This window comes from Protomyctophum bolini (genome assembly GCF_963924005.1).
Source record: "Protomyctophum bolini genome assembly, chromosome: 14".
In the NCBI taxonomy this organism is placed as follows: Eukaryota; Metazoa; Chordata; class Actinopteri; order Myctophiformes; family Myctophidae; genus Protomyctophum; species Protomyctophum bolini.
Window position 1 is genome coordinate 10,215,877 of NC_137875.1, and position 288,358 is coordinate 10,504,234.

General features: G+C 42.9%; 3 protein-coding genes across 5 annotated transcripts in view; all 3 read right to left on the bottom strand.

Moving 5' to 3' along the window:
• Window positions 1-77,983: 77,983 nt before the first annotated feature.
• LOC308328133 (dickkopf-related protein 1-like) lies at window positions 77,984-81,023 on the bottom strand. Its single transcript, XM_080781852.1, has 4 exons — window positions 80,255-81,023; window positions 79,783-79,924; window positions 79,215-79,355; window positions 77,984-78,280 (listed from the first exon to the last, which is right to left on the bottom strand). Exons 1-4 carry the CDS (start codon window positions 80,492-80,494, stop codon window positions 77,985-77,987), a joined length of 819 nt encoding a protein of 272 aa, XP_080637978.1. The 5' UTR covers window positions 80,495-81,023; the 3' UTR covers window position 77,984.
• A 2,422-nt stretch (window positions 81,024-83,445) lies between these two features.
• Window positions 83,446-237,278, bottom strand: LOC308328722 (cGMP-dependent protein kinase 1; the record flags this gene model as incomplete). 3 transcript variants are annotated; one of them, XM_080782824.1, is made up of 18 exons in its annotated part: window positions 83,446-90,802; window positions 91,209-91,275; window positions 93,355-93,417; window positions 93,541-93,663; window positions 95,569-95,732; window positions 96,088-96,229; window positions 96,720-96,809; window positions 97,161-97,300; window positions 97,547-97,643; window positions 110,934-111,008; window positions 114,438-114,503; window positions 129,911-130,005; window positions 133,177-133,254; window positions 137,183-137,246; window positions 145,850-145,955; window positions 179,848-179,961; window positions 211,503-211,669; window positions 237,190-237,278. In XM_080782824.1, the coding sequence occupies 17 exons, from the start codon at window positions 211,624-211,626 to the stop codon at window positions 90,704-90,706; spliced, it is 1,707 nt and encodes a 568-aa protein (XP_080638950.1). In that variant the 3' UTR covers window positions 83,446-90,703. The 3 variants fall into 3 exon arrangements, with proteins under 3 accessions (XP_080638950.1, XP_080638949.1, XP_080638948.1); XM_080782823.1 differs by lacking the exon at window positions 237,190-237,278 and adding an exon at window positions 232,603-232,865; XM_080782822.1 differs by lacking the exon at window positions 237,190-237,278 and adding an exon at window positions 222,452-223,165.
• A 30,820-nt stretch (window positions 237,279-268,098) lies between these two features.
• The window catches only part of sgms1a (sphingomyelin synthase 1a), a 44,513-nt gene continuing 24,253 nt past the window's right edge, over window positions 268,099-288,358 (bottom strand). The window contains exons 2-8 of the mRNA XM_080782201.1: window positions 281,247-281,543; window positions 280,276-280,577; window positions 279,368-279,721; window positions 277,546-277,663; window positions 273,247-273,400; window positions 272,366-272,532; window positions 268,099-271,189 (exon numbers count right to left, since the gene is read on the bottom strand). Of these exons, the coding sequence (XP_080638327.1) occupies window positions 271,013-271,189; window positions 272,366-272,532; window positions 273,247-273,400; window positions 277,546-277,663; window positions 279,368-279,721; window positions 280,276-280,568 (1,263 nt within the window). The 5' untranslated portion in view covers window positions 280,569-280,577; window positions 281,247-281,543 and the 3' untranslated portion in view covers window positions 268,099-271,012. The remainder of the gene's footprint in view (window positions 271,190-272,365; window positions 272,533-273,246; window positions 273,401-277,545; window positions 277,664-279,367; window positions 279,722-280,275; window positions 280,578-281,246; window positions 281,544-288,358) is intronic.

Genomic DNA, 288,358 nt, shown 5'->3' on the forward strand with positions numbered 1-288,358 from the left:
TCTTTTTCCACTTCAACACTGGCTCCAAATATTTTCGTGTGATGGATCCCAAATTGGTGTGATTTATATTTGGCCACGGACACCCATCTGAAAACGTGTTGTGCCAGTGACCCCCAGGAAGAGAAATAATTATCTCAGTTAGGCTATTCCAATTTTTCAAGATATTTCAAAAAATAATCTAAATCTAAAAGAGAAAGAAAATACTGGGTTTGTGTAAGAGAAATAATTAAAATAATGATTTTTGGTCATCGTATTGTGAGTTGAGTGAATCGTTACATATGCTATATTAAAAGAGAATACAACACATCAGGAGAATAGTAAACAACACAGAGGCCATTTCGAATTCTCAAAAAATTCTCCAACATATTGCAGTAACACAAACTCCTGGTGAGTAGGCTATAGAAAAGAAGGAACACACACATCCAGCCAAGCTAAAATGCTGATCCGAAAACGTATGAGAAAATGGAAAAATAAAGCTTGCACACTAATCAACCGCCATATAAGACGATAATGATAGGGTGAAATAAAGTATCACATTACAGAAGACCGTTTCTCCGCGTACAAACTTTATCTTTTATCCCGTGAAACACTCCCAGGCCCATAATAACCTCAAGTTAGATGCATAATATAGAGCATTAAACCTCTCCCACCTGACAATGTCAGGGCCCGTGACAGTTGCTAACAGAGAGAGACTATATTCAAATATCTGCACCTTCAATAATAACTTGGATTTATTAATTGATTGATTGATTGGACAATAAAATGCATGATTGATTGATTGATTGGACAATAAAATGCTACAAGGTACAGTCAAGCACATTTGGTCCAAAAGGACTGACTGAATGAATGCATGCATGCATGCATGCATGAATTAATTAATTAATTAATTAATTAATTAATTAATGCATGCATGCATGAATGAATGAATGTGCAGCCGATGCAGCTGCATTTTACCCGTCTAGTAGTGCATGGAATGATAATTATCTCTCTACCGGATATTCCAGTTGTTCAATTCTGATTAGAGTTTCAGTTCAGGCAGATAGTGTGTGTGTGTGTGTGTGTGTGTGTGTGTGTGTGTGTGTGCTGTGAAGCTAAAGGAACAATATTATGATCTAGGATCCCCGTTTCCAGTCCCATTAGTCATCATTAGCATAGATAACAAGCTCTTCCTTGAGTATGCTATATGTCTGGTGAATTTAAGAGTGATTCACAATTACAATTTAGGCATTTAGCGGTATGGTCTTATCTAGAGTGGCTTACTATCATTTGTATAGACCTGGTACTGGTAGGCTACTCTTACTGTTACAAAGCAGGATATCTGTCTGCACACAGCAGTGGCGCATACAGCACCACAAGATGGCGCCTGAAGCTAACTGCAGTGAGTAAAGTCAACCCTCCCAGAGGCTTTTAAAGACATGTGCCACTGATGCAACAACATACAGTACAAGACTATTATGTCACAAATGGACCCAAACCCTACACTGGTACTTTTTCATGACGAGGCCCAAATGAATACGTCCACAATATAATAATATTGTGGCGTATCCACAATATAAGGATACGCCCCATCTGGAAATATTTTGTGCAACTACATGCAAGATTTATGTTGTTAGAAGCCTTTCCCATTTATTCAAGATTTTTGGAAAGCGATCTACAAGCTCACAACGTGGTGAGCTTGTATATCTGCTATTTTCAAATAGTCGATGTATAGAGTTAACTGATTTTGATGATATATTAACTCATTTTGCTGCGGACCCCCTGGAACGCCCTCTAGGACCCCTAGGGGTGTGAACTTTGAGAACTACTGCCCTATGCAATGTCAATGATGAAGACAATTAGAGATGTCACTTTGCTGTTTCACTTTAACACACTTCAGCTTCAGCTTATATTAAAAGAAATCAATGTTGAAAGGAGCTCTTTTGAGCTCTAATCAGATAGCAGAAGAACCTGCTGATTTCAGGTGGCTATCATTGTTTTCACAATTTAACTCATAGAATGCTGAAAGCGTTTTTAAACGTTTTATTATAGCCAAGCGCAAGAAGCGCATAACGTTTTTATACGTTTTATGGTCCAAAAAACGTTTTTTTATTGATTACTATAGTTCAACTATATTTGCGCCCGGACAACTCATAATGTAACACCGATCGGCTCTAAAAAGAGTTAAAACCCCCCCCTGCTGAAAAGAGGTGTTGGTCTGAGAAGCGTCTGGCACCGCCTATTGGTTGGTCTATGCGAGGACGTACGACGTAATGGATACGGCCGTCCGGCATAGACCAACGCAGATGTCAGGGGATCTAAAATGGATGGGACAATGCTCTTGTTTGTGTGAATACACTCGATTCCCCCTCCCCTCCTGTTTCTACATGGTTTCTCCCGAGGGAGAATGGTGGGGGGGGGGTCTCTTCCTCTTGGATCGCATTGGCAGTTCCCCCCCCACTCCCGAGTCCCCACTGCTTTCAACTGCAAGGCTTGCGCTCTCATTCTCGGAACAAGATACAACGCGATTTGCTCTCTGCCCGTATATAAACCTGCAACGATCGGCATTTGATTTCATAACGTAACGTTTGCCAGACACATGTGGAGTTAGTCATGGACAGATTGCACATCATTATCGAGGGCCCGCCATGATACGTTGGTCGCTGATCGCAAGCCGTACTGCTGCTGCGCTGCTGGCATCCAACCATCCAATCCATCCCCCTTTCTCGTTACAACAGGCTATTATAAACTCACCGTCGAGCAGCCTGCCCTGCACCTAATGTGATAAAATGAACGGCAGGACAAAATCGGATCGATTATTATCTGTCTATCAGCAACATACGGGTGTTTGTCTTGCAACGACAGGTGGTGCTTTCTCGTTTTTTTTCTTCCAAATACGTTGACGTGCTGCTTCTGCTGCTGCCGCATCCATCTCGTTGTTTTTCTTGTTTTTTTCCCAAACATGTCCAGACACAATCCGATCCAGTCTCGCGTCTCACCTTATAGATACGCGAGACTGGATCGATGAGGTTAGTGGTATGTCTGGACATGTTTGGAGCGGCACACGACAATCGACAATAATGTTGATTATGCAAGATCATTTCCTCAAAGCCTAGTTGCCCCCCCCCCCCCCCCCGTTACTGCGATTGTTTGTAGCTCGAATCACAGAATGAGTTCAATGAGCGTAGGGAGAGGGCACATATGGGGCTACGATTGAAGAAAGTTTCCAAGTCCGTTTTATGATCAGATAATGTGCATCAAGACTCTCTGCTTTCATAAGAAAAAAACTAATACTGTAATTGCGAATGCAATGAGCACTTACTATGAGACCTAGCAGATCACGTCTGTCTGTCTGTCTGTCTGTGTGTGTGTGTGTGTGTGTGTGTGTGTGTCTGTCTGTCCCGCTTACTGTATATGTGGACCTGGCCCTTTTGTGCCCATATATGGAGCTGAGTGATTTGTGAGTCATGGTGACATGAGTGTGATGGCGTGGTCCTGCTTTGGGGACTCCTTATATGGTTATGGCTGAGTCATGGTGACATGAGTGTGATGGCGTCTTTTGTGACCATATATGGAGCTGGCGTGGTCCAAGCACTAACTATGACACCCTGCAGATCATGTCTGTAATTTATTCTAATTGTTATTGCAATTTACGATCTGCGTTCGCCTTCCGCGTTCGCGCGTCTTACTCGTAATAATAAAAATCACACCCCTGTGAAGTGAGCAGTGCAATGTTGTGAAGTGAGCAGTGCAACATTGCACTGCTCACTTCACTGGGGTGTGATTTCTATTATTATTACAGTATTAGTATTTTTCTTATGAAAGCAGAGAGTATTCTGTTTCATACGGTATATAGTATGTACATGTCGCTATAGGCCTTATTTTGTGAATATTTAGTTGTTAGGTCCATGCTCTCTAAAATTATCTTTTTCAGAGAACTTTAGAGATGGCATGGGCCTGAATAACTATTATTCACAAAATAAGGCCTATAGCGACATGTACATACTATATACCGTATGAAACAGTCGACTCTCTGCTTTCCATGCCTTCTCTAAAGTTCTCTGGTGGGCGCAAGCTGCATTCAATAGCCAATTAGTGACAAACTGTATATGTGTACAATGTGTACTGTTTTCCTCCTAAAAGTAGACATTCAGGGCTTTCATTCGGTATATGGTTTGTATAGGATATTATTTGTGCTCAATTTTATATCGGTCTTTTGAACTAAAAAAACTGAACTGAAATGTCTGTCAACTTCAGGCCTCCATATCTCTGTTGTTTTTTTTCACAAGCAGCGTGCAGGCAAAAGCAGGTGTTAGAAAAAGGTCAATATCTCCAGAATGGAAGATGGTAGAATCATAATTTTTTTTTAAAATTGAAGTGGACAAGTTGGGCTTTCTTTTTATTTATGCGATTGTGATTCTCGCTATAAGAGGCCCCTCGCTGTGGGCCCCCCAAAAAGTTCAAAAAGCCCATGTTAAGCCTTCAGCACCAGTAAGCCAGGGTCCGCTAGAACCTGTAGCAGTCAATGTGTTAACTGTCTGTTCAACTAGCCGATCAACATTGACACGTTGTGAGCTTGTAGATTGGCTATTTGAACTATTCAAAATGTAAAAAAAAATAAAAAAGGCAAATTAGATTATGGATAAGGGGTAAGGCACTGGTGCACGTACCTACAAAAGGAGACAGATGTGCAGCGTAGGGGACATTCATTCTCAGACCTTGTAATTTTAAAGGACCCCCAGTTTGGCATGCATTAGGCCACGGACCCTCATAACTCTCAGAGATAGACATATTCCCAACTATCATTTGGCTGGTGTGGGTGCCCAGTCCCTCAGTGTTGATCCTGTGTTTGACACATACACACACGGTTTTAACCCATTCTGACCGGGCACCCATTTTGGTGTTGGCATCATGTTATGCTTTACCTATTGAAAAATAGCAGATCTACAAGCTCATATCGCGCCACCGAGTGGCGCGATACGAGCTTGTAGGTCTGCTATTTTTGAAAAATTCGAAGAACGACTGACATTTTTAGAATCTGATCTCAGGTCAGAATGGGTTAATCAGACCAGTGTGTGTCCCGTGGAAACCTCGTATGAATCTGATCTCAGGTCAGAATGGGTTAAGACTATCTGCTATTTTTGATGCTTTTGTGTGACGCTGTAGTATGATCAAGTAGCGCAGTGTTTTAAATCTATTTCATATCAAGCTTCGTTTTTTTTTTTAAGCATTTGAGCCACAGACACCCATGAGATTTAGCCTCTCAGACGCAAAACTTTTGTTGTCGTTGGATAAGATTTTGTCCACAATTCCATGCTGTATTGATGTGGTGCCATAGGAGAGACAACAGAAAAACATTCATCAAAATAACAATTCTTCTACATCTTATAATTGTGTATAGACTCCTTGTAAATTAAGATTAACAATAATTTAACTCTTAAGAGCGTAAAATGAAATCAAATGGACCCGTAAGGTTTAATATTACACTCTCAAGACTTAAAGATCTATAAGGGTTAATTTGATTACCATTACCAACTCTCCATCATTCACCTGGAACCCCCTCAAGGACCACTGGTGGTCCCCCCAGACCATGCACTGGTGAAGTAGGGCATTCATTCACAAAAAAAACAAAAGGTTAAAATATGGACAAAGGAAGTTCCTGCCTGACAGCGACAATATAATGTAATAAGCCTTTTCTTTCCACTTATGAGTGAGGTTGTGGTGCGGTGGGGAAGTCCATAGACTTGGCTGGCAAACGATTTACATCCTTAGTGCTCTAAACAAACCTAGTGATATCCTCAAAGTCCATAGACTTGGTTGGCAAACGATTTACGTCATAAGCTCTAAACAAACATAAAAAATCCCATAGACTTGGCTGACATATATATGACGTGATCTTCAAAAGCCATGAATTGAAAAATTCCTCTAAATTGTACAGTGTATGTACAGTACATAAATGCACGTATTTACTGTACACTGCTGCCGGGGTGCGAACCAGGGACTGTCTGATTCCCAGACGGCATCGCTAGCTCTGCCCATTCAGCCACGGCCAGCCCTGTTACATTTCAGTTGCAAGTATGGGATCGAGGTTTCCACAGACTATGGCTGCGGACTGTTATTATACAAAAGTTGTTATTATTGTTTGTGTGCATCTCTGCATGTGTGTGTGTCTCTGTGTCTCTATCTCTGTCTCTCTCTCTTTCTCAAAACAACCGGTCAAGGCAGATGGCCTCAGGTTCTCACTGAGAACTCTTCCCATGAACCACTAAAACCAGCTATGCTTTTGGACCTGAGTTTGATAATGAAAAATTATATTGACTTACTTGTACTGTAATTAAGTACTTCTACTTTTTTTTCTTCTACTACAATTTAGAGGCAAATATTGTACTTTTACTCCACTACAATTATTTGAAACCTTTTGTTACTAGTTACTTTGTAGATTTTGATAATTATTAAAAGATACATTAACCACTTCAGTCCTACATTATATAGGCTACGTTTCATCCATTTGAAAATTGAAAAATTGAAAATATATATATATTTTTTCAAAAGATTTTGTATACATTTCAACTTGAAATAGGACATTCTGTATAATGAGCATACTTTTACTTTTGGTACTATAACTACATTTTGAAATATGTTTGTACTGTAAAACATTGGAGTACTTTTCCCACCACTGCCCGAGTTGTCCCTTTACTTGGACCCTCTAAGTTACGTTGTAAACTCATGAGCTTGTAGATCTACTATTATTATTAGTATTATAATTTTGGTTCCTCACAGAATGTGGATACTGCATACTTGGGTTCACGTGGTTAAATGATAGGAAGTTGTCATGAGATCACCTTTGTTTTGACTTGGCACTATGTAAATGAAACTGACTTGACTACAGACTGTGTTTGTTATAGTGGTGACGACAGTTACCCTGTGTCTCCCTCCCTACTACAGTGGTCCTCAAAGTAGGGTACGGTGACCCCCAGGGGTCCTTGGGGAGGTGAGGTGTGAAGGCTCATACATAGTCTGGATTTTCGGTGGTTAGGTGACCACCGAACTACAACATGACGTCACGAGCCGTGGTGAAGAGCAAACCACCGCCACCGCTCCAGCCCTTCTCTCTGTTTTTACTCACCACCGCTCAACGTCATTTCAGCTCCGGTGGTCAGCTCACCACCGGAGCGGTGGTCACCTCACCACCGAAAATCCAGACTATGAATAGGCCTTCAGGGGGTCCCCAGCTAATTTAGTTAATAAATAATCTCTTTCGGGTGGTAACCTCATCATGTCCAAAAAGTGTCGTGTTTTGATGCTTTTGTGTGACACTGTAGTATGATCAAGTAGGCAGCATGGCAATCATTTACAAAACAAACACAAAAAGCTAAAATAGGAGATGAGATAAGAGGTTTCTGCCCGACAGCAACGATATGTCCAAGGTCAGTTTAACCTCTTCAAACTATTTTGATGTTTTGGCTATGTTGTACACCTTGACATGGAAATGTTTGAGAAACACGGACTCAGGGGTGACCTCATGGGGTGAGTTGGTGGTAGGCCTACAAAAAATGTTTGCCAAATGAAATAACCTTTGTTGTGACTTGGCACTATACAGGTATAAATTAAACTGGCTTGACTGCAGTGCAGACAGTGTTTCGAAGTCTGTTACAATGGTGTTGATTGTTACCATAAACCTTTAGACCAATATCATTTACAAAGTGATGGGTGGCAGATGACAAGTGTGAACAGTTGAACAAAGTCTTTGGAAGTTGTCGTTAGAAATTGTCCTTGGAATTGCTAGCTTGACCACTTCAAATGCTCTTTAATCTTAAAATAACTAATAACCAAAAATAGACTGCTATTGTCTGTGTATTACATGCTTCCATAGAAGAGATAGGCCTACTCGCTGCTATGGAATCCAAATGACCGAAATCAGTTGTGACGACTGAGAACTTTAATCCATGTGGACAAAGCTACTCAACCACCAGTACTTGAGTTAAAGTACACGTAACTCCACGGTCAAATATTACTTCAACTACAAGTTTGTTCCTTCTTCTCCCTTCCAAAAGCACAGGACAGATCAGTGCTATTTTAGGAGGCCAGTGCTTAAGCACTAAGCAGAGTGTAGATGCAAGTCCATCATCATCTCCTCATTTCCTGCTGCTATTTAAGAACTGCGCCTCTCCAAAATAGGCGTCGCGAATGACCGCAGCAAGGAGCTATCTGGGGATCAGCTTTTTAAAACTAATTCAACCATATTAGGGACGTCTCCACATCTTTTGTTTTGACATATCCATAATACCTCGGTTCCCTCCTCTCCACTGGCCCCGGTGTGTGCGCATAGCGTGTGCCATCCGATTTAATGCCCGCGTTCGAGGGTAATTTCAGATGTTTCTGAAGGTTCCCCCCCCCCATAACTATACATTGTACATTTTGAGTGCTTTATAATTTCTATGCTGCACATTGTTATTTTGGAAATGTACTCGAACCCAAATTAAGGTTTAACTGACAGACAGGTCGCACAGCTCGCTCACGCTCGGATGAAAACATGCATGCACGCGCACAACTCCACACACACACGCGCACACACACACACACACACACACACACACACACACGCACACACACACACGCACGCGCACACACACACACACACGCACACACACACACACACACACACACACACACACACTTTCTTGTGCATGCGTTCCAGTGACATCCCGCCCAAAGGTTATATTCTTTGTGAAATGTTGGGTGCGTAGTAAAGTACATGCTCCATGCTGTCTGGCACTCCTAATGAAGGGGTTGATGGCTGCGTAGTGCTGTGTTTGTACCGTGTAGGCCTACCATGCACTGCTCTGTACTATACTGTATACCAGTCAGCCTACTGTAGCCTTGCTGTCACCATCCTATACTGTGTTTGTACCGTGTAGGCCTATACCATGCACTGCTCTATACTGTACTGTATACCAGTCAGCCTACTGTAGCCTTACTGTCACCATCCTATACTGTGTTTGTACCGTGTAGGCCTATAACATGCACTGCTCTATACTGTACTGTATACCAGTCAGCCTACTGTAGCCTTGCTGTCACCATCCTATACTGTGTTTGTACCGTGTAGGCCTATAACATGCACTGCTCTGTACTATATACCAGTCAGCCTACTGTAGCCTTACTGTCACCATCCTATACTGTGTTTGTACCATGTAGGCCTACCATGCACTGCTCTATACTGTATACCAGTCAGCCTACTGTAGCCTTGCCGTCAACATCCTATACTGTGTTTGTACCATGTAGGCCTACCATGCACTGCTCTATACTGTATACCAGTCAGCCTACTGTAGCCTTGCTGTCACCATCCTATACTGTGTTTGTACCGTGTAGGCCTATAACATGCACTGCTTTGTACTATATACCAGTCAGCCTACTGTAGCCTTACTGTCACCATCCTATACTGTGTTTGTACCATGTAGGCCTACCATGCACTGCTCTGTACTGTATACCAGTCAGCCTACTGTAGCCTTGCTGTCAACATCCTATACTGTGTTTGTACCATGTAGGCCTACCATGCACTGCTCTGTACTATATACCAGTCAGCCTACTGTAGCCTTGCTGTCAACATCCTATACTGTGTTTGTACCATGTAGGCCTACCATGCACTGCTCTATACTGTATACCAGTCAGCCTACTGTAGCCTAAAGGCCTATTCATAGTCTGGATTTTCGGTGGTGAGGTGACCACCGCTACGGTGGTGAGCTGACCACCGGAGCTGAAATAACGTTGAGCGGTGGTGAGTAAAAACAGAGAGAAGGGCTGGAGCGGTGGCGGTGGTTTGCTCTTCACCGCGGCTTGTGACGTCATGTTGTAGTTCGGTGGTCAACTAACCACCGAACCAATCCAGACTATGTATGAGCCTTTACTGTCACCATCCTATACCTCACTGATTCTCACTGGTGGAAAAAAGGCCTACTCACATGTTAGACTTGAGTAAAAGTATCAACACTGCACTATAGAGCGTCGCAGTGCCGCCCCCTTTCAGAACGACGGGGGCCCAGAGGAAATAATTCCACATTCATTTTCCACATAGACGTTTTAAAATGTATTTATTTAAAGACGTTATGCCGCCAATTCTTTGTTCTGCCAATTCTCAGTTGTGACAAAACATGACAATAAACACAATGTTTTGGGCCGATCAAATAATTAGTAAGAAGAAAAACAAAACAAAAAGTGTTGTACCCTGCCTTTTTCTTCTTCTTACTAATTTATTTGATCTGCCTAAAACATTGTGTTTATTGTCATGATTTTTCACAACAAGAGTTGGCTTTGTCCGAGGCGTAAACGTAAAAGTCTATGGGGAAAATGAAGGGGGAATTATTTCCTGGGCCCTCGTCGGGGGGCTGCGACACTCTATATAAATGCTCAGTTAGAAGTAAAAGTCCGGAATTCAAAATGTACTTGAAGTACAAAAGTACAAAGTATGCAGAATGTCCCATTTCACAAGTTTCCAAATGTATAAACACCTTTTTTTTTAAATAGAAGATCTACAAGCTCTGGATTAGCATGTTCCAAGTCTACAAAGTAGCTATAGTTACTAAAGTTACTAGTCAAATAGTGGAGTAAAAGTACAATATCTTTCTCATGAGATGTAGTGGAGTAAATGTAAAAAGTATAAACAAATTGGAAATACTTCCGTAAAGTAAAAGCACATCAACATTATAGTACAGTACTTGATTACTTGTACTTAGTTACTTTGCACCTCTAGTGATTCTTCATGTCAAGGAACGCCCACAATTAATATTGCTGTTGTCGGGCAGAAACCCAGAAACATCCTATCTTCACATTTTTATATTTTAAATGAACGTCCTACTCGATCAGCAGCTTCACGCACATTATACAGTAGCTGATCTACAAGCTCGAAACTCCACACGCTTTGAGCTCGTAGATCTGCTACATTTGACGCTTTTCAATTTGAATCCTGAAACGTAACAGTTCTGGAAATCGGATCGTTCCACCCGACAGGCCCCGACTGAACAGATTTTGTGCCAGGGACGCCCATACGAGACGACGTGTCAACAACTGTCAAAATGTTTTGAGAATAGACGGTCTAAACTCTAAAAGCTCACAACGAGTCGTGCTTGTAAGATTGGCTATTTTCAAATAGTTCAAAAACATAAAAATGGGCTTTAAGTGTTTAAGCACATCTATGTACTGAAATCTGCTGTGATTCTCCGACTTTTACATTAGGCCACGGACCTTTTTGTTTATTCAATGTACAGTATGGTGTCATTTTGAGTATCATATGATGAACATAATATCGCGATGAAACCCTCGGTAAAATAACGTTTATAACCATGGTGAGACTACATCATAGAGTTATAGCTGACAGAATGCTCTACTTCCGGCCTGGGCCGGCCGAGCGGTCCAGGCACCTAGGCTGGTATTGGTAATCCAGCCTGACAGTGACAGCGTGTTGCAGGTTCGAGTCCCGATCCTGACAACCTTTGCTGCATGTCTCCCCCCCCCCCCCCCCCATCTCTCTCCCCCTTCCCTTTAAACTACTGTTAATCTGTCAATAAAGCCCAAAATATATATATAAAAAAAGAATGCTCTACTTCCGCATTTTCTGGATTCATGAACGAGCACTCTGTGTTAAACCCCAGCTCGTACATGTACTGTAATGTACTGCCCACCTGCAGTTCCAGCTTTGACCAGTAGCGTACTTGGACAGTGCGACAAATGGAACCAAAAGGTTAAACTTCTCAGAGTCTTTCCCTCGGCTATTAATCTGGGGAGCCACCTCAAGGTCCCAGAGGCAGTCCCCGGACCCCACTTTGATTATCACAGGCACGGCACTATAGTGTTATTCTAGTACTGATACATAGTGAAATCCTCAGCTTATATTTAAGTCTGAGAGTAAATAAATGTATGCCCCACACACACACACACATCGCTGTCGGATGGAAACCGAACCTGTAGTTATTATTTAATTACAAGCTCTTGTTAATACTTTCCATTGGATCAACATGTTGAAAACCCCTTTAAATCTGGGGGTGCCTGTTTTGGGCATGTCAAGGTAAACTATTCATCATTTTTCAAATATTTTCGAAATCCTAAAAATAATAAGCTACAAACAGCTGATGGGACGTGTTCTGAGCTTGTAGATCGCCTACTTTTTCATGACACTAGGAGGAAGTATTAAGACCTGAGGCCAATTCTACAAATGCCTTCTAAATCAGTAGTTCTCACACTTTCAAAGATTTTTCAATAATAGGCAACGAATAGTTATATACAATCAAAAATTGTTGTGTTTTCCCAGTTTAAATGGGTGTCGGGCAAGAGTTTTATTTTAGTTAAATAGCTCTATATTCTCATAATACTCATTGCTATAGAGTGTTTTCCCCATTTAGTTTTAACCAAAAAATTATCACTTGAAATAGGGCATTCATGAGAACAAAATGAAAAATACATTCCAAGTACAAGGTTTCTGCCTGCCTGCCTGCCTGCGTGTGTCTGTGAGTGCGTGCAAGCACACGGTACAAACATACATCCATGGTACTACAAACACAGCAGCACTAGGAGTCATCAAACCCCTTCATTAGCAGTGCTAGACAGCATATGGAGCATGTACTTTACTACGCTACCCAACCTCACGGGTCCATTTGGGTCAATGCTCTACACACTGGGGATTATGCTGTGTACGCACAAAGAAAAACAAAGTCATGAGTTCACAGAAATAGGCATTCCTCTCATGTCCCTGGTGCTTACAAAGTGCTTACATTGTTGTTGATATTATAAATGTTGCATATGATGGAGCTTTGCTTTAAGACACTGTTCTTATGTTATTCCGAGTGAGACAGCTACAGTACGCGGCCCAGACATGCACTGGTATAGTGTACTTAAAGCGTCACTATGTTTCTTTTTTTTTAATGAATGAATGAATACAGTGTAACTTTGTTCAATCTGTATGGTAGAGTATATCTTAAATGAAACTTGGGGTGGTTGTATTTTGTCCCCCTGCTCTTCTATTGAGACATTTAGATCGTGTCAAAGGTCATGTCTCACCTAGACACATCTGACATGTGTTTTGACCTGATGATCAAGATTCAATTCATCCCCTGAGCAAGCAGGCAGGCTCCATTACTGTAGCTCAATGGTAAACATTTCAGCAGGAAACCAGGTTCAAATCCGGGGGTAGAGGAGGAAAGATGCTATACGTTAAAGGATAATTCCATGCTAGAAGGCTTTCTTACCTTTATTTGTATAGTTGTTACGTCCCCACCAAAGAGGGGTCCAGGGGTTATTTTGTGCAAAAGCGCGTTATTGACTATTTCCCATACCATAAACCCTCAATGAATTGAATTGCATTGAATTGCATTGAATTGAATGGGGCATTGGGATGTTGTGCTAATTCGCTTATTTCCATCGATCAAAAAAATATATTTTTAATATATCCTCTCTTCATAATGTAAATAGTATCCCAAACGGCACACTTTACTACTTATTTCGATGGAAATAAGCGCATTAGCACAAAAACCCAACCCCCATTGAGGGCTTATATTAGGGGAAATAGCCAATAATGCACTTTTGCACAAAATAACACCTGGACCTCTTTGGTGGGGGGACATAACAACTACAAATAAAGGTAAGAAAGCCTTCTAGCATGGAATTATCCTTTAAGTGAACATTTGAGGTATTTGAACTCTTTTATTACGGCTAGCTGTTATTGTTAGCATAAATTAAGTTAACCTGTGCCACCATCAGTGTTCACTTTAAGAGGAGTTTCCACCCCCCACCCCCCGGCCAGCACCATACAAATACTCACTGTAAACATTTGCTATCATTAGCATTAGCGCACACTGTTTACCTGTCGCCAGAAACGTGTAGATGTCGGGAGCGATGCGATACTAAGTCATAACTAAGCATATTCAATTTCAACATTTTGATTATTATTACAACACACATTGACTTAAGCCTAACCCTATTCCATTGTGGTTATTAGAATATAATCCACACACACACACACACACACACACACACACACACACACACACACACACACACACACACACACACACACACACACAGTCACACACACAATACAGATCCCCAAGAATCCCCTGGGAGACACCGGGTGAAGAAGTAAGTAGGGTTTACATGGTTGCATTTTTATTATCGTAAATATTATCTTGTATTATTGTTTATAGAAACATGACATTTCTTTCCTGGAACCAAAAATGGTTCTATGCTATGGTAGTGGTCAAGTAGGGTCTAGGGACCCCCAGAGGTCGTTGTCGGGATTCCAGGTGGTCCCCAGCTAAATGATGGAGAGTTGGTAACCAAATGGACCCTTATTAGATCTTTAACTCTTGAGAGTGTAACATTAAACATTTGATTTCATGTTATGCTCTCAAGAGTTAAATCTGCATTACTTTACTTTACTAGAAGTCTACACAATTGAAAGAATTGTTAATATGATCAATGTTTGCCTGTTATCTCTCCTATGGTACCACATCAATACAGCATGGAATTGCCGACAAAATCGTATGAAACGATAAGAGAATATTAGACGTTTTGGATCTGAGAGGCTATAAATCTCATCAAATGCTCAAATGCCGAATGAATAAGGGACCTTGATATGAACGAAGGGTTGAAAACCACTGTACTATTGGCATCAAGTTTTGGTTCCACAGTTGGCACCTTTGTTTTTCTGTGTGCGTGTGCGTGTGTTCATGTGCGGGCGCATGTGCATGCTTGAGTGCGTGCTTAACATTGTTGTTGATTTCATAAAATGTGCACATGATGGAGCTTTTCCCCTAAAAGACGCGGTTCTTATGTTACTCCCGTGTCGCAGACAGCTCCAGACATGTCCGCCCCTGCATGCGCGCTTTTCAGCACCCACAGTGTTAATGCATAATGTCAACGCAGTAGGGAGGCCTTGTTAAAAAGCAATTAAGCCAAAATGATTTAAACATTGTGTGGTTTCGGCGTATTGGCCAGCCTCGAGGTACACTGTGTGTTGTTGTCTTAAAATGAAAATTTCACTGTCTGCTCACATCGAAACCGCTATTTGTGTGAGTGTACTCCTAACCACACTTTCCCACAACCCGGCAAGCCGTACCAAACCACAGACGCGCAAGCGCACACACACACAGATACACACACACACACACACACACACACACGCACACACACACACACACACACGCGCCACACACACTTTTGAATTACCATACTTGTGAGGACTTCAACGTATTTTTTAGGATGGCATTGAAAATTGCTGAAAATAGCAGTAAGGTAAAATATACAAGCTACTATGAGCTTGTAGATGGGGCCATTTTTGGTGAATGACATCACCACAAAACTAAGTATATAAATAATAATAACTTCTAAATTCCTGGTCCTAAGACCACCTTATATTATTGTCCTATACTTGCAGGGACATTTGGTCCTCGCAAGGCCTATACCACAGGCACCCATGTGTTTGCTCGTGCGCGCACACGCACACGTACTCGAACCCAAATTAAGGTTTAACTGACAGACAGGTCGCTCATGCTCGGATGAAAACATGCATGCACGCACACACACACACACACCTCAACAAACACACACACACACACACACACACACACACTCTTACTTCACGTGCAGAGTAATTGAGGGTTTTGACTAGTTTTTGGTGCATTAAAACAGTAGCTGTTCTAAATCTCCGGGGCTGAGACACTTTGCATTGATGTCTGTGAGAGAAGACTGCCGTAGAGATGGCTGATTGCTCACAGTGGAGGACGTGGCATTCACTAGACTTAGCACACAGGTCAAATCCTCACTGTTCATTTCACTCTGAGGTTTCTGTTGCCAACGGAACCAAATGGACCCCCAGGGAGTCCCATCCCATGCATGCATGTACTCCCACCAACCCCCAGGCTGGGAAACACTGTGCTAGTCCAGGGTTTCCTCAAAATTGGTGCCGTAACGAAAGTCCAGAGGTGCCACAGGATACTTTAATATTTTGAATTTATCAATATCATTTCACTTTAATCACCCTCATTATATACTTGGTGAAATGCCAGAATTTTATTCTACACCATATATCTTTCGATCTATACTCAAGCTGAGCTTGTGAGCTTGTATCGTCGATAGGCTGTTTTATTTTGTTGGTGAATGTTCCCCCCACGTCAGATTCAGATATTTACGTAACATAACCATAACATGACATGAGTTTCTAAAAATGAACAATGTAATTGAAATTCAGGGGCGCCATGGATGAAAAGGATATTTACAGGGTTGCCCTGAGCCAAAAAAGTTTGAGAACCACTGTGCTAGACCACAGAGAGAGCAGGGATTAGAAATGGTACCAACATAGACATGGCCCTTAAGGGTCCAATTGGTCTCCATTTGTAAATGCTCAGAGTCTAATTGCTTTGCTTTTCTTTGCTGCTGTAACGTCATGTTATTTCATGGAGTACGTTTTATGATGTCGTCGCTTTGTAGGTGGCAGTGTCGTCTAGAAGAGGGAGAACACGTCTGTCTGTTAGTCTGTGTGTTTGTCCCGAGCTAATCTTGCAAATTGCCGGACCGATCGCAGCCAAATGTCTTGTACACAGTGCCAGTAGGCCAAGGACTTACCACCATACATATACTTCCTCCCACATTATTATTATATTGTGAAATATTTATGAACCGGATCGGGGCTGAAACCTTGCCAAAATATGGGAGGCCTACCTCACAGAAATGTCATAGAATGGATGAGAGATGCCACTGTCTTCGGGACGGTGCTTGAGGCATGTCGAGGACTTCAAATATCTCGGGCCTGGACTGCTTCATCGGAACAGGATCTGAAGGTCCGGAGAGCACTTGGCCTGGAATGCCCTGCGTGGGATGAGGAGTGTGGAGATCAGACAAAGAGAAAAGAAAAAGGCGGCTGTTCGTACCTACTAGAAGAGTCAGTATACTGCTGTATGGGGCTGAGACATGGACCCTCACAGTAGAGTCAGTACTGCTGTATGGGGCTGAGACATGGACCCTCACAGTAGAGTCAGTACTGCTGTATGGAGCTGAGACATGGACCCTCACAGTAGAGTCAGTACTGCTGTATGGGGCTGAGACATGGACCCTCACAGTAGAGTCAGTACTGCTGTATGGGGCCGAGACATGGACCCTCACAGTAGAGTCAGTACTGCTGTATGGGGCCGAGACATGGACCCTCACAGTAGAGTCAGTACTGCTGTATGGGGCTGAGACATGGACCCTCACAGTAGAGTCAGTACTGCTGTATGGGGCTGAGACATGGACCCTCACAGTAGAGTCAGTACTGCTGTATGGGGCCGAGACATGGACCCTCACAGTAGAGTCAGTACTGCTGTATGGGGCTGAGACATGGACCCTCACAGTAGAGTCAGTACTGCTGTATGGGGCTGAGACATGGACCCTCACAGTAGAGTCAGTACTGCTGTATGGGGCTGAGACATGGACCCTCACAGTAGAGTCAGTACTGCTGTATGGGGCCGAGACATGGACCCTCACAGTAGAGTCAGTATACTGCTGTATGGGGCTGAGACATGGACCCTCACAGTAGAGTCAGTACTGCTGTATGGAGCCGAGACATATGGACCCTCAGTGCAACAGGAAAGGGCCCTGGATGGCATCTAAACAAGAATGCTACGAATGGCACTTGGTGTCAATGGGCGGACATCAGAAACATGGTCCTCTACAATGGGGACCTACCACAGGTAGACCTACCACAGGTCTGTCTGCTTGGTGGCAAGCAGACAGACACTGTGGACGAGCCAACCCAAGGTATACAGCTTAGGGAAAGAGGTGCGTAGACACACTGCGGCACGACAGTGAAACCAACAACACTGCAGCGCTAAAGAAATAATAGGAGATAGAATGTGGAGAGCAGCGATTCGGGAGTCCCAAGTTGGTGTTGGCTCACTGCATTGCATTAGCATAGACGACTGACATCACAAACTGGCCACATGAAAGCCACACGTGCTATTAGTCCACCGTCTCGTTTATTATTTCTTCGAATAATTTCAGCAAAAAAGAAAATAGAAACTACTACTTTCTGTAAACATCGCTTCGCCTTTGGCTCCACACTTGATATTCAACACATCAGTGTTGAAGAGATGGATGGGAGTACGTCGACCTCAAAAGAAACCAGAGAGGTACAACGTTGTTCGCCTGGTTTCCAAACAGCTTGTTCCTTATTCCACGTGATAATTTGTGTGTGTGTATTATTATTTTATTATTGTTTATTATTATTTTGTTTCGTATTTTTTTCCTAGCGCAAGTTTTTGTTTTTTTTCTTATTTTTTTCCTATTTTTTCCTAGCGCAAGTTTTTGTTTTTTTTCTTATTTTTTTCCCTAGCGCAAGTTTTTGTTTTTTTTCTTATTTTTGTGTGCGTGTGTGTGTGTGCTGTGTGTGTGTGTGTGTGTGTGTGTGCGCGCGCGCGCACCTCCGAATACGTCTACCCAGGGTTATGCAAGCACAAGCTCCACTTTTAGCTCAGGTCGGCTCGTTTGCCTTTCTTCGCACAAAGAGCAGCAGCAGCAGGGGCTGTATAAGGCAAACCCTGTGCCGTCTGACAGACGTTTTAGCTGTTGGCAGATTATTACCTCACACTGCTGTGTGCAAATGTGCTCATCACAGCCAGACTCCTTGGATGTGGTTTGGAATATCTGTGTGGTCCCCCAGTCCAGAAAGACAGACGGAGAGAGAGAGAGAGAGAGAGAGGAGGGGGGGGGGGGGGGGGGGGAATGAGACAGGGAGGGAGGATGGGGGGGGGGGGGGAGACCCCAGGGCTGCTCAGAAGCCCTCAGTTTTTCCATCACCGCCGTCGTCGCCACAGTGCTGTCGCCTCCTAGTGCTTTACTGCCTGAGCCAAGGGACAGCTATAGTAGAGGCAGATAATACGAGGCAGGGGGGTTGAGGAGGGGGAGAGAGAGAGAGAGAGAGAGAGAGAGAGAGAAAGTAACTTAGTAACTGTGTGGGGAGCCATCAGTCTGGAGTGAACTGGGTGAATTATGAGGCATATGGTTAGGACTGGCGTGGCTAGCTTTTAATGGTGCCGGGTTGGAGTAGTGGAGAGGAGAGGAGAGGGGGACAGCAGGAGGGGGGCAGCTGGGTTGAGGTAGGGACTGACTGGTGATGCGGGTGGGGGGGGTGGAGTGCGGTGGGGGCGTTGAAAATAGCCTTGGTCCAAACTTGCGGTCGACTCGCCTCCCCCCCGCCTCCTCTCCCCCCCATCCCAGCCGGCCCAGCTCCCCCCGAAATCAACCAGCCCCTCTCCTCCCCCCCCCTGCTTGTACGCGTGTGGTGTTTATTTACGAGGCCGTTTAACCACGGCGCGGTCCCTGTGGTGGACTGACACAAAATGACAGCAGCCTAAATGTCTTGCCCTTTAAATCCAGCCTAATAGTCGCTTAGCGCTGTGGAGACAGCCACTGGGAGAGGCGCCTGGGGTCTTTTCATATAGAGGCCCTTCTGAGTAACACATCAGCTCACACATCTACGGGCCAACGTCCAGGGTCTTATTACTACCTGCCTTACCAGGGCCGTGGCGCCACTGATTTAACCATGGCTCTGTGTTGGTGACACGCACGCACAGGCACACACACAATGTCGCACGCACAGGCGCGCACACACACACACACACACACACGCACACGCACGAACACACACACACACACACACACGCAACGTCACCATGGGAGGAGACACTAGCCACCTATTACAGCCGCCCGCTGGCCTCTGCAACAATGATTTTGGGGCACGTGAATGTCTTTTTAATAATCCGTGTCTGTGGCGTCTGGACCAAGTCTGAATGGCTGGACAAGCAAAAGAGCCCAAAAAGAACGTCAATTTTAATAATTATGTTTTGGGACGTCAGCAGCTCTTTGCTGCACTCCCCCCAAAAGAGGCTGAATTCTTAATTCCCCAAACTTTATTTTATTTAATTCCTCTTTTGAAAAGACGGCAGAGAGAGAGAGAGAGCAGAGCAAGATGCCAACCATGACTTCTTTCTTTTCTTTCTGAAATATGTCACTGCCGTCTAGACCAGCAGAGAAAAGGTTAATCCTTAATCCTTCGCCTGAAGTAACTCTGCGGTAAGTTAATAGCAGATGTGAGTGTTATTGGGCAAATTATATGCAATATGAGAGCAAACATACACTTCAAGATAAAAACGACCTGCATATAAACACACCATTCATAACTGCACGCCATTCTGTGTGGGCTTGCCAGCCAGCAACAATTAGACGCTTTCTGGGAGGAAGAGAAGATTATCATCCAAAACCTGTGTGGTGTTGCTCAATTCATGAAACATGAAAAAAAAAATACTTGTCAGTCAAAATGGGCCCGCCAATAATGCGCAAACAGACTATATCAGATCTTAGCTTGCGCATGACTTGATGAATGTCCTTTTGATCACACCTCTCGGATCTAGGGGAGGCATTAAGGAAAGGAGCTAAAGGAAGACAAAAACAGCCGCTAATCCTCCTGGAATCCATCTCTGCGCTATAGGGATGGATTCTCCACCTCCAACTGTCGGCCTGGCTTTTTTCCCTATAGCGATGGTTCATTGTTGATATCCCTGCCTGGGCTTGGTTGCTCAAAACAGCACACACCTCTCCTGACACACACACAAAAGACGAAACGATTTGAGCAAGTCTGCCGACTCCTGTCCTGTGCAAACACAGATCACGGCACGTTCATTGGGCTGCGATGTGTCTGACACTAAATCCTCCATGTTCATTTAACTTCTGAGCGTGTTCAAATGTAACCAAATAGACATTTGTACACTTTGTACACCAGAGATTCTCCACCTTCCCAGGCTTAACACTTAACCATGTTAAGTGGTTGCTAGGGTGGGGCCTCTCGAGATTTGCAAGTGGGCCCTATTAAAAAGAAGAAGAGAAGAAAATCAGATCAGAAACCTAGGTTTGAGGTGATAGTTTATCACCACAGTGTAACATTACGTCACTCCCCGCGGCGAATTTCTTATCACCGCTCACCCCGACACATCTCTCCATCTCCCATTTCACTCTGGGCTATCACTGATTGGTCTAGAAGTTTGGTGGGCTGATTGGTCTAGAAGTTGGGTGGGCAGTCCCCTTGGTTTTGCAGGCACAGGGGTTGCAGAGGGAACCAGAGGGAGAGGGTCAATGCTTAAGGGCATCACCGCCCGTATGAAGCAGGAAGTTATCAATATCAATATCATAGGTTAAAATTACACAAAAATAGATTAGTATAGTTATTGTGCATGAGTAATGGTGACTGGCCAGTGGCCACGGTGGTCTGCCGGCCCCCCTCCCATTAGCCAATTTCAATATAGGAAGACATTATTGCGACATTTATTTGGGTCTTAAATTACATTTGTTGGGGTCTTAAAAGGTCTTACATGTTCCTTTCAAAATGGTGCAAGAACCCTGTTATGTGTTGGGCCTTTGAGGATTTGTGTTGTTTAAAATGGATTAAGGCATTATATGTCTCATTATATTACCACAGATTAACTGTTCCTGTTACCATATTTTGAATCATAATGGCATGAAACAGTAATCTAAAAAGAACACATTCCAGTGCCTTTCCTAATGGCTAAGTAAAAAATCACACCCGTGTGAACTGAGTGGTGCAACTCCCATGTCAGTCTCTAATGTTAATGCAGAGGTCGTCGGCATTCTGGGGGTAGTGGCTGGTCGTTTGTGTAAATATTTAAAAGGAGGGGGGTGAGCACGCTACCTTGTGGGAGGCCATTCTTTTGGGCCTCTGGTCATTTAACTGGACGTAAAAGCGCCTGTTGTTTAGGAGGCTTTTGATGACTGACACAGGTCTAATTTGTAGGTGGAACGATGTTGTCCTTCTGTCATCACGCGTGTTCCACAGTTATCACGTCATGAGGAGATGGACGGGTTATAGGGTGCAGTCAGTAATTGTAATTCATCATCCTTCCTCACAGTGTTGATTTTGCAGACTATGACGAAAAATGTTCATTGGTTACCTTTTTTCACTGACGAAAACTAATTAAAAACTAAGCTATGATGACAACATGTATTGACAATGTTGACGACAAAAAACTAGATTAAAATGTTAGGAAGGGACTGTCGTGATTTATGACCTTAGCTGCTTGATTCAGTGGCGAAACACGATAAGCATATTGATACCCAAAGTTCCACTGTGTCCACTACTGCATCAGAGGGACTGACTGTATGTGCGAAATGATATGAGATGCATGCTTGTTCCTGTTCATTCTGCTCTTATCTTTGTTTCCATAATCTGCTAGAGATGTCATAGATCCACTGTTCTTATACTGTATATTTCTCCGTCTCTGTAACAAGTAAGGCGCCTTGGTTGTTTTGAAGGCCAGCATCAGAGTTTTGTACTCTGTGCGAGCAGCAACCGGGAGCCAATGGAGGGAGTGGAGAAGGGGGGAGACGTGAGAATTCTGGCTGGTTGAAGACCAAGCGTGCTGCGGCATTCTGGATCAATTGGAACTGAATGTTACCAAGGCGTTGTCTATGGAAATAGTTAGCTCCTGCATGGGGCAGGACTTAGCTGGGAAGAAGAGAAGCTCAGTCTTGTCTAGGTTCAGCTTGAACCCCACCTAGGGTATGGTGTAATTTGGAATAATCTTAATGACGTTTTAACGTCTCTTGATACCTGGTCCAAAACCTTTTCAGGTGGGTGTCTGTGTGGGCCAAATTAATTTCAATTTGGGTGCCCTTGACATGAAAATGTTTGAGAGTCACTGATATACAGCATGAGCAGAAATATTGTGAGATGAATAATAATGTTGTACCATAGCATGACAGAGTGTATGCCAACATTCATTGCTGTTAGCAATTACCACCAATACTGAGAGCAAAGTGCTAAACTGCTACTGTACCTCCCCTGCTGTTCACACCCTTACAGAACAGTGTGTGTGTGTGTGTGTGTGTGTGTGTGTGTGTGTGTGTGTGTGTGTGTGTGTGTGTGTGTGTGTGTGTGTGTGTGTGTGTGTGTGTGTGTGTGTGTGTGTGTGTGTGTGTGTGCGCGCGCGTGTGTGTGTGTGTAATGACTGTGTCTGTTTGTTTTAGGATTAATGGGGCTGTTGGATAGGAGGGAGGCGGTCTAAACCACAGAAGCTAGGGTGTGTGCGTGCCTGTGAGACTCAGTGCGTGTGTGCATGCATACATTTATGCGACCATGCCGTGCACGTGCCTTTGCATGTGTGCACGCAAATGGTAGCACGATTGCATGTTCATTGTTCAACGCGTGTTCCTGTGCATTGGTCTGTGTGTGTGTGTGTGTGTGTGTGTGTGCTTGTGTGCCATGCATGCGTGTTTTGTGTGTGTGCACGTGCAGTCGTGCATGCATGCGTTCTCAGGCCTATTTGGGTACAGACGGAGACCCATTTTACAAGTTAATTTCAAAAGTATTCCAAATATTTCGTTCATTGATTCAGTTCATTGATTCTTGTATGTTTTGTAATATCATTTAGATTCCGATGATAATGTACAATGCAACTTGTAAAAACGAAAGTTTTTAAATAACTGTTGTGGAGCAGGACACTGCCAAAGACACCAAGAGCTGCCAGCCAGTAAATTAATGCCGTGGGAACCAACACCACGTCCCAATAATCAGACACCCATAAATCCGACTACCCAAAATTCCAACCATAGAGCCTCATACAAACCCCACCACACGCGGAAGCCATGGGTGAGTCTTAACCGGCCACGTAGTCGGACTAACGGAATTTCGGACTAACGCGTGCCCCCCGGTCACGAGGACGTCCCACATTAACGTACGTGGATGTACTGAAGAAAGACGCAGGAGCGGATGTATAGAAAACCGGGATGAATGGAAGTGATTATTATTCGTCTGATGACTACCTCGAGAGATCAAACCTAAAAAGGACCCTCCTGGTTGACAGGAGTCTCGCAGGGATCTATACTAGTGTCTTCTCTGCTCTCTGTTAAATAATGTGGGGAAAGCATTTGCAGAAAATCGACAAACCCACAGAAGTATTATTTTGAGCCTGCCGATCGGCCATTTTCTGCAAAATCTTTCTCCACAATAAGGATATTGGGGTTTGAGTGCATAAGTACAGTATTGTGTATTTAGTTACTTTACACCAGTGGTTCTCAACCAGTGGTCCAGGGACCACCAGTGGTCCTTGACAGGTGGTCCCCAGCTAAATTATGGAGTTGATAATCAAATGGACCCTTGTATGTAGATCTTTAACTCTTGAATGGTTTCATTTTATGCTCTCAAGAGGTAAATTGTTGTTAAACAATCTGCATTACTTAATTTACAAGAAGTCTACACAATAGAGAATGTAGAGTAATTGTTACTCATCTTAATCATCGTTTGACTGTTATCTCTCCTAATGGTATAGCACATCAATACAGCTTTGAATTGTGGACAAAATCACATCAAACAATAACAAAATTCTAAGTCTTGTGTCTGAGACAGGCTAAATCTCATCCAATGGTGGTCCTTGGCTCAAATGCTGAATACATAATGACCCTTGATAATGAAAAGGGTTGAAAACCACTGATTTGCACCACTGAGGACGCCCCTGCTGCTCCCCAGTCTTCTTAATCCTCCCAGTCTCAAGGCTCCTTTCCTCTTAGCCCCGTTGATTTCATTCGGCCCTTCCACATCCCCAAAAGAGAAAGGCTTGCAATTTTGCATTCCCGCCTCCCCATGCATGTCGTTATGCCGCGCACATCCCTCCCTATAACGTGCAGCGTCATTAACTGGATGTAGACGAATCAAAAAGCACGACTCGGCGACTGAATCGTCCTTAAATTACTTGACCGCTTTACAATAACACAAAGAACCACATCATTTCTCTTCCCTTAATCTGCCAGTTGCCTGTCCCTTTAATAGCGCTGCTTAATTGTAATGCCTGTGACTGTTTGTTTTGGGATGAAGGGGGACTCTTGGATAAGAGAGCAAGGCGGCGGCCCATAGACCACAGCAGCCATAGGCTGGGCAGTGAGCAGACGGCTTGCAGCTCATCAGCAACGGGGAGACGGGGAGAGAGGGCGCCTGCCTCATCAAAGACTCTGCATCAACTAAACTGTCCCCCCGCAGATTAGACCAATGAGTGGCCGAAAAGCCTCCAGGCACAGGATTTTTTGGATAATCTTAAAAAGCCTCACCAAAGCCTTGAAGTAATGGTGGGAAAATGCAAAAAAAAGAAGAAAAGAAACAAACTAAACCACAGATTGTGTCAAGACGGGATACGTTAATGCAGTCTGTTGACTTATTCGGAGGAGGCCTCCTCCTTAGATGAGGATATTGACATCATCTTCGGTCTATTCAGCAATTCCCAATCTTGTGTGGGCCAACTATAGCCTAGGGCCCACTGGTGGACCGTGAAGATATTGCAAGTGGGCCCTCAAATAATTGGCAAAACACTCCAGATTGTATTCCTAATACAGAAGACAATGGATCAATTGATTGATCATTAAACAAGCTCCAAAACTTCACACAAGCCATCCATCTGACCACTTTACACAGAGTCGATGGTCAGAACAGTCAGATGGTAACCAGAATGCTCAGTTGCTCACCCTAAAAAACGGTCACCCTCATTTCTTTCCACCAACCTCTATTCTTGCATTTGTTACACTGAGAATAAGGTTCGAGACAAATTTAGGGTTAAGCATAGTTTTACTGAGATTAAGATTACGATAGGGTTAGGTTGTGACACCATTTTACCTGAGGTTAAGGTTAGGAATAAGGTTAGATTTCACCAACATAGTTTACATAGATGAGGTTTAGGAATATCATGCTGAGCAGGTGTGCCAGCTGTACACCTGGGGTGTTTTGAGTCGAGCTTTCAAGAACTTAAAGAGGGCCCAGATCCAGAAAAGGCTTGGGAACGACCTTGTCTAGTAGGTTAAGAAGACAATGGTTAATTCTCCCATTGTTTCGATAGTATGTTACTCGAGTAAAGACAGTGGAAGATTCAGCCAATGCTTTTAAATGGTAATGGAGTGTTTTGTTGCCCGTGCATGGCTTTCCTCTCCGTTCCCATTGACAATCCACAACATTGGCATCTAATCATTTTATGTTTTACTTCTACTCCACTACATCCCGGATCCAAATATTGTAGGCCTACTTTCACTCCACTTTATTTATTTGAAAACTTTAGTTACGTAGATTTTGATCATTACAAAACGTACATTAACCACTTTTAGGCCATTTGAAAATAGCCGTCCTACAAGCTCACAATACGAGCTTGTAAATCAGCTACTTTCAACCGAATACAGAATACTTTTTGTACATATTGAATTCCGGACAGCAAGGGTAAATGGTGCATTTATATAGCGCCTTTATCGAAGACACTTTACAGCGATTGTGTATTATTACATTCACCCATTCACACACACATAGATGCCGGAGGAAACCATGCAAGGCACCAACCTGCACATCAGGAGCAATTAGGGGTTCAGTGTCTTGCTCAAGGACACATCGACACCAACTGTGGGGGGGCCCGGGTTTGACATGGGAACCTTGCGGTTTCTGCCATCCGGTCACTCTACCCCTGAGCCACTGCTGCCACCCCAACGGAGTACTATTTCTACATTGCAGCATTGATACTTCTACTCATAAGTAAATTTTGTGTAGTTTTTCCACCACTGAGAGTAAAAAAAAGAAAAACCAAGAAAACAATCACAATACTTCTCCCATGGCTGAAGGAGCCTGCATGGCATGCAGCCACGCTGAAAACGGGCAGGGCCGTTAAGAGTAGAGAGAGACCGAGAAGAGAGGAGACGTACGGCCTGAAGAGGAAGCCTCGAGACTGGGGAAGGAGGATTAAGATTACGGGGGAGGTTTTCTGCTAAGTGACTGACAGAACAAAGTCAAGAGAGGGGAGCGCGGGAGGGCAGGGCAGGAGTCTGTGTGGCGGACCAGTGCAGGCTTTACTCTTCAATCAGTGAGATGAAAATTGCCACTGCTGTCAAAGTAGAGGTGTTTACTGAGAGGACGAACCAGGGGGGGGGGGGGAGAGAAAGAGACAGAGCTGACGGAGAGAGAGAAAGAGATTTCTTGAGAGGGAGAGTTATGCAACCTGTATCGTTCCCAGTAATATCCCAGACCAGCCAGGGGTGGTGGACACTAGCGACATTAAAACCCATTTTGACCTGAGATCAGATTCTAAAAATGTCTTCTACATCCTCACAGTTTTCTGAAAAAGCTATGTTTCTATGTCAGTCGTTCTTTGATTTTTCAAAAATAGCAGACCTACAAGCTCGTAGCGCGCCACTCGGTGGCGCACTATGAGCTTGTAGATCTGCTATTTTTCAATAGCTAAAGCATAACATAATGCTAACACCAAAAGGGGTTCCCGCCCAGAATGGGTTAAGTACATTTACTTGAGTACCGTGTATATCATTGCAGAAACCTCTTAACTAGAAATTTCTAAGTTTTGTTCCCCCTTTTTTGTATATGAACGCCCTACTTGATCTTGCAGTAGCAGATAACACAAGCTTGAAATGCGGCGTGAAGCGACGCATTTTGATCTTGTAGATCTGCTACTTTTGTCTTGTTTTCAAATTTGGATCCTGTAAACAGTGTAAAGTAACAGTTTTGGACATATGAGGTTTCCACCCGACATAGACGACATGTTTTTAGTATCTGTACTTTAATGGATGCTTATGACTTTCAGTCCGCTACATTTTAAATACAAATATTGTACTTTTGACTCCACTGCCGTTCTAGGAAGGAGGAAAAAAGTATTTTATGAATTGACCACTTACGAGCCCCATATTTCAAATATTCAGAAAATAGCAGATCTACATTAAGCTCACAGCTTTAACATATGCTATTTTCATTATTGTTTTTCTCTTTTAAAATTCTGAAAATGTCAGTACGGCAATGCATTGATATTGGGAAGAAGAAGAAGAAATGTACTTTGTACTTTTGGATAGTTAATTTGACAGAGCAAGGTGGAGTACTTGAGTTTGTACCCAAAAGCACTGTAAACAAGCTAAATTTAAGCCTGGCTTTTGGCCACTAGGAGGACTATACATAACAGTTTGTACCTTGAACATTTGCGGGCAGAAATTGCAGAGGAGGTGGTGATTGGCCGGGGCTGGATGGGATTCCACTCTGATGCCTGTGTTGACACACACAAAACAACAAATTGCTTGCTCATGTCTGAATGCGGTAAAAAAAATATGGAAATGAAGTGGAAATGACTTGAATTTTCTCAAGGAATGCAGAAGATCGCTGCTGTCGGGAAGAAACCTTGTTTATATCTCCATATTTCAACTTTGTGGGAGGATTAATGCCCTGCTTCATCATACACGAAAGTAGTGAAAATACCAGATCTACAAGCTCACAACGTGTCACGATACAACACATTGTGAGCTTGTAGATCGGCTATTTTCACACTTAAATAATCATAAAAGAATTGACTGTTTGGGGACATACAAGGTTTACACACCCGTCAGCGACAATATACAAAGTCCAACTCCTTGGGCAGACACATATGACACACATATGGGCAAGAGACTTAACCCAGGATCTCTCTCTCTCTCTCTCTCTCTCTCTCTGTGGCTGCTCTCCAAAAGAAAATGGAAATGCCATTCACCACTTCAGCAATTTACTGTCATTTACAGTAAATTTACAAAGCATAAGTGTAATTGATATTATATTCGCTTTAGTAAGAAGCAGCCTTAAAACTGTGGTTTGGGAGCACGGTGGTCTTGAAGGGGAGATTTATAATGCATAGCAGTGCGGCTGTGCTGCTAGTGCTGCCCACAATGCAGCTTGTGCCAGTCTGGATTTCATTGATCTATAATGTGATAGAGAGATACAGGACTATACTGTCAAGGGCAATGTTTTCCTTAGCATGGTGAATGGGACGGGACAGGACAATGGAGTGGAGCTACTACCAGGCGCGACCGTCACAATATAAAACTAGTCGTTCTCAAACATATAGGACCCCAAATGTATATTACCGGTATATACGGACGGTATAGTTAGCCACAGACACCCACACACTCCCCCCCCCATCTGAAAAGATTTTTGCAAAGACCCCATAAAAGAGAAAGTTTTGTGTTGCTGTCATAATGTGTCCCGATTTTTCATATATATTTTAAATATAGCTGCTCCATAAGCTCACGTGTCACATTGTGACACATTGTGAGCTTGTAGATCGGCTCTTTTTGAAAAGACCAAACTATAAAATAGTGTTTTTAAGGCTGTTTATGGCTTGTGACAAAGTGGTGTGTCTCACCATTTTGCACCCATTATGCTTTCAACTTTCAACAGCTGTAGACAGTCAATCGTCAAGTCAACTTGGGCAAAGCATTTGTTTGAGTTTAAGCCTTATAATTATTGTTACAACCGTGCATACTTTCTGTTCAAAAGTAAGAATTAATCATGTTGTAATGTTTTTCCTGTTCCATGCTCATTGCTCACTCACCGTGCACTGCAGGAGACATATTTGAAAAGGCGCCGCCCAGAATTTGGTCTTTTTGTCTTCAGATTGGTGGCTTCATTGATGACATCACTGGACCAGTCCAAGTGTGGAGGGAATTTCATGCAGGGAATCTATGGAGTTTATTACAGTTTTAGGGTTAACCAAGGCTCAGATGCCTGAATAATTTCATTTGATGTTTTGTAGAGAAACTTTCTCTGTACAGGAGGTAATACATAAAGGACCGGTGACTTTCCTGAACTAGGAACATAATAGATAGTGTCTTCCCTGCAGGTGTTATGGTTGAGGCCATTTGCACTGAGGAGAGAATTGCTCACACTATAAAAGCAGTTGGTCTGCACTCTGCAGCCAGCCAGCCAGTAGGCAGATGTTATCTCTGCTTCAAAAACTAAATATTTGTTTAAGTAGCTTGTTGAAAAAAGCGTTGAAAATTGAGTTAATGTGTTTGACCTAGCACTGTCAATCAATAAATAAAAATCACTGGTCTTCCACCATCTTCCTTGACATTTTGGCTAAGCATAGTAGCCAAAATACATCTCTGGATAAGACCAGGGGTGGAAAGTATGTACAAATTAGGTATTTCCATTATGGGGGTGGGGGGGGGGGGGGTAGATTCACGCAGGGCCAAGGAATGCCTCTCAGGATCCCCCAGTTAGAGTTGGCTAATGTTATCAGAGAAAAGAGAGGGAAGGCTGGGGTTCTCTACTGGAACTTTACATCAGTGGTTCCAAAAGTGGGGTCCGGGGACCCCCAGGGGTACCTGAGGGAGTTCCAGGGGGGACCCATCTATTTTGTTCATGTTCATAAAGTGCTAAAGTGTTTAAAGCAGTGGTTCCCAAACTTTTTCATGTCAAGGACCCCCAAATTGACACTACTTAGCCTGTGGACCCCCATTTGAAAAGATATGCCAGGGACCCCCATAAGAGAAGACGTCTACATTTAGACGTATACATTTAGACAGTGTCCCCCCGAGTGCCTCCCCAGTGTCCCCCCGAGTGCCTCCCCAATGCCTCCCCAGTGTGCCCCCGAGTGCCTTCCCAGTGCCTCCCCAGTGTGCCCCTGAGTGCCTCCCCAGTGTCTCCCCAGTGTCTCCCCAGTGCCTCTTCAGTGCCTGCCCAGTGTCCCCCAGTGTCCCCCCAGTGTCTCCAATAGCAATACAAGAGCAATAATACAAATTAATCTTAATGTATTAATCTTATTAATTAATGAATCAAATTAATTAATTAATCAAAATTGCGGCCTGTGCCCAGCACCATGCCAAAGCTTTTTCCTGCAGGAAACACTGCTTGTGGTTGTAAATATATTGTTATCCGTGTTGCGAGGATGAGGGGGTACCTGGAAAAATATCTACCCCAAAAGGGGTACCTACTACCTGGTCCAAAAAAGTTTGGTAACACCTGCTTTACATTACCTCTGAGACTAGTTGGTATCTTGTGCCTTTCTGTTTTTTGTTTTGTTTTGTTTGTTTTGCTAAATTAACATCCTCCTATACCACATTGTAGGTTGTAGATCAGCTATTTTCGGTTCACGACACCACCACACAACTATACAATTCGGGTAAGTCTAACATTAACGGCCTAAACCAACTAACCTGAGGCCACAGAAAGCATTTTGTGAGCGGAGGAGTCCTTCGGATACCGTTGCTGTTGGACGGAAACCTCTTATCGTTCATACTTGATCATACAGCATCACACAAATGTGGCGTTTTGAGCTTGTAGATCTGCTACTTTTTCTATTTTTGAGTGGTGCAACCACTCCTACATCCAGCTAGCAGCAATGTCCATGTGTGTACGTACGTACCTGTTTGTGACTGTACCTCAATGAGCACGAGTGGTGTGCGCATGCGTGAAATTCGCGCGTGTGTATACAATGCGCGTGCCTGCACAATGCGTGCCTACAGTGCCTAGCACGTATCAACACAATGCTGCGTCGTAGCAACACACGTCAATGCTGCGTGCGCTGCGTGCGTGCGGTATCGCACGTGTGTGTGTAGATGCGCGTGCCTGCACAATGCGTACCGGCTAGCACGTAGCAACACAATGCTGCGTCGTAGCAACACACATCAATGCTGACTGTAGTCTCCAAGGGGAAGAGAGAAGCTAACGGTTAGCATGTAGCTACAGGCTAACATTACTCTGTAGTGTCCATGGGGAAGAGAGAAACTAACGGTTAGCATGTAGCTAACAGCCAGGCTAACATTACACTGTAGTCCATTACACTGTAGTGTCCAAGCAAGGGGAAGAGAGAAGCTAACGGTTAGCATGTAGCTAACAGCCAGGCTAACATTACACTGTAGTCTCCATAAAGGGTGTTTAGTTATATGAACTCTAAAGTATTCAACCAGTGTGTGGATATTCTATTCAAAGTTTTCAAATGTTTAGCTATAGGCATACAGTGTTGTGTACTTGAACCATTAATTATTTAAAAGATGGTATTTCAGGCAAATATTGAAGTTATTAAAAAAGCAGCCTATCCATCATTGCCGTAGGAATAAAAAGATCCTTGCTACCCATCCTTCCCACGAAAATAATAATAAAATAAAATAAATTCCTTGCTACCCATCCTTCCCACGAAAAATTAAATAAAGAAATTAAATAAATTCCCTACCTACTCAGCCCAAAAATGACAGCCAATCGGAAACCTTTTTTTTTGTGTACAGTAACTATAACAATAAATGTGTAGTTGCACCACTCAGTTCACACAGGTGTGATTTTGAATTTGAATCCTGAAAACTGATCCTCAAATAATGACCATGCAGCCAGGGATCATCGCCAAGATCTGTATAACTGTAATTCTGAAAGTGGTCAAATGCCAAATGGAACGTTCCCATTTGGTTCCATTTGTACACTCTCAGTTAAGGAGGTCCTTGCAAATAAAACATTTGAGAACCACTTGTATTAGTGGACTCCTAATATGCCATACATCAGAATCAGAATCAATCTTTATTGTCACACTAGGCTATAACAAAAAGTCCCTATTTGAGCACGAATCAGTTCAGACTGTGCGACAAAACTTAGCTCTTGTTCAGCAGTCATACATAGTGTCATATAAGTGTTATACATATTCTGAAGAAAACCTGGAGACTTGACATTCAGTCTTATGATCAAAATAAGAACACTATAATGGTGTGTAAAAAGAAAATCAAAAATTTGCCATGGACAAGACCAAATCTATGGCACGGACACATATGCCCATGTATGGCCATAATGGTGATCCTACTGTACATATGACGTACGTTTCCACCCCACAGTCCGACAATACCATGTCCAGAGCGCTCGCATGCAGTGTTTATTAAAACAATCAACGTTGTAACCGATCAACCACTGCTGTCAAATGGCCTGTCATCTGTGTTATTAGCACAAATTGCTTAGCTGGCAATAATTCAATGTCAGATTGTAAAATGAGCGGGTTGTCAGACACAGCCAGGAGGATCAAGAGATCAGTGCTCCTCTCGCCTAAAAGCTGAACTATCATCTGCTTGAGGGAGCGCACAGGCTGTGCGCTGCACCAGGAAACTGTGTGATGCTCAGGCACTGGGAAGAGGAGCGCCAGTGTTTCCCATACCATAGAAATGGCATGGCAGATAGAGTGCCCAAGTCCTATCGTCACTCGATAGGACAATGCAGCAGAGCCGAATGCCAAGATAAAATATTATATGCACGCTTGTATTCTGATTCTATAATAACTATTGGTTAAATCTATTCGTGAGTTAACTCACCTTAGCCCTGCTCATTTTGATAGGTTGGGATGGCTTAGGGTAGACCACAGAGTACAGCAACTTGCAATGGCCTTGGTCTACAAGATACGCTACACCACAAAGACACCCCTGTCAAACTACTTCCTAAATGTCAACGCCGGCCACAACATTCAATCAATCAACGTATAATCCTGACCTAACACCCCAATCTGAATCTTTATTTGTAAACCTAGCTCACCAGATAATCTTGACTTCAACCATGAAACATTTCTCTTGTGAGGAGGAAATTGTCCTCATAAACAATGTATATTGCTCTACTTGTGGACATGTGACACAAGACAAATGTGGTAACACACACACACACACACACACACACACACACACACACACACACACTCACAAGACAGCCTCGCCCCTAGGAGCCACACCGTAAAAATTCCATTGGAAAAGTGCTGTGGGAACCCAGTGGTGGAGGTGAACTTCCGGGTTGGCCTCTGGGCCTAGGAGAAGACGCCATCCCTGTTAACAGCACTCACATTCCCTACACAACACACGGCAGAGTCTCTCAGTCTCAACTAATGAGAGCTCATCACGTTTGGGTTGAGCAGCCAAAAATATTCCCTCAATGGGTGAATTAACTCTTGTTGGAGAGGCTCAACTTTATGTTCAGTCACCACACCATCTGCGACCATAGACATCTTGGCTGCATGCAGCGCATGCATTGGTGTTGTGTACGTTCATTCCACACGCAATATTGTCTTGTGTGAGTTGTGTTTGCGTGACGTTGGGGCAGTAGAGTAGTGTGAAAACCCAAAACCATTAAGACCTGAGGCCGATTCTCCAACATGTCTTCTAAACCAGTATAGGCCTACGTAGTTCTCAAACAGTTTCATGCCAAAATTATTATTTGGCCACGCAGACCCCATCTGATAATGTTTTGTGCCAGGGACCCTGGCTTATAAAAGCAAAATAATGTTATAATTTTTAAAACAAACTAAATCTAAGAAAGTCCATGAATAAAGAATATATATATTTAAAAAGTTGTGAAAATAGCCTATCTACAAGCTCACAAAGTGGCGCAAAGTGACACGTCCACTTGTAGATCTGCTATTTTCACTAGTTTGGAACATCTAATCTCTCTTTTGGATCTCCGACCTGAAAAGTTTGGGAGCCACTGTAATCTTGTTTTAATAGGCCGACTCTTGTTAGAAGGGTCAACTTTATTGTCAGTCACCACGGTCCATCACCGACATCTTGGCTGCAGCACGTGCATTTGTGTTGTTGTGTCATTCAGTCCTCACGCAATATATTGTGTGAGATGTGTTTGTGTGACGTTAGAGCAGTAGAGTAGCGTGACCATACCGGATTTTCTAAAAACCCAAACCTTAATCGCTGCTCCGTTTAAAAAAATGCAACAAAATGCATATTTTCACATAGTATCTGGGATAAGATATGATATAAAGGTGCGTGAGCATATCAGCAGATAATACTGTGCATGATTTATGGTTAGTTAAGGTGCTAGAAAAAAACAGAAAGTCAGTGCATTGCACATGGGATTAAGGTGCAAAATGTCAACCGCATAATTCACATAAGGTAAAACTGACACTGGAATAATCTGCAAGTAGTTCCATAAGGGTGAGCAAAGAAAAAAAAAGGGTGAGCAAAAACAAAAAAAGGAAAAGCTACGTGATTAAATGTACTGTAAACGGCATCTAAATCTTTGTGTGGTAAAATAAACTACTTGAACCCTAGCATCCCTATTCTGAGGAGAACTTAAACCAGTCCATTGAGACTTTTAAGTCTCTGCTTAAAACCCATTTTTTTCGACCTAGCTTTTAATCACAACCCAGTTTAATCTCCAACATTCTTTTTTGAGCACCTCTTACCTTAGTGCCTATTATATTCATATGTACCCACTTGACACTGATGTATTGTATTGTATATTTTTATATATTGTTTTTATTTCATTGTATTGCTGTTGCTATATGTTTTTTCTTTTTTCTTGACTTGTACAGCACTTTTTAAATGTGCTTTATAAATAAAGTTTGATTTGATTTGATTTGAAACATAGCAGATCTACAAGCTCAGAAATTGTCTATTTTCAGCAAAGAGGTATTTGGTGTGGAGGGGGAAAAGCACACTAATCACATATACGGTCAAGCTTACTAAGTATTAACGAGCTGACTTGATTTCAACTTGTTACTTTTAGTGTAATTGCTTGTAATTCTTATCTTTTACTCCTTTATCTTTTCCTAATACATTTTCTCTGTTCTCTCCCCTATAGTCCCCAGCGTGTAAATTAAGCGTCTTGGGTCTGAAAATATACATTAACATGAATCCCACATACACTGATGACATGCTAGTCTGTCCTATGAGGACATCTATGAAATCTATGGACATTTCTAGTCTGTCTCTCACTCAGATATAGGGGTCCTTGCCCTGAACAGCGTTGAAGAACCCTGCTCTATGGTTTGTTCTACAAGACATCCCTATACGCCATTTGATGCTTTCAGTCAAGGCTTACACACAAACGTGCACGCACGCACACAGTCGCACACACGCGCACACACACACACACACACACACACACACACACACACACACACACACACACACACACACACACACACACACTAGCTCATCCATTTAGTGTTGCAGTTAAAGTGGATCTTACTTTTTAATGGCTGAGAAATTTGACATCTTCATAAATCAGCGTAATCATACGGTTGTGGTACACCAAGGTCTTGTTTGTGTTTTTGTCACATGCCATCGTGCACATATGGCCAGTGACATGCCTGCATAAATATCAGCAGTCACTCTCCACAGACAGCAGAGGTTTGCCTTACATGTCGTTCCTGCTAGGCAGAAACCTTGTACATCCGTATTTGAACTTGTTAGGTTTTTTTGTACACTGATACCCAGTGTAACAAAATACATTTACTAAAGTGCTGTACTTTTGAGGTGTTTACAATTTCCACTACTTTTACTTCTACTCCACTACATCTCAGATGCAAATATTGTACTTTTACCCCACTACAATTAGTTGAAAAAGTTACTGGTTGCTTTGTAGATTTTGATCATTATTACAACAAAACACATAACTACATCAGCCCAATGTGAACATCTACAAGCTCACCACGTGTCGCGATAGATCTGCCATTTTCAAAAGACCTTTTAGACATTTTAGACATGACATTCTGCATATTCTGCGTAACTATAGCACTTTTGCTTATGGTACTTTAAGTATATCTTGATGGCAATACTTTTGTACTTTTACAAGTGAATTTTGTTTATCCACACTTCAATCTAAGCAGTGTTAACGAGAGCGTGGGACTATAATAACTACAAATGGAACACATTTACTGAAAAGTAACGGACATACAAGGTTTCCACCTGACAGCGACGATATGAGAACATATTGCGACGGGAAGATGCCAGGCGTCGTTGAGATGTTTGGATGTGGTCTTTGACACGAGAAAAAGTTTTATAGAGTGATTATTTCTCATTACTTTTGGAACTAGATTGGAGCTGAAATGTTCCATCCCCTTTTGGGAAAGTTATACATGTACTTTCAAGTTGAAGTTCAAATTACTTTCTTTTTTTCACCTGTTCTGAAGCTTAATCGATCACGACTGGGTACATTGTGTGATGGATTTAGGAGGCCTTTGCATGAATACGTTGGCTTATTTCAGATCGGCGAATATCTCAGGATTATCTGCACGGCGAAAGACCAAGCAGCTTTATTGTATAGCAATATAATTGCACATGGTAGGAGCTGAATTTTGTTGGATCGCGCAGGCAGCTGGTGCCCAGCTGCCCTCGTTTCCCCCCCGATGCAGTGCATTCCACGGCCCATTCAAAGACAAGATACAGCTTCCATCACTCCGCACGGCCTCCCCATCTCGCTCTCTCTCTCCCCTTTTGTCTCGTTTTCCTCTGCAGAGATATATCACCGCCCGTAGCCGTCACCAGACACTGTATAAAAGTTTAAGTCCTCTTTAAAGGGAGTCATGCCGCCTAAAGTGGAGGCAAACGCAGTTCAGATAGCAGCTGACGTATGCTGGAATGCTTTTGGTCTTATCATGTCGCTCGACTCGATTCCACCACCACGGCGAGCCATACCTCAGACACCCACGACAGAGACAGCAGGTCCTGGGACTCAAAGGCTTGTACCGAGATGTGAGACACACTTTAAATCTTTATATATTTCCCCCGCCCTCCTCATTCTTTCATGGCTGTGCGCCCACAGACAACTATGCAAACTTCGTGACATCCCATTATTTATTAATGGATTTGAATTGGATCGTTCATTGGTGTTGTTCGTGATTTATAATTTGGTATGGCACTGTCAGAGCTCGAAGTGATGTAGGGCCTATAAATAGGCCGTAAAAAAGGGGGAAAAATGTGATCAGTTGGCTCGGGCATTTTCGTAGAATTTATGCATTCAATATTAAAGGCGAGGCAGCTTTTCTCCAGTGAATTATTGGACAACCGAGAACAGCCTACTTGGATGGACTGACGAGGCCCATTTCAGAGCAGAGTGTTGCTGTTATCTCAAGTACCTCTTATAACCGTCGCCCCGTAAATTCAAAATATCTCAAATTGTTTCTGTTTTTGCCATACTTGTTTCAAAGAGCCTTTGTTTCTTTCTAATTTATGTCTCTAAGCAAGAGTAATCCATGATCAAATTGTTATTGAATGGCCACATAATGGTCCCATATTGCATTGGTTCCAAACTGGGGGGTCAGGACCAGGGGTCCCCCAGAAGATTACTGTAGCTTAATGTGCAAAATTGTTTTCTCACTCAAGACTAAACAAATCAACGGGGTATCTGCATATTTCTAAAGTTACAATTTAATGACTTTTTAATACCAAATGCCTATTGATTTGCCACACAATGGCCCCATATTGCAATGGTTCGGCAGTGGTCTGGGGGGTCGGGACCAGGAGGGTCTCCCAGATGATTAGTTTAATGTGCAACATTGTTTGTCACTGTTTGTCACTCAACAGTAAACAACGTACAGATAAGTGGGGTATCTGCACATTTCTAAAGTTACAATTTAATGACTTTTGAAAACCAAATTGGCCAATTCCAAGTGCTTGTCCGGGTGGGGGGTCTCCCAGTTCAGATATGATTCTTTTGTGGGGTCGCGGCCTGAAGAGTTTGGGAACCCTTTGCCATATTGGAATTTCAGTGAAAGTGCTTCTAGTTTGTTGGTTCTACGTTAACGGGCGTGTGGAAATGAAAACATTAAAACCCAGTGGGTGGATACCATTTTAACATCATGGGTAGTCATCAAATCAACCACTGAAATATGTCTAGTCTTTTGCTCTCGCATCCAACGCACTGGTGACACAGGCGACAACAGCAGACTGTGCAACTGTCTGTCATAGTTTCCAGCAGAGGGTTGTAGTCTAGCTCTGCGTACGGTGAGCGAACAGATCTGGTTGTGATTATTTTAACGGAGACAGTAAATCATGACACAGCACGAGGCCAATTTGTGGTATGGGCAAAGAAAGGGAGAAAAAGACCTGGCCCTAAGTTTATGGAGTTACTGTTAACTAGACAGGACCCATTAACACATAATGTAGGCGTGCGTGCACACGTATATACGACTGCGTGTGCGTGTGCGTGTGCGTGTGCGTGTGTGTGTGTGTGTGTGTGTGTGTGTGTGTGTGTGTGTGTGTGTGTGTGTGTGTGTGTGTGTGTGTGTGTGTGTGCGTGTTGTGTGGGTTGCCGCTGGCAGAAAATCTGAAAGGAGGAGCAGGCACTAAAAATGGGATAGTCAATTAAAGACCAATTATCCTTTTGTCTTGCATGAAGGTGAAAGCTGGATAGGAGAATTTTAATAATAGGTTGGCCTATGTACTCTAAAGCAAAGAAAACCGATCTCATTAGTCACACTGGTGCTTGACGCAACAATTTAGAAAAACAAATGCCACCCAAGTACTTTTAGTCACCTGTATGAATGTAGTATATTTTTATGCAAACATCCCTCCTCTTGACATAACCCATTAAGCCCTGAGGCCGTTCTACAAATTGCCTTCTAAATCAGTTCTCAAACGTTTTCATGCCAAGAACTCCCAAATTGTCGTACTGTCTGTACGTATATGGCTGCAGACCCCCCATCTGAAAATGCTTATTGTGCCAGGTACCCCCAGAAGAGAAGATTTGTGTTAAAAAGATTTTACAAAATTAAAAATCACACCTGTTGTGAACTGAGGGGAACCTGGTAATGTTTGTTTAAAGTGCTTTGAACAAACATTCAAAAAGTCTATAGACTTGGCTGCCACGTGCCGTCACGTTTAGTACTTAAACAAACAATACCAGTAAGTCGCCCTCAGGGCGATAAGCGACCTTGCACTAAAGGGCGAGGCCACATGCATGCATCCGCAGACGGCAGACTGCTGCATGGGCGAGCTCAGCCGGTTTGCCATGGGGGGTCAGATCAACATATGGAATGAATTCTCTACTGGCCATATATGGAGGGTGTCTTGAGCGTACAGGGTTTGATGAGGTCAGATCAGCAAGAGTTGCTGGCCGGCTCCATATATGCAGATCTAGGTGATGATCCAGTCTTCTCCATGTTAGGTTATAGGTTATCCAGAGTTAGATGATCTAGGTGATGATCCAGTCTTCTCCATGTTAGGTTATAGGTTATCCAGAGTTAGATGATCCAGTCTTCTCCATGTTAGGTTATAGGTTATCCAGGGTTAGATGAGGTCAGTGTCGTGATCTTCATATATAGAGATGGCCATATATGCTGGCGTGACGGATCACGAGGCGTGACCATAATAGGCTTTGTCACGTGATGTCACGAGGCATGATGGATTGGCAACCATATATGGTGGTGTGACGGATGGACACGAGACGCAGGATTTCATAGTAAATGCGACATAAGGTTGCAAAAAAAGTCCATAGACTTGGCTGCCACTGTACTGTATGTTCGTCAAAAGTGCTCTAAAAAAACATTAAACGTCCTTAGATTTGGCTGCCTTATAACATCTGAAAGCCAGACGTTGAAGGGGCTATCGCTCCCCTCACACATGTTCAAAGGTGGCAGATGTACAAGCTCGCAGCGTGGCACAAAGTGTCATGCTGTGAACTTGTAGATCAGCTAAAATTGCTCAAATCTAAAATGACAGGGATGCTTTCCCGGTTTTATTTGCTTAGTATGAGCAGATAAAATGGAGACAAACCAGTTGGAAACACAAAAGAGTTTCCACTCCGGGTTTGGAGGCCCGCTGAGTCAGCACCAATAAAAACTTTTTAGAGCCATCATGTCCGCTCTGAGCCCAAACAAAAGACAGCGATACAAACAATGGACAGATAAAGTGGGATCAGCTCACATGGATCATTTTGCCTGCTGGGGCGTCCCAGCTGGCCTATTAGGCCCCGCTTAATCTCCGTCTTGTTTGCTTTGGGACCAAAAACAAAATATATTGTTACTGTAAAAACCACAAGTTGTATATGCCTGGAGGGCTACGTTGTTATACACAGAGGAGCAACATGGGGTATTGAAGATAACGAATAGGCATTGTATAAAGACTCCTTCATTTCTCAGCTCCCCCCCCCCCCCCCCGCTATCACACAAACAATGTTTAAAAAGAAGTGCACACACAGTCTGCCCCTTAATCTGTGTTCTTTTTTTTTACTCTTAACTTTTGAGTTTTAACCCCTTTGAGTCTGGCTTCTATGCTCTGGGTCAAATGATTCCTTATTCTTCACAGGCAGTTCTGCGGTGGCTCCACTAATGGCGCTGTAATTTCGTGTTTCCCTTTGAAGTTCTCTACCCCAGCCAACCGCTATGTTACCTGAATGTCTAGTGTGCTCCTCTCTCTCTCTCTCTCTCTCTCTCTCTCTCTCTCTCTCTCTCTCTCTGAGGTTTTTTTTCTTCTTCTCGGGATGGGGCAGGCGAGCTAGCAGCTCCCCCTCTGCTGCCTAATTAAATGTAATTGCTCCATTTTGTAGTGGTGCCCGTGTGGAGAGGGGAAGCCTTGTAATAAGGGAGATTGCGTGAAGGGTCCGAGGATCGCAGACGCCAAAGAGGAGCCATGAGGGAGACGATCGGAGGAGACGCTCCCCCCACCCCCCCCTCCATGTTGTCGCCTCCTCTGTCCTGAGCAGACCTAGTCATTACCCGCTCTACTCCTTTGGTTTGGCCTCTCTCTCTCTCTCTCTCTCTCTCTCTCAACCTATTTGAAGGACTCGAGTTGAAATGCATTAGGCCCCCTTTTAATAATAATTAATAATACAATTTTTTTTATCTGTGGTATCACTGCAAAATCTACACTCAAATCCCTGAGTTAATTGAACTCTGTATTAAACGTCAAGCTTGCAGATCCCCTGGAAGTTGGAACCCCCCCCCTCAAGACCGGACCACTGCTTCAAGCCCCCCCTCTATTCATCATCATCATCATCATCCTCTTCGTCATCATGCCCTTTGTTCCAGCACAGGGGTCACAGAGTTCACACATTTGAATGATTTGAACTGTATTCTTTGAGGGGCGCTAGCCCCTCCTATGCCCAGCATTGGCTTGTGATTGGCTGATCACTCCATAGCGATGATTTTATTTGCTGAGCAAAGTACAATTATTTAAGTTAAAATTGAGGGCAGAAAAGTGAGGACGCAAATTGTGATTGACCGGAATGTGATGATGTATAATGATAAGATTGCCCCTCACTTAAAGGACCACTTCACCACTTTTCAACCTATCTTCATATAATAGGTCCTCACTAATAATAATAATGATAAAATGTCACGATTGTTTTCTACTCAGTCTGTGTCTCATAGGAAGGCTGTGGGCAGTTTAGAAACCGTCTTCCAGTGACATCATCATTAGGCAGATCTTTTTTAAATAACAAAAATGTTTAGATTTTCATTATCGTGAGAACGATGGCTTCCATTTTCGCATTGCAACTTTTCAGGACTAGAAAGCCTGCATTTTATATTAGCTTGTATTCCCCATCAATGATGTCACTGGAAGACGGTTTATGAACTGCCCACAGCTCCTCCTATATGAGACACAGACCGAGTAGAAATGTTTTGTGCCATTTTTCCATGATTATTAGTGAGGACCTATTATATGAAGATAGGTTGAAAAGTGGTCCTGCACCCCAGTTAGTCACCAAATTTAAACCCCTACAGGTTCCATTTGTATACACTCTTTGGGAATTTGTGGCCAAATGAATGCCAAACTGGGTGTCTGCCCATAGATCCGAAGTCCCGTTAGTCCGAACATAATAAAAACTGCGCTCTGCACTCATATTAGTTTACCGTTGACTTGCAGAAAGAATGCCTCGTCTCTCCTAATTCAGGGCGCTCTCCGTGTTTTGATCTGATGGATAGCGCTTCATTTCTGCTCCTCATCCGCCGGAGCTGGAGCTTCTAGGGATATAATAAAATCGAGGTTTCCGGGTTAAACAGGAAGGTGGGGGCTTCCGGAAGTGGAACGACACCACACTACACAGCCCACAGCCTTTGGCTAGTAGTACAAGCAGCAAAAAAATGGCAGCGATGCGATACAAGCTCACAAATGATTTACGATTGTCGGGTACACGGCGGCTCACCATGGACAGCTCTCGAAAATTGGAGATACGACGCTTTGAAAATCGGGTCTCAACGGAGCTGGAATTAGAAATCGCAAAACTGCTGGTGAAGGAGGTGGAGGATACTACCCGGAGCAATGCTAAAAGGTAAACAAACGGTCGGTGCGTTCATAGATGGATTAAACGTTTGTCTACACTTATAAACGTAGCTGGTATAGATAGGTCCCAATAGCCTAGCTACGTTTATAAGCGTAGATGGCAATAAAATAATTAAGGTTGGCAAACATACATTAAGGTTGGCGAACATGCATTAAGGTTGGCGAACATACATTAAGGTTGGCGAACATGCATTAAGGTTGGTGAACATGCATTAAGGTTGGCGAACATGCATTAAGGTTGGCGAACATGCATTAAGGTTAGCGAACATGCATTAATACGACGCTTTGAAAATCGGGTCTCAACGGAGCTGGAATTAGAAATCGCAAAACTGCTGGTGAAGGAGATGGAGGATACTACCCGGAGCAATGCTAAAAGGTAAACAAACGGTCGGTGCGTTCATAGATGGATTAAACGTTTGTCTACACTTATAAACGTAGCTGGTATAGATAGGTCCCAATAGCCTAGCTACGTTTATAAGCGTAGATGGCAATAAAATAATTAAGGTTGGCAAACATAAATTAAGGTTGGCGAACATGCATTAAGGTTGGCGAACATACATTAAGGTTGGCGAACATACATTAAGGTTGGCGAACATGCATTAAGGTTGGTGAACATGCATTAAGGTTGGCGAACATACATTAAGGTTGGCGAACATGCATTAAGGTTGGCGAACATGCATCAAGGTTGGCAAACATACATTAAGGTTGGCGAACATGCATTAAGGTTGGCGAACATGCATTAAGGTTGGCGAACATGCATTAAGGTTGGCGAACATGCATTAAGGTTGGCGAACATACATTAAGGTTGGCGAACATGCATTAAGGTTGGCGAACATGCATTAAGGTTGGCGAACATGCATCAAGGTTGGCGAACATGCATTAAGGTTGGTGAACATGCATTAAGGTTGGTGAACATGCATTAAGGATGGCGAACATGCATTAAGGTTGGCGAACATGCATTAAGGTTGGCGAACATGCATTAAGGTTGGCGAACATGCATTAAGGTTGGTGAACATGCATTAAGGTTGGCGAACATGTGCTGCCGGTTGGCGAACATGCGCTGCTCCCATGCTTGCGGTTATGTTTAGGGTTATAGGGTTAAGGGTTAGTAATTTCGGAACAATGGGAGGTCGGAACAATGCCACGTTACCGCCAAACTGGGGGTCATTCAAATGGAAAAAAGTGAAAAAGCGTTTGAGAACAACTGACTTAAAGGGTTAGTTCACCCCATGACTTTTCCACTGACTTAAAGGGATAGTTCACCCCATGACTTTTTTCTATCGATTACCCTCACCATGGAGACTTGAATTCATGGAGTTTTATTTGTATTTTGTCGCATTCCTAAGCCAATAATTGGATGAAGCAGCTGGATCCAGTAGGAAGAGTCTCCTTTGAGCCTCCTACCGGATACACTGCTGGTCATCAAATTATTGGCTTATAGGAATGTGACAAAAACAAAACAATATAAAAAAGGTATACCAGGTGAACTATCCCTTTAAATTTCACCTTGCCGTGCTTTGCAGCTGTAAAGCTGTAACTTCGCCGCTGGGATCCAGTCAGAGCAGCGTCGGCGTGTCATGCACGGAGTGTGTGTGTGTGTGTGTGTGTATGTCGTGCAAAGGAATCCAGGAAGAGTCCTGCATGTCCGCTCCTCCTCTCTGCTCGCTGTGATCATCTCGGCACGCATTCCTCCCTCAGGTGGTGCAGGCTAGGCGTCACGGGGTTGCGGGTGCAAAAACTATTACACGACGCCGGAATTCTTGGCATAGTTCAGCAGGCAGGCACCTCGCCGGGACTCCTCGGGGACTGAGTCACAGACACAGACACTTGAAATGGGATGTTAGAGGGGAGAGGTGGGTAGGGTGGGTAGGGGGGGGGGGCATTCTTTCCGGGAAAAAAGAGCAGAGGAAAAAGAGAGACAATTACAGAGCAGAGGAGAGACGACATGACACACAGAGAGAGAGAGAGAGACAGAGAGAGAGGGTGAGAGGGAGAGACGCATGCAGGGAGCGCCAGCATGGCCGTGACCCCGTGGGATGATGACTGACTGCTTATGTGTGATGATGAAGTGTGTTGCGTGGGTTCAAAGGTGACGTTAGATAGAGAGTGATAAGAATAAACGTCTCCCTCATTAGGGCACTGGGCAATTAAAGGTATGGGGTAAGTGATGTGATTTTGGTGCAGAACAATGCATGTTTTTTTGTTCAAAGGTTAAAGCTCTCTATATAGTGATCATTGTTATTATAGTCCCTGTCGCCAGGGGCGCAGATAGCATTTTATAACTGGGGGGGTGGGGGGGGGGGGACATATTTGGGGGATGTCCCCCCCCCACTTTTGCGCAGATTTTCCTCATTTATTTTGCGGATTTCACGGCAAAACACTGCTAACATAGCAAAACACATGCAGCCACGGTACATGCCTTTTTTTTGGGAGGGGATAATCCCCCCTCCTCATGAAACTGAGGGGGTCGATCCCCCCCCCCGTCCCCCCCTATCTGTGCGCCTGCCTGTCTCTCTCCAGCTCTTTGATAAACTAGGCTACAGTATGGTGACAAAAACTTTGTCACCAGTTTTATCGTGTTCCAAATTTGTTACTTTGTGTCATCACTTCCAAATCCACTTGTTTAATCTGTATCCAGCTGACTGAGCTCTCTATCCCGATTGGATAAAATTGGTATCCCGATCCGAAAAATGCATTTTCTGTTCATCGAAGAACCATCACCAAAGGTTTGCATGTGTAAATCCTGCACTCATTGAGTGCCAGAGTTTAAACACATAACTGGTGCGCAAGCATGCATGCATGGACAAAAAAAAAATCACACCCGTGTGAAGTGAGTGGTGGGGATCCCCGGGGGGTCCCCGGAAGTTACAGACCCACAGGAATGCGGCCAGTGTGCCAGCCCGGTTCCGGCGAGCCGGCCCGCGTCCGAAACGTTTGAGAAATGGCGGAGTTACCGTGTGGGGGCCCCTCTACTGTGCTGTACTGTACAGTCACTGTACTGTAGCCTACTGTCACACCCGAAATCATCATATATACAGTTAATGTGTGTGTGTGTGTTAGGCTGCGCAACAGTGACACTTACCAGACATTCCCTGCTTTATATAGAGCAAGATAACAATAACGTCCCAACATCTAGACTCCAAATCTTCGGATTTAAGCGATCCCGGTTTGAGTATTAATATAGTCACCCAGGGATAAGCATCCACCACCACCACCACCACCACCTCAGAGAGGTGTGTTGGAGACCTTGCAGTGAGGACGGTGACATTCCTTCCTGCCTCCCACATGGCTCTCCTCCACGGGGCAGGGCAGACCAGCCAGGGGTGTCCAGCGTCTATTCTCTATCCTTCCATCCCTCCCTCCTCCTCTCCATGGTGGTGCCAGCTCGTCTGCCACACGGCCCGTTAAGGCTAATGCGACACAGGCTCCGGATCGCGTTTCAGCTCCCAACACGAGCCACCCATATCCTCACAACCCCCCCCCCCCCCCCCCACACACTCACTCCTCCCCACATTATCTCCCCGGCCCGGACCCTCGTTCGCCGCCGCCGCCACCCCCTCCCTCCCCCCCCTCATTTCCTTTCTTCCATGCTGACCAAGGCCGGGGCGCAGGAAGCACACGTTGGGATTGGTGAATACAGATCAATAAAATAAAACACACACACACAGGATCCCCCCAAAAGCCTTCCATTCTGTGTTTTATGATCCAGGAAAGCGTCCACTATATGATTTGTCTGCTTGTTAAAAATAGTTTTATGGACGGACGGAGGCAGGAGTCTGGAGAAAGAAAGGGTGCGATGGCGGTGTAGTCGCCTGAGCTCCACTTTGGATGGAGAGATGTGGAGCGGTATCGAGAGTAGGATGAGAGAGTGTACTTGCAGAGTGTACTTGCATAAAATATGCAAGTACTATTTAAAAAATCTAACTCGTGTAAAGTGAGGGGCGCTCTTGTCGTCATACATCATCCAATAAAAAATTGAATTCTTTATGAATTAATTTGTCATCTTATGTTATTATCTTTAAACCATTATACAATGTTTTTTTTTTTTAAACTCATCTTTTCACCATGATGATGTAAGACAGACAACTGAATTGATGTGATTGCTTAGCCGATTTGCTCGTCTACATATGGCATAAATTCTCCTTTCATTGTCAATGGCAAATGTGAGACGTGACGGAACGAAAAGCTGTATAAAGGAGGGGCCCCTCAAAAATCACACCAGTTATCGAGAATAATATTCAGAGCCGATTAGCCGATTTCCTCAGACACTTATGACGTAAATTCTCCTTTCATTGTCAATGGCAAATGTCACACGAGTTGTCTAAGAGCTGTCTATTTAAAAGGTCATCATAACGTAGCAGTCTGTTGGAAGTGGAACATCAATATCGAGATCGATCAATATCGAGATCGATCAAGGGGGGCAGGGGTCATCAATATCTCCGTACATGGACAAATGTGTCCGTGGCAAAGACTTGTTCTGTCTACAAGACTTGCTCCGTCTACAAATGGAACCATTTGAACACTCTCAGAGTTGCAGACCTGTTATACGGTCATTCATATACTGTAGCTCTTTGTATTTCTGGTAATATTATGTCCACTCATTTTGTATTGTCTACAGGGCAAAAATGGAATTTTGACAAAAATGTCTACCACAAGCCAGCATGGTGGTGATGACCCTTGGGGGGTGTATAGCCTAATCAATACCTTCGCCATGTCAGGGGGTGCGAGAGGGTGGGGGTGCGAGGGGAGATAAAAGCGGGGACGGGGAGCGAAAACATCAAAAGTGCAGCAGAGAATGAGCTTGCGGTGAGATCACACACAGCGCAGGACCCACTGTCTCTCTCGTGACCTCGCTGTCATGTGGCTTCCATGAGAGCCCCAGCATCCAGCCGCAGTTGTTTCCATATAAAACCCAGCGGCTTTGGTGATCTGATTCCTACCACAAAGCTAATCGTTTGGCTGTTTCTGCATAGCTGTTAGCTCCTTTTTTTCTTTCTTCTTTTCTTTCCCCCAGATCCCTCTCAGAAGAATGGCTTGGTTATCACACATGTATACGCTGTATAGGCGACTCGCTGGTTGTATTGTCATCGCATCTCCATCGTCGGCCGTCCCTCTACGTCTACTTCCTCCTCAAACTTGTTTAATTTCAAGGACCTCCAATTTGGTGTACTGAAACTTGTTTCATTTCAAGGACTTGGTGTACTCAAACTTGTTTAATTTCAAGGACTTGGTGTACTCAAACTTGTTTAATTTCAAGGACGATCAATGCATTTGGCCACGGACGTACCCCATAACGTTACAGACTTGTATAAGCGTCCATTTGGTCCTTAGCTGTCAATTTATCTGCGGACCAGATGGACTCCCCCCCCTAGAAGGACCCATAGCCCGTGATCAGGTTCACTGTTCACCGTACTCACTTTTTCACCCTGGCCTTCCAAGTCAAACATTGACATTGTCTACATTTTGTCTACCAAAGCAAAAACTAAAGAAGTTTTTTCCCCTAAATCTTTATCTCACGTTTTTTGTAACCCATTTTTCAGTGTCAATTAACTATTGTAATCCTGGGCGCTACACTCCCTCTGCCAGCCTGGGGAGAGCAATGGACTGGCCTCATATACTTCATTCGCTGCATGAGGAGTCCAAGCCGCTTCTTTTCACCTGACAGGGGGGGGGGGGGGGGGGGGGAGTTTCCCCGGTTGGACACATGGAAGGAACACGTTATTCCAACCAGTTCCTTTCCCCTCCACCAGGCACCCCAGCTGACCAGGGGGAGGCAGTATAGAGGATTACTGCATGTTTTTGTGTGTATAAAAGAAGACTTAAGCGTATAATTTCAGGGTGTGTATTGTCATCAGTGAAAAGTTGAATGTTTTTTTTTTCTTCCTCAAAAGCATATTGCACAATTGCTGCTGCTTCTAGTCTATAAATCTGCCAACCTGATCACGGGCTATGCCCCCGTTCAGCACAGGGGGCATGACCAATTAACCAGGCCCACACAGTAATTAGCCGTCTGCATGTTGAATAACTCTTCACTCCCAGTTCCCATTAGTGGCTCATCGCTGCCAGGGGTTCATAATTATACCATGAATTGTATACATGCTTGATTCATAATTATACAGTCGGCGTAATTATAGATGCATGCTTCCTCTGCAACCTGTCGTGACACATTTTGCGCGAAATCTCCGTGATCAGAGCTATCGGAGTAGAACAGCGACGGGGCTGGTTGGAGCTGGTGAGAGGATTCAGCTAGATCTTTGGGTAAATGTTTTTTTGTTTACGCATACAGGGACAATGAAAGCAGTTTTTTGTGTACGATGATTAGTCTTCAAACGTTAGAAGTGCTCCAAATCTCTTGGGGATGGATGGGAGAGTTCCCGTGTCCCCGTAATACCCAGGGGAAAGAACATTACTGTGGGGCATGGCATCCTCATGCCAACTAGAAATTCTCAGCATTTCATGACTGATGTTAATTTACGGTCGATGCGCTAACTGTAAAATAAATAAATAAAACGCAACATCAACATCCACACTTCTTGGCCACGTGGCAAGAAAAAGGTATGATTAATATAATTAAATTCCACAGTCAAAGCATCGTTGCCCCAGAATTAACGCAATTGTTTGAAGTGTAAAGTGTAAAATCAACGTCAGATGGTATTCATTTATTGACTTATCAAATCCAGATGGAGACATATTTTACTCGGCGTGATTCAAATATCCCTCGCTTAAAAGTCTGCTTGCAATTAAACCATTCAGCGAACTTTCAACAGTCTGAGAGAAATCATGGCCTTGGGAACGGTGGGGCAAAGTGCAGGGTGAGCCGTTAACAGCGGGGAAAGACCACCCTTGATTTGGAACTGTAAATGACGTTAAAAACGTGGAAGTCAAGGCTCAAAGGAAACCGTTTCAAAGATGGGGAGAGACAGTGCAGGCCGCGTTAGCGCATTTCTTACTCCATGTGTGTGAGAAAGTGCCATGGAGTTAATCTCCTTTTTGGATACACAACAGTGACGGCGTCGGTATAGCACTTGATGTATACGTGTAGATGTACATAAAGCATAGCCAATCAGGTGTCTAGGAACGCTAGAGGTAGAGGAGGTAAGGCGTTTGTTATGGGAAACTCCAGATGTTTGGTGTGTAGCATAGAAAAGCAAGCGAGAAAAACAAGAAGAGTGGCTGTCAGAATTTGCCCCCTGGCAGCGTGGGGTTGTAATTTCAACCCCATTAAGAAGCATTAGTGTTCATTTGTCTAAAGACAAGGAGCTGTTGTGTTGTAAGAAGAAGGTTATTGTATTGAGAGGGAGAGCTAGGGAGCGGGGTGGAACAATGAGATTTACCTTGAAAATGTTGGCAAGTTGAAAATGTCAATTCTAATTATGGGTTTAATGAATGGAAAATGTTTGTGTGCGGTCAGTCTCAAAACACGCACGCATGCACGCGCGCGCGCACACACACACACACACACACACACATGCGCGCGCGCTCATGTGCGCGCACACGCACAGACAGAGTACTGTTACATACACAACAAACCACAGACACCATTAATGAGAGATGCTGAGTGTTCTGTGGCTTAACAGAAGAAAGACAAAAAGTTGTAAACATTTTGATATGAAACACTCTATAAATCACAGCACGGGGTTCCCCTGTGCGATTCGAATCGTGTCAAAACCACATAGATGGTACAAGTTGATTCACTGCAATGATAATCGCTAATCAGCAGGGGGGGGGGGGCTGGTTTTCTGTCTTTTTTCTCGGGACGTTCAGAAGGTATCTCGGAAGGTGTCATTTTAGTTTTTAGCTATAGTATATATAGTATATAGTATAGTAGGCCTACAGTATAGTAAGTTTTTCAGAAGTCTCTTACAATTTAATTACGACAGTGGTTCAAAAATAGCAGATACTACAAGCTCACGTGCGTTTGGGAACCACTGCTCCCAAACTTCTTCAGATCAAGACCCAAAAGAGAAATTAGGTGTCCATCCACGGCCTAAACACATATCATTTTGGGGCCTTTGTAGAATGGGCCTCAGGTCTTAATGGGTTAAGGATCGTCCATCATTACTAGGTGACATGGTGAGTGCAGACCTGGCTCCTGACCAGTCTGAGCGTTCCTGTCAGATAATGCTATTTAATGACGTAATTGACCTGGGAAAAAAGAAAATGCACACAAAACCTATAGCGTGCGTGTCCCTTTTCTGGGCAGGTCAAATATAAAGGGAACATATAGCTCTGGCAGACGCTGTCTGGGGGCTTGGCTAAATTAGCACCCTACTCGATCATAATACAGCGACAGAAGTAGCAGATCGGCAATTAAGCTCCGAAACACCAAACATTGAAGTGTATACCTGTGGAAATGTGTCAAACAAAATCGAACGCTTCAACTCCTGCAAGTGCTTGTCGGGGTGTGTGTTGCGCGTGCATGTGTGCATGTCTGTGGGTGGGGGGGTTGGGCATCCCCAGTTCAAATATGATTGTGTCGGAGGGTCGCACGCGTGCCTGAAAAGTTTGACAACCACTGGCCTTTGGGGACAGCAGCGGTCCACCCGGCCAATAGAGTTGTCGTGTTGCTGCTGGATAAGTATCAGCGCAGGCCCAAGGGTCAGCAGGCCAGGCATCTGAAATGAAAACTTTAAATAAGCATCGGCCTCTCTCATTAGAGCAGCAGCACGCCACGGGGACTTCCTGGGTTAATAACTAAGGATGGGGTTCTTGCATTACTCTGTGTGCCTCATGCGGCCGGGGACGAGACACACAAGCCTTTAATACAACAGTTTCAATTACACCACATCAGGAAGAAGATGTCCTCTTGATCCCATTAAGAGAAAGAAGAAAAGCGGAAACTCTGATGTTTGTGTGCGCACACGCGTGTGTGCGTGTGTGCGTGCGTGTGTGCGTGTGTGTGTGTGTGTGTGTGTGTGTGTGTGTGTGTGTGTGTGTGTGTGTGTGTGTGTGAGAGCACATGTCTGCGTTGTATTAATGTACTTGGCAAATGTCCCCGCAATGGTAGCAGAATTTGAGAAATGCTCCAAAGATAAATGGTTGTTTTTATGTTTTAAAAAAAGGGATTTAGAGTTTTAGATTTAGGCGGTTAGGTTGTGGTTGCATGGAGTTATACTGATTTATAGTTATAGTCACGCACAATGTGCCAATTTGTAACTAGCAGATCTACAAGCTCAATTTTCAGCAATTATTTTTAGCTACAGTTGTTTTTGTTCTGTTTGCAGTGACGTCCTATAAACCGGTCCTAGTCCTTAGCCAACGCTAACCTCTGAAACGACACTAGATGCTTTCCCCATTTGTACTACAACCGAACAGTCCGACAGGCATTAGCCAACACCGTACCCCAAACCCTAACCCTAACCTCTCAGGGAAGCCACGGGTGAGTCTTAACCAGCCACGTGCATGTCTTAACCGGCAACGCATGTCGGGAGCCATAGGTGAGTCTTTTTCTTTTTATATATATATTTTTATCCCACGATTTTGTAACCCATTTTTTGTGTCAATTATCTAATGTGATCCTCGGCTCTACACATGTGTCTTAATTGGCAACGCATGTCGGGAGCCATAGGTGAGTCTTCACCAGCCACACATGTGTCTTAACCCGCAACGCATGTCGGGAACCACGGGTGAGTCTTAACCAGCCACGCGTGTATCGGACTAGTTGAATGTCGGACTGTTAGCACCCTGTATGTAATGCTGCGGTGCAATTATGGAATCATTTAATAATTCAATAAGGAAATTGAAATGGTCCCCGGCCTGTCCACACCTTTGTTAGGGGAAAATTGAACAATTCATTCATTTTGGCAGGAATATATATCCTTCAGACAGCTCTGCGAGGAATGGTGCGCGGTTGCGTTCAAACGGTTTAGCGGTGCAGGTCAGGAACATCTGCCAAATTGCTGCCATCGATAATCATCAAAACTACCGGCAAATTGCTGCAGCTTATCGCAGGCAATTAACAAAATACGGAACTTCTCAAACAGCCCCTGGCTGTCTTTTCTCTTCCTGAACCCCCTCCTCTCTCTCTCTCTCTGGCTCTTGTCACTCCCTGTCTTCTAATTCTTTTTGCATATAAAGTATGCAGTATGCAGCCTCTCCCGCGTCATGCAGGGAATGCCGGTTTGTAGCCTATAGTGAAACGCCGATTGAAGGGAAGCTATTTTGCCAAAATGCCAAAGCTATTGAGTGTTGCTTCATATCCTGTCAGATAAGCAACCACAAAGGGCTCTTTTTTTTCTCCCTCTCCCTCCCCAGCTCCCCCCCAGCTCCCAAACCATTCTTAACATCTCGACATCCTCCTCTCTGCCTCCCATTCCCCTCCTACTTGCTCTTGTTAGTTGATAAAGAGTGCTGTAATGTCAGGAAGGACATACATTCCTCAAGATGTACTCACAGATCTCGGAGGAGCGGGGGGTTAGCTTCCACGCAATGCATCCAGAAGATCAGAGGGAAGGAGGGGGGGGGGGGGGGGGTGGCAGAGATGAGAGGCAGCAGAGGTTCAAGGGGAACTGTGTGTGTGTGTGTGTGTGTGTGTGTGTGTGTGTGTGTGTGTGTGTGTCGAGAAATACTGGAAGAGAGAAGATGAGAAGCTGCATGCATGCAAATAGAAAGGGAAAGCCAATGGGAGGAGGCGTAGGAGTCGTAGTAGAACTTTGGCCCCCCTTTGCATTGCAGACGCATAGCTGCCATATCATGTGAGATGGTACAATGTCCTCAATGAGACTTGAGTAATTAGTTTGGATCCGCTGCTCAAAAGCTGTCGCTTCAAGGGGTCAAAGCTGGCAAAGGGCCGATTCATACTCCTATTGTAGGCTACCGCTGTTTCGGCGCTGTAGTGCCGAAATGATTTCGGCTCGTCAGAAATGTTCAGTAGCACAGAAGAGACGACTTTAGGACGGTACCCGCCCCCCCGAACCTCAAATGACGTCACATTGTAGGCTCTACAGTGCCGAAAATAGTGCTCTAAAATAGGAGTATGAATCGGCCCAAAGTGTCAGACTCTTGCGCCATCTCTCTATTTCTGCAAAGAAAGAAAATCCAAGGCGAGTAGAGAGTCGAGTATGAGAGTCCACAGTAGCTACTACTAGTGAGTTAAAGGGTATCACATTTTAAGTTACACGACAAGCATGACTCTGAGCTTTCAAGCAGCCAGTCTAAAAAAAAAATCCTTTTGTGGTTTGATTTGGCCGTCTTGCAAGTCGACCGCCCAATAAAAGACGAGGCTTGGTACTCAGCCCCAAACCATTAGAAGTCAACTGAGGCAGTCGACGTGGTACACAGGCATTAATTGCCATGGCTGCTCGTAGCTTTTTTGGAATTCACCTTTTTTCTAAGCTGTTGTTTTTGTAAACAAGTCTGTTTTGGAAGGTATTACGAACACCTGTGTACTGGGGAATTATGTGATTGGGACACTTGGACATGCGGGAATCTGTCTCTGCCAGATAAGTGTAATGCTACCAGTATGTCCACAGATTGGTGGTATGCACTACTATCTCTCATGGGCCTTGTTTTTCCCCTTTTGTGTTCAGGTTCAGATGGGTATCACCGTTCCCTTTCATCTTCAAGCCTCGCTCTCTTGCTTCTAATCTAGTCTCCTCTTCTATTCCTGGGTGAATCTCGTCCGTTAAAAAAAACTCAAAAACGGACAACTGTGGTGTGTTGTGAGTTAGTTTATTTGACCCGGTGAAAGAGAGATTTGTTAGCAACTCCATTCTTTCCTCTCATTTGGTCTTCGGACAACTAAACCTCAATAAATAATTGTGTAACACGTGTGACATGACACGTACATTCAATATATCGTTGATTCTTAGTATTGTTGAATTTGTATACACTATTTCGATTTTCCTATTTTTGTTTTCCCTTGCTGACTCTGCAGAAAAAGGCTGCTATATGTAGCGACAAAAAAGAAAACAGTATTACTACATATGAAGCCTCCCCAGTTTGGCTCCTATCAAAATGGCTGGAATGCCTGTGGCTTGGTGATTAAGCTGTTGCAAACCACAGAGCCTGGGGAGAGTAAACCCAACATTTAAACCCAAACCCAGAGACGGCCAGCCGAGGCAACAACAGTGGCATATTAGTAATTACTCCAAGACAAAATGTCCGTCATTTGTGTGTAACCCACATTCAGGCAAATTCAGCTTCTCAGCACATGGAATTACGTCTGGGAGTCTTCAGGGGGTTTGGTTGGAGTACTACACCGCCATTTGACAGTCAGGGATTGTCAGAAAGAATTACGATGATTTGTTGTAAACCTGATGCATGAATCTAATGTTTAGATTGTTATCGCCATCTCTGTCCATGCAAAGTGTTTTTTTGTTTTTTTTTACCTCTTCTCTGCTTCTCTCTCTTTCCTTATGCTGCACTTTTTTATTGCAAATCACATTTTTACAGGCATATACACTCCATTGCTTTGCTGTGGACTTCAGTGTAGATGTCAATTAGATATCAACTAGGGACCATCTGCTACTTTTACAAGTCCATGTGAATCCCTTTTTGACCAGAGGGACTTTGTCCAGAAGGGAGAGGGAAAAAAGAACCAATCTGTCTGGCAAGTGCTTCCAGATGGACACAAAAGAAAGGGGGCACATTCTTGTGGAAATGAAAGCCGCACTCCTTTAATCTGAGAGACATAATCAATAAACGATAAGGCTTCTATAGCCGCGGGACAACAGCGCTAGTTTGAAGATAAACTGAAAGACAAAACCAGGGATGGGACTGTGCAGGGATGTGTGTATGTGCGATTGTGCGTGCCTACATGTGTGTGTGCGTGAGTGAGTGAGTGAGCGTGTGTGTGTGTGTGTGTGTGTGTGTGTGTGTGTGTGTGTGTGTGTGTGTGTGTGTGTGTGTGTGTGTGTCCGCGTGTGTGTGTGTGTGTGTGTCCGCGTGTGTGCGGCTGTGCGTGCGGCTGTGCGTGCGTGTAAAGTGGAAGGGTTCAACGTTGAATTAAAACATTATACATGGGGGCTGCTGGAGTGGCTCGCTAATCACAGGGCCCTATCGGCCCTTAGATCACTTCCTGCGAGCTTAGCTGCGTCTTATTTAAGTGATCATTGTTTTATCTGGAAGGAATGCTAATTTCAGCTGTCCACGGGCCAACTTACACTCAAGACCTGTGATCGCACTTGATGTCTTACATGGTTGCAGAGCGCTGGGCCAACAGTGAATGGCCTGTTGGAAGTGAAGCCTTGCATCCACGGCTAAACACACACAATGCGGTCGGTTAAATGAGACGATTGGACGCCCTCCTCTCGAATTACAAGTGAAGAGAGAAGCGGAAATGCAACGCGGCCATGTGCATCCGATTTGAATTGCAATCTTTTCCTCGAAGCAAATATTTACCAACATGAATGCCAAAGGAAACATGGTTTGAAAGAAAACTCGCTTTGTTTAAAGACTGCGAAGGGAGGCGGCCTTAATTGTACCTTTCAGTAACACGGCGTTCAGTGGTGGAAAGCAACTAATTAGATTTACTCAAGTACTGTACTTAAATACAATTTTGAAGTATTTTTTTCCCTAATTTGTAGTACTTCTACTCCACTACATCTCAGAGACTCCACTACAATTCTTTGAAAACTTCAGTTACTGCAGTACTTACTTTGAAGTAACTAAAACATACAATGACCAGCCTATATACTTTCTACAAGCTCACAACGGGTCGTGATGAGACTATATACGTTGTGTGTTTGTAGATCTGCTATTTTCAAAAGACTTTAATATATTTTGAAAACTTGCGCGATGCCATTTACTTTGATGCCAATACTTTGTACTTTTATTCAAGCTAATTTTCATTACCAAACTTTTATTTACTTTTACATTGGGGCATTGATACTGTAACTTGAGTAAAACATTGTTGCAGTTTTTCCATCGCCGCATTTCAGTAACACTGCATTTAGACTGAGGCTTCTGCAGCGAGAGTGGAGTCGGTCCCCGTGGGAATGACTTGATGACTTGGACATTTGATTCCAGATGATAGCCAGTAGAGTAGTGGGCATTTTATATAATTAATGTGTCAACTCAAATTTAAGAGGAGACTCAAAACTAATATCCAAGGGTTGAGGGAGGCTTTAGGCTTGGCTTCGAATACATGAGCATGTAGGCTTTTCTTTTTCTATTTGTATTAATGTATCTTTTTTAAATGAGTAATAATATAAACACTGCAATGTGTTTAAATGTCCAGCATGGATATTACGGTGTTTGCTCGCAGTGCTTTAGCCATTGTTTACCTGATGCTCGTCGTTCAGAACATCCTCCTGCTTTGAGCATCTTGCTTACATTTACAACGTTAATGTGTGTGTACATGAATGTTCCCATTTCAAATACAAAGTCACCCATTTCTCAAAATGGGTGTGTTTTCGGAAATGCGCACCGAGGCGGTCCGGGAGTGCACTCGACCTACTGTATCCGAACGTATCCAGTATCAGAGTGTAATACACCTCCCAAACGATAGGGGGTGCGTATAGTGTGGGCGGCGGTGGCTCAGGGACAGGGATAGAGTGGCTGGATGGGAACCGCAAGGTTGCCAGTTCTAACCCGGGCTCCCCCAGAGTCAGTGTCGAAGTGTTCTTGAGCAATACACTGAACCCCTAATTGCTCCTGATGTGCTGGTTGGTGCCTTGCATGGTTTCCGCCGCCATCGGTGTATGAATGTGTGTGTGAATAAATGGGTGAATGTAATGCACAATCTATGTATAGCGCCTTTAATAAAGGCATATGGAAAGCATATGGCGAAAAAATGCTTTTTATTGAAGAATACGGAATGCACGGTTGCTATAATACTCGCCCGTGTAAAATTCCAACATTCGTGGCCCCGGGGTGAGCGCTTTATATTTGAAATCGGAACGTTTATGTACACGTTAACTTTGTAAATGTAGCATGGTACTCAAAACAGGTGAAGTCGCGTCATGTTTCAGTCATAGCTACAGTGCTCTAGTCTAGGTTTTTTCAGATGGTATACCATAATTGTTCCCTGTGTGACATGCACACATATATAGGCAATACGCTCGCACGTGGTCAATGGATGAAATGATTAGCAGACGGTATACTTTTCTTTTTAACCTCGGCATGGCATAATAATAGTGTCTATAACGGTAGAACACACCACTGTTTGCTTGAGTGTTGAACTTGTGACCATGTGCGGCTGCCGCTGCTATACAAGCCACCCCTGCATGATGGGACAGTATTTTAAAGTGGTGACATCGCCGCGATGATGTAGCGTGCTCATTGTCTCTGTGGCTAGGATGTGAGCGAGGGACAAGCACAGTGCCACGGCATGGAGCTGTGTTGAGGTTACACACTGTGTGTGTTCCACTGTGTGTGGGTGGGAGACATCCATATTACTGTCACTCTCACAGCTGACACGGACAGACGGATAGGTATAAATCACACGTCGCACACACATGCCCACGCACGCACGCACGCACGCACGCACACACACACACACACACACACACACACACACACACACACACACACACACACACACACACACACACACACACACACACACACACACACACACACACACACACACACACACACACACACACAGAGTGAGTCACTGTGTGTGTATGTCCAATTCTCAAGAATACTATAGCCTATACTCCTACTACACCACTACATCTCAGGCATCTCAGGCAAATATTCCACTACAATTATTTTAAAACTTTTAAAACAAAGTTATACTTCGTACATTTTGACTATTTTTTTTTTTTTAATACATTGACCGCTTCAACCCTATATATTACTTGAAAATAGCCGATCTACAAGCTCACAATTTTTTTAAACATTTTATACATTTGAAAACGTATGAAATGAGACATTCCGCATACCAACTTGTAACAGGGTATTTATATATTGTGATATTGATACTTTTAATGATGTGAGAACTTCTTCCACCACTGACACACACACACACACACACACGGCTCCCTGTGTCAGCCACAGGACAGAGTCGCAGGCTGACGTTTATGGTGCATGACAACATTTCCTTATGTATTTAAGGAGGGCGGTGGGTTGGGTGGTTTTCGCTCTAATTCGATCAACTGTGGGAGTGGGACATCGAAAGAATTCAACAAATACCCCTGTTTGGTATGTTACCCACAAACTACACATGGGTCTGCGCTGCGGAGACAGGGACTGCAGCGTTTATCCTATCTACTGACCTCTGCTCTTATTTGATACAATACGATTTGTCTTCTTCTTTTTTCCGGGGAATGAAGGAAAGAGTATATAAAAGGGGGCTGAGAAAAGTGGAAAGATGCCATATTGTCCCATATCAACCCATCTGACCAGGCATGTTGAGCGGTCAGATGGGTGGACCCACTGGATTTTCAAGATGAACCCTGATTTCCCCTTTTGGAACTATATACGGTTAAATTGACATTTAGTCGACTAAGACTAGACTATAAGATTAAACAATTTCAGAAGACTAAATATGACTAAAACTAAATGGTGTGTTATTCAAAACGATGATGCGAGTCGCAAGGAATCCACTGTATTGGAAAAAAGGTACTGTGTGTGTGTGTGTGTGTGTGTGTGTGTGTGTGTGTGTGTGTGTGTGTGTGTGTGTGTGTGTGTGTGTGTGTGTGTGTGTTCACCTTTTCAGAAACTCCATGTACTCCTGGTGCTTGATGAGGCCCGTCCTCATCATGATTGTCTGGAAGCATTGTCGATCGATGGCCCACAGCTTGACGTTGGTGAGAGCTGCAATGACAAAGGGGATAAGGGTCAGCAGAACATCATGACTTTAACTCATTGTAGGCGGGAACCCCTTTTGGTGTTAGCATTACGTTATGCTTTAGCTATTTAAAAATAGCAGATCTGTAGGTCTGCTATTTTGGGAAAATCGAAGAGCGACTGACAAAGAAGACATTTTTTTGACTAATTCAAAATCTGCTGATAAAAAGAGGGTTCAAGCCAGGTGGTCCCCAGCTAAATGATGGAGAGTTGGTAACCAAATGAACCTTTATAGATATTTAACTCTGGAGAGTGTAAATTGAAACCAAAAATCTTGCGCCACACCTTTCCCCTAAACTTATTTGCCATTTGTTTACTATTTTAAAAACATTAAAAGAATTGTTCAAATAGCTGATTTACAAGCTCACAACATGCCAATGTAGATCGGCTAGTTGAACTATTTCAAAATGTTTGTCAACATAGTAAAATATGGCAAATGTTTAGGAATAAAGGGTATTAAGGCACGCCCAAGATAGGACCATAAATTTCTTAATGGTGGTCTGTGGCTCAAAAAATGCTGAATAAATAATGCACCTCAATAATGAAAAGGGTTGAAAACCACTGGGTTAGACTTTTGTCACGTTGTGCATCTCGAATGAATTGGAAGATTAGAAGAATGGGATAAATAAACACAGTGGCTAATGTCCAGACATGCTGGACACTCATCTACTGAAGAGAGAAGTGATTGAACTTGACCACCCATAGCCGTCGTGGCTCATTGTCATTCATGGCGTATAAGTGGCATCCCTTTGTCAACATCATCTTAAAGGCTCTCCCTCAGATGTTGAGTGTGAACAAATCAACATTTAGATAAGTGCACTAATGTACTGAGGGGAGATAAAGCCTTTGATTTGACCCCCTGCGACTCCGCTTACCATCCTCCAGCTTACAGTCCCATACCAGTAGGAAGAGTACGAATCCATCCCATTTACCCCTGACTGAGATCAAGGCCCCCTCGTTAGAGTTGCCATGTCTGTTTATTATAAGCATTTTTTGTGCGGGGCTTATTTCTAAAGTGGAGATCGGCTTATTTTATATAGGCTCGTTGTGTAATGTTGTTTAAACCACAGTGGTTCTCAAACATTTCCATGTCAAGGATCCCCTAATTAATTATGTATTTCTGAAAATGTTTTATGCCAGGGATTTGTGTTGTTAAAATGTGTCCACATTTTCTTCAAGACTTTTGGGGAAAATAGCCGGCGTATGAACTGGTTTTAAAGGTCTCATGTAGCCTATAGTTGCTTCTTTTGAGCTTGTTTTCAAAGACCTCGTTGTTTCTCATGTAGAATCTGTCGTTTTCCCTCCACCAATCCATCTCTCATGCAGACTCCTCCGCTGCTTGCAAAGTCACTTAAAGATTGAGCATCGCAGGGCCTTTTCTCACGTCTAAGGGTTCGAGAAGACGATCTTTTTGGAAGGGAAACAAAAACTAGAACAATAAACGAGTTGCGGCGAGGAAGGAGAACAAAGGGGATTTGAGAAGAGGGAACAATGTGCAAAACCCAGCGGCAAGATTTGTGAGCTTTTTATGTGACAGCTAGGAGGAATGATACACGACCACCAATGGAAGTAGAGTTGCTAACCAAATGGACCCTTATAGAACTTTAACTCTTGAGAGATGAAACCTCCATTTGGTTTCATTTTACGCTCTCAAGAGTTAAATTATTAAACATCTGCAATACTTATTTACAAGAAGCCTACACAATTAGAGAATGTAGAAGAATTGTTATTTTGATCGATGTTTGTCTGTTATCTCTCCTATAATATGGTTCCATGCATGGAATTGTGGACAAAGTCTTATCCAAGGACAACATTCTCTTTGGTCTGAGAGGCTAATCTCACCAAATGGTTGTCTGTGGCTTAAATTCAGAATAAATAATGGACCTTGATATGAAAAAGGTGGAGAACCACTCGAATAGAAGCAAATAACAGCAAATGAACATGTTTTTTCTTTGTTTGATTGTTTGTTTGTTTGGGTTATGAGACGTAGCTCCATTTTCACATATATTAGTTGAAAGTGTTTTCATTTGACACTTTGGGCAGTGTAAACGTGTGTTTTCTCATGCCATGTATAACGCTCCATTGAATTGAATCTAAGTTAACTGAAGGAGGGGGGGGGGTGTATCAAAGAGGAAGCCGTGTTTGGGTCAAGCACCCCTCATTAAGTCCCTCATTAATCGGTGTTGATTTGGACAGCAAATTTTGATTTAGTCATATTTATAGTCCTCTGGAATGTTTTTTTATTTAGTCCAGTTTTAGTCGACTAATATTTTGTCGACAGAAATATATTTTGGCAGGTCTAGTTGGTGTCGTAATGCCTGATTACTACTTTGTTGCATGCTGGAAATAGCTGATCCACAAGCTCACGACGCATTGAGCTTGTAGGTCTTCTATTTTCACCACCTGAGTGCAACTGAATAGAAAATGACTTGTCTTTTTTTTTTGTTCTACTGGACCTCTACTTCAATAGTCCCATTTTAGTCTTTTGTCCTATTTTAGTCTTTAGTCATTTGTTTTATTTGTTGGGCAAATTGTCAATATATTTGGTTTATATAATTTATATTTAGTTTGCGTCTGTGAAAAAAGGTAGTCGCCTAGTCGGCGAACATTTTTCGTTAGTCGACGCTGCAAAGAGGAAGCCGTGTTTGGGAGAATGGCTTCTGAACGGGGCAGGGCAGGGGGGGGGTCAAGCGCCCCTCATTAAGTCCCGATGACTCTTTAATAGGACAATGAAGACAATTGAATAAAGACTGCATGGAGCCACTGTTTGTCCATTACTGTGCCATTGTCCTAATAGGATGCTCCCCTGCTGAGCACAGCCAGGATGGTACACAGGGAGAGGGCCTTTGATGCTCCCACCATGCACTGCCTGGTCCACCAGCCTCCCACTGCCTGGCCCACTCATGTCAGCATTGCCATGTCTGCTTAAGCAACTTTGGGAGTGTTTGTTCTGTAAAGTTGTTTGTAAATGTTGGTAGATGCAGGTTGCTTTTTAAGGGACCAAGAAGTCACAAAGTGGGTTTGGTCACTTATTGTTTTTGTGTTTATTTTTCTTCTTCTTCTTCTTCATCTTCTTCTTCCGCCAAAAATAGCTGTTCTGACTGAACCGTGCAGTTGGTTTTCGTGAAACGCGGGAATCTGGTAGAGGGCCATGCCAAACGGTGACTATGCGAAGCCCATGTCAATTGGCCAAAGGGTGGCGCTATAGCACTCAATTGAAAATGCAAACTTTGAACGTGCATATTTCATGAACCGGTTGACCATTGGTAATGACACTTTGATACATATGTGTCTCCTCATGTCGAACAACTTTCGTGTTCTGACTTTTGACCTCTGACCTTTAGATCACCCGCCATTTTGAATGATATGAAAAACATTTAAAATGTATCACCTCCCAGGATCTTTGATCAAAATGCACGAAAACTTCTACACATGAACTTTGGACCTATACGGACAAAAAACCGCAGTACATTTAAGTGAAAAAAGAACGTTTTTATGAGCCAATGAAAATTGCTGGTTTATGAAAATTCTTCTTTTGTCCCTAATACATACATGCAGCGTCATATGCTTTTGCTACTGACTACTGTACAGTATGGTAGAGGGTCATGCCAAATAGCACTGAAAGCGTACAAAGAGAAGTTTGTACGTGAAAACACACTGTAGTAATGGATAAAGACCAGGACAGTTGTTACCAAAAATACTGGATGATGTTACTGTTTAGAATGAGTCAACTGACTGCGTCTGCATAACTCAGTCGGTAGAGCTCTCATCTTAGGACCACAGGGTCACTGTGATTCTTATTTGTGCATATTGTTATTATTGCGTATTGTCTTCTTTCTTGGTCGTGCCTTATCGATGCTTGCAGCTATATTTTAAATTATTATTTATTTTGATGGATCCAACCACCCATCTTCAACCGCTTCTCTGTAGTCGGGTTGCGGAGGCACTAGCTCCAGCAGAGCTATAGAGCTCCAGACATCGCTCTCTCTAGCTGTCTCCTTTCTAAGCGAAGAAGCAGCGACTCTACTCCGGGTCTCTCTCGCGTGTCTGAACTTCTCACTCTATCTCTAAGGGAGATACCAGCCACCCGTCTCATTGTGGCCACTTTGTATACATGACCTCATTCGTAAAAGTACAACAGTATTGGCATCAAAATGTTGTTAAAGTACTAAAAGTACTCGTTATGTAGAATGTCTCATTTCAAGTTTTCAAATGTATACATATATTTTGAAAATAGCAGATCCAGAAGCTCACAATGCATCACATCGTGAGCTTGTAGATCTTCTATTTTCAAATGGCCAAAATGTATAGGGCTTTTTTAAATAATCAAAATCTACGTATAGTAACTAACGGTTTCGAAGAATTGTAGTGGAGTAAAAGTACAATATTTGCCTCTGAGATGTACTGATAATTTGAAATACTCCAGTAACGCAAAGTTAACTCAAAATCTTACTGTACGGTACTTACACCACATCATATGTGTTCATACTGGATTATTCATGGTCACCATGCAGCAAAACTAATGCCCAAATAAATCCAGCGTGAGTGTATAGCACTATATACACTGCATACTGTCAGTAGTACAAGCTTGGGATTTGGGGGAGCTGTCTATTCGCATAAAACGTGAGGTCTTTCGCAAAGTATTAGGTTTCCAGTTGCGGTAGCTTCTATTGAATCAGCTGTTCTTATTGACTGTGACTCCTATAAGCCCCCCTCCCCATCCCCATACCCCTCCTGTCACAATCTTATATAACAGCGTAGCTTTATTTTTACTTAATAATGATTCTTCTCTGTTAGTTTTCCACCAACTCTCTCCCTCTCTGTATCTCTCTCTCTCTCCAACTCTCTGCATCTCACTCTCTCTCTCCCTCCATATCTCTCTCTCTCTCCAACTCTCTGCATCTCACTCTCTCTCTCCCTCCCTCCATCTCTCTCTCTCTCTGCATCTCTCTCTCTCCCTCCCTCCCCCTCTCTCTCTCTCTCTCTGCAGTAGGCCTATGTTTTTTTCCTCTTCACTTTGTTTTTTTCTCGAAAACTTTACGAATAATGAGTAAATTATATGTGTGAAGCAGCTTTGCGCAATGTGGTTGTGGCTGGGGCAGACTTTATACAGGCAGGCAGGGAGTCGGGCCAGTGGTGCTTGGTTGGCCCGGGCCCAGTTGCTTGGCCCCGGGCCCAGGCTGCCAGCAGGCTACAGGCTTCTGGAACCAGTGGAAGAAGTACTCTCTCTCTCTCTCTCTCTCTCTCTCTCTCTGTCTATAACTTAAGTAAAAGTAAGCAATAACACAATATTAGAAACAGCACTCTGCTACGACTACGAGTAAAAACCAGTCCTGTACTCAATGTCCTGTATTTAATATTGTTTTTGTTTTTCATAAATTAACGCCCCAACATGATCATATACTACAGCAAAAAGCAACAGTTTTGGACATATAAGGTTTTCATCCGACAGAGATCTAACATGAGTAAAATAACTAAATGCTGACCGTGTTGCCTTGACTGTGGTGTCTCTCCATCATGCTGTATCTAGGCTACGATGACGCGGAGGAGAGAACACGCCCCCCAGCACCCACACGTCCTTGGCAGGTATTGAACCCGGGACTGTACGTGAGGCATGCTGCAGTCAGTAGCGCTGTCGAGACACGAGGGCTCACCTAGACACAGGATCTGACACGAATTGTGACCTGACTGACAGGATTCAATTTATCCCCCAGGCCTGCTCTATATTAGCTTATTGGTAAAACATTTCAGACGGTATACTTGCGCAGGAAACCAGGTTCAAATCCAGGGTAGAAGAGGAAAGTTGCATAGTGCTGCTTTAAAGTAGATAGCACTTAGTTACTTTCTACCACTGTGCCAACCATAATGTAGAGTAGGCACTTTTATTTTTATGTATTTTTATCCCCGGCTGTAATTCTGCCCTCCCCTCCCTAGTGCATCTGTTCGCTCCCATATTTTGTCTGGCACCGAGTGCAGACGTCACATATGTCCTGCTATTATTTGTATAAACAATGGGCAGATTGTTTGTTTGCACCCGGAAATTGGTCCCAGCTGTGGGTTTCGTTGCACCGGAATAATCCTGTTTCACAGGAGGCGGAGAGAGAGCAGAGCCATAGAACAATCCACCTGAAGCAATGCCGCACAAGTGCACAGGTGGAAGAGGAGAAATTAAAATGAACGAGTGCCAAGTTTTGCCAACAGGCCTGTCCAGCCATCCCTCTCTCTCCCCCGCACTCTCAGAAAACAAACAGAAAGCCCTCAGCCGCAGACTTCACAAAGACGGAGCATAAAAAGGCAATGAAATGTGGAAATGAGCATGGAAGTCAAAACATGGAGTGTTGTGGGCTGGGTGTCTCTTTACACGGCTTCTCATGCAGCGTTACTCTAATGGGCATCTTGTGCAATGCGACTCGGGGCACTTGTTTCTCTTTGTGTCAGACACAGTGACACGCTAGGTTAGCCGATTACATCTGTCATGTCCCATCATCCACCACACAAAGAAGTATACCCACTTGGGGAGAGTTGGTGGCGTTAGCTACAGTTTGTGGGTCCAATGGAATTAAGAGGTTTTGCCCAAAGTGCTTTTTAATACTTTTCACACACAGACGTAAAGGGTGTTCAATAGAATTGATTCATGAACAAAAGCCTTAAAACACATAGTTAGGTTTCCACCCGACAGCAACGAATATTATGCTTGCTGTGCCTGTTAGGTAGAAAGTTAGAAACCCCTTACATGTTTTGTGTTTTTTTTGTTAAATGAACACCCAATCATACTACAGCGATCAAACGCGTGTGAAGCAATACATTTTGAGCTTGTAGTATACTTTTTGCTATTTTGAATTTGAATCCTGAAAAGTAACAGCATGGGGTTTTCACCCAACTGAGCTACGATGTTCAAAGTTGTTATGGGAGTAAAAAGTACAAAAGTCTAAAATAGCAGCTTGTAGATCGGTTAGTTTTGAATAGCTATAGGGTATAAAATAGGGGTTCAATAACTCACTCATGTCAAATAATTGGAGTGGTTTAACCTAAGTAACAGTATAAGAACGTGAAGTACTGTACTTAAGTACAGTTACCGTACTTAAGTACAGTACTTGGCGTACTTAGTTACTTTTCCACCCCTTTGCAAGGCCGGTCCTTAATGCCAATATCAAAGCGAGTGCAGGCTCTATTCATGTGGTTGAAAACACACAACTCCAAATGTGGCATGACATCATCAGTGGGACCTGAGACCGCATCGCGCAGCGGAGGTGTCAGCCACAGACGAAGGAGAACACCAGCACCGATCAAAACATGTTTTCCCAGAGCCAAATAACCCCCAGTACACCCCACTACACACTCACTACACTCACTACACCCCCACCAGGCCACCACACTCACTACACCACACTACACACTCACTACACTCACTACACCCCCACCAGGCCACCACACTCACTACACCACACTATACACACTCACTACACTCGCACTACAACCTCCCCCCCAGCCCCAGCGGGAGTGAGCCCAGAACCACCGCGGCTGGGCTGCCGGGATGGGACGAGGCAGCCAGGAGTCTCAGTGCCATTGCTGCCTCATCCCAGCTATATGATGATGGGCTTTATGGACCAAATCATATATCATCACGATATGTTTTCGACCAAATACAGATATTGCATTTTTTTTCTTTTTTACTACTTGATTATACTTAACCCATTTTGGGCGGGAATCCCTTTTGGTGTTAGCATCATGTTATGCTTTAGCTATTGAAAAATAGCAGATCTACAAGGTCATACTGTAGCACGCCACCGAGTGGCGCGCGACGAGCGTGTAGGTCTGCTATTTTTGAAAAATCGAAGAACGACTGACATGGAAAGATGTTTCAGAAAACTGTCAGGATTTAGAAGACATTTTTAGGTCAAAATAACACCATGAAAAGTAGCAGAGTAATTTACTTCCTCCCACATTATTATTATATTGTGAAATATTTATGAACCGGATCGGGCTGAAACCTTGCCAAAATATGGGAGGCCTACCTCACAGAAATGTCATAGAATGGATGATAGATGCCACTGTCTTCGGGACGGTGCTTGAGGCATGTCGAGGACTTCAAATATCTCGGGCCTGGACTGCTTCATCGGAACAGGATCTGAAGGTCCGGAGAGCACTTGGCCTGGAATGCCCTGCGTGGGATGAGGAGTGTGGAGATCAGACAAAGAGAAAAGAAAAAGGCGGCTGTTCGTACCTACTAGAAGAGTCAGTATACTGCTGTATGGGGCTGAGGCATGGACCCTCACAGTAGAGTCAGTACTGCTGTATGGGGCTGAGACATGGACCCTCACAGTAGAGTCAGTACTGCTGTATGGGGCTGAGACATGGACCCTCACAGTGGAGTCAGTACTGCTGTATGGGGCTGAGACATGGACCCTCACAGTAGAGTCAGTACTGCTGTATGGGGCTGAGACATGGACCCTCACAGTGGAGTCAGTACTGCTGTATGGGGCTGAGACATGGACCCTCACAGTGGAGTCAGTACTGCTGTATGGGGCTGAGACATGGACCCTCACAGTAGAGTCAGTACTGCTGTATGGGGCTGAGACATGGACCCTCACAGTAGAGTCAGTACTGCTGTATGGGGCTGAGACATGGACCCTCACAGTAGAGTCAGTATACTGCTGTATGGGGCTGAGACATGGACCCTCACAGTAGAGTCAGTACTGCTGTATGGGGCTGAGACATGGACCCTCACAGTAGAGTCAGTACTGCTGTATGGGGCTGAGACATGGACCCTCACAGTAGAGTCAGTACTGCTGTATGGGGCTGAGACATGGACCCTCACAGTAGATTGGACCCTCACAGTAGATTCTGGACACTGCCTGTGTAGCATTACGCGGGAAGCGGGGATTGAACCCGGGGCTCCCACTCGCCAGAGCAACGCGCAACCTATACCGTGCCAATAGGGCTGAGCTCGATTGGCAGTGCTGTTGGCAGACTTTGATGTTTCTGAACGTGAATCCTAAAAAGGCACGTAAGTCACGTAGCTCTCGTATCTTTTATGATGACATAATATCCACAGTACTTTGCCCTGCCTTTATCCCAACCTCTGATGAATTGATGATTCACTGATGAAAATCCTCTGACTCCAAAACTCTGATGAAATGTGGTGCACGGCACGTGCGTGTGTATGTGTATGTGCATGTGTGTGTGTGTGAGCAGTGCGATACCAGGCATCACATTACATTCTACCTGGACATTCAGCATTGCCGGCGGTTCAGCTTTTAGAGTGCAGCGCGTCATGTCATCACGGCACAGTGTGTGTGAACAGTCCCAGCTCCACTGTTATTGTTGACATCACCCAGAAGTTAAATAGGAGGCTCTATCTAACCTGCTTTTTGGCTCGCGTTCACACACACACACACACACACACACACACACACACACACACACACACACACACACACACACACACACACACTCAACACAGCATTGTGCTGAATGTGTGTGTAATCCTTTTGTTTAATGATAAATTCCCAGGGAAATGGAGATTTCCCCTCGTTGCGCAATCAAACAGATTGTCATTGTGGAGTAGTGTGCTTTCACAAAGGTGAATAGAGTGCATTGTGCCAAGCAAGCCAACCCTTCCCTCTCTGTGAAAAGTAATAATTCAAATTGTGTTTTCTTAAGGGCAAACAAGCTTTGATCTGGCTTCTTCATTCCATGGTTAAGTGTGTGCATGGCTTTCATTTTGACACGTTAACAACGCATTACCTTGCATACAGCCTGTCTCGTTGCTCTCCTTTTTTAGATTATTATCAGTTGATGGCTTACTTATGAAGGTTGTTTATTCAGAGCGGTCTTTAATACTGGATCGGTGGTGCAGTATTTAATTAACCGTAGAACACTAAACACGGGTGATTTTCACCTGGACAATTATATTTTTGTAATTTTCATAATGTTGCTGATGGTGGTGGGTGGGTCTTGCAGTACCTTCATGATGTTCAGTGACATCCTAGAAGGTAGGTTTGTTTCCCTGCATGCCCACATCCCCGTTTTGTTTTTCAACAGGCAGGTGTTCGGGTGAATTTCACCCGTGTTTACTGTTAAGTGATAGAGAAAAATAAAGATAAATGTGTTTGTTCTTTTCCCACTGGACCATTCTCACATGTCCCAGGAATGGGTGAACCAAAGGAGAAGTTCCCAGCACCATTTAGTTTAACCTTTTTTTCCAGGATTTCTTTTTAATAATACCCTCGTTTTTCTAACGATTTTGCCTCTGTATGATAGTCTTGATGAAACATTAAAGAAGAGTGGCTCAGGTTGCCATATATTGCTGTACTTCAATATATTTAATTAATATATATACCTGTGTTTAGTGATGGTGTGACAAAATGTATGTTTAGTGATCTAGGGTTAATACAAGTATCAATACTGCAATGTAGAACTACTCTGTAACAAGTCTAGAATTTAAAATGTAGAGTAAAAGTGCAAAAGTAGGCATATTGGCATCAAAATGTTGGCATCAAAGTACCAAAAGTAAGAAATACTCATTATGCAGAATGTCTCATTTCAAGTTTTCAAATGTATAACAAATCATTTGAAAATAGCAGAGCAGTAAATGTATGTTTTGCAATAATAATCCATATATACAAAGTAACTAGTAATTAAATCTTTCAAATTAACGTACCCCTTTAAAACAACTAACAGGTAACCAGTGGAGTGCAGATAACATGGGTGTAATGTACAGTACTACAGTAGCATTTTGGGCGGGAACCCCTTTAGCTATTGAAAAATAGCAGATCTACAAGCTCATATATATCTACGAGCTTGTAGGTCTGCTATTTTTGAAAAATCGTGAAAATATTTTTTTCTGAAAACTGGAGGATTTGGAAGATTTTTTTCATTTCGAGGTCAGGCCTAAATGGGTTAAGTGAATGTACTTAGTTACTTTCCACCACTGTCAGTTGATGGTTCACTCATGAAGGTTGTTTATTCAGAGCGGTCTTTAATACTGCATCGGCGGTGTTTGGCAGCCACCGCTAGAACAACAACAGAGCTGTAACTCAGGTACTCAGGCAGAGAAAAGCCGTATTGTATAAAAAGCCTCTCGCAGATCTCGAAACCGAGATAGCAGAGGTTTTTGAATGCCTGCCCATGAAAAACAAACAAGCCTCCCCAGTTTTATAGCCTATTAAGTGTTACCATATTGCAAGCGCGGCGACGGAATATTGATGAAGCTCGAATCCCCAGATCGACTTGTGTCTTTTTTTCAAGCCTGAGGATGTGCAAATATAACGCACCGACATATAAGAAATCTGCCGCGAGAAGGTTACAGTGTGCTCCAGGTGATGATGCATATTCACGTTATCTTTGCTGTCAACACCTTGCATCTCCATATTTCTATGTTTCTTATGTTGAGGCCAAGCCCCCAGAGCGGCTGGGACACGTTGAACTACTGGCCAAAGCTGGAACTGCAGGCAGGCAGCACACAGCTGGGGTTTAGCACAGAGTGCTCATTCATGGATCGCACTTCTGCATTTTGGACACCAAATGTCGGTGTCCAAATTGAGGAAACATGGAAGTGTTCAAACGCCAGTGAGCAACTTCCATCGAAATGAATAGTGGGGGCAGGGCAGTATCCGCTCTCAACTTTAGATATAAAGCTATTGTTAATTCCCACCATCGTGTCCAAATACATAGCAATTTGGGGATCCTTGGCATGAAAACTGTTTGAGAACCAGTGAACCACTGATTTGTAGAATCGCCCCAGGTCTTTAGCCTGACAATGGCCAACAGAGGCGAGGAGGATATTCAACATATAATATTCAGACGGTTACTGGCATGCCAGCCGGATTGGGGCTTAAAATAAACGGACCAAAAACCACAAATCCAATAAACATCGGAGGCCAGACACTGGAACAAATGCACATATCTGGGAAGTGTGATAGCAGTGGACGGTGGGACAGAGGAAGATGTGAAGTCACGAATAGGGAAAGCAAGAGCAACATTCAACATTTTAAATAAGATCTGGAAAACCAAAAATATTTCACTCAATACAAAACTCAAAATCTTCAACTCCAATGTCAAATCCGTACTTCTGTACGGATCAGAAACCTGGAGGACCACCAACTACATCACCAATAAACTGCAGACAACATCAACCTATGGGAACGCACCAAACAAGAAACAATAAAGATACAGCTGATGAGGAGAAAGTGGAGCTGGATTGGTCACACATTAAGAAAAAACTAAACAGCAATAACTAAACAGGCAGTAACGTGGAACCCACAAGGAAAACGGAGCAGAGGGAGACCCAAAAACACCTGGAGAAGGAGCACGAAGCTAGATGTCAAACAGAAGGGACTGACGTGGAAACAGCTGGAGAGGATGGCGCAAGACAGACGAGGGTGGAAGCGACTCATCAATGGCCTATGTTCCGAAAGGAATACAAAGGCCTAAGTAAAAGTAAGTACTGGCATGCCATCACATCAGGAGGATGAGTGTTGTTGTTTCCAGTCATGTAGTCGCCCCGCTCGGCCCCCTGGGGCAACGCTGAGTCACCCTTTAGGTATGACCATGCTGAATGCCTGTCGGTTAGGATGCCATCGCCCGGGTGATTGCACTGTTATTATACAACTCTCACACCTCAAATCCTTCAGACGATTTACGCACGTGCACGTGTGTGTTTGGATTACTATACGTTTGAGGGACAGCACATCCCCACAGGTTTTATGGTTAAAAAAATGATTTTGATAAAATACGTTTACGATTAGAAACAAGATTCAGGTTCAGGGATTAGAGGTCAGGATTAGATTAAGTATAGGGGATGTTTTTTATTTCCAGTCAGAATCTATATAGCATTCGGATATTGTGGAATAGTTGTATCTGGCTTACGCGATACTAGCCTGTCACCAACACCCTATAGACACCACTAGACAGCTTGCGGAAGGCTGATAATATCGACCCCGGTCCGAAAACCTTTTATACAAATGAAATATTGGGCGGCAGTGTGCAAACATGATTGACATAGGCCTAAAATTAGGTTGATTTCTTTACAATTTCTTAAACTCCACGACATTTGGCCCTCACAAGTAAATTATAGTATGTGAGAGTGCGCGTGCTTGTGTGTCTAACGCACACACAGAAGCACACACACACACACACACACACACACAGGCCTTCCACGGAGTCGGGGCACATGCCTGTGGCCAGTGTTAGTGTGTGGTTGTGGCTGTAATGACGGGTGGCTCTGACAGAGCCAGATTCCAGGACCCCCGCAAACATGACTTGGCCACGACGGCTGCACACAGCATATTGTAATGCTGACAATGCCACCATTATGCTTAATTACAGCAGCAGGGGCACTGGCAATATACAAATAAAAGTGTTCAAATGACGTACGTACACGTCTCTCTCTCTCTAAGTGGGTCTGCGTTTCTAGAGCGCCGATTAGCGCTTTCATCCCGGAATGCTTTGCGATGTGCATTATTTTCACATTCCCATTCAAGCACACACATTCCCACACTCCACCCGACGGGAGAGGCAACCATGCAACTGCAAGGCACCAACCTGCTCATCAGGAGCAGTTAAGGGCGGTGGTATTTTGATTCCAATCATCCATAAGGGTCTCTTTTGGGTTTGTCAATCATTTATCAAGGAGGCCCTCCCGCAAAGATGAGGTGAGGTGAAATTAAACCAACTTTTACTTGTATAACTGGATGTAACAATAAGCTTTTCATTCACGTAATAATTGTAGAATAATTTCTATGATTCCAGAAGTATGTACCTCAGAGCAGAGTCTCCAACACCCAGCCATCTGTCTGTGAAGAGTGACACGTCTAAAGGAGAACCCTTTAACTTCAGTAATGAACCTGGACCTCCAGATACACCGTATGTCAATCCTCCTGTACAATATAAAGCATAACAGACACTCAGACAGTAACAATCAAATGGGACTTATTAAACAATAGAACAGTAATGTAGATCCATGTCAAATGGGACTTATTAAACAATAGCAACTATTTATTATATTGAAGTAACATGATAATTATAAAAACATTAATTTTATTCCATAGTCTGTACCTCAGACCCCCAGTTGCTCTGTTCATATCGTCAATACATGCATATCTAGTACTTTTGATGCTTTTTTGTGACGCTGTAGCAGTGCAAAGAGAAAAAGAAAAGAAAAAGAAGAAACACCAAAATGGAGATAGGAGGATTTCTGGCCCGACAGCAACGCTATGTATAGGTGGTCCTATAGTGTATATGTCCGAGGTCAACTCGGTACAGTGCAGGAATGATGATTAGTAGTCCTTAAAGGTGGTTGTATGCCATTATGACGTCCTTCTTTCTCCTCCTGTCACAACAGCTCACCCATCCCTGTGACGTGCGGCCTCAAGCACACCTCTCCCTTCAGAGAAGGAGGTGGTGGAAGGAGAGACAGTGCATGGATGTAGACACACGGGGGAGATCTTAACCTCTCCCTCCAGAGGAGGAGGTGGTGGAAGGAGAGACAGTGCATGGATGTAGACACACGGGGGAGATCTTAACCTCTCCCTCCAGAGGAGGAGGTGGTGGAAGGAGAGACAGTGCATGGATGTAGACACACGGGGGAGATCTTAACCTCTCCCTCCAGAGGAGGAGGTGGTGGAAGGAGAGACAGTGCATGGATGTAGACACACGGGGGAGATCTTAACCTCTCCCTCCAGAGGAGGAGGTGGTGGAAGGAGAGACAGTGCATGGATGCAGACACGGGGGAGATCTTATCTCAGCTCTGTCAGAAGAGACGAAGAGGAGCGTGTTGTTTGGCTCCTTTTTGATCTGACACGAGAATCAAGCAAACGAAAAGCACAGTAATTTCCTCACCATCTTCTAATCCAAAACGAGCCCTAATTACAGGCAGCGAGGTGTATTTGGGGAGGATTCGTGGCCTACATATTAGAGCGTATCCATTGCACAACAGGCAGGAAATGCGGTGTGCTGCTTGCTTGCTGTGCAAAGTCAGAGAGATGGATGGATATCTTTTTTTTTCTTCTTCCCTCTTTTTGGATTGCATCACAAAGCGTTGATGTCGGAGAAACCTTGTATCTCCTTATTTCAACTTCTTATGATTTGAGTTTTTTTCCTGCCCCCTAAATTAATGCACCTACTTCATCCACACTTAAAGTGTTAAGCAAAATATCTACAAGCTCACAAATCAATACAATGTGATGCGTTGTTATGAGCTTGTGGATTGAAGTTCTCAGTCACCAAGATAGATCAGTCATTTGGATGAAATGACTGATGACTGAAATTTCATTCTATAAAAAAAAAAGTGCACCGACAATAGCTGATATACAAGCTTGCAGATCAACTATTTTCGGTTATTCGCTTTGTTAAGAGTATTTTGTCTGTAAGGGGTCAAAATAGAGTTCAGAAGCATTTTCCACAAACGTGAAAGGTCTCAGAAAATGTCATAGAAGCAAAGGTTAAAGCCACAATCTGTGAATTCCTCGTCTGGCAAGTTATGAATGATACCGTCGTATATACCGGCATAAGATTTATTTCTTTAGTCTGTGGGGTTTAATAAGCATCATTGTCCCAAAATGAAAAGTATTAACCCATTTTGGGCGGGAACCACTTTTGGTGTTAGCATTATGTTATGCTTTAGCTATTGAAGAATAGCAGATCTACAAGCTCATAGGTGGCGCGCTACGAGCTTGTAGGTCTGCTATTTTTACGACTGACATAGAAACATAGCTTTTTCAGAAAACTGTCAGGATGTAGAAGACATTTTTAGAATCTGATCTCAGGTAAAAAACAAGAGCAGGTGCGATTAAATAATAACTACACGTGGAAACGTTACCTGAAAAAGTAACAGCGTCTTTAGGGACATACAAGGTTTCCGCCGCGACAGTGCTGAGGTAAATCTCCAAAGCCCCAGTAGTGGTACACCTCATTCCATGAGTCCTTCTTGTGTAGATTGAGCAAGATGAAGTAATTAGAGACTTTAGCTACTAGCTATCTCTCCCCCTATGCTTCAACATGAATGGAAAGGCTATATAATTAGAAACTCTATAGCCCAGCAGGAGAACACCAAAGGCTTTAAGGTGGCAAAGGCTCGCCAGGTCACCGTGATGCAAGTTTGTTATTAGCTCATTTGATACGGGAGGGAGCAGCAAGCATCCTGTACACACACACACACACACACACACACGCACACACACACGCGCCCCATCGTGACGGACCATCCCAAAAAGATCTGAGGAGGATGTGCAACATGCTGTAATAAGCCCGAAGTGATAACTCATAAAAGCCACTTGTTTGTGACGTGTGTGTGCACGTGTGTGTGTGTGTGTGTGAGCATGTGCTTCTGTGTGTGCGTTAATAGACACACAAGCACGTGCACGCGCACACAGATGTTGGTATTACTATACTTGTGAGGTCATCCCGATTGAGCAGGGCAATATTATTCATGCCATTTAAAAAAGAAATACAATTCCTTAACACCGACAATAGCCGATCTACAAGCTCACAACGCATTGCGCGTCATAAACACACAAACACACAAAAACACACACACACACACACACACACACACACACACACACACACACACACGATACAATGATACCTGGCCTGAGCCTCAAACACTGCGTTGTGTCCAATAGGAGTTCAACATGACCTAGCGAGTGTTCCAATAACTCTTGCTTTCCAGAACGGATCCTTTGGTATTTTGGAATGCAACAACAAACATTCCCAGCGTTACCTCGTTCTCAGCGAATACATGGAACAAATATTCAACTGTACAGCCAACCTTTGACTTCTTAGAGCAGTGTTTCATACCAAAGAGGAACTCCCAAATTGATATTTGGCCGCGGACGGACCCCCATCTGGAAACATTTTGTCCCCGGGACTCCTGGATATTTTAACACGATCACAACACACTTGTAGATCGGCCATTTTTGCAGTATAAAATTAGCTTAAAGGGGTTAAACTGGTTTTGATGCTATAACTCATTTTGCTGAGGGACCCCCTGGAACCCCCTGGCCCGGACCTCTGCTGTAGAGCTGCAACTAAACTCGCTGAACAAAAGCACTGTTTGTATTGTTTTCAGCAAGTTAAGTTTGTTGCTGTCGGGCAGAAACCTCTTATCTCCACATTCTAACTTTTTGTGGGGAGGTTTTTCCGCAAATCAACCCTACTTGATCATACTACAGTCCAGTACAGTGTCATACAAAAGCATAAAAAGTTGATCTACAGGCTCGAAATACGACGGGAAGCCACACGTTTTGAGCTTGTCTGCTACTTTTTACCATTTTGTAATTTGAATCCTGAAGAGCAACATATTTTGGACAATATGAGGTTTCCACCCGATAAGAGACGATTAGCCAAAAAAAAGGAGGGAGCCGAGCATAATCTCAGGTTATCAGTGACTTTTTAATAAAACAAATATATTCACATTTCTTTGCAATGTAACTTAAAAAATATAGACATTTACATAGTATATAACAATATATTTGTGTACACATTTACAATATTGGAAATGAACCATGCAGCACCATGTCCTTATAATACCGGTGTTGACAGAATTCAATAGCTCAGTTAAGTGCCACCTCCATTATAAGCTATTTACAATACAGTAATTTACTGCAAATAATCTGAGGCTTTAAGTTCCATAAAAAGAGAAACAAAAACAGCTCTGCCACTTCCGACGATGACATTAAAATCGGTGTCTTTTCCCGAGAACCGCCCACGAAGTGCCGAGCCTAACTTATACTCATACTAACTATGTTTCGTGCGATAAAGTATAAATGAGGCTTCTTCACTTCTCCCCTCCCCTCCCTCCCCCCCTCCTCCTCCTCCTCCTCCTCCTCCTCCAACTTCCGATTCCTCCGTCTGTCCAATGGGAAATCGGATCCGGTCCAACCTCACACTGCCCGCATTCCTCCGGGGGCATATCACTTTCCCACCAGGAATCATGTCTATCCGTTCTCCGGGTGCTGCATGTGTTTGTGTCAGCGACTTTTTTTTTGGCAGGAAAGGATGTGGAGGTGTTCGGTTTATTTGTGTGTGTGTGTGTGTGTGTGTGTGTGTGTGTGTGTGTGTGTGTGTGTGTGTGTAGTGCGAGTGTGCAGTGGTGGAAAGTACATTTACTTTGAGGTACCGTATTTGTACTTTTTCGTAGTAGTACTATTTCTATTTTCCAATACTATTACTTCTACTCCACTACATCCTGGATCCAAATACTGTACTTTTACTCTACTATAATTATTTGAAAACTTTAGTTGCTGCTTGGTTACTTTGTAGATTTAGATTATTATTATTAGAAAGCTAATTAACCACTTCAGTCTGAAGTCTTACTTGTAACAAAGCATGTATATATTGCAGTATTGATACTTTTACTTAAGTAAGAAATGTGAGTACTTTTCCCACCACTGATGTAGTGTGAGTGCATATGTAGTGTTGTGTGTGTGTGTAGTGTGTATGTGTCAGCGTCTCTGGCAGGTGTGTAGGTTCCGGGCACCCGTCCTGCTGACAGTATGGTCTCTCTCTCCTCCTCGCTCTCCCCCCCCTCCCCCGCCTCCTCGCTCGGGTCGACAGGCCAGGCTGTCGCCACAGTCGCAGCGCTGGAACAGCTCCAGGCCGTGCGCGCCCTTCCTGCGGTGGCGTGTGCACACCTGGCCCGCCGTCAGCACGGGCTTGCATATGCGTGACCAGAAGTGGCGCGCGCAGCACAGGCCCTCGGAGCAGTCTGTGGTCCGCAGGCACGTATCTCCCTCCTGGCCTAGATTGGAGAGAGAGAGAGAGAGAGAGAAAGGTTACATCACTGGTCAACATACTTTTTTTTAAACTCCCAATAACTCTGAGAGTGTGGAAATGGAACCAATAGTGAACTAATAGTGCCAGCTGTACATTAGAGTTACAGACGTGTAAGAAATCCATTTGGTTCCATACAGACATGTAAAGGGTCCATTTGGTTCCATTTGCGCACTATTAGAGTTACACACGTGTAAGGGTCCATGTATACACTATTAGAGTTACAGACATGTAAGGGATGGACCCTTACATGTCTGTAACTCTAATTGGTTCTATTTGTACACCATAGAGTTACAGACATATAAGGGTCCATTTGGTTCCATTTGTACACCATAGAGTTACAGACATGTAAGGGTCCATTTGGTTCCATTTGTACACCATAGAGTTACATACAGACATGTAAGGGTCCATTTGTACACCATAGAGTTACAGACATGTAAGGGTCCATTTGGTTCCATTTGTACACCATAGAGTTATACAGACATGTAGAGTCCATTTGGAACCCCCTCAATGAATCTTTCTTGGTGGTCCCTGGACCACTGCATTGCGCACAGAAACATATTGAGATCTCAATACTGATCTCAATATGTTTCTGCACGGCATAGAAAATAACGGTAGTGTATAGTCTACCGTTATTCGCTATGCCGTGCAGAAGTTTTTGAAAAAAAGCGTATACCGTCTGCTAATCATTTCATCTATTGACCATGTGCGAGCATATAGCCTATACATGTGCATGTCACACAGGGAACAATTATGGTATGAAGTCTAAAATATCCTAGACTACAGCACTGATTAACATGTCTTGATGTTGCTATGTGAACTTTGAGCCAACACAAGGACAGCTTTGGTTCTATTTCATAAAGAGAAGACGGTAGGCTACAATAAAGGTTACAAGCGGTTACCTTTGACAGAGTGGGGCTGATGCCCATGGCCAGAGGGGGGTCTCTTGGCATGGTGCTCCATGGTGTTATTGTTGTGGCCGTGCCAACCCGTGATCGTGGCCGCATCCATGGCTTCCAAATCATTCGCTGGCTGGCACACACCTGGAAAATGACAAAGAAAAAAATTGTCATTATATTATATACCGCCTCAAAGGACCAATTTTATTTACTCGTCTGAATTATACTAAATTGCATCATTTTAACAATCAACATGTGTAAGAAAAGTATAGGCTACTTATCAATGTGAATGTTTGTTTGACACGTTGATGATATGGGCATGATATGCACCTTTATTGTACCTATGAGGGCGGATTCTGCCAAAGCATTTCAATGGGATTTTGCAGAAATCTGCAGCAAAACAACTCCATTCCCATTGCATTGGCAGAAGCCGCCCTCATAGGTACAATAAAAGTGTGTGGCTGGTGTGACCCTGCCCTGAGGCACTTGAATCTACCAAAGTATTTCATGCAAAGGTAAATGGTTTGTGCTGTGCTGTGCCAAACTAATAGGATGAGCCTGGTCTCCTCACCGTTGCTGCAGCGGTTCCCAGCGCAGCACATCGCGTCCCGTGCGCAACGCTTCCGGCTCTTTCGGCACGGGAGACACGCGCCGCGGGCGTCGTTGCAGAACTCATCGGCTACACACTCGTCATCATCCGAGCAAACACCTGACTGGAATTAAAAAAACAATTAAAACATTGGAAGGAGAACAGTGGCAGCACTGAATTAAAGTCGGGAGACCGTCCATCCCATGGTAACAGCATTTGAATGTTGTTATTTTTCTTTTTTTTAATGAATTGAATATATATGGTAGGACCCGAATGGTGCTATCCTTTTAGACCAAGTGTTTGACTGCAGGCTACACTCTGTCGCTGTTTACATTTCTGTCTAATAAAGTAGCCTTACTAGCCTATTCAATCAATCAACCAAACAAACAGCAGAAACCTTTTTGATATTACGCACAGTCAATTTTTGGAGATGGAGGGGGATGTTTCAATTTACCTGCACGGGGGCGTCCACGGGGGGTATCCTGTGTCCCACGCTGGCCAGCGTGGAGGTGCGTGGACTCGGGCTGACCGGATCGGTGCCTCCCTGCTTGGCACCGGCAGCGCCACCGCGGCCGGGCTCGTTCTTGATGGCATTGGAGTTCATCAACACACTCCCCGCGTAAGCATTCCCAAAGTATCCAAACAGCGTGAGATACACGGCCACGAAGCGACGCACCGACAACAACTGCACCATGATTCTTCCCCGTGGTACAACAAAAACGAAAGAAAACAAAAAGAGAATCCGATTTCTTCTGATGGGTAAAACTATGGTGAAAAGAAACCCGACCAAAAAAAAAAGGCAAAGATGTCAGTGTTGAAGCGAATCCTCCTGAGTCAAGACAAGGTTCCCAGCGCGATGTTTCTTTCTACCATGCGGTTTGGTTGGATCGTGGAGGTCTCCTGACGCACGGGGCTCCGTGGATGTTCTCTTATACATGTGGACTTGTTTGTCTACCCCGCCCCTCACCGAGCACAACAAAGACAGAGGGATGGGGTTTCAAAGGCTCAGGCGCCTAGAAGCTCCGCAGCGTCACCGACTCACTGTACGGAAACGGACCATCCATCCCTCTCTCTCTCTGCCCTCCTGTCAGTTAAGATTGCGTTTCACAATGTATGTTTGTCAGTCAGTGTCTGTGCGTGTGCGCGCGCGTGCGTAACCCGCGCGCAATTCCATTATCAGTGTTACTTCTACTTTACTCTGATCTGTAGGCTACCAAATGGACCGCTCATTGGCTCCAAAGTCCATTTGGTTACATTGTGTACATTGTTAAATATGTATATCAGCATACTTGGCGACCTATAGGCTACCTTGCGTCATGGGGGGTTCCATGTTCTGCAGGTCAACAATGGGTGGGCCATATCATGTATTATAGAAATGGGCTTATCTACGCTACTTGTAATGAATTTATTTCTGTTCAACCAATAAAGACTAAATTAATTCCACTCATTCTTGCACACAATCCAGCTTTTCCGTGTTCTTATAAACGCAGTTTTTGGGATGCTTTAGTCTCCTAATCATTTCGCTCAGTAAATGTCATAGACTAAGACTATGACCTTTTAGTGACACAGAGAACATTACTTTCTTCTCATGAATATTGTTTTTCTGTTCGTATACATACGTGTTGGTGACCCGCTCTGCACTCATGATGCGCGGCTCCTTTGACATTCAAGTAGCCTAACTATAACTGCCCCCTGGCTGCGTGTGAAAGATAGTGATTAAAGTTACTTTTTCCGTCGATTAACCAGTTCATTTGATCTCTCTGATTGCACAGGGGGGCAATTATCTTCCAACGTGTGCTTGATTACACTAGCGGCGGACATCAATGTAGGATATGCATGTGGACCATTAAGGGGTGTGAAAAGTTTACCGAATTAATGGACTTCCGTGGAAGAGAGTAAGAGACCTTTCAAGGACTGACTGGCACTTGGAGATAAAAGGAACCTCTGATGTGTCCCCTTGTTCTGTAGTAGGCTATGTGGACCTTTGCGCGCAAGATCAGTGGTGTAAAGTATAGGAGTAGCCAGCCTATACATTTATAGCCTATACTGTCTCAAGTAATATTTCCAATTTTCTATACAATCATAGCTATTTTAGCTATTATAGCCTATACGTCTGCAGGCGTTTCGAATTCTTCTGTTGGAATGGACAAATTCGAATCAGACATGCATAATTATAGGATAGGCTAGTGGTCAAAATTTGGCCCAAATAAAATATAACAAACAGGCCAACAATTAAGTCTTTCTAGGGCATGTTTAGTGATCTGCTAAGCATGCAGGTGAATTATGTTGACGGAATCCAGACATTATTTCACTGATATTGTTGTTGCATTGTGTTGAAAGTGTCAGTGGTGGAAGTACATTTACTCAGTAGTGTTGTACTAAAAGTATATCATTTTGATAAACTTTATGGAGTATTTGGCCCACTACATCTCAGAGGCAAATCATATACTTTTAACAGGCTATATGAACACTTTAGTTAGTTATATCTTTGTAGGCCTATAGGCTATATATTTTTTACTTTGTAGATTTGGATTATTACAAAACACACCAACCACTTGTCTTCAGCCCCAATTTTTCGGCCTTTTGAAAAAAAAAAGCAGATCTATAGAAGCTCACAGATCTGCTATTTTCAAAACGTTTCGAACTTGTGAAATGGGACATTCTGTAGCCTGTCATACAATGAGTAGGCCTATAGCCTACTTAGGCCTATATCTTTTACACAAAGACATTTTGAATTATGGACTTTTAGCCTACTTCAGTCGAGTGGGCTACTTCTAGCATGCCTACATTGAAGCATTGATACTTTTACTAAACATTGATAATATAGGCCCACTTTGCACTTTTCCACCACTGCAGTGCAGGTGCCAATCAAAGTGTGCTGGAAAGAAACGAGCGTTTGGCTTCCTCTCAGCGAAGAGAGAAGACACCTTGGCACTTGGACGTCATCTGGTGGCTGCTGGCTGGCTCCGGTACCGGTATGTTTGTGTGTGATACTTCAGTTCTAGACACCTGACCTGACAAACAACGCCGTCGCGGCCACTTTGCGCCCCGTTTGAATTGCTAGTATATCTTTTGAAGTTAGAGCCCTTATCTACACTTTACTAAATGTTAGTGTTGGTAAGGTGAGCTCCTTTGATGGACTTTGATCTCCTTTGATCTCTCGCTGAAGTGTCACCCTGTTGTTATGGCTGAGGCCATTTCCCTGTTGCCCCAATGCCCCCACCTCCCCAAACAGATTTGTTGTGAGAATAACACTGGCACTAGAAAAACGTGAACTTTTTGAAGTAATCTCCATCACCACTCGACCCGGCGACATCAATCAAAATGAAAATGATTTCTGATGCAACATTATTTGGAGAGAGAGAGAGAGAGAGCGAGAGAGAGAGAGAGAGAGTGAGCGAGAGAGAGAGAGAGAGAGAGAGAGAGCAAGAGAGAGAGAGAGAGAGAGAGAGAGAGAGAGAGAGAGCGAGAGAGGTATCATATCATAGGTAGGAATAATCCGTTTACATTCAGCGCCATCCAGTGGCAAGACTTAAACATAGCAGTTTCAATTTAGGGCCTATGTAGATTGTTTTGAACCATGGGTGGACCGTGGAGGCCAACTAAAATAATTATTCAAAAATAACAGAGACAAACAAACACCACTCAAAAGTATTGTATCTTTACTCTATGGTGTTTAAAAAAACGTTACACTAGGCACTGTGAAATTAATTTACAGCATAAATAAACACAACACAAGGCAAATATAAGGTACCAGGACATAAATAAATAAAAAATAGTCTAAACAGTTGGGTTTGGAAAGTGATTAAATGGATTGGGGATGAAAATAGTCAGCCATGACCTTGGAAAAACTGGTAAATGATAAATTCATGTCATGTACTGCATTAGCCTACAGTAGTATTTACAGTGATCTAATTATGCCTTATGCAATTCTATATTAGGTTTCCTGCAGGGACTGCATCAGAGTTGAGCTTTTCTCCACAAGAGCAATACAACGTCATTAAATGAGCTTTCGGTAAAACATTTATTTAAACCGACTAGGCTGTCATAATAATAGTCATTTGGGTCCTATTGCGTTCCTAACGTTTGATAACGGTAATAGCCTACACGGTAATAATTGTCATATGGGTGTATTATGAAAGACTGTACTGTAGATAAATCATTCTTGCCATCTCCTGATTATCTACAAAAACAGAATTCTTGCTAAATTACATGGACGTCAAGACGAGTGATTACATTTTTCTCCTTCTGCTGTATTTAGTGTCAGACCATGTGAATTTATTGAATCAAATAAATCTCAGTCTATTATGATGTCTGGAGGAGAGTCAGTGCAGCTGCTGACTATAACACACTGGTTTCCCAAGCACAGGGACCCATTTGTGCAGGGTCCCTTTATTCTATGTTCCCTACATTTAGTTTTGAATTATTTCAAAACGTAAAAGAAAAGGAAAAAAATTAAAACATGAATTAAAAACAACTTCAATGAATGAATACATCAAAGAAAAAACAAATAAACTCCATAAATTAGAAAACAAATGTTTAAGTAGTGAAAATAGCAGATCAACAAGCTTACAACACGTCGCTTTGCACCGCATAGAGCTTGTAGATCTGCTTTTTTCCTATAGTTTGGGGTCCCGGGCAAACATCTAACTTCTCTTTTGGTCTTGAGCTAAAATGTGTAGGAATCACTGGACTATAACAGATATGGTTATAAATTATCATATCGTCCCCGCCGGGTGGAAACCTCATTATGTCCAAAAGTTGGCTTCGCGCCACATTTCGACCTGGCAGATCTGCTATACTTTTGATAGCCTACTTGTGTGATCAAGTAGGGAGTTAAAATGGCCTAAATTAATGCCCTACTTTGGTGATCACACACAATGTGTCACGTTTTCAGCTCTTTTGCTTGTGCCGTTTTTAATTTTGTGAAACATTTTGGAAGTTAAAGTGAAAGTGCACGGTTATGTGTGCCTGTGGGTTTTGTAAACATTTCACAAATGTACGAGCTTTGTGACTGAATACTGCAGGATTCACTTGAACAAAGTTTCTTTCCCCCTGACGGACGATATTTTACATTGGACAGAAATGGCCCCTGTGAACGTAATCATCACAAAACAGGACATGTCTTATAATAGACAGTTCATTAAACATATTTCAACATTAGAAATCCCCTTTATGCAGTGATCAAAGCATTTATTACTTTAAAAACAAAAGGATGAGAAGCAGCCATCTTGGAGGACAACATAATGACAACAAAGTGTTTATTTGTGCATGCAGCATTGAAAAGGTGATGTTGTGATGCTAAATGTTTTGTATGCCATTGAATTTAAGGCACTTACGTTGCTCTACCTTGAAGCGTAATTTATACTTGGCCTCGTGCTGATGTCGCGTGCAAAAAATAGCAGCACGTCATTCCGGAGTGCGACACCAATAAGGGATGCACCAATGAATCTTTCAAGTATCGGTATCGGCTACTATTTTTCCATGATGACTGCCATCGGCATATCGGCAAATTATTTGTGTTCAACGATGGCAGTAAGCAATGTTTATTTGTTGTTGTGGCCAATACATTTTGTGTGTTGGCATGTTGCTTATCTGCAGCCTAAGAAACTGCAGATCTGGAACAGTTTTCTTTTATACAAGATTGACTTGTTTCCATGCCAACAAAAATGGGAATAATGAACAAAACCTAAATAGACAAATATCAGTATCGACCCCACATCAGTGCATCCCTAACACCAAGTATAAATCAGACTTTAGTATGCTGTGATTATTGATGATTGGAGATAATGTGAGATGATGATGATGAATTGATAGTTTTGGTTGTCATTAACATGGTGGAGGGCAGGGCGTTCACAAAACAGTATCTGCTTCGGTCATTCACCACATCTGGACAGGGTCCAGTGGTGCAAAGTAAATCAGTAAAATGTTAACGTTTAAGTGCTGTATTCTTAAAGTATGATTTTTTTTAGATACTTTTAAATGTGTGTCCTTTTTTCAAATACGTTTTACTCCACTACAATTATTTTCAAACGTTTTTAGAATACAAGTCTCTCTGCAGATTGTGATTACAAAACATTAACCGATATATATTAAGCCCTTCTTCAGCTATTTGAAAATAACCCATCTCCAAGTCCACAACGCGAGGCAAACTTGTAGATCTGCTATTCTTGAAAAAAGTTTGATACATTTTGAAGAGTGTGAGTATTTGTACTTTGCTACTAATTTTAATGCCAATACTGAATTGGCATCAAAATCTCAATACTGAATACAGGGCTTTTACTGGAGTATGTTCTACATTGGGGTATTGCTACTTTCACTTCAGTGGAAAAAAAAAAAAGATGATTTCTTCCACCACTGGATTTTCTTTAACAATGGAACCTGTGACAATGACATCATGTCAACGCAACACTTAAGATAATAGTGACGTTAATGTTTGAAAACTTTGCCTTGTTTCCAAAAAGAGAGATTTTCATCATGGTCATATAGCTACCTATTGTGAGAAACACAAAGTAACAAAAAAATACAACAAACAAAAAATAACACCCTATGTTGTAACACCAACGGAGGCTAATGCGGTGTCAAATACGGCGTCACACCACGTCCCACCTCAGTTTAGGCACTGACACGATGATGCAAATCGCTGTTGTCGGGCAGAAACGTCTTATCTCCATGTTCACACTTTTTGTGTTTTATCGTAGACTATACTATCGTCATACTACAGCGTCACACAAGAGCATCAAAAGTGGCAGATCTACAAGCATTTCGAGCTTGTAGATGTGCTACTTTTGCTATTTATTTATTTAGGCCTATATGAATAACTGTTTTGGACATAATGGTTTCCACCCGACAGAGACGAAAATGTGTGAAAGAGTATGATAGGCTACAGGATGAGTGGGCACCTAAACATGTGGTCATCTAATCTAGCTAATTTGGAAAATATGGTCGGTAATTATAATTGTAAAGTAGCCTATACGTGATTTGAATATGCACGGTACATCATTATCAACTTATGGTTTATGCCCATAATGACTTGCCTAGACACAAGGTTTGCATCAATTTGTAGCAATTGTTGAAATATTAGGTGTTAAAATGTCAAATGTCGGGCGTCTATACTCTACGAACACCATTGGCCTGTGTTCAGTGTATAGGGAATATATTTGTCACTGCACGTAATCCTATGGCCTGGGGGTGGCACCTGTCAGCAGCCAGGGAGGAGTAGGACGAAGGCTCTACATCCTCCTGGTGGGGGATTCTCACTGGTTTTAATTAAACTGACTGTTTAATTAAAACAGAGCATAGCGATGGCACTCGACGGGTGTTGACACGATGTGAATTCTGCCCAGTGCTCTGAATGTCAAAGTGAAGAAATTCAATCAAGGGCAGGTTTAGTTTTTTTTCTTCATTGTACACAATATATTATCTCTTAAAAGCAAGCCATTGTGCCTGTTTTCTGGAGTTTGACAAGAAACTAATTTGTTAAGCCTCTTGTTTTACACTGAGAGGTAATTGTAATGTAAATCATACTGTATCAGATTTTTTAGATGTAATAGGATACAACAGTGACAACACACAGACATGTGTGACTAAAAAATTGGGGAGAAAAAGGGGGTAAAAATAAATAAATTCAGGCCATTTCCCAAATTCGAAATGTTTTTTACATAAAAAAAAAAAAGGCAATTTAACAATTGAGGTGCCCACTCTTCCGGTTACCAAATGAAAAGGAATCTAGCACAAACATAATTATTCATTTACAGAAACAGTTACCAGTGTTGTTGTCTTTAAACCACTCTCCTCCTCACCATATAGTTCAGCATTAACAGTACCAGACCAGAGTCATTGAAAACATGTCCGCAGGTTCAAAGCTATAAGCTGTATAACCCGTTGAGCTGATCTGAACCTTTCACATGAGGGGCCCAGCCTATGGATGTGAAAGTATACCTGAACTTACTGGATGGCTACAAATTAGGGCTCGGCAATTCACCCAAAATAGATTGACATTTAGGACCAATAACCGACCTAATCTTGCTCACGTAAGGTTAATCTTATGTCAGTAAAAAGTTGACATATTAAAAAAAATATATATCCGAATAGCCACCGTCATACATACTTCGTTATACAATGGGGGCGTGCAAACATCAGTGAAAATAGCCGATCTAGACGCCCATCGTGATGCGTTATGAGCTTGTAGATCTGCTATTTTCCACTTACAAAAAACAACAATTGTTCATTAATCATAATCGATGCAATTATTTTTAAATACTTCTGATATGGATTGAAAGTCATATTGCCCAGCCCTAGCTACACGATCTAATACAGTGTTAATTTAACTCTGTGGGAGAAAACTCTCCCTTACTGTGTTCATAAGAATTCATAATGTATCGTTGAAGCACGTTGCCCATCCATTACTTGCGTGGGCGGCTAAACGCACTCAATTTGCCGGCAGGAAAAACAAATGTGGTTGCTTTGACTTGATGAAAAACAAAAAGAAATAGCTATAAATATCACTGCCAATTTTCTCTAAGTTTATCGTAAGTGCATAAACATTGCTCTTCAGAAATATCTGTGGATTGGTGTGATGGACGGTATGTCGATTGGATTTGTATAGTAGCAGGGCACTTAAGAGAGTCTTACTCTTCATTTCAAAGCACATAAGAGTATTTGTGCTTTTTTAAGGTAAATAACTGCGGTATACAATGCACTATGTGTTTAATTGTAGCCTTGTTTGTGTGCATGTGTGAGAACACAACCTGTTCAAATATTATGTACAGCACATATACCATATAGATGTCTCACGAGAACAAGAAGGTCAGTAACATTCAGTCTTGTTTTGAGCACTTGATACCGGTTTTCTTCTGGCAGGCCATAGGCCACGTCTCAGGTCCTTATATCCTCAACCCCTATATAAGTTGTAAAGACAGAAGGGCATCTACAGAGAAGGAATATGTTACAGCATTCAGCTTGCAGATTTGATTTGAGCACTTCAAACTCACTGAAATTTGGATCTCTAACTTGCAATCCACACACGTGTGATCAGAGTTTGATCAGAGATCGACAGCTGCGCAACGAGAACTGTTTATTCTTAGTAATTATAATTTGCAAAGTTTCATGCGAGCGCATGAAACGCGTACACGTGTGTAAAGTAAGTAAGTAGAACGCAGGGGCTTATTGTCGGTATCGTCTGAAAACGCAGGAGTCCATCCCCGTTAGAGTGTGCTAGACCCCTGGGAGATGGATTGCTGAGGTGGAGCAAGCGCCACACCTATCATCGGCTCCCACTACTTAACCGCACGACTTGCCGCAACCCAAGCTGTGCTGAGTTGGCGCGGTGCCTGGGACCGAACCTGTGACCTTGTGGTCCAAAGACGAGAGCTCTATATACAGACACGTGTGTGGTTCACATTTTACGAATGCTCAAATAAAATCTACGAGCTCTCGAATTTAGCAAAACATACCTTCATATAGATGCCCTTTTCTTCTTAAAATATGAGTGAGGATATAAAGGAGCTATAGAGGACAGAGCAGAATAAGTACCCGAGGTGCAGCCATAGTGTTTAAACATCTTGTTTCCTTTTAGTGGAAGGCATCAAAGACAACAGCCTAGCAGCTGCATATGAAATACCATAAACCAGCTACTACAGGCTCTTCTTATGGAGGCAGAGGTACAGTGACCAGACGTCCCGGGGGTTGGCCGGGGGGTTTTGTTCCCAGTTTCAAGTTTGGGAGTCCCGAGTCCTGACAAATAGCTCTAAAAACACTCAAATGTCCCCCCCAGTTTTCAACATTCACTCACTACCAAACAGTCCTAGATGTTTATCATGTTGTGTTCTGTTGAAAGGTTGCAGTCAATAGGTGCTGTGCTAAACTGCTGAATAAACTCTGTGCATTACTGTATAGTTCCCAGCAGATTTGAACAATGAAACTGTCACCAGTTCAAATCTGCTGCTGAGCTAAATCCACTAAGCCAGTGGTTCCCAAGCTTTTTAGCTTGAAACCCAAAAGAGAAATTTGATGTCTCCCGGGACCAAGTGAAAATATTATGCTCACAGCACGTGTTGTGAGCTTCTAGATCTGCTATTTTCACTACTTAAAGTAGCTTTCCCCCCCCCTCTAATGGATTTTCCTTTGTTCTTTTGAAAGGCTCCCAACACAGTGTTTGGGAAGCAGTAAATTAAGCTACCGGTATATAAAAACAACTGACCTGGAAAAGGTAACTGCAGTCAAGCACAGAGCCTATTGCCCCCCCATCATGCTGAAAACACCAGGCAAAAAAAAACTAAAAAAAAGTTTGTTGAGGACACCTGCCCTCTCGTCTACAAACAAATCACTCAAGCCATACATTGAGCAAAAAAGAGGGAAAAGTTCAATCCTGCTTCAAACCGCATTCTTTTGCGAACAGTTCACCATCACATCCTGTTAATCGATAAGATTTCACATCATCACATACCCACGTAAATGTCCCTGCTATAGAGGCAAATCCTGGCTCCGTCGACAGCCTTGTGTATCACTCTGTGTGTGCGTGTGTGTGTGTGTTTGTGAGAGTGTGTCCGTGTGTGTGTGTGTCCCTGCACCTTTTGTTTTGTTTTTTTGCATTCTGAGGTGAGCTGTGAAAGACAGCACTGGAGGAGTGCTACAGCGGTCCCGTTTATAAATGCTAATTCCAGAGCCACAGTGAAGTGAAGGCATATCGGTGACCCCCAGAGGACATTGTGCTATCTGTCCCATTATCTTATACTCTTAATTTTCTTAACGCAGTTTCTTTTTCTTTTTTTCTTCTTTTTTTCTTTTTCTTTTACATCATAGCGGTGTCCTGCAGATTACCTGCTCCAAGCCAAAGTTTTTCTTCTGTTTTGTATTTATTTTTTTACTTTGCAGGCGGTAAATGTTTTTGTTTTTCCTTCTTCTAAAAATCGAGGTCCCAGCCGGAGTTGTCGTCGGGTGGCGGGTCCTCGTTGTCCTCTGGGAAGCTGTCGAAGTTACTTGTGTCAACTGCTGATGTCACCTTTAGTAGGAACCAATCACACAAGAGACAGAACAGGTCAGCGGTCTGCATAAATAATGGTGTCTGATGAACTGGTGTCTGAAACAGGGTTTTTATAGTCAACTAAAACGAACAAAAATCTGACTTTTAACGATGCTATTAGTTAACTGAAATATAAAAGTAAAAAGGCTTCACAAAACTAAAATAAAACTGTCGCTAAACTAACTAAAATTAACAGAAACAGTTTTTCTGTTATTTTAGTTTAGTTTTAGTTTTAATGTCCTTAGTCTTTGTCAATATTTCATTCATACAAGACCAAACTAAATAAAAAACAAATACAAAAATGCAAAACTATAACGACCTGGGCTAAAGCGTATGAGGAAACGAGATACGGAGAGATAATGTAACATGAATAATCGATACTTACATTAGGGATGATAGGAGGGGTCAACGTCCCTTTCTTCAAGCCCTCCCAATTAAAGCCTTCGAACCATCTGGGAAAGACATCAACCGTTTTGAACCAAGTTCCTCCAACAGATGATGATCATGCAGATTCGTTCCACTTCTTAAAATCTACAGGGTCCTCCACAGGTCTACTCCATGCATGGCTTTGGAAGATTACGTGATATGGCAGCCAAGTCTAAGGGATGTTTGAGAGGCGGCTAGCCCCTCCTATGCTCTGCTTTCCAGGTTTATGTAAACACAAACATTGGCTTGTGATTGGCTGATCACCACATAGCGATGATTTGATTGGCTGAGCAAAAGCACATATTGAAGATAAAAGTGAGGGCAGAAAAGTGAAGACCGAAAAGGTGAGGACGCAAATTGTGATTGGCCAGAATGAGATGATGTATGATAAGAGCACCCCTCACTTCACACGCATGTGATTTTGTTTGAGCACTTAGGCGTAAATCATTTGCCAGCCAAGGCTATGGACTTTGAAGATATTGCAATGTTTCTTTAGAGCACATATGACATAAATCGTCGCCTTTGGACTTTAATATTTGTTTAGGCCCTATACTGTAGGTCGCTAAATGACGATGTAAGATACCATGTGGCCGATATAAATACAGTGGCCGCACTTCACTTCACACAAGTGTGATTTTTGTCTCTCTACACCAGCCATGGGGCTGGGGGTTAACAAGGGCACGTTTTATATGGCCTGCGGCTTCTTTCTAAAAGGTATTATTTGAGGATATGTGCTTATGGCCCACCAATGTAGTCATGTGAAAATCATACATTGAAGTTAAACTGTGCAGATTGTACCTTGTGCTGTCTCCTTTGTTCTCACAATGTAAGTTAAAGGCCATTTGCTCTACAACTGTAGGCTTGTACGGATGGAACCAAATGGACCCTCTCATAATGCATGTGCCGAAAGCTTAATTGTTTCTTATTTAGTTCACAGCACATCCGAGTGGCTTAAATGTTTCTACACTGCCCTACACAACACTATTGATATTACGCTGTAGTTCAGGTAATTGCTGTAATGAGATGCATTTGTGACTTTGTTATGGTTAAAGGGTACAGTATGACAGAGGTTGCAGTTGGCCTCTGTCGGGTGGAAACCTCATATGTCCAAAACTGTTTCAGGATTCAAATGCAAAAGTAGCAGATCTACAAGTATGATCAAGTAAATTACAAAATCCAACATTTTAATTACGGCATCTTACTTGTAACAGTATTTCTACACTGCAATATTGATGCTTTTACTTAAGTACAAAATGAGTACTTTTCCCACCACTGCTATTATGACATGCCCATAATAAAGCCCAAACCACATGCAACTCGTTGCAACCAAGCGGTTGCGAGGAGTTGCATGGCAACCCATTGGTGTAGTTTGGGCCATTGAATTGAACTAGTTGAATCAAGTGGGTTGAACAGTGCAACAGGACATATCACACCGCTGGGACCAACGCTTAAAACCCTCTCGTCCCGTCTCGACCCTTTGGTGTGGTTTGGGCCATTGAATTGAACTAGTTGAATCACGTGGGTCGAATTGGGTCGACGTGCAACAGGACATATCACACCACTGGGACACGGACACTAAAACCCTCTCGTCCCGTCTCGACCCTTTGGTGTGGTTTGGGCTTAAAGGGATATTTCACTTTAAAAAAAACGTTTGGTCATTTTATCATCTACTCAGGCTTTTGTGAACCCTCTAGACGGTTTTTAAGTTGCTTGATTCAGTATTTAGATATTTGATATAAATTTTTGCTGCCCCGCCCCCTTCCTATACAAACCCATTGTAACTTAAAACTCCATTTTAACCATGTTAGATTAATTGAAAACACCCATCCTTTTTTCTGGTGACTGATACTATATACACTCCTAATACGACCAAGACATTTAACCCCCGACTGCGCCAACCAACCTTCTGCGCTTCCCTGTGAGAAGAACGCGGCTGGCTGAAGCTGAAAACATAATTTCCTTCCATGGGATGAAATATGTCTCTAAATTTGGTCATATATATCTTTATCTTTACATGAACTATATTTCTGCTGTGTAACTTGTAATGGTTGTAGTGCTTGTATTGTCCAAAGTCAAAATAAGAATTTTAAGTTCATATCACTCACTTGTGCTTTTGTATGTCTTTCACGCCATTTTTCAAGTTTCCCAGTCTTTCAGAAGGATTGTCCCTATAGTGGGGGGGGGGGGGGGGGGGAAGCAAAATGCAAACGCCACGAAAGCGGTTAAGTCTGTGTTGCAACATATCAACCAATCAGAACAAGGTAACGTGCTGGAGGAGGCGTGACATTCACCTGCACAGTTTCTTGATTAAGTTGGCAGCATTTTTGGTAATCTTCTTTGGAAATTCGATCATGTCGATCCCCCTCAGGATGATGTTGTAGGTCTTCATAGGATCAGGACCAGAGAAAGGAGGGCTGTGGAGCAATGTGACACAGATGCTACTATTCACAATCTGGTGAAAAACGTAACGTGTGTTTCAACGCAAGGCACTGGGGTTCTCAAACTTCAACCCAATGTTGAGTTTGTCAACTAAAACTATGACAAAAAATGTTCGCTGACTACCTTCTTTCACTCATGAAAACGAAATAAAAACTAAGCTATGATGACTAACACTTTATTAGTAATGACAATTTCGTCAACAAAATAAAAAACCTAGACTAAAACTAAAAGTGGAGAAGAGATCCAGTAGAACGCAGGTTGACTATATTGAAATAGCCGACAGGGTTAAAGTAGGTTATTAGATTGTGGATTAACAAATTTAGCTGGAGACCCAGCTCTGGAACCCTGTCAAGGACTCCTAGGAGTCCCCTACCTCACACCTTTGAAGGTGAACGTTTTTCAAATTCATCTCCATTGCATCGATCGTCACGCCTCACAAATACTGACTGTATGACTACTGTACTGTCTACTCTCTATTATTGTGTCTCAGAGGTGGGTTGTGGGGGATTAGCTAAAAGAATGTACCTGTGCATGTGAGCACGGGGCTGGGATTTCAGGCTAATGTAAACATCCTCTCTCTGTCTGGAACCTATTAGCACACTAAAGCATTTCCACATCTCTGAGCTATCCATTCACAGCTACACGCCTCTGAGACGCAAAGCTCAGGACAGAAATGCTCAAGGCTCAACATCAAACATCTGACACGAGGCTACATGTTCAATTTGAAGCGTGAGAATTATGTCTTCCCCCCCATGAAAACGTTTGAGGACCAACTGGTATAGTGAATGTTAAAGAAGGCTGATGTATGAAGAGAATTAACCCATTCTGACCGGGCACCCATTTTGGTGTTGGCATCATGTTATGCTTTAGCTATTGAAAAATAGCAGATCTACAAGCTCATATCGCGCCACCGAGTGGCGCGATACGAGCTTGTAGGTCTGCTATTTTTTAAAAATTCGAAGAACGACTGACATTTTTAGAATCTGATCTCACGTCAGAATGGGTTAATCAGACCAGTGTGTGTCCCGTGGAAACCTCGTATGAATCTGATCTCAGGTCAGAATGGGTTAAGGTGGAAGTGTTCCTTGAAGCAGTGGTTTTCAACCCTTTTCATCAGTGTTGTTTTTGGCAGCAATTTTCTATTTTAGTTTTAGTCATAGTCTCTTGAAACGTTTTCATTTAGTTTTAGTCACATTTTAGTCACCTGGAATGTTTTAGTGTTCAGTCTAGTTTTAGTCGACTAAATATCATAAGATTTAAATATGCCGTCGTAATGGCTGATTTTACACTTGTAGATCGACTATAAGCATGCAACCAAGTGTAAAATGACGTATACTGGATCTCTTGACCCTTCCTAACATTTTAGTCTAGTTTTTGTTGACAAAATCGACAGTATATTTAGTCATAGTTTTAGTCACCATAGCTTAGTTTTCATTTAGTTTTCGGCAGTGAAAAAAGGTAGTCGACGAACATTTTTCGTCATAGTTTTAGTCGACGAAAACAACACTGCTTTTCATATTCAATTATTTAATCTGCATTTGAGCCACGGACCACCATTTGATGAGATTTAGCCTCTCAGACCCAAAACTAAAGAATATTTTGTTGAATACGATTTTGTCCACAATTCAATGCTAATTGTGGAGACTTCTTGTAAATTAAGGAATGCAGATGTTTAACAATAGTATAACTCTTGAGAGCGTAAAATTAAACCAAATGGACCTGTCCATTTGGTTTCATTTTACGCTCTCAAGAGTTAAAGATCAATAAGGGTCCATTTGGTTACCAACTCTCCATCATTTATCTGGGGATCACCTGATAAACATGTTCAAACATGAGGATTCCCAGGGACCAGTAGTCTGCTGAGATGTCATGGCCCTTACCTGCCAGTCAACAGTTCAAACATGAGGATTCCCAGGGACCAGTAGTCTGCTGAGATGTCGTGGCCCTTGTTCAGGATGATCTCTGGCGCTACGTACTCCGGCGTCCCGCAGAACGTCCACGTCTTCTTCCCAAAACCAATCTTTTTCGCAAAGCCAAAATCCACCTGAGAAATCGTGCGATGTACAGTTTTGTGTTTTAACACTCAAGAAATATGAAAATGTATTTCTATTCATTCAGATGGCCATACTGGAAGTATCTTAATTATATATATTTTTACCTACAGACAGCGAAATAGTAAACCTTATGCAACAGTAAAAGTGCACCATCTAGTGGCTGAATGATGATACTATTGCCCATTCAAGTGTAGGGATAGCACAATACTCTTGTGTTTGCAGTGGTTCCATTTTTTTTTTAGTGGTGCTAGTATCACTAGCATCACACAGTTCAGACAGGTCTGATTTATTTTGTATTATAAAGAGGTTCTTGTAATCTGTCTCTGTCACATTTGCGTTGCTTACCAGCTTGGCGTAGCCCCTGTGGTCCAATATAAGGTTCTCTGGTTTAAGGTCTCTGTAGATGATGCCTTTGGAATGCAGGTAGGCGAAGGCCTCCGACACACATGCTGTGTAGAAGCGAGTGGTCGAGTCCTCAAAGGAACCCCTGGAAATAAAACCACCAGAGGAAAACGCTCTTCAGAGTCAAACATGGTACACACATTTGATGGCAGAAAATTGGGCAGGTAGTACTGCATCCCTTAGCTCAGTGGGATCCAGGGACCCCCAGGGGCCCTTGAAGGCAGGTAGTACTGCATCCCTTAGCTCAGTGGGGTCCGGGGACCCCCAGGGGCCCTTGAGGCGGTTCCATTTGGATCACAGCTAAATTAGGAACCGTTTGGGCACTTAAGCTGATTTTAGAGTTAATCTATTTGAAAATTGAAACCATTAAATCCATTTCAATTTGGGTGTCGTGTCATTGACACAAACAAGTTTGAGAATCACTTGGGTAGCTATAACATCTATCAAAATGAGAAACATTTGCCAGCTCTAGAAAATGTGTGGTTTCTTTAGTTTGGTATTTTGTTAAGCTCAACATATATCACATTATATAACAATTAACAGAAATATAATGATAATAAATGAAAGAAACATACCGGTCTCTGAGAATGGTCCACAGCTCTCCTCCCAGACAGGCTTCCATTAGCATGTAGAGGTACTTGCTGTCTTTAAACGTTCTGTACAATCTGAAAGCAACAATTTACAATTTAGGCATTTAGCAGACGCTCTTAATCCAACGTGATTTACAGTAAGCAAGAACACCACAAGGTAATGCATCAAATTCATAGAAATAGTCATCTAGCTCGTAGCGCGCCACCGAGTGGCGTGCTACGAGCTTGTGCTATTTTTGAAAAATCGTGAAAATATTTATTAGGATTTAGAAGATATTTTCTAAATTTTGAAGTCAGGCCTAAATGGGTTATGGCCTATAAGGGTCCATTTGGTTACAACAACTCTCCATCAATTGGCTGGGGCACCACCTGGAATCCCATCAAGGACCACTGGTTGAAAAGCACTGGTCTAAATGGAGGTTGTACCTCACGATGAAGTCGGAGTGGGCCTCCTGCATGATGAGCTTCTCCGAGCGGATGTGCTCCTGCTGCCGCGTGTCCACAATGTGGCGCTTCTTCAGGATCTTCATGGCAAACGTCTTGTTCTCGTCGCTCTTCAGCTGAACCTGGAGAACCACAGGCAGACAGACAGGCAGGCAGGAATTAAGGCAGACAGAGAGACGGAGGACATGCAAGCATGAACGATGAGGCTTGCCAAGTCATATTATTGGGAACTTTGGAACTACTTGGAACACACATAATAATGCCAATAAAAGTGTAGTGCAGAGGGGTCTTCGCAAGGTTATAATTTAATTCAGATAGTTACACTATAATGCCCTGGTGTCTAGTGTTCATCACAGAAACATCCCTACCAGCTCGACGCGCCCGAAGCCACCGACTCCTAGGGTGTCGATGATGTTGAAGTCAGCCAGGTTGAGGTTGAAGAAAAACGCATTCTCCGCCTCATATCTGTGATGTCAGAGAGAGAAAGAGAACATGGATTAAAGATTAGGTCACTGTTGAGTATGTACTGTTAATGCAATGTAACTTGTGTACAATCTGCATGGAAGAGTTTGTTAATACAACATTACTTGTACAATTGGGGTGGTTGCGTTTTGTCTCCCTGCTCTTCTATTGAGACATTTAGATTGTGTCAAAGTCAGGATGTCTCACATGGACACAGGATCTGACACAAATTTTGACCTGATGGTCAAGATTCAATTCATCCCCTAAGCAAGCAGGCAGATTATATTAGCTCAATAAAAAATAAAATTATATGCAGGAAATGAGCGGTTTCAAATCCAGGGTGGAAGAGGAAAGTTGCATAGTGCTGCTTTAATTATGAAACCCTCTGATGGACTCAGATCCAGCTAGGATGATTAATTATGAAACCCTCTGATGGACTCAGATCCAGCTAGGATGTCACAGACAGTCCCGTTAACATCACAACATTTAAACTTGATGGTCAGTTGTCGTAAAACAATTGCAATTAACGATTTGATTGTGTTTTAGAAGTTAGAAATTATTTTCTGTTTTCCGTTTATGCTTTGTAAACAAAAAATGCACAGGGCAGATACATGACGAAGTAAATTTAACATACAACAACAACATACTGAAGAATTCAAAGAAACTTGGAAAATGAAAACAGTACTTATTAATCAAAATACATTGTCTCTGTCAGGTGGAAACCTCATGTCCAAAACTGTTACTTTTCAGGATTCAAGCTCGTATGACTGCTAATGCAAAAAACCGACATAAGAGACAGCAACGCTATACAAAGAAAGGAATGAATGCAGGCACCAATTCATCTAAATTAATAATGTACTATGGGCCAAAAAGTTGCGATGACCTAAAGTGATACTGCTACTGGGACGATTGCGTAATAATTCTAGCAGCCCCGGAGTAACGGTATTCTAAATATGAGCATGTGCATGTGTTAAGGCCAATAACTGTCATCTGTGCGTGTGCACAGACCCACTGTCTCCACCGTGTCTGCAGTCTGTCTCTGTGACTGTGTCTCCGTTCTTTAAAGAGAGCGCACGGAGAACAAAGCCTTCAGACATCAGTCACATTATGTTCAGCAGCTCCACAAATATGCACAAAACACTTCTCTAACATCTTCCAGCCAACTTGAACACACACACACACACACACACACACACACACGCACTCGCACATGCATTCCCTGGAAACGCCACACCATCCCAGATGTCAGATGATGAGTTCTCTGGTTGGTACTTAATCATGATGATGTGGGGGTTTCATCCACGCTGTTTCTGGATCAGTGAGATATCTGAGGGTTTTTTGGGGCCTCAATACTGTCACAAGTGTGCAGGCATGTGGCCACGTGCACACACAGATACGCACCGCACATACAAATTTGTCTGACCGCGAGTGACCCACAAATGGATCTGGACCCACTGTTTGGGAACCAGTGCAACATTGTGGGGACCTTTTCTTTGTTTTTCAAAGATACCCTTTTTAATATATTCTCTATTGCCCTACGCACCTGTCACTAGCCTTCTGAGGTGTAACATTGTTTAGTCTTGTAATGCCATTGGTCATATTTGCATAAAAATACCCTCCACAGAGGCAGAAATTCAAACAACTTCAAAATTAACCTTTCACCTTTGACCCTGAAAAATATCATTAGAATGTCTAGAAGGCAAGGCAAGGCAAGGCAATTTTATTTATATAGCACCTTTCATACTCAAGGCAATTCAAAGTGCTTTACAGAATAAAAACAAACAGAGTGCAACAGTGCACTTATGTGCATTTATTATTTTGAAAGATATCCCCCAAATTATAAATTTATTATTATTATTATTATTTTAATAATTATAATAAATGTGAATAACATATTTTGTGTACTTTGTTTTTACATAATTTCCTCTGCAAAGTCCTAGTAGTACCACCGGTCTTTTATATTGCACTCATATCTGTATCTTACATTACAGTACTGCTCTTACTTTGTGCCTCTACCTTAACTGCTGCCGACTGAATTTAATAAAGGTCTATCTGTCTACTTATCTACTCCAAATCCTCACCGTTCAGAGAGATAGGAGAGGAAGCACAATGTTGATCTTGTTATGGTCTCTGTCGGGTCCAAAACTGTTACTTTTCAGGATTCAAATTCAAAAGCATCAACTGTAGCAGATCCACAAGCTCAAAATGTGTGGCTTCGTGCCGCGTTTTGAGTTTGTAGATCTGCTACTTTGATGTGACGTTGCAGTATGATCAAGTCAGGCGTTAATTTATGTAAGAAAAAAAAAAGTTAGAATATGGAAATTAGGTTTCTGCCCGACAAGAGACGATATAATAGACATACGTGATCAGTCTGGCAACGCCAGGCTGGGGTTCCATGCCCTTCCCAAGCAGAGATACCAGGAATACCACAACGCTTTCATCAGTCAAAACACAGTTGCTTCAGCCGTACAGCCAGCGGAACGGTAGAGCGGTTAAACCTAACCATAACCTCAGTAAAACTATGCCTTAACGGTTAAACCTAACCTTAACCTCAGTAAAACTATGTCTAAACCTAACCTTATTCCACAAACGTAACCTCAGTAAAACTACGCCTAAACATAACCATATTCCCAAACGTAACCTCAGTAAAACTATGCCTAAACTTCACCTTATACGGTGCTAAAACCTAACCCTATTCCTCAACTTAACCTCAGTAAAACTATGCCTAACCCTAAACTAACTTTCTAACCTTTTACTCTGTTATATCCTAGACTGGGTCAGCAGCACTCTGTCCTACTCACAGCATACCAGCAGATGGCAGTATGAAGTCAAATCTAAAATTGGCTTTTTGTACAGAATGTGCACCACTTTCACTTTCCTCCTTTCAATTTACCTATAAAAAAAAGCAGTGGTTCACATTTTCAGGCCGTGACTCCCCAAAATAATCCTATTTGAACTGAGAACCCCCCAAAATAATCCTATTTGAACTGGGAACCCCTCAAAATAATCCTATTTGAACTGGGAACCCCCCAAATAATCCTATTTGAACTGGGAACCCCATTTCTGCCTCTTTCTCATATTTGCCAGTAGATGGCATCTTGATCCATTACACTTTTGAAGGTTAAGGCACAGAATGAAACATGAACAAAATTATCCTCCAGCCTATGCAGGAAATGAATAATAATAATAATAAACTTTATTTGTATAGCACCTTTCATACATAAATGTAGCGCAAAGTGCTTCACAGGGCAAAAATAGAATACAATAAAAATAAGTAGTTAAAATGATAAAACAATGGCAAAGAACAAAATTGAATATAAGAACATAAAATAAATAAAAACAAATAAAAACAAATAAAATAATAATAAAAACACCACATGCAGCAAATCAGTCAGGGCAGGGTGGGAACGTGCAAATTAAAACTCAATTAAAAGCAATGTTGTAGAAGTGGGTCTTGAGCTGAGCTTTAAAAATGTCTACAGAGGCTGCCTGACGAAGGTACAGTGGGAGTTTGTTCCATGCCGACGGCCCATAGAAGCAAAAAGCTGCTTCCCCGTATTTTTTAGTTGCCATTTTTTTCGGCAGCGCGAGCAGGCCAGCAGTGGAAGACCTTAGGGGGCGGTTTGGGACATATTTAGGCAGGCAGTCATTTAGGTAGGAAGGTGCGAGGCCATTGAGAGCTTTATAGACAAGTAAAAGAATTTTAAAATCAATCCTAAAAACAACCGGAAGCCAGTGCAGTGATGCCAAAACTGGAGTAATATGTTCTCTCATCTTAGTTCTAGTTAAAACTCTGGCTGCTGCATTTTGGACGAGTTGTAATCTGTCAGTTGTTTTCTTAGGCAGTCCTGAATAAAGTGCATTGCAGTAGTCAAGCCGAGAGAAAACGAAGGCGTGGATTAGCGTTTTTGCATCGTCCAAGGACAAATAGGCTCTGATTCGTGCAATATTTCTAAGGTGAAAAAAGGCAATCTTGGTAACATGATTAATGTGAGAATTAAAATTCAATTCAGAATCAATAATAACCCCCAGGTTCTTTACTGTACTGTTACTTTCTACAGTCAGGTTACCAAGTCTGCTTATTATTGATTGTTTCTGCTCACTAGAACCGATTATGAGAACTTCTGTCTTATCCTCATTTAGCTTGAGAAAGTTCTCACTCATCCAACATTTAATGCTAGACAAACAGGTCAACAGCGGGTCTAAAGCACAGGGATCATCTGGAGCAACAGAAAGATAAAGTTGGGTATCATCAGCATAGAAATGAAAATTGACTCCGTGATTGGTAATGAGTTCGCCCAATGGCAGTATGTACAAGGAAAAAAGCAAGGGGCCAAGAATCGAGCCCTGTGGAATACCAGAGCTGATGTCGTGGTTGTCTGAGTCAAACTCGGCTAGATTGACAAAGTAACTTCTGTTTGATAGGTAGGAGGAAAACCAGGACAGGGCCGTACCAGACAGGCCTATCCAGTGCTCCAGACGCTGTATTAAAATTGAATGATCAATCGTGTCAAATGCAGCCGTTAGATCTAGAAGTAAGAGAACAGATACATGTTTCTTGTCGGCGGACACCCTAAGATCGTTCATTACTTTTACAAGTGCTGTTTCTGTGCTATGGCCTTTCCTAAAGCCAGATTGGAATTTGTTGTGCACATTATTATTCTGTAGAAATACATCCAATTGATGAAAGATGCATTTTTCCAAAACCTTGCCCAGAAAGGGTAGATTTGAAATGGGTCGATAGTTACCCAAAACGGAGGGATCAAGATTGTGTTTCTTGAGTAGGGGCCTAACTACAGCAGTCTTCAGTGAGTCTGGGAAGACACCTGATTGTAGAGAGCTGTTTACAATTTTTAGTATATCTCCAATCACACTGTCCAAGACCTCTTTGAGAAAGGTGGTGGGAATTGTATCCAATGAACAGGAGGATGATGTCATCTGTGATATGGTTTTGCGGAGTTCGTCTTCATCAATTTCGCAGAACGTTAATAGGCTCCCCCTGGGGAGATCTACCCTGAGACCATTAGCTGCTGTTTGAAGGTTTGTGCTAGCAGCAGCACCATTCATAATATCGGCTCTAATGTTAAATATTTTGTTATCAAAAAAGCATGCAAACTCATTACACTTAGCTTTAGAGGACGGGAATGACTGCTTGTAGGACTGGGGGGGGTTTATAAGTCGTTCAATGGTAGAGAAAAGGACTCTGGCATTTTTCTTGTTCTCATTTATAATGCCAGAGAAATATGCCTGCCTTGCTAGACGCAGGGCATTGTTATAGGCGGCTGTTGATTTTTTAAGAATTTCTAGTTTGCTGGTGAGTTCGTTTTTTCTCCAGGCTCGCTCGGCTCTACGACACTCTTGCTTCAGTGAGCGGGTATGCTCATTTATCCAAGGTGTTATTCTGGTGTTATGTTTCTTTTTTGTTTTAAAAGGAGCCACTATATCAAGAGCTGACTCTAGTTTAAGATTGAAAATTTGAACCATATCATTCACTGGGGGGGTATCGGGCAGGGGGGGGCCCAGATGACGAGAGAACTCGTCGGCTGCAGAAGGGCTAAAAAAACGCTTTTTTATAGTATATTCAGTGATGTTTTTCTCTAGTTCAGTGACAGTCATATTAAAACACAGCAAATAGTGGTCTGATAGCTCAGGCCTTTCAATAGTCCTTTCCACAATGATGTTCAGCCCTTTAGAAATTACCAGGTCCAGAGTGTGCCCATGTTTATGAGTAGGCCCAACAACATGTTGGATAAACTCAAAGGAGTGCAATAACTCTAGGAAGCCCATAGCCACAGTATCTGTAACATCATCCAGATGAAGATTAAAATCGCCAGAGATAAGAGTTCTATCGTAGTTAGTGGAGCAGATAGATAAAAGTTCTGATATTTCTGTTAGAAATATTGCTTTACTGCATTTTGGCGGGCGATAAATGCTAATCATTGGCATAGAGGATTGACCAAGTAGTATAGTGGCCTGGTATTCAAAGGATGTATAGCTGCCAAGGGTCAGAGCCTTGAATTTTAGCGTGTCTGAAAAAATTATTGCCAGTCCACCTCCTTTCTTTGCCAGTCCACCTCCTTTCTTAGCCTTGCGAACAGAGTGAATGAAACTGTAATCTAAGGGGCAAGCTGCTGCTAATAGTATAGCTCCGTCGGAGCCAAGCCATGTCTCTGTTAGAAAGATGATATCAAGTTTTTCTTTTATAATGATATCATTAACTGAGGAGAGCTTGTTAGTTATTGATCTTATGTTAAATAGGGCAAGGTTTAGCTGGACTGGTGGTGACAGATTAACTGTGGTGGGGGCCATTGGGATGGATAATAAGTTTGAGTTTATAGATCTGGGGGGCCCATGGTTTGGGGGTGGGTGCAGCTGGTGGGATGAAATGAGTGGTGTGATATTGCTGAGGCTTGCTCCTACAGGCTTGCTGTTAACTGGTGATGCATCTATGACTGGTGTTAATCTATGGGAAATAATAACAGGAATGGAAAATGTGTGGGCTATGTGACTAGGTGCAGGGTTTAACTGATGTCATACAGAGAGGTGCTGCGTGATGTTTTTTGCCAGGATTTTAATACCTTTGTGATTCGGGTGTATTTGGTCACGATATAGTGATGGGGATTTCCAAAAGTCATCAAAGTTATTGATATAGCCAAGCCCGCAGGCATGGCAGAAATTACGCAGCCAATTGTCTGCGCCCATGATGCGGCTAAAGTTTTCGGGACCACGGAGGAGGGTGGGAATTAGTCCAAGGAAGATGCAGGTTTTATTTAATGAATTGATAACACCTACTAGGGTCTCGTAGTCGGACCACATCTGGAAGGATTGCTGCCGTCTGATGTCATTTGTGCCTATATGGATAATTACTGTGTGAATGGAGGAGTGACGTTTGAGAATGACAGGAATGTGAGGGATCAAATCAATTATTTTCGCACCGGAGAAGGAAAAAGTAACACAATGGGGCACAGAAAGTCCACGAACTATGGAATCACCCAAAATTAAATATTCCAATGGAGGGGTACGGGGGCAGTTGCTGTTATTAGCTGAGATTGATGCAGCAGATCTAGTGTGCATTGACAGGGGGGGGGACACGGCAGGATCTGATGAGAGGGGGGGAGGGGGTGCTCGACTGGGAGCGGTGGGCACTGCTCCTCGTGCTGGGTGAATGATTGAGAGGGACTGGGAGATATCTGGCCTGTGCACACTGGGTGAGAGTCGTCGGGGCCGCTTTCCAACACGAGTCACACGACCACCATTGTCTCTGTGGATGGGAGTGGAGGTGGAGCCAGGTGAAGAGCCCGAGGAGGAGTCCGGTCCCGCGCGCTTCAACGGCCGGGGTAGCAGCGAGTCCGGGTGCCGAGGATTCCTGGGGGAGTTTGCCAATGACTCCTGTAATGGTGCGAATGAGTTTGAGCACGGGAAAATGTCGGCCATGCTACATGCCTCCGACCCAGACGGGTCGAAAAGAGGAAACGCCAGCCTCGGATGTTTTCCTTTCATCACGGAGGCCCAGGAGTCAGCGCATACGGGCCGCGGTTTGCGCTTACCGGCGTGCGAAGCACTGCTCCCCGGCATGGTAGCAGCCGTGGCAGACATCCCGGGTACAGCGCCGGCACCCGGGGGATCCAAGGATTTTAAGCGGCCCTGGAGGAATGATTGCCGCTGGATTAGGTCTTTAACCAGGCTCGATATGGATCGGAGCTCACTTTTGATGGCGGATAATTCCTCTGTCATGACAGGCATTTTGATGGAAGTGGTGAGTACTGACTGTCCACTATAACCACCAACAGACTGTTGAGATGATAGCATCTAGGCTCAAAAAACGAGCCAGCTAAACAAGCCACCAAACTAGCTGGCACCAAGGCTACAAACAAACCTCCGCCAGCTAGCAGGCAGCAACAACACAGTCTGATACTTGCGTAAAATTGAGTGATCAGCAGTGCCGATCGCTGGGATTGCAGGGTTAGTAAAAAGATGTAGGTCACCAGGCTAAAATCCAGAAGTTTGGTATAAAATAGATGAGTGGAAACTGTTAAAAAACGTAGTAGCAAGCGCGTCGAGATGAGCGACAAACAGCGTCCAAGTGACAGTATCACTATATCTCTATCTTCATTAAGGGGCTAATGTTTCTTTGTGAATTCATCTTTGCTTCCTCCATGTCAGAACTTGATGGTGTAGTAGCAGAGAGGTATACAGTATAGTATAGATGTTTTTGTGACACCTGCTTTACTAGTTTTTACTAGTGAAGTTATTGTGTTCATTGTCAGGTGGACAAAATGTATCCACACATTTATCGACCATATGGACCTTGAGTTATGGACCTTGAATCATACTGTCTATGGTGTGTTTAGTTTAGTTTGAGGACAAAAGCTTGATTCTAATACTTTTGCACTTTGACGTAAGCTTTTGACTGCAGGACTTTCAATGTCAAGAAAACAAATATCGTGTACTTTCCACCAATGGGCACAATTCTCCATTCCTATCGAATAGAATAGAGCTTTTTCTATCAGTCTTTAGGATAGGCAGCAGTTACATAATAAGCATTCTATCACCAGAGCTTAGAGTGCATTGAATGGAATCAGCCCTGAAGGCCTGGCATCTTCAGTCGGTCATGAAGCAGCTTTTAAAACCCTGTATAGAATGCGTTTGAATGTGGCAATTGGAAAACGTCTGTCCAAAGCTGTCACTTTTCAGGATTAAAAAAACATAATAAAAAAAAAATAGCAAAAATAGCAAATCTATAAGCTCAAAACACCACACAAAGTATAACGTACTGTATGGCATTCATTATAATGATGAAATATGGAGATACGTGGTTTGTGCCTGCAGACCTGTGACGATATCATATCATATCATATCATATCATATCAAGTTCAAGTGCTCCTATATGACGGAAGTATGTCTCCAATGTGTGATTATCTCTGTAGATGGATGAGGTCATGAGACATGATGTAATTCCCGTGTGTGTGTGTGTGTTGGGGGGGGGGGGGGGGGGTACACTTAACAACAAATGGTAAGAATTGTATTCATGATGTTTATCTGGTACGATAGGTTACCTTTAAAGGATATGTTCATTGACTACCATTTTTCACTGACGAAAACTAAATAAAAACGAAATGATAACTAAAGCCATGATGACAAAAACTACTGTACAAAAAAATGAAAACTATACTGACATTTTAGGGAAGGACTAGTGGGGAAGAGATCCAGTAGATCTAAACGACAAGTCATTTTATGTTTGGTTTCACTCTGAAAATTAAACTAGGTTTTGACCTACTGTATAGCCTTGTGTTTGCATAATGCAGCCCCATGGGCTTGGCCTGTAATCCAATCTAACACCATGTTACACACACAGACAGGCCTTTCCCTGGAGAACGCGAGCAGAGAGAGATATAGAGAGGATTGCACACTTAGTTGTAAATCTCCAGTAGTTCACACACACTTGACCCCCAGCATCTCTGCCATGTGCTGGACTGGTTGGCAGAGTGTTCATTAGAGTGTGTGTGAGAGAGAGAGAGAGAGAGAGAGAGAGAGAGAGAGAGAGAGAGACCCTGGGTAAACCTGCTACCTGCACTCACCGATGGAATACACAGAGTAATTTAAGTAAAAGTAGCAATACTTTCTTTTAATGTTTGGTGTTATGTAGAGTTTACATTGACAAAGTGGAGGGGGGGGGGGGGCTATCACAATATTATCCTTCTCTCAGCTAAATATGTGACTTATTATTTACATATTTTAGCCTGGCTGGTGTGAAACAGCACACCACTTTCTCACTCCTCTCCTTTGACACTGTTGTTTTTCGTCTCGCCTGCTCCATGATTTAGCAGTGAGAGGAGCGACGATGGAGAGTGAGTAAGTACAGGAGAGGAAAACACAAAGACAGGATAGAAACAGGTCACTCACAAATCAAACCAGATACTGAATACACAGTAGCATGTGTAATAGCAGGTGTGCACTACTAAGGCCGGGTCATGAATACTAGGGATGGAGCTCGTTAGTGTCCATTGACATCAGGCAGGGTATTGATCAGGCTTATGGAGCCAGGTTCTTACCGAGCCCACTATCGAGCATTTTCCATTATTTTGTGGAAAGACGGCCGGGAGACGACAATAAACAGAACCAGTATCTGTTTTTATTGGCCAGTTGTGAGTTTGTGGCTGACCACCATCTAAAATTAAATGAAGATGACAAAAGTTACAAATATTTTTGTCTAACATTAAAACAACCATTCATTTGTGTAAATAAATGTAATAAGTGCTAATAAGTGTTAAATGCTTTTATATTATGAATACTACTGTACAAATATCCACGTATTTTCAGCTCTTTATTAACAGAACAGCATATTTATATATATTTATTTAACCAAAAAACATCACTTACCCTACATTATACTAGGGCCTTCAAATTCAGTATGTTTCTAACAGACTAAAGGCAATTGACCATTTCATTTTTGGAAAATAATATTGAAGACTGTACAGCCACTTTAAAAGTGTAATTTTGTTTACCCAGGCACCTCTGGTTGGCAGGTATCAATACACTTTTAGACAGACATGTTTGTGCCGGCATGTGTATCGCCTTTTGTCTTGATTGTTTAAACATGATAGTCATGGTCCGCCATGCTCGATAACAAGCTTGATAAGCCCAAAGCTTATTGATACCAGGTACGGTTACTGGGATTTTTCGGGGCATGAGGTTTCTAGCTCCATCCCTAGTCACAACGCCTTCATTTAGCTTGAGGCAAGTACAGTACAGTCAAAACGCACGCGCTCGGCAGGGCAGACATCTTTTTAGTTGGTTTGCGTTCTTCGCCAAATGAGCTGAGCTGAGGCCCTCCAGGCAGTGAATAAATAAAGTAAATAAATTCCTCCTCTACATTTCAACGCATCTTTTACAGTAGGACGCAGAGCCGCCTGGCATCACATTATACAGTACCGGTGCGTTGCACTGGCATTCACCCCCAAGGCAGTGGTGAAGTACATTTAGCTTACACACGTACTGTACTTAAAGGGCGACTTCACCCATTTTCAACCTATCTTTATATTGGTCCTCACAAATGCTTATTATAATATGGTAAAAGATAATAATATTCTGTCTCATTGGAGGGATAAGGACCGTTCAGAATCACACCTACCAGTGACATCATAATTGGGCAAGATTTCCATTATCTATTTTGATTTTTATTACATGGTTCTCAGCAGGAAACCGGATAGCATTACCCCAGGTTCAAGTATCTCGGGGTCTTGTTCACGAGTGAGGGGAGGACGGAGAAGGAGATCAGCCGGAGAATCAGAGCAGCAGGGATGTTGTGACGAAAAGAGAGTTGAGCCAGAAGGCAAAGCTCTCTGTCTACCGAGCAATCTACGTTCCTACTCTCACCTATGGTCATGAACTGTGGGTCATGACCGAAAGAATAAGGTTGCGAATACAAGCGGCCGGAATGGGTTTAGAGAGAGGGTGAGAAGTTCAGTCACACGAGAGAGACTCGGAGTAGAACCGCTGCTCCTTCGCCTGGAAAGGAGCCAGCTGAGGTGGTTCGGGGCATCTGGTTATGATGCCTCTCGGGCGTCTCCCTAGGGAGGTCCTCGACGCACGTCCCACTAGGAGGAACTGCAAGGCGCAGTTGGAGGAAATACATTGACTCACTGGCCTTGGAACGTCTCGGGATCCCCCAGGAGGAAGTCACTAATGTTGCTCTGGAGAGGGAAGTCTGAAGCTCTCTGGTGGAGCTGTTGCCTCCGCGATCCGACTACGGATAAGCAGTTGAAGATGGATGGATGGATGGATTTTTATTACCACCAGAACAATGGTGTCTGTCTAGTATTTATTTGTTGATGAAATTGCCAGTATATTTACTTATTTAGTCTTAGTTTTGCTCATCATAGATTAGTTTGTCAGTGAAAAAAAGGTAGGCAAATAATGTTCTTCATATTTTTTTTTTGTCGGCGAAATCAACACTGCTGAGAATGAAGGCACATTTTTATCCCAAAGGTGCCCCATGTGAGTGAGTTCTTTTGGTGCTCTCCTGTTTCCATAGTGACAATAAATACAGAGATACATATTCATTTCTCTATAAATAGAAGGCAGAGGGCTCTAACCTTTTATATTTCCTGGCCTGGCCACCAGCCACCTGAGTATTGTCTTGTTATGTAAGCCATTAGAGGTAGAGAGTCCAGTGCTCCAGTTGAGTCATACGCCGTGAAAAACACATCGGATCATGTTTGCTTTTAAGTGCTTCAACTGTTCAACACTTAGCTCCATGGTCCCGATAATGAATAATTCATGGCTCCTGGGCCAAAAAAAAAAGAAGAAAAAAATGTTGTATGCACGGTCAATCCCAGGCTGAGGGCAATACCATTTTCATAGCAGAGAGGCTATGGGTTCTCAACCTGGGACTCCCCAAATGATTTTTGGCGGGCCCTCAGATTATTTCTAAACACACAGTGTACACAAGGTATCTGCACATTTCTAAGGTGACAATTTAACGGCTTTTAAGACGTTTTTAACACCTAGTGTAAATGTATCACAAACTACAATAAAAATGGTAAACAGTAAACACTGGCCATAATGGCTTTCTATTATTCTGCGAGGCGCCATGAGATCATATATTTCCAGAACATTTATCTGTGGAACTGAGTCAAACTGTAACACCTCAACTCCTACAATGCCATGTGTTTGTCAGGGTGGGGGACAGAAATGGCAGAGAGTGGGCGCTCAACTGGGGAGATCTCGAAAGAACCACTAAAAGCTGAGTGAAATGGATGACATCTGTCAACAGCCTGTGCATAGTGTGCAACCTAGAGGAACAAAGGGCTTAAGTCAAGTAAGTCAGTCAGGGTGGGGGGGTCCCCAGTTCAAATTTCTGGGGGTTCACAGCCTGAAAACTTTGAGAACCCCTGGGTTATTATCGGGTAACCAGACGTCCCAGTTTGGCCTGGATTGTCCTAGTTTCATGTCGTCTGTCACTGGGTGTCCCCTCTAAAGCACAAAAAAATGTCCCAGTTTCCAATATTCACTCTCAAATTGTCCTGGTTTTCAGCACGATTAAAATGTAATAACACTTACATAGGGGGGCTTACATAGATGTTCTGTTCCGGCCTGTTGTATGGTGCCGTCATTAAAGTGTGCTTAACGGCAACATAATTCTCCCCCATCCCGATGAAAACATCAGGTGAAAATGATTTTTCTTTCATTAACCTTTTTCTTTTCTTTTTCATATGATGTTCTCCCTAGACTAGAGGTTATACATATGGACAGAATGAAGACAGTTGTTTACATAAGGGAGATGTAACTTACTTGGCTTTAGCGTCTGCGTCTTCATGGCCCTTACTGGACACTTCTTCCAAGCCTCCAATCAGGTGCTTAAATGAGCTGTAAACACAGGAAACACATACTATTACCACAGCTACAATTTACATTTTGTTATGTCATGAAATGAATGCATTGTGGAACCAAGCCAGTGTCACACAGGCATGGACTTTTGTACAGTAGAGAGAAATGAACCACTTAGATGTACTAAAATAACAAAGCATGGGTACATGGAACCTGCTACAGCTGACTTTAATTAGTCCTATGAATAGCCTTTCTAAAATAAATAGACAGGCTATTAAAATCAAAGGCAGGCTAGCCAGGACCTGGAGAAGGCTCGCGAGGCACATGCGACCTGCGCCAAGCAGCCCATAGCACCGCGTGCCAACAAGCATGCCAACCAGCGTGCCAACCAGCATGCCATCTGCAGGGGTGAACAAAGTCCTCAAGCCCCAGTACTTGAGTCAAAGTACAGATAATCCTGGTCAAATATTACTCCACTAATAATGAAAGTTGCTCAGTCTTAATTATGTACTTGCTTTTGAGGAAAGAAAATCACACCCATGTGAAGTAAGGGGCGCTCTTATCATCACACATCATCTCATTCCTTCCACTCATAATTTGCGTCCTCACATTTGTCTTCAATGTTTGTGTTTGCACAAACACTCAAATCTGGCCATTCATTGTCAATGGCATTCAATGTTTGTGTTAGGACACAGAGAGAGAGAGAGAGAGAGAGAGAGAGAGAGAGAGAGACCCAACAGGTCAAAGACAGAGTGAGAGAGAGTACAAATGAAAGTCAGACGGTTGTACTTTCAGGCACCGTGACGGCAAGAGGATAAGAAAGGATTAGTTGGGAGAGAGAGAGATCCCTCCTGACTCAAAGACACTACAAGCCTCTCTCAACCAGGGCGAGGGTGCAGCTCCATCACTTCAGGAGGCTGCCAGCCTGATGGTCCTCGCCTCGAGTCTTCACTTAGCGCACCCGCCGCAATCTCACCCTGGAGCACTTTGGATCACGTTAATGAGAGGAATGAGTTGGATTTGGTGTTCGTCTGCTATGCACTTAAACTCCACCGACCGCAACAATTTAGAGCGGCGGCAGCGTTTCTCATTCGTCCCTTAGTGGGGGAGATGCCGTTAGAAGCCTCCCCTCCCTCCTTTCATACAAATTAAGATCTACATTAGAACTACATTATTTATGACCCTCGTTCCGCCACATCCAGGAAGTGACTTGACAGGAGTGTATAAGAAGAGCACGGTTGAATATCGCTGAATGTCGGGGCAGACACCTCTAAACTCCATAATTCTAACTTTGTGTTTTTTCTTTTCTCGAAGATCAAAACCCTACTTGATCATACCACAGCGTCACACAAAAGTAGCAGATGCGCAAGCTGGAAATGTGGCGTTTTGAGCTTGTAGATCTGCTACTTTTGCTATTTTTGAATAATGAATCCTGGAAAGGAACAGTTTTGGACATACTGTACTGTATGAGGATTCTACCCGACAGAGACTGTATTAAGTTTGTCGAGTGTCTTGCGTCGCATGCTTGTGATGAAGTAGCAATTACACAGATTTCAAGGAACATCTGCACAAACTCTTCTGAACTCATATCTTCATATGCTCTGTCAAGTGAAAATTTGTCCAAAACTGTTACTTTTCAGGATTTATATTAAAAAATAGCAAAAGTAGCAGATCTACACACTCAAAACGCGTCGCTTGGCACCACATTTCGAGCTTGTAAGATGTGCTATTTTTGATGCTTTTGTGAGTAGGAGATAAATTACAGTAGGGCATTCATTTATGAAAAAATACAAATAAATGTTATAAATTAATAAGAGGTTTCTGCCCTGAACTGTGTTTGTGCCAAGTGCGGATCGGAGCAAGTGCGGATGTTACACTTGAGCGAGACACTGAACCCCTAATTGCTCCTGATGAGCAGATTGGTGCCTTGCATGGTTTCCCCCGCCATCGGCGTGTGAGTGTAGCACCTTGGATAAAGGCGCCATTAATATAGTGTTTGTAATGTGTATATATAAATACATATAAATATATACACAGCGGTGCACACAAGCGGTGCACCAGTGCGCATGCGTGGTCAAAACGTTTGCTGCGCGGCACATCAAAGGCATGCGAGGCGCATTTGCGCACCAACAGCTGAGAGACAGGAATTTAGAGAATGCTGACAGGCACTCAAAAGGCACTCAAATGAGATGTTAACGTCCTGCAAGTAGACTTGGAAATAAAACTAGTGTTGACTAATCATTACAAGTAGCTCTTATTTGGATGAGGAAGTCCGTTTCAGTTGTAAACAAGCTACGATGACAGTTTTTAAAACGGAAAGGGAAAGTTATGGTGAGCTCAGCTGTAGGCTAAACCACATTAGCGACCATATTTACAGTATGAAAACTATCTGTCACTTAAACAATGTAGGTTACACACGCTGGAATTAAACATGGAACCTGCAGGCAGCATTAGGTGAGTAATTCATATATGTGTTGGACATTTGTGGTGGTGCTAGTGAATGTGATAAACGCGGACACCTGCTGCTAGTGGGATCGTGCTACTGCTGCTTAACGAGTACACCTAGTCACAGACACTAGCGTCTGTGACTAGGTGAACTAGTGTATCTTTGCATCTGCTGCATCTGCCCGTGTGAATACAGTATAACGTTGTGGCAGGATACGAATGCCAAACTACATGGCCAGGTGATCCTTTGAGTACTAGGCCAAAATAAAATAATAATGTGCACCCCTGTATATGTATATGTATATGTATATGTATAGGAGATGTAATTTAATAAAAGTCATGCTTTCGTTGTAAAACCTTGCAAGATTACCGGACGTTGAGTGAACCAAAACAAGCTCTCGCCCCCAAAAGAACCCAATTGGCTTCGGAATGACACACATGTATTACACGCACGACAGAAAGGCCATGGAAAAGATCTTGTTCTACGGTGTGAATGACTCACTGGTAGCCCATTATCACTAAGCGCTGAAGGTGGCCCATGCGTGGCCGACATACTCCCAGTGGAGGGTGGGTGGCCGACATGCTCCCAGTGGAGGGTGGGGAAACACCCCGGCTAATGTGTCACCATCCATCCATGGTCTGTTTGTCACCACAGGTCACTGGTGCAGATGGAGCTGTGATGACATCATCTAATGATGATGACTAATCCTTGTGTAATATTACACGAGCGTTTCTGTGGCTCAAGCTCCCCGATAATGGTCTATGATAATGACCAATTTTTATGGGGGACGACGCAACCCTTTTCATGTACCAGCCAACATCTACATGGATAAGGTGATTAAAATGATTGTGACGCTACGTTAAATACTTCCCCGGACGCAACTTTGAGAACCACCACTGCAACAAATCACACTTACCATCGGCGTATAGCAGAGCTAAATGTGTGAGTTTCTTTTTTCTTTTTTTAATTAAATGAATATATTCTATGTAAGATGGCAGTCGTGGGTTCTTTTTAATACTCACTCTCTGTCGATGACCAGACAGGTGACAGTCTCTGCGGCGATGACATTGGCGGTCCTGATATCCTCCCTGCAAAAGACAAGACGAAATGAGAACTTTACCACTGCACAACCAAATTAAGCATTACTTGTTCTTTACATCAGTGATGCAATCCATGGCATGAAAGACAAGAAAATTCTTAGCATGCAACCACACAGAGCTGTATTACTCTTTATTATTAATGACATCAAGTTCATCTTCAGAGGAGTCACCGAAATCGCAAGAATCCTCGGAGTACGTGTCCCAAGAAGAGTCCATGTTTTAAAATGTGAACTTCTCAGTATCTCTTCAAAACAATGCCAGCATGACGCCGCCGCCAAAGAACAAGTCTGTCGCTATCACTAATGCTACCGTTATAAGACTCAAGGTGATGACGAGGTTCCATATTTACAGTCGGTTCTTCTTTTAATCCTCATCTTAATCCTCAGCAAAAAAAATAATAATAATAATAATAAGAAAAAAAGTATACAGTATATATATTATACACGCACAAAGGCGGTTTAAATTAAAGCTGTTAAAAAACACGCAGATTTCACTGAAGCAGCATCTAAAGCGACCGCATCGCTGCTGCACACCCTCATCTGACCTGCAGCGCCGGGCGGCGGGGACACATGACTACCTATTTCATTTCACATGAGCTGAGGTGACAATCCCTTAGCTTATGTGGCATCTAACCTCCCTCTGTGCTTTCCCCACTTCCAAACAAACGCACTGACCTCTCGTTCTCCTACACCCCCCCCTCTCTCTCATCCTCTCTCTCTCGCCCACTGGAAAAAGGTCACAGCTGTTAGCCGGACAACAGGGTTTAAGAGGAAAGGACAGGAGAGCAAAACGTTGCTGTCGGGCGGAAACCTCTTATCTCCATAATTCAAACTTTTTTTGTTGTTGTTTTGTTGTAAATGAACGCCCTGCTGGATCACACTACAGCGCCACACGAAAGCATAGAAAATAGCGAGTTCCACAAGTTCGAAATGCGGCGGGAAGCGACGCGGTTTGAGCTTGTAAATCTGCTTCTTTTGCTATTTTTTTACTTGAACCCTGGAAAGTAACACTTTTGGACATATGTTTCCACCTGACAGACGAAAAAAGAGGAAACTAGAATGACTGAGGAAATCAAGAGAGGAAAAAGGAGTGAAAGCAAAGATAAGAAGTTCTCGACTTCAAATTATCATACTTTTATAACTGATGAAAAACAACTAGTGAGATTAGTATCTGCTGTGAATACGTGTCCAAAAAAGGGGGGCAAAATAATTAGTTTAATAATATAGTTTTTCCATAGTATGGCACCATAAATAAAGATACGCCCTCTGAACTTTGAACTTGCTCTGAGGAAGGCTGGTTGCCAAAACATGTTGGCCGGAGGAATTTAAAAAAATTGCATTGTGCAATTCGATGGTTTCCTTCAAGTATAATTTAAACTGTTGCTCAGAAACCAAATGGCAAAGGTGCACCGGCTCCAGTTCCTAATGAAAACTATATAGCAGCCTTTACTGTACACTATATGTATATTTGTATTATATATAATTGACCATATTATGAACCCACCCACAACTATTCCAGCAATTCAAAATCTCTGGCTAAAGCAGGATGGCTGCCGGGTCTGTGTGGATAAAGGGGGTATTAACTGCACCCCCAGTCCCCTACTGTGTGATATATTATTACCAGTTCATGGTATCCACTGGTGGAAAGTACTGTACTTTAATTTTGAGGTATTTGTACTTTACTTGAGTATTTTCAATTCCCAAAACTTTTACTCCACTAGTGGAGTATAATTATTAGTCTGATCTACAAACTCACAATGCGTTGCATTGTGAGCTTGTATTGTGTACTTATTTTTAAGTACATTTTGATACCAATACGTTTTACCAATACGTTTTAATTCAATCCCAGACATTTACACGTAACAGAGAGTATTTCCCCATTGCAGTATCAATACTTTTACTTAAGTAAAACATGCAAGTACTTTCCCCCACCACGGACGGTATCATAAATACTGGCTGGGGGTCAGCTGAACGCGTGCCAGACAATCCATCATATCAGTGCGCTATGTGTAAACATGTAACACTGCATGCTTGCACGTGTTAATACGTTCAGAGCCCTCGACATAAATACGTGTGTGCAATGCAGGTGTTCAATCCCCCCCCCCCCCCCAGGTGTCCCGTCCCACAGGCACGCTGCATAGGCATTAAAACGGTTTGGGCGTATGATAAATGATTACATAATCTCTAAAAGATTGCACGTTGGAGTGCTAATAATTATGTTCTGATGATATTCCCCCAGTTGGCGGTTATTTAATCAGACTGTTGTATCGTGTTTGCCCCCAAAGGGCAGATATCTCATTTACAAAAAAATCAAAGAGAGGGGAAGAACTATTTCGACAGCACACACTTACACGGAGAGAGAACAAAAGCAATGCTTAAAAAAGAAAACGCACCCATGTATACACGAGGGAACACAGACGAAAGAACGCACGGGCGCACACACACACACACACACACACACACACACACACACACACACACACACACACACACACACACACACACACACACACACACACACACACACACACACATTACTATACTTGTGAGGACAACATTTTACGATCTACAAGCTTGTATATTGGCTATAATTGGTGCATGACACTGGTACACAACTAATCCTAGCTACAGCCTAACCTTTAAACCTAAACTCCAAATGTTCTGGTCGAGAGACCAGAACATTTATTGCCTCCACCATGCCGAAGGGATGGGGAGAGAGTACAGTATGTTTTGCACTCCATCCGTCCGTCAGTCCGTGTGTCCGTCCGTCCGTCTGTCCGTCTGTGAACAGCTAATTTCCGGCACCGTTAACCCGATCGATGCCACATTTTGCACATGCACTCCCTGGATGCCAACGATGAACCTCTGCCCCACAATTTCCAGAACGGCCTGTTATAGCGCCACCAGGAGGCTGACTTTTAAAATACACATTTTTGGATATTACTCCTCCAGATTTTGTCCAAAAATCCCACAAATTGTTACATACTATCTCTATAGTCATGTGTTCAAGATGGAACTGTCCGATATTTCATATTCCATCCTTATTGGCTTACATCGGCTTTCAAAGTTTGCAGGATTGGCCCTTTTGAAACAAAAAGCCTCAAATCGTGAACACAGCGTGCAAATTTCACGGACTTTCCTACTAGGCTGAGGAATATATCCCACCCTTTTCACATTGGCCTGTTATAGCGAAACACATTTTTGGAACAAAATGCCTCAAATCATCCAATTGCCATCAATGGTGTAAGAACAAATGGCACCCTTTTCACATTGGCCTATTATAGCACCACCAGGAGGCCACAACCTGACCTACCCTGGTGGCGACATGTGCCCCGAGGGGAACAGTTTCTAGTTCATTCACTATAGAGTACAGAACAGTACTACTTGAGGATGCATTACATAAGGACTATGCCCTTAGCCCTTATTTATCTGAGTTGTGATCTTTGTTTCCTATCCTAAAGCCATCTACTTTAACTATGAAACCACCATTTTACTAGGGAGGACCAGTATAAGCTTCCTCTCAATGGCTATTTCTCACATTGTACTACACTTGTGGGGTCAATTTGGCCCTCTCAACTATAATTAAACGTATAAGCGTCCACCACCCGAGTTACTTGACTTGTTACAAAATAGGGAGGCAGCGTCTAACGTCACTTACTAACCATGGAGATCCAAATAAACAGTACAACACAACACACGCAGCGGGGCACATGCAGGTAGATCTCAAAGGTTTCATGTTAGGCCTCATGTCTGTCAGGGCTGGGACACCTGTTTGCTACGGATGAGGAAATAGAAACAAAACCTTAAGTGTTGTTAATGGAAACCGGCGCTGATCTGTCAACACCGCTCATGAAGTCACCACCTGAGACTCAGTCGTCGGGCAAAGAAGACACCGCTTGCACATAGAGCAGTTGTTCGAAAACATTTTTGGTCTCGGGTCACCCCTTGTAAATAACTGTTTTTCATCCACGCACGGCACCCATGAATAACACGTTACTTCATAGCAATTTTGACATATTAACGGCACATAAATATGTAAATCTTTCCCCCCAAAGATACAGTAGGTATGCCACGTGGAAAACTGGAGAGAATATTTGTTTCCACAAGGACAAGGACTGAAAATAACTTATATTTGGCGTTATACCAGCATTACGATTGTGGGGTGAACATTCACCAAAGATAACCGATCTACAAGCTCACAACACGTCACAACGTGACGCATTGTGAGCTTGTAGATCTGCTATTTTTGGTGAAGAGACTTGGGGTACTGCTGGAAAAGAACGCACCACATACATTTGTACTCTGGTCTGTTTTACGTATAGAGAGTCTAAGTGGTTCAACTGAAGCGACATTGATGAATTCCTTATCAAAGCATTCTAAGGCACCCCTTGACTTGCTAGTTTGCACACACACACACACACACACACACACACACACACACACACACACACATTGGTATTACCTGTACTGAGAGCACTTTTTAACACTAATCCTAAAGCCGAATAAATAAGCAATCTGCGAGCTTGCAGACGTATAAACACCAAACCATAATCCTAACCTCTAAAAGGCCAACGCTAACCTGAATCTGTTCCTAAATAGAGGCCTGACTCCCCAAAACATTTTTAAACAATCATTTCACTTTCTGAAATTCTACTATACTTCTGGGGACATCAGGCCCTCTCAACTACAGCCTAGTAATGCATGTATATGTGTACACACACACACACACACACACACACACACACACACACACACACACACACACACACACACACACACACACACACACACACACACACACACACACACACACACACACACACGAGTCACACACACACACACACACACACACACGAGCAGCTGCGAGCTGTCCTCGGTTACACCGGAGGGAGCCAGGTGGTGCTCATTTCCAGTAGATGTTTCATAGGAAGCTGGTAATTGGACAGTGATCTGATGTCCCAGTAAGAGATTGGGGGGGGGGGGGGGGGGAAGGGGCAACAAGTCTGTGGTTCTCAAACATTTTCATGTCAAGGTCAGTATTCATTATGGCTTTGCCCCGTTTCACTCTGGTTCTTATCAGTTCGTACATGTATCCGATTGTACGGGGAAAGAAGTTTTCCATGCGGCAGCATCTCAAACAGTCAAACAGTTGACTCACCTAACCCCTCACAATTCAACTACAGTATATTAATAGCAAAATATATTTTCTCAAGTTTTCTTCTGTGACATAGTGTCTGACGGGTTAACGATTTACGTATTAAGTAGCGAAACAAACAAAACATTTAATTTACACAGCGTTGATGACAAAATTAAACTAATTAATTAGTCTATGGAGTAATAATCAAAAGCTGCAGCATCACATGGAGACAATTATGTGGAATACTTCCCTTTTGCTCACAAATCTGTCAAAGGGTCAACAGACATTGATGAGTCAATCTGCTAAATATGGAGAACTGACTTCTGACCAAGTTGCATTAAAGTTTAATAGTAGGGCAGCTGAGAGGCTCCGACAGCACCCGAGTGGCATGTTTTACAGCACCCGAGTGGCATGTTTTACAGCACCCGAGTGGCATGTTTTCGTAACAGGTTTTTTTGGGACCCTTATATTGTCTAGTTACGTTTACTTCTTGTTGCCCGGCTCAACTAATGTCCCATGGGGGTTATTTTAAACCCTTTCTTACACCTACCCCCAAATATAACCATACAATAGAGCCAACACAAAATACCATAACAACATACAGAGACAAATTATTTCTATATAATTCTAGACAACCTGAAGTTATCTAGAATCAAATGGAATCTATATCTTTGGTCTATCCCGTTACATTTGAGCCTGCCACATTCTCTGAAAGACAGTCTCGCCGGTGTTCCAGCCACCAATTTTGCAGGTAATAAAACATTTAAAAAAAAAACATTGGACCTTTCTTTCTCTTGGGATCATCAAAATCTGTATATTAGGTCCTATGGATGCCAAAAATCCAAAATAGAAAAAAAGGGGGGGCACATGGACCCCTTCTGAAGCCTCTACTAAACATTTTCTGTTTGTTTTTTACTATTCCTGTCCTGAAATAGTCAAGATGTGTCTTGAATCTTAATAATAACCACTTTAATGAATTCCTTGGGTCCAAATTATGTAATGTGGCTAATTGTCTCTGTATGTTGTTTACTTCAAGAGTTATGGTATTTCTATTATCTCCATCTTATTGTTCGTTTTTGGCGATAGGTGTAAGAAATGGTTACTTTAAATGAACCCCTTGTGACATTATTTGACCTGGGCAACAGGAAGACATCTTAACTAGACACCATAAGGGTCCTATAAAGCATGTGGTAAAAAGTAATACACCTCAGACATTTTGTACAAAGAGAAGTGTAGATTATTTTGTGTACGTACGTAAGTGTACGTTTTCTGGTCATGTTTGGCTGTTTTTGTCCTGAAATGGAGTCAAGAGATGTGCTTGAATCTTAACTATAACCACTTTACTGAATCTTTATTGTTTGCCTGTTGTCGCTCCTATGGTACCACATCAATACAGCGTGGAATTGTGGACAAAATCTTAGCCAATGACAAAATATTTTAAGTATTGGGTCTGAGAGGCTAAATCTCATCAAATGGTGGTCCACGGCTCAAATGCCAAAAAAATGATGGACCTTGATATGAAAAGGGTTGAAAACCATATAGTATATCAACCCATCAACAACTACCCAAAGCTCTGTGCAAAGCCGGCATGGCTGGTGGCAGTGTTAGGGATAAAGGGGGGTATTAACTGCCCCCTTGGCACCCTGCAGCCTCTGGGCAGCACACAGAAACAAGCACCATGTTAAGTCTGCATGACACATACTTTTCCTTCTCTGTCAGCATCATCACACTCTATTTACCACGTTCTCATCTCATCCTTCTTTGTTAGCACCGTCACACCACTCTATTCACCACGTTCTCATCCTTCTCAGTACCGTCACACCACTCTATTCTAAGTATTCAAAGTGTTTTGTGACAGCGCTACAATATTATTCCTTCATTTCATTGATAAGATAGGCTTACCAATCAGCAGGAAATTAGGAATCAGTGCTGCAATTACATTTTCTATTCTAATGCATGTTCACATTACGTAGGGGAAAAAAAGTATGCTTTTATTTTAAGATTTGATTTATACACTATAAATACAAACACAAACCTCAGTCTAATTAGCCTTCCTGACGGAGTAGAAGAGAATGACACAGTAGCTTTCACACAGGAATGGCAACACAAGATCATTGGCTTAGAGGGTTCCAAATGGACCCTTAACAGCCAGGTCGGTTAACTCTGCAGGGAGCTTTAAATGGAACCAATTTGTTTCCAGAAGGGGAAAAGTCCCAAAGGGAAGACCTGTGAAATGAAACGGACCTATCATCACACACTGCAGCAATGCTCAGCAGAGGGCAGCGGTCCCTGTGTCGGTGTAATCCGTCAGGGATCTGTCCACAGCCAGTGGTGGAGAGGAACTAAGTACATTTGCAGTATTGTACTGTACCATGTTGAGGTATTTGTACTTTCCTTGAGTATTTCCAATTTCCAATTACTTCTACTCCACTACATCTTAGAGGCAAATATTGTACTTTACTCCACTACAATTATTTGGAAACTTTAGTTACTAGTTACTTTGTACTGTAGATGTTTATTATTAAACATATTAAAACATACAGTAACCACTGAATACATTTTGGACATTTAAAAAATAGCTGATCTACAAGCTCACAATGTGTCAACTGAGACATTCTGCACAATGAGTAGGCCTACTATACTATCTACTTTTGGTAGTTTAAGTACATTGTGAGCTTTTAGATCTGCCATTTTCAAAATACATTTGAAAACTTCACAATGAGGACTTTCTACTTTTGGTACTTAAAGTACATTTTGATGCCAATACCTTTGTACATTTACTGTACTCAAGTTAATTTTGAATTAAAATCCGGACTTTTATTGTAAAGGAAAAAGAGGAAAGCTTTTCACACCACTGACTATTAGATTCAGAGAGGAGGATTACTAGAGCAAACCACTTTTATTGGAACTGGAGCGTGGAGAATGCACCTTCAGAACCTGCAGAAATGTAATGGAGTAGCATTCATACGTAGCTGAATGGGTTGAAGTAGACTTTAAGAGGTTGACGGCTGTGGTTACAGGCCTCTTTACAGCCAGTGTTTCATCCTCTCAGACACAGACAGATATATACGGGCACTGTATGTGTGATTATTATGGTAATGTGATATCAAACAATGTCCTCCATGCTCACACACATCCATTTGTGGGCGCAAACACTGGCTCCTGTGATAAGAAAAGGTATTATATGTCACATTCCATGTACTCTAGTTCAGTGATCCTCAACCCGTTTCATTTCAGGGACCAACAGTTGGATATGCATATTGTATAGGACAGTGGTTCCCAAAGGGTACTTGAGGGAGTTCCAGGGGGTACCTAGCTCAATTAGAGATAGTTAGGAACCAAATGGACCCTTATGGGTCTGTAACTCTGAGTGTACAAATGGAACCAAATGGAACCGTTATTACACTATCAAATAACATTGATTTTACAATATAAATTGGGGAAATACCATTAAATGGGGGTCCGTAGACTAATGCATGTCAAACTGGGGGTCCTTGAAATTAAATGGGTTGAGAATCACTGCTAGAGCTGTAGAAATCTTCTCTTATGGAGCGGTCCCTGGCATATATTTTCAAATGGGGGTCCGCAGGGAAAAAAAAGACAATTTGGGGGTCCTTGACACGAAAAAGTTTGGGAACGACTGGTATAGGAAATGCCAAAGATGTATAGAATATTTGTTCTCTGGAACCCCAGCCTGCTCAGTCCTCAATTGTATTCAACTCCTGAGAGTGTAAAAATAGACTTGGTTCCCTTTGTGTACACTCTCAATAGTTACAGACTCATTGTACTATAATTGTGGGCACTTCACACATACAGTAGCCTATCTATTATTACAATTATCTAAATTCCACAGCCACATTTGCCCTTTAAACAATGTACACGGACAGCAGACACACACACACACACCATTCACAGAGAACAACAAGGAACAACAACACAACCTACCCAGCACGGGGGGAAAAACGGTCAGTGGCCAAAGTTAAATCTGCCTTTGTTCAAAATGTACAGTTTGTGTCTCTCACTCAGTAGTCAGTACACACACAAATGCACGCTCGTGTGCACGCGTGCACAAAAGTGCATGAATACGGTTCATATAAAGGCTCTGGAATGCCCTGCCACAGACTCTTAGACAAGCTCACTGTGTGCACGCACACACACACACACACACACACACACACACACACACACACACACACACACCCCCCCCCCCCCAGATCAGAGCAGGTGAGAGCACTGCAGCATGTGTGACGTTGATCCGCTGATAGATCCACACCTCATGGAAGCTCACACTTCTCTCCGACAGCCGGAATGTGTCATGAGATCCAAGGTCTGCCAAGGTGTAGCCTCGGAAACCCAGACGTTTTTATTTCCAGGGAGGAAAAAAAAGTCTGGGGCCGAGTCCACTTCAATTCGGCATACAGAAGCGCAAACGTCGATCACTCTTTGATGATTTCGAATCGTCTGCACCTTTGTTAAATTGACCCACACACGAACACACGTACACACACACACACACACACACACACACACACATCCCGGATCCTGCCGGGAGCTGCCTATGCCATAGAAAGCATAGGTGGGTTTCAGTCTAGCCAAGGTGCAACCCAGTGTTGACTTTCGACTAACACTATGACCAAAAAATGTCTAAATATATTGACAATTTGGTTGCACTCTGAAAATAGGCGATCTAGAAGCTCACGAGGCATTGTGAGCTTCCTGCAAGGCTCAGTGTGCCAATTACGAGAAAGAAGAGATTTTATTTTTGGCGATTGACGCCACCATCTGATCTGAATGATCATCGGTTGCTAGGAGACACACAGTACAGGCAGGAACCGACAGTGGGGGAAAAATTGCATGCTAATTTACTGTATGTAAATGTACTGTATTTGTACTGAACTTGTCTTCCATCTTGTTTTCCGCCTGGCAAACAAATGGTCCCTGGTTCCATGCCCCTGGTCTCCTATAATGTGTCGAACTGTCCATGAGCAAGACACTTAACCCCCTAATGGCGCCCAGAGCACTGTACTAATTGAACTCACTGCTCCTAGTTGTATGGCTAATGCAGAGGACAAATATACAGCGACAAAAATAACCCCAAAAGGAGGAGTGCAGGGGACCAAATTATTATAATAATTAAATGTCTTAACTTGTAATTATCTCCATCTCTCTCCCACCCCCCCTCACGCACGCACACACGGACGCGTGCGCGGACACACGCACCACCTTAAAAGCAAACCATTATCGCCAACGCCGAGACAACAGACTTTCATTTGTAAGTATGTTGTTTTTGTTTCTTTGCTCCCAGATCAAAGGCACCATCTTTAGATGATGCACAAATTAGCCTTTGAGAGGGCAGGGCTATTGAGTTTCATGAGCACGAACACAGTAAACTTGTAATTAGAAAGGCCGGCTTGGAGAGGTGGTCCCCTGATCAAAAGCCCGCACAGTTGGCCATGACGAGGGCTTGATATTTATATGCGAGAGACATGCTTGACCACCATCAAAGGTATATAGCTGAATGAGCCTTTCTCTTTTCTCAAGATGCCCAGGGACAGTGGTGCTCACGACAGCGCATGATAATGATCAGTGTTGTAAAGTGCTAGTACATTTACTACTGCACGCGAGTATAATTGTCTTCACCAGGCCGAAGGCATGGGGAGAGAGTATACGTTTTGCATGTGTGTCCGTTCGTCATCCGTGTACAGCTTATTTTCGGCACCGTTAACCCGGTTGAAACTTTAATTACTAGTTACTTTGTAGATTTTGATTATTATAAAAAAACAGTATTCACTTCAGCCTCAGTATTCACGATGCATTATGACGATGCATTGTGAGCTTGTAGATGTTTCAAAAGATTTTTATACAATTCATACATTATATATTTATACATTCATTCTGCATAATGTCTGACACACACACACACACACACACACACACACACACACACACACACACACACACACACACACACACACACACACACACACACACACACACACACACACACACACACACACACACACACACACACACACACACACACACACACACACACACACACACACACACACACACACACACACACACACACACACACACACACCTTCCTTTTCAGGGCACAGATAATGGATGCAACCTCTCTGGGGGGAAAGCGGGGAAATGAATGAATGGTTTATTTTCGGTCTTCATTTAGAAATCAGCTTCATGTGCTTGAAAGGGTGTTGATGTGAAAAAAGCTATTCAGAGGCTGCACGGCGCGAATCAAGAAGCTGTACAAATCAACAACAAAAAACTCTTATCTCCATATTCAAACCATGTTGTGTTTCTTGATAAATTAACACGCCCTACTTGTTCACACTACAGCATCACACAAAAGCGTCAAAAGTAGCAGATCTGCACACTCGAAACACGGCACGTTTTGAGCTTGTAGATCTGTAATTATTGCCGTTTGTGTTTGAATTGAAACATAACATATTCTATACACGTGCCTCTGAACATCGTTCGCCAAGAGAACTCTTACAACACAGAAATCAAATGCATCAACGGTGACGTGACTGTCCTGACTCGATCACTATTCATTTCAACATGAGATGCTGAAGAACCCGGCTTCAAACTTGTCCAGTGAAACATCCAGTCAAATCAAATTACAAGCGGTTGAACGGAAACCTTCGCGCGGACTTATAAATTATTCGTTCGTGGTCATGAAACATGAAAGCTTCTGTAATGTAATGATAAAGGCCAGGATCTTCTTCCATGTTTGGAATATTAATCTTCATGCAAAGCCCGGATGAGATCACTTGTGTCTCTTGTGCCATATGCATTTTAATGGGCCTGCCATGCGTCGACGTGTGTGTGCTCTCCTGTCATCATTAGCCTGCACATATGGGGAGGCCCTCGACCATCTGCCCCTCACCCAGAGAACATACTGTTTTACAGTCGCAAGCCATGTTGACGCCCGGTCACGTCAACATGAAGCCATGGTTCAAAAAGCCGATCTACAAGCCCACCACGAGGCATCACAGTTAGGATTGGGATCCTTCAGGATTTTAACGATTACGGGTTATTCAACAGTCCCCTCTTAACGGACCGATTCTTCAATGGTCCCCTTTAGCGATTTGTAGTATAAGGGGTTCCAAATGGACCCTTAGAGGTCTGTAACTCTAGGAGAGTTTGAATGTATAGCAGACCTAAAGTCCACAAACCAGGTCTTGACAGAGTGATAAAAACGGTTCCAGAAACTGTTCCAAAAGTGATGGAACCGATTCCGGCTCCTTGATGTTGGATCCTGTTGCTGCGCGTCGTGAGCTTGCAGATCGGCTAAGTGCTTTACATCTAGTGTGTCACAATAAATTGTAAAAAAGTAGAAAAAAATGTAATCCTTTTACAGTACAGTAAAAAAAAACATGATTAATACTGACATACGGGGCATTTAGTTCAAAAAGTGTATTTATCAAGAAAGACCCAAAGATGATGAAGATGACGATGATGACAGAAGGAGGTTGCACACGGAGCTACCACAAGATGGCACCAGTTCCATCTTTTCCACTGAAACTGTTGTGTGCGTGATATTGCATGTATGTGTATGTGTTTGTATGCGCATCCAGGCAGGTATTTGTATGTCTCCTCCCATGGTGACATTGCGTGCGTGCGTGTGTGCGTGCGTGTGTGTGTGTGTGTGTGTGTGGAGGGGGGGGGGGGGGTGCTTGTGCAGGTGTTCATGTTATTTTTCTATTATATCCCCTGATTCTCCGAAAGCACTCGAGACCCACGCTGGTTTCCTCCTTCCGCTCTCAAGCGGCAGAGCGGTGGAGACACACCATTATCAACCTGATAGCCTGTCATTGAAACCAACTGATCTTCGGGTCTCCGAGGTGAAGTGGTCTCATTGGAAAACAAACTGCTCCCGAGGCCTTAATTGTGGCCCCATTAGATCAGGATTCCGTCTCCCGTTTCAGTAGCACAAGGCAGCTTTATGTGCCAGCCAGGCATACAATAATACATACTGTAATTAATTATGACCTAATGTTTTGCTGATTGACAGTGTCACTGCAGCTTGGTCAGGTATTTAACCAGGCTCCTGATCAGGCACAGGTGTTGCCAGTGGCAGACGGCGGAGGGTAACAGTTTTCAGGAGGGCTGGTCCCCTGTGTTTGTTGTTACTGTTTCTTTCTTATTATTTTATCTGTATGTTGTATAGGAAAATGACTGCGGAAAATAAAGCTAAGTTAATGTTTTGGAGATCAGTTTGTACTGGCACACGTAAGAGCTTCCACCTGGCCGTCGGCAACCAAGAGTGCCATTAAGTATAGGACTTTAGGCACTACACATACTGTATAGACATCAAGGGGGACTTGAGCCCCTGCTCTATTTCCCCATAAGGAAAACACCACCCGATCCAGACCATGAATGCTGCGTTCACTATGGTGAAACTAATGCAATAGTGAAGTGCGTTAGTGGAGCTACAGTACAGTAGGCGTCCCTGAGAGACTGATGAGAACGGTGTTGAAAGCACTGTGGGAGCAGTCATGTTCCGTGGGTGTTTTTCGTTTATTTCTAGCCCATACTGTATATACACGAGCAACACCATTATGCTCACACGCCTTCTCTTAACAACACAGAGAACACTAGTGAAGGAAACTATATTAAATCAAGCGCCTATACTAACTAACCATCAGTGGTGGAAAAAGTAACCACATTTTGTAACAGTACAGTAGCAGTAGCAATGTAGAAACACTCACAATGCGTCGCTTCACGACGCAGTGGAGCTTGTAGATCGGCTATTTTCAAATGGCCAAAATGTATAGGACTGAAGTGGGACAATAAGGGACAGGTGTGTCCAAAAAAGGGACGATACGTTATTTTCAAGGGATGGTTGCCAGCCCTAATGTATTATGTCTGGTGCTTGCATCTTAAAGGACCACTTCACCACTTTTTAACCTATCTTCATATAATAGGTCCTCACTAATAATCATGATAAACGATTTTTTTCTACTCAGTCTGTGTCTCATAGGAGGGCTGTGGGCAGTTCAGAAACGCGTCCACCAGTGACATCATCATTAGGCAGATTTTTTACAAAAATGTTTAGATTTTCATTATCGTGAGAACGATGGCTTCCATTTTCGCATTGCAACTTTTCAGGACTAGAAAGCCTACAGTTTCTATTAGCTTGTATTCCCCATCGATGATGTCACTGATGGACGGGTTTCTGAACTGCCCACAGCCCTCCTATGAGACACAGACAGAGTAGAAAAGAATTGCACCATTATTTCATGATTATTAGTGAGGACCTATTATATGAAGATAGGTTGAAAAGTGGTGAAGTGCTCCTTTAAGCAGGTTGAACTTATCTTGCAACACATTGCTGTGCCTGTCAAGAGTGAGTGATGGGAAATTGGTGAAGATGATAACAAGCGTGGGAGATGAAGACTGACAGCAAATCAAAAAAGGTGCAAGGAAATAGAATGGGAGTCACGGCAGTCAAAAACGATATTTTTGAAACATTTCAACATATTTTCAGATGGGTGTCCAGTGTCCACTGTCCGCGGCCAAATTAATATGAAAACGTTTCAGAACCCATGAACTAGGCTGGACTTAAGAGTAGGATAGAGTAGGATGTGTGTACCCGGAGGTTATGTGGGAATCAAAAACAAACAAAACTCTGGCCTTGAAAGCCCAAACATCCAAACAACAATTGTGATTGTATTAAACGTTAAACTCACCAACATTGCACCTGTACGGAAAGCTTGAATTATCCTTCCTATATGTATAGTCTTTGCTTCATAAAAATCCACCACAGACATGTTATGAGCTACTTTCTGTCAAGACATTCCGTGCAGGTAATTGTTTTTGTAAGGGTTGGGGGTTTGGAAGTGCAATGTCCCACTGCCTCCGGCATTATGTGCAATTTAGAAACAGGTCAGCACGCTCCATGCTGCTCAATGTTTTGCCACTCAGTCTAGATGAGGGGGGGGCGTGTCCCAGTGGAAAAGTGATGCATGTGCATACTCTATTAAACCCATTTTGGGCGGGAACCCCTTTTGGTGTTAGCATTATGTTGTGCTTTAGCTATTGAAAAATAGCAGATCTACAAGCTCATGGCGCGCTATGAGCTTGTAGGTCTGCTATTTTTGAAAAGTCGAAGAACGACTGACATAGAAACATAGCTTTTTCAGAAAACTGTCAGGATGTAGAAGACATATTTAGAATCTGATCTCAGGTCAGAATGGGTTAAAGTGTGTGGTGGGGAGTTGAGGACTCACCCCTGCAGGGCTTTCTCTCCAAACCAGTCTCCCTTCCCCATGCTGCGCAGGTAGACAGGCTCTCCGTTTGGTAGATCCTCCCTGGTCACGTTCACCTGGGGAGAGGGTGAGACAGATATAGGAGGGTGAGGAGTCGGACTAGTCGACTTGGACTTTAGCTCCTCCTTGAACGCACATTAAATAATATTGCACCGTGAATAATGTTGCACCTTGAATAATGTCCTTATGTACTGTATACATATAATGCACAGTACACAGTGGCTGCTACCGTGTGTGTGTGTGTGTGTGTGTGTATATACCCCTATATATATTAGGGGTGTGCATCTCTACCTTACAAGACGATTCGATATGTATCGATACGCATGGGCTACGATGCGATTTGGAGACGATACAAATTAGATTCAATTCAGTGCAATTCGATATGATTTTGATTTTGTGGAATTTTGTGGAATTTGATGCGATTCGATACGATACGGTGCAATCTGAAGTAGTAATAATAATATTGATAATAATAATAATATCTCAAATATATTATATATGCTATAATGAGTACCTAGAGATGCTTTACAAGGGGAACATGAGAAAACAAATACAAACCACTTTATTAGGGAAAGACTAAGGAATAAAATAAATTGAAACAGTGGAATGAGATAGCTGGGGAAAGCAATATTTTAGAGGTGGGTTTGAACTTAGGATGGTGGCATGTCTCTGAGTTTTGGGAAGTGCATAGTTTTGACAGGTCTGCCTGCTGTGGAGGGTGGACAGTGAAACCATTAAACATGGGCAGACGCTAATTAATTTGTAATGGAAACCAGAAACTTGACTGGTGCTCCAAATGATATTCCCATTCGTCTTTGCGACTGCCCGTGTAAACGCAGCATCTAGTGTGAGGGGTTGGGGAAAGTTATTAAGGAGAACTCCTCCTAACGCTATGGACCAGAGCTAGACTAACATTAGCTCCTATTCTAGCTAGTAGTTACCCTCGTCAGACAACAACACCATCACCCAGATCGGGTGGAAGCCGGTGATCAGCTTGTCCCCGTGGATGGGAAATAAGATATAAAAGGCTATCCGATGGACGCCTGAATTAAAAAACAGGTGTGCAATTATGCAATAAAGCTGTGTTGGATCTGCGTGTGCATCCCATCTGTCTGACGAGTGGCTTCTTATGCTCGTGTTGTCGCTGCTGAATGCTGATGATGCATAATTAAGAGCGTCATAAGCATGCGCCCGTCCTGCGCTGGAAGTTCTCTACCCATCGCAATGCACATGCGCTTTGGGCTTGTACATCTGTGTTTTTCCCGCAGTTAGTTGAATCGACCAATTCATAACTTTAGAATCGAACCAACATCCGATGCAGACGTTATTTTGATCGATCCAGACACACGTGCATTGATGTAGTCGCATCGTTAATGTTAAAATCGAGTAACGATTCATATCGATATTTTTTGACACCACTAATATATATTTGTGGAAAAGAGACCCTTCGGTTGTAAGTCTGTACAGCCTGGAAATAAGATAAGGGAAACCAAACAGCTGTGCCGTTTGTGAAACAAGCTTCTAAATTATCTGAAACCCTTTATCTGAATACAGGTTAGCCCTATCCTATACTTCAGCTATATGAAAATTGTCGATCTAAGCGACGTGTTGTGTTCTTGTGGATGAGCCCCCCCCCCCCCCCCCCCCCTCTATGTTTTCTTTTTCTTTGATGCAAGAAAGATGTACAGCGGCAGCTGCGGCATTGGCATAAGGGCTACGCTTGCATTGTCTAAGACAAATTTCTTCCTCGGGAGACAAATAATAAAGAACCTTTGAACCTGGCTTCATACGAGTGTGATTATTTTAATACAGGACCATTACTTGTAACAGCCTACCTTCGTCCACTGTGACCGACACCTTGGTGGGCGCTAGCCTCATTAGCCTTTAAGACAAGTGAGCGATGGCAGAGACCAATGCCATTAGCACTTACAAATCACCACAAGTGTCCTTCAACAGGTCTTACGGGGAAGGAAGATAGGTCATTTGGCTTTAATTAATCCATTATCAAGTTTTATTTAGCCACGTTTGGGAAATAATATGAAATATCACTACATCATAAGTCTGTCTAAATCTGAGGGAGGTGTAATAAAGATTCATGACAATGTGACTATAGTGAGAAGAGGGGGGAGACGGGGGCCAGTTTGGTAGGGGGAAATAGTAAGGGCAAGAAAATACAGACTGAAAGGTGACAGACGCATCATAGAAAAGGTCAGGTGTGCTGGACTGGCCACAGGACGTACCGGCATATTCCCGGTGGGCCGCGACCGTAGGGGGCTGCCATGATAAAAATAAACATTTCTTTTTTTTTGACAGGCAGGCCAATAGGCGGTAGGCCACCAGGAAAGGTCCGGGCGTGCTGCCATTCTGCCAGTGCCATCATGATAATTTCACTGTACCTGTATCAGTGAGTGACAAATAAACCCTCTACAAAGGGTTGTGTAGTTGTCTGTTGGTTTGTATCATTTATGTTGTTCTGTAAAAGTGGTGGTATTAGGGCTTGTTTGTTTGTGTGTGTCTGCCTCGACGGAGTGGGCGGTAGAGTTTCTGCTATCTGCGCACTGGTTGTGGTGGGCCAGTCTGGGCCAAATTTACGCGAAAATGACCGGGTCGAATTTTTGTCCCAGTCCAGCCCTGGGTGTGTGCGTGTGCGTGCATGTATACTTTGAGACAGAAAGCGAGTTCCTCATCACAGTATATTGTCACTAGAATCCCATCTGTGTTGGATGTGACAGGTGGTGAGAGGTGTGACAGGTGGCGAGAGCAAGCAATTATAGTTAACGAAAAACTAACATTAATATTGAAAACTATTACAAAACAAAATGCCTTTAGTTTTCATTTTTGTAAATGTTCTGTCCCTTTTCAATCCTGCACCAATCTTGAAACAAAAAAACTAAAACCAATACTAAAAAGAATACAAACAAAAGAAAAAAACAGAACTATTAGCAACAACTAAAAATGATAACCTTGGGCGAGAGCTACCGACAGCGGCGGAGGAGTACAAAGAAGGAGCCTCATCTGTAGCGCACCCCCCATCCACGGCTCCATCCTGTCCCTTTCATGTTCTCACATGAGGACAGCCGAGTGCTCTCGCTCAATACAACACCGTCCACATCCTTGTTAGAGTCACTGTGAAAGTCACCGTGTCCCCGCCGCGTTATGCCCACTATAGTCAACGTGTCCCCGTGCAATGCCCACTATAGCGCTGAAGACCGCGGGGTCACACTCACCTTTCCTTTGCTGATGATGAAGAACGTATCTCCTCTCGCACCCTGTCTGATGATGTACTCTCCATCTTCATAGTGTGTCTGAGAAGAGAGAGAGAGAGAGAGAGAGAGAGAGAGAGAGAGAGAGAGGGGTGAGAGTTACTGTATTATTCATCAAGGAACATCACGGTTCTCTGGTTATTTCATCATAACGGTGGAGAGGAGAACCAGAATCAGCTGAATTGTCACATGGCAGGTTTACATGGGTGTAAAAGGAGTGGTTGAATTTAGAATTGTTTGCCGTGCGGCGTGCACACTCCATTCTGAAGTTTTGAAGAAAGAGAGGTAGACAGTGCTGTACTGGCCTTCGCATTAATGTTGAGTAAATGGTCACACACCCTCCTAAATGCAGTTTTAGACCGAGACGGAGGGGCGCTGTATCAAGCAAACTTGAGCCACAAGAGACACCACCGTGTGCTAAAGTGTGCACGTTGCTGTGTCGAACGTTGCGAAGTTCGCTTAGCCGACTCAGCCCTGTTGGAGTTGTGACCCGATATGAACAGAATAGTAAATTGTGCACTCACTCACACACTCGCGCGCGCACACACACACACACACACACACACACACACACACACACACACACACACACACACACACACACACACACACACACACACACACACACACACACACACACACACACACACAGGAATAAATACAATATCTGGCAGAGAGGTACTACTGTACATAATGATTATTGCTTGTGTCTGTTTACATAATTTCACTGCCGTGTTGACGATGTGTTGATAAAAGCTTAGACATCAAACAGTGGTAGGTGCTTAATTATTTCATCCGTCTGCCTTCGCCTGAGAATTCTGGAGTGTTTGGCGTGGAGTGTTTATACGTCATAACATATGAAAGCAAATTTCCTGGAAATAGAACTTCAAAGAAACTTCTCCCTCTCTCTGTTTCTGGCACAACAGCGCCACTTTTTCCCCTACTGCTACTCATAGTCACACAGGTTAACACGGACATTGCTGTTCCTTGGAGTGGTTGCACCACTCAAAAAAATAACCTTGTTAGCGAAAGGTAACATAATAAACATTTCGATTGTACTATTATCTTCCAATATTTCATGAACTTGACTGATTGTTGTTTAACCATTATAACTTTATTGAATTGTTTATTCTTTATTTGTATTATTTTATGATTAATCTACCTAATTTGATTCGAGTATGTTGAAGAAACGGAAGAAGGAAAGGAGAAAAAAAACAAAAACAAAAAAACGAAGAGTTATTAACTTATTATGGGTAACCCTTTTCTCATGAAATATACAATATTGTAAATTTGTGAAATTCATTTCTTAACTTTTGTAAATGAACTATTGTCTGTCTCACTCTGTGTTGTATCTGTAGTATGTACGTACGGTATGATGTGTCATTGGGTGTAATGGACTGCAGGAAGAATAGAATAGGAATAGCCATGTGTTAATGGGGATCCATAATAATATATAAAGTAAGTAAAGAGTTGAGACAAAGAACCATTTAAGTTAATAATTATCAGGGGGGATATGGGACTTTTGGGGGAGGGGTCCAAATAAAGTATGGACTTAAATGTTCATTTTTCCTCAACTCTTCTGATCGACCCAGAATTCCACAGCAGTTCTGTCAAGAAGCAGTGTTCAACCTCCAGTATGCCGTGTTTCCTTGGTATGCTACTGTAGGTCTGTGATTCTCAACCTTCATTCGTCCTGGACATGAAAATGTTTGAGAAGCACTGGTGTAGACAATGCACAGCTTGTCAGTCAGTCAGTCAGTCAGTGTGTGGTGTGTGTGAGCGTGCGTGTGTGCGTGCGTGTGCGTGTGGGGAGAGGTAATGGTCCATCACGGACTTTATGGCTCTACTCTTGACATGTACACACTTGAGCAGCTTTCTTTCTCGCCATGAAAAGCCCCAATCAGTAACACAGTGATACATCTTTATCTGCTGCTGAGATCTGTCTGCCTGGAGTTCCCTGCTCTAAAGTAGTATCTGTGACTGTGCCCAGGTGATGATGGTTGTTGATGCTCATCAAGGAAGTCAATTATGTTTCAAAAGTAATGCTACTTCTTTTGCAATGTAGTTAAATATATATCTTTTTTTAAAGCTCGGGGGAAGATAAATTATATAAAATTTAAAAAACTGTCATTTTTCTGGAAAATATTTTTTGTTTAAAATATCGTGATACGTATCGTATCGTGAGTTGAGTGAATCGTTACATGCCTAATATACACACACACACACACACACACACACACACACACACACACACACACACACACACACACACACACACACACACACACACACACACACACACACACACACAGTTTAAGACATTAAAACAACACCAATCGCAATGCTCACAAATTCACAATGCGTCACAATGCTTGCACATAGGCTATTTGGGGCTTAATTTAATTTGTCATGTGGTTTTGTAATGTAGGCTATCCCGAGGGGACACCAAATCTATCTTCTGGGTCTTGTGCTGAAATGTGTGGTAAGCCTTCATCTAAAAGCTGTAGGAGCTATATTGCGGTGACAGAGCTCAAACTCTCCTCCTGCCAAGGCTCAAGGGGTTCAAGGCTCAATGCGCCAGAATGGAATAGGGCGCTTCGTTGCGTCTGTGGATCTGCTACTTGTGATGCTCTAGTGTGATGCTGTAGTGTGATCACGTAGGGTGTTAATGTACAAGAAAAAAAACTAAACTAAAACAGAAAAGGTTAGAATATGAAGATAGGAGGTTTCTGCCCGTTTCGGTCCTTGATATGAACATATTTGAGAAGCACTCAAACAGTTCACTTCATGAGAACACTGCTTTATGACAGCTGTGCAGTTCACTTCATGAGAACACTGCTTTATGACAGCTATACAGTTCACGCTCTGGGCGCTGTGGGTCATCAGTGCCCATACCCAAAGGCGGGGTTGGCGAAATGGCCTTTCTGTGCCACCGTGCTCCTAAACGACTGGTATTTTAAACGTCATTCAATCAGTGAGACAAAAGCGTAAATGTCAACAGTAGCCATTATGCATGTCTGGTGATGGCAACAATAATAACCAGGCAGAGCGGTTTGACCCCTTTCTGCATGCTGCCAGTGGTTGGATGATGATAAAAGTGATGTGCTGGAAGCCAGTGGCACAAATTCCGATTCGCAATGCTGGCCGTCAATAACGTGTAAAAGCAAAAACAACATGGAATTCATAAAGGGGTGTTTAAGTCCCTGAAATGTATCTGTCATAAAATCCCAAGCGCATTCTCGATACGTTCATTTGCATTGTTCCACGGCTCATTTAGCACCATAAAAGTTAACTGGGAACTCAAGCGTGATGACGTGACGTCTATGGTCTCATGTTACTAACGTGACAGATCTACAAGCTCCCAGCGAGTCCGTACCATGTCGGGACACACTGCATAACAACTTGTAGATCAGCTTATTTTGACAAGTGTGTCACTTACTCGTTGCGATGGATCCACTATACATGTAACGCCCAGGATTCGCACACACTCCCATTCACACACTCCCACGTGGAAAGCCAACATCTTAACCACTAAGCCAAATGGATATCCCCGAGATTTCCACACAGATCTCGCACAAACAAATCAATAATTACGTGTATTATTTATAGGTGCACCGATGTATCGGCCGACAATCGGTAGGGGCCGATATTTGCCTTGTTAACTGCCACCGGTGCTGACCGGTGCAAAACTAAATAACGACCTACTGCAAATGGCAGCCACTTGGAAAAATACGGTATACAAACATCGGCATCTGTGACTATCGGCTATCGGCTAGATTGTTTTTTTAACATCGGTATCGGCCAAGAATTTCCACATCGGTGGACCCCTAGTATTATTATTATTTTTCCCTTTTTCCGTGCCGTCACACAGGGACACTTCTTCCTTCTCCATTCACCACCGAGGCCTCCAGAGCCAGGCAGCTCGGTCGTATACTGCCATGCAGCGAGGCTTACAAACAAAGACACTCACCTCCTCAAGGACATCCGCCAGCTTGCTGAGGATTTCTTCCTGAAGGCCGTGGAAGGTAGGAACACTGCACGAGATAACAAGAACAGAGAGAGAGACAGCACTGCGGTCAGATTCAGATTGGCAGCAGAGGATGAATAGAAGAGCCTCGGAAAGCGCAAATGAAAAACTAACACCGTAGGCCTTATTGTATGGACAATGACTTCATCAAATCAATGTCATGGTCATCACACCCTGAGGAAGGCTCAATAATAATAATAATAATAAAACTTTATTTGTATAGCACCTTTCATGACATGAAATGCAGCTCAAATTGCTTTACAGAACAATGGAGAATAAAAGAAAAGCAAGGCAACGACATTAAAAAAACAAGCAGTAATGCAATAAAGTGAGGACATGAATAACAAAAATAAATAAAAGATCAATTAAAAGCAATGTTGTAGAAGTGGGTCTTGAGCTGAGCTTAAAAAATGTCTACAGAGGCTGCCTGACGAAGGTACAGTGGGAGACCATTGAGAGCTTTATAGACAAGTAAAATAATTTTAAAATCAATCCTAAAAACAACCGGAAGCCAGTGCAGTGATGCCAAAACTGGAGTAATATGTTCTCTCATCTTAGTTCTAGTTAAAACTCTGGCTGCTGCATTTTGGACAAGTTGTAATCTGTCAGTTGTTTTCTTAGGAAGTCCTGAAGAAAGTGCATTGCAGTAATCAAGCCGAGAAAAAACAAAGGCGTGGATTAGCGTTTTTGCATCGTCCAAGGACAAATAGGCTCTGATTCGTGCAATATTTCTAAAGTGAAAAAAGGCAATCTTGGTAACATGATTAATGTGTGAATTAAAATTAAATTCAGAATAAATAATAACCCCCAGGTTCTTTACTGTACTGTTACTTTCTACAGTCAGGTTACCAAGTCTGCTTATTATTGATTATTTCTGCTCACTAGAACCGATTATGAGAACTTCTGTCTTATCCTCATTTAGCTTGAGAAACAGACAGACAGGTCAACAGCGGGTCTAAAGCACAGGGATCATCTGGAGCCACAGAAAGATATAGTTGGGTATCAACTGGCTGGTATCAATGGCTGACAAACGTTGGTGTTTTTGAGGGGCGCTCCTATATGCAGGTTTAATGTTTGTTTTAAAAACGCCATTGACAATGAAGGGAAAGTTTACGCATATTGTTCCTCATTACGTCATATTGTCTCTTTACTGTTAATGGCATTTAATGTTTGTGTTGGCACTGTTTGTTTTTACATCACCATTACATCACCTAATCAACATGCACACGCCCGATTCACCAGACCTGGATACTGTTTAGCTTTTTTTTTACGCTTGCATTGTTGCGCCCCTCTTAATTAAGCAGACCTGGAGGAGACCTGTCATTGATCCAGGCAACAACGCAACATGCCTGGACTTTTTTTGCCCTTTCCTCTCTCTCTCTCTCTCTCTCGCATTGATTACCATTAAAACTCATTCACATTGGATGTGTGTTTCGAGCTTTCAGATCTGCTACATTTGTGTGATGCTGTAGTGTGTGATCAAGTATAGGGTTAATTTACGAAAAAAGGTTTCTGCACACATATAGTTAATTTAATTGCACAGCCCTATCCATTGTGGTTGTGAATCAATTATACAATACAACACAAGAACAGAGAAGAAGAAGAATAGATAAGGCCAGAACACAAGGCGCTCCAACGCCGAACTTCAAGGGAAGAGGAAGCACTGCATGCACACAGCTAATTGTCTGTATATTGTCACTGTACAACTGTTTATTTATTCCAGCTCCGGTTGCACAGCTACATAAGCGTCAGATCCTACGCTCCGAGTAATGGGACTCTCATGTTTGTTTTTCGCTTGCTCCTTTGCCACAGTACAGAGGCCACGTGAATGCTATCGAGAATGTATTAAATAAAAAAAGACTGCCCCAATGTTTATGGAGGGGCTGAGAAAATAACCCACGCCGGGGGAACAAAGGGCTTTATCTCCCTGGCTAATCTCTCTCTCTCTCTCTGTCTCCATCTCCCCCTCATTTTCCATGCTTTATTACAGTAATCTGAACCATCTCGCCTCGCTCAGCCTCCTCCATGCCCTCGCCGCTCCGGGGGCCGCAGCCGATCCCGGCTGGCAGTTGTGCAGTGCTGCATGGTGTACTTTACATAAGTAAAAGTGTCGATGCCACAATATGAAAATACTCTTTGTTAGAAGTCGTTTTTCTGGCCACCTGGGCTGGTAATCCAGAGTTCCAGACAGCGTGTTCCGATCCCAACGACCGTTGCTTCATGCCATCTCCCTCCTACAGTATGTCAATAAAGGCAATAAAAGGCCCAAAGATATTTTTGCAGCGCGAATTGATGCATTTTGAGCTTGCGGATCTGCTATCTACTGTAAATGCTTTTGAATTTTGAATCCTGTAAAGTAACACAGACAAAATAACGTAACTGATAACTTGACTAAACATAACCAAAGTATTGGCCTCAGTTTTTTGTTTTGTTTTTAATACTACTCTACAGTACAAGCGTGCAACAGGTACAAGTATAAAATAGTATTTTTTGTAAAAGAAAAAGGCAAAGTAGGGAGTAAAACAAAAAATATGATATTTGCCAGAGACGTAGTGAAGTAGAAGTATACCATTGTACTAGATTAAAAAATAATAACTTTAGTATATAGTACACAAGCAGGGGCGTGCACACGTAGACGCTAAGGGGTGCTTGAGCACCCCCTAGTGGCCCTCTCTGGACCAACATGCCCTTTTGTCAAGTCCATTTGATACACTTTTCTTTCCTTGTTTTGTATTATTTGTACGTGTATAGTATGTGGCCCATGGTGACATCGATCAATTCTGGATTAAAAGCTTATAATATATTTATTTATACATTTGTCATGATGTTGTATGTCCGCAGTTTACATCCAAAAGAATGTGTCACTCTCTCGGTTCTGCACTGCTGTACTGGAGAAGTATATCACTGAGGGCAGGCAAATTTGCTTTTTGTAAGCGACTTCGTCATTCTGGGCTTGTGTTGTCTGTAACGTCGCTTGGGCTTGTTTTTCCATACCTGGTTGCTGGTTTCTCTCTCGAAATCTGGCGTGTGTGTGTGTGCGTGTACTACACGTGGTGACGCGCAAGTTTGTTTACTGTGTGACTAGTGTCATGGCGGAGCCCGCGTTTCAAATGGATATATTCCTCCTTATTTCTTTCAACTGCTCCAATCCAGCACAAAGAACAGTCAGAGTAAGTTGTTGAGTCCAATGCATATTATGATCCCATTTCCACCGCCGCCACGAACGTACGCTTAGCTTGATGCTAACGCGACCCCCCCCCTCTCTCTCTCTCTCTTTAATGCGCGATAGAGACGCGTCTCTCTCTCTCTCTCTCTCTCTCTCTCTCTCTCTCTCTTTAACATGCGATAGAGAGATGCGTATCTCTCTCTCTCTCTCTCTCTCTCTTTAACGTGCGATAGAGAGATGAGTCTCTCTCTCTCTCTCTCTCTCTCTCTCTCTCTCTCTCTCTCAGCAGGGAATGCTTCAAATTGACATTGGTTGTTCAAGTTAAATTGATGTGTTGATGTTATTATGATATGTACCATAGGCAATATGCCAATATTGAAGAAAGTTAAAATGACCAGAGAGCAGGCTCATCAAAAATGTAAGTTAGGCTGTTTCTGCTGTGCAGACCTGTTTTTGACCCGAAAATAATGACTTTATAATGGCAATTGGACCCCTCCATCTGTGAAGTACTGGATACGGCTGTGTGTGTGTGTGTGTGTGTGTGTGTGTGTGTGTGTTAGAGAAATGTTTTGTTGCAGCTGGTGCATGGTTCCACGCGCCAGATAAGGTGCCCTTTTGTTTCACTTGAGCACCTGCCCCTCAAAGTGTCTGTGCACGCCACTGTACACAAGTAAATATGTGTACTGTATTGTGTCCAACACTGTTTCCTGGATGGAAGAAGGCCAGCGAGCTATCTAGACTTTGGACAATCAGATATGACCTCTCTCTCTCTCTATGGGAACCATATGGAGTGTTAAGCCCTCAAGCTGGAAAACGTTTAACGCTATAACAAAAAGCCTCTGTTGTCGTGGGGGAAAGTTCCGTTCTAACAGCTTAAGTGTGTTAATGATGAAACAGTCAATTATATCATCAAGTTGTTGGCAGCCTGTTCAGCAAGCCCTGTGAGACAGGGAGTGAGACGGTGTGCGTGCATGGTGGTTGGGCACCTCGTCGACAGCCATTGTTTTTTTAGGGAAACTGCTGTGAGAGTACCTTTATTCACTGACGAAATCTATATAAAAACTAAATAAAAACTAAGCTATGATGACTAAAACTAAGACTAATATTGACAAGTTCGTCAACAAACAAAATCACACCCGTGTGAACTGTCTCCATCACGGTCCGCTAAGATACATTTTAGTCAACTAAATTAATTGTAGATTTAGTCGAATAAATTATTACGATATTTAGTCGACTAAAACTAGACTAACACTAAAACATTTCAGATGACAAAAAATGACCTAACCTAAACTAGATTTTTTTGTGTGACGCTGTAGGACAGTGGTTCTCAAACCTTTTGGGCTCCAGCACCCCCTTTTCCTGATTGCTGAATCCAAGAACCCCCTTTAATCGACAACAGCTACCCCTGTAGTACCTCTGCATACCCCTAGGGATACATGTATCCCCATTTGAGAAACACTGCTGTAGAAGGATCAAATAGTCCTTCATTTATTTTTATATATTTTTTTAAAGTTGGAATATGGATATAATAGTTTTCTGCCCGACAGCAACATTATGATGTACTAACAATACTAAGCAGTTAAAAGCAGACAGGTGGAGTTGGCCATCCCTCCCAAATACATTTGGTGCTTCTTCCACAGACACATACAGATGTTCATGCTTTTTCGGTTCTTTTGGTTTGGTTATTTATTGGTGAATCATTTCCCATGCTGCTCAGGACCTTGAGTGATCTAGTGTTGATTTTGACAGCACGTTTTGATTCAGTTTTAGTCTTAAGGTCATTACACACTGGCGAATTAGCGACGCGATGCGAATAAGCGATCTGAAAATGCGAAATATTGCATGTTGCAGTTCGCCTGCGAATCTCTGCAAAATACGACACCAGAGCGAACAAATAAAGAGCGAAAACGGTCACATTTTCGCACATTCGCCACTGATGTGGAAGCTTGCATGGACTTCAATTGTTTTTTTTAAATGCGAATTATTCGCACGAATATATCGCGTCGCCAATTCGCCAGTGTGTAATGACCTTTAGCCTTTTGAATAAAAGTTTAGCCAAACATAAAATCTACTTGATCTCTTCTCCACTAGTCCCTCCGTACCATTTTTTGTCTAGTTCTTATTTGTTGACGAAGTCAATATACGTCGTATACGTAGGTTTTCTTTTATAGGTTTTTCTTCGTCAGTGAAAAAAGGTAGTCGACGGACATTTTTCGTCAAAGAAATCAACACAATCTCTGAAGCACCAGGTTCACTTCCAGTTGGCACCTATATATTTATCTCCATGTGTGTCACGGACAGGCTGCAGTGCTTCCAGGAATATAAACCTTCACACATGTTGTGACTGGGCAAACGGAGCCATAAATCTCCACCTCTCAGCCCCGGGCGGTCCCTCCCGCTCATAATGAGGTATAAAACACACAGACAGGCACACGCCAGGCCATAGAATTACAGCCCACATATTCATACAGTCCGGACGTACATCAGGCAGAAATATTCAATTTTTTCTTCCAGTAAATTAACACCCATTGATCACACAAAAGCATCAAAAGTAGCAGATTTCAAGTTCAAAGTTAAAATGTTGAGGTTGTAGATCTGCTACTTTTAAATTTGAATCCTGAAAAGTAACAGTCTATTTTTGGACATATATGAGGTTTCCACCCGACAGAGACGATATGTTCCTGGTCTACCAGGGGACAATGTGTTTGGAAGAGGATGTGAGAACGATATACCATCTGTCGTGTGGCACATGCCGTGTCTTTTTATGACCAGTGAGTCACTCAATTTAAGCGCTCTAATTTCTTTGAAAATACACGCCTTCCGGGCTTCGGAGATGGAAGACTCGGAATCGCTGCGTTTGTTTGTCTTGGCAGTGACGTCGTTCTGTCAACGCGGGACGGCGTCTCAATTTGTGGGACGCGTGGAAAGTCATGAGAACATCTGGTCACCGTACTACTCAAGACTAAATGGGGTTGGAAATGGGGTTATCATGCATGCCTGACTGCATTTGGAAGCTTGTTCCACAGTTTGTGACAGTGTTGATTTCGTTGACAAAAAAAACCTACGACGGAAAATGTCCGTCAACTACCTTTTTTCACTGCCGAAAACTAAATAAAAACTAAGCTTTGAAGACAATTGTCAACAAATGAAGACTAAAATGTATGGGAGGTACTAGTGGAGTAGAGATCCAGTATAACTAAAGGTTTACAGCAATAAAATGCTTAGAGCTGACAGACCAGTGGCACTGACTGATCCTCTCTACCTCAGCAAGACAATATTGACAACAGTGACACACTGTGTTACTGTGACTGATGCCTTTTTCTGTGTGTCCCGAGAGAAATGACCCCCATCAAAAGAAATGATCCCCATCAAAGGAAATGATCCCCCTGAAAAGATGTCTGAAAGTACACAGCGTGCTTCCTTCTATTACTAGCCTATACTATTACCAAATATCCCAACAAGTTTAGCAGAATTTGACAAACAGCCACACTGCGTGCGTACGCGTGTGGGTGCGTGTGAGACAGAGAGACCGACAGAGATAGAGTGGACCGTAACTTTTCATATCTTTGTCTCCTTAAAGGCTTACCTAGGCCTATATCAACCACGACATTGAGGGCTATTATTACGCATCACTCCTACCTTATATATTGGGATGCATGCAAGGATGAGCACATACTTGTGTAACACAGCATGCAAGCAGACACGTGATTTTAGATTTCACAACCATCTCGATGTGGGGGCTGGGGGGGATAAGAGGGGCAGGTGAATCAAATGCAGAGATGGAGAGAGAGAGAGAGAGAGAGAGAGAGAGAGTAGAGGAGAGCGTGAACCTCACCACTCTTCTGTTCTTCTCTCTCTTTTGATGAGCTCTCTCTTTTATCCTGCACTACAGCATGCGGAGCTGCTTGAAAACAATGCCTGCTCTCTCTCTAGTTGGCCGTTAATATGATGATACATTTCATCTGCCGTCATCTCCAATCGGCTGGAAAATATCCATGCTAATTGGCACCACCACCAGAGGAGTCATTCACGAAAAACTACCAGCTTTTACAACCCGTGCAGATCTGCAGATCTGCAATCTTTTTAGAAAAAAAATGGAAATACCCGAAACATTGAATAATCATGCACAATCATCATAATTGTTTCAATGATGAAACATTTTCACGGTCTACAAGCTTGGCACATTGTAAGCTTGTAGATCCGCTATTTCCAATATTGTCTTTGAAGTATGAAATTAGGGGAGGCAGGCACATACGTTGGTGAACCAAAAGGGAGCGCTTGGATTCAGCGCTAGTTTGACACCGCCCCTCTAGTCCTTAAAAAGGGCTTGTTACTCCAGCCTAAGCTCACACACCTTATGCAGATTGCCTTGCCCCTACCCCATTCTTCTTATCGAATAACCTGATACCAAACCTGGCCAAGACCAAAGAAATTATCTTTCATTTTCGGAAAAGCGAGATTATGCCCCCGTACCTGGTTATTGACCATTCTGTTGAAAGGGTTGATAGCTTTAAATTCCTTGGCACTACTATTTGCTGCTCCCTGAAATGGGAAGTTAATACTAGTAACATCCTGAGTGAAGCCCAACAGCTGGAAAGGGTGGTACGCACGGCATCAAAAATCATTGGCCTCGGCCTCCCATCTGTCTCCTCTATCTGCAGAAGGTGATTGCCGACCCCTCCCACCCTGCCAGCTCTCTTTTTGCACCCCTACCCTCAGGTAAAATACTTTGGTCTCTAAAGTGCAATACCTCCCGCTTTGAGAACAGCACTTATATTATTCCGAGGCTGTTTGCCTCCTGAATGCTGACCCTCTTTTCACTCGCACTTTACAGTGTGAAGCTGCTTTGTAAGAACAGCGAGGAATTTGTAAGAACTGCGAGGAATTGCTGTTTATTTACCATGAAGAACTGTAACGTTGCATTCTTCTTATTTATTGGTCTCTCACTCTCATGAATTGTAATGTTTTGCATTCTTCTTATTTATTGGTCTCTCTCATATGATGTTTGTACTTTTGTATCTTTTTCTACTTTCTGAATATGTGATGTGAATATGTGTATATATTTGTATGTCTGTTTTTAGAGCACTGAAACAAATTCCAATCAACTCTGTTGACATGGCAATAAAGTATTGAATCTTTAATTGAATCTTGGGGGCGCGCAAGCAGTTCCGACACACCAAAGGTCCGACAGAAGAAAATCACCCCTTGCTCCCGAGGGGGGTTGGGTCCGTGCATGCGGTTAGGGTGTTAGGGGTAGGTTGTCTAATGACAGTCGTACCAATAGTATGTCGGAACTAAACCTTCTTATTGACACTAGAAAGGTGCAATTGTGGGAAGTGTGGCTGTACTGATGCGAGTCGCAAGGAATCCACTGTATTGGAAAAAAGGTACTGTGTGTGTGTGTGTGTGTGTGTGTGTGTGTGTGTGTGTGTGTGTGTGTTCACCTTTTCAGAAACTCCATGTACTCCTGGTGCTTGATGAGGCCCGTCCTCATCATGATTGTTTGGAAGCATTGTCGATCGATGGCCCACAGCTTGACGTTGGTGAGAGCTGCAATGACAAAGGGGATAAGGGTCAGCAGAACATCATGACTTTAAACAGCCATTCACCAACCTGTGGGCAAAGCACTGCCACTGAGGCCAGTGAGTGAGTGAGTGTGTGCGTGCGTGCGTGCGTGCGTGCGTGCGTGCGTGCGTGCGTGCGTGCGTGCGTGCGTGCGTGCGTGCGTGCGTGCGTGCATTATCACCCGGGCATTCATCATTGCCCGAGGTGATTGAATGAGGGCTTAGGGCATATGTTGGGGTGATAGATTTGTTTACCACATCCCCTTACCCACAGGTGGTCCACAACTTCACACTACTGACAGCTCAGCGCACGCTGGCACTCCAGCTTCACAGCCCTGCTGGCCCCAGGGCTGATAACGGTTATTATCAGCCCTGGGGATCTTATCACTCTCCCTTTTTTATCTCTTCCTGAACCTGAGGCTGTGTGTGTGTGTGTGTGTGTGTGTGTGTGTGTGTGTGTGTGTGTGTGTGTGCACACATACATGTGTGTGTGTGTGTGTGTGTGTGTGTGTGTGTGTGTGTGCGTGCGTGCGTGCGTGCGTGCGTGCGTGCGTGCGTGCGTGCGTGCGTGCTTGCGGAAAAAACTGATGATGCCCAGTCATCATGCTGAACCTGTGATGTTCCTTTTTACTGAAATCAAGTTTAAAATAAGAATTTAATGCACAGAATATCAATATGAAGCAACTGAAAAACACCTTATTTCAATGGCAGTGGATGGAGAGAGAGGATTTATGTCCACATAATGAGAAGTACAGAAATACCTTGTACAAAGGACATAAACACTGCCAGTGCAGTTTTACAGTGGGAGAGCAGCCAGTTACAACGTGCATGGACGGCAAAGCACACACACACACACACACACACACACACACACACACACACACACACACACAGTGATGACAGGTAATTGCAACAGGTGTGCGAGACCGAATGAGGAAGTTGAATCATCGCTGCGCGTGTCTGTCTGGCGCACGTGCGTGAGTGCATGTTGTTCCCACAGAGGTCATCTGAGACAAGGGCACCTTTGAAGACAGTACAAACACATGAGAGGGATTTCCTTCACTTTTCTAAAATCTGATTACAGAATCTGGAAACTATAATAACAACTGCCCATCTGGGCACAGGTCTCCACCAGGAGGATAGGAGTGTGTGTGATGTTTGGAAAAATGTTTCGGAGTATTATAAACATGTTTTTTCTTCATTTTGTTGAGGAAATGCAGAGCCAGATCACTCATAGAGTCTCTGAGGATAGAATTCTGGATGAGCAGGACATCATTTTGTACAAAACGGGCCACTCCAGAAAACTTTGGAAGGCAATCATTGCCCATCAGTGTAGAATCTGAGAAATCCAACAGACTCGTCTTGATCACATGACTACAGAGATCAGGTGTACCGATTTGCGTGATATTTGAAATCTGTGCGACTAACATAAACAATGTGTTGTTGACTATGGAGATAGTGTATACCGAATTGTGTGATGTATGGATAAAATGTGTACGAGTAATCTACAGAAATATGTTTTGCCTAAATCAGCCTCATGGTGGCGCTATAACAGGCCGTTGAGGAATATTTCTGGCAGAGAGCATCCAGCGAGTGTGTGTGCAAAATTTGGCATGGATCGGGCCAACGGTGCCGGAGATTAGCTGGTAACAGATGGACGGACACATACGCACACACACAGACTGAGTGCAAAACATACTCTCTCCTCATGCCTTCGGCCTGGTGGAGAGTGGAGACAACAACCATTCATAGTTTAAAAAAGAACTTGAGGACGCGCACAAGCACACACACACACACACACACACACACACACACACACACACACACACAGAGAGAGAGAAGCAAGAAATTCAAGTCCACATGCCATCTAATCCTCCCTGTGTGAAAACCAAAACTTGGGCACCGATTTAAAACAGGGCCAAACCACCGGAGAGAATAGCCTCATTACACAGAGCCAGACACTGTTCTCACTTACAGTAGATATGCAATTCTCATGAGACACCCAGAAATATACACATGGCACACACACACACATCACAATTTAGCCATTCAACAGACATCTGACTCTTTACAAAGTGCACAGTAAATGGCAATCACACTATTATTTGAGACACATGTCGGGGCATGTCCGATTCTGCCATTGCTTATTAGGGTGAAAACAACACAGGTCACCAGTAGTGAGTGGTGATTGCAACAACCACCGATGCAGTGCAAAATAAAAACAGCACAGCCAAATACACGAAACTTTCAAAGATTCTGCCAATAATCATATTATTTGAGCCAGCTGCCACACATGATTGTTTTGCGGGGTCAAAGAAAGAATCACGTGCATTTGATCCCCTTCCCCTATCCACTCATTCTAGGACAATGACGTACTGTATGTGATGAAGATGAATAGTCAGGGTAAAAAAGTGCAAACTAGAAAAAGTGCCCTTCTGGGCACAGGTCTCCACCAGGAAGATAGGACTGTGTGAGATGTTTGGCAAAATGTTTAGGAGTAATATAAACATTGTTTTTTGCAACAATTTTCTTAATTTTGTTGAGGAAATGCAGAGCCAGATCACTCATAGCATCTCTGAGGATAGAATTCTGAATGAGCAGGACATGTGCAGCATTTTGAACGAAAACTCGTGAAAACTTTGGAAGGCAATGTTAGCCAATCAGTGTAGAATCTGAGAAATCCAACAGACTCGTCTTGATCACATGACTACAGAGATCAGGTGTACCGATTTGCGTGAGACTTGGATGAAATCTGTGTGACTAACATAAGCAATGTGTTTTGCACAAATCGGCCTCATGGTGGCGCTATAACCGGCAGATGTGGAGGGATGCAGGGACAATGTTTTTCCATGGCCTCTAAGGGAGTGCGCATACATACTGTAAGTTGTATACAGATCGATGCAGTTATAGCTAAAAAAAAAAGGAATTGGCCTGGTGGAGAAAATAAACAATCAAGAGAACAAAGTAACTAGGATGCCAAGCAAGCATCGAACCTAGATCGTGTATAAACAACATGCCATAATTATACAGTAAATCAGTAGTTCTACAACTTGTTTCAATGATCACAGTTTTGTGAATTATATAAGGCCACATACACACATAACTCATGACTCTGTACAAATGGACCATAATGGTCCATTTAGTTCCATTTGTAGCGATGTGGGAGAAGGGCTGCAGCGCCTCGCACATACTGTAGATATACGGTATGCATGCACGCAGGTACACACACATGCAGGCGCGCACATACACACACACACACACACACACACACACACACAGCCGATATTCAATTGCTTGAGGCAAGCAATTGAAAAATGTTCACTTTTCATTTAATAAGATAAATAGTATGTTCTTCAAACAGTCTCCCGTGCTGACTGCTGGAATAAAAATAGAGAGGCAATCTTAATGGGCAGACTACGCTGAAATAAATGATATTAGCTGAATTGTTTGTCTTGTACATAATTGGTCACCCACCCCAGGGTCAATGATGCCGTCTACACAGGGCAGACTCTGAATATATGTTTCTAATAAAAGCCCTCAGGGAAATTAGCTCTCTGTCTATTTTGGAATACAATAGAAAAATATTACCTTGATATGCTTAATTTGACCTTTTCACAGCAGCTATTTCTACGTGAAATAGTAGGGTAAACACAGGTGTTCTCAATTATACCAATTAAAGTTGCGTTCCATTCGGGTCAGACAAAGTCAGGGTGCTGCTACTGTGCCTCTAAATGGAGCAAAACTGTAATTAGTATCATTGGTAATACCTGTGTATATGCTACAATTGTATTAGTCAGTATTATGGCTTATAGAAAAGAATACCAGCACTCACGTAGTATCCTGGAAGGATTGAAGCCTTAGAGCCTTCTTCAGCGTAAATCTCAAGAGATTTACGCTGAAGAAGGCTCTCGGGCCAAAACGCCCTTACTGTTGTTTGCTGCTGGGGGGAAACAAAATAAAGCTTTAATCCTTCCAGGATACTACGTGAGTGCTGGTATTATTATTAGTTTCTTCCAGAACCGTGCACCCGTGACATTATGACGTGGAAATACTCAACCGAGTGTTTGCTTTTGCCTTCTTCTGCAGGATTATGGCTGCCATGAAAAAGGTCTATTGTTTTCTACTAGTAAATATAAGTACGTTTGAGGAAGGGGTGTACAGGTAATCTCTCAAGAACAGATTCCGAGCTGCGCTAATCAATCTGTCGGCAGGGGCATACAGAACATGTGTACATTGAGGACTAGTGGAATGAAAACATAATCGCCCCATCGGAAGAGAAGGGCTGAGGGCGGACCAAACAGGCCAATATACACACACTTCACTCCGCCAACAGTATTGCGTGCCGAGAACAGCTGACATACAAGCTGTGTGTGTGTGTGTGTGTGTGTGTGTGTGTGTGTGTGTGTGTGTGTGTGTGTGTGTGTGTGTGTGTGTGTGCGCGTGCGCGCGTGCGTGCGACCGTGCGTGCATGCGTGAACGGAATGGATGAATGTGAAATACATTGCAAAGCATTTTGGAGAAAGGTGCTGTATGAATGCAGTCTATATAAATGCAGAACATTTACACATAACCAAACAAACATGCACGCATGCATTTGAGCGCACACGCGCACATGCACAGAGTGAGTAGGCTTCATTACTTGACTATAAAAGTGTTTATACAGCTCGTTCCACAACTGAATTCCAAACATTGGGCACCAGCAAGTTGGCCATGCTTTGATAAACGTGGCTCCCTTCTTGCAACTCCAAAACCATTATAAAACTGAGATTAAAAAGGAACCAGGGAAGGAATGCAGCATGGGGCAATTTAAACCATAGTTTGGTCGAGCAAACTGCTTAACAAATCATTATTTAAAAATGTAGGGCTCCATAATGCCAGCCAAACATGGATCTGTGATGTAGTGGAGTAGAAGTAAAAGTATTGGAAAATGGAAATACTCAAAGTAAGTAAGGCCAGTTCTATCTCCCAAGACTGTTCCCATCCTTTGCACAGTGAATATCACCTCCTTCACTATAAGCATAACCGGTTTCTGGCTCCAATGTGGGAAAATAAACAATTGAGAAATCATTATACAGTATATACATGTATACATTGCCCTGTTTTCCCCCATATAATACATTATTTATGCCATTTCTACAGTGCACGCTGTGTGTGTGGTCCATGTACACGGATAACAGTTGTAGTGGTTGAGTTACAAGTTAGATTCATCATTTCAATGGTGGCTGAGTATCCAGATAGTGCTAACATTATGAGGCAGTATTATCATCATCATCATCATACAAGACTATCCTTAACCAGTAAGACGCCTGAGGGCAAGAAGCGTGCACGCATCCGCCTGGGTGACAATAGACTGCTGGGCGAGCGCTGGCACTTTGGCATGGGGGGTCAGATCAACATATGGAATGAATCCTGTACTGGCTATATATGGAGCGTGTCTTGATTGTACAGGGTTTGATGTGGTCAGATCAACATATGGAATGTCAGAACACGTCAGAGCGCTGGGCGTTACTAATTGATAGGGCGGAGAACTCCGTCCTTTCCGCTCAGGGTGTTAATTAGAGGTGCAATCCAAACCAAGGCAATAGCACACAGAGAAACAGAAAGGTAAATATACTAACTACACAAGAGCAGAGTGAAATGCATTCTTTCCTCTCACGTTCTGGTGTGAGAACATTTATTTTTACGATACTTCAAAGCCTCGGTTGTCTAGGGATGGCGCTCGATAACCGATACCCGAAAAAATCATCAATAAGCTTTGGGCTTATCAAGCCTGTTATCGAGCATAGCGGCCCATGACGTCATGTTTAAACAATCAAGACAAAAGGCGATCGAGACTGATCGATAAGGTGCTCATTATCAATAAAAACTATTCCCTACGTTTGTCACATCACGAGTTTGCACCAGGTATTTAAAGGAGCGGGAGAAATTAACATGCTCACAACGTGTCGCGGTGAGTAAAAAAAGTACAAAATGTGTGGTTAATATGATTCGTATAAAACACACTTCTCGATTATTTGATTAATTGAAAAAGCAATCTATAGAATGATCGCTCGTAGGAAGTTGCAGCTCTATTCCTACAGACCCATGTTGTCGGGCAGAAACCTCTTATCCACCTATTTTTCCCTTTTGTGTTTTTCGTAAATCAACGCCCTACTTGATCATACTACAGCGTCACACATGTCAGTAGCGGAACTACTTTTGAATTTGAATCCTGAAAAGTAGCAGTTTTGCACATACAGTATGAGGTTTCCACCCGACAGACGATAGGCAGAGAAGGTCTACAGGCACATTATTTGACAGCCGCCACCAAAATGTGGCCCTACGTCAGCAACAAGAGGGGGAGGTTAAGCGTCACTGCACACAGAGTAAGGTTTAGCGAAGTGTTGAGGCAGAGCGTGTGGGGTGTGGAGGAGGGGTGCTGGCACAGTGGGCTGGTTAGGCCCACAGTTGTTGGCGCTGCATACAGATGAATGGCTTCAATTCTCTTAGCTTGTCAAAGCCTTTTTTGCAAGTCCTCGATTGAAGCGAAGCTGACGTGGGCGTGGGTTTAGGTAAGTAAATAGGTCGGAGAGAGGCTAATTATCGATATCAGTCAGAGCACGGGAGTCTATGCCCATTGTACAGTGCACTAGACCCCCTGAGAGATGGAATGCTGAGGTGGAGCGCAACACATACAGTACCATCAACTCCCCCTGTACATACAGTACCGCACGACTTGCCGTACCCAAGCAGCGCTACTCATTCACTGGGTTGGTGTGGCTGGGTTTAAGATACTGCTTAAAAAACTTTTCATGGATTAACCACTTGAACCCCAGCATCCGTACTGTGGGGAAAGCTTTCGCAGAATATAGCCTATTAGCAAACTCACAACGTGTCATTGCAGTGCGAAATGATTGTGATGCTGTTATTAACACATTTTGCTGGGGATGCCTTGGAACCTCCCCAAGAACCCGCAGGGATCCCCGGAACCCCACTTTGAGAACCACTGGTGTATAACACCATGGAGCTGATGATCACACCTACATACATACATTTTACCAGAGTCCAGAGATTTTGCAGTTTTGAAGCCATGACCAATGGCATTGCAAGACTAAACAATGACCACCAATGATGATGTTTAGGTGAAAAAGTAAATATAAATGTTGCTAAAAAGCATCGATGGGGCTTGATCACACTACAGCGTCACACAAAAGCAGCAGATCCGCAAGCTCGAAACATAGCACAGTACTTAGATCTTCAACTTTTTCCATTTTTTAATTTGAATGCTGAAAAGTAAAATTCTTGGACGTACAAGGTTTCCACCTAACAGAGACGAAGCAATAGAGAGCGCACAGGAACACACGCATTAATTCATGTATACACAGAGTTATTCATTCATTTGGCGTAGAAATGTATTCCCTCAGCTGGAATGTCATCAGCCTCCAACATACAGTAATGTGGGCCAGACATTAACTGACCTACGCTGCTGTGTTTGGTTCATTGGGCATCATCATCATCATCAGCTCATTCCCGGTCATTAAAACTGCATCGCAGAAACAAAATTAGAACAATATATTTAGCGGAAGGTTATTTCCTGTATGTGGCTCCATTTTTGAAAGAAATTACACCATTTATATTCAGCCAGGCTGCAAGAATGGAAGACACAAAATGTTTCCAGAAGAGGGGGCCGCAGTCAAATACATGTAAATGTGTGAGAACGACACTTCTAAGCACCTGCCACACATGCTCTGGTATTAAACTTCAATGGTTTGCCTGCAATTAAAAACAACATGGAGGGAAAAATCTAGGTAGGCTCGGGGGAGTTGAGTTTTAATCAGCCCTTTCTCTTTGCTAAAGGTGTGGAGCTGTGGCAGTTATTAGGGATCTTGCTAGACTAGACTATGAATCATCATTTAATGGCTGTATATAATTAAGGCCAGGTTAAAAGTCTCCAAAGAAATGAGTGGGCACACACCGTGAGAATTTATCATAGTTAAGTCGTGTTGTTTGGGACTGGGGGAATTTCAGGCAATCTCTAAATTGCACAGTGCAATTTCAAGACAGCTGGTACAAGGGACGTTGAGTGATAAACGATCAAGTGCTAACAAGGTTGTCCATCCATCCATCCATCTTCAACCGTTTATCCGTAGTCGGGTCGTGGAGGCAACAGCTCCACCAGAGAGCTCCAGACTTCCCTCTCCAGAGCAACATAAGTAACTGCCTCCTGGGGAATCCCGAGGCGTTCCAAGGCCAGTGAGTCGATGTGATTCCTCCAACTGCTCCTTGGTCTGCCTCCTATGTGGGACGAGCCTCGAGGACCTCTCTAGGGAGACTCCCGAGAGGCATCCTAACCAGATGCCAGAACCGCCTAAGCTGGCTCCTTTCCAGGCGAAGAAGCAGCAACTCTACTCTGCTTTGCCTTCTGGCTCAGCTATAAGCTCAGCTTGAGCTTATACATCTGCTATTCTTTTTTTTACAATTTCTTGATAGTGTAAAAACATTTTTTTCTCTTCTGTGGGTGCTATGGTATAAACATTTTCAGATAGGGTGTCATATATATAAAATAATAAAATGTGGGGGTCCTTGGCATGAAAACATTGGAGTGCTACTGATTTATAACCACCGTCAGGTTTAATTAAATCTGCACCAGCTCGTTAAGAATGCCAGACAAGCTGGACATGTCGTTTAAGCCAAAACAAAGCATGACAGAGCACCACAATAAGCACCACATTACAAATCACAACAATGGCAGCCATTTTGGCCAGGCTATAACTGTTTACCAAGATAAAGGATTACGATTTTGATTTAAATTCAGAGGGACTATAATTATGTGTCAGTATTTGAATTTGGCATGATACATTAACATTTCACAATAGTTGGAGGCAGAGTGAATGGTCGCAACCTGAATTTTCAGAGCATGTTTATTTTAAATGACTGTGTTCCCGTTTGGATCAATGTTCCTTTTTATTAACAGCGAAAACTCGTTTTCCAGGGTTTTAGGAATATTAATGTCACTATAGAATTAAAGGCACAGTATGTAACTTTGCCCTGTGTTTACAAAACAATAATAAATAAATGAATAAATACATCTTATGCCCATAATTTCCTTTCCGTCTATAGCAGCAGTCATCAGCCACTGGTGGTGTTAACATGCTGGAACACACTGTCCTCTCGCTGTATGTTGGTAGATGGGGATGTTTTTGAGCAACCAAAACAAACAGTGAAAACACCAACATACAGAGAGAAGGCAGTGCGTTTCTGCATGTAAGAACTGCCACACTACTCCAGTGGCTGATTCATTAATGCTGGAAATGGGTAGAAAGAAGAAAAAAGAGCCAAGTAAAGGCCCAAACATACTCCAGTTTTAACCTTTTTGGTGGTTGTAGTTTTCCAACCACCGCGTGAGTACGTGAGGCATGAGCCTTTAAACACACTATTCCTTTAAAATCTTAGTTTTCAGGAACGTGTGTCACTGTTTTATATGCATATCAGTGAGCAGAGACGAATCCACGGAGCGCTGGCCCTGTAGTTGCGTTCTCATCAGTGCCGCTCGACACCGCAGTTATGATTGGCACTCTATGGATTTGTCTATATTTCCTCCTGATTATGGTGCATGTTGCTGTTGGTTCCTTACTACGTGACTCACTGGCACTGGTGGAAAGTAACTAAATACATTTACTTACGTACTGTACTTAAGTACAGTTTTGAGGTATGTGCGCTTTACTAGAGTATTTCCAATTTTCAATAGTTTTACTGAGAACGTGTACACTAGGCTACTTTACAGTACCACTGCTTACTGACAAAATCAGATTCAACATGCAGCTGCCAGCAGCACTCGCCCCATGGGGGAGAGGGAGAGAGAGTGAACGAGAGAGAGAGAAACCTGATGGAGCTGCTTGTGGATTCCTCCCACACTAGCCCACTCCTCTGCCATAATACAGACAGTGAAAATTATTGTTTCAAACCGCATGTGAAAATCCATTTTCCTGTTCACACTACTGTACGTTCTGTCTTATAAACTAGATGGAAGATTAATAGCTAGATACTAGTGATACTAATTGTTTTATTTTTATACATTTTTCTCTGTATTTTTAATGATTTTGTAACCCTTTTTTTTCACTCAGTGTCAATTATCTAATGTAATCCTGGGCTATACACTCCCTCCGCCAACCTGGGGAGAGCAACGGACTGACCTCATGCTTCCTTCAGTGCATGAGCGTCTTTTCACCTGGCAGGGGGGAGTTTCCCCCGGTTGGACATGGAAGGAACACGTTATTCCAAGCAGTTCCTTTCCCTTCCATCAGGCACCCCAGCTGGCCAGGGGTTAAGGCAGTTTAGAGACCAGGATTACTGCATGTTTTTTGTAAGTGTACCTACCCTATAGGGGACACGGGGAGAACATGCAAATGCACTTTCTTTCTGGGGACCCCCTGCAATCCCCTCATGGACACCTGGGGGTCACTTGGGAGTGTTACAAAGGGCACACAAAACACCTGGCTCATGAAGGCTTGTTTTGCTGTTATTTTATTAATGCAAAATACCAAGCCATATAACAACATGAATATTATATGATCGAGAATCTATGCATATGGTCTCTGTCGGGCGGAAACCTCATATGTCCAAAACTGTCACTTTTCAGGATTCAAATTCAAAAGCATCAAAAGCAGCAGATCAACAGCTCAAGACGTGGCATGACCTTTGATGCTTTAATTCGTCCAACGCTTTAGTATGATAAAGTAGTAGCATTGATTTACGAAGAAAACAAAAGTAAAACAAAAAAAAGTTAAGACATGGAGATATGAGGTTTCCGGCCGACAGCGACGATACTGTATATTCATAATGTAACCGTATCAAAGTGAGAGGAGGCAGGAAGCTCCCGGCTCTATTTTCGGTCGGAAGCGACCTGATAGAGAGCGATGCTTTTGCTCTTAGCTTTTCTCCCCTCTGCATTTAGTCACTATAGATACGCCGTTTCTTGGATTACGTTCAACAAAGCTTCCTCCCAGTCTCAGTCATCTGTCACAGAGGAGCAGCAGCTTAGCGAGTATGAGAGCTCCAGGCCTGATCTTTATCACAGAAAGACTCAAGGAAAGAAACACATGCAGTGTTGTGAGATTTTGCCAGGGAAACAAAGCCACCCAGGTGTATACCTAAACCCAAAAGAAGTGACGCGCACGCGCACGCACACGCACACACAGCCCTAGGGACCTCCAGGACATGCTCCCACCACCAGACGGCGAAACACCCGCCGATGCACAGCCACACCAGAACATGCTCTCGACCCCCCAGGCTCCAAAACACGGACAGTGGACAGAACTTTTCTCCACACTGCTAGCCTACCAGAGCATGTAGTGGACTCCATCACAGACAATGGCCTTCAAGCCTTTAAACACAGAGCTCACAGATATCTCCTGACCACCCCTCACACTGACTGTTGAGCTGCAGTGAACCATTTGATTGGCCAATGGATATGTATCTTACTTGGCTAATGTTCAGAACTGCATTAAAAAAAAAAGAAACACACACACACACACACGAGGTGGGGGTCCATTCTCCTCATTTTTAACAGTAGAGTGCATTTGTAAGTTAGTTCACAACTTCACACTCACACCTGCACATGAACTAAGCAGGAGTTGGTCATTTTGCTAAAGACATTCATGGCGAAGCACATTACCGAATGGCTTGTTCAGGCAAGTGCTTATGGTTTTCATGTCCAAGGCCAAGGTACGGTGAAAATTGAAGTCAAAATCTAAAATGTTTTGAAGTGTTTTATATGAAGTTCAGTGGAATCACATCTCTTGATTACACCCAATTTGCCGTGAAGTATTGAGTAAGTCTTGAGTAATGGCAGGAGTGTGTTTTATTGTAGTGGGGTTTAATTGGACACAGAAAAACAGCACACTGTGGAACGCATCATGGGTAAAGTACATAAAGTACATGTACTCAATGTACTGTACTTAAGTGCAATTTTGAGGTATTTCTGTACTTTCTCCAGTATTTAGAATTTGCAATACTTTTTTTTAGGAGCAAAGGGGGTCTCAAGCCTGGAACGGCTGACCCGGTGCTTCACAGGTACAAGGACATACGTTGCAGGAGGAGGAGAGGACACTGGAGCAGCACGGACATTTAGAGCCTTTTATTAGGTGCTAAGTATACAGAACGATTAACGATTCCACCTTGCGGTCTTCATCACTTCATCAACTTTTACTTCTACCCCACTACATCTTAATTATTATTACAAAACATACATTGACAACTTCAGCCCTAGATACGTTTTCACGTTGTATATATTTTGAACTTGCGGAAAGGGACATTCTGCACAATGAGCACTTTTACTTTTGGTACTTGGATGGATGATTTTATTTAGGTCACATTCCCACCTAATACTTCGGTAGACTCGATGCGAATGGGCGGAGAAGTTGGGATTCTTGCATATTTAATTTGCTGCGGTTTGCCTTCACACCGTCATCCGCAGCAATTGGAAACGCAGCAGGGGGGACCTTTAACAATGTGTTCCATTCATAAACTAGCCTACACAGTGAAATCTATGGTGACAAAATTAAACTCATAACGTGCCGTCTGGGATTGGACCCCCCCCCCCCCCCCCCCCCATCTCTCTCTCTCTCTCTCACTATACGCACATAGCCATGCACTGTTCTTTTGGGCATGGAGGCACAACGCTGCAGAGCGCACTGAGAACAGACAGCAGCCAGCAGCGCAAAATGTTTACAAGTTTAACGAGATGAAAGTCCCTACTCCCCAGTCCCCACACAGTGACAGCACTCCATGTTTACGGCACGCACAGACAGACAGAGACTATTCTGTAGGCTACACTGTAGCTCTAGTCCAGAGCTAGCTACACTGCAATGTTTTTATGTGTTTCCTTAAGCAATTGAATGTACTCGTCCTCATTTCGATCAGGGCTTCAGTCTCCTCATTCGACCACGTCTATCCAAGGTAACGGGACATCTTTGCGCTGCGTAAAATATGCCTTCTCCATCTCCAACTTTGTTCAGCTCCTCACCCACCACATTGTTTGCTTCATTTCCTTTATTTGCTGCAGATTGCATTCACACCTGCACCGAATCGAAATCAAGTGCGATTGGAAGCGAAGCGAAACCCCCGTTTTTGGTCGTAGAATGCGGTTCTTTGGTGCGCATTAGGATTCGAATGAGCCTTCACACCTGCCAAACGAAGTGCAGTTTCTGACAATGTGCAGCAGGATTCGTTTTAATCGCAGTAAAGCTTTCTGGTGTGAATGTCACCTTAGTCTCAACACAAGCATACAACTAAATCCAATGCAAAAAAAGAGCGATAGAATGCTTGGTAGCAGCATTAGGTAGGCCTACTAATAAATAAATAGACAGTAATTAAACAGTAAAAATGTTAGTATATGTACAGGGAGGAGTTCATTAGTCCGGCGGGAGGCCCATCACTTGGATTTAGAGTTCAACACAATAATACTGTAACTGAGGGGGAAAAGCCGTTTCTGAATCTGGTGCATTTGGTCTCTTAATCTGTATTCCTTTGGCCTCTGTGAGCAGAGGGGGTGGGTATAACAGGCCATTGTTGGAGTGACAGCTAGGCATCCTTGATGATACTAAAGGTCCATAAGACTGACAGCGTTGTTGGAAGATAGACTCGGTTCATGTTAGTGTGGAGCCTATCACACGCTGTGCCGTTTTTGATTCCCGCTCCAAAGCAGTGCAATTTCCACATCAGGCTACGTAAGTACAGTACTTGAGTAAATGTACTTGGCTACCTTCAACCACTGCTATGTATGAGCTTTTCTCTCCAAGAGCTCATGTATTTATATATTGTTTTATTTATCCACACAGCTGTCAAGTGAATGAATGCAGGAGTGGCCAGGGGACTGACTGTACACAAACACATATTCATGTACATTATATCATTTACAATAACAGGCAATACCATCTTAACGGCTGGTGACTCATCCTTAATGGACATGAGAACCATAACATTAGCAACATGTTAAGTGCATCTCTAAAAACCATTACGCTGCATTCCATGTACATATGTATGTATGATCTGTGGTTTCACCTGCACACGAGGCCAACTACCCCTACAGTACGGACATCTGTTGTTTTGTGGTACGGCAACTTATATAATATTGTCTCTGTCCTAAAAGAGAAATAAACTTTCCAAGGAAGGGACTCACACACTCCAGGGAATAGAGACGGACAACTTAATGCATCAACCAGTTAGTTGTTCGTGTCTATTGCCTGGAGTGTGCAGTCCCTTTCTTTGAAGGTTTATTTCTCTTTAAAAAAAAAAAGCATCTGCCACTTGGATTAAGGTGACATTATGAAGGGCCTGTCAGCTCCCTTCACAGCTAACATGCATTGCTTTGTTTTCAAGAGTGTTGCACGTTCTCGTGACTTCCAAGACAAATGTTAATTGTTTGTTCTGACAATCAGCACCTCCGACACAAATTGATCAATTTCAATCTGCCCACGGATGGAGAGAAAATCTAATGTAGGAAATCAACGGTTTGTTTGTTTGCTGTTCATCAATAATGTGAGATAATTGCAGTGCTCTGGATTAAATTAGTTCTGCTTCACATCTCTCCGGCAGTCATGTTCCACATTGATATTCAGTTCAATGTTGCCAATGTCACCCTAGCAGGCTAACGGGAACCACTTCAAAGCCAGTATCAAACCTATTGTCTCTGTCGGGTGGAAACCTCATATGTCCAAAACGGTTATAGAACTAGAATTCGTTCTTTAAAACGTAAGGTATACTATGTTAGTTCCATTGATCCAAGCCGCAACACAAAACAATTTAAATTGATCATCAAAATAAACAGAAACATGCTCTGAGAGTGCACATAAGCATGAGCTCAGTTTGGGGCTCTCCCCAGGTTGGCAGAGGGAGAGTAGCGCCCAGGATTCCAGCTTAAGCAATTGGCGCAGGGTAACAAAATGGGTTACAAAATTGTGGGATAACAATTAAAGTTAATGAAAGGAAAGCAAAGACATGGATTATTCCATTTACTGACCACAGCACCATTACAGGTCGGGTGTTACATAATCGGGGTGATTATGGTAATTTGGTTATTTATCAGTCGCATGCTGTTGTACTATTATATAGAGGAAGGTGCTGACTCAGTTTTCAGTCACAGGTCTGCTACTATGGTGCTCGGAGGCAGAGATCCATTCATCTACTACCTGCCCACCTTTCTCTGGGTTGCCCCATACAGCAACTTTTTGTTATTATATAATTAAGTAACCTTATCTTTAAGTAATGTAACTTCGGTTCGAGCAGAGTGCTCGGCCCCTGTTTATTAATTTGGTTGGAAACCCATTAAACTATCATTTCAACAAATGTTCACCTATTTTTGCCAGATAATTTGTCTACTTTCGCCTTTTATAATAAGAGAGGGGTTAATGTTAGGGATGCACGATTAATCGTTAGCATAATCGGAATCGGCCATAAAAATGCCATATCGGTCTCAAAATAATACACATTATTTAATCGGTTTTCACCAGCAAAAACAATAATACATTTTTGTACTCATCTCATTAAGTATTCATTCAGTTGTGAAAACATATATATTGTAAAAAATAATATAGGCTATTTATTGATTGATTGAATACTTTATTAACAGGTTTTGGGCCAAGCCCCTATAGGGCCTAGGCTTGTTTCCCTTGTGGTCCTAAAATCGGAATCGGTCAGAATCGGTATCGGCAGATATGACCCTGCAAATAATCGAAGATCGGATATCATGATTTCATAATCGTGCACCCATAGTTAATGTGGTTAATCATGGTAATAACAGAAAGGCCGCGCAAAACACGACCTGCGGAAAGCGCAGAAGAGCAAAAAGGAGGGGGAAAAAATCAAAAATTAAGTGAGAGAACTGAAAGGAAATCATCTCACCTAATGACAGCTCACAAGCTGTGCTTCAGTGAGTGTAGCATAGTTATCTGAGTATCGTCGCTGTCAGCTGGAAAACGTGTAAATTACAGTTACATTCCAGGAAACTGATAAAATAACCCGAGCTGAAATGTACCCACTGTTATCATTTAGTCACAAGCTCTTGTTAATACTTTTAAATCAGTTAAATGTTTATAAAACCTGCAGATATAACAGGACAACCACTCTTTTTCTTAGCTTATTGACTGCCACCCCGTGATGCAGTATAATGTCCCTCATTGCCGGCCGTAGAAAAGGCGTATTTAAAAAAAAATTGAAACCCCATAAATTTACCCCGGATGAACTGGAAGTAAAACTTGGCCATAACTAATCTGGCGATAGTCACTTCAAAAGTCATCAGAAGAATTAATATTGTAACCGCGAGGTAGCACATATTTTTGAATGAGATACAAGCTCACGACTCGACGTGTTGTGAGCTTGTAGATCGGCTACTTTTGCTATACTGTTATGTGAGGTTCTTGCACTACAAAGTAAGGCAAACATTTAAGAAGAAAAACATAGAAAGTTGATGGATATACAGTACAAGGTTTATTGCCCTGACAGCAAATGCTATCCAACGTGACCTGCATCACCACACAAATGTCCATCTCACTGGTAGTTGTTACCAGGTAATACCCACAGGGCTGCGCTTTGACTGGCTGGCAGAATGAGTGCTGTGTGTGGATATACTCCACCTGCCTGACTGTCTCTCTCAGAGTGAGTTAACCTTTAGAGCCTGTCTGGAGACTCAGAGGAGCCTCTGGCTCACAGCGATGCGCGCACGCACACACACGCACGCACGTGCACACACGCACACACACACTCGCGCGCGCTACTGGAAATCAGGACAACAGCAGTGTCAGGAGCCCCCGGCACACGTATGCTACAAACATACATGCACACACGGAGGCACACATGCACACAGGCATGGCGCTCACCAACACAAGACACCTTCATATAACCTTACACATAACGTTGCTGTCGAGCAGAAACCTTGTATCTCCAATTCTCCATATTTAAACTTTTTGCGTATTTTCCTAAATTACCGCCATACTACAGTGTCACACAAAAGTATCAATATCCACAAGCCCGAGATGTGGCACGAGTGCTCACTGCTGCTCCTAACTAATTTCATTAAAGTGCTGATTTGTACCCCCCAGAAAAGGAATGGGGACTAAATTATGAATAATTGTTATGGTCAGAGAGGCGAGGGAGAAGAGATGGATGGAGAGCTTGTGATGGTGAGGCTGAGGCTAGGGCGCCAACCTGCTCGCCAGCTTACCAGCATCTGGTCGGCCGAGTGTGTCAACAGCACTGGGCCCCGGTTATCAGAGCGTGCACGGCACAGCTGGTATGGTGTGTTTCAACCTGTCCCTAATCTCCTAATGTTTGTAGTCCCCAGAAGTGAAAGGATTACTGGTCTGTCTGTATATCATCGCTGTCGGATGGAAACCTTGTGTTGTGTTCAAAACGGTTACTTTCCACTTCCAGAACATGGAGGGGAAGAGAACCTGTGTTCTGGAACTTCCGGGTTCCCAGAAGGTGGAATAATATAGTGCAGTGGTGGACAAAGTACACAACCATAGTAGTAGTAGAGTCAAAGTATAGATACTCCTGATCAAATGTTACTCAACTACGATTGAAAGTTCCTACACACACACAGCCCACCTATGTGATACTTTTTTGCGTCACGCGTGACAAAAGCGTGTGTGTGTGTGTATGTGTGTGTGTGTGTGTGTGTGTGTGTGTGTGTGTGTGTGTGTAACGTGTGTGTGTGTGTGTGTGTGTGTGTGTGTGTGTACAGTATGTGAGTGCGCATTCATGCGCACGGGCGAATGATTGTGTGTGTGCGTGTGTGCGTGCATATAGACAAAACAATCAAGCATCACTGGCTGGCTGACTCCATGAGCCCAGTGTATGGGATCTCCATTCTACACTAGCACTGCACGATTCTTGTTCATTCATGTGCATCTCGATTTTTTCGATCACAATTCTCTTTTTTTTCCCCATGAAAACATTTATTGTCTTTAGTTGCTGAACATTACTTGCATTCAAAATGTAGCATGTGGAGCTTTAAACAGATAACATCAAAGTGCTTGACTTAAACCTCTCTTAAAGTACCTCTCTTGTAGAGCTGAGACCTGATGTTGAGAACCAGTGTTCTCAAGTCTCTCTGAATGCATGTCTATGGAACCTCTCAATAGACCCACACCCGCCAGGAACCACATTAACATAACTTATTTATAATGTAATACAGGATACAGTACTGTATTAATAATAACATGCATGAATGCATGTCATGCATACATACGTACAAACTCATACATATGCCAACAATGTATTATTTATTTATGTTCCCATACTGTTCAATGTGCCATGCCAAAAACACAATGAAATCGTTAATCACAATTATTTTGTATGGCGATTAATCATTCATCAACTAAAATGCCATGATCATGACAGCGCCTTTGCAGTGGTGGAAAGTAAACTACTAAAGTACTGTACTTAACCCATTCTGGACAGGAACCCCTTTTCGTGTTTTAAGCATTGTTATACTTTAGCTATTGAAAAATAGCTAACAGAAAACTGTTAGAATTTAGAAGCCATTTTTTTTTAGAATCGGCCACAGGTCTAAATGGGTTAAATGTTAAAATGTTGAGGTATTTTTACTTTCAATATTTACAAATTGCAATACTTTTGCTTCTACTCCACTACATCTCAGAGGCAAACAGTCTACTTTTACTCCACTAAAATTATTTTTGAAAACTTTAGTTACTTTGCAGATTTTGATTATATTATTACTTCAGCCCTATTTAAAACGTCAAAACAGCCTATCTACAAGCTCACCATTTTCCAAACACTTCTCACTGATCCTAGAGTGTCTGTATCTCTGAACCTGCACGGTCTGCTTCCTGCCTGATGTTAGCTCTGTGTTGGACACTCAGCAACCATTCATTTACAATAATAAATCTAATTTGTTCGCTCATCTCAACCTCCGCAGCTGTTATACACAGTGCATGGACCACACACAGCATGTGCAGTGTCCATCCATAGGTAGAAACAATTTATTTTCATTATTGGTACTACCAGTGTTCCATCAGTGGACATATTATTGGTAGCTACTGTATAACCAGAGCCAGTACGATGTCGATGAGGGGGTCAGAAACACTACAGGTCATGTGGATCCATGTGAAAAATCCATGAATTCAAGGCTTCATGGGGTGTGTAATTGATGGAAATGTTACTCCTTTAAGTTAACTAGGGTCGTTCTAATATATGAACAGGAAATGAGGTACAATGTGGGTAATGCAATAGAGCACATGTTTTGGGAGGGAATTATTAATTGACGATCTTGGGAAGTTGGGTTGAACATTTGTTACAGACAGACAGACAGACAGACAGACAGACAGACAGACAGACAGACAGACAGACAGACAGACAGACAGACAGACAGACAGACAGACAGACAGGCAGACAGACAGGCAGGCAGACAGATACCTTCTCACAAGATATCAATTTAAATTATCTTTAGGCTTTGGACAAATCAATGAATACCCGAGAAAAATGAATATGTCCATCAGTTGGACAAGAGCCATTGCAGTAGAATGATTTCTTCTTTAAATTCTAAATCTATATTGGCGTGAATATAGCATTATAGCAGGTTGTGGTCAGACAGGAATTCAGTTACAAAATGTTTGAATTGACTTCAATCTAGTTAGTCTATTACTGTGTATAGTATGTATACTATTCTTTCAAGTACATTAGCAAGACATGGAAGAATATAGGTCTGTAAATATGAAAGGCAGACCCATCTTCAGATTGCAATACGGGAATGACTCTGGCCAACTGGAGCAGGTCAGGAAGTGATTGATTGACTGACTGTATGATTACATTTATTTGGAGATATAAAAAAAGAAGAGGGCACATTAGTACACCCATAAGATTAGAAGGCAAAATTCCTTAAGGCTTAAGAAAGAGCTAAAGAAAACAATTATGGAGAAGAGGTTTCCAGGCATATAGCCTTGGAGACGTGCTATATGGGATGTGCTTTAATTTCCACCAATGACGAAGGAAGCAGATCGTTGCATCCGCTTGCCACATCTAAGGCTTATGCTGTGCTAAATCCTGGTGTTTTTCATCAGTTCTGGCGCTAGCAGGCTAATTAGGAATGAGCGCTTTAGTATTCCAAGCCAGACCCAACCTGAGTGGAGTAATCAAGTGTGTGGGCTGTGTTCTGGAATGACACGGAGCATAACAGTCAGGGGGTCAAAGAGGACTGAGCTTGCAGATCTGCTACTTCCAATGCTTTTGTGTGAAGCTGTAGGATGATCAAGTAGGGTGTTAATTTATGAGAAAAAAGCGCACAAGCATTTGAACTGAGCAGTGCCGTGCACGGACTGGTGATTGGTTAAATTATTGTAACGCCCAAACCACACCTATGCATAATATAACAGGTAACGGAAGGTGTTTTAGGGATTTAGACAGGTAACCAAAATAGCATCTTTAGTGGGGGAACACCCCTTCCCCACTGCTAAATCCCAGAAGTGTATTTAGAAAGATCGAACGAAAATGGAGCCCTGTGTGCGCGGCTCAAAAAAACTCAAAAAGTTAGAATATGGAGATAAGAGACAGCAACTATATACTGTATTGAGGACATCATTGTGGAAGAGAGCAAGCGCTCGCACGCACATGCGTGCACACACCTACACATGTGCACGCACACACGCACACACGCACACACACGCCAAACTTTTAGGATTTAAATCAACTTATCTCTTGCTCTGCCAAAAATAAAATACGATACAAAATATTTACCAGCTATGGGCAGGGTGATTACCTGAGGCTGAGCAGACAGACACATGCACAAGAGCAGTGGTTTCCAAACGTTGTAGCAACTAGATCTCAGTCTTTGAATGTTTTGCATTGATTCAGTTTGACATTGCACTATGCCAGACTTGGGCAACTGGCAGGCGGGGGGCCACGTTCGCCCCCCCGCCTTCACTAAACCAAGAAAGTATGGAAGGGGCGTGGAAGTAGGAAGAGTTATTCTGTGCAGGGTCTCCTGCACAATGTATTTGGCATGGCGCCATGCTTAGCTGCAAAAAAATAAAAAATAAAAAATATTTTTTGAGGGGGCTAGTGAATCATGGTGTGTGATATGAAATGTCCAGTGCCTTCCCAGTTCCTCCCCAGTATCCGTCAAGTGCCTCCCCAGTGTCTGCTCAGTGTCTGCCCAGTGTCTCCCCAGTACCTCCCTAGTGTCCCCCTGAGTGCCTCCCCAGTGCCTCCCCAGTGTCTCCCCAGTACCTCCCCAGTGTCCCCCTGAGTGCCTCCCCAGTGTCTCCCCAGTGCCTCCCCAGTACCTCCCCAGTGTCCCCCTGAGTGCCTCCCCAGTGTCTCCCCAGTGCCTCCCCAGTGTCTCCCCAGTACCTCCCCAGTGTCCCCCTGAGTGCCTCCCCAGTGTCCCCCCAGTTCCTCCCCAGTATCCGTCAAGTGCCTCCCCAGTGTCTGCTCAGTGTCTGCCCAGTGTCTCTCCAGTGTCCCCCTGAGTGCCTCCCCAGTGTCCCCCTGAGTGGCTCCTCAGTGTCTCCCCAGTGCCTCCCCAGTGTCCCCCCAGTGTCTCACCAGTCCCTCCCCAGTCCCCCCCTGAGTACCCCCAAAATGATGTATTTGGCCGCGAATCCCATCTGAAAATATATGACACATAACAAAATAAATTAAAATAATGACATGCTTCCCTGGTTTGAGTGCGTTAATCTCTGGAATCTGATGAGATGAATGACATTGGCAATTCCTCAAACCCCCCCCCCCAAATGGCGTATAATTTTTAGAAAATGCTAAAATGAGTCTCTTAATTACCTTATGTGACTGATTGCAATTATCTGAGCTAATTGCAATCATTTTTGCATGTTGTTGCAGTATGCAAACTAATCCAGCTGTATGAATATGGCTGGAAATTAACAGAAATGTCATACATACATTATGGCCACGTTCATGATTTGTTTGGTATTTAGGGAAACATTTTTCAAAAGTTTTACAAAATATTCATACTAGAGTTTCACACATTGATTGCCAGGTATGAATTAATTATTTCAGTGATTCTACCTTATTTTGTCGACCCGTGTGGGACCAGCAATGTGTCCACAATGTAAACAAATGGCTGTGTGGAGCACCGAACAATCTTATTATCTTTCACCGGGAAAAAACATTTTGTAAACGCGATCATCGGTTCTTTAGATCGTTGAATATAGCTCATTTTGACCAAAAGCGCGATCTGATAACATAGAGGCGGATGCCAAGCAACATGTTCACTTTCAGTTCATTTCCGGTATCCGTCTCCTAGCAACCTAGTATCATTCATATATTGGTGAAGAGCGCCATCTATCGTAAACCACTGAAAAGACCATTCGACGCGGGATACGCAGTAGAACTGTTAAGTAAATGGCCTGTTTTGACCATAGTATTGGTGCCAGTTATTGTCAGTCATCTGTGTATATTTCATTAATAGAATGTATACATTAAATTATTTGTCGTGTACAGGTATGCCCCCTACATTTGTTACTTAAAAAAAGCCTCTAAAGTCAATGGTCAACTAAAATGTCACGATCCCTATAAGAATATAGTGTGCTCAGAATATAGGAAAAATCTGCATAAAGTCTGGCCGCATTGATGCACTGTGATGGTGTGCCGGGGCACCTCCTGGCAGCTGATCAATGCAATCATTCCAAGGCAAAGATGACTTCAATGTGTTCACGTCATGTTCCATGAAAACTTCAATGATTCTACACTTCTCTTCACCTCAGAACACATCTATTTTCTGGTGGATGCTGTTGATTTTAGGGGTAATAATAATAATAACTAGAAAAGTCACAATTTTGGAAAAGTGTGGTTGCCATAGAAGCACTGAATCTTGTATTCAATGCAACAGTGAATCGATAATTTTAATCGCAAAAAATAACAATGGACAATCTATCACATACTGTGATTGATTGTTATTCATTTGCCAAAGCATGACCTACTCTATGTTTTAAAGGCTACGACGAAACAAATACAGTATGATTTATTTCTCTCATTCTGGATGCTCTTCTATTGAGACATATAGATCATGTCAAAGGTCATGCCTCACCTATAGACGCAGGATCTGATATCAATTTTGACCTGATGGTCAACATTCAATGTATCCCCTGAGCAAGCAAGGCCGGCTCAGTTACAGTAGATCAATGCTACAAAAGTCAGCACTCAAATCTGGGTTCTGTGTTGTGCTTTCTGTTATTGTATTCTATGTTGTATAATCTCTTGCCTGATTTGCTTCTTGACCAGGGCTCGCTTTGCAAAACAAGACTTCAATCTCAATGGAACTTTACCCGGTTAAAGGAAGGTTAAATAAAGAAATGTGAATATATTGTGCTAGCGAGTACAGATCAGCATCGTTCAGCATGTCATCATGCAACTTGTCTGACAGAGAGCAAAACCATTTAGACTCTGGCCCTCAGAGGAGACTTTCTTGCAGTGGTGGAAGAGAGACTATCTGCTGAAGTAAAAGTAGAAATATCACTAGAAGTACTATTTTAACATTAGTCTACATTTTAACATTAAACATTTATTTAAAAAAAGAAGCACACCTCAAAGTTCAGTGGCAAGATAAAGGACAAAACAAGAAGGTCCAAATGTTCAGAAAGGGATCTTTGATATCAGATCAAAGAAAGGCAATGCCTGAAATTTAAAAGAATAATTTTTTTTATCCATTTATCATTGGTCCGGTTCCCATAGCAACGCCCCACCGTTCCAACTATTGGATTGGAAATATATTCACAGTGCAGAGCAGTGGAAGAGAGGATTTTCAAACCGTCATAACTCTGGTTCTAAGATCACTGTCCTTGGTGGATTTTCTGCCATCCACATTTCGGATTTAATTCTAGTGTCTTTTTACCGCGATGCTGGTGCCATGTAAAGGCTTCTAACGAGAGGTAAGGAGTGTGTTCCAATGCTGCGGTAGTATGTGTAGCAACAGTGTCTTGGGCTGCAAACACCGTCTTATTAAAGTGAGCGTGTATACTGGCCCCTGGAGCTGAGGTTTATGTAGAGATAGAGTTAATAATCAAATTATTAATTGGACCATTAGGTCATTGTTTCGCTTGCCGGGGCACCTGATGGAGGGGAAAGGAACTGGTTGGAATAACGTGTTCCTTCCACGCACTACATCCAACCAGGGAAACTCCCCCCTATCAGGTGTAAAGGAGCAACTTGGACACTCAGGCATGAGTTCAAGTCCGTTGCTCTCCCCTTGTCCCCCATATCTAATTTAACATTTGTGGAGTTGGTCACCTGACCAAAAGCGGTTGACACAAACTGGTCGACATGTTCTGTTGCCCCAACAGCGGCAGAAACAAGGCCACAACCACGCTATTTACACACACTACAACTCGCTTACAATTCGCAAACCTGGCAACACTGCCCTGTGTTCATGCTGTTGTCAGAGGCCCGCCCCCGGCTCACACGTCACTACTCTCACCGTCTCTCCCTTAGAAACTCTATGGTCTCTCCGCACGCAATCGGCAGCCATCTTGCTTTTTACTTCGATGCGCGAGTGGACATTTAATGCAAATACATTAATTATAGCTCCAGCAAGCAAACACAAACACCTCAACTCCATCTCATTGTGAATAAGAATTCCGAGGGGAAAAATAATTTTTGGAACGCCACTTTCACCCAGTATGAAGCTAAATGTGGAAGCCGTGTGTGTCACACCAAAACTGGTGACCCAGAGATTCCTGTACCGATTCTCGGGCATCTGGCCTGAGGCACTGCCTGCGAGTTGGCTCTGCGGGCGCTTTTTCCAACTCTCACTGATTTATCCAGCTCACACGTCAATCACAGTCACCAGCTCTCAGCCTGCACACACACGCACGTCTGTCTTGCGCACACGCGCACACACACATACACACACACACACACACACACACACACACACACATGCAGGCTATTGCTTTTTATTTATATGGGCGAGTGGCAATTTAATGCAAATAAATTAATTATAGGTCCAGCAAGCAAATCATGATGGTCTGTAGGTCACAATTACATTCCGATTTTAGTTGTTGTGTTTTGTATGACATTTTGGCCAGTAGTTTTATATCTATCTCAGCTTTTGCCTGATAGCACACATGCTAACAGTGCTGACCACAACGTTAGCAGCATTTGATGACAGGTTGCCATAGCAACATACAGTGTGCGCAGACCTAACGTGAGCTTCTGGGACAGAAACTTGCGTTTTCATGACAGCAGCAGCTGCTGCAACCTCTGATAGCTACTGTGATAAAGATGCTAAAGCAACACAAAAAAACATCCACACGCAAACCAAAACAAACCAGGGTTGCCACATATCGTGGATGTGAGAGTGAAACAAGCAACCAGGTCTATAAAAATGTTAATAGGCCAGTTCAAAGTAGGTAAATCAGAAATGGTCCGGAAATTAGTCTTAAAATAATCAATTATAGTGTTGACTGTCAAACTTTGTTGTCTAATGTTGTTTCAGAGCAGTGGAACTCAAACATTTCCATGTCAAGGACTACCAATAGATAAACAAGTCCAAAGTAGCTTATAATGATCAGACTTGGCAACACTGTCTCTAGGTTGAACGTTCTACTTTACAAGCTCACACATATGAAATATGTTTTTTTGAATCTTCAAACTGAGACATATTTTATGATAATACTGTTAGCAGTCATCATACTCCAAGAGCATACAAATGGAACCAAATGGACCCTGATTTTCCCAGAGAGCAAATGGTATCAAATGGGGGTCTGTGGCCTAATGCATTTCAAACTGGGGGTTCTTGGTATTATATTCTCTGCATATCTTATCAACTTGGGGTGAATATTTCACCACAATACTTTACTGAATATTTCACAAGAATATAACACAAGAGTCAAATGTACGGTCAAATGTAATCACAATATAGGCTACAGATGTAAATATTTATGACACAGTAAAATGTCGCAAATTAGTGCTATCCCCCCCCCCCCACACACACACACACACACACACACACACACACACACACACACACACACACGACAGGCAAGGCTGTTGTTTGCATCGTTAGCAGGCAGCAGCTACCTTGGCACTGCTCTCTGTGACTGTAGTTGTTTCACCATGTTTGCGTATTTATGAGAAATAAAAAACACTTTCTGTTATTATTAATACTTTATAACCCATCCGTTACTACATATGTGCAGGGCACACTACTGAGAATTTCCTTCTTCCCATATTGCGCTGCAATGTAACTAGGATTCGCCGGCCGAAGGCCGGCGAAATTCTAGTACATATACATGTATGGGGACTAGGTTGGCTGAGGGTGTGTAGAGCCCAGGATCACATTACGTAGATGATTGACACAGGGGTGAAAAAATCGTGGGATAAAAAAAAGTGCGTGATGATTGATCAGGACGAATGAAGGTCTTGATGAAGGTCTAACGAGCGAAACATTGACTTAATAAATTGATTTATTTGCTACACCTCCATCATCTTAGTGGAGTAAAAATGTACCTCTGAGATGCAATGGAGTTAGAAGCATAAAGTATTGCAAAATGGAAACACTCAAGTAAAGTAAAAGTACCTCAAACTTGTACATGAGTAAATCAGTGTTTCCCAACATTTTTTCTGCCAGGGCACACTTTACACACACACACACACACACACACACACACACACACACACACACACACAGGGTCATTAGACTGGTGGTGATGGGCAACAACAACGATGCAACAACGGAACGCATGGCAGCCCACTGAGCCCAGTATCTATTGCTGTCTGGGGAGGGTCGAGTCCGGGTTACTTTTTTTCAACGAAAATAAAAGCCTGGGTACCGAGGCTACCTTTGTTCAAATCAAACGGCACATATGGCTATTTCAAACGGCAAACTAAAGTGCCGCGGCACACAGGTTGGGAATCACTGGAGTAAATGTACCGTCTCATTTCGTTTTCTCTGCTGTAGCGCAATCTATCCCTTTGTTTCATACTTGTCACTCTTCACAGGGAATTATGAGATAATGAGGCCATTTATGATATCGATTTGCCATTTTATCTGTGTTCAGGCATGTGCACGTGCTGCATGCGTGCGCGCGCACACACACACACACACACACACACACACACACACACACACACACACACACACACACACACACACACACGTGGACGCGCGCATACACACCCGAGCGCACGCACACGAAGGGAACGCACAGAGACTACTCCTCCTAGTGTTCTTGATTAGGCTGACTACTCAAATCACATAACATAATTTATTCAAATAAGCAATTACAATGCATATAATAACTCCTAATTGCTTCTGTGTATTGGTCATGAAACCACTTGTGAATGGTGTGAATCACTGGAACACGATCATCAAGTTAGATAGATTGTAGAAGGGAGACGGATAGTTTTTTTCTTTGCTTAAAAAAAATGTCAATTCCTCTCCCCAATGTATTAGTCATTGCCAATGTTATGAATGATACTATACCGTATACACAGTAAAGTAGGTGCCCCGTGCTGTACAAAGACAGCCGCCGGCCACCCTGGGTGCCAGTGCCCTGCTGGACACACCGTGGCTCATAAACACACGCCCAACACATAGACAATGTCGTCACTTGTTCCACGCACACTTTTTATAGAGCAGTTACCTCACTGACAAAGCATTGAAGAGCCAGCCCCTCTCAGGGCTGTAGACGTTGATGGGAGAAGGTGGTGTGTGTGTGTGTGTGTGTGTGTGTGTGTGTGTGTGTGTGTGTGTGTGTGTGTGTGTGTGTGTGTGTGTGTGTGTGTGTGTGTGTGTGTGTGTGACAAAAAGAAGGTTGTATCCACCATCCAATTAATGGACTACCTGCAAGCCTCAAGTCGATTGGCTCTATTGTTACCTTCAGGTGGAAAATAACTTTTTTTTATGTCCTGCAGCAATATCTTGGAAAGGATTACCTATATAAGTCTGTTAGCTCATTTCTTATAGCTCCCTAATGAAGAGCTGGCTGAAAAGAAGTTGAACCTAATAATTACAACTATGACCTTAGGGAAAACCGCACCAATGAAACTAGTTGCAACATCTTGCAAAAACAGTTTTAAGGTTAACCAGACCAATGCAACTCCTTGCAACTGCCATTTTGGATAATGGTTTATTAAAGTAGTTGCAAGTAGCTGTATTTGCAGGTTGAAGGAGTTGCATTGCCTATCATTGGTATCGAGTGGGCTTTATATGCAGCAGGTATTTTATTTAACCATACGCATAGTTACTGATTTGAGCTTCCTTCTTACCATTTACAAATAATTGCAAAAGGAGCAGATCTCCAAGATCGAAACGTGGCATGAAGAGACATGTTTTGAGCTTGTGGATCTGCTACTTTGGATGGTTTTGTGTGACGCTGTAGTATGATCAAGTAGGGCGTAAATGTATTAAAATCACACCACGCGTGAACGGCGGTGCAGTGTGTGTTCGTGAGTGTGTGTGTGTGTGTGTGTGTGTCTGTGTGTGTGTTGGCTAAACAGACATGCATACATAGGGACATACTGTATATAGAGACCATGGCATAGACCCATGGCCACGTTGCTCAACAGTGCCACTTTAGGTCACGACAGGCATGTCGGGAGCCACGGGTGAGTTTTAACCGGACACTGGTTAGTTGTAACCGGCCACGCATGATGGGAGCCACAGTGTTGTCGGACTAATGCCTGTCGGACTGTTAGTATGTCTAACCAACATATGTGCATGCACACGCACACACACCTCAATGCATACAGTAATTCACACATAAGTTGTGAGCTTGTAGATCAGCAATTTTTTAAGTGTCTCTGTGGCTTTTATGAATATTGAACCTATTCAAAGTATTAACAAGAGCTTGTGTCTAAATAACATTTGAACTTGGGTGATTTATATGGACACGATCTTGAGGCGAAGTCGTGGCGGAGAGGGTATACTAAGGGTGAGCTAAGGGTTGCATCACTGCTTTTTGCAGATGATGTGGTCCTGATGGCACCATCGGTCCAAGACCTTCAGCTCTCACTGGACCAGTTCGCAGCCGAGTGTACGGCAGCTGGGATGAGGATCAGCGTCTCCAAATCTGAGGCCATGGTTCTCAGCAGGAAACCGGTGGAGTGTGCAGTCCGGGTAGGGAATGAGGCATTACCCCAGGTGAAGGAGTATCTCGGGGTCATGTTCACGAGTGAGGAGGACGGAGAAGGAGATCAGCCGGAGAATCGGAGCGGTAGGGGCGGTATTGCTGTACCGCACTGTTTTCTGTGACGAAAAGAGAGTTGAGCCAGAAGGCAAAGATCTCTGTCTATCTGGCAATCTTCGTTCCTACACTCACCTATGGTCATGAAGTATGGGCCATGACCGAAAGAATAAGGTCGCGAATACAAGCGACGGAAATGAGTTTTCTTCGACGGGTGGCTGGCATCTCCCTTAGAGATAAGGTGAGAAGTTCAGTCACACGAGAGAGAGAGTAGAGTCGCTGCTTCTTGGCCTGGAAAGGACCCAGCTTAGGTGGTTCGGGCTACTGGTTAGGATGCCTCTCAGGCGTCTCCTTCAGGTTCAGGTTCAGGTTTATTTGTCATGTATAGATACAGAGGATAAATACAATGAAAATAATTTTGCTCAGAGCACTCTCAGTCTTATAGACACAGGACAAAAACAAACATCTATAGTGCAAAGAAGAACACAAACACAAAGTGCAAAGTGAAGTGGCAGTGTAATACAGTTCAAGGTCAAGGTCAGGACTACGGATAAGCGGTTGAAGATGGATGGATGGATGGATGGATGGACTCTGGTAAAAAAAATATATATATAAAATATATGCTTTTGGACATGAACAAGGTTGTTCCACCTGACAGTGATTATATATCATGGCGTACAGTACACGCATTTTCAATCAATACATACTGTATGTCAGTCAACCCCCCACGCCTCACCCCCTGGGGGGGGGGAGAGGAAGACACTCTCCCTAGCGACACGCGGAATGTCCGTGGACCACAGTTACCATGGCAACAGGGCCCCACGGTCTGCGAGGTCGGCCAGCAGTCGCGTGTTGGGAATGCATGTGAGAGGGGTGGGTTAGGGTCACGCAGTCACAAGGAAAATGCTCCTCACAATAGATAAGAGTACCCAAGTCCTGATGTAGTTGAACTAGAGTCAATGGCAGCATGATTTTAGAATCACAGGCTGAAAGGAATGAAACACATTCCTATACACCCGCACGCACACTGTGTATCTGCTCAGTACACAAGTATTTTATTGTACTAATGCAACGTTTCGGTCCCTTCGGACCTTCTTCAGGCTGAAAAGTTTGGGAACCCATTGCGTAGTAGAGTAAAAGTACAATATTTTCCTCTGAGATGAAGCCTAGTCACCCCAGTGTAGTAGAAGTAAAATTATTGAAAATTGGAAATATTCCAGTTAAGTAAAAGAAAATACCTGAAAATGGTACTTGAGTACTTACTACCTCTTGAGGTACTTTATACCACTGCTCACAAGTATGTGCGCACACACAGCCCACACACAGCCCCCACTAGCCTGTGGACATGACCCAGGCTGCCAAATATAAAAACAATGAGCTGACACGTATAGCCCAGTTGTATAATGGCCTGTACTAATGGTTGATATTCTACTTGTTTAGTAAGGAAAGCTTCCTCTAAACTTGAATCATAAGCACAGCCAACTTCCAATAGAAAAACCTCTCTGCTGTTCAATTATAATGACATCTGGTGTATTTGCAGTTATATTTTACAAATACGGTTGGAGGGTTGGGTCATTGCATTGAAACATTTCTGGTTTCACACAGGAATTTTTGTGAAACACAACAGAGGAATCAAACATACTGTAGGCATCTTTGGCAATAATGTATCTCTAGTGCACATGCATAATTTTTGGTTACAAACAAACCAAACAACCAAGTTTTTGAGAGTGTACAGGACTTTGGATCTTGATTGTTTTAAATGTAATCTATAAATAAAGCTTGATTTGATTTGCCCTGAGTGAATCCAAACTAATAGGACTGTGTGGGCTGGGGGTGACGGCACACATCTTATGCATGGATCTAATCTATGCACACAGGGACAGGGTCAATCAGAGAAGAGAGAGAGAGAGAGAGAGAGAGCCACAGAGGTGGCTGGTGGCAACAACTTGCTACACACTCCATTTATTTCTAGTGGTTCTCAAATCAAATCCAATAATCCATTTGGGGGTCCTCGACGGGAAAATGTTTCAGAGAGACTGATTGAAAAAACCACCTGATCAACACGGTCTGCTGGCCACAATGACCATTGGCAGCTCATCAGACGCCCACCACCACCTCCCTCCAGCCTCCAACTGTATTGCATAATGTGGCCGCGCCCGGCAGCATTTTCTCTGATGTGGGCTCATTATGGTCTCAGTCGGGTGGAAACCTCATGTTCAAAACGTTTCTGCCTGCCTGGCAGGTACTTATGTTCCAAATATGTTGTGTAACACTGAGGAAATGAACTTGTGTCTCCCACGTGGAAAGCTAACATCTTAAACACTAAGCAAAAGGAAATTGCCCATGGCTTTTGGGAGATGTTAGAATTTTGAGGCCATCAGGCTGAGGCTGTGAGAATCACTCTGCTACACTTGCATACACCTGCTTCCACACACGCCATCTGTGTCACTGTGCATCTCTTTATTTGTTGTATTTAACCTGTTTTCTATATCTTTTCACGGAATTCTACGAAACGACGGAGCGTGTATGGAAAAACACCCAAAATTAAATATGGAGATGAGATGAGACAACAGCATGTCTAATATATGCATGCAGTATAACTGTGTACCTGTAGGCTCAGTCCTATGGGGAGGTTTTCAGAATCCGTGTCAGAGCAGCCACGCGCGTCCCATTACAAAATGTGCAATAAGATGGTTTATGACGGTTCTCAACCTTTTTTTTCTAGATCATGAAAATGTCAAAAGCTTTCGCGGCCTGAACCCGTCTGACCACTTAACCGTGGTCAGATGGGTAGGGCGCGTGTAATGATCAATCAAGTGATTGGGACTAGCATAGACCAATACACTAAGTTCTTATGAATTACTTTTCTCAGACGGGTGGCTGCATGGGGTGAGAAGTTCAGTCACACGAGAGATACTCAGAGTACTTCTGATCGCATCTGATCGCATTGAACGATGTTAAACTCACTTTGCCACTCGATTTACCACTCACTATTTGCAGGTGCATACAGTTCATCAGTTCCTCTATTCATCGATCAACCATCCAGCTACTAGAAGTGGCGGAGAACCTGATGTAATGGTAGGAATGTGAGTGTCGACTTCAAAGCAACACGTTTCACGACTGCTGAAGGTACAGTGAGAAGGAAGAAACTGAGCGTGCTCAAACGGTTAAACCATAAACAGGATGTTTACAAGCTTCAAGTACCCCGTCAAACCACCCAATATATGTTCAGGAATGATATCCATGTTTACAAAAACGTCCTCATCTGGCTCCCAGCTATATTATTATTAGCTGGGAGACGAGTTTTATGTCGAGGCTTATTGTACGTGATGAGACGTGGTGTTTACAGTTACACACATGAGCGCATGAATGCACATAAATGTGTCGCAAACACGAAGTGGATTTATAGACTTCAGTGTATAGCATGATCACTCTGGATGAGAGTGCAGCTGTCATAGATCTTATAAATGCCTAAAATTTGAAATAGTGAAACGTGCATTCATCAATCATCCGTCATTTTTCCGACACAACCTTAAATGATAAATGGTGTAATGGTGCATTCATCCATCAATCCATTTAACCGACATACATAATCCAACCCTAAAAGCCACGTTTCAAGTCTCTCCCCCATTTCCTGTCTCCCATAAACACACATCTGTCATTCTGACATGGCTCTTGCAATATACGCAAATTCCAAGTGCCTGCACCTGTGTGTGTGTGTGTGTGTGTGTGTGTGTGTGTGTGTGTGTGTGTGTGTGTGTGTGTGTGTGTGTGTGCGTGTGTGTGTGTGTGTGTGCGTGCGTGCGTGCGTGCGTGCTTGGACGCACGCTTGCGCCCTGTTATCTGTCCTGATTTGTTATTCAAATCACTGGCCTGATAGCTGGTCCGTCACCTCCTGTTAGGTAAATGGTGCTGGCCTTTCAATTAGCCTGGGTGTTCTATAGTGAAGGCACTTAACTGCAGTGGTATCAATACTGCAATGTAAGAATACTACGTTACAAGTAAAAGTCCAGAATTCAAAACGTGCTTCAGAAAAATTACAAAAGTATTGGCATCAAAATGTACCAAAAAGGTACCAAAGTAGGCTACTCATTGTGTCTCGTTTGAAGTTTTCAAATCAAAATCTGTTGAAAATGGTAGATCTACAAGCCAAATGCCCAAAATGTATATACTGTAGGGCTGACGTGGATACTGTATGTCTAGTAAAGTACAGTAAAAGTACAATATTTGGATCCGAGATGTTGTGGAGTAGAAGTGGAAATTGAAAACACTCAAGGAAAGCACAAACATCTCAAATATTTTACTTAAGTAAATGTTACTTTCCACCACTGCTTAACCTCCTGTGTGTGTAGTGAAAATGTGTCTTGGTACAGTAATTGGCCAGCATTTCTCACCTTGCGCCTGTGGAGAGAGAAATGCTTATCGGTGAGTCCCACCTACCATTTGCACAAAGACTGGGGTGAAAGAGGAAAGCCCTTTTAACACAGCCAATCCACTGCAGTGGGGACAGTTGATTTGTAAGCCCTTCCTTTGCAACACCCTGCCAATAGACAGCTGCTGGGTGTATTATTATTTTTTTTAATTGTGTCTGTGTGCATGTGTGCGTGCACGTGCACATGCACATGCACGCGTAATCCTAGCTTTTGGACGCCAGTTCTGAAACCCCACACGAATCAGACAACCATCACACACGCACGCCACGCTGCACACTCATATTTACAAAGGTCTGTGTTGACTCACTCTTGACAGTGGCGGTCCTGGTGCAGTTGTAGAGAATAGCCAGCTCTCCAAACACCTTCCCCGGTCCCATGGTGCACAGCTTCACGCTCTCCTTCGTCACCTCCACCTTGCCATCTGAAACACACACAAACACAGCAACCACATTACATCACACGCAAGGGTCATCGACATGTTGGCTTGTGCTGGACATTTTTGTCACAAAGTTCCATTTTGGAAATACTAAATAGCCCTTAATGACCATAACGGGTCTGTAACTCTGAGAGTGTACAAATGGAACCAAATGGACCTGTTCCATTTGTACACTCTCAGAGTCATGATTGCAAATAAAATGTTTGAGAACCACTAGTACTAGTGGACTCACAATTTGCCATTGTGTCGAGTAGGGCATTAATCTTTGAAGAAAAATAAAAGTTAGAATACATGGAGACTGCTTGTCCACAGCTGTTATGCAATGACAAAGTTTCTGGTTGATGCAATGGAATGCAATGGAATGGGATTCGAGGTCTTTAAGGGACTGGGTTCAGGCCTCCAGAGTGTATTTGACTGATCCTAGTCTGTCTGGGAGTGAATAAGGAAGTAGAGTGCTTTGGGCCTTCCAAAGGTCACCGGCCTCTTCCAAAGCCCTGTGCTAAATGGCACTGCTATATAAACATCATGTTTCTAATTTAATCGCATGAACCCTAGAAAGTCCCCATGTCTGAAAAATGGCGCGAAACGGCTCATTTCGAGCTTGGAGCTACTTTTGAATTTGAATCCTGCAAAGTAAATTTTTTGGACGTGGGAGTTTCCAGTTAATGTCTGGAAAAACGTGTGTTTGTGTGTGCGCGTGCGTGCGTGCGTGCGTGCATGCATGAGTGCGTGCGTCCAAGCACATGTGGATGTCAGCTTTTGTCAGATGTAAGAACAGTGTGCTCAAAGGGAGAAAAGTTTGGGTGAACCACTGGTTTTATGGCTTATCATGTTTCAAAGCAAAAAGTTACTGTTAACTCCCTGGTAAACAAAGGCGGTTTGTTTTAAGTATAAGTGACTGTGTGAGCCAAGAAGACTGAGTCAAGAAGACTCTTACATTATCTGGCTCTCTGTGTTTGTGCCGACTGAGACATCACAGCTGGTATTTACTGGAGATAAGCTGGATCGTGGATGCATCCATGCCTGGCTGAGAAAACTCACGCTTTCCAACTGGATTCATGTCGTTGCGTCAGAATGAGCAACAGCTCCAGGAAAAACAGACATTTATTGTAGAGTTTCTTAGTATCTTATGAAAATATATGGGGAATAAAGATAACGACATACTGGAACTCAAACTTTATGACACTTCACTGACTGATTTCAGACTTTAGCAAACGATTCGCTTTGAAGGTTGTCTGGGACAGAGATTCCCAGCCTGTGGTCCGGGGCCCAGTGCCTTATTTGTGAAATAATTAAGTGCCCGTGCTCATAAATCCCACACTCTCTCTCTCTCTCTCTCTCTGTTCTTTTTAGTTTTTTTTATTTAATTTTTTTTAAATAATAATATTCAAATATATTAAATATTCAGGACAATTTTTATGACAAATTTTATTTCCGAGGAATGTTAACAGCCCTAGTGAGCACAACCAGTTCTCTAACAGCGAAAAATAACGGAAACTATTGTTTCATTTCAAGAAGAGAGTGAAAGTTGAATTACTAAATACTAAAATAAAAAACATAGGTGTAGGTGTATTGTTGCATTTGAGCAATGGAACCACAATGGAAATCTGCCCTCAGGCTTTCTTATGTGTCCATCCTCGGTGATGCCGGAAAGTGCTCTGGGCTCTTTTTTAAGTCTCCAAATACATTCAATCAATCAAGGTTACTGTGTTAAGTGGGCAGATGGGTGGGCCGTGAGCAATTTTGACATTTTGAAGTAGCCCCCGATCCAGAGAGGTTAGGAACCACTGGTCTGTGACAGGTCTGTCCCCCAGAGCCCAGAGAGTCATAACAACACAAATGCGGAGAAGCAGCATTTAGTTTTCATGCATCAAGACATCTCCGGAACAAACTCCCAGGAAAACAAACGCAGGACTGCTCTGCTACAACTCTCGGTTCTTTTTAAATCAAAGTTTGCTGCTGCCTTTTACTGAGGTTGTATATGATTTCTCCATCGCTACCCTGCAAACATCTTCAAGCTCTCATCCACATTGTCTTTCTACCTGCAATGTAGACACGACAAGTGAAGGTTTCTCTGTCAAAAAGTAAAAGTACAAATTACAGTGTACGATTATTTTATTTTATTATCAGTGCATTGCTGTATTGAAATGTCAAAATAAAAATGCAAATACAAGTCAGTAATCTGAAATATTTGAATTTGAGATGACTAAAATATATTTTATTCAAAAGACTGTGTCTAACACACACACACAGTAAAAAAGCCTGCAGTCATTTCCTGTGGCCTGAGAGAGATGTCCATTTGCATTTGATGTATAATATATACATCACATTTTTTAAACTTAATAATAGCTAGAGCAGAAATAAATGTATAAATATTAACAAGCTAATCCAATTACTGGGCTTCCAAAAATGGCATAAACGGTGTCTTTTCAGAGACTGTCAGTATTCCAGAGGCTCACAAACATGTGCGGCCACTAATGGGAGTGACCTCTAAGTCTAAGTGGTTCTCATAGTGGAGTCCTGGTGGCACAGATTAACTACAATTATGCTACCAGCAAAAAAAAATAGTTATTACAATACAACTTGTACAATTGGGGTGGTTGCATTTTGTCTCCCTGCTCTTCTTAGTAGATGTCATGCCTCACCTAAGCCAATCCAATATCCCAAATCTCAGCCACACACTCACTAACGCTCACTCCAGCACAGTGGTGTTACGGTGAAATTGGTGACCTGCCGAAATATGTGACCATATTGTGGACTTCACATAACTTACAAGGAGGTCTTTAAACTTTAAAATGTGGCCTAAATAGCTTTGAACAACCGTAAATAGGTTGAACACTGCTAATAAACAAACCTCAACAATTTACGTTCGGACACTGACGTTATGATGTCTATGTCTACACGATTGTCCATCACCTGATGAAGGCCATTCACGGCCGAAACATTGTGTCTTAATTTATGGTGTTTTAACACAATAAAAACTATTGGAGCAAAGCCTGTGTGTGGACCACTTCTTCATTGTATGTATCTACCTTTGTCCAGCACTAGCCAGGAACTGGATGTGTGCAAGCCACCTGCTTTTTAAACTAGTCTACACGATTGTCACATATGTCAGCAGGTCACAAATTTCAACGTAACTAGCTTAGGTGGTTCGGGCATCTAGTAAGGATGCCTCCGCAGTGTCTCCCTAAGGAGGTCCTCGCTGCACGTCCCACTGGGAAGAGACCACGTGGCAGACCAAGGTTCAGATGGGGGGATTATATCTCTAAACTGGCCTCGGAACGCCTCCAGATCCCCAAGGAGGAAGTTACTAATGTTGCTTGAAAAAGGGAAGTCTGGAAATCTCAGCTGGAACCGTTACCACCGCGACCCGATTCCGGATAAGCGGTTGAAGATGGATGGGTGAATGGATGGATGGATACCGGCATATAAATAAATACATCTTCTAATATGGGGGTCCTTGGCATCAAATTTCAGATGTGGCTCTGCGGCAATATTTTTTATCAACTGTTGCGGTCCTTGACATGACAATATAAAACTGCTCTAACCTGCTTTATCATTACACTTGGGACAACGAGACGCAAGTGGAAAGCGGACACGGTGATGCGAGAGCCTATAGAATTGTGTGAGGATTAGCAAACAAAAGCCTCCCGTCATGCAACTGACATTCAAATTATATTCAAATAGAAGCACTAAAGCAAAGATATACTCACCCCAGACACACAGAGTGCGGAGCTGGCAGTTGTATAAAAACACATTTCAGCAAGCCGCTTTTTCAACCGTATTCAAAAGATGGCCATGATAAATAAACTGGCTTTCCCTTTGTTTGCATCACCCTGGCCCCCAGGAGAACTGTCGTTAGAGTGGTTGAGGGTTTGAATGTGCCTGCTATTGTACAGTATGTAAATGGTAATTGGTGCATTTATATAGCGCCTTTATCCAAGGCGCTTTACAGAGATTGTGCATTACATTCACCTAGTCACACACACATTCATACACCGATGGCAGCGGAAACCATGCAAGGCACCAACCAGCACATCGGGAGCAATTAGGGGTTCAGTGTCTTGCTCAAGGACACTTCGACGGTAACTCTGGGGGAGCCCGGGTTCGAACTGGCAACCTTACGGTTTCCATCCAGCCGCTCTACCCCTGAGCCACCCCTGTGTCACCGCTCGGACAAAGCTCAGACAGAGCAGGGTCGATTTTGTAGATTAAAAACGAAAAACGTTTGTCGATTACCTTTTTTCACTGGCGAAAACTAAATAAAAACTAAGCTATGATGATGAAAACTAAGACTACCGGTAAATATCCTGATAATTTCGTCAAATGAGTTCACAACGCAGTGCTTTGTGCAATTTAAAATGTAGGCATTTAGCAGACGCTCTTAATGCAGAGCGACTTGATTGATTGATTAATTGCTATAATGCTTTATTAGTCAGTGTCACGAGGCAGCCCGTGCCCTATATATATTGTACCCACACAATGATTGCAAGAGGTTTAAATATGTTTATATTAGTATTGACACTGAGGTTGCATTGTTTGTCACCTGTCTCCCCTCTGCAGGGCTGGCACTCCTGTAAAATGTAATTAAAAAAAAAAAAAAGCATGCGGTACGCAGAGTAAGATGACTAGCCTAACACAAAAAAGTCCTGGGGACATGTTTCTGTTGTGTTCCTATGTATTCAATTCATTCATTGTGATGAATGACACTTCCTTTCTATGGGAATTTAATTTACTTCTGATAGATTAGTTCTTTCAGGCTTGACACTCTCATAAAAGTAGGGCATTAAATGACGAGAAAAGATAAAAAGATCACATTTGGAGATAGGCTGCAAGGTTTCAGCCAGACGGGGAAGATTGAATCATTGTGATAAGCTGAAAACTGCTCTCAGATTGAAATGTTCTGGTGTGACGGACAGACCCCCGCTGGGGAAAGTTACTGTACGCGAGGTCACGCTGAAGTCAGAACCGCTTTGTGATGTCAGAACAACTTTGTGATGTCAGAACAGGCCAGCTCCATATATGGAGATCTAGGGGTTTGATGAAGTCCGATCAAAATGTGAAATGAATTCTGTACTGGCCATATATGGAGCGTGTCTTGAGTGTACAGGGTTTGATGAGGTCAGATCAACATATGAAATTAATTCTGTACTGGCCATAATTATATGGAGCGTGTCACGGGTTGTAACGGACGCCTCGTGCAGGTTTTCATAGTAAACTATAGTAAAGTATTGTTTTCGAGTCACTTGAGTGTCCAATTTTTTTTCAAGCATCAAAAGTTGCAGAACCGCAAGCTGGAAACGCGGTGCGAAGCCACGCGTTTTGAAACGCGGTGCGAAGCCATGCGGTTTGAAACGCGGTGCGAAGCCACGCGGTTTGAACTTGTGGATCTACAACTCAGTTGGATTGTTGGTCCATCATGGCCAGTTGTTGTTTACTCGGGTCTGGAGCCTGCAGGAACAGGATGTGGGGGGGTGTATGAGTCCCATGAGCATCCTCACGTGACCAGCGTCCTATCAGGCACAAGGCGCTGGGCTGGAAAGTAACGTAGTACATTTACTTGTAGTGTACTTACAGTGAAGTGCAATTTTGAGGTATGTTTAACTTTACTGGAGTATTTCCAATTGTCAGTACTTTTACTTCTCACCACACTACACCTCAAAGGCAAATATTGCACTTTGAATCCACTACAATTACTTGAAAACATACGTGTTTTTCCTTTGACAGTAGGTACGTAACATCACATTCATCCTACATACACGTATTCACCATATTCATTTTGCCCTTACTGTGAGTCATACTTAAAATGTGCCACGCGGGGTGGCATTTCCTCCCAACCCACAGATATGACATGAGAGCAAGATGGCAACTGTGTGAATATAGTCAATTCCCACCCTTCCCAATCCCACGTCAGCTACACAGCACCCAAGGGTATAAAAAGAAACAAAACCTACGAAAGCCTTCCAAATCACTAGTTCTCACACTTTCAAGATATTTTAAAAGTGATAAAAAATTGCAGATAACAAGCTTATATTTCTGCTAGGGGAAAAAGCTAAAATGTTAAATGCTTTCCCGGTTTTAAATGGTTTAAAAAAAAAAGAGTTCAGTAGCAGAAAATACAATGATTAGATGTAATAATTAATGAAACTTCAGTTCAACCTTTTGAATTCGGATTCAATATAATAAAGAATCTCAAGTCAAATTTAAAATATACACAGACCCTTTTACTAGTAACACAGTATATCTCTAATGAGGTATTGCTACTTTTTACTTTAAAGAAAAGTACTTCACCATTCTGCAGTCAACCGTTACATTTTCCCCCAAAAAACAGTTTTGATTAGAGGATTGAGAGCTGGAAGGAAGCTGGACCCAGACCAACGTTTGTGTCAGTCACACACGCACATGCGCACGCACGCACACAAATGCGCACACACACACACTGATTAGATCTCTGGAGGAAGAAAAAAAAACATCCATGCTGGAGAAGAGAACGTTGATGCTCAACAGTTCTTTTGGCAGCAGTCTGAGATCTATTCATGGAGCTCTGAAAGACATTTCAGACACGTCTGGTGCCTGTCTGCTTGTTTCACACATGCACTCACACGCGAGTATGTGCACGTGCATACGCACGGCAGCATGCAAGCACACAGACTCACAAAAAGCAAGAATGTTACTCGCATACCTGTATATGAGTGGTTCTTAAACTTGTTTGACTCAAGGCACCTCTTAACCCATTCTGACCGGGCACCCATTTTGGTGTTGGCATCATGTTGTGCTTCAGCTATTGAAAAATAGCAGATCTACAAGCTCATAGCGCGCCACCGAGTGGCGCGCTACGAGCTTGTAGGTCTGCTATTTTTGAAAAAAATCGAAGAACGACTGACATTTTTAGAATCTGATCTCAGGTCAGAATGGGTTAATCAGACCAGTGTGTGTCCAGTGGAAACCTCGTATGAATCTGATCTCAGGTCAGAATGGGTTAAAAAAAAAAAAACATCCACGGCAACCCTGAATTACATACACTGTTACTTTAATAGCACCTTTTGTCATATTAACGGTACGTAAATATGTAAATATTTCCCCCAAAGATACAGTATGTCACGAGGAAAGCAGATGAGAATATTTGTACAACTGTTGCATTTTCCCCCCTACACTGTTGCAGTGTGATGCCCTGTGTGCTTGTAGATCTGTAATTTCAAGAGCCCAAAACCCGAGCGCAAACCAAACATAAAATGACTTGTCTTTTAGTTCTACTGAATTACTTTTCCACTAGTCCCTCCCTAACATTTTAGTTAGGGATGTCCTGTTTGGATCAGGTGATCGGAAATCGGAGCCGATTTCCAAATGATCAAGATCGGGAGAAATAAATCAGAGATTTGATTTTTTTATTATGACTAAATGGGCTTGTCGCTAATGTAAATCTCAAAGAAAGATATATAAACAATGATATTTTGTGAAAACTGTCATGTTTATGCTTGATGTTTGTCCTCCTGGGGCACTAGTTCCAGCAGTGGCACTTGGTCTCAAAGATTATGCAACAAAGACATTCACACAGACGTGAAATAGTCCCATGATGAAAACAAAGTAATGCAACCCCCACTATGCAATATGCATGATATGATAATGTCCTGTAGTAGGCCTACTATCTATCTCGAATCTCGATAGTCAAATGATAGCCAAAGCCATGCAAATGGTGTTTTCTCTACAAGAGTTTTAACTTGACTTGACTTCAGTTCCATAAGCTGTAGTTACAAGATTCCCTGTCTTCCACAATGACAGTAAAAAACAATGACAGTAAAAAAAAAAGTCTGGGGCCAAGTCCACTTCAATTCGGCATACAGTAGCGCAAACGTCGATCACTCTCTGCTGATTTCTGATCGTCTGCACCTTTGTTAAATTTACGCGAACACACACGTACACACACACTCCTCTCTCTCTCTCTGTCGCTATAATTAATTAGTCTCATGCCGGGAGCTGCCTATACCATAGAAAGCATAGGTGGGTTCCAGCAGTCTAGATGGTAAGTGCCTGCAACATACTACAGCATCATGTCCAGGAAATTAACTTCACATCAGCTGCCTCACGCTACAGAAAAAGGAGATCGGCTCCCTGACACATTAGGCCAGCCACATGGCTCGGGAAGAATTTGTTCCCGAGGCTACTTATGATTATACCTGGCTGAGTCTATTGAACGGAACACTAAAAATGTTCAATGTGAAACTCCAAGGGTCAGACACAGCCATATGTGCTTTCATGTAGTCTGATAGTCTCATGTGGCCATATGCCTCCACTATGAATGGATGGCGGTCTGTCTGGGGAAACTCACGTTGGACACCGTGGAAAGAATGAGCGAGCAGCCAGTATTGATTTTGTCAACTGCGTATGTCGTTGGGATCATGCAACCACATACGTCGACTGAAACTACGGCGAAAAATGTCCGTCGACTACAATTTTTCACTGACGAAAACTAAATAGAAACAAAATAAAAAATAAACCATGATGACTAAAACTTTGAGGGACTAGTGGAGGAACGATCCAGTAGAACTAAAATGCTAATCATTTTATGTTTGGTTCTCTCTGAAAATAGCAAATCTACAAGATTTGCGATGCGACACATCAACATGCAACCAAGTGTAAAATCAGGCATTGCGACAAGCAATATAAGCAAAAACCTCTTATGCTGCGTCCACATGGGCAGATGCAAAGCTACAGTCTACCATTCATTGTCAATGGAAGCCAGCGACATGAAGATACAAAGATGCATCCGACGTTGTAGCTGCTGCAAAAGCTAGAACAGTTACAAATACATACACTGTGTAATTTTGCCCTGGCACAAAACATTTTTCAGATGGGGGTTGCGCAGACAAATAGTTTTAATTATTGCCACGGAAAAGTTGGGGAACTACTGCTTTAGAATGCCTTCGTAGAAATCTGTCTGAATGAGTTAATCGGAAAAAAGTAATCGATAGAGTAATCGATAAGAATTATTAGCATCTATAGTTGCAGCAGCCCTACTGTGAATGGCCAGTTGGCCACAGCACCATTCTATCCACTTTTCACAAAGGAAATTATCCACACCCTCTTTCTGACAAAGCAAGCCTGGCAACCGAGCCAAGGATCAAGGACTCAATGAATTCAATATGTTAATGCTTTTGAAATAGCTTTAGGGGAAATAAAATAGAGAGCACCTTGATGTATTTTCAGCGGCAGCTAGGGGACACGGAGAGAACATGTAAACTCCACACAGAAAGGCCCTATCGCCAACCCTGCCTCGGGTATGGGCACTGATGATGCGGAGGATTGAACATGTAAACTCCACAGTCCACACAGAAAGGCCCTTTTGCCAACCCTGCCTCGGGTATGGGCAGTGGGCACTGATGACGCGGAGGAGAGAACATGTAAACCCTGCCTCGTATGGGCACTGATGACGCGGAGGATAGAACACACCCAACAGCGTCCCCAGTGGGAATCGAACCCAGGACCTTCTTTGACAGCTTTGGTTACTAGTTACTTTGTAGATTGTTATTATTATTACAAAACATAATTACCCACTTCAGCCATATATACATTTCATGTATAATAACCGATCTACAAGCTCACAATGTGTCGCTATAGATCTGCTAGTTTCAAAAGATGTTTATACATTAAATTAAATTAAATTAAATTAAATTAGACATTCTGCATAAAGAGTACTTTCTACTTTTGGTACTTTAAGTACATTTTGATACCAAAACCTTTGTACTTTTACTCAAGTAAATTTGAATTCCTGACGTCTACTTGTAACAGAGTATTTCTATATTGCAGTATTGATACTTTTATAGTAAGTACAAAAGGTGAGTACTTTTCCCACCACTGTTGTTGAGTTCCTTGTTTGCCGACTAGAGATCTCCTTCGTGACGAGGAGACGATAACTATGTTAGTTGTAACAGAGTTTAATTGTTTTAATATTGTGGTACTGCTACTTGTAGTTAATTAAAAACAATCAGAGTAGGCCACGTCTTCCATCGCCGAATGTCCCCCATCATCAGTGAGTCACCCGACCCTCCGAGCACCCATCAGCACCCATCTCCGTTTTCATTTAGGCAGAGCTCGTAATGTCATGCCTGTTCCGGCACTGCACAGCCATCACACACACTACTGTGTGTCTCCCCCCCCCCCCCCCCTGTAGACGGGCAGAAAACCTCCTATCTCCATATCAGCGTTGATTTCATCTTGTGTCTTGTCGATTTGTGTCTGGGGTAGCTCAGTCGGTAGAGCTCTCGCCTTTCGGACCACGAGTTCATGCGTTCGATCCCGGGCAGCGCCAACTCAGCGTATGAGTAGCACGGCTTGGGTTGTGGCAAGTCATGCGGGAAGTACTGGGAGCTGATGGTAGGTGTGGCGCTTCACCTCAGCAATCCATCTCCCAGGGGTCTAGACTCTAGCGCATTGTTACGGGGACAGACTCCATCTCCCAGGGGTCTAATATTTGGATCTGCGATGTAGTGAGTAAAAGTAAAAGTGTTGGAAATTGGAAATACTCAAGTACAAATACTTCAAAATTGTACTTATTAAGTACACAACTTAACCCATTTAGACCTGAGCTCGATTCTACAAATGTCTTGTTTCTGTATCAATGGTCCTCAAACTATTACATGCCAAGGACCCCAAAGATATGTATTTGGCTGCGGACCGCGATCTGAAAATATGTCAACCCCCCCCACCCCCCCTCCCCTATATTCAAAGATTTGCACCACATTTTCACGATTTTTCTAAAATAGCAGATCTACAAGCTCGTAACGTGGCACTATGAGCTTGTAGATCTGCTATTTTCCAATAGCTAAAGTATAACGTAATGCTTATAAAACCCATCCAGAATGGGTTAAGTAAATGTACTTGGTTACTTTCCACCACTGACATTGAAACTATAGGATGGCAGGTCAACTAAATGAACCGAACTACACTGGACCTATTGGACTTCTTCTCCTTTCCTGAAGGGTAACAGTTTTGGACATACAAGGTTTTCTTTTGTGAAAACAATCGTTTTGCATCCGCATTAAACCAGAGATCACGGCATCGTAACAATTAGCAGTTATAGCTGCTGCTGCTGGTGAGTACGTACGCTGCTGCCGAGAGTTTCCGTTTTTTATCGCATTCATAATTTATTTGCAGAGCAGGATTATGGCTGTGCTGCTGCTGGAGCATTAACAGAACAGACTAGCAGTAATGACGGGCCTCTCTCATTTCCGTATCGCTGCAGAGGGAAGAAGATAGATCAGCCTGGCTCATTAACAGACTGCTACGGTCCGTCTGTCTGTCTGTCTGTTTCACTGTACTGACTGAGCACGCACGCACGCACGCACGCATAGCACTCAAACACATGCGTTCGTATTACGGTACTAGTGAACATTTTATGATAAAGATTTGATTGTCCCCCCAGGGGTCTTTGAGGTGTCCCGGGGGACACACCTCAAAAACCCCCGTGACCCGCATCCAGATGCAGGTCACGGGGGCAGAGTGCTGCAGACTTCCCTTTCCGGGGCAATATATTAGCCACTTCATCCTGCATGGGGGATCCCGAGGCGTTCCATGGCCAGTGTGGAGCAGTGGTGGAGAAAGTACTCAAATATTTTACTTAAGTAAAAGTGTCAATACTGCAATATAGAAATACTTACAAGTAAAAGTCCGGAATTCTAAATGTACTTTAACTGAACAACTTGATTTCACTTTTAAAAGTCTTGTAAGGATCCATTTGAGATCTAGCTGTGCTTGTTCACTCTGAATTGTTTCTTATCCTGTAATGTATTTGTGTTTATATTGTATGTTATGTGTACTGTAATCAGGGCGTTATTGGAAAAGAGCGTGCGCTCAACTGACTTCCCTGAATAAATAAAGGTTAAAGAAAGAAAGAAAAAGAGGAAATGAATGTCACACTTGTTTTGTCTCCATGTCTCCCCAGCTCTGTATTAAACAGAAAACTATTTTACCATAGCATTTTTAGACACAGATGAATCAAGTGAAATTGGAAGTGATGACACAGAGAAATGAAATGAGCAGACACAATTGGAACTGGAAAAATATACAAATTAAGCTCATGATTGGGTACTCTCTCCAGTCCTGATTGGCTGAAATTGTCACCTGCGTGACTTCAGTTTATCAAAGAGCTGGAGTATATTCTGTATTTCTTTGGAAATTGCGCGAGCGCACACACACACACACACACACACACACACACACACACACACACACACACACAATCAGGATAAAGATGCAGGGCCAAGGATCACTGACAAATGAGTCATTAATTCAACCTCTATGGTGGATTTATATTTATCACAATGTGAATTTATTCTACCTGGAGGTTTGAATACTAAACCAGCAGAGGAGAGAGAGACACACACACGGCAAAGAGAGACAGACAGACAGGCAGGCAGACACAGAGTGAGAGAGCAAGAGATTAGGAGGTGTCTGTCTCTCTCAGTCTCTCGCTCGACAGACACTGAGAGAGAGAGAGAGAGAGAGAGAGAGAGAGAGAGAGACGATCACAATAGAGGAGGATAAGTATGGACATAAAAAGGGCTGAGATGGACAGATAGGTGGAGAAAATTAGTTCTTGGGGGAGACAAAGGGGACAAATTGACAGGGTGATTAACAGATAGACGAGCCACAGTGACATCGAGGCAGAGCCGGAGTCAAACGTGTTGGGAGGAAAATGAAGTGACAGTCAGAGACAGAGGTCGCCGATCCCCCCTTAATTAGAGCTTATTAGATTTCACGGCTACGGCACCTGTGATTGTGTCTTTGGGGGAGAGAGAGAGAGAGCGAGAGAGAGAGAGAGAGAGAGAGAGAGAGAGAGAGAGAGAGAAGATGAAGACCTGAAACAGAAGGAACACTTTACTTAAACCATCAAGACATTCTAAAACTTTTTCGGACCCATTACATCTGTAAATGTTTTGTGCCAGGGGTACCCCCAGAAGAGAAGATTTGTGTTAAAAAATGTCAGTTATTCCCAAAAGAATCACACCTGTGTGAAGTGAGGGGCGCTCTATCATCTCATTCCGGCCAATCACAATTTGTGTCCTTACTCTTCAATTATTATATTTTTTTAAATATATGTTGCTAGTATATATAGCTCAAATCTAAAATGACAGATACTTTCCTGGTTTTATTGGGTTAAAACGGAATAACCATTTTCTTAACTTAATCTGATGTTACACATCTAATAATAAACAATAACGAGTGGTACAGATGAAAAATGACATAACTACATCCAGAGCACACCGCAACTCAGAGCATGCGTGCTGGTTCTTGCGCTAGTTAGCCTTTTTTAAACATCAGCCCATTTGGGACAAAACACTCTGCAGCATATCTGGTCATTATGAAAGACAGATGTGTAGGGGAAAAAAAGAATTTCCAAGCGATCAAAATAAGCTATTTATTCAGCACAAGTAGCATATCCCTAAGCTCGAAACGTGTCACTTGCTATAACGTTCTAATCATGTAGCAGACATGAACCATACGAGAACTTTCTTTTCACTGAGACAAGACGCCGAGCTGTGACGGCGTTGGGACGGCAACACACACTCACACACGATTTGCACATAGATTACATATTAGGAACGACCTCCTACACTCTTTAGGAGACACATTACAGACTAGTTAGGATGTGTTATAGAGTCCGCGGAGAATTTCTCACCTCCAGAAGGAAATCGATACGTTCCCGAATGGAGTGTGTTAGTGAATAGAGAAAAAGTCTCCAGTCCTATTTGGAGTCCATTTCTCCCACTTTCCTCTGCATTATTATCATGGCATCTCATAAATGAGAAGCTATTTCTGGCTGGTATAGAGCTAGAGTCCTGCATTCATTGCATATGGTAAATTAACTTTCTCAAAATGGAATCACGTACCAAAGAAATATATAATTTCTTTCTATATGCACTTTCACATTTCCCCCCAACAATCGATTTTTCATACCAACAGTCAGTAACACATTACCGGAATAATCCTGACAGGAATTGAAGAAAAGGTGTGTATGTCAACGGTTGGACACACACACACACACACACACACACACACACACACACACACACACACACACACACACACACACACACACACACACACACACACACACACACACACACACACACACACACACACACACACACAGATATGCTACTGTTTTATTTATTTATCTCGGTCTCAGTCGGGTGGAAACCTCATGGGTAGAAATGGAAATCTCATATGTCCAAAAGTGTTACTTTTCAGGATTCAAATTAAAAAATAGCAATCATAAGCTCAAAACGTGTCACTTCACACAGCTTGCCAATGTGCTACTTTTGATGCTTTTGTGTTTGATCAAGTAGCCTATAGGGCGTTAATTTACCAAAAACACAAAAAAGTTACAATATGGAGATAGGTTTCGACATGGTGCTAATATTTAGAATGCTCATTCATGTTCATTCATATACCTGTTTCACACACGCTATCTGTGTGCATACCGTATATGTAATGTATATTAGTTCAATTGAACCTGTTCTACTGTATCTCCATCCCTTGGTTCTACCTATATACTCTCCTCTCACGGAATACTACAAAACAATGGCGTGAGTACGAAAAAGAGAGAATTTCAACCAAAGCTTTATACCCATAAAACTGTGATGTGACAGTTATTCCGCATGCACGCACACACGAACACGTGCACGCACGCACGCACGTGCGGTACATTTACACATCTGATTTGGGTTGAAATGGCCCTGCAGGCTAGACTAGAGGGCTGAAGACAAAATTCAGTCACAGTGACATTCACTCTAATTATCTTTTCTCCTGGTTTTAGTCCTTAATCCTTTTACGCCAATTAATTCCTCCCACTGCCTGTCACTATAGTACTATTATACCCTACGGCTCACCTGCCAGCGAGGAGCCCCCATCGGGAGGACACACAGCGCCCCCTCTGTCCAACTCCTCACGCTCCACTGCATCACTGATAGTTAAGTTTGCCTGTAGGAGTGCATTGTGTGCAGACTAGTGACAGAGATGGCACTCCATTGCACCCCGACTTCCCTGGTCTCATAATAATTATAGACACTTTCAATTTAATACCCGTCAGTGAGGTTGTCTCTAGTTTGGTGGTTCTCAAAGTGAGGTTGGGGGACCCCCAGGTGTCCTTGAGGGGTTCCCCATGGTAAAGTAGGTAATATACACTTTAACCCTATTTGACAATAGCAGATCTACCGGCTCTGTGAGCTAATAATAATTTAAAAAAAACATGAAAAATGTAACATTTCAATAACACAAATGTTGTAGGGGAGGTCCCTGGTGCAAAATAATTTCCGATGGGGGTCCGTGGCCAAAGACATGTTAATATGAGAGTCGTTTACATAGGAAAATATTGAGAACCACAGATTCATGGCTGTTCCCAAACTTATTTTTGTATGCCTAGCGTCGCTGCTCCTACGTCAGGGGAGTGGTTGTCATTATACCAGGCGTATGTAGACTAGAAGGATAGCATGCCATTCTATATGGCTGGCGGGTAGAGTCCGCGGCGGTTATAGCCGATAAAAATGTCACGCCAATTACAGACCTCCCACCTCCGAGCCCTCAAAGAACCCCCCCCCCCCCCCCGTAATCCTCATCACACCTGCACTGAGATGGAACCTCATTAGGGACGCCACGCAGAGCCAATGGACTCTATAGAGATCATGCCAGACGTGAGTCAAGCTCATAACGGTGCATTACAGGCCGACGCGTGTCGCCACCGTCGGCCGGAAAAGTCGTATGTCCAAAACGGTTGCTTTTCAGGAAATGGAAGAAAGAACCTGGGCGTGTTCCACTGTTGACTTTGTCGACTAAAACTATGACAAAAAAATGTTCGTCTCTGTTTCACTAACAAAAACCAAATAAAAACTAAGTTATGACCAAGACTGAATATATTTGTCAACACACTATACGTTTGGGAGGGACTGGTGGAAAAAAAAAAAAATAGCACTAAAATAGGAGTAACTTGTTCCGCTCGGTATTGCACTCTGAAAATACTAAATAGCAGATCTAACAAGATTGTTAGACACACGCACTACACACGCACATGCACGGATTGCACACCATCGTCCATCTAATCTAAATCCAGTTGGTTGAAAATTGACTTTTTCATGTGTCAAGACACCTGCACTGCAAAGAAGGTTCATTATACCCTCAGAGTCAGCACGGATTTAGCTATACAACCCGACAGGACTGAACAAGAGTCTGTCAGGATTGCATTACGTCACTTTCATGTGAAAACCTGAGATTTTCAAAAGTGTTACATTTTCAAGAAATGGCGAAAAAGAAACCACCATCAAAATCAAACTATATGAAGTGTTTTTCTATATTTAAGGACTGATGCTTCTACTTTCCTGATCTATGTGAAGTATTATTCCCAGGAAACAATCAAACTGAGATCTGTGTGGACTTCGCTGCAAATCCTTCCCAGCTTCGACAGCAGTCACAAATCGACAAGATCGGCATTCATTCAAGTTGCCAGGCAACAAAGTACCACGGTATTGTAATGTGGACTGACATTTACGTACACCCACAAATTCTCAATATCCATCGTTACCTTATTAATATGTAAATACATAAGCCAGCAATAATCCTTAATTAGTCAGTCTAGAGGTAGCATCATCTCTGCTCTCATAAATTGAAAGGAGAGGCACTCTAAAATCTAAACTTTAGATGAACTCTTAATTGCTTTGATTTTACTATGATATAAACTTGAGTAAATCGGTTAATTAATGTTACCATCATGTGTTCTTCCAGTATTGGTAGCAGTAATTACAGTAGCATTGGAGAGCAAAGGGCCATTCACACCTAGACCTAGAACTAGAACCATATCTATAAAGATATAGTTAAATAAGGGTGGCAGAGATTAGCTGTTCACAGACGGATACACGGAAAGGACGGATGGACGGACAGACTGAGTGCCAAACATACTCTCCCCATGCCTTCGGCCTGGTGGAGACAAAAAAGATTTGACAGGAAAACTTTCACTTGTAATATTTTAATATAGTATACTATCTATACTTCGACTCCAGTACTTGGGGTTGAATACTTTGTGCTGGATCGGGTTAAGTCTTGCTTCACCTTCGCCTGTTCCTTAACTGGGGGTGTTCCCAATCTTTCCTCCAAATAGCCATAGCCTCTCTGGCTGAACTTTGAAGGGCCCCTATTGTGAAATGGCTTAAAAATAATAATGGAAATGTTCTCGTGATGCAGAAGAGTATCGTCCACTCGGCAACTCGGGCCATGGCCCAGTCAATGGAGTTCTTGCCCGGCCTTCACAGATTGGAGAAAAAAGAAAGTCTGCTCCTCCTCCCATTCGAACCTTTTACCAAGCTACAAAAGCTGCCGACTTGTGCATATCAATGGTCCATTGTGTGAAAGTTAAGTGCTGTAGTCTGTAGGCATAGGCTACGGTCAGATGTCCTGACTGGATTCATGAATTCAATTACAGAGGTGACGTGACTTGCGACTAACCGCACGCATGCGTGCATGTGGGCTCACTTACTACAGGTAACAAAGTCAGAAGTTGAGCTTGTATAGATCGGCTATTTTCACAAAAAAATATTTGAAAACATTTTCACCATACTGACATGTCCACAATACTGACATTAGCTCTGGTCCATAGCTCTAATGCTGTTGCATTTAGAGCTATGTTACTGATGACTTCCGGGGCTCGCATAAATGCAGACCAGCCTCTCGTCTTTAGCGTAAATATTAAATAATAAGAACGTTTTTGCTGGAAAATGGTCTTTGCGACGGTTCTCCTCCCCACTTTTGATAACCCTGTGATAAATGGTGCCGTTTATATAGCGTCTACATCCAAAGAGCTTTTACAACATGCATTACATCCATTCACACACACATTCACATGGCGATAGCAGAGGAAACCACCCAACCCACTAAGCTGCTCACCAGGAGCAGTTAGGAGGTTCAGCGTCAATTCAAGGACACTTGGACACCAACCCAGAGGGGAACTGTGGATCGACCAGGGAACCATCAGCTTCCCAAGCGGCCGCTCTACCTCCTGAGCCGTTGCTGCTCCATGTGAAAACCCTTGTCGTTAACACATGTGGCCCTGACGGAGTCACTCAGGTGACCTTATTGATTGTGCCTGTGATGTGGCCTCTCTCCACTCCCCCTCACAATATGTATGAGATTTCTTCCATTTCTTATCGGCTGCTCCACTGGGGCTTCATCTCTCTAACTCATTCCCTGCCAAATTGCAGCAATATATACTCGTGTTGTACGCATGTGTAGGCCCCCAAGTCTTGTGACACGAACAAGGGCCGATGCGTGCAAAATATAGTTTTTCATATCATCTCCTTTGCCTCCTCCAACCCCCCCCCCCCCCCCCCATGCGCCCTGGGCCATAGGCACTCCCAGATCATCTATCTTCACTATTTTTAGGGTTTATTAAAAGCCATTTGGTAATAGAAACGCTGAAACCAGAGGCCACATGCAGTGTGGCTATTTGGGGTCCTTAGCATGGGAAGGTTTGGGAACCCCTGGGTATATGTGACTCTCTTTGATACAGAGACATGGTCATGGTGGCAAGAATAACTGTTTTTTTAATTATTACTCTATAAGTTATATCTAAACAACCAATATGTCAAATTTTTTTTTAATATTATCCCACGATTTTTGTAACCCATTTTTCACCCCTGTGTCAATCATCTAATGTGATCCTGGGCTCTACACACCCTCCGCCAACTTGGGGAGGGCAACGGACTTAACTCATGCTTCCTTCATGCTTGAGTGTCCAAGTTGCTCCTTTACACCTGACAGGGGGGAGTTTCCCTGGTTGGACGTAGCGCGTGGAAGGAACACGTTATTCCAAACAGTCCCTTTCCCCTCCATCAGGTGCCCCGGCTGGCCAGGGGGAGGCAGTTTAGAGACCAGGATTACTGCATGTTTTTGTGAGGGTACCTACCCTAGGGGACACGGGGAGAACATGCAAACTCCACACAGAAAGGCCCTTTCGCCAACCCCGCCTTCGGGTATGGGCACTGATGACGCGGAGGAGGAAACACGCCGCCAGCGCCCACAGCGCGAGCGGGAATCGAACCCAGGACCTTCTAGCTGTGAGGCGACAGCACTACCAACTGTGCCACCGTGCCCCTCAATATGTCAATTTGAAGCTGCTTTCATAGGACATGAAAAAAAAACGAAAATTACAAAAATTTCAATGACTTAGCCTCAGTCAGAAGCGGTCACATATAGAGACTACAAGGTGACCGGTGCCAGTGGTGGCTAAAGGGCATTACCACAAATTCTGTGAAATGAAATGCAACTGTACCTCTCAGTACCTCTCATTTTCTAATGGCTTTTATACAGGATTACAATCCCACACAAACACAGATTTAGTATTCCACAAACACAAACACAAACACACACACACACACACACACACACACACACACACACACACACACACACACACACACACACACACACACAATGACCGCTGCTTGGAGTAAAGGAGTTGGACGCTGTTGTAGGTAAATGTCGTTATTCAAATCAGCCGCCACCTCGGGGTGAGGCCAGGGCAGGCTAACAGGAGCGCCGCTTTGCATAAACCTTGGCCTAGTACCATTGGTTATTGGTTTGTCATATAAAGACGACACTTAAATCCCCTCTTTCACTGAACGTTTTAAAGTATACTTGGACAGTACAGCATACCAAGTGTTCCATCTGCACACACAACAGTGGGACAGAGGGAAAATAATTGGGCCACAGCTCAATTTCTGTCAGGAAAGAAAAAACGCTTGTTACTTGATAAGAACACCTTGAATAAATGACCCAGAATAGCTCTGAGGTGTGGAGCAGGGGATACACTTAAAGGATTATTGTTCTTCTAAAACCAGCAATGGTTATGTCCAATTCTCATGCACAGACCTGCAGAATTTTATGCAGTGTGAATATTTTTTACATATCTCAGTTTCTTTTTACCTGTTTTCTTCCAAAGATATTTCCTCCTTGCGTTTTGAGGACAGCTCCACTGACTGACTATGACAAAAAACTATGACTAAATATAATGCATTTCGTCAATAAAAAAAAACTAACAAATGGTATGCTTGGTTGTGCGTAGGTGTTTGTCCGAAAATAGCCGATCTACTGTAGACGATATATTCGGCATGCAGCAAAGAATAAATCAATCATTATGATGCCATCAAGTCCCGCCACAAAAGAAAAACAACTGTAGATTTAGTTCAAAGTAAGCTTAAACATTTTAGATGACTAAAACATGACTGAAACTAAATTAAATACCCATGCAAGCATGTTCGGTGCGGTACCTGCTTGGTCCAGAGGTTTGGTACCCACCCCTTGTAGGTACCTTCACAAAAAAGCATTTACAGGAACCCCTTTTGGTGTTTTAAGCATTATGTTATACTTTAGCTATTGACAAATAGCAGATCTACTAGCTCATAGCACAGCACCGAGTGCCGCGCTACGAGCTTGTAGATCTTGTAGATCTCGCGCTACGAGCTTGTAGATTTTCGAAAATGTTGAAAATGTGGCGCAAATCTTTAACGTTTTTAACTCAAATCTTTGCTTCTGGAGAGGTCCCTGGAGCAACACATTTTCAGATGGGGGTCGGTGGCCAATTTAATATAATTGTTGGGGTCATTGACATACACCGTCTTCAAATGCAGTGAACCAACTTTTAATAGGGAAACAGCAACGAAAGTTGGTTCACTGCATTTGAAGACAGTGTGCGGGTGTTTGTTCCTTTTTCATTGTCGGGCACCGTACCCTCTCCTACGCACCTGTCGCCTGTAGGTGTGCAAAAGCCTTGCTGACAGAAACATGACAGAAACATGTTTCTATGAAAACTGGATTGAAAAAGGATTTTAAATACTTTTTTTTTTTTAGAATCGGCCTCAGGTCTACATGGGTTAATCCTGGTCTCTAAACTGCCTCAGCCACTAAAAAATGGTTTACAAAATTGTGGGATAAAAATGAGTACAAAAAATTACTTTCATCCATCTAATGTTATCTGTCAAACATTCCACATTTATACACCTCATGTTTGTGTTTAGATGTGTCCTTTTTTATTTGATAATGAAGGAAATAAACTGGGTTACATCCTAAATTACATACAGTACATGTTTGTGTTTGTCATTTTTCATTTGATACACGAGGGAAATTAAGTGGGTCGTATTATTGTTGATGAAACATCTGGATGTGATTTCAGCAATCATGTTCATTATAACATCTGTGTGGCTGTTCATGGACAAACACGCGCGTACGTACGAACGTGCACGCACGCACGCACGCACATCCACCTTGTCACCATGGCAACCAGCCCAGGGCATTCATATCGTCCTGCAATCAGAGTTCGACACCAGAGTGAGTTATTCTATTATCAGTGATGCTTCCTGAAACCCTTCCATGCAATTGATATGTATTCAATTTGACCTTGTGTGTCAAAAACTGTTACTTTTCAGGATTCAAAAGCATCGAAAATGTGTGGATCTGCTCATTTTGATGTTTTTCTTTGACACTGTAGTATATCCAAGTGGCTGCAGATAGCACAACTCAATACAGAGACCGAGACAACTGTTACTTTTTGGGGGGGGAACCCCAAAAAGCATTAGATAGAATATGTCATAAAAGCAACGACACACACCATTACGTTTACAGTGAGTGAATGGTGCCGGGGCGCAGCCATGCCTCCTATAGAAACACGACAGGCCCGTGCTGAGTGCTTTCCTGTGTTTTGATATTTCCTGACACCGCCACTACATGATGGATCACACCACTTAGGTGCAATAGATAGAGACGGCGGTTCCACGACGTTATGCTTTACATATACGTGCATGCGGTGGCGAGAGACGTACTGGGAGTGTTATTTAAGGAAATAGCATGTCATTTTGCCCTGTTTTTATATAACAGAACGACGACTGTGTTGCGTTACCCATTATTTCCCTTCTATAGCAGCAAGCAGTCATCAGCCACTGGAGGAGTAGTGTGGTGGTGTTTATCCGCACACTGTCCTCTCACTGCATTTGTGTTTTTTTCCGAAACCACCGTCCGTGGTGGATCCGGCTTTGACGAGCGCCTACTGTACATGTCCAGGGAGTGTTGGGTGAGAGGAGCGGTACGGAAGCTCTAAGTCCTCCCGGTGGGGGCTCCTCACTGGCAGTAGTGAAGTCGGTAGGATGAAGTACGGTAAATACTCAAGTAAAGTAAAAAGGTATCTCAACGTTGACAAGTTGAAGGACAACGTGAGACAAATTAACAAATGGGCTCATTGTCCTACTTATATTGATTCTAAATCAATGATTTGACACAGGGTCTATATTAGCAGAAATGCCCCCATGTCCACTGTCCCCAGCAGACACCAGCAGCCCTCATAGCATAGAGCGGAGCCGATAAGTATATCACTATTTGTTGCAGTCTTTTTTTCTTTTCTTTTTTTTCTAAGCTCATTACACACGTATCCAATCCATGCCCTCGTTGTCGCACACAAGCAAACATATGCGTATACATGCTCTGATGAAGATCATAGATCTACAACAAATAGGCCAATTAAGAAGATGCCATTACTATGCCAGCGCAAAACAAATACATTCACTGATTCACATTCATGTAATACTGATATAATTTAAAGCAACAGAGAAGCTTTAGATAAAGTATGAGAAAATGTTTACACAGCCACAGTGTGCCCACTGTGGCTGCCTCACTGCGTTTAGTGCACTAAACAAAGAGTCCATAGACTTGGCTGTTCCCTAAAGTGCTCTAACAAGCAAAGTCCATAGACATAGAGAAGACAACTACTGTACCCAATTTCTTCAACCTGCCTGACTGTCAAGCAAGCTGTCACAGGAGGGGTCTCTGGGGCTGACACTGTCTGATGATCTATGAGCAATTTAACATCTCTATATTACTGTACGAATAACTATGGAACACAAACCTGTTGCCCTGATCATAACTGATATAATCAGAAACCACCGCCCAACCAGTCTGCCCTGCAGTGCAGCTCAAATGACTGGTTTTCAAAGTTAAATGAACAGCTGCTTGTGTTGCTGTTATTTGTTATAAATATTAAGTATCACATTTGCTTGATTGCCTGCAGACCGTTTGTGATCGATCAAAATTCAAAATTCAATTAGAAAATTGTGAAATCACTGCAGACTGGACTGACAGAGAGACAGAGAGAGAGAGAAAAATTATCCTATTTGTAATTTAGTCAGGAGTTGTCCATTAAGTACTTGAGTAAATGTGCCAGTCACCAACTCCCCACTACTGCGTACTTACACAGGGTTAGCAAAGGAGAGCCAACCTGGCGGACTGGATTAAAAGGTGGCTGATTGCTGAAGGGCTGTCAAAGGCACTATAGTAAAAGCTTGAGGACATCCTTGCAGGGCCAACACTTCACACGTCGTCACAGTCAACTCATCACAGTTAAGGACAGGGTCGGCTGCAAATTAATGATGAAGCACACGAAGCACACTTCAAGATGGAGAGAGAGAGAGATGCGATCGTGGTAAAGATGAATATTCTGCAACTACTCAAAATGTAACAAAAAAAACAAAAAACAAAAGGGGGAGAAAAAAATGCATTGCAAGGGGAGAACAGGGGCCGGGAGAGGGCTGGAAGTAAATTAGTTGATGACATAGTAGTTCAATGTTGAAAATGAGTCGTAATCCCCTTTAACTTCATTGCTGCAGCTAGGTGGCAGCATAAGCACACCTAAGGAATGCCACCCGTCCGCTATAACTCTACTCTCCTTGTTTCATGTCCGGGTTATTCAGGGAGGTGGGGGCTTTTGTTGTGAGCACAGTGATCAGTCGCATTAGCTCAGACCCCTTAGCTATCATTACAAACAGTTACATTTGCTCAGCGATGCGATACAAACTCACAAATGATTTACGATCGTCGGAATGCGTGACGGCTCACCATGGACAGCACTCAAACCTTTTGAGATACAGCGCTTTGAAAATCCTGTTATAATGGAAGCTCAATGGAGCTGGATAAAAAAATGCCATAGCTGGTGGGGACAGAGACTCTCCATACTAACCGGAGCAATGCTAAAAGGTAAATTGACGGTCGCCACTTTCATATATGAAGTATACGGTTGTCTACGAACAGCACCTTAGCACCTTTAGGTACCGATAGCCTAGCTACGGTTATAAACGTAGATAGCAGCGAAAAGGTTAAGCACACACAGACTAATCTCTCAAGAACAGATTCTGTGCTGCGCTACCGAATCTGTCAGCAAGGACATTCAGAATGTGTATACACTATTGATAGTGAGAATGAAAACACAGGCACACCACAGGAAGTGGAGGGCTGAGCCGGGCCAAACGGGCCAACAACCTGTTATATTATACACATTCTACTGGGGCCACGCCCCCAGAGGCAAATTCAAAGGAAACAAACAGCAGAGGGTGCTGTTTTTTCTTTTTTTTGCCGACAGACAGACAGACAGCAATACTCCAGGGGGTGCACATGCAGATCCGACACACCAAAGGTCGGAAGCGCTAGGACATGCGATGCGAAAACGCGATGGTCCGACATGCGCTGCTCCCGTGCTTGCGGTTATGGTTAGGTCAGGGATTGAGCTTTCGGATCAATAGTTTGTCGGAACTAAAGCCTGTACCCCACTCCAGCCGGTATGCACATGACGGCAGTGTTTGTGGCTTTACTATAGTGCTCTTTGTGTGCAGTGGTGGAAAGCCACTAAGTACATGTACTCAAGTACTATACTTGAGTACAATTTTGAAGTACTTTTACTTTACATTTCTACTCCCCTACATCTGGGAGGCAAATGTACTTTTGCATGTACATGTGCGTCTGTAGGTTATGTTCGTGCCAGCATGGAATACTACATCTGTGTTTGTGTGGGATTGTAATCCTGTATAAAACCCATTAGAAAATGAGTGGTGAAGGAAGGTGTGTGTGTGTGTGTGTGTGTGTGTGTGTGTGTGTGTGTGTGTGTGTGTGTGTGTGTGTGTGAGCGCGTGTGTGTGTGTGTGTGCGCGCGCATGTGTGCGTGTGTATTACAGTAAACCAACTCAGATCATTTGATCTTTATTGCAGGCTTCCGTCTCCATACCATTATTTTCATATTGTCATTTAAAATTATTCAAACGCCTACGGTCCACTGTGCATACCATACAAAATGTATACTGTGAATATATCCTGTAAAGAGATGACCTTGAAGATATATGTGTGCCTGCCTGCCTGCTTGCGTGCCTGCCTGCCTGCCTGCCTGAGTGCCTGCGTGCGTGCGTGCCGGGGGAGACAGCAGCATGTCATATCATTAGCGCACAGACTATCCTTTACTCCGTCAATGTCACTAATCCAACCCCAGAGTCCCCACACAATTTCTGTTCTCTCACATTTGTTTCTTTTCTTCTCTTTTTTTTAAACATTCTCTGATGTCCTGATCAAGAGAACCCAATTCATCATGTCATACAAAGAGTGTACAGGCAGTACCCAGCACAGCACAGCACAGCCCCTTCTCATCTCTACATTTTGACCCTTGTTGTCCATTGTGCTTATATATTCCAATGTTCAATCGGAATAACAATTGTCCTACTAATTGTCATACAAAATAAATACATATCATTTGGGGGGCTCCATCCTTGACACGAAAAGGTTTGAGTGCCACTGCTGTACGGGGCACGTGGAGAGAGGGGTGGTTCAATGCTTGCTTAGCATCCGCTGTGACAACAACCCCAAGCCACCTGCAGAACAGCAGGTCTCATTATTACACACACACACACACACACACACACACACACACACACACACACACACACACACACACACACACACACACACACACACACACACACACACACACACACACACACACACACACACACACACACACACACGCACGCTTTTGTTGGTCACACAGTGCTGTCCTGTTGGTAAGCTTTCAGAATAATAGCTCCTTGTTACCAGGGAACCGTGAATGAGTTTCGACTGAATCTATGACGAAAAAATGTCCGTCGACTACCATTTTTCACTGACCAGAACGAAATAAAAACGAAACAAAAACAAAGCTACGATGACTAAAACTAAGACTCAATATATTGAAACAAATAAAAATCAGGCTAAAATGTTACAGCATCTACTGGAGAAGAGATCCAGTAGAACTAACAGACAAGTCATTTTATGCTCGGTTGCATGCTGAAATTGAAAATGGCAGATCTGCCATTTCAGCATGCAACCAAGTGTAAAATCATCCATTACGACGCCAAAGAGCGGCAGATCCACAAGCTCGTAACATGGCACAATATGATGACGAAACCGGAAATCAACCCATGCTGTGGGCTGCTAGGGCTTCTGGGAAATTGAGGCCAATGCAAATGAACGGGGTACAACGCCTCATGGAGGAGGGTCTTGTGGTGCGGTCTTGTGGCGCACCAAGATGGCGGGTGGTGCGATCGTTCATAACAAACGGACAAACGTTTTTTCGCAGGATTTTCATGGATCAAAAGCCCAAATACTTCAGCTTATGCTCTAAAGGTAATAAGAAAATCTCTGCAGCGTAGAATATTTGATTAAAATGCGGGTAAAGCGTGATTCACAGTAGAACTGTGCTTGAAGGTTCTCCTGTGTACTGTAAGAACTTACTCTGAGTCTGTACTGAATTTAACCTAGTCTTGCAGAGCCAGACAACCATAATCCACAATCCCTGAATGCTATTCAGAGTCTGGAACTACACCTTCCGAAAACTGAGACATCAGCGTCACATCCTGTCTGATCATTTTCAGAACTTCCTGTTGCTCCAGATTGTATGACGGAAGCATTTGAAAATTGTGAGAGGCAACAGTCTGGCTCGCGAGACCAAATTTAACCTGACCTATCTGCTCTTTACCTCCTCACAATTAAGTCTTGCAGAAGACCGCAAGGTCTAAACGTTAGTCGTTTTCTTGTATACTAGCACCTAATAAAAGGCTTGAAATGTCTGTGCTGCTCCAGAGTCCTCTCCTCCTTCTGCATCTGTTGTCCCTGTGAAGCCCCGAACCAGAGTTTCAGGTTTGAGGCGCGTTGGTAGATTCCCTTCATTCTAGAGTTATGTCTTGCTTTGTTTTGCAGCGTTCCTATTCAAACAATGCCTTTAACATCAATCTGACCTGGGATCACTGATCACAGAGACAGTCCTAATAAAAAATGTCAAATGCACTGAGGCCATTAGCCACGGAGCATTACCCCGGATCAGTGCTCAGCCTTTTTGGCTGGACCACAACAGCGCCGGCGGCCCAATAAATTTACTGACCGACTGACTCACTGAGTAATGAAATAACACAGCGGTGGAAAGTAACCAAGTCAAATTTTCCATTTTTCAATAACCAGGGGTCTTCAACATGCACTCCCCAAAACCCATCCCTTCAATAATGCCTTCCCTAGCTAACTCTTTCCAATGTTTGTCCCCCCTAATAAAGTTGTTTTTAATTGTTGCTTCCTCTTGCTCCCCATGTAAAGTGTCTTTGGGTACTCAGAAAAGCGCTATATAAATGTGAGATTATGAATATGATTATTATTCAACAGGGGACCGGGACCTCCTGTTAAACTCTCCAGCAGGAGACCCAAATAGTCTCCTGCTGAGTTACTGACCCGGTCATCAAATTATTGGCTTAGGAATGGCTCAAAAACAAACAAACAAACCTCCATGAATTCAAGGCTTCATGGGGTGTGTAAGAACTACTCAGTCACGGTTTAGTGCTATATTAAAAAATAATAATGAAAAAAAAAAAAGAATTCAGCCACTGAGAGCAAGCAGGGAAATGTCCTGCCCTCTTGATAATCAAAATCGATAGCCTATATGGAACAACTCGTCCGGTAGGTAGGGGAATCGATGTCCGCACCTGGCAGAATATTAACCTTTAAATGTCACTGTCCCATCTATACCTCTCTGATCGCTCACTCCATCACGGATCTCACTCATTCTCTTCTCTAAAAGTTCAATGGCATTTGGATGATTTGGAGTGTCGGAGATGGAACAGGACCTGAAGGTCACAGGTGGACTCTCCCATCTATTTGAACACTTTTAAAATAATGTTTAAAGTCATAGTCGTCTTAGGGCTGACAGCTGCAAAAAAAAACTGCTCGTCCTAAGATGGAAACCTCCCCATAAACTTTAGGTCTCACAATGGATCCTATCTTTAATGGACATGATCTCTCTGGAACTCTCTTTAGCTCCATCCAATGGGGCACAAGAAAACACACTTGACATCTTATTCACAGCATTAGAAAAACTGAAATCATGCCAACATCTCTGATGACTGTTATTTTAATTTAATTTTTCCAATGGTAAAGTACCTGTCTTGCTTTATTTATTATTATTATTGTTTTTGATGTATTGTAATGTATTATCTGTTTTGCTGTTCAACTTGTGGGGTGGGGGAAACCCCTTTTTTAACACAAGAAAATAAGTCATAGTCGTCATTGCCATTGTTCAAAGACAAAGATTCACACACGTTTTGTGGAAAGAACAGCACAAAGTTTCCCAAAGTTAGCCGTAAAGAAGGATGACTTCATGCATCTTCATATAATTGGTCCTCAATAATTCTCCTTATAATATGGTACAATTATTTTCTTGTTTGAAAAACAAATCTGTCAAACGATGATGTCCACAGCTCTCCTGTGTAGAGAGTAGAAAGAAATTATACAATTTCATCATGAGCAATAATGAGAACCAAGTATATGAACATATACATCCTTGAGTCTGCAGTGCAGCTGCAGTACGAGCTGTGGCCGAAAATCTGTGCCGCCTCGGAAGGCTTTATTTAAAATGTTTATTTAGAATGTTTAGTTAAACCTATGTTAGGTATCTTTGTTTTTGGTTTTTTCTTCTTTTTCATAATATAGGCCAAATCTAAGCCCGGGTTAGATTTCTTAGATTTCTCACAATCAATGCCCAGAACCTTAGTTTTTAATTAAATCTATGTCTGACAATATTCTCTGCTTAGTGTAATTTACAAAAAGGGTAGGCGCAATAAGCCTCGGCTTCTGCCTTCACCTTTTCGGTACCACTAGTTATTAGTGGATTTTAATGTACGTCTGTATGTACTCCTTTTTCCTTTTATGGACCGAAATGAAATCTATCTATCTAAGGACACCAAACCTGCTCAGTCGCAGTTTTTGGCAGCGAAATTTCGATTTTAGTTTTAGTCATAGTTTCTTCACATTTTAGTTACCTGGAATGTTTTAGTGTTAGTCTAGTTTTAGTCGACTAAATATCGTAAGATTTTAGTCGACTAAATCTACAGTTGATTTAGTCGACCAAAATGTATTTTGGCGGGCCTTGATGCCGTCGTAATGGCTGATTTTATACGTACTGAAAATAGTTGTGCAAATAGTTGTGCACTAGTCCCGGTTTAACATTTTAGTCTAGTTTTTATTTGTTGACAAAATCGACAGTATATTTAGTCATAGTTTTAGTCATCATAGCTTAGTTTTCATGTAGTTTTCGCCAGTGAAAAAAGGTAGTCGACAAACATTTTTAGTTTTAGTCGACGAAATCAACACTGCTCAGTCGGCTACCGCCTCTTACTCTAGCTATTCTATTCTTGTGACATTTCATGGACCAGAGGAAGAGAAACTGAAATAGTTTGAAATAGTGTTTTCAGCCTGGATCCATGGCATATTTAACTCATTACTGCCAAGGAGGACTTTTTCAGCTTTTTCGTGGTTTTAGTTCTTACACTATGGTGGTCTTGGCTAACCTATGATTTACTGATCAAGTCCCAGTGAGACCAGAAACAACTATATAAATCAGGACAATTAGACATGTGTTGCCTCAATGTTCTAACTGCTCAGGAGTGTACAGTGCAGAACTATGTAGCCAAGTGGTTTGATTATTTTGTGTTATGTCATCTCTCACACACACACACACACACACACACACACACACACACACACACACACACACACACACACCTGCAATGTCTCACAATAAAGGAGAGAGAATCTCATCTCTCACTAGTCCACCTCCCTACAAGGCTAAGCCTAAATGTATGTTATTCAATATATTATTTGAGGGAACATTATAGGCTTTTCTAAACCAAGCCCCGTCTCCATGGTTATTTATTTTAACCCCCATAATTTCAAGGACCGCCAATTTGCTACTGCAAATTCTCAAGCATTTCTGAAGTTGCGCTCAGAAGGTTGGAGTGTTTGCTCAGACCGATGACACATTAGAGGGAACATTGAGATCATCCCTGTCGGGTGAAAACCTCATGTCCAAAACTGTTACTTTTCAGGATTCAAATTCAAACGTATCAAAAGCAGCAGATCTACAAGCCCCAATAGTATAATCAAGTATTCATTTAATTTACAAAAAATAACATAAAAAGATGGCGATACTTAGGTGTACTTAGGTGTCATCATCCTCACTCTGATCTTGATTTATAGAAACGTCTTGCACAAGTAAAGCATTACCCAAGACACATAACAAGAAGAAAGACATGCCATCTCCGGTTTACTTCTCATATCTGCATCGCTACGTATGCAATACGCACTGCGAGTAGGGCAACACGCTGAGGTGGGCAACAAAATGTGCCAAGCCGACCCTCATAATAACAATTTTTCTCCGCAGCTCCGCCGCGAAATGACGCACGCCCATGTGTGCGTCCTCGCAAACGGTGAAAGTAGCCGATCTGCATGAGATAATGCAGCGCTCTAGTCGGGAGGGGGGTCAGCACAAATATATGCGAGTAGGGCAACCAAATCGTCAGAGACGTCCCTGATCTCCATGACGTACAGTATATAGGCCTACTGTCAAATGTACTGTTGTATACAGCAATAAGAAGAAATAACCGTCATTACAGAACAATTGTGCGGTATACACAAAAATGTAATCGCTGACGTAGTGTGGTCGCCTTTTTAGGAGACTGGAAGCAGTTTGGAGTATAATAATTCCAAAGGCTACCCCACGGCTACTGAACTAAATGTTGGATCCAATCGCCACAACAAGCCACATAATATTACGCTCTATGAGAAGGAAATTTACATAATCAACTTTCTTTTCCTCTGTCCCAGCAAAACACTCGCAAGGGATCTACTTATATCCATTTGTGTACCATTTCACCTCTAGATAGCCTATCGTTCTAGAGCACCAAAGACTGACTAGACGTACTTTACACCTACCTGGATGGTGTTCTTTTTCCCCCATTATGAATTCCCATTTTATATTGAGTCAAAAATAAGAACTGTGTTAAAAAAATAAACAAAATGATCCCGGCGGTTTGACTAATATGAATATGAAGACTCAACGGACGGCAAGAAAACGCTGATGTTATTGCCGCCGAATTAGTTACAATTTGTTAAAACAAACCGAATCAAATATGAGTGACTGACTATCATAAACGATAGAGAAACCTCCCTGACAATATCGCAGAGACCTTTTTGGACAGCAATGCTTACATGAGATGATTTTAACATGACCCAATGTCATTCCCAATGTGAATTACTTCCGCAACCCAGGGGATGAAGGAGTGATGCCAGGACTTTGGTACTATATGACTGTCCACCATCTTTGGACTTACCCTCCATGACGTAGACGAGGGAGCCCACGTCTCCCTCCTTGATGATGCAGCTGTCCTTGCCATACTCCACGGGGTACATGCAGTCCACGATCTCCTGGATCTGAGACAGCTCCAGGTTCTTCATGAAGTCATTGTCTAAGATGGCCTCCTTGATCAGGTCCTTGGACCTGGACGAGAGAGGAAAGAAAGTATAAAAAAGATATACCGTACTATTTTAGAACACAAACACAATTTCTTTATTGGAAGGAATGCCAAAGTCAAGTTTATTCGTGCAGTCCTTAAAAGACGTAGTGAAATGAAAAATATGTTTTTCACACTTTAGAGCATATCTGTGGTCATCACACGGGAATATCTAACAATAGATGCCAAAACAATGTGAAAACATAAATTTTTCAGTATTTGTATATAAAAAGTCTCTAAAAGGAAATAGTAGCAGAGTAGAGAGAGCCGTCTCTCTCTCACTTGAAAACAAACAGTAGCGCTGTTACACACGGGTGCAATGATTGAGATTCTAACGTCTTGAGGTCCGGGCTTACGCACGTCACGTGACATGACGTCATGAACGTCCGTCCACCTCCATGAAAGTGCTGCAATTCCACATTTCGCCAGTAGGTAGTGGCAGCTTCAACGTTGGATAGCCTTACTTGACATTTGAGTGGGCAAAACCTTACATAATTACTACTAAATTATCAATATAAGTAAAATAACGTATTTGTTCTACTGATCTTAAATTCAAAAATAGCAAAAGTAGCAGATCGACAAGCTCAGAATGTATTACTTATTAATATTCATTTAGGACAAATAAGATGTTTGTCGACTGTGGCTCAAGAGGTAGAGCAGGTCGTCCAATGATCCATGGGTCGGCGGTTCGAATCCCGGCTCCTCCTATCTACATGTCGAAGTGTCCTTGGGCAAGACACTGAACCCCAAATTGCTCCCGATGTGCTGGTTGGTACTTTGCATGGCTTCCGCCGCAATCGGTGTATGAATGTATGTGTGAAGAATGGGTGAATGTAATGCACAATCTATGTAAAGGCGCTATATAAATGCACCATTTATGTTTCCGCCAGACGGCAACGACATTTGGTTGAAAATGTGCCTATAAGGACATGCCCGGGGACAAACCAGCCAGACAAAAGATGGGATCCTCGTCCAGGGTGGACAGGAAACATGTTAGATGGGGATTTAGTCACGTCGTAATAGTATTATTACAGCAAGGATGCAGCACAACAGCCCAGAAGACCAAGACGTACAGTACTAGTGTGTTACACTGTCCAGTCAGTGTGTCACACAGTGTGTTCTGACTTCAGGGTGAAAATGTTGTGTCCGTGGAACATCAAACATTGCATGGAACAAATAGCTGCGGTCGGGCAAGAAACCTCTTATCTCCATATTTTGACCTTTTGTATTACTATAATTTTTTTGCGACCGAAGGTTTTGTAAATTAATGCACTACTTCACACACTGTATCACACTACGTCACACAATATCATCAAAAGTAGCAGATATAGCTTGCTACTTTCGCTATTTTTTTAACATATGAGGACAGAGACAAAATCACAAAATCAAACTACCACTTTGTATCTTTTGCTATCCAAGCCCAATTAATGTATAGCCTTCAGCAGAGGTTGCAGACTGCACAGCTGCAAGGATAACATGGATAAAAATGTTGTACTCCTTGCTGCTCATAAAGGATAACATTTATGTACTGGTGGTGGTCTCATGCTTGGAGTGTGTATACACACACACACACACACACACGTCAAAATAGCAAGTCTTCTCCACACAGATGCACTCCCAATTTGACAACGTAATCCCCCCCAAGAAAATAGCATGGAAAGGACACATCACTCCAAATAAAAATAAGTGATTAAGTCAGAGGTTTAGGGACTGGGAGGCCAATTGGCTAGGTCTGTCACGATGACAGACATAGCCAATTACTTTAATGATGAATTGGCATGCAGATGATTGCGACAGAAGGTTGCACTTACTATGCAAACCTGCACTGCCGCTGTAACACAACGCTCCCCCCACCCCACACACACACACACAAACCAAATAACTTCAATATATTGTCTGAGTCGGGAGGAAACCTCATATGTCAAATAGCAAAAGTAGCAGGTCTACATGCTCAAAGCGCACCGCTTTGCACCGCATTTTGAATGTCAAAATGCATTCAAGTTTGTATGTTTCGAGTTTGACTCAAGTTAATCTGATTACATGATGTCATGCTATGGGCCTACTCTTGTATACCCATAGGGGGATTTTGCATAGCGTTCCCTGATTTTGCTCAGCATGCTGCTTAGCAAAATGTGGGGAACATTTTAAAGATGTTAACCTAACGGCAAGTTTGACTGTATTCTATTTGTTTCAATAAATGAATTCCTATATAGAAGATGAAATTATTCTGAATCATGAATAATTAAAATGATCTCAAATAATTCCAATCAGGCTCTTATGTAATTATTGTAACTGTAAAAAAGACAAAATGCTGTAGCCTAGTACGTGAATTGTCAGTCACACGCCACAAATGCGATTTCACCAAAACGTTTCTAAGGTGATGGAGAGCCTGTGTGTCATGTGTTTATGACAGGCCAGCATCCGTGGAGGGACAGATAGAGAAGTGTCTGCATATTAGACCCGTTTCAACTTTCACATTCACAATAGCCGTGTTGACGTGAAATTGTTGGATAAACTCTACTAGTACACAATAAGGTTCCAATCCACTCAGGTCAGCCAGTCAGGGTTCTGCTGTCATTGTGTGTGTTGTTCACTGAAAGGATCTGCTACACTAAAGCTACACTCCCACGTCAGCGAAGACAGTTTGCGAGAGAAGGTCTTTACGGAAATAAGCCCAAAACAAGTGCCTACCGACCACATGAGCACTTTAAACCTATATCCTTCGATCAGATATTTGAAAATAGCCAATCTACAAGTGATCTACAATCATTACTTGTTGTGAACTTGTGAAATGTATGTTAAGTCAATTTAGAATTTTTTGGTAGCAACACAATTCTGCGGGGGGCAAAAAATAGCGGGGGGCTATCAGTCTATCTCTGAACGAATTAAATAATATTGTTTAGGAAAAATGTAGTAAAAATCCAATGCTGTTTTCTTTCCCATTCCCTCGATCTGACCGCCTGCTGTTGCACTTATATACTGAGCAACTCTGCACCATTGTGAGATGTCAGTTTGCAAGTTTCTCGTTTGTTGAACTCCCTCTGCTGACTGTAAACAAACCAGAAATGCCATCGAAGATGGCGGCCGCTACCACGTGACACATATGTTAACACCCCTGTTGGTAGGCCCTATAGGGTCTCCCTATCTCTCAAGCTCTTTAGTAAACAGATTGGCAGTTGTGGAAAGTAACTACATTTACTTAAGTTGCAATTAAAACTAAAAGGTATTTGTACTAATTAGTATTTCCAATTTCCAATGCTTTTAGTTCAACTTCACTACATCTCACTTGACAAATCACTTATACACCCTTTTAATTGTGGACAGTCTCTTATTAAACATCACAAGAGAAAGTCGCTCATAATGGGAGACAGCTGTCATGATGGTTTTGAAGAGAGAAGACTTGAAGAAAGAGGCTAATAACATGTAATGGGGTTAATTGGACGCGGTGTCCCCGACTCTTCAAAGGGGAGATGATTCGACCCCAATTCATGAAGAAGAGGAAGCACTATATACAGCTCATAAGCACTTTGGGAATAGACTCGGTGTGGGGGGGAGGGGGCTACAAATACAGTACTGTATGTACTGTAGGCATCAATCTGTGAGAACTAGATTGTGCGTTGCACTCACCCCCTTCCTCCACCTCCCTATTTTTCTCACAAAATGTCCAAAGAGCTCTTCTTCCCCGTTACAGTCAAATCCAAATCACTTGTAAATCTTCTTTTGTTAATTTAATAAATTGAGAATGATTCATAATTACAGTAGGAACCAACACTTAACTGTGCAAATGGAACAATTATTTCAGGAGCTGAAATGGACAATGCTACATTTGGTTTCATGTCTACAATTTTAAAGTTAAATTAACATTTATTATACAGATTCGGGTTGGGGTCTCACAGATAAGAAAAGTCGTCCTATCAAATGGGGCTCTGTGCCCCAATGCATATCACACTAAAAGGGTCCTTGACATCATAATCACTGGTTTATGGTGTATTTCCCAAAGAAATTTGCCAAAAGGTTTCTCTGTGATGGAAAGTAACTAAGTACTGTAAAGAATATATGAATGACGCACCAAAGCATTATGGGAATTGTAGATCTAAAACCACATATTATACACATAAAATAAGATCTGGTTGCAAAAGGGGTGAAGTGGCCCTTTAAGTAAAGAAATGAAGTACTTTATCCCACCACTTGTCATTTCCATTTCCCAAAAGGTTTCGCTCTCAAAGCAGAGCCTTCCTTTTCTCGCCCTCCTAGAGGCGAACTTCTGGGAACTCAGATGAGAGCCTTCCAGGAAAGGCGTGAAGACCATGCCGGACCCCCTGAGCGGAGCCTCTGAACCATGACAATGTTAAGACAGTGTTCTGTCCTCTCCAGTACTGCCAGGCCGGCCATAGCCCCCATCTTATGAAAACACCAGCCTTCCTCTCCCTTTGTAAAGAGAGAAGATATATTTGCTGTGTTCCCGCCAGTCAAGTTTGGGGACTGAGCATGTACAGTACGATACGGCCCTCCTTAAAAGGAGAAACTATGCTCTTTCAGAGGGAAAAAGGAGAGAGAGAGAGGTGGCAGAATAGTGGGAGAGGCTAAGACAGACACAAGAGGGAGGGAGAGTGTGTGTGTGTGTGTGTGTGTGTGTGTGTGTGTGTGTGTGTGTGTGTGTGTGTGTGTGTGTGTGTGTGTGTGTGTGTGTGTGTGTGTGTGTGTGTGTGTGTGTGCGCGTGCGCGAGAGAGATGGAGATAGAGATAGAGAGAGAGAGAAAGACTCCATCAAACTTGCAAAAACTGAATGAATAAATAAAAACATCTATTTTAATGAACAACGCCATCAGCAAAGGTTATTCACTCAGGAGACAACCTTGATACTCAAAGTAACAACTAGACCAGAATAAATTGTCTTAGCAGTTACTCTAGGAGAAATATCGATCCTCACGCTACTGAATAAACATCCCGTTCTAATCAATGAAAGCACTGGCAAAATGTAGCCTATTATTTAAAGTCGGACGGAGCCTTACATTCAAGGCACTTTGATGTCACTTCAGTTCAGAGTGACATCTGATTTGATACAACCATTTAAAAATCACATCCCGACTCTTCCATGGGTAGAAAACAACCGTGGCGAGTTGCATAAGTGCTAAGAACTAGAAGTGCTCAATTTTTCAAGTAAATTTCTTTGCAGTGTTGTGAAATGAAGGTGTGTGTGTGTGGACATAAGTTGCACAAAATCAATTTCAACCCGGCATGTTATATTGGAAAAAGTACAAATATGTAGATTTCGCAGAACAGCGCAATAGAGTAGACCACTGCTCATCCGTGAACTGAAACTTACTAAATGAACTAAAATATATGCAATATGTAAAGCAGTGAGAGCAGCCCACTCTCAAACACTGTGCAGGTATCCAAGTCTTCCTTTTGAAGTCATTAAGACCTGAGGTCGTTTCTACGAAGTACGAATGCCTTCTAAATCGGTGGTTCTCAAACCTTTTAAGTACAAATCTAAAATGACAGACACTTTCCCAGTTTTAATGGGTTAAAATGTGTGCGTGCGTGTGTGTGTGAGAATGATGGTGAAAATCTACAATCTCACAAGGGATCCGCATGTAATTCCGACGGAGCATTAGTCCGACATGCTGGAACCGTTCGGACATGCGCTGCTTCCTTGCTTGCGGTTATGGTTAGGTTAGGGTTTGAGGTAGGTTGTCGTTTGACGGACCAATGACTAGTCTGTACTAAGTACTGCACCCACGTCACATTGTGATCTTGTAGATGGGCTATTTTCACTATTTGTCGAAAAGTAGTATACAGTGCCAGATGTAGATGTAAGTGTCAGTGTCAGATGTAAGAAAGGGCTCAGAGGAAAAACAAAGGTTGGGAAGCACTGGTGTATAATAAAAAAACTAATTTATTTCATTCCTATTCATGTTTAGAACAGATGCAGGGTTTTGTTTTGTGCAAGAAACTATCAAGTTTTCAGTTGAGTGCCCACAAAAGCTCAACATATGCAGCCTCCAGTCCTGTATGAACTCAGCAGAGGATTCTAACAATTATCATAGCAATAATGGATATTCTTCCAGTGTGACTTCAAGTTGACTCCTTTGTCTCATTGGTTCGCAATGTCGGGTCTAGGGACCCACCAACGGTACAAAAATAAATATGTTTAAGGCCACGACCCCCAAAATAATCAAATTTGAACTGGGGGACCCCTCACCCCGACAAGTACTTGGAATTGTAGGAGTTGAGGGCAGGCGTTACATTTAGTTTGACTCGGTTCCTCAGATAAAAATTGTTTGCCTCTCATATATATATATATCTTATATTTCACAATTTGGTTAATGTTTGACTATATTTTATAGTATAGTATAGTTTGCAACTTAGTTGCAGACCTTTAAGAGTCCATTTGGTTCCATTTGTATAGTACTGTGGGCCTCATGGCTCGGCAAGGCTTACTTACTTAGTACTTACTCTCTGGGTTACATTATGTACATAACTGCTATCTATATCTTGATTATATAATGTTTCTATCCCGTCCTTTTTTTTCCTATCTCTGTCCACATTCTTCTAATGTAAACTACAAAATGAGGGAGCATACATGGAAAATAAATGAATAAAAAATGATTTTTTAATTAACCAAAAAAAAGCTGATCCTGATTATAAAGTGTCCATTTGGACCCCCAGACCTGACCTTGAGAACCAGTGTTTTATCTGGCTTTCCTAGCCAGTCTAGCTTGACAAGACAATCAAGCCCCAGCCAGAGATTCCCATTTATTTACCTCAGGGAGGGAGGGAGGGAGGCAGGCATGGGAAGCGTTGCCCTGTGAATAAGAATGGCTATCCGTGGCTGTTGTGTCAGAAAGCCGACAGGTTGAACTAAGAATAATGCCCTTTCCCCTCGTCAAACAAAAAAGCCACCCTCCGGTGTTAAATCATCTGTGATGGGGCCCTTTGAAGGTTTGTTTATTTGCTCCTCGACAGAATAATGCACCTGCTTATATCAGGTTCGTGAGGACACAGGTGGGTCTCTTGCTGAGGCCTGTTTCCCGTTCTTATCCTGGTTGATCATATGGATTAATAATATTTTGGGAGCATTTGATTGATGGGAGGGCTAGCGTACTAGCAGAGTGTCTCAGGGCCTCTGCCCGAACACTGAAAAGCTTAAATAATTCCCCTTGGCGGCCTGGGCCGTGGCTCAGCGGTCCAGGCACCTTGGCCGGTAGTCCAAGTCAGACAGGTTCGACTCCCGATCCCGTCGGCCTTTATTGCATGTCACTCCCCCATTTCCTGTCCCTCTATAAACAATAGGCTATAAAATATAGGCGAAAGCCGCAAAAAAAAACATTTAGAAATAATTCCACCTTGGCCAAAGGTGGGATTGCCCTTTATGCTATAGGTAAAGATGTTTGGCTTTAGGGCCCTACCTTACGCCTTACGCGCATTTAGCAGGTTTTAGCTTTAAGCAGCTTCCACTATCCGTAAACGGTATCTTGAGGCCACGCTACCCACTATGCATTATGCCGACTCCTTTATTTGCGGCTGGAGGTATGCCCGTGGATATTTTGATGTGCTTTCCCTATAATTGCTATCTTGCCCGCACGTTTGGGGAAAGCGCATAGCAGCCAGGGCCTCAGACCACCCGCTGGCCGCTATGCCAAATCCATTTGATATAACGCACACCTGTAATGGACATGTATGTCGGGAGTAGAGGCTTGTCCCAAGATAGCAATTTATTTTATGGGGGAATGTTTCGCACAGTGCTAAATCCCAAAGTTACGGACTTAGGGACTCTGACGCAAGATAGAGCCCTTAGTGTCCCTTCCTTAGACGGGGGACCTGGGTTCGAATCCCAGGCGTTTACATTGGTGCCGTGGCGGCCAAGGGGGACTCCAATGTAGGAATCCCAGGCGTTACATGAGGACTGAAAATGCTATAAATTAATAATACCATGTACTGTACTGCAGAGGTTCTCAAACATCTTTGTTGCAGGTCAAGGTCATGCTCCCTGTAAATAACCTTTTCACCCACGGCACCCTTGAATTACACTGGTACATAGCACCTTTTGTCCTATAAACGGTACGTAAAAATGAAAATATTTCCCCCCCAAAGATACAGTATGTCACGAGGACAACTGGAGAGAATATTTGTTTCCATTAGGACAGACAGGACAATAACTTTTATACTTGGCAATTGGCATTTAACCACTTAAACCCCAGCATTCCCATTCTGGGGAGAACATTCACCAGAAATAGGCAATCTACAAGCTCACAACGTGAGTTGTGGTGTACTGTACAACTGTAGGCTGAAAAAGATTGCACCAAGTACAGTTTAACTTGGGTACCTCACGATTTCATCAACAATATATCACGATATCTGTAGATAGATAGATTTTTGTGCCACAAACTGGCCAATAAGGACATTAATTTGTCTTGCCTCCTCCAAACAGTAAAATACTGACTTGTCCACAACTTGTCTGCCCACAACAATGGGTAGCCTAGTACTACTACTAGTAATAAGTTATAACTAATCAATATCACAATATTGGGATGATGATACAATATACTGTATATATCGCGGGAGCAAGTATCGATATATCGGCACACCCCTAAGTGGTTAAACTGAAGTTAGTTAGTATTCTGAGGCACATCTGGACTGGCACTCACTTTAAGAAACCCTGCTGTACTGCAGGGGTTCTCAACCTGTGTGTCGCGACCCCCTGGGGAGTCGCCAAATTATTATTCTTTTTTTTTTGCAACTTGGAGTTTATCCAACTTTCATTGTAGAAATTCAGCAATCCAGTCAAACACTAGTCAAACACACAGACTTCATTATTTTTCTGGCCATAGGGTGCACATTTCAAATTGTGCTACTGTTATCTACTACATACTACTAACATTGAGTGACTGCAATTTCTTCCAGCAGTTTTAAATGATAAGTTTGTGATATTAATTTGAAGTCATATAAACCCAGACGTAATACATTATACCTCCTTGTATCAGTTTGCATAAAACAGACATGGGCACATGAGTTGTCTCGTGTTGCCTCTCGCAATTTCCAAATGCCACCAAATGTTTTTGTGTTGGGGACTTGAACCCTCACATTCCTATTCTGGGGGGAACATTAGCCGAAAATAGCAGATCTACAAGCTCATGCAGACGTGTTTTGAGCTTGTAGATCAGCTATATTTTTTTGCGAAGAGGTTTGGTCTAGAGGGAAAAAGAAGCAGAAAATGTACAGAGTGAAAAGTCAAGTTTACAAAGTATTGAGGACAATGAGGGTTTAAATTGTAATAACATGTAGTGGGGGGTCCCTGCTTCATCTCTCTCTTAGCGGGGGTCCTTGGCCTGGACAACAATGCCCCTGGGCCACCGTCATGCAAAGCCCCCCCCCCCCACCCCCCCTGGAGCTTTTCTCCTTCCCGATGTGGCACATGCTGTCTGTACACGTGCATGCATAACAATTATGACATATAGGCCTGCAATATTCAGATTTACAACTGTTTATTAAAAATAATAAACAGCCAAAAACTAAGCCAAATAAATGCAAACTGAGGGTTTAAACACTTGCAGTAATGTACCGTATCATGATGGTTTAGGACTTTTGGGGTTATTTTATTGACACAAATGAATAAACCCATTGTTAATACACACACACACACACACACACACACACACACACACACACACACAGTGACAAGGACCGTGTGTGCATGTCACTGTTATTCACTGTTACCCCTTTTTTGGGGGGCCCCTGAGCTTGAGCCTCTTCAAGCTCAAGGGCCCCCCTAGCTCAGGGGCCCCTGGGCCAGGGCCCAACATAAACCTCCCCTGTGCAGACCCCTGGCCAATACTGTCAAACAGATTGCATGCCCCTGTGATTCAATGAACTGCTTTACTCAATGGGGGGAAGAAAATAAGTAAAAGTAAGTCAATATTTTCCATATTAAGAGTGATGCAATAAATATGCTATAGGCCCTACATCAACAGGCTTTAAATATTCGTGTGGTGTAATGGCATGTCACGGATATTATGACCAACACGTATATTATGGCCAACACAACAGCTACAGAGACGATGATAGCGACACTTCAGACAGAAATGCAGCATAATAATTAGGCTGATGTGCTACAGGTGTGCAACCTGCTGCGCAGATTACACAAATTAAATAGGCGGAATGATAAACACAGCCTACTGACTGAGATTCTCAAACATTTTTATGTCAAGGACCCCCCACCACACACACACACACACACACACACACACAGGCAGGCAGCATAATAATTAGGCTGATGTGCTACAGGTGTGCAACCTGCAGCGCAGATTACACAAATGAAACAAATAAGAGGAATAATAAACACATAACCATGAAAGAGCATTTGTGTTACAAATAAACGTTCAAAATTCATCCTATAGCCTAGGAAGTATAGCCAGAAGTATAAGAATAACACGCTTAAAGAATAAAGTGATAGGCCTACTGTTTTTTGCCACTGCCCCGAGGGGTTGTGGCCAAGTGGGGTACGGTACCACCACTTTGAGTCTGAGAACCACTGCCCAAACCAAACTCAAGAACCACGGTGTTGTTCGAATTAAAACACAAACACATTCCTTCCATTCCAGACATCATCATCACATGATAGCCTACACCTGGGGTACCCCATGCCCTGGGGGGGGGGCGGCCGGTACCCACACTTTGAGTGCCCAAACCCAAGAAGAACCACGGTTTTGTTCGAATTAAAACACCAACACACTCATTCCATTCCAGACACCAGCATATACACCTACTGTGGGCTCTTGTGATAGAAAGGCAGCGTAACGTTGCTCAGGTCCAGGATGTCGAAGGCGGTGGGCTCGCCGGAGATCGCCTGCCTCTTGGACCTCTGCTGCTCGCCGCCACCACCGCCGTGCGGCGTCTCGGTGCCACCGCTCTGCTTGGCGCCGACGTGGACCACCTGCTGCTGCGTGGCGGGCTTGATGACCGAGCGGTACTTGTCCAGCTCGTTCTGGAGCTTCTGGATCAGCTCGTCCTTCTGGTCCAGCTCCAGCTCCAGCTCGTCGATGAGCGCGTCCCGCTGGCGCAGTTCCTCGATCTTCTCCTGGAGCGCGTACTGGAGGTCGCGCAAGGTGCCCATGTTGTTAATCTCCGCTTTCATATACGCACTTTAAAAAACACTAAAATATCCAACTTTAAATCCGAGATTGTTTTTTTTTAGGCAGTCGAGTGTTTGTTCTGTCTCCTTCTCGTCCTCTGCCTTCCCACTGCCGGGAAACTTTGTCCTGGAGGCATGAACGGCAGCTCCGGAGAAGAATCCACTCCCCTTCTCTCTACGACTCCGAACCGGAATTCCACCTCGCCGCCTGTTGCTGTATATTAATTAATAAGTCAGTTGGGGGGATTTGTTACGAGGCAATACATTTTCGAGACGAGCGCAGTTAAGCCCAAATATGCAAAGTTTGATAAATTCCCTCTCTCTTCAGTCTTCTTCTTGCTCTCTTGTCTCTTTTACTCCCATAATCGTCTCCCTCCCGATCCGGCTCCCTCCCTCGAGTCGACGCTGTGACAGTGGGGGAGTCCTCTCACTCAGCCGTGCGTCAGGCTCAGAGAGCCGGACAGAAGCGCAAGGCGAGAAGGGCGCCTACAGGAATCCGTGGAACAGTGCAGCCTGGGCGGGCGCACTGGAGGAGAGCGCTCCCCCTCCTCCTCATCGAGTTCCATCCATTCCATTCCATTGGAGCATATAGCCTCGGATAAAGACCATGATATATGTATTATATATATAGAGTCTGACTTTTGTATCTAGATATAAAAAATGTCGAAATCGATCAGATAGGCCTACATCTTAGTAAATGGCTAGGAGCAACTAAAATAAATTTAAATGGGGCTTTGCAGCCAATCACATGAAAATGTAAAAAAACAATGCCAACATTACACACCCTGACATACGAGTCTGAGAGGCATGTGGTCCATTTGCTACCTATATCAATCATTAGCTGGGGATACCCCTCACAGACCGCTTCCACAGACTCCACTTTGAGAACCACTGGAATAATGCAGTGGTTCTCGAATCTCATCTCATCTCAATCTTTTCAGGCTGTAACAACGCCTCAAAATAATCAACTGTAACTTAATCAATAATTAACTGGGGACCCCCGCACACATCTTCAACTTCGATGAATTGAGCACAACGCTAGGACCACAATGGAAACAAGACATTAGGCTTCCTTGGGTTTAAAATCCCCTCCCTTGTCCCCTGTTTTTGCAAACTGCCAACAAAGTATTCATCAATGAATATGGAGACACCACGCGCACACACGCACGCGCGCGCATGCACACACACACACACACACACACACACACACACACACACACACACACACACACACACACACACACACACACACGTTGAGAACCACTGGTAGGCCTATAATAGACTTGTTTAAATGTCAATAACTTCCCCCAGGACAGGCAGCTGCTTGTGTACAACACAAGTTCACAAATTGATGAGCAGACTGGATCCTTAATGGGAGTCAAGTTGATGGCAGTTTAATGAACTCTGCACTTTTTGTGCAAAATATCATAGCCTCACATGTTCTGCCTCTTGTTTTCTTTTCCGGGGCATCATTCAGCACCATTGTGGATCATTTTGTCATCCCTCCTGGCAAGTAAAATGTGCCAAGGAAAATGTGTTGATGTTTTTTGTCCGTTGATTGAGCTGTGAATAGTGCTTGTGAAATGACATAAAAAGAAACGGAGAAAAAAATGCTCAATAAAAATAGCTCATATCATCACTGAAAGGTCTTTGGCAGGGGTGAAATGTAACAGAGTACACTTTTGTGTATTACTTTTACTACTACTACTCTACTAGTTTAAGTATATTTTGATATCTTTGTATTTTTAGGCTACATTTTGAATACAGGACTTACTACTTAAGTAAAACATGCGAGCACTTCATGCATCCCTGGTCTTCTAGGGTGAGAAGACACAGTCATCCCTTGTCTCCACAGCAGATGTAGGCTATAACCCAAATATATCACTAGCTTGTGTATATCCAGTGACAGTGATAAATGACCATTACACACACACACACACACACACACACACACACACACACACACACACAGAGAAGAGAGAGAAGAAACGGCTCTTGCAACACGGCTCAGGGAACAAAAGGGTCAAAGGAATTTGAGGCATTGGAGTTATGCATTATTTAAAATAAAAAAGTCACACCCGTGTGAACTGAGCAGTGCGGCTGTTAAACAACACCGCTGGTTGGCTGCAGTTATAGTTTGCTCAGTGTGAATGGAACTTTAGGCTGCTCAACAGTATGTGACCTAGTGCTGCCAACGAATATTCTATATCCGAATATAGATTCGAATCAATTTTTTTAATTAATAACCGAATATATAAAATTAAGGCTCGAATTAAAAATAATAATAAAAAATATTTTTTTATTTATTATTATTATTAGTTTTCCGTGCCATGGGTAAGCGTTGTGACTTGTGAGCTTGTAGATTAGTTATATTTGCCATGCGACACGCCGACAACGGCATACATTGAAGAATAAATCAGCTGCCTCGCACATTTCCTAAACACAGACTATACAGCGCAGCGCAGCGCAGTTCTGATTGGCTGCCTCGTCTCCAGCCATGTTGCCTCAGAATTCTTTAGGGTCACTAATTTGAGCATAACAGCGGAGCATAGGCGCTAGCCAGCTAAAAAGTTTCATAACGTCGGCAGCAGACCCACAGTCCACAGATAATAATAATGCAGCAGAATTAACACTGCCTCCGTGCCTCGTTTTGATAAGGCTGTGTGGTAGGATTGCTCATTTAAGAAAAAAATGTTACTGGAGAAGGGAGAATGTATGCGTTCCGTTCCATCTCAGTTTTCAGCAACACCAATGCGCGGAGAGAGAGAGTTGCGCCAGCAATGCGATCTTAAATGTTATGTCTAAGGTTGTATTGGTGTAAATATAATTATTAAAAAATCCGATTGGCTCGAATTGAAATCCGAAATCCGAATGGCTCGAATTGCTCGAATCCACGTGGGTTTTTAAAACGAATATCCGAATCCAATTTTTGGACAATTACGGCAGCCCTAATGTGACCCCAATCAGCTGCAGGGGTCAATGACTCGTACCCCAAACAGACAGACATACACATACAGCCAGTCATTGGAGTGGTTAGGCACCACTCACAAATAGTACACAATAATGATAAAAGGAAAGCTGGATCTGTCAGTGATGGGATCAGCTGTCTCTCACCACTAGTGATGTCATCAGATTCCAATGAGTCACCAATAAATGTCCATGAACAGGTGTGTGTGTGTGTGTGTGTGTGTGTGTGTGTGTGTGTGTGTGTGTGTGTGTGTGTGTGTGTGTGTGTGTGTGTGTGTGTGTGTGTGTGTGTATTTGCCTCTGAGATGTAGTGGAGTAGAAGTAACAGCAAATTGGAGACATTCCAGTAAAGCAAAAGTACCTCAAAATTGTACTTACAGTACTTAGTTAGGCCTACATTACACACCACTGAACACCATGAGTCACACGATGAGAGCCATGGGCGAACGAATAAGGGTTACCACATCACAAAGAAGCTCTTTAGGTCAGTGGTTCACAAACTTTTTCATGTCAAGGACCCCCAAGTTGACACTAATTAGCCCGCAGACCCCCATTTTAAAAGATACAGCAGGGACCCCCAGGCATAAGAGATTGTCAAGGACCCCCAAATTGACATTAGTCAGCCCGCGGACCCTCATTTGAAAAGATACAGCAGGGACCCCCAGGCATGCATTAGTCTACTGACCCCCCATTTAATGGTATTTCTATCTCTGAGACCCCAATGTATATTGTAAAATCAATGTTAATTTAACTCTGAGTGTACAAATGGAACCAAATGGACCCGTTACACCCTCAGAGTTACAGACCCATGAGGGTCCATTTGGTTCCAAACTATCATTTAGCTGGGGACCACCCTGGAACTCCATCAAGGACCCCTGGGGGGTCCCCAGACCCCACTTTGGGAACCACTGCTTTAGGTGAAGGGATTGGTTTTATGTTGTACATGTTGGTGAGTATAGAGCAGTGGTTTTCAACCCTTTTCATATCCAGGACCATCATTTATTTGCACCACCATTTATAAGGACCACCATTTGATCAGATTTAGCATCTCAGACCCAAGACTTCAGGATAAGACTTTTTCTATTTCTTATAAGAAGCCATGTCGACAAGCCTAGAGACATCCCCAATCCCATGCAGGGAGGTCTGAAGAAAGGTAAAAGCTGCCCTCTTGTGGCGGTATGTGATAGAGGCTTGAGAAATGCAAAAATACTACATTATTGTCTGATGTATGTGTCCGTGGGTGGGTGGGTATTTACTGTGGATTCCGCACTCCGCAATACAACAAAAATGTGATATTATAAGACAGTGGTTCTCAAAGTTGGGTTTGGGGGCCGACAAGGGGTCTTTGAGGGGGTTCCAGGGGGTGCCCATGTTCAATGATTGTACACGTACACTACATGTCTGAAACTCAGTGTCTGCAAGGCCTAATGCATACCAAACCAAGTTTGTTAAGTGATATATTAGAAAGGGGGGTTTGAATTGTGTTTATTTCCTCTCTCTCTCTCTCTATCTGCAAAAGCAAACGTGTTTCACCAGCACAAATAATGGAGCAAAGACCATCCAATGTACGCAACCAGAAAACAGTGATTCCTAGAAAAAGATGAACGTTCACTAAAATGGCTGTACGTATACACCTAATTTAGTATGTGCCCGTTTACAAGTTTACTGCACAACCATTACTGTATATGACCTCCCTACATATTCCCCATGAGAACTAAAGGGCATATGAATGAACTTGATGAGCAACATGTTGAGTTATGCAGCAAACCAACAACTAATGCATAATTTTATCTTGCCTGGCGGGTCGGAAACCTCTCATCTCCACATTCTAACGTTTTGTGTCTTTTGGTAAATGAACGCACTACAGCCTGTCAGAGTCACACAAAAGCATCAGAAGTAGCAGATCCGTGAGCTTGTACTATTGTAGATCTGATACTTTTGAATTTGAATCCTGAAAAGTAACAGTTTTAGACATATGAGGTTTCCACCTGACAGAAACGATATTATACAGAAGCCAGTGGTTCTCAAAGTGGGGCCCGCAGGGACCCCTAGGGGAGTCCTTGAGGGGGTTCCAGCCAGGGGGTCCCGGGCAAAATGAGAAACAGACTCACTTAAGCCCTGGGGTTTTATACGTAGTTCGAAAGCAGCCAATCTACAAGGTCAGCATGTAAGTTTGTAGATCCGCTCTTTCTGGAATAATTGTGTTTTTTCTTTCTTTACACACACATTTCTTATCGACCTTAACGGAGGTCCCTGACACAAGATCCTTTCAGATGCATGTCCGTCACCAATTATATATGAATGAATGTGGGGGTCTTTGACATGAAAATGTTTGAGAATCGCTGACAGAAGCTAAATAAAAAACCCTATACATTAAAAAAAGGAGAAAAAAAAGTCCAGAATGTGCAGAATCTGGACACTCTTCCCACAACTGTTTACTTCCTCTGAAGCTGCATCATCCTCTCCATAACAGACGGGCCTCTCCTCTCCCCGGGGCGGGCCGTGGCAGCAAGCAGCATGCCCTTCAAAGCACCTCTGCACCGGGAGGAGACAGGCTTTAAATTTCACCTCTCCAACCATCCAGCTCAGCCCTTTTTCCTATGCAGATCAATAGAAACAGGATCCGCTGCTCCATGCCGCTGTAATCCGATGAGCGGGGAGGGCTGCCTCCTGGTGCCACGCTCTGACACTAATGGGGGTCACGCTGTCTCTGACCCCAGCGACGACGGAGGCGGGCGGCCCCGGTGGGCACCGCCATGGGCATGGTGGTGAACACCCATCCTCCAGACAACATGGTCAAAGCCGGAATTAGACTGCAATTTTAAATCACGGGCCAGAGTCATGCACCGAAAATAGGCATTCTAAAAGCTCGTTGTGAGCTTGTAGATCTGCTATTTTCCTTCTCAGGTCCCACGAGACAACCCCTCCCGCTCGCTCAGATCAGTTAAGCTAACACAGGGGAAGCCGTCAGAACCTTCCACTAAAACATCCGGTACAATGCTGCACGTCCCAGACTCTAAATCCCTCCTGGCTCCCAAACTGTGGAACGAACTCCCTGTTGCAGTGAGAACTGCAGACTCACTCCCCAATCTTCCGCTGTAGTCTGAAGACTCGACACCTCTTCAGACTCCACTTTAGCCCGTAGCACTTTCCCTAGCCTCGACAACCTTGCAGGCTTCTGCAAAGGCTAAAATATGTTATTAGACAGATGCCAGGTTAATTTGTTGACCTGACATCCTATAGTTTGTATAGTTTCAAAGTATTTTTTTATATTATACTGTCACTATACTAGACTGATGATAGATTATTTTTTTAACCATATGTATCCATCTATCTCTATGCATTTGATGTATTGTGTTTACCTTTAATACTGTAAGTCGCTCTGCATCAGTGTAAATCTTAGTCTTTTGAATAACATGGCATTTAGTCGTAATCCTATTTTAGTCATCTGAAATAGTTTAGTCTTAGTCGACTAAATATCAGTATATTTAGTCTTAGTCAACAAAAGTAACACTGCTCTGGATTAAGAGTGTCAAATGCCTAAATTGTAATTGAGCCACTCGTTGAAGCAGAACAGAAACAGTCACCTCTGTGGTACCACGGTCGCATAGTGTCCTTACATGAACTGCTTTTGGGGGAGGTGCAGCAGAACTCTAAACTATGACGACTAAAACTAAGACTAAATATATTGACAATTTCGTCAACAAATAAAAACTAGGCTAAAATGTTACTAGGGAGGGACTAGTGGAGAAGAAATCCAGTACAGATCCAGTAGAACTAAAAGAGAAGTCGTTGTGAGCTTGTAGATTGGCTATTTTCAGCATGCAACTGAATGTGTGATGTTGGAAAAATGCTGAAAATAGCCGGTCTACAAGCTCACAACGCGTTTTTGCAATCTCAGATTTATCTCATCGGTGCTTAATTTGAAGGGGAGGGGGGGAAGCCACAGGACCTTGTGTCATTATGAGTGTAATTATAAACCATTATCACAGGATTATAGCATTCCATTAGGTTCTCTACACAGAGAATAAAGCCTGGTCACATACTGTCATTATAGAAATACAGTAGATTAGTTAGTTAATTATCCATAATACTCATGTTCTCTTATTGAATGTCAATCTCAATCACATGCGCCTACATGTGTGCCCGCCTACATGTGTGTGTGCGTGCGTGCATGCACGATTGCGCGCGTGCAAGAGAGAGAGAGAGAGACACTATTTCTCAATGAATGACACAGCGAATCATTCATGAAATCTCTCCCCTCATTGAGGACTTGAAATTGAGGGTATTGCTGTGAGGGCCTTTACTTAATACTGGTGCAGTGGTTTTCTCAAAGTCCAAGCCCAAGGGCTCCTTGTGGGGGTTCCAAGGGGTGCTATATTTGTTATATAGCATCAAATGATAAAGTTATACTTTATAATTTGGATTCATTTAAAAAAATATTTTTTTACACATTAAGACCTGAGGTCGATTCTACAAAGCCTTCTAAATCAGTACTGTAGCTCTCACAATTTCAAGATTTTTTAATACCCTGTTTTGTTTTGTGTTTTCACTGTATGTATAAAGCACTTTGTGAGATGTCTCTGTGTGAGGTACTAGGCCTAGGCTATATGAATACAACTTGCATACTATTTTTGAATAGCCAACGCAAGAAATTACACGGATGCTTCCCCGGTCTTAATCGTATGAATTGAAAAATCTTGAAAAGAAAAAAATAATGTGTCTGTTTAGCACAACTGTTACTCAATGGCGTGAACATGCTCAGATCGATGAACAACACAGTCAGGAACAACAGTCTGTCTTCCTTACAGTGCCATCAATGCAAATGAATGAAGATGGGGAAATTGTCCAGCCGTCTTAACTGAATTAACCAAATTGACTATCGCCACGTTAATGCAATTAGGCGGTGGAGTAATTTATGCTTGTGTGCATTAAAGTTTACAGTGGAATTACAAGTTAATTTGTCCTGGTGATGTTATTATTCCTGTGATTGCATGGGAAAGAAAGGAGCGAGGACATGGTGACAGAGACAGAATAGAAACAAATGGAGGGACTGACTGTGAGGGGGAGGAGAGGGAGAGGTGGTTTTTGACACTTGTTTCGTTTGGCAACATAACTCATGGCAATAATAAAGCTCCTTTGAATTTGAGAGAGAGACAGAGACACAGAGAGGACTGTGGAACTCAATCACACAATCTATGTTTGATTGTTTTAATTGTTCCACATTTTTGCTTTGGCTATAACGACTATGACTATGTTTTCTCCAATAATAATAAAGCCTCTTTGCAGAGAGAGAGAGAGAGAGAGAGAGAGAGAGAGAGAGACAGAGACAGAGACAGAGACAGAGACAGAGACAGATAAAATGTTTTTTTTAAATAAATGAACATTGTTAAGATTATTGTGGCGTTGTTTATGGATTACAAACTAATGTATAGCCTATAAGCCTTAATTGGGTATCAGACACTTTATAATTATTATAATGTCTTGTCTAGAAACCATATGGAGCTAAAAACGAGCACCCAAAGGTGATGAAGCAAGGGGAGAGAAGAAGCGAGCATATGGGGGTCAAACACAAAAGCGTTTGTCTAATGCAGGATTAAATATCCGTTAGCCGTGCACTTCGGGGGCGCTCAGTGTGTCCAGCTACTAAAAGCCAATAATGCATTGTACTTCCTCCCCTGGCGTCCCGTGGGGGACACCATGATGGATCCGATCAATTATGAAGCTCTTTTCTTGAGCGCTGCGTCATCGGCCCGGCCCCTAGCTAGCCGTAATAACTTTGATTGCAGGCGGCTACGTGTTGTGGAGGAAAAAATACCCGATCTACAAGCTCACCACGCGTTGCGTACGCAACGCGTCGTAAGCTTGTAGGTCGGGTATTTTTTTCCCCCTCCCAGCGCTGCATGCGCGCAACGACACCGTCGGGCGACTGAAGTATACATCATCTGATCATCAGACAGCTTTTAAGAATGAAAGTGCTTCTTGAGCCCCATCCATTCATAGCAAACGAAAGCATCCTCCATCGTAGCCTATAGTTGATTAATTTAATGCATCGGACCACAATGGAAACAAGTGCTACAGGAGTTCTTTCTTCTTTTTTGCCCAAATATGTTACTGTATATGTACCTCGTGCTGTTTGCATTTCTGACTGATACAGTATCCAATCAATCAATGTAGATCTGTACATGAATGGAAACCAAGTTTGATTGGTTGCAGTAGACTATAGCCTATACTGAATGATTAATGCAATAATCAGCTGTGGCTGATATCACATACCTTCGATCATCAAATTGCATTTTGATTTCCATTAATAATTGTTGGTGGATATAATCATTACATTCATGGTAAAGAGAATAGCATGCTGCATGGCAATCACTGCACGGTATCAATACAACTTGATACGTTATCCTTCCAAAGTTATTTCAGTAGGCCAAAGGGAGAGGAAATTATCACTTCTCCCTTTGACAGGTGATCACACCCCTCCCTCTCTCTATAGACCCCCCATTGTTTTTTCCCCTTCTTTTATATATAGCTATAGTGTTTTGTGATGATATTGAATTGTTGTTTCATGTCACGTTTATGAATTGAATACATAGGACCCGAATGGAAACAAGACCGCAAGGACTTTCTCTTTGTGCTATCCTAAGTGTTTGACCAGTTTGAACCTGTTGCCGTTTGCATTTCTGTCTAATAAAGTATTCAATCAATAGCCTAAATCAATCAGAAGATTCAGAACCAATAAATTAAACAACAGGGGGGGGCTACTGTATATTATAGGATATGTTATGTAGGCTACATGAACTCGTCTCTACATCTTACCAGTCGGATTTAGCGTATTTCCTAAAGGACTGCCTCGACACGTCCTGGTGGGTCTGCGGCTCGGCGGAGATGCCCTGCGCCCTGCGCGTCCTCGGCCCGAGCAGCTGGGCGCTGGGCAGCACCGACTGACATTTGTGCAATTTCCTCTTGAGTTCCTGGATCTCGTCCTCCCGGTCCTCCAGACGCCGCTCCAGGTCCCGTATCCTCTCCTCCTTGAGCAGCAGGATCTTGGCGAAGTCCTCTTCCAGTTCCAGGTCGCTCATGTTGAAATCGGGGCGTAAGAACAACTCCGTAAAATGTACTTAAACTCCAATACTCGGGAACAGGGTTAAAAATCCCAATATTTACGCGTTGTGGGTGGCGACCCGCGTGCGTCGTCGCTGCTCCGGAACTCCGCGAGGAAATGTAATAGCTGTCCTTTTTTTTACTGACCAACCAACCACACTTGTTTTGTTTCAGTTCCGTCCGCCTCGCGAGTTGAGAACGCGGTGTTTAAAACAAGAGAGCGGACGATGGATGGACGGAGCCTTGCTGCGCTCCGGTTGTCCGGCGAGTCTCCAGGGACTCAGTAACAGCTGATTATGAGCCCCTCATTGAGAAGAAACCAATTACAGCATAGTCCTTCTTTCCTCCCCTCTGAGGACGCATGGAGATCGGGCCAGGCCGTCACACTACACAACTGGTCCGGCTGGGGCAATAAAAAGTCGCCAAAAAAAGCCCCCCCGGAGAGAGGAGAAAGAGAAGGGAGCAGCCGCCAGCCAGCCCGAAAGAAAGACAGTGCTTTTCGTACACAGGTCAGATAGCCCACCCACCAGCACCCTCCGGCCCAACAACAACAGTAATACTGACTGACTACAACGACATCACACACAGGTATTTGTTGTGCTGTCAAAACAAGACATTTTGTCTTTTTTTGCCTTCATCTCTCCAGGATATAACATGCCCTTTCAGCAGTGTGAGGACTGAGGAGGGTGAGCATCGCTGATGTAGCGGTGGAAAGTGGAAACTCAAAGCTGTGTCGAGTCATTAGATTGTCACTGGACCTTGCAGAGAGCATCCCCTCCTCCTAATGCATAGGCTAATAGAAAAATAATAATAGACCTACCCACATTTCACCTCAGCTCACACAACTAAATAGTCTACAACTACAGCCAGTGGTGTAAAGTAACTAAGTTTACAGTGGTGGAAAAAGTAGTAAAGGTATTTTTTACCTTTTTATTATTAATTATGAATAAAATAAAAATAATGAATGATCAATAGGACTACTATAGAAATAGGCTACTGTACAAGTAAAAGTCCGTAATTCAAAATGTATTGAGTAAAAGTAGCCTACAAAAGTATTGGCATAAAAATGTAGGCCTACTTAAAGTACCAAAAGTAAAAAAGTAACAGAAATGTTCCATTTTGTTTCAAAATGTTTGAAAATAGCTATTTTCACTACTTTGAATATGTATGTATATGTTTTTATATCAAAAGTCAATATATATATATTTTAAATTACTTCCTGAAAACGAAAACGTGCTGCGTGATGACGTGTAGAGATACACATCAATAAAAGCCAATAAAAAGCTCACCAGTTTTATTCCCAAGGTTCGTTGTCCTCCTCCAGCTGGTTTTGATTAAAGATCTACTCCGTTTTTAATCTCATTCAAGATGACATCCAGACAGTGTATTACTTGTTTTAAACGTAATCATCACGCTAAAATATGTATATAGGTTGTATATAGGTTAGAAATATTGCAGTTGCTGTACCGCACTGTTGTGACGAAAAGAGAGTTGAGCCAGAAGGCAAAGCTCTACCGAGCAATCTTCGTTCCTACTCTCACCTATGGTGATGAAGTGTGGGTCATCATGACCGAAAGAATAAGGTTGCAAATACAAGCGGCCGAAATGAGTTTTCTTCGACTGGTGGCTGGCATCTCCCTTAGAGATAGGATGAGAAGTTCAGTCACACGAGAGAGACTCAGAGTAGAACCGCTGCTCCTTCGCCTGGAAAGAAGCCAGCTGAGGTGGTTCTGGTTAGGATGCCCCTCGACGCACGTCCCACTGGGAGGAGACCCCGGGGCAGACCAAGGCGCAGTTGGAGGAAACACATCGACTCACTGGCCTTGGAACGTCTCGGAATCCCCCAGGAGGAAGTCACTAATGTTGCTCTGTAAAGGGAAGTCTGGAGCTGTTGCCCCCGCGACCCGACTACGGATAAGCGGTTGAAGATGGATGGATGGATGGATGGATAGGTTAGAAATAATCCGCAGGCTTTTCCCCCTGTCTCTCTTTCTTTACAAGAAATATATGGAGTATATTCATACTTCCACATAAGTATTCATACTTACCATATTGAACATTGTATATTTACAATGTTTACAAAAGAAATTCACGTGCAGGAAGTCACAGACTGAGACCGCATAGCATGGAGGGATGCAACGCTCTGATTGGTTCAGAAACTTCAGAGCCAGCGTTTCACGGTGAAACTTCAAATTAAAAGGCCCACCATTTCCGTTTCCCTACACCTTTAAGACATGCAAATCCCTTGACTCCTTCAAATCCGCTCTCAAAGGGCACCTACGGACGGCTGCAATTCGAAACCGGCCCCCATAAAATCGGAATCCCCCCCACCACCGTCCACTTTCCCCCTTACTGTATATGTTTCCTTTCCCTTTTTACCTCCTTAAATGATTCTCTGTTTTTTAACAAGTGTATATGCTATATCAGTGTCGCCCACAGTAACAGTCTTTGTATTGAGTTGTGCTTTCATGTGAAATGTATCGAATTCTGCTGTTAATAAATACTTCAATCATTTTAACCACTTCTAAAAGACTAAAATATTTTTATATTTAGTTGACTAAGACTAGACTAAGACTAAACCATTTCAGATGACTAAATAGGACTAAAACTAAATGGTATATGATCAAGAAGACTAAAGGTCCTATTCATACTCCAGTTTTAGCTGATAAGGTGACCACCGAAAACTACAACATGACGTCACGCTGCGGCAGTAAGACTCACTGCTCACCCAAACACATCTTTACTTTTCACTTACTTTTCGGTGGTTACCTTATCACCTAAAACTGGAGTATGAATAGGCCTTAAGACTAAGACTAAATCAGAACATGCTGTCAAAATTAACACTGTACCACATGCCTGAATCCATATCAGCCCATGTTGGTGATTCCATTGACAGAGTTGGAGCATTTCATGAAGGTTCCATGTTAAAAATAGAGAACCAATCTGTCAACGTGCTTCTAAGAATCTCACCCCTATCTTCCCCCTGCCTCCTTATCTCGAGCACTTAGATGCCTTTCACTGGAAAGCATGACCCCATGTACATGTCTGTCATGTATCGTTGCCGTCAGGTCGAGTGGAAACCTTGTATGTCCAAAACCACGGTGTTGATTTTGACAGCAATCTTTTATTTAGTTTCAGTCATATTTTAGTGATGTGAAATGTTTTAGTTTTAGTCTAGTTTTAGTCCACTTCAAATATCATTAAGACTGTAGTCGACTAAATGCACAGTTGATTTTGTCCACATGTATTTTGCCAGGCCTTGATTTTACACTTGGTTGCGTGATGAATATAGTCAATCTACAAGTTCATTGTCTTTTTGTTTTACTGGATCTCTTCTCCACTTGTCCCTCCGTGACATTTTAGTCTAGTTTCTTTTCGATTAAATTGTCACTATATCATATCTATATCATCATAGCTTAGTTTCTATTTAGTTTATATATCGTTTGTCAGAGGGAAAAAAAGTAGTTGAACATTTTTAGTCAACGAAATGAACACTGTCCAAAACCATTACCCATCAGGAAATGGACAACATAGTTACAATTATTATTTACTCACAAGCTCTTGTAGGTGACATAACCAGTTTCCATTTTCTAAATGTGTCAAAAATAACAAAAAATGCTGATCTACAAGCTCATAACGCGTCGCATTGTGGACATTCATTTCTGAAAAGGAGGGGGAAAATAACAAAAAAGTTGAAATATGAGATACAAGGTTTCTGCCATCCTACAGCGATGATATCTGACAAGTTGTTTTAGGCGTTTTCATTATCTGTAATTTCAACATCTTAACTACAGTACCTGGAACTCCGACATGATTCTTGGAAAGTTCAACGACATTTGACACCTGATGAAGTTGTTTACGATTAGAGATTAAAGTGCAAAAAACAAGTTAGATATGTGGTCATACACTCCTAAGCCTCAGGGTTTTTTAATTTATTTTCTCACAACAAGGTCTAGCCAGACCATACATCCACACCAGTTAGACAGTATTGCTCCATTTATTTGGAAACGTACTATGTGTGCCTTATGGAACTAAATAAAAGCACTAAATAGAGTACACACTTTCTTCCTCATTGTTTGTGAATCAATCAATACAACACAACATGCATCTATACAATGCAGGTTGTTAATATAATATTGTTGCTGTAGGGCAGAAACCTCTTATCTCCAAATTCTAACTTTAGCCACAGGAGTGGCTGTGGTTAAACCAGGAAAGGACCTGGAGGCTCTGGAGGATAAATTAGGATAACAGTTGACTAACATTGTCCCCCATGTCATAAACGCTCTTAAAACCATTACCTACCCTTTGTTGACTCCAGCAGCGTCCCAGCTCCCCCTTACAGAACATCAAAACTGTGAAAATGGAATATTTTGGAATGTATATCCTACTAGGCTGCACACCTCCAGGTCTCCAGGTTCTCCAACAAACACTCAAATCAGGCTTCTGGCCAAACATTAGGCCTCAAACATGGTCACCCCCTTTTATGCACTACCCTTAAAGTGGCAGTGCTACATTAGTATAAAATATGAAACAATAATATGAAGTCACACAATATACGGGCAGTATTGGCTGTTGAGCAGCCGCTTTTGGAATCCAAGGGTTCCTGGTTCGATCCCGCGGGCCCTCCCTGTGGTCCTTGAGCAAGACACTGACTGAACACGCAATTGCCTCCGATGAGCATGTTGATATCTTGCATTGTTTCCTCCACAGCAATCGGTGTGTGTGTGTGTGTGTGTGTCAACGGGTGAATGTAAAGGCGCTATACATAGCGTGTCTAAATGCACCATTTAGCCTGTCAAAATGTATCTTCAAAGCTCCCACTGATAAATTGCGTGCAGTATCTCTGCATGAAGCTGAGGAAACTGGAGGCCGTAGGAATATAGAAAATAAATGAGTAGGCATAACAAGGATAGCAGAGACCATCCTAAATAACCACCGCATTTCCATTTTGTCTCTGTCGTGTCCAAAAATCTTGAAATTAAAAAAATAGATCGACAAGCACCAATGGTGTTATCGATGATACTAATGCTGTTCCATTCTGGTCAAACAGAGTCAGGGTGTGCATGTTGGCTCACTGGAAACACCCTGTCACACCAGTGGATCTCAAAGTGTCCTTGAGTGGGTTCCAAATGGTTCTGTATGGGGTGTGTAACACCTGTGAAGGAAGAATGGAAGGGGCGTGGAAGTAGGAAGAGTTATGTGCATAGAGCCTATTGCTCTGGCACTGTTCATCTTGTACACTGTACAGTATGGGTAAAAAAAGAAGAAAGAAAAACCTTCCTATCTCTTCCACTATTCCACTCTTCATTGAAGTGTGTCCACTCCACTGCACCTGCCATGACAAAATATTTGTGTTAACTTTTGATAGATCTTCTGCAAACTAGTTAAAGTGCAGCCTGCATATATGGTTCTCACCAGTCACAAAACATGGAGAAAGTCGAAAGGTCACAATATTGTCCTTGTTGACTGCCATCGGCATATCAGCAAATATGTTTACATTCAATTGCGTTTATCTGTTGGCCGTAGCCGTTTATCTGTTGTATATAATATACTGTATACAGTATATAAGCTAAATATTTACACATTTCTAGAACATGATTGTGGGGCTCAAGTATGCAGGGGCTGGTTGCTAAAGCTAAAGACGTGTTGGAGACCACCGCTCTAATAGTTTATGCTCAATTCACCGGATGCGTTTTTCTCACACGGTACTTTCCACCATTGCAACACAGTGATATCGTGGTAATGACATGGTGAGTGTATGATTACAGTCTGGTCTCCGTCCCGGTATTTCATGATCATGTGCTGGACAGAGACTTGATTGTTCCCTATATTACTGTATAGGCAGAGATTATAGTGTAGCCTACTCTGTTTACTGGGATCACCCAGGGGTCCATTTTAGATTACCTCCTAATTTTCTACATCTGTAGTTTTTGAACATCTTTGAATAATCTTATAAATGTATGCTTTTTTTACATAAATCTTCTATTCTGGGGGTTCATTTCCAGTGCCATATCAATTTGGGGGTCCTTAACGTGTTAAACCACGGGTTTAACCACCTTAGTTCACAACATCCTTTTGCAAAAGAGCCTGCCTTTGGCTGAGTGTCAGCAGCCAGTCAGTGGCCATTCATTCATTCATTCATTCATGTGTGACAGCATTTGGGTGTGTTTTCACAACGTTTCATGGCTCCTCTGTTGTCTTTTCAGCATCTGGGCAGAGAGAGAGATAGAGAGAGAGAGACGGTGCCCTCTCTGCTCCCTCAGGGACAGATCAGCTTACGGAAGAGAAAGGGGCAGACATTAGTCACTGTTTTCCTGTAACATGGAGAGAGAGAGAGAGAGAGAGAGAGAGAGAGAGAGAGAGAGAGGCAGGGGGAGAGGGAGAGAGAGGGAGGAGGAGAGAGAGGTATCAGGGCAAACCCAGACATTTGCTTCCACATCATTATCACCCACTCACGTGCACGCTCGCGCACACACACACACACACACACACACACACACACACACACACACACACACACACACACCCCCAACTCCACACCCCTAAATATAATATAACCTCTAAAGGCATAATAATAACCATCACCCCAAAAATGCACCTTTTACTTATTGTAAGCATAACTCCAAGAGTCTTTTTAAATCATTAATCAATTCTGTAAGGACCAGGACAATTGTCATCATGATGTCTTGCTTTTGTCTTGTCAAATTCTACTATGTTTGTATAGACCTTTTGCCCCTCATAAGTATAGTAATTCATCCTGCATACACATGCACACACACACACACACACACACACACACACACACACACAGGCTGGTAGCTGTACGGTAGTGTCAGTCAGTGCCCCCATGGAGCTTCCCGTGCAGTGTTTGTGCCTTTGAACAAGGATCTGGTGGCTGCTCTGCAGTACATCCACACTGAGACACCCATCCCCTCTCACCAGCTGGAGAACAGCCTGACTGGCCCTCACTGCCTGGCCCCAGGAGGAGAGAGACATACTGGGGAGCAGCGCTGAGGTCTCTCACGTTGCTTCATTAGTCAGTCCAGTCTGCAAGGCGTCAAGACCTCTACTTTTGTTGACTTAAAACAGTGACGATGACGAAAAATATCCGTCGACCTTTATTAATGACAAAATGTTATAGTTTCAGTCATCATAGCTTATTGTTTTTATTTCGTTTTCGTCAGTGTAGTCGAACATTTTTCATTATGGTTTTTAATCAACAACACTGACTGCACGTCTGAGTGGACACACTCCACCATCACACTACCGCACACACACACACACACACACACACACACGCACACGCACACGTGCACGTCACACACACAGCACTGCACTTCATCTCCACATCTCAGTGAAACCTGATCTCATCGGATCACAAAGCCTCAGATTGATCACTTGGCTCCGCTCGGGGGACGTGAAGAGTCAGACCTCAGGAAATGGACTTACAGCTCCACGCTATAATATTAATAATGATACCTCCTTCCTTCCTGTCTTCCCGTGTAGTACATGTCAAAACGAGGCTAAGGTGAGAAGGAGAAGGGCCCGTTTCTGATATTTTCAAAACACGGATTGATTTTGTATTTTTATTTAAGTGTGATGTGCACCTGAAGTGGCCAGTGGCTTGCAAGGCGTCCTCCGTATAGAGTATAGCATACAGTCATTTGATATATCCATTATATAACTCTAGAAATGCCAAACTAGGCAGTGGAGGAAATAAATACTGACTGAAATGTCTTACCGTACTTACATTAAAGTATCGATACTGCAATGCACTAGAAATAAATGCCTGGAATTCAAAATGTGTTCGTGTAAATGTACAAATGTACTTAAAGTACCAAAAGTATAAAGTACAGTACAGAATGCCCCATTTCACATGTTTTCATTTATAAAATGTATATTAAATCATTTGAAAATAGCAGATCTATACAAGCTCACAATGTGTCGCATCTGCTATTTTCAAATGGCCGAAATATATGTCTGAAGTGGTTCATATTTAATGTGGTTAATACTAATAATCAAAATCTACAAAGTAACTATAGTAGACCTAAAGTTTTCAAATAATTGTAGTGGATTAAAATAACAATATTCGTCCCATGCAATTGAAACACTGTAAAAAAGTACTTTGTTTGTTTATGTTACTTTACACCACTGCAACTATCACGCCGGTATAGTGTGCGGACCGCCGGACCACTGACGCAACTGCCACGTCCGCCGGTTCGATTTCCATTTCCACGCGTATCCTGTTCCGACGAAGCACACACTGCCGCTATAGGGTTCTTAGAGGAACCCTCTGTTCTTGGCCTCTGCTCTGCACTGGCTGTGTGTGGAATTCAAAACATATCCTCCTGTAGAAACCTCCTATCTCCATTCTAACCTTTTTGTGTTTTTTGGTAAATGAACGCCCTACTAGTCTTGATCATATACAGGCGCCCGCTGGCCTAGTGGTCCAGGGCAGGCGCATCATACCACATAATTATAGGCTCTTGACTTAAAACAGGCCTGACAGAGAGTTGTGTGTTCGAGTCCCGTTCATGACGACCTTTGCTGCGTGTGTCTCTCCCCTTCTCTCTTTCCTGTCTGTCTTCACTGTAGCTATCAATAAAGGCACAAAAGCCAAAAACAAATCTTTAAAAAAAAAGTCTTGATCATATACTAGTACTACAGCGTCAGACAAAAGCATCAAAAGTATAGCAGAAAAAAGACTAAAAGACTAAGATTTTGATATTAAGTCAACTAAGACTAGACTAAGACTAAACAATTTCAGATGACTAAAATAGGACTAAATGGTGTGTTATTTAAAACACAATTTGCTGACGAAATTAACATTTTGAGCTTCTGGATCTGCTATCTTTGCCATTTCTTTCTTTGAATCCTGAAAAGTAACAGTTTGGGCATCATGAGCTTTCCACGCGACATTATATTAGTTTGTTTGTTTTTAAAACGCCATGGCCTTGCACCATGCTTGCTTAAATGGCTGACCTTCTCACCCCTGGTACAACACTTCTTGTAGTCGTATAGAGATCAGCTGACAAGCTCTCACTCTCAGTCCTCAGGACAAGGCTTTTGGAACAGAAGGTTCCAATAGGAGGACATTGCCTTAAGGGCTCATACACTTGTGGAATAAACTTCCACTAGATGGACGGCTGAGATAAGAGTGCAACACCTACCACTACCAACAGCCCCAAGAAGTGAGATAAGAGTGCTACACCTACCACTACCAACAGCCCCAAGCAGTGAGATAAGAGTGCAACACCTACCACTACCAACAGCCCCAAGCAGTGTTGATTTTGTTGACTAGTTGCTACTCGTTGGCAGTGCCCAGAATCTAACCCAGAACCTTGTAATCCAAAGGGGGGGGGCATACATTAGTCTGGCGTACCAATAGTCCGACATAAGACTCACCCATGGCTCTTAGTTCCATACATGGCCGGTTAAGACATACATGGCCGGTTAAGACATACATGGCCGGTTTAAGACATACGTGGCCGGTTAAGACCCATCCGTAGCTCCGACATACGTGGCTAGTTACTGTAACTCACCTGCGGCTTCCGCGTGCTGTTAGGGTTTGGGGTAGGGTGTCAGACTATTGCGTGTCTGACTGTTAGGACGTCGGACCAAAGATATGCACCCGTCGAAAGGCAGGTATACCGACTGCGCTACCCAAACAATAGCGGAAATAGCAGATCTAGGTTAATAAATAAATGAAAGTAGCACTGAGTATGTTGCATAGTGCAGCTTTATTCTAAAATATTTGGATATCTGTGAACATTTTTGCTTGCTACGATATGCCCATAATAGGGCGGTCAAAGCCAGAGTAACAGGACAAAAAAACGAGGCTGGACTATGAGGGGGAAAAGTGATTTTCTTATTGCACGAGGATGAGAGGAATTCGGTGGATCAGTGCAAACATGTCGGGAATGCCGTGTTACAGAGGAAGGAAAAATGTGTCAGCGAGGTGAGCGGGAGGTCAGGGGTCACGGTGTCTGGAATGTTACGGTCCCGTCGTCTGAGCGTCTCCCAGGTGTGTGTGTGTGTGTGTGTGTGAGGGGAATACACATTTTAACAAGGCGTGTCTTACACGAACAGCCCAAAACCGTGTTGGATGGAGAACAGTGGGCGTACTAGTGACCACCAGCACTTTGTACAGAGAAGAGTTGTCTCTGTTGTATCTGTTGAAAAAACAGAGGTTCTCAACCTTTTTAGGCCACTAGACCTGTACGTGCCCGTCGGCCACCGGCCTACTTGAGAACAATGCAACTTGGATCTGCCAGCCAATGTTTGACTGCATGGTTTTTATATAGTATAGTCTGTTGATTACCTTTGATGCAGTAAGGTTACCAATTCTCTCTCCACCATTTAGCTTGGGACCACCTGGAACCCCCTCAAGGACCACTGGTTGAAAACCACTGCAGTAAATCAGGACAGTCACTTCACTGTCCTCTGGCGACCCCCCAGGAAATCATGTGGGGACCACCCCTAGCTGGCATCGCAGTGCTTCCAGCAGTTTTACAGGATTTACAAGTGGGCCCTGCATGACCTAGAAAAGGAAAGGATGAGAACCGCTGTTTTTGGACAGCTTCCCCCCCCCCATACACACTCACAAAAACACACACAAAAAAACACACACACACACACACACACACGCACGCACACACACGTGCACACACAGCCCCTAACTACTAATGTTTACAAGCGACTTCACAGAAAAACGAGGCCATAGTCTCTCATAATAAGCGGACTTGGCAGCTATGCTTCGTGACAGAGTTCCCTCGGTTGGCATGAGCTGACCTTTGACCCGTGACATCATGCGTCACTGGAACTCCCAGAATGCCCGTCAGTGAGACGTCTACGATGACCTCTAGTACCACTGGTTCCCAAACAGTGGGATCGGGACCCTCTTGAGAGTCACGGACACATTTGTATGGTATGGGTTTTTTCAAAATAATTTAATTAATAAATAAAATAAAAATCTTAAGAAATTCAATAAATTAGAAAACAAATGTTTGTATACCTAATGAAAATAGTCGATCTACAAGATCGCAACGCGGTTCGAAGCGCTTGTAGATCTGCTATTTTCACTAGTTTGGGGTTGCAACTTGCGGGCGAACGTCTACTCTCTATTTTGGGTCTCGGCCTCGAGAGTTTGGGAACTGCAAGTCGAGATTCCAACCAAGGCTGCTGAACCATGTCACTGTAAAGTCCACTCAGCAGGCAGTGGCACGCAGAGAGCCTGTAGCTACTGGCCATTATTACTACAGTACCAATGACACCAGCGGTGACCTCTGCTACTTCCCATCAGCCTCTGGTCACACTGGCTGTTTTGACAGCCAGAGGAGTGAGTCAACATCTCCAGACAGTAGTTAGTTGGATGAACTGCAGGGTTGTGTGCATGGCACACAGTACTACTGTTGACAGTGCAGTGTTTCCACACTATGCATGTTCAAGTCGAGTGACTTTTTATTCATATAAGGAAAAGCAAACGTCAGCAATGACACAAAATGAACACAATTATGTATGATTATAACACACGAGAAAGAATTAGAATAAAATGACAGTCTATCCAGGTTAAAACAAGATAACTACTAGTTTGCTTTTAAAAGACGAGAATGCCAAACCTTATTAGATCAGTATATAATTCAATTCCACAGAGCATAGCCTGATTTAGAGTTCATCCTGGGTCTAGTGAGGAGACCTTTGTCTGAATATCTTGGTTCCCAAACACTTTTATGGCTCCCTTCATATTTTGGTTTCCTACATATACGTTTCAAATTATTATTTAAAAACATATTCCCCCAAAATGAATTAAAAACAATCTAAAAGTAAAAATCTAAGAATTCTCATAGAAAACAAATGTTTAAGTAGCAGTGGAAATTGCTGATCCACGAGCTTGTAGATCTGCTATTTTCCCTAGTTTGGGTCCCGGGGAGACATATATGATTCTTTTTGGTCACAGCCACGGGCGAACCACTGTTCTAAGGGATCTGGTTGGTACTTGTGGTTCGAGCATGTCAGAAACATATAGGAAGGAGCTAAAGCCACTGATAGATTTAAAAACAATGACAAGCAGCATTATTTCTGTACATAGGCGTAGCAGGAAAGTGCTCTGGCCTCTGGGTCCTGGGAACACATTTAAAGAGAGGGAAAAGGGTGTTGCACACTCTGGCTCCATTATGCAGAAAGTGATGCACTGTACATTACTGTACATTGGCCCAGCTGACAGAACATGACGGGACAAGCTATAGCGACTTTTGAACCGATGACTAAATGTGACCGTTCATTTGGGGGTGGGTCCTCCCGCTGAGATGGCCCGCCCCCCCCCGGGCAATCTCTGAGAGGATTACGGCAACACAAACCCTGCATGCAGCATTATAGGGCCTGACAGAATTATTACATAATCGCCATTTTTTTTGTTCACTCACAATCACAATTGTTTTTGCATAATAGCCAGAATTGCTTCCATTCATCTACATAAAATTAATTCATGTTGAGAGGTTTTCACACAGCTTTCAAACATGGTGGAAATAGCATGCTTGTGAACGTTGTTGATCTGTCATGCCCAATATATTTTTGGAAATAAACGTTTGGAAAGTTACAGGAATATTAAATATGGCCCAAAATAGGGACGACCGGTTGAAAGTGGTTAACCATGGAACTGTCCGCAGCATCCCAACGCACGGCGGCATTGTGAGCTTGTAAGATGGAACATTTAGGTCGTTTTTAACATAGTTTCAGGCGACCATGTCAACACTAACACACAAATAAAGAGCAGCCAAGCAGCATCAAAGGTGTCAGAAGCGATCACTGCACTTTTAATTTGCAGACAACCAGAAGGCATGTTGATGTTGTCATTGTTGTGATCCTCGAGGCCACATTATCATCATCATCTTCTTCATGAGCGGTGGTCTGGTGGTCCGCTGTGAACACGTGAGCAGAGGAGAGGGTTCACTGCACTTCACACATGCCGTCACAGACAGAGGCCCAGTGGTGTGAAGTACAGTACATGTACTCCAGTATACTGTGCCATTTTATAGATCTGGGGCCGAAACTAAAAACGCTTTTCAGAAAAACTGTGTGTTGCTATACTGTAGCCTACTATACATATAGCAACAACAACCCAAAAATGGGTTCCCATCTTGAAATGTATATAGTTATACAAAGGGCATAGTATTATTATTGTATTTTTTTTTTTACTGGAGTATTTCCAATTTTCTATACTTTTACTTCTAATTAACTCCACTACATGTCAGAGTGAGATAGATATTATACTTTAGTTACTTTGTATATTTAATTATTATTAGAAAACATTAACCACTTCAGCCCTATTTAAACTTTGGCTATCAGATCTAAGCTCACAACACACATCACGTGTTGTGAACTTGTAGATCTGCTATATTCTAAAGCTTTTTCAAACATTTTAGACATAATGATAACTTGTGAAACGGGTCGACATTCTGCATAATGAGTACTTTTACTTTAGCTATACTTTAAGTAAATTTTGAATTACGGACATTTAAATTGAGTAATTCTACATTGCAGCATTGATACTTTTACTTAAGTAAGAAATGCGAGTACTTTTTCCACCACTGGGTTCACTGCATTTCACACAGCCGTCACAAAGAGAGGCCTGAAGGAGAGTAACGTTGTGTTATGCAATAATAAATCCCCCCCAAGAGTCTGTGTGTCTCTCTCACACACGCACCCTCTCTGTCTCTGAATATCTCTGGATCTCTGGAGAGAGAGAGAGAGAGAGAGAGAGAGAGAGAGAGAGACTCAGCAAGTGCATATCATGCCGTCTGTCGGGACAGAAACCTTGCACAACCAAGTTTCATATCGTTTATGTTTTTTTTTTAAATTATTATTAGTATTATACATTTTCCCCGCTCTTACGTCATCATACACAGAAGAGTGTCCCGTGAAAATATCTTATCTACAAGCACACAACGCCTCGCAATTTTTTGATCGTCTATTTTCAGTATTTTCAATCTTTTTAATAACAATAATAATAAAAATGGAACGTTTAGGACTTACAAGGTTTCCGGTCTTTCCACCCGACAGCAACGATCATACGGTATGACATCAGTGAGACATTCCCTCCATAGTATACAGGAGTAACTGACCAGTTCAGTTTGTTGTGGGTGAGCTCCTCTGCTGTCTCGTGGCCGTGATCCATCCATCCATCCATTCATCTTCAACCGCTTATCCGTAGTCAGGTCGCAGCTCCACCAGAGAGCTCCAGACTTCCCTCTCCAGAGCAACATTAGTGACTTCCTCCTGGGGGATCCCGAGACGTTCCAAGGCCAGTGAGTCGATGTAATCCCTCCATCTGCGCCTTGGTCTGAAATCTGGAAATGATGTGGTCCTGTGATGGGGATTGGAAATGACCATGAAGTGGTGGAGAATTTAAATTATAACACGTGTCACTGGTGGTGGATGGACAGGCATCGGATTGCGATGAAATCAGATGAATCTGCAAAAACAATTTAGAATCGGGGTCAATATAAAATAACTCGGGAGGTGGCAATTGATGCCCCAAATGATGCCACAAGGTGGGGCCCCGTTATATACCTGGGGAGCAGGATCAGTGACCTCACCTTGAATGACAAAATCCAACTGGTGGCTGGACTCCATAGTGACTCTCGATCCTTGGAGAGGAGCTCTGATTAACTCTGCTAATGACGATGATGAGATGAGATCAATTATACTTTATTAATCCCTGAAGGGAAATTGAAGAATTAGTCTTCTGTTTGTTATGCAAACACAGACATTACATTTGCACATAATCGTGTGTGTGTGTGTGTGTGTGTGTGTGTGTGTGTGCGCGTGCGTGCGTGCGAGAGACAGCTCCTTATTGCTGAAGGAGGGTACTGAATCCGACATCAAAGCGTATCAAACAAAAAAGCTAAATTGAAGATGATTTGTTAATTTTTCAGCTAGTCATTACCATTCCTTTTTCCCGTCGATCGTCTTTTGAAGCGTGAAGTGAATAAATCTCAGTGAACTGAAACACGAAACAGACCTAGACATTAACTGACACTAATAATAATAAAGGCCATACCCACTTAAACTTGGTTTACTGGAGTGCCTCTCCCTTTTTTTTCCCCCGACAACAAATATCTTCACTGGAAAAAGCCGATCTACAAGCTCACGATATATGTGTTCTTGCGATCTCATGTTCATATGATTGCTCCTATCCTATTGCTCATTATAAGATGAGGGCTGTGTGGACAGTTCAGAAACCTGCTCTACCGCACCAGTACGTGCCCAACCATCATCGCTAAGGTTTGGTCATTTCAAGCAAGATTGTTTTTAAATGAATGCAAGAACGGCTTCTATATTTCACCATGCAAACGTGCATGAAGTGAGTGGCAAAGTGAGTTTAACATCATTTGACGTTGTTTAATGCAATCAGATAGGACATTTCTCTTTGGATGTATGGGCTGTCAACGACAGAAAGTATAGTTTTTTGCCACTCAGTAGGCGTTCCCGCATAACTTCCGGGTGATGATGTTGTCACGCACTTATACCCTCTATTAGAGTGGAATCCCCATCACTGGTGTAGTGCCTAAAGTCCTATACTTAATGCCACTACTGGTTGCCGACGGCCAGGTGGAAGTTCTTACATGTGCCAGTACAAACTGATCTCCAAAACATGTCCGTTGAGTTTAACTTTGCTTTATTTTCTGCAGTCATTTCCCCATTTACAATATACAGATACAATAATAAGAAAGAAACTGTAACAAACACAGGCCACGTACCAGCCCTCCTGAACACAGTGGAAAACTGTTAGCCTCTGCCGTCTGCCACTGGCAACACCTGTGCCTGATCAGGAGCCTGGTTAAATACCTGGGCTGGCCTTGACATTGACCAAGCTGCAGTGACATTGTCAATCAGGAAAACATTAGGTCATAATGGCTCTTACAACTAGTATAGGCATGCAGTTTTGGGAACTGTCCACAGCCCTCCAATGAGACGCAGTGCAGTGAACAGGATTCTATGCGTGTTGCGTTATGACGCGCTGTGAGCTTGTAGATCGGCAATTTTGGGCCGAAGATGTTTTGTGTAGACGGGAAAATAACAGTGCAAGTACACAGTCTGGTCTATAGAGGACTTAAGTGGTTAAGACAAGGTGGGGAAAAAATGGGTGCAAAAATCATCAGTGGGACTCAGAGTGTACAGTATATATACATGTGGGACTGACAGAGAGGGAGAGGGTACATCTTTTCTCACATCTCCACCGCTGAGACATGACACCATGCCTCTGTTCTCCATTGTTAGTACACACACACACACACACACACACACACGCGCGCGCGCACACACACACACACACACACACACACACAGAATATACTTACCGTCAACCCATCAAAAATGGGCCCCGACCCGAGACATTGTTAGGGAAACACTGGACTCTTCAGTCTTTCGTGGGAGTGTTTTTTCTTCTTTTTTTTCTCTTTTTTTACAACAGCTCCCAGTTTAGGGTGACGGTAAATGCTTTCACAGCGAGGGGGAAATACTTAACCCTGTGTAGTTAGCGCCTTCATGTGTGTGTGTGTGTGTGTGCCCGTGTGCGTACTGGTTGTTGACACGGTGCAGGTGGGGGCCTGTTGGATGTCCAGCTGAGCCAGGAATGTGACGGAGGCCCTTTGGGCACGAGGCAGCTGACATCAATCTCATGGGTGGAGGGGTGGGGTGTGGTGGGGTGGGGGTTGGATGACGCGGGGGCTGAATTGTCCTGCAGAGGTATAGGAGGAGGCCCGACGCCGAATAATGATTAGCCACTTACACCCTATAATGCCTTTAGTTGATGGGGTCCCCCAGGGCTCTGTGCTTGGGTCCTGTAGTGTTACCCTCGGATATAAGGCAAGGCCTACAGGAACGTAGGAACAATGGGAACCCAAGAACTCTCTCCGGGGCACAATGTGAGATGGATATCCTTACAGTAGACATGTTCTCAGTGCAACCATCAGATCCATTTTGGTCCATTTGGTTCCTGGGGTGGCCATGCAGTCTTCAAAAAAAGAAAAGAAAAGAAAGTTCCCAAAATTCAGATTTGCCCACCGTTATGTTCCGGTTACCTTTCCCTCTACACACATAAACACCAGAGCCTCAGAGCTTCACAATCAAACATCTCCACCAGTGACGTAGAGTCTGTGGGGGCCAGGGGGCCCATGAGAAATTGGACCTGAATATATATATTCGCCTCGGTTCGTCCCGTTTGTACCGTACTGTATACATGTATGCATACAGTACTGTAGCCTACTCTGCTTAGGCTACTTGTTTACAATGAAACCACCACCTGCAAGAATACCCTGGCTGGTAACAGCAATGCTAGCCTGCTGTTGAAACCTTCCGCCGTCCCAGCGACAGAACACAGAACCAGGCGGACAGGACTAGTGCAATCATGGCATTTAAACATGCTATTCTGTTTATAATCTAAACACTGTGACACGTTTAAAAAGTGTTACAAATAAGTGTTTAGAACCTAAACGCTTGAGTTTAGTGTGAAACAAACAAACAAAAAAGGGCGGGCCCCCATGACGATCATAAAAACATCTGATCTCCACCAATAATCACATCTATTAGCGTAGTTCAGTGTTTCTCAACGTCCGAGGACTGCAGTGAACACTGAGGACCATCATGGCCTAATCATGGCATCACACTGGGGGTCCCTGGAATGAAAAGGCTTTGAAAATCACTCTAATCATCAATCGCTGCTATCAGATCAGAGATTGTTTTGGTACAACTAAGTAGACACAGGAGGTCAGAGGAACAGAGGGCAGTGCGAGCTAACCTGCACCAGATCTGAGGGCCCTTCTTCTTTCTTCCCGCTTCTTGTATAGGATAGGAACCCCGGGGGCCTCCTCCGCTACTGATTTATGGCTGTCCCCCCCGGGACGGGACAGGACGGGACTGTGTCTATCTTTAGCCACGCTGACTTTTACGAGCGCGCTTAAGTAAAGGCGTGCTGTGGGATGGCTTGTCAGATGTGGCTCCAGACAATTAACCATCAGCCACACAGGTCTCTCTCTCTCTCTCTCTGCTCTGGCCAGCGTGACGTTACGCTACGACCCGCGTTGGGGTCAGCATACCAGGGATGCCTGCCTGGCTGCTCCGCTATAGGACAGGTGAATGGTGTCAGGATTGCTGTAGCCTAGGTTTTTTTCAGTCGGTACTCGGTATACCATGATTATTCCCGGCGCGACATGCACACGTATCTATAGGCTAGCCTAGTGTATTTAGAACGGTAGAACAGCCCAGGCGGTGGCGTAACCGCCTGGGCACCCGACTGGTAATCCAGTCGCAGTGTGCCGTGGCTTCGGCTCCCGAGCCGACACGGCCTTTACTGCATGTCTTCCCCCATCTCTCTCCCGTTTCCTGTCAGCCTACTGTCTGTCCCTTCAAAAAAACAATAAAAAATAAAATAAAAAAGGCGTAAGCCGCAAAAAAAAAAAAAAAAAAAGAACGGTAGAACACATGCACCAATGGGTGTCATCATGGTGGATCAGTAGTTAGGGGCTGATGGGGTGATGTGACTTCAAATCCTTGCCCTTATTTCTAACTTTTGTCTGTTTAAAAAAAATCACACCCGTGTGAACTGAGTGGTGCAACTCCCCTCTCCTCCCCCCCCCTCTCCTCTCTCTCGCTCTCATTAGCAGGCAACAGTACAGCACTATCTCTCTTTCTGGCACAACAGCGCCCCTACTGGTACTAATAGTCATACTCATGCTCATTAACACATACATAGTTGAACACATACATAGTTGAACACATAGGCGGACACGGACATTGCTGTTCCTTGGAGTGGTTGCACCACTCAAAAATATATTGTGAAAATAGCAGATCTACACAAGCGTGAAACGATTTGTTAATGTTTCAAAAAGGTCAGTGTAATGTTAGTCACAAACGTTCGTGACGCGGTGCAAGCTTATAGATCTGCTATTTACCGAGCACGACACCGGCACACACTTAATAACACGAGGCTTAAGGGCTGGAATATGTGGAAGTAACAGTAGCAGCTGCGGGGGCTGGGGTGGGGGTGTTGGGTGGGGTGTTAGTGTAGTTAAAATAACACCTATATTGCACCCCTAAATTCCTCTGCCCACATACTTGTCCCTGCAGGAGACTCCCCCGGCAAACGGAGAGAGTTTTTCACCAACCACAAGAAACCACATGCCCACCACCACACTATGACACTATTCATCCACCAGCAGGCAGAGAGGGCAGGCATGGCTGGTATGTTGACCCAAAAGCTGGGCAATGCTAACATCGTCTCTGTTGCGTGGAAACTATTACTTTTCAGGATTCAGTCTCCAAAACAGCAACAGTGTTGATTTCGTCGTCTAAAAGCATGACGAAAAATGTCAGTCGACTACCTTTTTTCACTGATAAAAACTAAATAAAAACTAAGCTATAATGACTGAAATGACAAAAACTGAGACTAAATGTACTGTGTGTATACTGTATGTTTTGTAATAATAATAAAAATCTACAAAGTAACTATACCGTAGTAACTAAAGTTTTCAAATAATTGTAGCGGAGTAAAAGTACAATATTTGCCTGTGAGATGTAAGGTAAAGCAGTAAAGCACAAACACCGCAAAATTGTAATTAAGTACAGTACTCGAGTAAATGTACCTAGTTACTTTACACCACTGCTTAGAGAGAGGAGTGAATAACCTTGGCCTTGAGCCAGACATAGCCTATAGCGGCCGCCGGGCCCACCATATGGTCTCTCTCTCAGCCAGGAGTCCATTAAACACATTCCTCCCAAACAGCCCTAGCTGATATAGATAAATGCATGCTAGAGGGACCCCGCCACCCCCAGCCACGTGACTCAGGTGTGTTTACTGCTCGTTATTACACAAGAGAGCAGAGGCATCTCCCCTCCTCTCCTCTCTGCCCCGACAGAGACAAAGGCTATTCTAAGTATTCTTCATAACACCCTGCCGCCGCTCACCCAGGGAAATATACAGCGACTCATCTTCTCTGACAGTTATTATTACCAACCAACACCCCCACACAGCACCAACACCACCGACGTTTGCACAGGGGCAAATGAAAGTTGAGAGAAGAGACAGAGAGAAAGAGAATTTGTGCTTGCAGCACACCTACCCTGGGTAAATAAAGTTTTTTAAAAAGGAGAAAAAAGCAAACCTCTGTAGCTATGGTGCACATGTCAACAAGGTCACATCACTGCACACGCGGATCTACCAAATATACGGCCCTTCGCCACCACATCCTTGGTGTGTTGTTATAGCAGGCGGCAGGCCTGCTTAACGTTGAAAACGGAGGTATGGATGACTGCTGGCTTTAGCCTTGCAGATGAGAGGGATTCCCCCTGGCTTGCATAACATGTCTTAAGTCTTTCAGGACATGGAAGGGCTTTCTTCTTTGTATACGATATTACCATTGCTAATCTGACATGATGTGACATGTGATTGATTGATTGAGTACTTTATTAGCGGTAAGCTGCATAAGCACAGGAAAGTACAGTTCAATACAAGGTCTGCTAAAAGGATTATAAACCCAATAAACCAAAGATTAGAGACACGGACCTACTGAGAGAAAGCTCTGACTTACGATAAGGCCCAAACTGCACCAATGATTCGCCAACAAAATTATTGCGAGTTGTACTGTAGACTGTAGTTGCATGAAACCATTATCCCCAATGGCAGTGGCAAGGAGTTGCATTGTAACCATTTTCTTAATGTGGCACTGGTCCTAAAAGTAGAACGTGCTAAAATGAAGAAAATTAACAAAAGTGTTACAACAACCCTTGGATTGTGATTGAATCGTTTAATCCTTATGTGGTGTTGAGATCTGGTCAAACTGACCAATTTCAAATCTCATACGGCAAGAAAATATATATAGAGTATAGGATTTTTATATCAGAATCTCAATGGCCTTGACTTATCTTCAGTAGAAGAACAGCCTTTGTTTTTTACTCACATAGTAGAAAAAAGAAAATCACTGTGGAGTGGGGACACCTGATGCTACACCCCTACATTTTCATGTCTTTCATACGAAGTTTGGGTCAACTTGACCCACGCAGGCAGGCACGCACGCATGTACCTGAGCTACGAAGCTGATCAGCTACACGTTTGCTGTAACTTGCAGTAGCTAAGTTAACTTGCGGTAGCTAAGTGAACTTGCGGTAGGTCCACAGCCAAATACATACAGGGTATGAATTTGGGAGTCCTTAATATAATGAAAACGTTTGTCGAGCCACAGGGGGTGCAGTGCCCAGTGTCGAGTCGGTCGGACCCACGATTGTCCCAGGCTCTGGACATGCAGGGCCCCTGCCCAGGGTCCTTATGGAGGTGGCCTGTTCTGACATCATTTTGACGTCTACATAGACTTCATATTTGGGCATAAAAGGGACAGAAACATAATACGTACGTGTGTAAAACGTAACTTGAGAACCGTTCGCCCCACCGACTTCAAATTTGACACACGTTCCACACCACCACAGGGGTCAAGTGGCCGGTGTCGAGTCGGGCGGACCCACGGTTGTTCAGAACTGCCACAAAAAGTCCTATTCCCATGTCTGGACAGGGCCCCTGCCCAGGGTCCATATATGGAGCTGGCCTGTTCTGACAGACTCCATATTTGGGCATGCCTGACAAAGAACTCCATATATGGACATAAAAGGGACACAGACATAATATATGGGTGGGGCATGCATTTCCAACTTGCATCGTTCCAAGTAGGCCAGTGTCCAACGGGCACCACTGTTTATAAATAGCAGATAAATAGCAGATGCAGGCTGATGTGTCACATCAGAATGAGCAGAAGGGCTTGTCCATTGCATGCGAATATACTTTCAAATAGCAGACATACTTAATTGTCATGAATTATTATAGCTGCTTCACCCAGTGGTGAATCACTGATCCACAGTATGTAAGCATAGTGATATCCGTGATACAATGACCATCAACTATATTGGTCAGACACTGACATCTATGCACGACGTACAATACAAAATGCACACGCCCGTGACTGACCAGACCTGGATTCTGTTGAGATTTTTTTACGCATGCGTTGTTGCGCCCCTCATGAGCAGACCTGTCGCGGCGACAACGCATGCGTATTTACAAAACTTGATCTGTTTCCATTAGGACAGATCAAAAACAACTTTTATACTTGCCGTTGAACCACTTAAGGTCGAACATTCACCAAATCCAATCTACAAGCACACAAGCAGATTGTAGATCTGCTATTTTTGGTAAAGATGGCACATTAAGTACACTCTTACTCGGGCTACTCTAGTATAAGTGGTTGAAGTTACTGTGCTATTTGTATTGGATTTCCCAAGTCAGACATAATGGACACATTGTTCCTGTGTGTGTTTTTTCCCCATTCTGAATTTTTTACTCTTTGGAGTAAGTCAGTTGATGCTTTATAAAATCGCCCGGCTGATGTGTTTATTTGTGGAAACACAGTTCTTATAATAATGACATGGTCTAAGATTCCCCTATAGGAAATCCAATACCAAAAATGACGTTGTGACCCAGGAGGATAGCGCCCTCTAGTGGCTATAGGGTAGAAGTGGTTGGAACTTTGCTGGGGACCACATGGACAAAGGGGGTCCACAGATCCCAGTTTGAGATCCAATCCTTTCCAGCCCTCCCCGCTGGACCCATGTGAACAATAAACTCCCATACCTATTGGGAGAAATACAACAATGTGCAAACACAGCAGAACGACTTGGGAACTTCTGTGACAAAAGGTTAGCCAATGGAATACAAACACCGTAAGAACTACTATCTGTGTTGCGAGTAGACCTACTGCACATAAACAGAGCTTCTACCTTTAAATGCATTTTAAATCCGAGGCTTCTCTTTGTATTTTAATAGCTTTGAGGAAAAATGCTATTTGTCCAAAAGTGACCACAAAAGATTGGTGCTATTTGTTTCAAAAAGCTCATCTCATATGCCAATAAAGGTACTTTGAATTGAACTGGAAAAGTGGGGCAAACAGCTTGCGAGGGTGAGAGGGTGGTTAATTATGACCTCCAAATCAGCAAGGTCCAACTTAATGTGATGCCGTTTCCTCTGAATATGCAAGAAATATGCAAATGTTGACAGTGACAGCCACAGCCAGCAGTGTCCCCTGAAAGCAGTGGTGGAAAGACATTAAGTACAACATAATACATTTGCCATGCATGTACTCACACAAGTACAATTTACTCCACTACATCTCAGAGGCAAATATTGTACTTTTACTCCACTACAATTATTTGAACATTTTACTATAGTTACTTTGTAGATTTGGATTAGTATTACCGTATTGGCTATTTTCAAATGATTTGTTTGTTTGATACCAATACTTTTGTACTTTTACTTAAGTAAATTTTGAATTCAGGACTTGTACATTGCAGTATTGATACTTTTACTTAAGTAACATTTGAGTACTTTTTCCACCACTGGTGTCCCCTGGGCCCTGACAGACATCGGGGGACACGGGGTGGCTTTGGATGTGGATGTCACAGAGCCTCGGCGAACACATTAACACAACATGACCGGTCATGTTATGTCATACTCAGAGATCCTGGGGACAGGATCTTCTCACAAGCCGACAGTCCGAAAATAAATGAATAAAAACAGGCATCCCTGGTGTGTGATGTGCTGCCATGCTAAGTAGGTTTTTATGTAAACTAAACCAATGATATCCTCCTGGGTCAGTTTGACCCCAACCGTACTAAAGCACTGCCGAGTGGGAGTTCAATCGGACGAGAGTATCCGAGAACAGAAAAACCATGAATATCAGTATTTGTCTGTCCACGAAAACACGACATATAGATATCTGGGTTTTTGGGGGGTGTAGTCATCGGCATCCCTGATTGGCCCTGATTTTAAGGTCAAGGTAAACTGTATTGTCCACGAGAGAAAGTTTGTCTTGGGCTTTCACCCCTGCTACAGCCACACAAAAACATCAGTGACAAAAAAACCCATTATACAAATACAGGTACATAACAGACATACAAATAGTATGGTTAATCTAACGTCTCAGTCAATGTTGTTTTGGAGCCTCATTCAACATTTCAGTTGACGCCGCTACACCTTTTTCTTTTAAATCTGATGTACTTCTATTTTGGTTCGCTGTACCTTCTACCAGAGGGCAGAAGTACAAACCCCTCATGAAAAACATGGGTAACATCAACTGACTATTTTTTAGCACGTCTTAGTGTAGCCTGCTCATAAATAGACTGCAGAGAGGGGAGTTGTACCAATCTAAACAATTTGGACCTCACATGCACTGAGATTACTGAACCAAACTGTGAAGCCATATCTGACCAGGCTTTCCAAGACCGCTCTAGAACACTAACAGTATGTCATAAAACGTGAGAGAATATCGGTTTCAATTAATGGACAGATTGGGGGGCAACATTCACCAAAAATAGCCCATCTACAAGTTGTGAGCTGTTTTTTGTGAATAGATTTGGTGTACTGTAGATTAAAAAATAACACAAGTAGAGTGCAACTCAGGTCCATTTTACTAGTCTAGACTGTCTAAAACTATCACCAAGTAAAAATGCGTCCCAGATCCATTGAGAAACACTGTGGACACAGGCTGATGTCTGTCTGTCTCCATGGTACAGTCCCCTGTATACAGTAGACAGTCCTGCGGCTGACATCTTGACAGCCATGTCCTTATCACACAGTAACTGTAGACAGCTCTGGCAGCGCTGACAATGAAAACTACAATGACAATGTCAAATCACTGCTTTGGTGTGCACAGCTGAAACCGTGTCATTTCATTTTCCACTGGCAGCAGCGAAAGTAACTCAACTCTGTGTGTGTGTGTGTGTGTGTGTGTGTGTGTGTGTGTGTGTGTGTGTGTGTGTGTGTGTGTGTGTGTGTGTGTGTGTGTGTGTGCATCAGTAAATACAGACTAGAGGTTGAGAGACCTCCTATAAAGTGTTTAACCATATTAACCCTGGCTGGCATCACTATTGGCATGTGGAAAGAAACCTCTAAATTCTCAATATTAGCAAAGATACTGTAGTAGCTGATCTGCAAGCTCACATGTGACATTGCTATCAGGGCCGTGCAGAGAGCACTGAGGTCTGAGGGGGCAGCTGGTGACCGAACTCCAGAAAAGGGCACGCGTCGATTTTGAGCACATGTGCACGCATACGTTCCGAAGTGTGACGATTCCTGGGTTCGTCTTTTGTGGGGGTCCCACTCCCTTGTGCCTAATGCTAATGAAGCAAGATGTTCTACAATAACTTGGCCCATGTCATTGGACAGTAAAATAGGCAATACATGCTGATTAGCATGTCAAGTTGTCAACATTAAAATATAATATCTATAAGGGCCACAGATGTTAGGCAAGCCATAAAACAAAAATCCCTTTGAGGCAAAAGGGCAGGCACTATTCATACAGGTTGGAGATTTTAGTGGCAATCATACTAGGTATAGACCAAATAAAATATGGTCCAAATTTAGCCTATATGACATACAGCACATTACAGTCAGAACCAAAACCCTAAAAAAAACATAATCGAAAAACTAAACCATATCGACCATTATGACTCACTAGTCTCGAACTCTTCCTATTAAAAAAAACTAAAAACATTTTCCAAGTCCGTTTAGATTGCCCAACAGACAGGGTCAGGCCATTCCAAAGAAAAATGTCCCATGTAAATCTTATCAAAATGTTTTACTTATAACGTTTGATTTACTTATAAAGTCTGCGTGAGCCAGCAGTTTTATTTTTGTTTGCCAGTGCCTTACCTAATGTAGGACACAGTGGTGGGAAAAGTACTCACGTTTATTACTTTTAGTAATACTAGTAATAAAAAGTCTGAAGTATCATCAAAATGTAAATCTTAAAGTACCAAAAGTAGAAAGTACGATTGTGCTAAATATCCCATTTCACAAGTTTACAAATGTACAGTATAAATGTAGTAACCGGTACCAATATTGACTATACACCTCCTCCTGCTTGTTAAGAGCAGGAGGAACCCCTGAGTGTAAACCTCACACTGTTCAATTTAACTGTGACCAATTTCCCCATAACAGGAACAATTTACGAGAGGCACTTTGTGGAAAATATAACAACTTTATTTCAAGGCAGCTACACAATATATATATATATATATATATATATATATATATATATATATACACACACACACATTAAAATGTTTGGGCAAAACGTCAGTGAGGCAAGTTAAGATGGCCTTCCTGGAAGAAACTTAGTAACCTGACGCTGCCAGATGAGGGCGGTATTGCGGAAACATATTCCCCAACACAACACTCATCTGGGATCTCTGACGGAGTTGAGCCCTGAGTCAGATCTGCTTCGTACCGAACCAATCAGCGTGAGCTAAAGGCGGGATGCGGATGTGACGGTATATAAACACGTCGATATGATTGGTTGTGTTTGCACGCCCACACGGTGATAGACAGACGCTCCCATCCAATCATCTACCATGTATCTTGAAAAAAAGGAACAGCCCCGTCATCGAATTTGCTTCCGCGATCCCAGATCCAAATAAGCTGTGAAACAAATTTGTGTAGCAAGCTTTTTGGATCTGGCAGCGTCAGGTTAGAAACTTAGACCATCTCCAGAAAAATCTTCAGAAACTGGACGACTGTCTGAGATAGACGATGTCCATGCACATGGTGTGCATGGACACACCATGTCAGATGTAAAGGAGCGACTTGGACATGCAAGAACGAAGCATGAGTTCAAGCCCGTTGCTCTCCCCAGGTTGGCGGAGGGTGTGTAGAGCCCCAGGATCACATTAGATAATTGACAGGGGTGAAAATGGGTTACAAAATCGTAATTTTCTTAAGGAGGCCGCCCGTCTGGTAGTCACTCTGCTGCTGGGAGCTCAAGATCACACATGGATAAAGATTGTTCAGTCAAAGCCACCTGTGAGAGCTTCCACTAAGAGTTAAAAAAAAAAGCCTGAAAAACACACAGCAGCCAGAAGACTTGTGAGGCCCAACATCAAGCCGACTGTCCAGTGCAACCATGATGCCTTGAACAAGGTTACACTTACACAATTTGCAACACTAGATGTTTTTAATAAATTATAATGGGATGAATCTAGAGTTGCAATACTCTCCATTGACAGCCCATTGATCCAAATTCAATTTCCAATCTGCAACATTAAACTCACCAACATTGCAGCTGTAGGCCAAGCTTGAATTATCCCCTTTCAATCTGTAAAGCGTTTCATTAAAAAAATAATCACTGTAGACATGTTATGAGCTACTTTGTATAGAAATGTATAGACTGGACCCTTAAGGAATTGGAAAAACACTCTAGTAGTATAAGTATATAACATTGCATTCAAATCATTGAATGCAAAGATCAATAAAACCTACTTTGATTTGCAGTGAATACTACAACAGCAGCAGCAGCAGGGGGGGACATCAACCGCACCACAGCTACAAGAAAAGACAGTGATATTACAAAACTGCATTTAAGTAGCCTACACAGACACAAAGTGCATACAATGTATATTGTTTCACCAGTAGCCCATCTATTCTCCAGGTCTCTAGACAGACACAGCAACAGAGCACCTCATTTGAAGACTGAAATAAACACATTACATTTGAATAAGATCAAATAAAACAATGTTGACAGAGACTAACAAACAAAAGCCAGTAGCAGTTTTAGACGCAACAAACATTTTGGCCTACCATGCTTTTTTCCTTCACCCTGTGGCAGAGTCAAAATGGCTCTTTGGGAGGAACTACACACTTTTATACTTCCTGTGCTGGTGGTCATGTGACTAAGTCAGGTGCAGTGAGTGCACCATTCACCCCACATTTACAATGCTCACAGTGCATTGCATCGCAACACATTATGTGCTTGCAGATCGGCTATTGGGCTGAAGAGATTAATTAACGTTTTTTATTTTTACTCCAGTAAAGTTAAAAGTACCTCAAACTTGCACTTATGTACAGTAAATGTACATGTTACTTTACACCACTGATTGTAGGACACATTTATGAAGCATTACACTCACTTCCATCCATGATCCATCCATTCACACCCCACCCACCCATCCATCCATCCATCCACCCACCCACAAACCCATCCATCCATCCACCCACAGTGACCCACCCACCCATCCATCCATCTATCCACCCACCCACCCACCCATCCATCATCCATCAATCTATCATTTACAGTCTACTGGCTAAATATAGCAGAGCAGTACTGGAAGTAACTCTAGAAGGCTAGCTGTCCAGTCCAGGCACACTACAAGTCTGGTCAATTGGACTAATGAGGGACCCGAGTGGGTACTGCTCCCAGGGCACTTCTGATGCTCAAGTTCGTTCCCATAACCCACCCTCCAACCCCCCCATAAACACACACACACACACACACACACACACACACACACACACACACACACACACACACACACACACACACACACACACACACACACACACACACACACACACACACACACACACACAATCGAAAGCCATCCATTAATAGACAAAACTCCTATTTGCTCTCCAAGAACTCAGTCATCACATACTATGTATGGTATTCTGAATAGACCACACCGCTGCACTGCTTAGAATAGAGTGTGGGTTTGTTAACCCATAAATCAGGTTGTTGTTTCTTTTGGCCGCCCGTTTGCATATCGTAAGGGGAGCTCAAATAACAGCCCCGCTTGAAATACTGTCATTCTGTTATGATCTGCATTGGCTTTTATTGTTTTACTTTATATTTTTTAGGGTGAAAACAAGGCTACGGTACAGTTATATAATCTAATATAGTTATATAATAATACTGAGAAACAAAGTGTATACAGTTGGGGAGAAAGTACTCCGATGTTTTGCTGAAGTCAAAGTAGGAGTACCAGAGACTTACAGTATGAATACATAAGCATTGGCATGAAAATATACTTACATTACCAAAGTAAAAGTACTCACATTTTTCAAAAATAGCAGATCTACAAATCTAAAATAGGGCATATTCTGCATTCACATGGAATCAGGCAAACCGGACTTCATTTTAGTGGACGGTTAACGGACAGTAAACGGAACAGGACGGCACGGCAGCCAGAACCGGCGACGGTAACGGCAGACGGCATCAATGTTAAAATATTTAGTCTTGCCTGATTCCATGTGAATGCAGCAATTATTGGTTAATGTGTTTGGAATCTAAATCTACAAAGTAACTTGTAACTAAAATCTGCCCCCCTGTCAAATAAATCGAGAAGGGAAATTTTGAAATGGGCAGAAAATGTGCGCCAGTTCACATCGCCAAGTCATAGACCGTCACGGTCTACGGCGAAACTGCCGTTCCCCACTGTGCTTTCTGCGTCCTCATACGTCACTGGCGTATACCCTTTGCATTGTACCAGTTCTACCTCCAGTATTTACAGTGTCAAAAACTGGAAAAATACTCAAGTGAAGGAACTCAAAATGTTATCAACTTAGTACGTGATCAGTACATATTTTTAGTTACTTTCCACCACTGAAACAGTGTGCTTTATGATAACTGTTAATAAGTAGCAAATCGGTTTATAGTCTGAATTGGAAAATCAGCTGGAATGCTGAAAAGGGTTGAATGAGGACAGAACAAAAAATTGGTCTACTCAGTTTAGTAAAGCATTAGTACTGTACATCGTTGCTGTCGGGCAGAAACCGCTTACGGTATCTCCACATTAGAACTTTTTGCGTGTGTTTTGGGTGAATTAACGTTCTATTGATAATACTATATAGTGTCACACAAAAGCATCAAAAGTAGTGTTTCCACAAGCTCGAAGCTTGAGCTTGTAGATCTGCGACTTTGGCTGTTTTTTGATACAAATCCTGAAAGGTATAACATTTTTGGAGATGATAGATTACATTGCAAACATCCAGAAACATATAAACACATGTACACACACAATGCACCACCTGTATTCTAGTATGTTTACAGTACATTAAGACAGTGGTTCTCAAATTGTGGTCCAGGGACCTCCAAGGCTCCCTGAGATGGTTCCAGTTAATATAGCATCAAAATAAGTTTAATCTCTTTTAACCTATATGCATTGAGTGTATGAGTATTGAGTATTTTTGAGTGGTGCAACCACTCCCTTACGGAGCTATGTGTGTGGCTGGCTGGGTAGTATGGGTACCTGCCTGGGTGCCTGCCTGGGTGCCTGGGTCTGAGCACGAAAACAGCATGGTTGTTTTTCACCACCTGTGCACAACCTAACACACACACACACACACACACACACACACACACACACACACACACACACACACACACACACACACACACACACACACACACACACACACACACACACACACACACACGCACATATTAACTGTTTATTTTCGGTTAATATGTTTTTCGGGTGTGCCAGTACAGTACTGTATCCTCTACTTAGTAGAGGATACAGTAGAGGGACCCCCACACGTTAACTCTGGCATTTCTCAACCGTTTTGGACGCGGGGCGGCACGCCAGAACCGGCCCGGCCCCCTGGGCGCGTTCCTGGGGGTCTGGAACTTCCGGAGACCCCCACACGGAGTTGCACCACTCACTTCACACGGGTGTGATTTTTGATCTACAAGTCATTTAATATTTCCAGATGGAGGTATGTCTGTGCTGCGGCCAAATACATTAATTTGGGGTGGGTCTATGACATGAAAAAGGTTTGGCAACCACTGAACTAGACTGAGCAAGAATTATCTGGCCTAATTAAGAAAGTTTTGACATTGCTTGGAACTGGGTGCATGAGCTCAGAATTTAACATCATCTTTCTCAGCAGTGCATGATGTGTGGGAGTTGGACTTGGCAAGGTAGCCAGGCCAGCAACATCTATCCATCGGTGCCAGGGAATACTTGAGTGAGCCGAGAGGACCCAGACCTTACAGAGATAATAAATAAACTTCTCTTCACGAAAACAAATTGGAAGGTCCTCCTGACTCTTTTAGCAAGCAATTCATCGCTGTTGGGCAGAAACCTCTGATCTCCTTTGTTTTCTTCCCCGTAAATGAATGCCTATTACATAAAAATAATAAAAATACGTCAGACAAAAACAATAGTAGCAGATCCACAAGCTCTAACTTTTCTTTGAATTTGGATCCTGAAAAGTAACAGTTTTGGACATAATATGCCATATTATGAGGTTTCCAGACAGAGGTCTTCCTGCTCTTTGGGCAAGCGATTACAAGTGTACCAGATGTTACACAACCATCAACCATTTTTGTTGAGATCATGGGTCAAAGCACTATTTTATTATAATTAGCAATGTATCATGTCCTATGTGCAGCATGTGCAACAGTGATGGTACCAATGATGGTAAATTGCAGTGCTGGTACTCAGATGTTGTAGTTGAGTAAAAGTAGCAATAACACAATGTAGACATTTATTCAGTTACAAGTTACAAAAAAAATAATACTTCAAACACTCACGTTCTGTCCATTCAGGCGCTTCATCATCATCATTGTGCTGTTTACTTTCTGTGTGGTTTAGGCCACCTTTAGGCCTTGTATGTGTATTTGAGACCTATGTTCCTTAGCCTAATTAGTAATTCTCCTCACCTGGTCAGCCTCACCAGGGTAGTTAATGAGGTGATTAGTTTGGTCAGAGTCAGTTCAGTTCAAGCCAGCACACTGTCAAGAGCTCTCTCTCACTGCGTGTTGAGTTAACCCTTTCTCTCAGGCCTTGGACAGGATAAGTTTGTGTGTTATTTGTTAAACTTTATGGCTCTTGAAGCATATCTTGGCTCTTAAAGCAATATGCTTGTAAGTTGGTTTGATCTTTTCTAAAATGTTTTGCAATTTGATTTGTTGAATGCAATTAGTACAGTGAGTACAACATGTTCTTTTTGTAATATTGTGTGATGCATAAAAATAACTAATGTTTTGGTTTATGATTGTACAGTATATGACACCAATGTTGTGTTTTCTATTTTTTCCTGTATTGCAGTTTTACAATTTAATCCAAGTCACTGCCTTTTGGAGCTTTATTGGGAACTTTGTTAGCCGTCTGCCAAGCCATACAGACTGTACACCAAACGTATAGTAAGGGCAGAACAATCATCATGACCAAACATGACCACACACAGCTTGTAGATCTGCTATTTTTGAATAGCCAAAGTATAAAATAGGGTTAAAGTGATCTTAACTAATTTGGCTGGGGACCCCCTGGAACCCCGTCAATGACCCCAGGCGGTTACCGGGGGTGCAGTACTTAGTTTAGACAGTTTTTGGTTTAGACTAGTCATTGGTTAGACCAGTCATTAGTCCTACAACTACTGTACAACCCATCTCAAACCCTCACCCTGAACCTAACCTCCCATGGGGCAGCACACCTAAACCTAACCTTAACCCATGTCTAACCACTGACTAGTATAAACTAAGTAGCCTATATGCACCCCGGTTCCCGGACCTCTCTTTGAAAAGACCTGGCCTACGGTACAGAGTCTGCATAACAAAACATGATGCCAAAATCAGCTCATCTGTGAATGAGTTGAGTGATATTCGGGCCATTAATAGAAGCATGATTGTGAACAAATAAAAGCACTCAATCCAAATATAGTGTAACTGTAATCACAAAGGAATCTACAAAGATTATTCATCTAACAAAATGGGGGGTCAGGCCTGTAAATCAAAGTTCATCCAATAACCTTTGTCTATTATGGTACACACATGAACTGTGATTAATAATTGTGTATTTTAAGTTGATTAAGTTATAAAATAAACAAACCAAATTAAAATTGTATTCACATTTCTTTCCTGCGAGGTGAACTCACTCACTGTGAATTGTAAACGAAGGGATTATGGTCTGAATATGAGTCCATGGCGCCATCTGCTGGTCAGACGACAGACAACCATGGCATCATCCTCCCACTGTGGGGAAGAAGTGCATAGAGAAATAGAGGAACTCTTGTCTCAGTAAGACAGCAGTCACAGCACCCCCCCTATCCCAAGGGGGAGCAGTGCACCAAAGCATTCTGGGAATTGTAGTCCAGGAAGGAAGTCTAAAATATCTAAAACCACATATTACACACAAAGTGTCCCTTTAATGTACGTTCTCAGCCTCACCAGGGAACACATTCTTCTTTACCGCCATCAGACTTATGAATAGATTAGACACTGAACACTACAAGGCCCAGACTATGGCCATACTGTATGTCTGGGGCAAATGGAATGGCTTTCTGCATTTTCTGGAACCTGACATTTTATACTTTTCAGTAGTTTTAGTATTAGATATAGTTTTAAGCAACTTAGTCTGTACATAGATTACTTGACACTAGGTAGCTGTTGTATGGGTTCATTATTCATACAACTGTAGCTGTTGTATGAATTTCTTGTGCCTTTTACTTTGTAACTGGTATTGCTGACATTAAATAAAGTTGAACTTTGAACCTTGTTTTTGTAACAATGACCAAGTGCAAAGTGACTATGGTGACAAAGCTGACAAATAATTGTAGTGCAGTAAAAAGTGCAATGCTTGTCTCTGCGATGTAACAAAATATGGAAACACATCACTGTAAGCGAATACAGTACTTGATGAATGATTGTACTCGATTACCTTCCAACCACAGACAGACACCTAAAGGGTTATTTGATAACATATATCGCTGCTGTCGGGCAGAAACCGCTCCATATAATTTCAACTTTATTTTCATAAACGAATGCCCTGCTTCGTCGTCACCATGCAATGAGTGTCATACAAAAAGTAGTGAAAATAGACAACCTGCAAGCTTACAGTACATGTCGCAGGTCTTTAAAATATAGTTTTGGATTACTTCCGCCTGACAGCGACGATATTGAATAAAGACCACAACAGTAAACACTGAATAGTAAAAGGTTTTTATTCAAAAGCCTAAATCGGCAGAATACTCTGTCATTTATCTATCATAAGTTTTACAAACATCTGGTATACACACACACACACACACACGCGCGCACACATGCGCGCGCACACACACACACAAAAAATGACAAACTGATTCACAGAGAAATATGACATACGGTATGACATAAACATTCAATATGTGGGAAAAAACAAACAATTAAAATAAGATTCCAGCTTGATTGGCAACTACAGGAGATACTGTAAACGTGGCAAACTCCACATCATAACAGTACGACCTCCGGATCACGTCCCCTAAAGACGAAGAGACGGACTGTATTGTACATCCTGCCCTGATTCTCATGAAATGTCCAAGCCAGGGCTGGGCGATATATATGCATGCACTATTATTTTGATACCCTCACCATCAATATTGCATTGGTTAAGCCTGGGGGTTTTTTGGGTCAATTTTCACAAAAGCTCAGAACGTGGCGCTTCTGAGAATTGTCCAAAGATCTGTCGATCTGCTGCTTCTGATATTTTGTGTGACGCTGTAGTGTGATCGAGTAGAGCATTAAAATATGGAGATAGGTTTCTGGCCAACAACAGCGATGTATAGCGACACATGGCCCAGCCCTGGATCAAGGTACAGTATCTCATGTTGCAGGAATATGCAGTGCTCATACTAAGGCCTTGTGCAGCACGGAGGAAAAAACTGATTCGTTTCTCAAAATCTGATCTAATAGGGACTGAATAACGACCGTCCACACTGTTATTTTCAAGTGATCAGGGGTTGTATTTAAGTACTATTCCTTTCCGACGGTGCCAAAACAAATAGCAATCTACAAAGCTTGTAGATCTGCTATTTTTGGCAAGCGATTTTTGTCCTTAAAAATCAGGGATTGAGTCGCATTTCAAAACATCTTAGGAATGGGTCTCAAATCTGATTCTTCACACACACACACACACACACACACACACACACACACACACACACACACACACACACACACACACACACACACACACACACACACACACACACACACACACACACACACACACACACACAAAGTGTGTTTTGGTGTTCAGACTTAGGCTACAAATCAGATTTTGAACTGTCAGTGTGAATAGAACCAAAATGAGATGTTCCAAGTATAGTCGGATCGACTCCAGAGAGCTGCAGTTGATTTATGACACGGAAATGCTATGGACAATACAAGGACACAGGAAGGAATCTAAAAGAGCTTGTAGCCATTTTTACAGTCGATGGCTTAACAAAACAAAACAAAACAAAAAATATATATATATACGTTTCACAAGCTTACACGAGACGTGGTCAAACCAGTCCGTTACTCCCATATCACTCAAATTTAAAAAAACGACATTTCTCACATACAGTATGCAGGTTTTCTTTGGGGGGGGGAAACTGTGTTAATTTTCAAATTTTTAAGAGAACTTGGGCTAATTTCGGTTGCACGTATTGGTCAACACAGTTGATTTCATCAATTATTTGAGCAAGAATTTAGCCTTTGGACGAGATTTCCACGTCAGAAAAGTGCTATGAAATGACATGTTCACTTTTTAAGCAATATTATTATTATTATTTAGACAATTCAGTCATCAGTTCAAGAAAGAATAGGAGATGCAAAATGTTAACATGCAAGTGTGCTTATATGACCATAAACAAAAGACAGTTTCACATTCATGGAAGCTCGTTTTCCTCTCTGCATGTAATACATTTGGCCAGCCCTGTGCCACATGCTGCCCACTTATCGATTTCAGTATATTTGGCCAATTACACGAGCAAGTGGTTATATTTTTTGGCATTGCACTAGGTCTGCTACCTTGGCATTAGTGAGTTCTCATCCAGCGCTATGTGTGAGGAACTATGTATTTCCTCATTGACCAGGCATACCGTTGTCTAAACTGTAGTAAAAATAGGGAATATAATGTCATTAATTACATTAGTAGAGAACTCGCTAATGCTATGGCGGGTCCAGAGTTAGCATTGCACTTATGAGGCATGTTGAACATACAAGACAGACGTGCCTTCGAAACCGTAAGGTAACATGGTTAATGTAGTACATGACAAACACAACCACAGCTATACACGGCATACAGTACGACGAACCTTCCCAAAAGCATGCTCCTTCCGACGCTTCAGTTTTAAACGAGGACGACATTTGGTTGCTACATATATTTACGAAATGACAAGTTCACCGCAAAAGTGTAAACTCGTCGTGGCGTGGATGAGTTAAAATGAGGACATTTGCAGCAGAGGATGCTAAAAAGACATTCTGCCAGCAGGGACCGCATTGATCACCAACGTTGATTCACTGACTACCAGGCCAGTCGAGGTCAAATATGGGGGAGTATCTCTGAGTAAATCCCCGTAGTAATGTTGTAGCCAAAAAAAAAAAAAAGATCTAAGAGGAAGAAGTGTCACATTGGGGAGTATAAATTAAGCTTAAGAGTTGCTGCAGTGATGTACAAAATCCAGGACCGGAGCAGTTTCATATAAGTTTTGGGGTTTCCCAGTAAGCTCATAAACTTTAACATCCTCATTCTGGGCATATTATAATAGGCGAATAGAGGTGAAGAATAAACATTCGCCAAAAACATTTAGCGTAGAGGGGGGAAAAGAACAACGGGACTAGACCAAGTAAAGATCCCTGTGGGACCCCGGGGTCAACAAAGTATAGCAGGGGTTAAGTGGTTATGGGATAAAATGAACAGAGCGTATCGGCGCGATTGAAACCAGCAGCAAAGACAAGGTTCAAGCATCGAGAGGACAAGATCAGAACTGTCTGAGGAGGGTCACAAAATGACAAAAGTACACAGATAAAAATGTATATATATATAAAAAGAAATTGTCAAATTATCTTAGGACAATGACAACCCAAGCTCAAACTGATACTCCCCCGAAGCATAAATAAATAAACAGGACATTTCACTCTATGTACTTAACTTTGGGAAGGAAGACCAATCTTCTGGTAAGGCTGGCTTAATTATTCTTACATTCATGCGAGCAAGACTGTTAGCTATGGTCAGGTTCCACCCAGGGTGGGAAACCCCACACAAAGTAGAGGAACACAAGACCCCCTGTGTAGGGATGGGACGAGAAAAGAACGCTCGCGATAGTTGTATTAATCTATTGTGAAATTGTCCTATGTCAAACACCTACTAGGATAAATTAGCTTTTGTTGAGCTGCAAAATCAGTACCAGCTAAACCCTCTATACTTGAGAAAAACATGTAAAGAGCACATTCGGTATGCTTTTTTTCCACTATACACAAATCGATTCCACAAAAGTAGCAGCTCTATATGATCAACGCTGCGGGCTTGTAGATCGGCTATCCCCCCCTCCCCCCAGAATAGGGGATGCTGGGGTTTCTGGTAGTTGGCAAAAGTGGCATTGTAAAGTTTTAAGCATATTTTGATGATGGCGATATTATTGTTTAATCGCAATCGTTTTTGCCCACAATAACGGTGACATGTAATTTCCTTATGGTCCCATCCCTACCCCTGTGCCACGGTGTGGACAAGCCCACACACAAAGCAGAGGGACACAAAGACAACGGACTTGAACTGTACAATCAAGCTATAAGGAAAGGCACTGGAATAATGCTGTACACAATGATAGATTATTTTGCTCTCAGTTCTTCCATCTTGAAAAAGGTAAAAATCTAAAAAAATTCTTCTGTTTGGACATCATTCATTTTTGAAAAATAAAGTTGGAGTACTTAGAAAAATCTTTTCTTTTCTTTTTTTTTTTACATTTCAATTTTGTTTTTAGCAAGTTTTTACAAAAGTAATTCACTATAAAAAGGGAAAAGGGAACTGATTATGGCATTTTGGTTATTAAATAAACGTTTCACGTAATTTGAATGAAATAAATCTTGGATAAGAACCTTCAACAAATTAATCATAACTCAAAGTCCATATGGCCTGACTGAATAAGAGTGAAAGTAAGTTGAAATGCTTTCTCGATCTACAACACAAAGCAGCAGACCTGCAACAGGGTTGAAGGAGAAAAACAAATTGATTAGTGCCGTTTTCAAAAAAAGAAAAAAGTAAATGCCACCAGGAACTTAGGAAGAGAGCGACGAATGTAGAGAAAATGTTTTTTTTTGTTTTTAAAGAAAGAAAGTAGTGAGTTCACAGTGCTAGCCATTTAGATAGGGATGTGTCTATTGAGCACTGGCGAGGAAAAAAGGACAACGCTTAAGTGTCACAAAGCCATCTTTCCATGGGTGACATTTGCCACTGTGGGGGACATCTTTCCTCCTGGCCTCCTTTCACGTGAGCAGGGAGGAGGAAAGGGGGGACTTCACAGACTCTCTAGTCTGTTGTACTTGACACCACGGGCCCACGGCGACGCACGCCATGTGAATGGCAGCTGATAGTTCCGAGGGACTATGCCTTTGACGTTCTCCTCAAAGTACTGGAACATCCGGTACCACCAGACCCGGGAGAAAGGGTTGCTCTGCGATGTCTCCTTCAATGACTGAATCAAAACAAATGGAACGCATTATTATTATTATTTTATGAACCGGGATTATTAGTTATTTATGAATTGTACCAAAACACGGAAGACAAAATACGGAAGACAGTTGACTGCCAGTCAATAACTGTGTGGGTGAGCCTTAATTTTTACCTCTCCCAGATGCCAGGTAAATGAGACACTAACAGAGCACGTTTTATTCAAACACATACACAGCAAATGACTGAGGGCTATTCGGGAGTTTATGCGTATTGTTAAGCCTGTCCCAGCTATCAAGTTTAACAACTTTGCCCCACATCCTTTTATAGTTCCAACAGGACTTATGCATGCAATGTTGCTTAATTACACCCAGTCTGGGTTTTAGCTGGAATGCGTGCAGGATTTGTGGAAGGCAAATATGGTGAATAGAGCACATCCCTGAGTCCCAATTTCACATCTCTGTATTGAGAGAGGTTACAGACAAGAACTGGTGAAACCAAACTATTAAAATGAAACATAATTCAGTTCAGTTGAACTAGTAGTAGCATCCTCAGAGCTTTTAAAAAGGCCTGGACTTAAAGTATTCGTCATTAACACCAATGTGTTTTCGTTGGGTAATGCACTCTACCCAAATATATTCTTGTATTGCAGCCTTTGCGCTCAGACAGTGTTGCAAACTACTAGGATTGTTGCCTTTGCTACCTTAAAAAGGTAGCTCTCAACCAAACAGACTACTACAGATTACTACAGACTGGCTCACGGTACCGGCATGGAGACCTACATTAACCATCGACTATTATTAGCATTAGCTCACGCTGATTATCTTTCGCCAGAAATGTTAACATGCAGTACAAAATCACAAATGACATCCGAACCATGGACAGCGAACTTAGATTCAGAGTAATGGAGCATTGAAAAACCCACTGTTTTAAAAGGGGGTTCAGAGGGCGTGTGCCAATTACAGAGGTATCATATTACTCAGCATCCCTGGGAAAGTTTACGCCAAGGTACTGGAAAGGAGGGTCCAGCCGATAGTCGAACCTCAGATTCAGGAGGAGCAATGTGGATTCCGTCCTGGCCGTGGAACAACTGACCAGATCTATACTCTTGCAGGGATCCTGGAGAAGGCCTGGGAGTTTTTGCAAATATGTACGTACAGTAGATGGCAATAAAATAATTAAAAAGGTGCAGAAGTGGTACCTGCTGGTTGGCCATGGTGTGATACCACCAGAAGAGACGTGTAGTGATGAAGTAGGCCACCACCACGTCCACAGTGTAGTGGTCATGAGCCAGCAGGATGCACAGGATGCCCACTGCACTCAGCGTCCAACAGAACCAGTGGTACCACCAGAACCGCTTTGGGGAATCTGACCGTTTGGGAAGGACAAGAAGAATAAACAGGGTTAACAACAATAATACACTATAGGCAAAAGGTGCACAGCACACTGGTCCTTGAGGTGCCAGTCAACGGGAAAGATACTGAATGTATAGCCGCACACTCGTGGTGACTTGTAGTCCAGGAAGGAAGTGACACATTTTCATGACACATTTTGGTCATGAACATGGCGTCATGACTAAAATATCTAAATACACATACTACACACATAAAACCCCCAGGAAAGTGTTTCTTGTGTCCTAATCTGGTTGCAAAAGGAGTGAAGTGGCCCCTTAAGTACAGTGCTTGAGTGCTTCGTTACTTTACAGCACTGGTGGTGTTGAAGATCTCTGATACGTGTGGGTACATGACGTGTCTGGCTAGGGAGAGATATGGAACACTTGTCCGACTGGCAGAGCAAGGCTCTGTAAAAGTGCACAAATTAAGCATGACAGTGACATTTCCTCTTTCGTTTTAGACATAAAACGCCATTTCCCCCGTGTCGACACTAGATGTCACTGTTGCATCAATAGGGCTTCTGGGCCAATGGAACCGGCATTGCAACATTGTAGCTCTGGCTGGTTCAAAGATTAACTGATTTACACCACCATTAAATAATTTAAACAGACATACCGGTACACCGAGTTACATTCCTTGATGAAGAGATAGGTTAGTGTTAGCATGACAGTGTGTTGTCAGTACTTACATTCCTTGATGAAGAGATAGGTTAATGTCAACATGACGGTGTGTCCGCTGTACAGGTAGTCTCCACACATGGTGTGAGAGCCTGTGATGGACAGACCTCCTCCAGCTATCATCTTCATTATCCTCCTCATCTGAGCCTCCCAGTTCCCCAACAGCTACACAGGAACACACACACACACACACACAAGACATTCAGAATGATAATATTAACAACAACAATAATCTAAAAAGAATAATCTATAGAAGTGAGTTCTTTAACACAATGATTCATTGTCCAGCTCCTCCATCCGGGGAGGAGCTTACCTTGCTCTTGTTTTCATTTATACGATAAATAATCCAAAGTGTTCATATTTTGAACGAGAGGCGGATGAGAAGTCAGAAATGAAGCGCTTAGTATATCCATCAGATCAAAACCACGGAGAGCGCCGTGGGTTACAAGAGACGACGCATTCTTTCTGCTGCGCTAACAGCCAAGTGAACGGGGCGGTAATATGAACGAAGAGCGAAGTGTATGGTGGCCTCATTCAAAAATAAAAAAAGGAAAAAGTTCAGAATATTGTTCTCTCGCCTGATATCATTGAGGATGCGCTAGGACGTGTACACACGTCCTATGCATCCGTCGATTGGATTCCCTATGACGTTTCCAGACGTCCTACGGATGAAATGTGTTAAGAGAGTTTTAAAAGTGGCCAGTGAGGTAGCCTGTCAAACTCCCAGAGGAAGTTGATTCCACAAATGTGGAAGCAATTGGAAACAAACCCATGGGCCATTAACAACTGAATACATCTCACATGAGAAGATAAGGAAAAATATGTAATTTAACGGCTATAGAAAAATTATCAATGTTTTTCTTTAAATCATAAGAAAAGTTGCCGTGAACATGCAGCTTACATGGAATGGAAATAAATATGTGTCTGATTGGCACATCTGAAACAAATGCATTACGAGGCCATCGTGTTGATTACAAAGTTGTGAATGACCACATTTCTCTGGGGACTGGAACGAGCTGCATGCCTGCTGTGGAATTGTGAATTATTGTGGAATTGACGCGTCTATGTGACTGATAGCCTACGGACGAGCAACAGCTTGCTGGATATAATAGGTTTTTGACAAGGAAACAACAGGGAACAAAATAATCCATAGACAATAACGAAAGTCTTAAACAAAATGGGGTGCTTTGGGGCACACCTCGTCATAGCAGCAAAACAATGCTAGAGACTTTAGGCAACGTTGGTGCGGTGGAGAGATAGCTTAACCCATTTCAGTCGGACAACTCTTAGAATTAATTTAGAATATATATTTATTGAGCATGAATTGCATAATATTGAGCATAGATATATGAAGCATAGTTTGGCGTCAGGGCTCTGTCCCTATTAATTCCCTGTAACATTACAGTTAAAGTTATATAAAGTCAAATAGAATGACACGGAATTAATTAAGACCCTCAGGGGGGCTACACAGAGGCTACAGGTGGATGTTGGGGAGGCGGTGGGATTTGCAAAACGTCATGAGCAGCATGTTAGCAGCAAGCGAGGCAGGGATAGGCAGCAGCAGTGACGCACGTCCACACAGCAGGAGAGAAGCCAGGAATGAGCAGGTAGGCAGAACGGTTTAAATAGCCGCTCTGATCAGGTAAGGAGTGCATGTGACTAGTCACCTGATCAGGTAAGGAGTGCATGTGACTACCGTAGTCACCTGATCAGGTAGGCGCAATCTCGAGTTGTCAACTAGCTACGCAGGTGCATCATTACAAGTTTTAAAACTGGGCACGTGTCATTTCAGATTTCTGCTTGGGGGTCCATCAGGTTCCACTACTCTCAGAGTCACAGACCCGTTAAGGTTAAGGGCAATAAGGGGTCCGACTGGTCCTCCCGGGAGGGCCCCGAGCCAGATGTTAAGAAACTAGGGGCTAGATTTTGAAGGTGCGTTTTACCTATTACAGTAATATGAGCTGGGGGCGTGAGGTATGTCATATTGCAATTTTAAGCATGTTAAGAAGCGCTTTCGACACCCCGTGGAGTGCGCAAAACGGCCTTGAATTAGTCATGGGAGTGTTTAAGGCGTGTTTGAGAGTTACCCAATCAACATGTCTGTACTATTTTCTTTACCAGTCAGCTGATGTCACATACGGAATGCGCACTTTGGGGATCGTTATTATTACATTTCTTCAGGCTGGCACCATAGAAGACATGACATATGACTTTGTCACATTTGGGTTAATTATTCCTATTGCACTGCATGCTGTCACCTTTATGCCTCAAAATAAGTTGTTTCTATTGAGAAACACCAGTAAAATTATATTTTAATTTAAATTATAATTATATTATATTTGAAATGAGTAATGAGTTGAATGCCTGGTGCGTATGCCCGTGATGCGGTATGGTCCCGTGATGGTATGGTCTTCGCTCGTAGCATTTTATTGAAGAAGACTTGAATCGAGTGTGATACAGCGTATGAAAGCAAACTTCCCAAGGATTGTGGATATGTTTTTGTTTTTTTTTAAGGTTGAGAAATGAAAGAATTATGGCCGTTTCTAATCTCAACATTTTAATAAAAAGACGCAATAAAAAGACGCTGTTGACATGTCTCAGAGAAACAAGTAAATAGGTCTATAAAAAGAATCCCAAAATAAGCGCATATAACAGGGGTCTGTAACCTATTTTAAATGAAGTGCCATGTTTTTATTTTCTAGATAGTGAGTCTGCTATATCCAGATTAATTTTAATGACACCACATTAAAATAAAAAACATATTTTGATTGTCCACAAATATTCCATCTTTTTAAATATTTTCTTGCACATTGTTATAATGATCATTATATATCCGCCTGCAGTCAGAGTTCATAGTTTTAATGAATGAATGTGATTCATTGTGAGCTGGTAGATCTGCTATTTTCAAAAGTAAAATTTTAATTACATTTTTGTATTAGCCGTCCTTAGTTGGGCAAATGCATTCATCTGGGGATCCTTGACATGGGAATGTGCTGTGTGAGGATCACTGGTTTAAACAACATTAGGAGAAACCTTTAGAAACAAGAAAAGCAACCACAACTACCAATATTTACAAGCAACTTTACAGAAAAAGAAGCCGCTTATAATAAACAGACTTGGCAACACTCCAGCAGCGTCCCAGAGCCGCTCAAGTGTAAAATCAAACAGTGCTTTATCTTCTTTTTGCGTTTATGAGGTGCCTAGACCCACGTCTAATCGTTATGCGCAGGTCAAGGGGCTTAATAGCAAATTGCGCAAAGCGAAAATAATTAACATATGGACACTCCCACAATGCTAAAATATTCAGCAACGTCGTATTCCATATGTGTGTGCGTTCAACACGGGACGATAAGGCTTTCATAATACGATTGTGCGCAGAGCGAGGCCAATTTATGTATTACCACATGGTAAAACGCACCTTCAAAATCTAGCCCTAGGGGTTCACCACAGTTTCATTCACACTTAAAGAGGAAATGCACGTGTGAGTGAGACGCTTCTGCTTTGTGGGGATGTTGGTTAGAGTTGACCTAAAGATAAGTTGAACTGGTGTGGAAATTACTGTACTTCCAGTTTCACAGATTTAAATACTTTTGCGTCAAAGGGAACACTTTGTTTCTGTCTTGCGTTGCATATTAGTACAGTCTGACTCTGTGGTGCATGGCAATCAAGTGAGGTCATCTCTCTTTGCAGAAAAGGATTCCAACATTTTAACAAGATTTAGGAAATCTAGCGCCACAAGACACAGTCAATTAACACTGACGGCATTGCAGTTGGATAAAGGAACCTGTGTGTTAACGACACCAAAACCAATGGCACAGGTCACTTCTAGGCTACAGCATTTCATATGACAAGGCATACAACTCACTCTCTGTGGCTGCTGTTGTATATTACATACCTATGGTTCCCAAACTGGGGGTCTTAATGCTTAATGTGCAAGTTTTATTTTCTCACTCAACAGTAAACAGGGTATCAGAGGGTATCTGCACATTTCTAAAGTGACGATTTAAAGGACCTTACGACGTTTTTTTAATACAAAGCAAGACCATTACTGCGTCAAAAGTCAACAAACTATATAATATATATACTGTATATACTGTAATAGCACAGCTATTTTGACAATAATTCACGCGTGGAACAGACTCAAACTAAATATAATAGCTGAACTACCACAATTCCAAGTCCTTGTCATGGTGGCCAGTAGTGGGGGGGTGGGGTCTCCAGTTCAAATATTATATATGATTATTTTGGGGGTCACAGCTTGAACAGGTTGAGAGAATAGATAAGAGCAGTGTGTACTGTATGTAATGTACCTTTGGAGAGCATTTGAAGTGCATCCCAGGCACAGGCAGAGTGGTGATGTACATGGTGACACACCGGTACAGGTAGAGCGTGCCCACGATGAAGAAGAACCGGCGACCAACAATAGACCTGGAGGAAACAAAGCACGAGAGAGAGAAATGTACAGAATGCTCATCAGATTGAGATGTACAAAACAACAACACCGCGACGGTTCACGAAGCCCTGGGGACGGAAAGTTAAACGGAGCATGACATAAACAAGTCTTTATTTAGTATGTAGCTTCATGAGGCTGGAAACGTTCACCTCGCCCGTGCACACTCATACAGGCGATGGTGACTAAATATATTGAACATTTCGTCAATACATGAAAACTAGACTAAAATGCCAGGGAGGGGAAAGCAAAGAAATGGGAGAGCAGCAATATTGCTGGAGACAGTGTGGGAGTGCCAATCACTCCCATATATTTTGGCTGTGTGAGAAGGTGCAGGCATTTTGGGACTGTGTTCACCAGAACCCGGTGAAAATGATGGGATATAACATCATTCGTGACCCCCGTAGTTTATACCTTGGATCAGAGGACATAATAGGACATGAGGACTTATACCTGTTCAGAATATTGCTAATAGCAGCTGAGAAAGCCATCAGGAGGAGATGGTTGAAAGCAGACCCTCCTAGAGAGGAGCACTGGATGGAAATGATTGAAGAAATATATCTCATGGAGAAAATATGACTCATAATCTGAGGACCAACGCGGAGCTATTTGAAAAACGTTGGGAAAAATGGCATTTATACAAGAGTGCTTTTGTTTAGCTTTTGTTTTTGCCGTCTTCGTTTTTGTTTTGCTCTTGTTTTTCTTGAATGTATGTATGTACGTTTCGATTGTTGTTTGGGAAATAAAATAAAAACAAAATGTCAGGGAGGGATTATGGGAGAAGAGATCCAGTAGAACTAAAAGACAAGTCATTTTATGCTTGGCTGTGTGCTTAAAATAGCAGGTATGTTTATTGTAAGAGACTTTGGGCTCAAAAGGTGTGGAAGATTGGGGCCAACAAGACCCCAAACTTGGTGGTGGGAACCCCAGGATGTGTCTTTGCACACAGTGGTGAAAATATTATGAGAGCAAAAGTCAACTTAATCCACAAATGTTTTGTCTACTCTGCACAAAAAGTATATATTGTTTATTCATACTGTACGATGTAGGTGACGTGGAAGACTGGTAAGATGGGCTACCCTATACAGAATGGAAGGCTTCATATTAAAGGAACCCACAAAATTACAATTGACATTACGATTAATTACTCACCCCTTATGGAGACTTTAATTCATGGATATTGTTTTGTTCCATGAATTTAAAATGAAGGCATTTAGCTGCTCTTAATCCAGAGAGATTTACAGTAGCAAGAACAAAACATGATAATACATCAGATACATAGAAAATAGTCATCAAGAATCATATGTAAGCAGAACCTAACCTGGAATATCTATATAATGAAACTATGTGTATACACTATAAAGATAAAGATAAAGAAAGGAGATAAAGAAAGAGAAGATAAAGCCGCTGCCTTGCCTTTTTTATCTGCATTGGTCTGAAAGGTGAGTTTATTGTCTATGGTCGTTCCCAGATATTTAAAGTCACTGACCTGCTCCACTTCCTCCCCACTCATAGTAACAGGCCTAAAGATGGACCCTGAGCCCTCTGCTCTTGACCTCCCTCCCAAGCACAGCTCCTTGGTCTTAGTGTCTTCAAGGTGTTCACTGTTGGTGAATTGTAGTATGTGTGTGTGTGTGTACGTACACACACTGCACTGTGTGCGGTCAAAATCAACACCTTACCTGTACTTGAGGAGGGCCCACTGCACAAGCCAGAGGCCCACCAGCAGCATGCCGTTGATCTCGCAGATGGAGAAGGCCCACTCCACGCGGTTGAACAGGTCGAAGAACTTGTCGGGCAGCGGGGGCGTGTGCTCCTTGGTGGGCACGCGCTCGTGCACCACCGAGATGACCACGGTGGTCGTCACGAAGCACACCACGGCGTACACGAACGCCACCCCCGTCTTGGTCCACTCGGTGGGGAACGACGAGCGGGTGGCGGAGGTCTCCGACGACGAGGACCCGGGGATGGGGATGAGCACCTCCTTGCGGAAGCCGTTGAGGCCCAGCCCGGTGCCGTTGTGCAGGGTCCTGGTGCTGAAGGAGACGGGAATGGGAAATGTTATTACGTTTATTGCAGTGGTTCCTAAACTTTTTTGCTTTTGTGACCCAAAAGAAAGAATAATGTGTCTCCCCGGGACCCAAAAGAAAGAATAATGTGTCTCCCCGCAGTCCCCGGGACCCAAAAGAAAGAATAATGTGTCTCCCCGGGACCCAAAAGAAAGAATAATGTGTCTCCCCGGGACCCAAAAGAAAGAATAATTTGTCTCCCCGGGACCCAAAAGAAAGAATAATTTGTCTCCCCGGGACCCAAACTAGTAAAAATAGCAGATCTACAAGCTCACAAAACGTCGCTAATTAATGCAACTTGAAGCTTGACCAGAATTAGTTCTAGCCCCCCTTCCCTAGAGCTTCTAGTCTTCATAATAGATATTATTACATTATTAAACAAAATCAAGGTATACAGTAGGCTATACTTTTTTCATGGAGCCTGAGGCCCGGCCCGACAAATTAGCATACATTTTAGGCTCGGCCCGGCCCACCCCTAAAATGTGGGGGTTAGGGAAGAATCTGAGGACTCTAATCCCTACCTGGTGCCTCCGCCGGTGGGGCCGGTGCCGTTGGGCATCATGTGTCCGTTGGCGTGTCCGTTCTTGTGGTCCTGGATGTGCGTCTCTATCCGCAGCGTCTCCGTGCGCTCCAGCAGCTGCCTCCCGCCGTCAGACGTCACCAGGGCGAGCGGTGCCGTCAAGAAGTCTGCCTCCGTCAGCCGGAGCAGGGCGGGGCCGTCCGTCTGCCGGAGGGCGTCGCAGTACTCTTGCATGCCCTCCTCGCTCAGCCAATGGGAGACGTCCTCCGCCGTCCACACTCCGACCTTCTTCATCCTCCCGGGCTATAGGACGGACGGGGGAGAGGTTATTAGAGTTGACAAAAACTGACCAAATAACGGAAACTGAAATTTTCGTTAACTGAACTAAATTCTAACTAAAAGAATTGTGCCTTTGGAGTCAAGCACAGTTGTTTACTTAATAGAATTTTCGAGCTGGGTCTAAAAAATGCGATGTAACCCAACATGCACTATTAATGCGCCACTTGGTGGTATTGCAGCTGCTGTCCGTACTCGGACATGCATACATGGAGGGTTGGAGACATACATAGGGACACACATAGCTGTTCATTGGAGCGGTTAGGCACCGCTCAATAAAAGAACCGATAACTAACTGAAACTGTATTGTGTGTTTACAATACTAACTAAAATCATAGACAAAATGCTCTTAGTTTTTGTTTGTGGGTGGTTCATCTGTAACTGAATACATTTTTGAATGCCATCTTTTGTTAAGTTTTTATTACACAATACAATTACTCCTATGTCCTTTTCAATCTTGCAGCTATACAAAAAATAGAGTATGAGTAGAGTAGAGTATAAAAAAAGAGTATGAAAAACACTAAAACTAATAAAGTCACAAAAATCAAACCTAATAAAGACTAGCAAACCCCCGCTCTAAAAACTAAAACCAATTGAATTATGGGGGAAGAAAATATTTCAAAACAAAATTCTAACCTCGGTGGAGAGTCAGTCAGAGGCCTTCTGGGAGGAGGAGTGCGGGGGAAGGGGCGTGGTGGGGATGGGGGGTTTGGCGGTCTATGGGGCGGCCTGCGTGGGGAGTCCTCTCCTGGTGCAGCGCATGGCGTTTCTGGGGCATTGAACAGTGGGGGGGCAACCCAAGGGGTACACCCTCCTTCCTGTGGTGGGACAGTAAGGGGGCGTGGCAGCGGCAGCGGGCGTGGTAGCTCGGGTCGTTAATGTCCTCCGGTCTCATTCACCTTCATCACTTCACTGTCCTGGACGTCCCGACTCCTGTTGCAAGAGAAGGACAAAACAACAGCGTCACCATTTCATCGTTCTCACACAGTTTTACCAATGCATTTCCAAAACCCTTTCCAGTATATTTAACCCAATTTCCAGGCCTGTATATAGTAGAGACCTGCGGATGGCGGATTTAACCGCGGTTGCCGCGATAACCGCGGTTGGCGAATGGTGCGGTTAATATAAATAGGATGATATCATTAATGCGGTTGGATAGCGGGCGGATAATGCATTTGCGGTTGCGGGTGACGAAAAAAGTATATAGCAATCCTTCAGCCCAAATAATGAGTCTTTTACTCCTACAGTATGTGCAATGCACAGAAACAGGCAGTTTAGCAAAAAATAAAGCATAGAATCTAATCTAGAATGGTATCATTTCCATTCCAAATTTCCTGCCAAATCTATGTTACGCCACCTATCCTAGGGCATAGGATCACGCTGCAGCACGCTGTGAGCTTCTTTTTGTCACATCCAGACAGTACACATTAGGCTGCGATCACGTATGGCGAAAAACAACTTATGTTACATATTTCGTCACGTTATGTTTTGGAAAATGTTTCTTATTAACAAAATCTATAGCCAAAAACTAATATTTTTTCCACGACCCTTGATGAATTCCAAACCTTTCCCAGGACTTTTTTCAATTTCAAAATATTTCCAGGAATGTCATGACCGTGGGGACCTTGCCATTTATAAAAAACATTTTTTACTTCCACGAGTGTACTGGGCGCAGTCTGTCTCGGACAGGATGCCTGCTGCTCAGAGCTGGACGCCACACGGACCATGTTCTGTTCTGTTCCACGAGTGAATAATAGAAAAGCATTGTCCCACATGTTGCTTCTGTTTTCTAATAGACAAGCATTGTCCCACAGGTTTCTTCTATTTTCTAATAGACAAGCATTGTCCCACAGGTTTCTTCTGTTTTCTAATAGACAAGCATTGTCCCACAGGTTGCTTCTGTTTTCTAATAGACAAGCATTGTCCCACAGGTTGCTTCTGTTTTCTAATAGACAAGCATTGTCCCACAGGTTGCTTCTTGTTCCGTTCTGTTTTCTAAACGGCTGAAAATCACCCTTCAAATCCCACTTAACCCATTAAGACCTGATGCCGATTCTACACTGTTTTCTGAAAAGACCCCCATTATTGTATTTTTGAGGGGCACTAGCCGCTCCTATGCACATCTTTGTGTGAATAAGCACGGAATGTGCTCAGCTGATGGGCTGAGCACGGAATGTGATGTATGATGATGTATGACGATAAGAGTGCCCCTCACTTCACACAAGTGTGATATTTTTGAATATAGGCAAAAGTATAAAAAATGATGCCTTTTGTGTCTCAAATCTAAAATGACACGGATGCTTTCCCGGTGTCGACGGGTTAGGCTCCATTTTCCACGCCATGGAGCGGCGCATGCATTATTCACACACCATTCAGAAGCTTTCATAGTGGTAACGACACTGAGGAGCAGTAAAGCGGACAGTTTCTCCTCGCGTTTAATCCTCACAGCGAGGAGTGAGGAGGAGCGCTCCTGGAGGTCGGCTGGAACGTCCTCTGCATGCTTTCATACACGTACAGAGCCACTGAGGAACTTGTGTAAACCCAGATAGAACAAGAAGACTCAGGGCTTAAAACCAACAAAAAAAATCCCAAGACTTAAAAAGATTTTTTTTGCAAATCTGCACTGATCTCATTAAATGACCCCTATGAAATCCTCAGGACTGAAATCCGTCCCCAGGACTGAGAACTTTAAGCCCCGACAAGAAGAGGCTGCCTCTTCAACCCAGATAGAACTAGAAGAGGCTGCCTCAAGTAAAGTACAAATACTTCAAAATTGTACTTAGGTAGAGTACTTAGTTACTATCTACCACTGGTTCTCAATTCTTATTAGTAAAATAAAATAAGAAAAAAATATGTATTGGTCAGTTTAAAAACTCAAAACTGACCAGTTGTGTTTTTTGTTTTTGTAATATTGATCTTGTTCCCTGCCCCCCTTTTCCCAAAAGGAAGGGAGGCAGGGCAAAATACAATAAGGCATTTTGTTTTTCGTTTTGTATTGTTGTTCCCTGCCCCCTTTCCCCAATAGACCACAATGGAAACAAGCCTGTAGACTGACACTAAGGTCTCAGAGGCACTTGCCCGTCAGGCAAGAACAGGTCCTGTTCTACTTGCCTCAGGTGAAGTTGGATGTCCACTTGCACCCCAAAAATAGTTAATTGCCGTTCATTTGATCTTGTATAATATGTTAGGATTCTTTTATTTTTTAATGAATAAAAACAGCACTATAACATGAAAGTAGCCTTACAAATGCTTATTAGGCCACAGAGCCCCATTTGAAAAGACAAGACATTTTCAAGGACCCCCAGTTTGACCTGCACTACAGAAATTATGGACAGCCGCACAGGTGCTCCCAAAAATATTTATAAGTCGCACAGATTAAAGTTCAGGTGCATTTGTGACCAAAATGGTCACAATTTTAAGCCTTGGCTTGAGAAAACTCATGGCTTTGAACATGGTGATGTTGTGAGCTTTTAAAATAGCTGTTTTCGCCGGAGTGTGTGCCGTAGCTACTTCACGCTCAGTGTGTGTGTGTGTGTGTGTGTGTGTGCTGTGTGTGTGTGTGGTGGGGAGAGGGACTTGGATAGGGAGACCACGTTCAAGACAGTTATATCTCGTGTTGTGTTTATAGAAAACTAAAGACTGTTGTATCCCCACTCAAAATGTGCACTTGACCGGCCGGGCAAACGGGTACAGTAGCAAACTTCACCTGCTCAACCATTTTATTTACCTGCCCGGGGCAGGAGGGCAGGAGTTAGTTGTCTTGCTAGTTTAACCACTTCAAATGCTGTATTATCTTAAAATAATAACAGAAAATAGCACATCTACAAGTGATGCATTGAGAGCTTTAATGTAGATAGGCTATCGCTGTTCAAAGAGGACAACATTAAGAATGTGTGTGAACTGTGAAGTGAGCCAAATAAACAAGTGGATATGGGAATTTGGAGACGTGCTACCTCTTTCCAATTTGGGAATACTTGTGTATGTATACTGCAATAAACATTGTGATATATATCTTTTTGTTTCAGAAGCAAAGGTTTGAGTTAAAATTGTTCGCTTAAAAATATATATAAATATTCAAAGATTTGAACACATTTTCATGATAAAAAGAAATGCATTTGATGAATGAATTTTTGAATAGCCAAAGTATAAAATATGTTTAGAGTGGTTAAAATCTAAAATGACACAGATGCTTTCCCGGTCTAAATTAGGTTAAAAGCATTGACCTTTCTAAGCATATTTCTAAAGTGTATTGGGGATATTATATCGGATAGTCAATATTTAAAGTGCATTGCAGCTTATTCACCACTGTGTGAGGGACAAAAACTAAAAGCAATCTTTCAGATAAATCTTGACTTCATAGAGTCGCCACAGAATACGATCCAAGTTAAATCTCCAACAACATCCCTTTCATATCTGCTCTTTAGAACAATCATCTCCGGCCACTCGGTGTGCATACGTTCCTAAAATAGCCGGGGGTCCAAGTTCAAAACCGACATTTACTCTGTTGAGCAGAAGTGACGCATAAAATCCAGAGTTAAGGATGAGCTTAGCTATTTATCATTTAATTTGGACACACACACACACACACACACACACACACACACACACACACACACACACACACACACACACACACACACACACACACACACACACACACACACACACACACACACACACACACACACACACACACACACACACACACACACACACCACCATTTAATTTGGGTATACACACACAGTTGACAAGTTGTTCCAAGAGTCACGCAAACATAATATAATTCAATGTTGATACAACTCATTCAAATCAAAACAGTGTTGCCATGTCTGCTTATTATAAGTGACTTTGGGATAGTTTTTCCTGTAAAGTTGCTTGTAAATATTGGTAGTTGCGGGTTGTGTTTATCTGCACTTGTTTAGTGTAGTTATTTTGCTTCCATTCCTTTTATTATTGTTTAAACCAGTTCTCAAGCAGCCGTCAAGGACAGCCAAATCTCAGCAGAGCCCCATCTGACTTTTCCCCCCAAATATTTATCTATCTTTCTAATATACAAACTCACAACGTGGCATGTCGCAACACGATGCAAGCTGGTAGATCGTAGATCAACTTTTTCTCCAAATAGCCAATAGCATATAGGTTTAAAATGCTCACGTAGCCTATCGTCGCTTCTTTTGGCCTCATTTTCATACACCCGTCTGCCTATTTCTCTCACACAAATCTGGCAACAGTGGTTGTTGAATAAACGGAGCGAGTTGGCGATGGACACAGGATGGCTCTGCTCTGCGTTTGGGGGGGGGGGGGGTCGGGGTATTTGGAGGCCAAGGTCGGTGTGCTGAAGCTGGAAGGCCAGGAGAGAGAGGAGAGGATGGGAGGGAACGCAGTGGGTCTAAGGAGGAACCCATAAATCAGACAGGGTGAGGGTCAGTGCTAAGCCCAACCCAACTACTATGAAGAGGGCAAGGAGCCAGCTGCAGCCCAGCACTGGCCTGCCCCGACGCAGCACCGCTCCAGCAGCCAGTGGAAAAAATACTTGCATATATTGTTTTTGTAAAAAAAAAAACGTTATAAACGTTACTGTAGTGTAAAATAATAATTACACGAATTGAGCGGTGCAACTATACATTTATTGTTATAGTTACTGTACTGTGCTAGTCTGTACTGTATTGTAGTGACTGTACTTTGATTATATTTGGAAAAATCTTTGAGAAATGACAGAGTTGACATGAAACTGAAATATACCAAGAAATTACTATACATTTTATATTTAAAAAAAAGGGTAAAAATTGTGGAAATAGCAGCTGATCTACAAGCTTACAGCGTGTCACTCGTGATGCATTGTAAGCTTGTAGATCTGCTATTTCTGCTTTTACTAATGAAGGTCTATGATTATGACAAAATAATTCCAATTAGATTATGTAATAATTGTGAGAATCCTATTCCTTTTAACTTTTTATGTACAAAAAGTACATAAAATATGTTGAGGTTACTGCCCGACAGCAACGTATAGCAACAAGGGTTTTACAGGAAACTGTAGTTAGGATTTAGAAGGCATTTGTAGAAGAATCGACCTTAGGTCTTTATGTGTAAAGATTATTTTGTGCAGGATTTACTGGCATCTTTATAATGTTTTATACCACCGTTCACAAAGCTCACAACGCGTCGCTTCACACCACATTGTGAGCTTGCAGATCTGCTATTTCACAAGTTTGGGACATCATGAAACTTCTCTTTTGGGTCACAGGCTAAAAGGTTTGGGAACCAGTGTTTTATACGATCACATACCTTCCAAAGCTAAAAAAGAATCCATTGTGATATCACCAACCACAACATTCCACAACTAATCCACAAGGAAAAGGAGTACAACATTTTTTAGATAAGTCCAATTCTTTAGACTTGGGACTATTTAGTTTAACTTGCAAAGGTCGAGATCAGAGTGAAATTGGTATGAACACCAAGTCACCAAAAGTACAGGGAAAATAATCTGTCTGGTGGAAACCTCATACCAACATTGTGACTTCTTTTCAAGATTACAATTAACCCATTCAGACCGGGCACCCATTTTGGTGTTGGCATCATGTTATGCTTTAGCTATTGAAAAATAGCAGATCTACAAGCTCATATCGCGCCACCGAGTGGCGCGATACGAGCTTGTAGGTCTGCTATTTTTGAAAAATCGAAGAACGACTGACATTTTTAGAATCTGATCTCAGGTCAGAATGGGGTTAATCAGACCAGTGTGTGTCCAGTGGAAACCTCGTATGAATCTGATCTCAGGTCAGAATGGGTTAAAAAACAGCCAGAGAGCCGATTTCTGAGCTTGGGGATCTGCTCCGTGTGATGCTTTCGTGCGATGCTGTAGTCAGTGTAGTGTGATCAAGTATAGGGCGTTAACGCATTCTGACCTGAGATCAGATTCATACGAGGTTTCCACTGGACACACACTGGTCTGATCAACACATTCTGACCTGAGATCAGATTCTAAAAATGTCAGTCGTTCTTCGATTTTTCAAAAATAGCAGACCTACAAGCTCGTATCGCGCCACTCGGTGGCGCGATATGAGCTTGTAGATCTGCTATTTTTCAATAGCTAAAGCATAACATGATGCTAAACCCCAAAATGGGTTCCCGGTCTGAATGGGTTAATTTACCAAAAAACACAAAGTATGGAGATAAGAGGCCCGATAATATGATGTCACGACGGAACCAGAACATTCCAGAACTAATCCACAAGGAAAAGGAGTCCCAACATTTTAACAGTCCCAATTCTTGAGACCATTTACAATTCTAAGCTTTTAGCAGACACTGTACAATTAGAAGTAAGGCATTTAGCAGACGCTCCTAATCGAGAGCAACTTACAGTAATGAAGGTAAACACGAGGTACAGTGATACATCAAATGCATTAGTCTTACCCAGAGCAAGGGCAAGATCAGAGAAAATGGTATGAAAGCTAGACAACCAACGACAGGGTGAATGGTCAACCAGCGGAGCAGCGGTGTGACCTCAAAGTAAGAAGAGCCATTTTGTGACCAAAAGGTTCCCGGTTCAATCCCCTGGACCGGAAGGGAAAATCTATAGGTAGGGTAGGGTGGGGAAGTTAATGACCGCCACCTAACCCCTCCCCCAACACCGCTAAACTGCCCTTGTGTGTGTGTGTGTGTGTGTGTGTGTGTGTGTGTGTTTGTGTGAACTGTGAAGCAGGGCGTTGCTGAAGAAGAACACTCATGCTCATTGCTCAGCTACTGT

What these genes read in the sequence shown, in the direction of transcription:
- LOC308328133 (XM_080781852.1), bottom strand. Translation starts at nt 80,494, where the DNA reads ATGGTGCAGTTGTTGTCGGTGCGTCGCTTCGTGGCCGTGTATCTCACG. An exon ending in TGGGAACCGCTGCAGCAACG is followed by an intron (nt 79,356 to 79,782) that starts GTGAGGAGACCA and finishes GTCATTTTCCAG; the next exon opens with GTGTGTGCCAGCCAGCGAAT. An exon ending in TCAGCCCCACTCTGTCAAAG is followed by an intron (nt 78,281 to 79,214) that starts GTAACCGCTTGT and finishes TCTCCAATCTAG; the next exon opens with GCCAGGAGGGAGATACGTGC.